The 288,358-nt window shown below is 41.7% G+C and overlaps 1 long non-coding RNA gene and 1 pseudogene across 5 annotated transcripts; one reads left to right on the forward strand and one right to left on the reverse strand.

Moving 5' to 3' along the window:
* The first annotated feature begins 17,626 nt into the window (after window positions 1-17,626).
* Window positions 17,627-159,432, forward strand: LOC139036542 (uncharacterized). Of its 5 annotated transcripts, none has more exons than XR_011489316.1 (6): window positions 17,627-17,725; window positions 36,013-36,063; window positions 86,791-87,021; window positions 87,148-87,262; window positions 149,488-149,586; window positions 158,471-159,432. It is a non-coding gene; the product is annotated as an uncharacterized lncRNA (long non-coding RNA). The 5 variants fall into 5 exon arrangements; XR_011489315.1 differs by lacking the exon at window positions 17,627-17,725 and adding an exon at window positions 17,734-17,958; XR_011489314.1 differs by lacking the exon at window positions 17,627-17,725 and adding an exon at window positions 18,135-18,245.
* A 77,225-nt stretch (window positions 159,433-236,657) lies between these two features.
* LOC110141719 (small ribosomal subunit protein uS10m pseudogene) lies at window positions 236,658-238,105 on the reverse strand (annotated as a pseudogene).
* Between the last annotated feature and the right edge of the window lie 50,253 nt (window positions 238,106-288,358).

Below are 288,358 nucleotides of genomic sequence, written 5' to 3' on the forward strand. Positions count from 1 at the left end.
TCATGCCCTCTTCCCTGAAAGAGCCAGAGTCCTTTCTCAGCAGCTGTGGCAGGGTCGCCTGAGAGTGGCGGGGGACTGGCAGGACCTGTGCAGTAGGGGCTGGGGTTGGGGCTGCCAGCCGTCAGAGGAGGCCTCCGGACGGCCACCTTCTCCTCTTAAAGCCCAGGACACAGCTCTCTGAAAGAGCCGCAGAGCATGCCTGCTGGGCCTGTGCTAGCACTTGGAAATCCAAGGAGTTATTCATCGGGAACGTTGATGTTCCAGGAAGACAGTAGCAGACCACGCTGCTATAGATTTCATTCTCAGAAGCAACAGAAGGCTCGGAGTCCACAGTATCCTTCAGTCCTTTCCCCTCACCCAGAATCTCTGCTTTTTCAGCTGCCCCCTTCCATTCTTCCTTCTCTAGCCTTCATCTCCTACAGCAGGGAAAAGCATTCCTGGCCATTTTGCAATGAAAGGCCAAGAAAAATGCACCCTGTTATTTCTGAACACCCCCTCCAACCCCTGCCAACACACACACGTGTGTCAGTGAGTCACCGCCGAGCACTCAGTATACAGTGGGCGTCAGATTTCTAGGCAATGGGCAGCCTGTGCCAAGTGAGATGTGTGTCCCGAGACCACATGAGACTCCTTGGAAACAATAGCTCCAAATAAACTTGACAGTTGTTAGGCTATTATCTCTCAGCTCTAAGCTCTCCCTGTATACTCTGTAATTCCTGGGCTCAGAGCCTGGTAATCCTGGTTTAGTTTTGCCAGCTGGTGCCCATAGGGGGTGCTAGATTGAGATGACAAGATTGGAGGAGGCAGTTGGAGCTTTCTGTTTGAATGGGCATCACCGGAGTATACTTTATTCTCTGGCAGCAGGAGTTAGTTGCAGTTTGTGGTTTATTTCCCATTCACAGCACCAGCTTGCTCGCACCCCCTCAGGCGCTCGGCACCAGTCGCCGGGGGATCGCCTTCTGGAGTGGCTGAGTCCTGATCCTTTTCAGTGGCCTCTTCTCAGTTCCGCAAGGCCCCTCCTCTCCTCCATCTAAATTTTAATAATTCAAGCTTCTTACCTTTGTTTCCCCAGCCCTGCAGCTGCAGGCTGCTTCCTCCAGCTCTGTCTCCTGAGACTCTGGCCTTCCGTTTTTGTCTCTTGAGTTATTAGTTGGAACTTTATGCCAGGTTAACAATTCCTTCTATTACATTCTCTCTTCAGTCTGGTGTGATTTCTGACTGGACCTGAGCAGACCAGTGGTTCTCAAGTTTTAAAGTGCATCAGAAACGCCTCATGAAAGCACAGATTTCTGGGCCCATTTCTAGAGTTTCCAATCCAATTGTTCTGAATGGGTGCAGGGATTCTCATTTCTAGCAAGTTCTCAAGTGATGCTGACCCTGCTGGTCCAGCAGTCACACTTGGAGAACACTGCACTGGACGATGCCACCTACCCCACATAAACCCCATTGGTTAATGAGTTAATGATTTTTTAAAAAATTTATCTTTCTATTTTTGGCTGTGCTGGCTCTTCGTTGCTGTGCGTGGGCTTTCTCTAGTTGCGTCGAGTGGAGGCTGCTCTCTAGTCGTGTGAGGGCATCATTGCGGTGGCATCTCTTGTTGCATAGCATGGGCTCTAGGCGTGTAGGCTACAGTACTGGGGTCATGTGGGGCCATTTGTTGTGGCTCACAGGCTTGGTTGCTCCATGGCGTGTGGAATCTTCCCAGACCAGGGATAGAACCCATGTCCCCTGCACTGGCATGTAGATTCTTAACCACTGCGCTACCAAGAAAGTCCCTTAATCATGTTTTAAAAATGAAGTAGTATGAGGTCCAGGATGCTGCCACTTGCCAAAATAATAAGAAAGGACCCACACCTCACCAGATTTCCTGCAGTGTGATGGGTCAGGAGGTGTCACTCCAGAACAGTGTGTGAGACATACTTCTGGCATTTCAGAACCCACAGGTCTTGGATCAGGATGGATTGAAGGAGGAACGACGTCTCAGTGGTTCTGCACAGTAGTATGTTTGAACAAATACAGATTTTCCCCTATATATTTTATCATGCCAATAAATGGATATAAAAAGTCCACATCCTACACCTGGCCAAGCTGAATGGCTTCATCTTTGACTGTTCTTCACACTCTTTACTTAAAGTATACATAGTGGTCTTATTTTTATTTCCCACCCTGCATGTTCTGGGAGGGCAGTGAGGATCCTAAATCCTCCTCGAAGGAATAGAAACTATGTAATAAGGAGACACTGCTCTTCTGCAACTCCTTAGCGCCATGCTTGGCTTGTTTGGCAGTGAGGTGAGGAGACCAGACAAGGGAATTGGAGCATGAAGGTCATCAGAAATCCAGAGGGAGGAGTCCAGTGAGGGACAAGATGGGAATGCCAAAGCTCACTGAAACCAGTTACTGTGACTATGTAACAGATTCCCCACAAACGAATGACTCAAACCAGCAGCAGCAAAAATATTCATTAATAACAATATTCATTTTGCTTGTAAATCAGTAATTCTGGCAGGGTTTGGTGGGAATAGCTCACTTCTACTCCATTCAGGGTTCTTTGGAGCAGCTTGAAGGCTGGACTGGAGGTCCTGTGATGGTGTCCTGTGGTGGGTGCTAGTCGCGGGGCCTTAGGTGGGACTGTTGGGGGGAGCATCAACATCCGGCCTTTCAATGGTGGCTCACCTGGTGGCTAGGTGCCCAAGTGTGAATAGGGAGAGAAGGAGACAGCGAGAGATGGAGAGAGACGTGAGCACCAGGCAGAAACGGCACCTTTTACATGACCTAGCAGCCTTGGAACTTCCATCGCACCACTGCCACCGTATTCTATCGACTGGTCAGAGCAGCTCCAGCCTTGGTTCAAGAGAAGGGAATCACACCCTGCTTCTCAAATTGAGGCGTGTTGAGGTTCTCAAGAGTACAGAGGACTGGTGGTTTGCAGGAGAAAACAGTCTGCCATCCCATTTATTTTCATCGGAAGCCCTGGCCATCTTTACACAGACAGACCCAGTCTTCCCAGTCTCTGGGGATTGGAGCAGAGGGGGACACGTGATGGGAATGGGGCCAGTTGGATTCTGCCCTGGCTGAGAATGTAAGTAACTCAGACAGTGAGATGTTTGTATCCCTGGATCTACTCCTGGAGCCATCGTGGCCTGTGGACTGGAGAGCTGGGGTAGGAAAGGAGGAAAAAAGGAAAGAGGAGATGGAGTCTGTTCCTAGTGGTTCCCCAACTTCTTCAAAGTGCCGCACCGGATTTTGCCATCTTGAGTTATGTGAGGCACTCTTGTGTGGTAAAAAAAACAATGCCCTCTTTACTGAGCTAGTTTGCGTGGATTTCTCTAGTCTGGGTGGATTGCCAGGCAGGGGAAGACTGATTGATTCCTCTCTGTTTTGCACTAGGTTGTCCCTGGATCTGTTTTCCATGGTTCCTGCCCTTTGATTTTATGCTGCTTATCAAGGATGGCCCCACCTACCACACCCATAATTCCTCAACTGGTATTAAAGGCTCAAGCAAATGTCTTATGGAAAGAGGCCAGGGTAAGTAAATGAGCATTTATTTACAAACTAGCTAGATTTATTTTAAGTTTTATTTACACAAAAGGCCGCAAGGGGAGATGTTTCATGAACACATTTTATTGATAAAAATAGGTGGAATACCCAGTCGTGGTTTCTGCCAGGCTGCTGCCCACACTCCTGGACCCACTGCTGGCTGACGGTATCATGCCTCAGCCTCTGTGTGCTTTGATGCCAGCAGTGGGAACTGCTGACCTTCTTCAGAGGACCGCCCTTGGGCTACTGTCGCTGCTTTGCCCATCCTGCAAGCAGGGCTCCAGAAGTACCTGGGAGCTTGTGTCTGCTGGCGCAGCCTGGAGCCAGTGGCCGACAGTGTGGGTGTGTGGAAGCCCCGCTCACTTGCTTCCAGGCGGGACAGAGCGTGTGCCATCATTCATGCCACAAGAGCCCACAGAATCAGACTGGGGCTGGGACCAGATCTGAAATGGCCACTTCCCGTGACTCACTTCTCCTGTCCTACTTCCCCATCCTTCTCCTATTTCTCTGGGAGTTCTTCCTGAGTAAAAGAAGAACTTGATCAATTTAAGAACATGAGACCTTGTCTCAGATTTTGCTTCTTGAGTACCTGGCCTAAGACATGGACATTCTCTAAAATAGAATGTGATATCATGGTAAGAGAAAAGTCTTTCAAATGATAGAATTTGGACTCTAATCCTTGCCTACAGAATTTATCTAATATACTGCCATGGACTCAGTTCACTTTCCTAATTTTGTCTCCATACGTAAAAATTGGAGGTAATAATTGCTACCTTGTGACTGCAATCTTGTAAACATACCTATTTTATGTCTATAAATCTGTAATTATATCCTAAACAGTATTTGAAAGCTATGGGTCAACACTGTCCAATGGGCCTTTCTGTGATGATGGAAATGTTCTCTGTACAATTCAATACAATGGTCTCTAGGCATATACAGCTATTGAGCATTATAAATGTGGCTCATGTGACCAAGGAACTGAATGCTTCATCTTAATTAGCTTAAACTTAAGTATAAATAGTCACATGTTGCTAATGGCTGCCAAATTGGACAGTTTGAGATTGATCAGGTGGTGGTATTGTAAAGTTAATTTCCTAATTTTTAATAATTGTATGGTTGATTATTTAAGCCTTGATTTTGGAAATACACACCAAAATATTTAAGGGTAAAGAAGCATTATGTCTGTTTTAACTTATTTTCAAATAATGTAGAGGAAATACATACTATCACTGTTTTATATATATATATATATACACACATACATACATATGCTTCTATCATGTTCTCTATGGCAGAAATAGAAGAATATCATATATATTCATATATCATGATTCTTGAACAATACAATGTGGGAATTGGGGCACTCAGCTTTGGCTCAGTCAAAAATCCACATAGAATTGAAAAGTACTTGTGCCTTGGTATTTGCCTTTCTTAATGCTCTCAGGCTCTGGGAAACTGTAGCCATCACCATGGAAACAAGCCTTGACCGGCCTGCTAGAGGAGGAGGGGCCCTGGGGAGGGAGACCCTGCCATGTTGGTCATCCTGGCTCTCCCAGCTAAGGTCTCAGATACGAGTGTGAGGCCATCTGACTCATCTACCTACCAGCTAACTCAACAGCTGACCTCGTACATGAGTGAGCCCGGCCAAGAACAGCAGAAGAACTGTGCTGCTGAGCCCAGCCCAAATTTGGCATCCCATGGTATCAGGGGCTAAAGGAGTGATGGTTGTTTTAAGCCACCATGTTTTGTGTGTTTTGTTTCCCAAGAAAAGGTAATTGACACAAAAGTGCTCCTCTAGAGAGTAGGATAAGATTGCAACATGCAAATATAACATGCCTTTAGGAATATGGATTTTTGACCTAAACCCTACCTTCCATTTCCTAGCTGTGTGATCTTTAAAAATTTCATTAACCGATTGCTTTTTCACATCTGAGAAATAGAAATGATAATACAAATTCTTATATTTATTCTGAGATTAAAGTTTTTAAAATACAAGTAAAAGACTCAGGTAGTGCTTGGCACATAATAAATGTTCCATAAATTTCTGGAGATGTGTGTGTGGTGGAGAAAGGCAAAGTAACACTGGGGTTGCAATCAGAGGTGGAGGATAATGTTAAGTACTCTGCATTAGGAAGAAAAAAGGAGAGTTTGATTCTTCTCTCTAATATCTTCTGGCTGTGTCATTTTTAGGCAAGTCATTTTTGTTTTCTAGACCTTGGTTACCTTGGAAAAAATTTTTATTAGTGGACTAAACTGTCTCAGTGAATTTTTTTTCAGATTCCAAGGACTGTGATTATATTTATTCTAATTCTGTTGTTTGTAAGAATCCCTTACTTTTCCAAAAAGAAGGTCATAGAGATCAGAGTCAGAATTCTAGGGTATAAGATGAAGATTTAAGGGCCAGGCAAATTCAGACACAAACATAGCTGCACAAATTAATGTTGTTAGAAAAAGCTAATTACTAAGGAGTTCCAGGAAGGAAGTATATCTTTTGAAGTTCATGGTGGGTATATTTCAATAAGAAATGGTGCCTTTCAGAGAGATTAATAATGGCTGAGTCAATGTAAGGTGAGACATTAGATCATGTCACAGACTTCCTAGGACGTTCAAAGGCATGTGTGCTGAGGTCATGTTAGCTGCTATAACAAAAGAACTCAAAATGCATAATCACTCAAACATGATAAAACGAGTTTCATTCCTTGCAGGTGGATCTGCCAACCTGACATCTTTCTGTTTTTAACACATGGCTTGATTCCATCAAGTGCAGGAGAAGACAGCATGGATGATCACCTGTGAGGGATTTCATAGCAGTCACCATAAAGTGACCCCTTCCATTCCATTTGGGCCGGAACACAGTCACATGACCACATCTAGGTGCAAGGGAGGATGGGAGAGAAAGTCTTGTGTGTTCAGAAAGAAGAGGAATTATGTTTTGTGAACTGCTCTCCAGTTTCTGTCTCGGCAGGTACTCACTGAATGCAAGTAATACTGGGGGCACAACAGTGAGGGGTGGTAGGGGGCAGTAAAGGGAAATATTGCCTCCGTGTCTAAATGGTGCCGGGTAGACATGCAACCCACGGACAGCCAGACCTCCCAGTCTCTAAGGAGCAGTGAGGCTTCTCAACTGATATGTAAAATCTCTTGATTGTAAAATGTTGGTGATGAATTTATTATAAAAACAACAAATATGTAGAGTGTAGGGACTTACCTGGCGATTCAGTGGTTAAGATTCCAAGCTTCCACTGGAAGGACCTGGGTTTGACTCCTGATTGGGAAAATAAGATCCTACACGCTACAGAGTGGCCAAAAAAAAAAAAAAAAAAAAGTATAGAGTGTAAAGAAAATGCCTATGCAGGTCCAGTGTTCCCTACATATTTCAGGCTACCAATGTATAGCACCTGTGTTGTGCTATGTGGGAAAGCCCTAGAAAATCAGGTAAGAACCTGGGAGGCAGATGACCTACAGGTGACAATCAGCCTGGACTGCCCTAGGCAAAAGGATAAAGGGGAGAAATCAGCCCGAGTTCTTGTTAGGCCTCCCTCCCAGGCCTAGGAGAAGCTCCAAGGGGATGGGGAAAAGCCCTTTGATTAGAAATTTCCAGACCCTTTTCAAAGAAGAACTGGTCTTGTCTTCTGTTGCCATGCAGGACACAGTAAGAAAGCAGCCATCTACAAGCCAGAAAGAGAGCTCTCACTAGGAACCCAACTGACTATCACCTTGACCTCTGTCTTTTCAGCCTTCACAAATGCTCAAAGGATCAAACATTGTGGAGACCACTGAGTGATATAGGATGCCCATTGTCACCTTAACTCATTGTTAAGGTGAAAAGTTCAGCATTCCAAGCTGCCTAAAAGCCTCTCAACTTGGGTCTAAACTTCTATGCCTGACCCTGAGGACAAATTCTTATATCTGTTTTTAAAGGAAAAAAAAAAAAAAAAAGCAAGGACTGGTGGCAAAGCTGAGGATGATGACTAGAAAGAAGGGAAAAGTAAAATGGTTGGGAAAGGAAGACCTATGTCTGCCTGTCTTCAACCGTGTCCTGCCTGCCTGTGACACCCAGAGAAGGTGGGAAGGGAGCAGGGCGTGGTCTCGGGAAAGGGGTGATTTCACGCTTAGTCACAGAGTCAGTGGGTACTTACCGGTCCAAGACAGAGGTCATGTCTGCATAGACACACATTTCCTGTAACCCAGGTTCAAGTTTTATACAAAGTTGTGGCTGTGTCCTAGTCATACCTTTGGTAATTTAGAAAGACTGCAAACACTGGAACTAAACGCCGATTGTTTTCCTTTCTTCTTGGTAATTTGGTGATGACCTCAAAGCTAAGACATGAATGCATATTTATATTGTATAGCAGTGTGGCAAAATCTGTCTCTCTGGTGTTTTAACCCCCGTCCTAATGGTCAGTGACATGCTGGGAAATGCCATTTTGTGTTGGGCACTGAGAGAAATTGGTTGATTATATACCCCTCCATTCTGCTGGGGGGTTTTATGATCCAGGGAAAGAAGCAAGAAATACACAGTATTGAAAAAAGCAAAACAGTGTTCAATACAGGCAGGGCATATAATTGAGAAATGAATGGTGGAAATGGAGGAGCTTGAGGCATAGATGGGGAAGGGAGATGGACTGGTGTAGGGTTAGAAGTAGACGCAGTGTCCTGTCTTACACAACAGTCATTCTTAAAGATGTGTCAAATATTATTGTCCTTGATTTTCTTATGCATAGATTGATGGTGCTCTCAGTTCAGTTCAGTTGCTCAGTCATGTCTGACTCTTTGTGACCCCATGGACTGCAGCATACCAGGCTTCCCTGTCCATCACCAACTCTGGGAGTTTACTCAAACTCATGTCCATCATGTTGGTGATGCCATCCAGCCATCTCATCCTCTGTCTTCTCCTTTTCCTCCTGCCTTCAATCTTTCCCAGCCCCAGGGTCTTTCCCAGTGAGTCAGTTCTTCGCATTGGGTGGCCAAGATATTGGAGTTTCAGCTTCAGCATCAGTCCTTCCAATGAACACCCAGGACTGATCTCCTTTAGGATGGACTGGTTGGATCTCCTTGCAGTCCAAGAGACTCTCAAGAGTCTTCTCCAACACCACAGTTCAAAAGCATCAATTCTTTGGTGCTCAGCTTTCTTTGTACTCCAACTCTCACATCCAAACACGACCACTGGAAAAACCATAGCCTTGACTAGACAGACCTTTGTTGGTAAAGTAATGTCTCTGCTTTTTAGTATGCTGTCTAGGTTGGTCATAGCTTTTCTTCCAAAGAGGAAGTGTCTTTTAATTTCATGGCAGCCACCATCTGCAGTGATTTTGGAGCCCAAAGAAATAAAGTCTGTCACTGTTTCCATCATTTCCACATCCATTTGCCATGAAGTGATGGGATTGGATGCCATGATCTTTGTTTTTCTGAATGTTGAGCTTTAAGCCAACTTTTTCACTCTCCTCTTTCACTTTCATCAAGAGGTTCTTTAGTTCTTCTTCACTTTCTGCCATAAGGGTGGTGTCATCTTCGTATCTGAGGTTATTGATATTTCTACCAGCAATCTGGCTTCCAATTTTTGCTTCATCCAGCCCAGTGTTTCTAATGATGTACTCTGCATATAAGTTAAATAAGCAGGTGACAATATGCAGCCTTGATGTACTCCTTTCCCAATTTGGAACCAGCTCCTTGTTCTGTGTCTAGTTCTAACTGTTGCTTCTTGGTACTTTAGTCCTTTTTAAAAAATAAAAAGAAGTGAAAGCATTTTAAGCAGAAATTTGAATATTTTGTTGAATTTCAGGCTTGTTTTATCACAGTAGCTTCGGTTTTGCCAGATGTGATGGTCACAAATATGGTGCAAGGTTGTAGGCTACATTGATGAAGAGACCGTAGCTTTCCACTGAAGGAGTGACCTCCTGGATTGGAAACTTAGAAATGCCCTTTCCTCTGAAAAATTCCCCACCAAGAAATCAGCAAAGCTCCCAGAAGTCTCTGCTTAGAAGGGTTGAATAAAAATCCTTCTATGGTTTTGCTCATTATTTATGTCAAAATGAAAAATACGTTCTTTACCCATGATTAGAAGTATCTTTTTCATGGTCATAGCACTAGCACTTGAGACGATGTCCTCCATTTGGCAGTGTGATAAGTGGAGAAGGGAATATCATGCCAACTTTGGACAACATATGATTGTGTATTTTTAGTTATGATCCAAAGTCACAATTTGGCCTATGAGGCTGGTTCTATCTCTTCGCCAAGTTGGGCAAGGAATCTTGGCTGAAAGATGCTTTTTAAAGACCTGGAGTATTGGACTAGATGTCAAGACATTTGTATTTGGACTTCTTTGGTGCCACTGTTTGAGAAAGCAAAGGTGTCCTGGCTTTGCTGTTTCTTTCCATTTTAATGTACCAGGAATGGTGCTGGAGCCCTCTTACAGAACATTGTATGGCTAAACCAGAACTTCATTTAGAAATATTTAGAATTGTTTAAGTTGGAGCATCTAGAGTAATTATTGTTTAATAATGCCATGTCTATTATTATTACTGCCGCTGTGTTATTACAGTTTTGGTCATGGTTGTAGTACCAGTGTCTCTGTTTATTATAAAGTGAGATGATGACTGGTATTCTTTCTAGACAGCCCCAAACTGTCCCAGAGAAATTAAAAATGAAAATAATTTATGTCACAGTGCTGAGGAAATGAAATACCCAGTGGTCAAGAAATAAATATGTCAAAACTTCTAGCAAAATATAAAGTGGGAATGTTGCTTCAGACTGTGTGGACCTACTCACTGCCTTTCACTGTGGAACTAGCTTTAATATTTTTGACCTCACTGTATGGCATGTGGGGCCTTACTTCCCTGACCAGAGATCGAACACGTGCCCACTGCACTGGAAACACGCAATCTTAACCATTGGACTACCAGGCGAGTCCCCAGAACCAGCTTTAGATCTCCATATTCTGATTTGTGTTAACTTTCTCAATATTCTAACTTATAAATCAACATTTTAGTTTATAGTAACCCTGTTTAGACCTATCTGAAGTTATACACAAAAGTAGGATTTTGACTTTGCATTTATATTGTGATGGGTGATAATGCTCTCCCAAGTCACAGATTTGGAGACAAATAGGAGATCATTTAGCACCACCTCTTCTTGCCTGACTACTTGAACACTTCTGTATTGTCAGTCTCTTTGGATAAAAAATATTTTTAAATTTATGAAAAGAAACCATACAGGACCCAGAAACAAGCTGGGCTTCAGAGTGTGTCATCCAGGAAGTGGTGCACAGGAGACTGCAGGTTGCAAACGAGTGTGAAGTCCACCGTCAGAATGAGCAGTGGCCGACACCAACCTCGGCTGGGAGCGGGGGACCAGTGCAGTAATGTGATTATGATAATGATCCCACACCTCTTTGTGTGCTGCCTGTGTTCCCTGTAACTCACTCTTGGGAATCGCAGTCGCTGTCTCTGGGCTCAGCAGCTGGCCCAGCCTCTGTGTTCCTGGTCTGTCGTTCCTGCCCAAGTCCGGGAAGCTCTGAGTGCCTTGCTCAGTGAATTCATTGTGGGGACAAAGATGGGGTGGTCGCATAGAGATGGCTATCTTTTGTTGTTGGACATTCAATCCCATAGAGCAATCCAATTACTTAAGCTGTTTCTATCAGTCTTATTAGGGCTGGCCATGGAGGCGGGCTTGGATGCTGACTGCTGCGTCTCAGAAGAATGTGGTGGAACAGATTAGCGCTTTAATGAGAGACCTTCTGAAGGCCAGATCTTTTCCATTGTATATATATCGAGATCTAGGAATCATTTTTAGGCAAAAGCCCGGAGTCACTGTTACAATGACTGATCAAAGGATGGCTGGAAATCTGTACAACTGCTTGAAGAAATTTTATGGGTTATAAAATATTGGCATGGCTTCTGTCTGTTATGGGCTATCTGCTAAAAATCTTTGGTAGGCTGGGAAAAGGAAATTGCTTATTGGCATTTATTCTGTGGGATGGATATCTTAGGAGTTTGCATTTGAACTCTTTCCTCACTGTGTTACAGGTCAAATTCTATGCTCAGCGCTAACATTCCAGGAATGTGGACTGCACAAAATCAACACAAGCCTTACTCTATATTCTGCTGCTCAGAAAAACAGACTGTGAGAGGGTGGCTCAGACAAGGGTGAATGGACGATTGCTAGGAACAGATAGCAAGGGTGGGGTAAGATTGCCATGGTTAATGTGTAAGGTTGAAACTTGATGTTAGAATGAAAGTTAAGAATTAAGTCTGAGAAGCAGCTTAGGAAACTCTTGCTCTGGCTGTTGAGAAAAGATGATATTGGGGTTTTGTTTTGGCAATTAGTTTTCATGTTGAAAGAAACAATATCCAGGCCTTATAGGTCATGCCTATGGCTCTGGGAATATTTCTGAAATATCAAATGCACACAGCTTTTATTTTAAAAGAAGGGCAGCTACTCCTATTTGGAAGGGTTTAAATAAATAGAAAAACATTTTTTTCATATAAATATCCTATTATTTCAAACAGACATAAAAGTACTCATTACTCAGCTTCAATAATTAATTGTAGCTAATCTTTTACTTATACTTTCTAACGTTTCTGGAAAACTCTGACCTCATATAATTTCGCCCATGACTACTACACTCTAGAAAACAGTAACTCTAGCAAAGCTTCAACTGCAATAGCTTTATTGTGCCTTAAAAATATTAACAATAGTTTCTTTTTTTTTGAACAATAATTTATTAACAGCCAGGAGTTTTAACTTAATTAAACTTCTCATAAGCATAAGATACTAAGATATTTGGCCAATTTTTTGGAAGTATTTTTGACATGGCATATTTTAGATAATAAGTGCATCTTTTCCCCAGGAGGTTATTGCTCATCTCCTTCTATGCAGACTTATTCCAGATTCCATGAAGATGTTAGAATAAGAATAAATTCTGTTTGTATGGAATTTTGTAGTTTTCAAAATGCTTTTATGTGTGTGGATATTTTAGTTGTTATATTAGCCTCTACAAAACAACTGAATCTATTAGAGATAAAGAAACAAACATAACTGGTACTTGAATTTAACTCTTTAATGTCAGCAAAATGTTCTTTCTCCTTTACTGTTGATTTTCACTCTCTTTCAATATAATGTGCTAAGTTGTGTCTTATTCTTTGTGACCTCATGGACTGTAACCCACCAGGCTCCTCTATCCATGGGATTCTCCAGGCAAGAATACTGGAGTGGATTGCCATGTCCTTCTCCAGGGGAGCTCTCTGACCCAGGGATCAAACATGCATCTCTTATGTCTCCTGCTTTGGCAGGCAGGCTCTTTACCAATAGTGCCAATGATTTCTATCAAAAAGTAAAATTCCATGGGCTTTGTCTTAGACTGAATTTCAGATACTGATTATACTCAGTTATATATGATCTTAGGTGAATTATTAACCAAGTGGAAGCCCAGTTTCCTCATCTGTAAACTGTGAGTGTAATAATGTAACTCCCTGGCTTATAGCAGAATAAAGTGAGCACGAATAAAGGGTAGCTGAGGATGCCTAGTTCCTTGTATCTTTGCTTCTCAGATAATGGCCTGGATGCAACCCCATCTTTCACAGTGTGACTTTATATCTACTTCCTCACATCTTGAATCTGAGCTGGACTTGCGACTTGCTTTGGCAAGTTGAATCAACAGAAGTACTGTCTTGCCGTTTCCTAGATCAGGTCTGAAGACGTTTTATGTGCTTATCTGTTTTCTTGGATGCCTGCCATGACCGTACAAGCCTTGGCTAGGCTGCTGGGTGGTGAGAAATGACCTGGAGAGCCCAGTTGTCGCAGTGGAGACCATCCTATATTAGTCTGTAATCAGTGACCTTCACAATATGTGAGAAAGCTTAGCTGACATCAAAGAGTTCCCTCGCTACCCAGCCTGACACTGCCCACACATGTGTGAGTCCTGCCAAGACCAGAAGAGCAGCCCGGCAGACCCAGACAACTATGAATGGTTGTACATTCTTGTTGTTTTAAGCAACTAAATCTGGGGGCAACTCGTTATACAGCAATAGCTGACTGATACACAGTGATTAGAGAGACAACATAAGCATTTATTAAGTTTGAGGGGAATTAGAGAATGCTTCCATTCTCTTACCCTCACTCAATCCGTCTGTTTTGTAAATGTTAGATAGATCACCTCAATAAAGTGATTTTTGCATGTTTCTTTCTACTGTTTACAACTTTGCAGCTCTTCGTTCCTGTAGGAAGTAGCTCAAAGTCTTCAGCATATGACTCAGCAAAATCTGACTCCAACTATCTTTCTGTTATTTTCTTCTAGTACTTTCCTTTGCTAATTTTTTTGAATTAACTTCTTTTTATGAACATCCGACTTTAAGTGTTTCTTTTTGTGCTTTTGCTCTGTCTCTAAGTCTCTACCTAAAATGTTCTTCCTTCTGGCTACAAGCTATTCAAGGGAGCTCTTAACTTCCTGAAAGCTTTCCCGAATGCCTTTAGTCACATTATTGGCAGCATGTCTTTATGTCACTGGCTTAGCAATAAGCCAGGTTTGCATTCTGACAATTTATGTTGCATCTGCTATTACTGTATGATTTTCTAATTGTATCCTTCTTGGTGATAACAATCATGTCTCATGTTTTTGTATCTAAGACAGTGGTTAACACAAAGAGTTCAATAAGTATTTGGTCACCGTTGAATTGAAGGTTAAAGGGTATGATGGTACATATCCATAGAGAGAAAGGGGAGATCATTGTGGCATAAATAAATTAGGAAGGCCTCTTGGAGAAAGAGAACTTGTGCTGGATCCAGAAGCCTGAGCAGAACTTCAAAAAATAGGAGGAAGTAGAGATAGGGCATACATATGGTAAAAATGCTTGGAGGCAGGGACCAGCACAGTGGGTATATTAGTTAGGATGGGCTAGCTTGTGATAGAGCAACAACTATCCCCCAAATCTCAGTGACATAAGCAATGGAGTATCACATATCAGTAGGAGGAACCTGCTGAAACTCATCTTCACTTAGGGATCAGGGTAATGGAGTTGCTACCATCTGGAGTTAATTGGTCTTTGTTGTAAAGAGGAGAAGAGGTGAGAAACATGAATTTTTTCTTAAATACTTTCACCCAGAGATTGTATATGTCACTTCTGTCTGCATAGAATTCATTGGCCAGAGGAGATCACCATGGGCACACTTCATGAGTGCCTGGCTGGAGAGGGTTAAAAGATATTAGTAAATAGTTTTAATCCTCTTGGGTAGTGTGGGTGGTCACCTGGGAAAAACTAGCCTAATTAGATAAAGGTTACACAGTGGAGAAAGGTAAGAAATTAGATGGATTGGATAAAATGGGACAAAATTATGGAAAGTCTTTTGGCCCAGGAGGAGGAATTTGTTGTTGGTATTAGGCAGTAGGAAGCCATTGTAGATTTTTGAACAGTAAAAGGGCATGATGACAGCTGTGTTCAAGTAAGACTGTCATCTTGCCAATAGGATGAAGAGGAGAGATGGCTAGGGGCCGTCCCATAAACTTTAAGGCTTGGAGTGCTGAGCAGTGGTGGGGACTGAGCTAAGGGGGATGTCTGTGTGTGTGTGAGAGAGAGAGATACAAGATACTTCAAAGTGAGATGCCACAGGATTTGGTGATGGATTGAAGTCATAGACTGAGATCTGGAGGATGGATATCTTTAGTATCTGCAGCCCCTTTCCTAAAGTAGGAAGAGAAGGAGCAGGAGGATGAGGTTCAAGCTAGCTCATACACTAAGCTAGTTTCAGACCTTCTGAATCTGTGTGGACTTCATAAGATAGTGATTGAAACAAAAAAGAAAGGATCTCATTCAAGTCATAAGTATGGTGTATGTGTCTGTCTGCCTGTGTGTGTGTACAAAGAAAAATAGACTTCCTTGGATCACTTCAATGCCCTGCTCATTTCTTTATAAAGCTGCAAGAACCAGCAAATGCAGAATTCTGATTTTCTTTTCTACTGAGACATGCAAAGCCACTGGTGCCTGCTTTCTTTGGTTTAAGAAAAAGAGAGTTGGAAAGGTCATCCAAGATAGGAATAAATAGAGGCAGAGGCGAATCAATGTTTAACTTGGAAATATTTTTCAGTTAATCATCTCTGACCGCTCACACTGAGAGGGCAGTCCCGGAGTGCTGGCACGCTTGTACTGCAAGCCACCAAGCTTCTAGTAAAAGAGCCAAATGTCAGGGTCCGTACAGTCAGAGAGACTGTTTACTATAGGTTTAACCTAAAATGGGGAGGAAATCTTCCACAAATATATACCTAGGGCTATTTTGACTTGTAGACTTTTTTCCAAGTCAGAAGTCATGAAACCATAAGATTTTCCTTGTTTCGGGGATTATCATTTAAAAGTTGGAGTTTTACCTGGTAGGAAACTTGTTGAAATGTGTGGGAAATCATCTTGAAATCTGTTTTCTGGCTTTCTTTTCCTGTTTTTACTGTTGGTATATGTAATTTTACAGAATACTACATAATATGGTTTCTTATTTGGGGGCTGTTTTGATGACTTTTGGGGTCACTTTATCAAAGGAAGCCAATCAATAAGAAAAGTTTGGAAACTTTATGGGGCCCATGGGCTAATATTTGATCTTATAAGAAATAGACCTTTTAAGTTTTTCTCCATTTTTGTATGTATGCAGATGGTCAGTGATGAGGAAACACGATGATTTTGACAGACTGTGTTCATTCTCTCTTCTGTAGGAGGTGAAATAATGATCTATCAGACAAAAGAGGTAACTTATCTGGCCTTTGAATATAATGTTCCCATTACATTCATGTAAAGCCCAGTTTGTAAAGAGAATTCTTAGTCCAAGCATCACCCTTGAGTTAAGGCCATTGTGCTTGTGAGCCTCAGAGCATACGGTGTGTTCTTTTGCAACCCAGCACTCCAAAGAGTCTCCTATACCATAGACATTGCTTTCCAAGCAGAGAGTAATGCAACCAGTGCCAAAATAATAAATACTCTAGGAGCTCAAAGATATATTTCTCTTAGGAGACCCGGTCTTTCTAGCATTCTCATTCTAGATAGGTGAAACAGCTTATAATAATCCAACAGCAGGGAAATTCAGTGAAGCTGTGTTTGAATTAAGGGATGTCTTAATTTTGGTTTTGCCCGTGTTTGTGTGTGTGTGTGTGTGTGTATGTGTGTGTGTGAGTTGCTCAGTCGTGTCTGACTCTGCGACCCCATGGACTGTAGCCTGCCAGGCTCCTCTGTCCATGGAATTCTCCAGACAAGAATATTGGGGTGGGTTGCTATTTCCTTCTCCAGGGGATCTTCCCAACTCAGGGATCGAACACGGGTCTCCCACATGGCAGGCAGACTCTTTACCATTTGAGCCATCGGGAAAGCCCTGGTTTTGCCTTTGGGGAGCTCAAAAGGAATCTGATTTTGAATGCTTTTGAGGAATTCACATAGATTCTATGGATTTTACAGGAAATATAAAATACTATGTTACATGTGTCTCATATTCAAAAGAACAAATTCTCTATCTTTTATGTTCCTTTAGGGTTAATGGACAGCAAGATACTGATGGAACACTAAAAAAAAGTCTTTTATTATGGATTGGATCTTTAATCTTGGAATGTCTTTAAATGATGTCACTTTAGATTTTTATTGTTAACAATCCCATTGTTTGGCCTTCCCAGATGGCTCAGCAGTGAAGAATCTGCCTGCAATGCAGGAGACCCAGGAGACATGGCTTCAGTCCTTGGGTTGGGAAGATTCCCCTGGAGGAGGGCAAGGCAACCCACTCCAATATTCTTGCCTGGAGAATCCCATGGACAGACGAAGCCTGGCAGGCTACAGTCCATATGGTCACAAAGAGTCAGACACGACTGAAGCGACTTAGCATGCACGCATCCCATTGTTTGGGACCTGGGTTTCAGACTTCTTAGCTTGTACTATATCCTGGTCACCACCTTGGTCCACCAGTAAAGTTTGGCCATGAATTTATTATTTATTTATTTAGGTCAAAATAAGAGGTGTGTTTCCCTCCTGTTGCATGATTCAGTCTCCTTAGATTTTCCTGAACAGAGGCCAGATGATGACTTTGCCTGAGCAACAGTTAGCTATTGTTGCATAACAGGCTCCTCCAAACTCTGGCCTAAAAGAGTATGACTTACTGCTCTTGGGTCAGATGGACAGCTCTTATGCTCTTGATAAGGCTCACCACCTATCTCCTGCCAGCAGTGGGCCAGGTAGGGAGCTCTGCATTTCTAGGCTGACTATGGGCTGGTCTGAGGTCACCTTGAATGGGACAGGTGGTGTCTCCTTTGCAAAAGCTCTCATCGTGCAGCAGACTTGCCTGGACCTGTTCACATGGTGGTGATAAGGATCTGAGAGAGAAGTGTGAGTGTCTTTTCAAGACGGTACACCGCCATTTCCATTGCAAGTTGACCAGCAAGCCACAAGGCCGGTCTAGACACAAAAGGTAAGGGAGTAGGCTTCCTCTTGATGGGAGGAGCTGTAGAGTCTCTTGGAGACAGTGTAGATGCAGGGAGGCCATTGCTTGCAGTCACCAGTACGACCAACTGATTGCATCATAATGGGAGTAATCATCAACAGGGCTAGTGCCCTCTGCCCCAGGTGAAAGGTCCATGACTTACAGCCAATTGCCCGAGCCATATTTCAACAGGTGCAGTCTGCAGGTGCCGTCCCTGCCACATCAGAGGCACTGTAGGATTGAGGTGCCCTAAATCTGCTGCATTATATTCTGGGGTGAGTCCCACAAATCTTCATGTTAATCAGTATTCCCAACCCTACCCCACAACACACGCAAGTTTCAGAATCTCTGCTTCAGATTCTCCTACTCAACATGAGGAAAACATGTAGAATCAAGTAAGGGTATGTTTTTTCAGATACATAAAATTTACTTTGAATTGAATTACAAAAAATATAGCTAGACTTTTCCAATGTATTGCCTTAGACAAATTCTTACCTTTTCCCAAACTATGATAAATATAATATGACAAAATTATATTAATTAGTAAACTCATACTGGTAGGATAATCACTACTTTTGCTCCTTTGATTTTGTACCTGCAAAGGGTCCCTAAAACCTGATGCATCTCAAAATTGGGCCATTTCCCCTTCCTCAATGATAATGTCCAAGTCAACATTCCTTTGGTTTCTTTCATAAGAAGACTCAGAAACCTACCAAGATGTTACCCCCTAGCAAAGATGAAATATTCATAAATTTATATTTCAGGAGAAAAGGTCATAGACATATGGGAGTCGTAGGTTTTATCCAGCGCCTCCTAGCATACGAGTAGGGATGGAAGATACTGTTATATGTTTGAAATCTATATCTTTGTCTTCCATTCAGAAGTCTTCAATGAGAGTCATTCAGATGCCCTTCATGTAGAGACCAACTCTGCATGTGTGTGCGTGTGTGTGTGTATGAGTGGTGTGTATATGTGTGTGTGTGATGTGTGTGTGTATGTGTGTGGTGTGTATGTGCCTTTGTATGTGTGATATATGCATGTGTGTAGATATATGTGAGTGGTGTGTCTATGTGAGTGTGTGGTAAGTACATGTGGTGTGTGTGTGTGTGTGTGTATGTGAATGAGTGGTGTGTGTATGTGTGTCTGTGCACAGAGTGTGAATGTGTGTGTGTATGTATGTGTGTGTGGTGTCTGTGTATGTATGTGCCTGTGTGCCTATAAGTGAGAGTAGTTCTATCATTTCACTGGAAACTGCCTTTGAGCCATAGACTGAAAATTTAAGATATTCTGGAAGAAACTTTGGGGATCAAAACTGTATTTTAGTGAACACTCAAAGGAAATAAACCTGAAAGAAGCACAAAAAGAGCTTTAGAAAAGACCAGTGCTTGAGTTAAACTAGTCTCCTTGATTCCGGTCTTTACTGGAACAAATTTAGCCTGTGCAGAGAGCAGACTAGTTGTCTGGAAGCAGCCTTGGCCTCTCATTCTTGCCCTTTGTTTGAAAACCTTCACGGTACCGATTGCCTCCCTGGGTTGTCAAATTCAAATACATCACGGGTGGGGAAAGCACAGAAAGTGAGTGAGGCTGGGTGGTTCTGAGTAATAGCAGCGGGGGGTCTGTGGGAAACTGGAAAATGGAAGTCTCCCGAGAAGTACTCAAAATCATATTTTTAAAAGAAAAATCAGACCTAACCAAAAGAATAAACATGTGGCTCAGTTCACGTCTTAAACCACCTGTGTGCTACCTCTGGGCTGGCTCAAGTTCAACCACGATAATCTGGTGTTTAAGATTCTCTATGGCCTGGCTTTCCTGGTGGCTCAGATGGAAAAGAGTCTGCCTGCAATGTGGGAGACCTGGGTTCAATCCCTGGGTTGGGAAGACCCCTTGGAGAAGGGACTGGCTACCCACTCAGTATTCTTGCCTGGAGAATTCTATGGACGGAAGGGCCTGGAGGGCTAGAGTCCATGGGGTTGCAAAGAGGCAGATACAACTGACTTTCACAGAATGGCCTAACAGTGCTGTGAATCAGTTCAGTTCAGTTCAGTCGCCTAGTTGTGTCCGACTCTTTGCGGCCCCATGAACCGCAGCATGCCAGGGCCCTGTCCATCACCAACTCCCGGAGTTCACCCAAACCCATGCCCATCGAGTCATGATGCCATCCAGTCATCTCATCTTCTGTCGTCCCCTTCTCCTCCCACCTTCAACCTTTCCCAGCATCAGGGTCTTTTCAAATGAGTCAGCTCTTCGCATCAGGTGGCCAAAGTATTGGAGTTTCAGCTTCAGCATCAGGCCTTCCAGTGAACACCCAGGACTGATCTCCTTTAGGATGGACTGGTTGGATCTCCTTGCAGTCCAAGGGACTCTCAAGAGTTTTCTCCAACACCATAGTTCAAAAGCATCAATTTTTTGGCACTCAGCTTTCTTCACAGTCAAACTCTCACATCCATGCATGACCACTGGAAAAACCATAGCCTTGACCTGATGGACCTTTGCTGGCTAAGTAATGTCTCTGCTTTTTAATATGCTATCTAGGTTGGTCATAACTTTCCTTCCAAGGAGTAAGCATCTTTTAATTTCATGGCTGCAATCACCATCTGCAGTGATTTTGGAGCCCAGAAAATAAAGTCAGTCACTGTTTCCACTGTTTCCCCATCTATTTGCCATGAAGTGATGGGACTAGATGCCATGATCTTAGTTTTCTGAATGTTGAGCTTTAAGCCAACTTTTTCACTCTCCTCTTTCACTTTCATCAAGAGGCTCTTTAGTTCCTCTTCACTTTATGCCATAAGGGTGGTATCATCTGCATATCTGAGGTTATTGATATTTCTCCCAGCAATCTTGATTCCAGTGCTGTGAATAGAGTAAGTTTTTCCTGCTCACATTTTTAAAAGGTGTTTTTGATGTGGACCCTTTTTAAAGTCTTTATTGAATTTGTTGCAATATTGCTTCTGTCTTATGTTTTGGTTTTTGGCCACTGGGCATATGAGATCTTAGTTCCCTGACCAAGGATCAAACCTGCTCTCCATGCAGTGGAAGTGCATAGTCTTAATCACGGGACAGCCAGTGCAGTCTCTTCGTGCTCATTTTTAATGCAATGAGGTGTAGGGCAAGATCATTGGGCTGTGGAATTCTTGGGACAGAATTCTGATTCCACCACTCACTTGCTCCTGCGGCCTCAGATGAGTCATGTGTGTTTTTTATATGTACAGTGTGGTCTGTGATGCCTGCCCTGCCATGCTCCTTTTTCCCAGGAACATACAATCATACCGTTCAGAGCTGTGCCGCTGGTATGGCAGCCACCGGCCTCGTGGGGCCACTGAGCGCTTGGCATAGTGTTACTGCCACAGAAGAGCTTGATGTTTTAGTTGCCTTCAAGTTTAATTCATTTAAATTGAAATAGAAAACCTGCTCGATTTAGTTTTCAGAAAACTTTTTTAAGAATGACTGGAATAGCTGAATTTATCAGTCTAGTTTTTTTAGCTATAATTTTTTCTGAAATATAAATGCAGATCAAACATTTCTCATGAAAATTCAGCATCTGAATTGAGAGATCTAGATGGTACTGACGTACACAGTGGATTTTGAAAAGTTAATACAATAAAGAACATAAAACAGCTCATTAATAACTTTTTATATTGACTACATGTTAAATAATATTTTGGACATAGTGGGTAAATTAAGTATATTGTGTTTTCCTTTCCACCTCCTCCACCAACCCCCCTCCCTCAGTTTAAGTATATTGTTACATTGATTTCACCTCCACATTAAAAAAAATGTAAAATATCACATGTGGCTCACATTATATTTCTATTGAGCACTGCTGATCTACATGAAAGCTTTTAATAAACTATGATGTTTTTATCAGCAATAAATACTGTACAAGGAGGGTCCAATATTTGTGAGAGTAGCGATTACATCTGTCGTGTTCCCCATCTTATAACTGGGGCCCAGCTTGTTCCCTGCACAAAGCAAAGGTGATAAAGATTCTTCAAACAAATGAATATTTAAATAAGTTTAAATATTTATGAAACGATCATGTATTCAAATGGTGTCTGTGTTGCATTGCCTATAAAATGAGGGAGATGTAAAATGATATCGAAGTGTCATCCAGCTCTAAAAGACAGTGAAACTGATTGACAAGGTAACTATTGCGCTGTATAGTGCAACACGCTGCCACTCCATGGGTAGATGTGTGGTCTTTTCACTTGGCTGCCCTGTTGGGATTTTGATAGAGTAACTTTAAATACAACACATCCCAATGCAAGAAAGACAAGCAACTCTTCATTGCATGACAAGAAGTAACTCATGTTGCCAGACTGTGATTAGGAATGAGGGAAGCAAGCCTGGCCCAGGCCAGCATCTGTGTTTTGGACCTGGTCATGTTGCAAGTTTTGCTTTTCAAACTACAGTCTTATTGGAAAAATCACTTTCGTAGACTTTCTTGCCTACAGATTGGAAAGTGTTTTGTGTATCTGAATATTCTACACCTTGAAGTGCGAATTTGCTCTTGGGAAGTCACATGCTTTCTTGGAGAATGAATTGTCACCTCACATGTTCCATCTGTCCTCAGGAAGTATGTTTATTTTTAGTAAGCAAGATAAACCCTAGGGGGTAAGTGTAGACTCCCCCACTTCCTTTTATTTTGTATGGAGTATAGCATTCTCTTGATAATTAGCATGTCAGGTTTCTGAGATCCCTGGAGCTCCTCTTACAAGGAAAAGTGTGTATGGTTGTAAATTCTACGTTTAATATATGTATATGTGCTTCTGTTTCCATGGGAGATGTTGCAGTATGGTTTATTGCCATGTGTGAAATTTCACATTTGGAAGACCAGCCTTTTCTTTTGGAGTACAGTTGCTTTACAATGTTGTGCTACTTTCTACCGTATAGCACAGGGAAGCAGCCATAGGCACACATTTATTCCATCTTTTTTGGATTTCCTCTCCATTCAGGGGAAAGACCAGCTTTCATTCCATGGGATTAAAGGTGAGAAGCTATACTGTGTTGTGGTATTTCTTGGGAAATGAATGGGAGCTTGGCGTTTTCCTCTGCTTCTTACTGATGGAAGTTGTGAGGATTCCAGTGTCTTCCCCTGAGAGATTATCTTCCCTTGGCTGCCATCCTGAATTTTGAGATGTTTATTCTAGAAGCAATTTAAACAAAAGGGAGGAAATGCCCTGGACTAGTGGCCGCATGTAATCATCATGAAAAATGCTTGATATTGAATCAAAGGAGTGGAAGATGTTATCGATTCTATACACTCTTATCTCTTGGGATGGGACTCTTTTGGAGTAATGAGGATAAAAGAAAAGTGTGTTGGGGCAAAACTGGCCCATTTACAGTGCACGTATTTCCCTCTGTCCTTTTCATTGTCACCCTGTGGATGAAGAAACCTGATGAGTTGTATGCTAATACAGTCTATGGGTTTGTCTCCAAAAAGGGTTTCTACAAAACCCTTTCTCACTGTCAGTGTTCAGTGAGTTAAGTTTCTACAGTGTTACTTAAATAAAAAAGAAAACTCATGAGCATTATAATGAAAATGGATTCAGGCAGGAGTCCTCAATGGATACTTAATCTAGAGGTGGAGATTCCATGGAGAACAGAATACTTACATAATCTCAAGGTATCTTAAAGTACAGAAGGGAAAAGTTAACTATGCAGTAAAGACATGGGACAGCACTGTCATCAAATGATAGCAATTAGCATCACCACAAAGGGGCAAATGGTATTACAGGCCCAGAGATGGGACAATTTGGGAAGAACACATCCTGATGTAGTATTCCAGCCCCAAAGGTAATCCATGAACTGGATCCTTCATCCCTAAAATGATTGTTACAATGGTCATTATTGAGGACACATGATGAAATTTGTCTGTTGACAGTAGACTAGATGAAAAAGTATTATGCCATTGTTAAATGTCTCAAATTTGATAGCTGTACTGTGATTATGTAAGACTATTCTTAGGAAATACACATTGATATATTACAGAGTAAGGCATCAAACATGGAGCCTATTGTCACATGGTTCAGAACTAATTATATCTACATTTGTGTGTGTATGTGTGTGTGTGTGTGTCTGTGTGTGTACACACAGAGAAAGAAAGGGCTACATTAAACAAACATAGCAAAATATTAAAGTTTGTTAAATGGGTGGAAAGGGAGTTTAGCCTTTGCAACTTTAAATGTGAAATCATTTCAAACGAAAAAGTTTTTAAAAAATAGAGCCAACCTCCCCACCACACACACATACACATGTGTCTCTTGGGGTAAAGATTTCTGGGAGAAGCATTTAGAATGCAAACAGCCTGAACACTGGAGGAAAAATGTGAGGATGAACCATGGAAGCACCTTCTCATAAATATTCTTGGAAGCAGTCATTTTACGATGACAGACTCCAGGATTTCTGGGTCCATCAAGGTAATCCCGTTAAAGAAATTTCAGATGCCTGCAAAGCCCCGAGAGTCCAGGGTGTAGGGTGATGAAGCCCTGGTTGGAGGGTTGATTTATTGGCTGGCTTAACCCGCTTGTTACCGGGAACTTGCGGAGCAGCGGTCTGGGTCAAGGCTGTGTGCCCTGAGCTAGCCCTCCGGAGGAAAGGCGCGCATGCGCTCTCCTGTAGGTTGCGTGTAGGGGCGGAGATGAGCCAGCCACCTTCTGTTATGCCTGGGCATGTCTGCGGTGGCTCCACGGTCGCTTGTGAAGCATGTGGAGGAAAAGTTGGTTCTTCATGCAAACTCTGGCATCCGGATAGCACTCATAAGTGACTCACGAGGTTTTAAGTGTGCAAGCTTGCCTCTCCTGTAGACTCAAGGCTGAGACAGTGCACCCGTGGACGCTGTTCACAGAGCCTTCTAGAAAGGGGAGCGCTTGCTAACCAGCCCATTAGCATGAGAGAGAAAGAAGCTGTTGTTCAATCAGTCCTGAGAAAAATCTCAGTGGGATCTCCTTTAACAAACACCTGTAATCTGGGGTTACACCAACACACAGTTAATTCTTTATACAGACCTTTGTCGTGCTTTTGGAAGCATCCTGTGGGGGTTACATAGAAAGAAAAATTCAGCTTTTTATTACTTAATCACATCACTCAGTGTTAGAGGTTTTCATTGTCTCATAAAATGCTTTCCAGGGGTAAGGAAAGGGAGTTTGGAAGTAAGTTTGTTATTGACTTGCCTCATTTCCAATTTTGTGAGCTTTCAAACAAAAATTCTTGTGTTCTCTTTTTATTTGTTGATTAAAAAAAATATGACTTTTGGGCAGACAGGATTGGTTCATTTCCATGGCCATTTTGTCCTGATATCAGTGTGCTTTAAGAATTATTTTTCTTAAGTGTAAATGGCATAGAGAGCCATAAATAATCCACACATATTTGACTATGACAGTAACTATTTTTGAGTGTCACAGATCAAAAACACAGCAGAGGATGGAGCCAGTGTGGATCTAGCAAGCTTTCAAAGGTATTTGCTTTAAAAGAAAAATGAAGTCCTAAGATGAAGGCTTCTACTTTTCAACGTGCTGTGCAGAATTTCAACTTCATGATCTCTTATCAGCTCTGAAAGGGGACACGGTTGTTGTCTTTGCTTAGCAACAGTTTTAAAAGTTTCCATTTTTAGTTCCATGGGTAGGGCTGTGATTTATTTTATTTTTTTAACATGATTTGAATTGTTTTACAGGTGGCTTTCCGTTCAAGTCGGGGACTTCAAAACTCTACTTTTTCACTTAGCACCTAGAAAAGAAGTCAAAGAATGAAAGAAAACGATTTTATTTTCTCAACAAAGACTAGACTAGAGACACACCTAAGCACAGCGTGAAGCTTTCTAGCAGGGAGTTCATTTTCCATGTATATGACTTATTTGGCAGAGTAATATGGTCCCAAGGCTTCTGATTTAACTCTCTTAAAAAATTCCATGGCTTAGCATGCAAAATGGGTGTGGGATTTCTAAGGCATAATTGCAGTGGAGGCAAAAGCTCTTTGGAAGCCTGGTGATTAAAGTGGATGACTGAGATCTCTTTCTGAACAGAGAGATGCTGGTGTCTCTCTGGGAAATGCTGGTCTGGAGAGGAAGCAGGAGGGTTCATTTCAGTGCCCGGTAAGCTGGGGCAACTGTCTGGAGTCCTCGAGATGGTGCTGACTTTCGCTGGGTATTTCTTACCTGCATTGTGCCTTTCTTGTAAGAAAGAAGATGATTTCTTGCACTATTGATTGGTCTTCTTTAGCTGGTGGGGTGTTTTGAGGTGTGTACATGTGTATCTGTGTGTATATATATATATATATATGCACATATATACATTTTTTAAGTTGGATAATTTCTAAATTTATTCTTCATTCTTAAGAGCCTGTGGTATCATGACTGCCCCTCTCGTGTGGCAGGAGCAAGTCTCAACTGCGACCTGAGAAGTCTCAGTCAAGTGAGAAGTAAACAGAAGGCTTTCTCTTTGCAGACCTTCCCACAGGATCCATTTCTTCTCATCACTGTTCACAGCAGTGACAGAAAAGGAGATAATTTTCCTTCTCTTTCTCCTTCATGTTCTGGCAACTGGACAACTTTCTCTTGGGACCAAAAGCATTAAGGCTGACCCTGGATTTCCTCAATGTGGCAGATTGACTTTGCTTAAAGAACCCAGTGAAACTCCTCTGAGAACACCAAGGCCACCAACTCTCTTTCCAAAAACACTGACTATCTGCAAGGTTTATCCATGCATGGTGCTTTTTTCCACCAGTTCTTTTAATGGCACCAAGCTCTGGCTGTATTGTAAACTATGTCTACTCATTTACTGCATTAAGAAAGAAGCAGGTATTTATTCCATTTCGTGAGGTGCTGATTGGTTGTAAAATGTCCTTGTAAAATCTGTTCTTGCTGTTAGCCTCATTTGTACAAAGAAAAAGTATTTGGAATTTTCCAGAACTGCTGAGCAGTCACAGAGCAGTCCCTCCGGCAGCCTTGTGTTTGTTGAATTATTAGAAAATCCTGAGCCTGTGAGAACCCCAGGAAGTCTTTTAGTGTGCTTCTCTGGCTCTGGGTGAATCAGCCCCTCGGAATGGTCATGCGCGTTACTGGGGCTTTCCTGTCTCACATCCAAGCATCTCCTGGGAACAAGATTACAAGACTTCCCTTTGTAATCTAATATGATATGTATCAACTTATGCACGAAGAATTCATCCTAAAAACTAAGCTGACATCTTTCTGGACTGACTTAAAGCCAGTTTTTGGTTGTTTTCTCCTCGGTGATAGGGGACTTTGATCTAATAACACTCCATATATTACTCAGCCACCCTGAGGGGCCAGTGTCGGTTCCTTTAGCCATTTCTCTCCTCTGCTCTTTTCCAAATCTATAACCAGTTTAGTTTTTGTCCTCTTTAAACAATACATTCTTTAGATGTCTATGACTCATGTGTTTTAAGGTTTTGTTTTGTTTGTTTGTTTGTTTTAAATTGAAGTATAGCTAATTTGCTTTCCTGATGGCTCAGCAGTAAAGAATCCACCTGCAAGGAAGGAGACAAAGGAGATGTGAGTTCGATCCCTGGGATTGGAAAGATCCCCTGGAGGAGGAAATGGCAACCCACTCCAGTGTTCTTGCCTGAAAAATTCATGGACAGAGGAGCCTGGTGAACTACAGTCCATGGGGTCGCAAAGAGTTGAACACGACTGACTAGTAAGATAGCTAATTGTAAATGTGTTAGTTTCAAGTGTGCAACAAAGTGATTCAGTTATAGATACACAATTATGTGTTCTTTTTCAGACTCTTTTCATGTATAGGTTGTTACCAGATTTTTTAGCATTCACAATTTTGTGCTACTTCTGTTCATGTTCCCACTGTTGGCGTCTTAACCCACATGCCGGCTGCGCCTCATTTAGCCAGGCTGAGAACACGCGTGTTATCCTGTGGTGGCACAGCCTGCGTCAGAGGTGCCTGCAAAAGACGCATGCAAAGAGACAGGAAAAGGACCAGGCATATCAACCTGTGTTTTTGTTTAGAACACGGACTGCAGAGGAAGTACATATTTAATACATGAATTCTGCATAAATAAAATTTCATTCCTGTTATTTTCCTTGCCACTGTACCACCTTTGCTATTAATCTAAAAAGTTTCCTATTAAGATATTTTGAAATTTAAAAGCTATTCCTCTTTTTTTAACCTTAGGATAATGGAATGTGTTATATTGGAGATTTTTGCATTAATTAGACCACTTTCTTGGGGTACAGAATTAGCAGTTTGGTTGATCTTTTAGTGACTGGTATTACCCAGAAGCTGTTGTGTTCCCCAGACTAACACTGATAAAAAGGGATTTCTCCCAGAATGCCATGGGCCTTTCCAGTTAAAACTAGGATGGGTGTAACTTCTTTACTTCCTGAAGCTATATCAGTTACAAATATGTGGAAACAAAGAAGATTAAGCTATTGTGGTAAATTTGTTTCTGAATAATTAATATTATTTTTCCTGTGTAGAACTGTTCATTCTCCCTGTTGCCTAGATATAAACTAATTATTGAAGGCTCATTAAATTTCTTCTGAATATCAGAATTCTAACCATGATGTTCAGTTTGGGAACAGGATGAGTTTTTAGTGCTCCAATGAGGAGGATGTAATAAAAGTTTTACAAAGAGTCAACTCTTTGCCATGTACTTTGACCATTATGTTTCACTAATAGTGTTTTTCTATCTTTCAATGATTGAGGGAAAGTAGTTTACAATTTTAGCTTAATTATGTATGGCTTTAAAATAAATCAGGGGTTCCCTGATGGCTCAGCTCCTGGTAAAGAACCTGCCTGCCAATGCAGAAGATGCAAGAAGCATAGATTCAATCCTTGCATCAGGAAGATCCCCTAGAGAAGGAAATGGCAAACTGCTTCAGTATTCTTGCCTGGAGAGTTCCATGGAGAGAGGAGCCTGGCAGGCTACAGTGTATGCGGTTGCAAGAGTTGGACATGGTTGAGTGCGCGCGCGCACAAACACACACACACACACACACACAAACACTGAGCTAAATCAAGATCATCTTTCAAATCATGTTTTAGTGAAAATCATCCTACCCTCAATTTTAAATCAATGAAATTTTAGGTGTTGTCATCTTACTGATAAATGTCTTCCCTTCTGGAAGCACTGCTAGCAGGCCGACTTTCTGCATGATTTGGTTTTCCGTCACTCTTGTTGAATGCAGTGCCGTCTTGCTTAGTAGGAAACGAGCTGTTTGAGCGCCACTGGCTAAGGAGCTGATGTTGTTCAAGTCTGTCTGGTACAGGGCACCCCTGGGCTATTTACACATGCTTGGCCATTTGACTTGTCAATCTCCCTTGTCAAGTAACTCATCTACCATCCCGGGTATTTCTTCTCATGTTATTTTCCTGGAAATGGTTTAAGGTCTATGTTTTCTCATCTACACCATATAAAGGCTCAATCCTGGACATAGAACAGATAATTCTGTTAAATGCCCACCACTGTATACTCATGTCTTCCCTTTTAACAGATATAAGAATCCCTGGCTTTTCCTGGCAAAACATCCACAGCCCTAATCTCTTCCTTTCTCTCCACCTGCTTCACCTTAAAAAAAAAAACAGCCTCAGATAGACTGATAGATTTTTAAAGTACCATGCTATACATTCTGAATGCCTTAGTGAAGGGAGGATTAAGAGGGCACATTTTAATTACTCAAGTATTTGTTAGGTTCTATTAGATGCCAGCTACTGAGGTCAACTGAGGTCGATATTTCGCATTTCTCATCTCCAAACGGCAGTGGTAGAGGACAAGTGGCAGCAAAGGTGTTCTGACCTTGTGTGCAAACGTTATTAGAGACGACTGCACAATGGCCAGCTGGAACAGAGCGCTGGGACCTAGGCTACAGGAGAGACGGTACACAGCTGTGCCCTTCAATGGGGACTGCCAGCCATTTAGGAGTGGGGGACTCTTTCCAGGCTGTCTTCGAGGAATAGAACGGAAGTGTCTACTGGCCAGGGGAGGGATTTACCTGCTCGAATAGGCTCCTTACTATAGACAAAACCAGAACATTCAAGAAGACTGGTCTGTTGCTGAGGTGATGAGACAGATGGGGCATAAATACTTTGTTACCTCTGTTGCCTAAAATGCTAAAACTCTGGAAGAAGAAGTAAGAGCTAGCACTCTTGGGGTGTTTAGCATGTGGCAGGAATCTATTTTCATCCTTTTATATACTATCTAATTAGATGCCATAGTAAACTCTTAAGCTAGGCACTATTACTATGATTTTTTCAGACAGGGAAACTGAGATACGAAAAGCATGAGTACCTTGCCCAAATCCATATAGCTAGTGGAAGATGGAGCCAGGCAGTCAGATTCCATAGAGCTCTTAAGCAGAAAACGGGGCTCCTCCCTGTGTATGATGCTTTCTGACCTACAACTTGGGAGAAAAAAAACACATCTTTCTTTCTTTTTTTCAAGATTTTTTTTATGTGGACCATTTTAAAAGTCTTTATTGAATTTACAGATTCAATAAGATTCAATATTACAGTTACAATATTGCTTCTGTTTATTTATTTATTTTTTTTGCCACAAGGCATGTGGGATCTTAGCTCACTGAACAAAGGCTCAAAACCCACACCCCTTGCTTTGGAAGGCAATGTCTTAACCACTGGACAGTCAGGGAAGTCCCCTTTCTTTCTTAAAAGTTAGTTTCCTAGAGAATTAGAGTGGTTTTTGTCTACTTGAACATAGGCATCCAGTCATATAATGTGGGGGGAAGCATATGATTGTTTTTAATGAGTGTAGACATCTCCAGGGAATTAACTCAGAATGTGGAAACTTCTCTGCCTATGAAACTCTCGGAGGTGGTTTTGCTCTTCCAGAAAAACGCATACTCTAAAGTTTGCGCAGAAGAGCCCTGGACACCACCCCCCCGCCCCCGCCCCGGGAAAGTGGGAAGAAGTTTCTCCTTAAGCTGATTGATGGAAGCCCCAGCAAAGTGGCGTTTGATGGAAGAGGCTCGATCAAAGCCAGTAAAGCTGAGTGTAATTCCTTAAATGTATCTTTATGTAAACAGGGAGGACTCCATATGATTTAAAAATAACACAGTCGAGTAAGTAAAACAATTGGAGATATGCATCTGATTCAAATAGAATTCAGCCACTGCCACAAAATTATCTGATGAGGGAGATTTTGTGTCACTTGTTCAAAGCCAGCTTTAAGTCCTTAAGAGGTATCAAAATAATCAAAGTGTTTTCTTTGCTCTTAGCTGGCTTGTGGAAGAATCATAAATGGTTAAAACGTTTATGTTGATCAGAAACCACAGTTGGGAAATGAAAAGAAAGTGTTTCTGTGCATAAAGCAGGGAGAGAAGAGGCTCCCACTCTTATTGCAGACTTTCCCTTAGGACTGTAAGGTCTCTGCCTCAGATCCCAGCTCCAAGCTACCAGATGCTCCTTAGCGGGGAGGATGTCTTTTTTTTATTGGGGTACAGATGCTTTACAATGCATTCATTTCTACTGTCCAGCAAAGTGAATCAGCTTACATACACATATATCCCCTCCTTTTTGGATTTCCTTCCCATGCTGCTGAGTAGAGTTTCCTATGCTATACAGTAGGTTCTCATTCGTTCTCTACTGTAGCTGTGAAGTTAAGACGCTTGCTCCTTGGAAGAGAAACTACCCAGCACGATAAAAAGCAGAGACGAGAGACATCACTTTGGATTGAGGGCAGGAGGAGGAGGGGACGACAGAGGATGAGATGGTTGGATGGCATCACCGGTTCAGTGGACATCTGTTTGAACAAACTCCAGGAGACGGTGAGGGACAGGGAAGCCTGGTGTGCTGAAGGCCATGGGGTCACAAAGAGTCGGACGCTACAGAGCGACCGAACAACAGCAACACTGTACCAATAGTGTGTACACGTCAATCCCCAGCTCCCCGATAATCCCCCCTTCCCCCCACGGTGTCCACACATTGTTCTCTCATCTGGGTCTTTACTTCTGTGTCACCCATAAGATCATCTGTACCATTTTTCTAGATTCCTCATATGTGCATTCATATACAGTGTTTGTTTTTCTCTTTCTGACAGGAGTGTATCTTTTAATGTAAAGAGAATCAAGATTGGAAAAGGGATTCCCAAACTTGACTGATTATTGTAACTGCCTGGAATACTCTTTTGAAGGTAGAAAGTTTCAGGCTCCTCCCCAGGAACAATTTAGCAGATCCAGATTGGAATCTAGGAAAAGGAATGTTAACAAATCTCCCTAGATGGGAGTCTTATAATCAGCCAGGATTGGGGACCACAATCTAGTGCACACATTTTACAGATAAGTAGAGTGAGGTTTGGCAAGGGTAATTGACATGCTCAATTCCTATTCTAGAAGTGAGCTGAAGCTAGAATTTTTCTCCCCCGCTTTTTTTCTTTTCTTTTTTCCCTCCCCTCCCCTCTGCCGCCTCCTCCTCCTTCTTCCTCCAGCTTCAAAGCTTTTTTCCAAGTCTCTAAGTACATATGCATTAGCAGTTAGGGACGAGAGTGTGCTTGTGTGTGTGTGTGCCTAAGGATAAGGACCTGTGAGTGGAAGATGCTAAATGTTGGCCTGTTAATTTGAAGTGTCATCAGATGAATAAAAATCGTTGACTCTGGGAACTAAAATGTTTGTCCTGTGAAAATATAATTATTTAGTGCACAGTCTCCTGGGAGAAGTAAAAGTCACACACATGCACACACACAAGAAACAAGATACATTTTTCAAAGAATTTTTCAAGAGAATATTTAATTTACTTTGTCCAAGGCTTGCAACCATGTAGAAGAGTCAAACCTTACATCCTAGAAAAGATAATTAGACAGGATAGTGGAAAAGCATCCTTTTTCCACTGGCGTTTCCCCTCCCCAAACCATTTTTTCCTCCAGTGAATCTTGTACTTCTTGAGATCAGGGACTGTATCTTACTCCTACATAGATGTCCAAATGCCTACCCCAATGTCTAACATATAACAGTGATGATCATAATGATTTATTGAGCATTTATTGAATCTTCAAGATGATCCTATGATCTAGGTACTCTTACAACCCAATATTCATATGGGAAAATATCCATGCTAACACCATCTGGTTTTTTAGTGAGTGTAGCGGAAGCACCACTTCTGTCCTCGAATGGATGAGAAGAGGCTCAGGACCAGATGGGACTTTTGCCAAGGTGTGGGGGTGGGGATGAGTCAGATGAAGGAAGAACTGGGGCAGGATGACTCCTGACAGAAGGAAGGATTGCCAGTCTGCTTGAGAGGTTGGGAAGCCATCAAGGTGGGCAAGCTTGAGAACACAGACAGGATGTCTTTTTGAGGAGGTTTGAGCAGAGAGGCAGTAGGAACCACGATGGGAAAGGGAACTTGTGTTGGACCCGGGGTGGCCTTGAAACCTTGGTTGAGGACCTTAGATTTTATTCTGTCCACATCAAGGAGCTGGAAGGCTTTGAGCAGGCGTACAAACATGGTAGGAAGTGCTATTCTAGAATGACTGTGTCATGAGTGTGGGAGGTATGAGGCATCACAGCCTGAAGTCCCTGTTCAAAGAAGTAGGGAGATTTGGAGGAAGGACCAGTTAAAGGGGAGAGAAGAGGTGGAACTCCTCTGTGCCTCGATTTTACAAGAATGTCCAGGTCAGGTGCCGTCTCTAGCAGGTAGTTAGACCTATAGGATTAGAGATAAAGATATGGAAGGTGGGTTTTTTGACAGTAAAATTTTGTTGCTAGTAAATGAGATTTCTGAGCTGGAGAATAAGGAGCAGGAAGAAAGAGGGTCCAGAAACAAAATCTTGTACACCTGACATATTTGGAAAGCAAATAGATAGAGTTTAGCATGTAGTAAACATCTGCACTTTATTTAGAAATATCCTCTTTTTCTCTGCATCTTTGTCTTCATTCCTGCCCTGCAAATAGGTTCACCTGTACCATTTTTAAGATTCCACATATATGCATTAATATACAGCATTTGTTTTCTTCTTTCTGACTCACTTCACTCTGCATGACAGACTCTAGGTCCATTCCACATCTCTACAAATGACCCAGTTTCATTCCTTCTTATGACTGAGTAATATTCGATTGCATATTTGTACCACATCTTCATCCATTCATCTGTCGATGGACATTTAGGTTGCTTCCATGTCCTAGCTATTGTAAGTAGTGCTGCAGTGGACGCTGGGGTGCATGTGTCTTTTTAAATGATGGTTTTCTCAGGGTGTATGCCCAGCAGCGGGATTGCTGGGTCATGCAGTGGGGAATGGACGTGTGGACACAGTGGGGGAAGGGGAGGTTGGGATGGATTAGGAGATTAGCATGTGTGAAATAGATAGCTAGTGGGAAAATGCTGCATAGCACAGTGTATCAGCTAGGCGCTCTGTGCTGACCTAGAGGAGTGGGACCAGGGTGGGCGGGAGGGAGGCTGAGGAGGGAGGCTCAAGGGGGAGGGGTATGTAACTGAGTCACTTTACTGCACAGTAGAAGCTAACAGCATTGTAGAGCAATTATACTCCAATAAAAGAATCATCCCACTCAAAAATCTCACTCAGAATATCATCTGAAATAAAACTTGATTTCAAATAAAAATGCTCTCCTGTGTAGGATCAACTGTCTCATGTGCTCATCTCAAGTGTGTGTTTATTCAGAGAGATTTTTTTCCCTCAACTGCTTGCAAGACATTTCCATCAAGCTGTTTGCTGCCTGGAAATCTTTCCAGAATCTCAAACTTAATACTATTTCCCTAACTTGGCTTTTCAGTTCCCAGACTTGACTTGTGGTTGGTGTCCTCTGTCTCTGTGACAGCCTCTTATCTTCCAGGCTCAAAACCCTGGATTCCCCTTTATATTCTACTTGTTTCCAAGGCCCAGAATGTTGACTTCTTTGTACTGCTGCTAAGTGGCCAGTCTCCTCTCCTCTTCCACGTCGCTGGGCTTGATTTTAGGCCCTGGTACCTCTACCTGGGTATGATGCAGTAACCTCTTAGCCCATCTTCCCGTGTTGACACTCCCTTCTGTTGAATCCATCATATACACTACTACTACCAGATTCATCTTTTGGCAACTAATCTTCTGACTCACCCAACCCTCTTAAAATGCTTGCCCAGATTGAATTTACCGACAGTAGTGGTTTTTCATGTGGTTTCCTAATCTTGTCTAGAAACTCTATTAGGTCAACTGGATAAAAGCAGTCTATTCTGGTCACATCAGGAGAGTATCCTCAACCATTGCCCATTCTGTCTTCATGACACCCAGAACTCAGGGGAAGAGATTTGAATAAATGCCAGTTTCCTGAGCCTCATCGTCACGGCCCTCTGAAATCTCCTCTCAACATATTTTTTCAGTCTTACTTCTCATCTGTCCCCACTTAGTCCTGAAGAGTTGAGTCAAAGGGAACAGTTACTTCCATGTACACTCTCTGCTCTCCCCATTTGTATCTTTTGCTCAAATGAAGAGAGTTCTCTTCTGTTTAGTTTATGTGCCCTCCATCTGCATATGTCTTTCAACATCCACACAGGAACTCTACTCAGGACTCTGTAAGGACCTACATGGGAATGGAACCTAAAAATGAGTGGATCTATGTATAACTGATTCACTTTGCTCTACACCTGGAACTAACACAGCTTTGTAAATCAGCTATATTTCAATACAAGTTAATTTTAAAAATGACCTGCTCAAAATTTTCCTCAATCCATCCTCCCTGACTTCTAAGTAACTTCCATTCTCCGTAACGCCTTGTTGTCCATTAAATGAGTCTCTCCTAGGAATGTGTCTCTTTCTGCTTTGTTTATTAGAAGTATTTAATGCCAGTTTTCTCTCCCTTTGTAGACTGTGAGTGAAGTCCTGGAAATCAGGGTAATTGATGGATTTGCCCTCGTATTCTTTCTCAGGGACACACCTTAATCTTGGTGCTTGCAGTTATTTGCTGAACAAGTACATGGTTTGTAAGCATCTTGAAGGAAGAGATGAGGGCTTCATTATGAGTGTGCATTTCCCATCATGCATTGTGCAGGGCTGGGTTTACAGCAGACCTCATATTGAGTATATAAAATCAGCAGGCGCTTTACTTTGCAGCTGTAATATGCTTTCCTCCCTTTTCAGATGTCTTCTGGAAGCCACAGATGGGAGATCCTCCGGAGGGCCACAAAAGAGGTATTTGTTAATCCAGTATAGAGGTAATGGGAACAATATTGGTATCGCCATTGTGTTCATGGCATTCATGGGCTGAAAGGGGCAAAATGCACTTCAGACAGTTTTAAAATGCTTCCTTGTTTTGTCTCTCCCATCCTAGATCATCTTTCCAGTAAGTATTCTGTGGCATGTTCCCTTTGAGGTAATTTACTGCATGTCACTGTCTTTAGGGCAGACCTTCTGAAAGGATCTGGAAAGACTCTAAACTAATGGTTTGGAACTTTTATAGTTATGCATTTCTAGCGAGGTGTATAAAGGGTTTGAGTTGAAAAAGCCTGGAGGGCTGTGGCAATAAGCTTCTGGTAAGGACAGGGAAGTCTGAAGGAATAAATTAAAGTACCAGATGCCCTTTATACTGCTCAATTTCTCAGCGTGAGTCAGGCCCAATTTCCCAGCTTGGGTCACAAGTTTATCTTCTCTAAGGATTGTGAAAGCAGCCGCAGAGGCAGGGGATGATGGATGGAGTTGTTCTGAGGAAGGGTGTGCTTGGAAGATCTGTTGGGGTCTTGAAATTCTCCAGGAAGGTTCAAGAACTTCTTGTGGTCTAAATTCAGTAAAATTGGGGAAAAAAAGTTTTGACATAAATCATTCTATATCATATAGGAAAGCTTGGTTGCTTGTGTGAAGTAACAATGGGGGAGATTTTTGTGATCTCTATTTTTTAAAAGTAAAAAGAAAACATAAAATTAAATATTTCAATTAAAAATTTGATTAAATGCAAGTTACCATTCCTCACATATACGGTATTCTCCCTTTTTTTTTTTTCCCATTTATTTCTATCAGTTGGGGGCCAATTACTCCACAACATTGCAGTGGTTCTTGTCATACATTGAAATGAATCAGCCATGGATTTACATGTATTCCCCATCCCGGTCCCCCCTCCCACCTCCCTCTCCACCCCCTCCCTCTGGGTCTTCCCAGTGCACCAGGCCTGAGCACTTGTCTCATGCATCCAACCTGGGCTGGTGATCTGTTTCACCCTAGATATACATGTTTCGATGCTGTTCTCTTGAAACATCCCACCTTCGCCTTCTCCCACAGAGTCCACAAGTCTGTTCCATACATCTGAGTCTCTTTTTCTTTTTTTGCATATAGGGTTATCGTTACCATCTTTCTAAATTCCATATATATGTGTTAGTATACTGTAATGGTCTTTATCTTTCTGGCTTACTTCGCTCTGTATAATGGGCTCCAGTTTCATCCATCTCATTAGAACTGATTCAAATGAATTCTTTTTAATGGCTGAGTAATATTCCATGGTGTATATGTACCACAGCTTCCTCATCCATTCGTCTGCTGATGGGCATCTAGGTTGCTTCCATGTTCTGGCTATTATAAACAGTGCTGAGATGAACATTGGGGTGCACGTGTCTCTTTCGGATCTGGTTTCCTCAGTGTGTATGCCTAGAAGTGGTATTGCTGGGTCATATGGCAGATCTATTTCCAGCTTTTTAAGGAATCTCCACACTGTTTTCCATAGTGGCTGTACTAATTTGCATTCCCACCAACAGTATAAGAGGGTTCCCTTTTCTCCACACCCTCTCCAGCATTTATTGCTTGTAGACTTTTGGATAGCAGCCATCCTGACTGGCGTGTAATGGTACCTCATTGTGGTTTTGATTTGCATTTCTCTGATAATGAGTGATGTTGAGCATCTTTTCATGTGTTTTTTAGCCATCCGTATGTCTTCCTTGGAGAAATGTCTGTTTAGTTCTTTGGCCCATTTTTTGATTGGGTCATTTATTTTTCTGGAGTTGAGCTGGAGGAGTTGCTTGTATATTTTTGAGATTAATCCTTTGTCTGTTGCTTCATTTGCTATTATTTTCTCCCAATCTGAGGGCTGTCTTTTCACCTTGCTTATAGTTTCCTTTGTTGTGCAAAAGCTTTTAAGTTTCATTAGGTCCCATTTGTTTATTTTTGCTTTTGTTTCTAAAATTCTGAGATGTGGGTCATAGAGGATCCTGCTGTGATTTATGTCGGAGAGTGTTTTGCCTATGTTCTCCTCTAGGAGTTTTATAGTTTCTGGTCTTACATTTAGATCTTTAATCCATTTTGAGTTTATTTTTGTGTATGGTGTTAGAAAGTGTTCTAGTTTCATTCTTTTACAGGTGGTTGACCAGTTTTCCCAGCACCACTGGTTAAAGAGGTTGTCTTTTTTCCATTGTATATTTTGCCTCCTTTGTCAAAGATAAGGTGACCATAGGTTCATGGATTTATCTCTGGGCTTTCTATTCTGTCCCATTGATCTATATTTCTGTCTTTGTGCCAGTACCATACTGTCTTTATGACTGTGGCTTTGTAGTATAGTCTGAAGTCAGGCAGGTTGATTCCTCCAGTTCCATTTTTCTTTCTCAAGGTTACTTTGGCTATTTGAGGTTTTTTCGTATTTCCATACAAATTGTGAAATTATTTGTTCTAGTTCTGTGAAAAATACCGTTGGTAGTTTGATAGGGATTGCATTGAATCTATAGATTGCTTTGGGTAGTATAACCATTTTGACAATATTGATTCTTCCAATCCATGAACACGGTATATTTCTCCATCTGTTTGTGTCCTCTTTGATTTCTTTCATCAGTGTTTTATAGTTTTCTATGTATAGGTCTTTTGTTTCTTTAGGTAGATATACTCCTAAGTATTTTATTCTTTTTGTTGCAATGGTGAATGGTATCGTTTCCTTAATTTCTCTTTCTGTTTTCTCATTGTTAGTGTATAGGAATGCAAGAGATTTCTCTGTGTTAATTTTATATCCTGCAACTTTACTATATTCGTTGATTAGCTCTAGTAATTTTCTGGTAGAGTCTTTAGGGTTTTCTATGTAGAGGATCATGTCATCTGCAAACAGAGAGAGTTTCACTTCTTCTTTTCCTATCTGGATTCCTTTCACTTCTTTTTCTGCCCTGATTGCTGTGGCCAACACTTCCAAAACTATGTTGAATAGTAGTGGTGAGAGTGGGCACCCTTGTCTTGTTCCTGATTTCAGGGGAAATGCTTTCAATTTTTCACCATTGAGGGTAATGCTTGCTGTGGGTTTGTCATATATAGCTTTTATTATGTTGAGGTATATTCCTTCTATTCCTGCTTTCTGGAGAGTTTTAATCATAAATGGATGTTGAATTTTGTCAAAGGATTTTTCTGCATCTATTGAGATAATCATATGGTTTTTATCTTTCAATTTGTTAACGTGGTGTATTACATTGATTGACTTGCGGATATTAAAGAATCCTTGCATTCCTGGGATAAAGCCCACTTGGTCATGGTGTATGATTTTTTTAATATGTTGTTGGATTCTGTTTGCTAGAATTTTGTTAAGCATTTTTGCATCTATGTTCATCAGTGATATTGGCCTGTAGTTCTCTTTTTTTGTGGCATCTTTGTCTGGTTTTGGAATTAGGGTGATGGTGGCCTCATAGAATGAGTTTGGAAGTTTACCTTCTTCTGAAATTTTCTGGAAGAGTTTGAGTAAGATAGGTGTTAGCTCTTCCCTAAATTTTTGGTAGAATTCAGCTGTGAAGCCATCTGGTCCTGGGCTTTTGTTTGCTAGAAGATTTCTGATTACAGTTTTGATTTCCTTGCTTGTGATGGGTTTGTTAAGCTCTTCTATTTCTTCCTGATTCAGTTTTGGAAAGTTATACTTCTCTAAGAACTTGTCCATTTCTTCCAAGTTGTCCATTTTATTGGCATAGAGCTGCTGGTAGTAGTCTCTTATGATCCACGGTATTCTCTTAAAGATGTCAATCTCTTAAAGCATACAGGCTTAGAGATATGCCTGTTCTAACCTGTTCCTCATCTCTTTTGCTATTGAAATTGCCCCGAGTTTTCCATTGCTAAGAAGATCAGGTATTTTTCATTGGTAAAGATGATCTTATTTACAAAACAGAAATAGAGACAGAAGTAGAGAACAAATGATTGGATACCAAGGGGGGAAGGCATGGATGGGATGAGCGGGGAGATTGAGTTGGACACATGTACGTTACTGATAGTGTGTACAGCCCAGAGAACTCTACTCAGCACTTTGTAGTGACCTGGACGGGAAGGAGATCCAAAAGAGGGGATATCTGTATACATATAGCTGATTTACTTTGCTGATTCATAGGAGAAACTAACAGTTTCAAGAAACAATGTGCCCCTTCAGTTATGTTCCACTCTTTGTGACCCTATGGACTATAGACTTGTCAGGCTCCTCTGTCCTTGAGGATTCTCCAGTCAAGAATACTGGGGTGAGTTACCATGCTCTCCTCCAGGGGATCTTCCCAACTCAGGAATTGAAACTGTGTCTCCATGTCTCCTGCATTGGCAGGCCAGTATTTTTCTTTTTTTTTTTTTTTTTACCACTAGTGCCACCTGGGAAGACTTAGAGCAACTATACTCCAGTAAAAATTAAGAGAAGAAAAAGAAAATCAGATATTTTTCAAAAATAACTCACTATCTCGTGAAAATGGAAATAAAGAGAATAAATCATGGGCCAATGATTGGACATTTTAGTGTCATTTTTTGGTTACAGTATTCACAGTAATCATATGTTAAATGTTGGCCCGTTCATAGATCTTACCATCTTTTGTTGTTGTTCAGTCACCAAATCGTGTCCAACTCTTTGCAGTCCCCATGGACTGCAGCATGCCAATCTTCCCTGTCCTTCACTATCTCCTGAAGTTTGCTCAAATTCATGTCCATTGAGTCAGTGATGCTATATAACCATCTCATCCTCTGCCAACCTCTTATTTTGCCTTCAGTCTTTCCCATCACCAGGGTCTTTCCCAATGAATCAGCTCATTGCATCAGGTGGCCAAAGTATTGGAGCTTCAGCTTCAGCTTCAGTCCTTCCAATGAATATTCAGGGTTGATTTCCTTTGGGATTGACTGGCTTGATCTCCTTGCAATCAAAGAGACTCTCCAGAACCTTTTCCAACACCAAAAGCATCAATTCTTGGGTGCTCAGCCTTCTTTATGGTCCAACTTTTACATTCACACATGACCACTGGAAAAACCATAGCTTTGACTGTATGGACATTCTGCCTGTGGAATGTATGGCAAAGCAATATCTCTGTTTAAGAATGATTAAAGACCTAGGATAGCTCAGTTGGTAAAGAATCCGCCTGCAATTCAGGGGACTCCAGTTCGATTCCTGGGTCAGGAATATCCCCTGGAGAAAGGATAGACTACCCACTCCAGTATTCCTGGGTTTCCCTTGTGGCTTAGCTGGTAAAGAATCCATCTGCAATGTGGGAGACCTGGGTTCAATCCCCAGATTTGGAAGATCCTCTGGAGAAGGGAACTCCAGTATTCTGGCCTGCAGAATTCCATGGACTGTATAGCCAATGGGTCACAAAGACTTGGAAATGACTGAGCGACTTTCACTTCACTTCACTTCCAAAGACCTAGGAAATGAAATAACCACAACTTGGTTGGAGTTGGGATTCAAGGATCTGTTAACATTTCTTGTAGAATGATAGCACAATATTTCTTTCTTTCTAACATTGAATATGCCTTATAAAGCAGGGAATAATGATGCTGTTTTAGAGTTTCATTGTTTGGTTTAAATTTTAGCTTCTCTAATAATTTTTCTTTGTGACCTTGGCCAAGTCACTTAACTTTCTGTATCTGAATTTCTTCATCTGAAAATAAGAATAGGCCATGTCTGTATTAGTTAGCTTTTACTACAATAGTGCTATGTGACAGACATTTCCCTCTCCAACCTCAGTGGCTTATGACCATAAATATTATTTTCTTTCTCAAGAGTCTGTAGGTCCCTGGGAAGCTGTGTTCTAGGCTGAAAGGTAGATTCAGTTCTACACCATAGGTGCCAGACTGAAAGAGAAGTGGCTCTGTGAAGGGGATGTTAGGAGCACAGGAGAGTGAGCCAAACCACTGAACAATCCCAGTCAGAACCTCCACTTGTATAAATTCACATTTCATTGCTCAAATAGGTCATAAAGCCAAGTTGGGCATTGAAGGGCTGGGCAATTACACTTTTCTCATGGAGTGAGGAAGGCAGAATGAGTACTTGTTCATCAGTAACATCTACCTTACTAACCTAGGGTTTTTTGAGTGATAATTGTATAACAGCTTATAACTCTTACAACAGTTACTTGTCACATAGTAAAAGATCAGTAGCATTCCTTACTATTATTTTTTATAAGAAGATGGTTCCATAAATCGAAAGAGAGAAACAAAGGAACCTCTGGAAACCCAGTCAGACCTTAATGAGATTCACGTTACAACTTGTCCAGAGACTCTTCCTTGTGCCCGACTTCTTCCACTCCTGCTGCAGAATGGAGAGACTGTTAGCAACATGAGAGCAGAGGAGAGATGCTGCTTTTTCTCTCCCCCGCATCCAGGCTGGTGCTCGCTTGGCCACTGATTACACAATGGTTGGAAAGTGCCACAAATTGAACTACTCAGAACCTATGTAGTGAGTTGTGAATCTCAGGAAGTACTTAGCTGCCATTAATTTCCTCTCCTCTTTTCTCATTTCCTTTCTTCCTTCCTTTTCTCCTTTCCTCCCTCCCTCCTTCCCTTCTATCCCTCCTTTTCTTCCTTCCTTCCTCTGTCTTTTCTCTCATTTCTTCTTTGTAAAAGTAAAATGAGACTTTTAGCAGATGAATAGACTGGATCTCAGTACTCACTGTAACCACTGACTCTTATGAGTAAATATTTCTTAGGGTCTTTGAAGCAGACACTGGTACAGTGCTTGGGATGCAAGATATTTATTAGGGTTTGGGAAAAAGAAGAAGTCAATCTAAAACTGTGATAAAGCCTTGGCCAACCAGGCATGGGCTCTAGGACTAGAATTGCCTTCTGGATCTTCCCTGGATTGGATCAAGACGACCACATCTTTAAATTTCTTTCTAGACTAGCCATTTGATGTGGACTGTCCAATAAGTGGCATGGCTTGGGCTTGGGAACCCTGTGACTGAGGCAGACCCTGAAGGAGCTGGCAGCTGGAGGTAGGTTGCAGAATGCATACCCTGCAGCTAGACAGCAAACCTGTACTAAAGAGGGGTCTGTGTGATGCATCTCCATATCAACCACAGTGCTGAGCCCAATGTTGCTATTGTTCAGTTGCTCAGTCATGTCAGACTCTTTGCGGCCCTGTGGACTGCAGCACACCAGGCTTCCCTGTCCATCACCATCCCTGGAGCTTGCTCAGACTCATGTCCATCGAGTCGGTGATGCCATCCAACCGTCTCATCCTCTGTCATCCCCTTCTCCTCCTGCCTTCAACCTTTCCCAGCATCAGAGTCTTTTCTAACAAATCAGCTCTTCACATACAGTGGCCAAAGTATTGGAGCTTCAACTTCAACATCAGTCTTTCCAATGAATATTCAGTGTTCATTTCCTTTAGGATGGACTGGTTTGTCCTCCTTGCAGTCAGAGAGACTCTCAAGAGTCTTCTCCAGCACCACAGTTTGAAAGCATAAATTCTTCTGCACTCAGCCTTCTTTATGATCCAACTGTCACATCCACACATGACCACTGGAAAAACCATAGCTTTGACTATATGGACTTTTGTTGGCAAAGTAATATCTCTGCTTTTTAATGTGCTGTCTAGGTTTGTCATAGCTTTTCTTCCAAGGAGCAAGCATCTTTTAATTTCATGGCTGCAGTCACCATCTACAATAATTTTGGAGCCCAAGAAAATAAAGTCTGTCACTGTTTCCATTGTTTCCCATCTATTTGCCATGAAATGATGGGACCGGATGCCATGTTCTTAGTTTCCTGAATGTTGAGTTTTAAGCCAGCTTTCTCACTCTCCTCTTTCACCTTATCAGGAGGCTCTTTAGTTCCTCTTTGCTTTCTGCCATAAGGGTGGTGTCATCTGCATATCTGAGGCTGTTGATATTTCTCCAAGCAATCTTGATTCCAGCTTGTGCTTTATCCAGCCTGTCATTTCACATGGTGTACTCTGCATATAAGTTAAATAAGCCGGGTGACAATATACAGCCTTGACGTACTCCTTTCCCAATTTGGAATCAGTCTGTTGTCCCATGTCTGGTTCTAACTGGTGCTTCTTGACCTGCATACAAATTTCTAAGAAGGCAGGTTAGGGTATTCCTATCTCTTGAAGAATTTTCCACAGTTTATTGTGATCCACACAGTCAAAGTCTTTAGCGTAGTCAAGAAGCAGAAGTAGATGTTTTTCTGGAACTCTCTTGCTTTTCCTATGATCTAACAGATGCTGGATCTCTGGTTCCTCTGCCTTTCCTAAAACCAACTTGAACATCTGGAAGTTCTTGGTTCATGTACTGTTGAAGCCTCACTTGGGGAATTTTGAGCATTACTTTGCTAGTGCGTGAAATGCGTGCGATTGTGCAGTAGCGTAAACATTCTTTGGCATTGTCTTTCTTTGGAGTTGGAATAAAAACTGACCTTTTCTAGTCCTGTGGACACTGCTGAGTTTTCCAAATTTGCTGGCATACTAAGTGCAGCACTCTAAGAGCATCATCTTGTAGGATTTGAAATAGCTCAGCTAGAATTCTGTTCATAGTGATGCTTCCTAAGGCCCACTTGACTTCACACTCCAGGTTGTCTGGCTCTAGGTGAGTGATCACACTATCATGTTTATCTGTGTCATTAAGATCTCTTTTGTATAGTTCTTCTGTGTATTCTTGCCACCTCTTTTTAATATCTTCTGCTTCTGTTAGGTCCATACAGTTTCTGCCCTTTATTGTGCCCATCTTTGGATGAAATGTTCCTTTGATATCTCTAAGTTTCTTGAAGTGATCCCTAGTCTTTCCCATTCTATTGTTTTCCCTTATTTCTTTGCATTGATCGCTGAGGAAGTCTTTCTTATCTCTCCTTGCTGTTCTTTGGAACTCTGCATTCAGATGGGAATATCTTTCCTTTGCCTTTCACTTCTTTATTTGGGCTTCCCTTTTGGCTCAGCTCGTAAAGAATCCGCCTGCAATGTGGGAGACCTGAGTTCGATCCCTGGGTTGGAAAGATCCCCTTGAGTAAGGGAAAGTCTACCCACTCCAGTATTCTGGCCTGGAGAATTCCATGGACTGTATAGTCCATGGGGTCACAAAGTGTCGGACACAACTGAGCGACTTTCACTGCACTTCACTTCACTTTACTTCTCTTTTCTCAGCTATTCGTAAGACCTCCTCAGATAACCATTTTTCATTTTTGCATTTCTTTTTCTTGGGGATGGTTTTGATCACCGCCTCCTGTACAGTGTTGCAATCCATTGTACACAGTCAATAAATGTTGCTTGTGGTTGTTATTGCTGGCTATCTTTGATATTTAGATTTATGTACTGTTTTGCTGTCTCAACTCTCTTCTCCCCCACCTCCCCACTGCCCCCAAACAGCCTATCCCCTACCTTTCTTGGCATAGCTCCAAGAGTCTATTTTCTATTCTAAGGGCCATGATGATAGCAAGTCCCATTAGGACTCTTTCTCTGAGCCCTTGAGAATACTCTTGCTCCTTCATTGCCTTGGGTTTCCAACCTCAGGTCATGTAACTTCAAGGAGTAGTGCAGAAAATATTTCTAGACTCAAGCGCTCTTACAGCCTAAGGTATACATGAATCTCTCAAGAATCTTGTTAAAATGAAGATTCTGATCCAGTAGGGCTGAGACTCTTCCAGCAAGATCCTGAGCTATATTGATGCTGCAGGTCTAGTGAACATCTCTTTGAGTAGCAAAGTCTCAAATAAAGTTTCTACAATGATGGAACTGTTCCATATCTACATTGTCCAATACACTAGTCACTAACCATATGGGGCTACTTAGTATTTGAAATGTGGCTAGTGAAGTAGAGAAAATAAATTTAAATTTAATTCAATTTAATTTTGTTAAATGTGGCTAGTGGTGAATGTGTGGGTTTAGAGAACGGGATCCATGGCCTATTTAGCTCTGAATTCCTAGGACATAGCCAGGATATGGAGGCTCTCAATACACGTTTGTTGCAAGCAAGGAGCTTGTTGGCTGAGGCAGGGGGCTAGGGTGCCATGGGAGACACATTCACATCTGTTCCACTTTATTTTTCCTAGAAACTGTATTTTGGGTGGTGTGGTATAGCGAGTGGATAAGACTGCAGAGTCCAGAGCTCATTTGTTTGGGTTTGAATATGGACTCTACTGTTTATTAAGCTTGCCTTCAAGATTCCTATGCCTCACTGTCATCATCTGTAAAATGGGGACACAGGAATACTTCAACTTGTTGTGCTTCATTTTAATGTACTTGGCAGATACTGTCTTTTTTTGCAAATTGGATGTTTGTGGAAATTCTGTGTTGAGCAAATCTACTGGTGCCAGCAGCATTTGCTCACTTCGTGTCTTTGGGTCACATTTGGGTACTTCTTGTAATATTTCAAAGTTGTTCTTTATCATTCTGTTTGTCATGGTGACCTGTGATCAGTGATCTTTGATGTTACTACTGTGACACACCAAAGGCTCAGAGGATGTTTAGCATGAAGTATATTTTTTGTCATATAAAGAGTAGTATGTATGTGATGTATACAACTGGAGGAGTATGGAGATCATTTTATACCCATTAAATCAGCTTCACAATCTATGCCGTAAACATATACATCATCTCTGAAAGTTTCCTCCTGTCCTATTGGTATTATTATTATTATTATGGGTGCATGCATGTGGTGGCGCTAGTGGTAAAGAACCCACCTGCCAATGCAGGAGACATAAGAGACACAGGTTTGATCCCTGAGTTGGAAAGATCACCTGGAGAAGGAAATGGCTACCCACTGTAGTATTCTTGCCTAGAGAATTCTGTGGACAAAAGAGCCTGGTGAGCTACACACCACAGGGTTGTAAAAAGTCACACAACTGAAGCGACTTAGCCTGCACACACACATGTGACAATCATAATCATGTTTTTCTTGCCTTTTGATTGGCAGCTCCAGGTCATTATTTCAAGGAAGCTATGTCCTATGTCCATATTCTTAGACATGGTGCTATTTTACACTTAATAGAGATAGTGTAGTATAAACTTAACTATTATCTGCCTTGATTTGTGTAACTCGCTTTGTTGTGATATTTGCTTTATTGTGGTGGTCTGTATCTGAACTTAAGTTGTGGTCATAAAATAGTGTGTCTTACGGCTTATGGGGTCTTCCCTGGTAGCTCAGGTGTTAAAGAATCCACCTGCAATGCAGGAGACCCCAGTTTGATTCCTGGGTCAGGATGATCCTCTGGAGAGAGGATAGGCTACCCACTCTAATATTCTTGGGCTTACCTGGTGGCTCAGGCAGTAAAGAATCCACTCACAATGCAAGAGACCTGGGTTTGATCCCTGGGTTGGGAAGATCCCCTGGAGGAGGGCATGTCAACACACTCCAGTATTCTTGCCTGGAGAATCCCCAGAGACAGGGGAGTCTGGAGGGCTACAGTCCATGGGGTTGCAAAGAGTTGGACATGACTGAGCGACTAAGCACAGCACAGCACATAGCCTTAAGGGTGTGCCTGGAAGGATTTAACCTGTGTGCAGTTCTTAGAAGACCTCCTGGAGCATGCCAAGTTCTCATGTGCACGCGTGGTCTCACGAAGGCTGACTCCACCTGGGTTAAGCCCTCATGCATCTTGGCCTTCTTTCCACCTTTCAGAAAAGCTGAGCAACTCCTTGAGCTCCATGTCCTTGGGTAGAAGGGCTTCTTTCATGTTTCTGATGCTAATTTGGACAACTCAGTCTGGTTGTGTTGTTAGCCCTGAAACATTTAACCCAAACCTCCATCCGTGCATGGAGCCAGTTCATCAAAGTGTCTGGTGGGGGGAGCAAGCTTCTAAAACAATGAGGTCAATGCTCCGAACCAAACAGGGTAATGCTAGCTGGCCCCGCAGAAGATACGATGGCTAGGAAATTCTGCACCCGTGTTTATACAAAACCAAGCAGGAAATGTTTGCCAGTGGAATAAATAAAGGAGCCTTCTGGTTACACAATGTTTTGCTGTGCCTCAGTTTGAGGCTGCTTTGGAATCGTGGCTTGGTCTAAGTTTTGAAGTTTGGAGCTCAGGGTGCCTGTCTCCTCTTTTGTTGCTTTGCTCTCGATACTTGAAATGTCATTCTACTCCAGGTCCTCAGGGCATGAGTTAAAGCTGGACCTGAATGTGACTTTATTGCTCTGCTTTAGACAGCTCTCATGATCTACTTTGTTTCTGAACCTCTGAACCCTCTGGGGATCGATTTGGAATGATGGGCTGGAAGTACTGGGGCTCAGAGGCAGTGATCCCGTGTGCCTAGAAAAAGGGGAAGTTCTACTTACTTGTTGAGATCCTACTACGTGCCAAGCATTCTGCTCAGCCAGTCTCAGGCTCCCACCATAACCGTGCAGTATAAGCAGTTATGATCCAGAGATGAAGCGTGGTTTTTAAGTACCTCAGAAGTTAGGCTGAGTTAGCCCCTGCATCTCTGCTTTTTCCCTTCTGTTACATCAACTTTCCTGAGCTAGAAAATAAGACAGATATTTCAACTCAGTTTCCAAAGTCTCCCCTTGTAACCCAGGAAAACAAAGTTTATTCTCACCTGGAAGAAAAAACATCTGGTTGTAAAATATCAAAGAAAATCCTCATGAGTCAACATAATTTAATTTGTCAAGAGCATGTATGTTTATTATAGTGAGATTTGAATGTCTCACTACACTGAAAAGGAGATACCTTTCGCTGCCCCACCAGTATACATTTCATTAAAGGCATTTACTGAGTGCCTGCTGAATACAACGTCTGCCTGGAAGTCGGAGGGGACAAGCAGAGAGCCAGGTGCAAAGTCCTAACCCAGTCAGACGGACTGGGGACTTGGTGACACCCACCTTATTATCTTGAGCCTCACTGTGCTTAAGTGTAAAGGATAAAGCCCCTTGAAGCTCTAGGGTGTGGTGACCCTGGCTGAACATTTAGGCACCTGGAGAGAGAACTCCACTCTCTGGTCGATTATCTCCTGGGGAAGCTCCTATCGTTCATTCAACATCGTTCAAGAAAACATATGCATGAGTGTTGCCCAAGTGCCCCTTAAGATCAAGAGGGCTGAAGGAAAAACAGAAAAAGAGACAGAAATGGGAGCTGTGATGGTATCTGACATTTCTTGGGCATTTGCTATGACTCCAGCACTGTTGTAAATGTGTTACTCGGACTATCTTTACTCATAAGTCACTTAGTCCAGTGATTTACAACAGTGTGTGGGGCTTGTGGGGCTTCCCTGATAGTAGTTGGTAAAGAATCCACCTGCAATGCAGGAGACCCCGGTTCAATTCCTGGGTTGGGAAGATCTGCTGGAGAAGGGATAGGCTACCCACTGCAGTATTCTTGGGCTTGTGAGTGAATCTAGAAAGCTGAGAAGATGGACAAGTGTTCGCAGGTGTGTGGGGAAGGTGGCTGGGTCTGCACGACTGACTGACTAAGCAATTTGAAGTTCACACTGGTGGCCCCTGAATTTCTGAGAAGGAGAGTCAGGGACCTGCAAATCAGTTGGAAAAGAGTCTATGCAACTAGTCTTGAAGCTTCATTTGCTTGGCATACACATTATTTTTACTTCAGTTCAGTTCAGTCGCTCAGTCATGCCTGACTCTTTGCTATCCCATGGACTGCAGCACACCAGGCCTCCCTGTCCATCACCAGCTCCCAGAGCTTGCTCAAACTCATGTCCATCAAGTCAATGATGCCATTCAACCATCTTATTCTCTGTGGTCCCCTTCTCCTCCGCCTTCAATCTTTCCCAGCATCAGAGTCTATTCCAATGAGGCAGCTCCTCCCATCAGGTGGCCAAAGTACTGAAGTTTCAGCTTCAGCATCAGTCCTTCCAATGAACACCCAGGACTGATCGCCTTCAGGATGGACTGGTTGGATCTCCTTGCAGTCCAAAGGACTCTCAAGAGTCTTCTCCAACACCATAGTTCAAAAGCATCAATTCTTTGGCACTCAGCTTTCTTTAGTCCAGCTCTCACATCCATACATGACCACTGGAGAAACCACAGCTTTGACTAGACGGACCTGTGTTGGCCAAGTACTGTGTTTTTGCTTGGTCTGCATGTTGTTGGCTGCGGGATGTCTGTTGGCAGAGGCTGGAGTCCAGGCCCCTCACAGAGCTGTTCCTTGGTGCTGTCATTGGTCCCATGCAGACCCTCTCGATACTGGGGCCCAAGTGTCTGAAGCTGCACCACTGAACTCACTCATTAGTAGCCTGCCTTTTACCTGAAGGTTTGCCTTTTCTAAATCTATTTTTTCTTGAGGTTTAATTTATGTTCAGTGAAATGCACAGATCTTAAGTATTAAAATATGGTTTGAGGTTTGAGAAATAGGTATTCCCATGGATTCACCACCACTCGAGATTTAGAATATTTTTATCTCTCCAGAAAGTCCTTTTTTCCCCTCTCTGGTTGATCTCTGCCTCTCTTGTCACCACACCTGACAACTATTCTGCTTTGTATCCCTGTAGATTAGTCTTACCTGTTGTAGAACTTCATTGCTATGCTTGCTAAGTCACTCAGTCATGTCTTTGTGACCCTACGGACTGTAGCTCCTCTGTCCATAGATTCTCCAGGCAAGAATACCGGAGTGGGTTGCTATGCCCTCCTCCAGGAGTTCTTCCTGACCCAGGGATTGAACCTGTGACTCTTACGTCTCCTGTATTGGCAAGTGGGTTCTTTACCACTAGCACCACCTGGGAAGCCTGAACTTTGTCTACTTGAAACTAAATGGTAAGTACATTCTGAGTCTGCTTTTTTTCACTTGATATCATGATCTTGAGGTTTTTTTTTTCACATTATGATATGTACCAGGAGTTTCTTCCTTCTTGTTGCTGAGAAGTATTCCATTATATGAATACACCACAACTTTTAGAATCCATTCTCAGAGATGGACTTTTAGGTTGTCTCTCATTTTCAGCATGATACACAAAGCCATTAAGAAAGTTTGTGTGCAAGACTTGTTGGCACATGCACTTATTTCCCTTGTGTAGATACGCAGATGCGAATTGTTGGGTCAGAGGGCATTTTCCCAAAGCAGTTATGCCATTTTATACTCTTACTCAAGATTTTCTCTCAAAAGGTCAGCAGTGCTGGAAGAGGGATCTTTGTACTACTTTCTCCTTGACCTTCCATCTTCTTCTCTTCCTATCAAACAGGGTCAACTAGCCAAATCTAAACACAGGGCAGGCTTCAATTAGCAGATATTCTCATTTCTGATTACTTGAGCTTTTTAATCCTCTAATTCATTCTGTCCAAAAATCATTTTTTCAAAATGTATAAATAAGTGAAAATGTGGAGGACTTTAAAAGTCTAAGAAAAAAAGCAACAGCTAACATCAAACTTAATGGTAACTATTGCATGTTTTCCCCTGGTGATCATGAAAAAGATGAGGATATCCACTCTTACCACTTCCATTGACATTGTACTAAAGGTCACACCAGTCCAGTAAGAGAAGAAAAAGAAGCATAAAGATCAAAAGGAAGAATATGACTTTTTATTTACAAAAGTTATTTTTATCTATGTAGACAATCCTAAGGATTCTGTAAAAATCTGCTGGAACTAGTATAAAGTTCAGCAAGGTTTTGGTATTCAAAGTTGATCTGCAAAATAGATTGTCTTTGTATATCCAACAGCAACCATTTGAAAAATAAAAAATGTTTAAAAAGCATCAAAAATCATAACAGACCAAAATTTATTTCTAGCAAAAATGTGCAAGATGCACATTAAAAAATACAAAACATTTCAGGGAGAGATGATCTAAAGAAATGGAGAAATATACCATATTCATGGATTGGAAAACTCACTATTATTAAGATCAAATTGATCTCTAAATGGGGTTGGCAAACATTTTCTGAAAGGTCCACAAACTTTAAGTTTTGTAGGTCATGTGATCTTAATTGCAGGTACTCAACTTTGCCTGTATAATATGAAAGCATATACAATATATACATGAAAAGTGTGGCCAGGTTCCAATAAAACTTTATTTCAAAAACAGACTGTGGGCCATATTTGTCCCTCTTTTATTATTCATCAGCTGACAAATGAGAAGTAAGACCAAATGGTCTCCAGAGTTCCTTCCAGCTTTCTCTTGGAAAGAAATGAAAGGTTCTCTTCTCTGATCATGCCAGATAAAGACAGCATATAATAACTTATATTAGTTTATTTGACTACCAATTCTCTTGCCAACCTCTCCTTCATATATAAAGTGGTGATAATGACGCCTACTTGATAGTGTTGATGAGAATGTTTAGTGAAATAATATGAAGACATGGATATCTGAATAATGGTGGGCTCATTCAAAGAAATTCATATCCTTCACTCCCAATCTTTGTTCCAGTTTTTTCCCATTTGTTTTCAGAATTTAGCTTTAGAGGTTGACATGTCAAATACTGTTTCCAGTCCATCAACTGAAGCTTCAGATCACAGGCTCGTGTATGTCTGAGGAACCTGGTGTTAGGTGTGCAAAACACACACAGACTGGCCCAGCTGCCACATCACCACTTTGCAGGGGTGATGGGTTTGCAGAGGTGCTGGGGTTTGATCCCCAATCATTAGTACTGTAGACTTCCAGGTTCGTAGCTCTGAAGGACTCAGCTTTATTTTAGGGGTTGCAGGGAAGAAACAGTTCAGGAAACCCTGGGGCGGTAGCCCAGAAACAACAGGCACTTAAGCTCCTATTGCCTTTTTAAGAAGACATGCTTCTTATTGTAAATATTATGCTCCAACCTCCCAGCATAATCCCAAATAATGTCATCTCTGGGAAAAGTTGACAAGTGGAGAGAATTTAAGGCCTTCCATCTGTTGGGAAAGAAAGCTGGTAGATATACAGGAGTTTCTTTCCACCTTATACTGTTGGGCCATCCCTTCATTGACTTTTCTTTTCCTTTCTGATCTTGGGTTGGCTGAAGATGAGGGAGATATGCTCTTTGCTTCAGTCCTGCCCTGCATGGCATTTGTCTTGCAACTTTCCCATGCTTGTTTCAACAGGGGAAAAAAAAAAATCAAAGAGATTGACATATAGCTGCCCCGAGGCTAGATTGTCACTGAAATAGACTTCTTCAAATAAAAATAAGGGCCATTTTTGCTTGCATGGCTTTGCAATGAAACACAGTTAATAAAAACTGCATGGGAAACTCACATTGCAGCTATAAAAAAATTAGAAAATAGAATTCTTAGCTAAAGTCAGCAGTGATTGTTGGCTCAGGGTAGGAATTAGGGAGGAAAACATTCTGAAACTCATTGAAAGTGAAGAGAGAAGATTTATTACCCTTTATCCATCTGTTTAACCCTTCAGAAGGAAAGCTAGAGTCACATTTGCTTAGAAAGTGAGTGAGTCCTGGGTTTTAAGATGAGGATAGACCATTTTCTCCTTGTGGATAAACTGTTAAATAGAAAACAGGGCTACTTAGCTTAAAAACAAAAACAAGCAAAAATCCAAAACTGGTCCAAAACAAAGACTGGTAAAATCACGGACGACAACCTTTCCTATTTATTTTCCTCCTCTGCCAGCCACCATCTTTGTGTGAGTGTATCAAAGTCTCTGAGGTTAGATTGTGTATCTTTCCAGGTGGGAGGGCGGGGACACCTCTCGTCCCTCTCCAGTCCTCATATCCCAACATCATCATCTGGAATATCTCTTGAAACCCTGGAGAGATGGTTTGTTTCTAGAGCACCCCACTGGGCAGGGGTTGTGCCTTCTAGAATGGAATATCAAGGATCCTTCCAGTTTTAATGGGAAGTGCCACTAGGTCATCAGGAAATGGTGATTGATTATCTGAGAAATTTCACCGTCTTTCTGCATTCAGTATTCACCAAAGCCATTACTCTAATGGGAAGCCGAGGTCTTGACCAATTCCCACTTAAGGCGACAAACATGAAAAATCACAGCATCCAGACAAGTGTGCTTGGTTTAGTCCCTGGTTGCCGTGGGAGAGTTTATAAGAATATTTAGAAGTGACTCAGGCTCCTTTCTTTCTCTCTCCTTAAGACCTATAAACTCCAGTCATTTTCACAGGTTTTTGCTAATTAATGCCACCATTGTGGAAATGGGACTGTTCTGCAAGCAAGCTGCAACAAATGGGATTTTTATTGCTGGTGGAAAAACCTGGGGAATAATTAGCAGATCCGTGGAGATCCCTTGACTCTAGGCATGTGCATGGTAATGGCCAACCCTGGAGATCACTGAGGGAAATGGGGTCGGAGTTTCTACCTTAGGGCACGTTTATATTGTCAGTTACGGCCTTCAAACTGCAGTTGGACAAATGTGGGAAACTACTCTGAAATGCTAGACAGATGAATCTGATGTGGACCGATCTCAACTAGGAAGGCTGGCTCTGCTTTGCTAAGTGCTGTGCAGCTGCCAAGACTTGCAAATGAAATATTTTGATATCTTGTTAAGCTTGAGTCCCCAGAGAGGCTCACACACATACACACAGACACACACATGGTTGATGAGGGTCCCCCTCAAGGTGCTTGGCTGGGGGAGGTTACAGAAACGACAGACTCGTCGGGCCAGAAGAGGACCTGTGGGTCATCTGGTCCAGAGGTTCATAACCGAGCATCCTTGGGGGAAAATAATTATAATTTTTGTTTTTACTAATCTCTAATTGAAATTTGTCATTTCTTCCCATTTCAAATGTGGGCAAAAAACCACAGGGACATCACATGTGCCTGTGACTTTGACACAATAAAAGTCAGAGATGTCTTTGTATTACATCTCAGTGTTGTACACTATCTCGAGATATCGTTCATGCCCATTATGTCTTTAAAATTATGGGATTTAGGAGGGCGACTGTTAGATATAATTATTTGCATTACTAAAGAATATACATATATTATTATATCACACATTTAAAATTATTTTTACCACTGTGTTTTATGTGATTAGTTGTTTTGTAATTGTATGTATTTTCTTTTAGCCATTTAGAAATATTACTGTGAAAGAGGTCATAGCCTTCATCAGACTGCTCAAGAGGTCCATAATACAAGGTTTAAGAATGCTTCTGGGGATTTTCCTGGTGCTCCAGTGGCCGAGACTCTGAGTTCCCAGGGTAGGGGGCCCAGGTTCCATCCGTGGTCAGGGAACTAGATTCCACATGCCACAACTAAAGAAACTGCATGCCACAACTAAGACCTGGCAAAGCCAAAATGAATAAATAAATATTAAAAAAAAGAACATTTCCTTGCACAGTCAGTCTCCTCTCTTTACAGCTGAGGAAATTGAGGCAACATGGTGAGTGGCAGAGAAAGAGCCAGAACCTCAGAGTGCTGTCTTTGTTGTGTTCCCACCATTATGGGAGTCTGCAGAGGAAGCGTGTACCCACGGTAAAAACAATATAGAACACTTCTGGCAAAGAATATTTTTAAGCTGAGGATTCAGGGATGGTAAGAAATTCCCGAGGCTTATATTAGCAAATTTGTTTCCAAATTCAAATGTACTTTTCTACCTTCATTTTTAGAGAGTGGACATTGCCAAGTGAAGTACATGTCATTATTAAAAAAAAATCAACTCAGAGGCGCAATGATGCAGGTTATCTTTAAACTGACTGACCAAATACATTATTTCCTATTTTCTGCACCTCTAGCAAAAGTTTTATCTCCTGCATATTTCGGGGGAATTGAAATGAAAATTTTAATCTGCGAACGTTCTAATTATGAGTGGCAGGAAGCTGGGTGTCAGGGCAGTCTAGGTTGGAATGAGGATGGATAATTTGGATTACCAGCTTCATGTTATTTTCTAAAATAAGATGCACTAATGATACATGTATGCTCAGTTGCTCAGTCATGTCCAATTCTTTGCAACCCTATGGACTGTAGCCCACCAGGCTTCTCTGTCCATGGGCTTTCCTAGGCAAGAATACTGGAGTGGGTTGCCATTTCCTCCTCCAGGGGATCTTTCCAACCCAGGGATCAAACCTGAGTCTCCTGCAATTTCTGCATTGCAGGCCCATTCTTTACCACTGATCCATCTGGGGAGCCCATATTGATGCACATATGTGTATATGTCTCCACTAGTGGAAAAGACAAGAAACGAATTTACTTCAATATCTTTTATGAAAGTGTTAGGTGATGTGAATCTGTTACATTGTGTCACCTGGTGTGAACATAAAGATGTAAGAAATTCACGTAAATTCTCACTCTCTCATGGTTCAGTTGGAGGCAGATTTTCTTAAAGCAATTGATCTTGAACCATTCTGATTGTCTAAGTTTGATAATTCATGGAATTGTAAAACCTTAGCATGTAATCTAATCCAGTAGCTCTCAAACTTTTTTCTTTTTTTTTCTCAGCAATTTATCAGTCTGACGTGTATTTATTTATTTATATTTTTTGGCTGTATATTTTTTGTGTTTTAACTTTTCATTTTGAAATCATTTCAGGTTTATGAAAAAGTTACAGATATAAATAATTTCTAAGTATGCTCACATAAAGACTCTCTGAAAGTTAATATTTTTAATAATCAGTGTACAATGATCAAAATCAATAAATTAACACTGATACTACTCTATCGCCTAAACTGTCGAGCTTATTTGAGCTTCACCAGTCATCCCACTAATGTTCTTTTTTTTTTTGGTCCAGAATCTGACCTATGATTAAATTATGTTACATTTAGCTTTTATATCTGCTCTTCTCCTTTAATCAGAAACATTTCCTCAGTCTTTCTGTCCTCTGTGACCTTGAGCTTTAGAGTTTGGACCCGTTATTTTGTAAAAGTCTCTTCACCTTGGGTTGGACTGATGTTGCCTTGTGCTTCTTTTCAGGCTGCATTCTACACTCTTTCAGCAGGAAGATCACAGAAGTGATCTCGCGTCCTTCTCAGTGCACTTTGATATTTAGGAGGCATTAGGAGGCATTTGATGTTGATATCTCTTTACTAATGTTGTTAACTCTGATCCCTTGGTTAAGGTGGTGTCTGCTAGATATCTCCACTACCCATTCAGTTCAGTCGCTCAGTCGTGTCCAACTCTTTGTGACCCATGGACTGCAGCACGCCAGACTTCCCTGTGCATCACCAACTCCCGGAGCTTGCTCAAACTCATATCTATAGAGTTGGTGATACCATCCAACCATCTCATCCTCTGTCATCCCCTTCTCCTCCTGCTCTCAATCTTTCCCAGCATCAGGGTCTTTTCTAATGAGTCAGTTCTTCACATCAGGTGGCCAAAGTATTGGAGTTTCAGCTTCAGCATCAGTCCTTCCAATGAACACTCAGGACTGATTTTCTTTAGGATGGACTGGTTGGATCTCCTTGCAGTCCAAAGGACTTCACTATAATTAATAAGTATTCTCTGTTATAATTAATAATTATTCTGTGGGGAGATACTTTGAGACTTTGTAAAAATCCTGTTTCTCACCTTACTGTCCCCTACTAATTTTAACTGATAATTCTTGCCTTAAACAACTACAGAAATATTTTGTTTTATTGCACTTCATCTTATTGCACTTTGTAGATATTGTGTTTTTTACAACTTGAAGTTTTGTGGCCACCCTGTGTTAAACAAGTCTATTGGTGCCATTTTCCCAATAGCATTTGCTCACTTTGTGTCTTTGTATCACATTTTGGTTATCCTTGGAAAGTTTCAAAGTTTTTGCTATTATTATATTTCTTAAGGTGATTTGTGATCAGTGATCTTTGATGTTATTATTGTGACTTGCTGAAGCCTCAGTTGATGGTTAGCCTTTCCTAGCAATGAAATATTTTTTAACTAAAGCATACCCACCACCCTAAGGGCAGAAAGTGAAGAGAAACTAAAGAGCCTCTTGATTAAGGTGAAAGAGGAGAGTGAAGAAGTTGGCTTAAAACTCAACTTTCGAAAAAGTAAGATCATGGCTTTTGGTTCCATCATTTCATGGCAAAAATGGAAACAGTGACAGATTTTATTTTCTGGGGCTCCAAAATCACTGCAGATGGTGACTGCAGCCATGAAATTAAAAGATGTTTGCTCCTTGGAAGGAAAGCTATGACAAACCTAGATAGCGTATTAAAAAGCAGAGACATCACTTTGCTGACAAAGGTTTATACAGACAAAGCTATCACTTTTCCAGTACTCATATCTGGATGTGAGAGTTGGACTATACAGAAGGCTGAGCATGGAAGAATTGATGCTCTCAAAGTGTGATGTTGGAGAAGACTCTTGAGAGTCCCTTGAACATCAAGGAGATCAAACCAATCAATCCCAAGGAAATTAATCCTGAATATTCCTTGGAAGAACTGATGCTGAAGCTGAAGCTCCAATACTTTGGTCACCTGATGCAAAGAACCTTCTCATTGGAAAAGATCCTGGTGCTGGGAAAGACTGAAGGCAGGAGGAGAAGGGGGAGACAGAATGAGGTGTTGGATGACATCACCAACTCGATGGACATGAGTTTCAGCAAACTCTGGGAGTTGGTGATGGACAGGGGGGAGGCCTGGCATGCTGCAGTCCATGGGGTTACAAGAGTCGGACATCAATGAGCTACGGAACAACAAAAACAAAAACCACAGTGGTGTTAGCAGTGAAGAATCCACCTGCCAATGCAGGAGATGCAAGAGACATGGATTTGATCCCTGGGTTGGGAAGATGCCCTGCAGTAGAAAGTGGCAACCCACTCCAATATTCTTGCCAAGAAGATTCCATGGACAGAGGAGCCTGGTGGGCTGCAGTCCATGGAGCCACACAGAGTAGGACACGACTGAGCTTTTTAGTCGTAATGCTGGTGTGCACTTAATAGGCTGTGGTATAGTGTAAACACTAGTTTTATATGCACTGGGAAACCAAAAAATTTGTGTGACTTGTTTTATTGTGATATTCATCCGACTGTGGAAGTTTGGAACTGAACTCCCATTGTCTCTGAGGTCTCCCCATATTCGGTTTGTATGAGAAGCAATTTTACTCTAGAGAAGATTCAATATTTAACATGAAATCCAAAATTTCCTTTTCTTGAGCTTTAGATTGTTGTTCATGATTACTCATTCATTGCCTCACTGAATCCCTTTCTCTCACTATTTACCCAAAGTTATAAATGCCATGACCATGTGACAGTTAAGAATGTGCACACATAGTAAATGAACTTGAAAGACAGGCGTGGTAATTCCTGAGGCTTCTTACTGGATTTCAAGTACTTAAAAACAGAAAAAGGTGCTAAGTGGGTTCTTTTGTGCATAAATGTATTTTAGTTACTCCTATGAGTAGAGAAGAGCATAATCATTTATATCTTCAAGGTCAAAACAGCTAATAAATATACACCATACTGAAATAAACCTTCTGGGTTACACACGTGTCAAAAACAAAGCCTTCTAGCCATACTCTAATATCCATTGAAGTGAGCTGGACTCTCAGAGAGAGGAAAGGTTGTGATGGGGAATTTCTGGTGTTAACATTTGACCACCGACTAATTATTTTTGTAGCGCAATTCTAGGTGTATGGAAGTAAGCAGATAAGTAAAACTGCCTCAGAATTTCACTTGCTACTTTAGAAGGGGCTGTAAGACTCAGATATACCTGGGCGTCCACCAAAGAAAGGTCTTATATATTGGTCCTTGGAATGACTGGGGCCAGCTGGTGAAAAGACCCCCACTCCCAGCAATCAATCCCCCAAAATGTGAATGAGAATTGACTTCTCACAAGACTAGTATTTTTCAGGGCTGACTCCTTTAAAAGTATGAAAGGGAAATTGTTAGTTAATTGTGTCTGAGTCTTTGCGACCCCATGGACTGTGTAGCCCACCAGACTCCTCTGTCCATGGAATTCTCCAGGCAAGAATACTAGAGTGGGTTGCCATTTCCTTCTCCAGGGGCTCTTCCTGACCCAGGGATCCAACCCAGGTCTCCTGCATTGCAGGCTAATTCTTCACTGTCTAATGTTGCTATAGGAGGGTTCACTTTTCTTTTCCAAGATAACAAGACAACTTCCTAAGCCTACCAAATTTCTCATGTTTCGCCTTCACTTTCCAGAGGCCATCCTTGATTATAAGTGCCCCATCCTTGGAGAACTCAAGTGCTGGAAGTGTAACACCTCCATCACTTCTCACTAGTTTTCACTGTTAAAATTCCTTCCTGATGTCTCTTTGAGGATCTGCTTCCATAAAAACCCAATCTTTTAAAATCCAGCTGAAATAGTCGACAGCAAAGCTTGTTTCTTGACCTGCCCTTCCCAACACTGTAATAAGAGCTTTGGATGAATTTTTAAAGTATGTTTATTAAGTGTATTGTGGACACAAGCCTGAGAGAGAGCACAATTTCCAGAGGACAGACTCAGGCTGATCGTGAGATTGGATTAAAACCCCAAAGGTCATGACTGCTGAGTCTGGGCCAGATGTAACAAGCTGAAATAAAAAGGGCTATGTGTGAGATTGCTAGTTTGGGTCAGAAAATATCTGCTGGCATAAATACAGATCAAAGAAGAAGCAAATGGGCAAAAACAAAATGAAACAAAACCTAACTTGGTAGAGTTTTCACTGCAGATAAACCCACACTAGAAATGTGGAGTGTCTGGAAACGTACCTTTCCAGTCCATTCCTGTGGAGTCCTTGAATGCAGAATCTAGTGGCCTGGTAACGAAGACCTTGACCAAAATGTTGGAGGCCCTTAGGTCTAGCACTAGTGACCTGATGCGGAGGATGGAAGCTTCTGAATTCTTGAGCAAACCCACTGGGCAGATGTTTTCTCAGTCAGAAGAGTTGTGTGATTTTCCATTAGGTTTGATTTTATACTAAGCTTCAAACCTTGTTGCCTCCTTTTTCCTTATGACAATCTTTAAGAAACAAATGGATTTTTTAAATAAAACATTAGCAACAACCAAAAAAAAAAAAAAAAAAGGGAGGGGGGAGGAGGAAGAGAGAAACAAAAATGTCAAATTCTGAAAACAAGTGACAATTTGTCCTAAGAACAATAGTTTATGCATATGGAAATTAAGGTTGTATTATGGAAAAACATCACAAATGTTTCGAGTATAAGAGATGTAATTGGAAAAAAAAAAAAGAAATGTAATTGGCTGGCACTGAAGTAGAGTGGAGGCAGATGCAGTCCTGTTCGTCAATTTCACATTTCTAAATATTCTTTAACTTTGTCATCCCCTGTGATCAGCGCCGAAGAAACAGTACTTACTTTGGAGAAAAGCAGAAGCTGAGTGTAAAGTAGATCTGTGGGCTGTTTTCTTTACTTGCTTGGTTTTGCATTTTGCCTACCTTTTACTCTTGTCCCAGGTGCATAAAATGTTCAGCTATGAGAACAAAGAATGAGAAAGAAATGAAAGAAATGCGAGTTTCAGGCACAGGAAACAAACACGGTTATGAAAGGGGAAAAGGTAGAGAGGGATAAATTGGTAGTTGGAATTAACAGATACACACGACTATACACAAAATACATAAAAAATAAGGACCTGAAGTACAGCACAGGGAGCTATAGTCAGTATCTTGTAAAAACCTTTAATGGAAGAGATTCTGAAAAGAAATACATATATTCAGTTATTACATATATTTATGCATATACTCAGTTTAATATATTTGTATATATTCAGTTATATATATATGTGTGTATGTACACACAGATGAATCATTTTGCTGAACACCTGAAACTATAGTACAACATTGTAATTCAACTATACTTCAATTTTAAAAATCAATAAAAAGAGAATCAATTGTAGAAATTAAAAAAAGAAGAAGAAATGTGAGTGGATAGAATACTAGGAGAGTTTCCTGCAGGACATGAAGGGAGTCCGTATCCTGGATCCCGAGCCCAATTCTCTCTGACTTTGTTTCTTGGTCTATACCCCACCTTTCAGTGAGGCCGTCCATCTAACGTGGCCCATGCAAGCTTGGAAAAGCAAATCAGTTCTGAAGATGAACTGGCGACAGTAGGTAACAGAGGAGTCACCCCTAAGAAGGAAGCTTCCAGTGAGCAAGCAGATCCAGACATCTGCCAGTGAGGTGTTTAACCAGAAGGAGGTTGCCTATTTTCTGGTGACTTGATTCTGGTCTGAAGGGCTAATACGGTGTCAGGGCTTTAGCTTTGCTCTGTCCCAGTTTCTGCAAGAAGTGAAGCTGTGAAGCCACTTAGAACCAGCACATAAACTGCTTCTAAATGATCAGAAACCTCTGGAGTTCTCCGCTTCAGTTCACTGGATGCCTTTAAGCAACAGAGATTTAAAAGTCCTGAGATTATAGGACCATAAAAATACACGTTTACATGTGGTCACATGCAAGGTTTAAGACTGGGAGTGAACCACAAAGGGAATGCTTTATACCAGCACCAAAATTCAAGTTCAATTAATGACACAGCAGCTCCAAGAGGAACAGGAGGAAAACACCTGAGCTGGGGGCCCTGCTGAGCCCTGGGTGTGGGTTCTGGCCCTGCAAGTCTGCACGGCTGCTACTCCCTGCTCTTCTCCTTCTGGGGCCTTCTGCAGCCACATAAAACGCAGCTAGTAAAACAGGTTTCCGTGGGAGGGAGACTTGGGAGTGTCCGAATTTCCTTCTTCTTCTTCTTCTTTTTTTTTTGCTAAACAATTAAGCAATGAAAACAGTCTGGGAAAATAGAAGACATTTAAGAGCTGGCCATGCATTCTGCACATGCCAAGGAGGGGGATTTCTGTAGCCTTTTGACTCCTAATCCTGTATTTACTTGTTGGCTAACTTGAATTAATTTATTTAGTCTTGGAGACTGTGGGCTTTCTTTCCATCTGTGAAGTGTCTCTTCTCTCTCCTCACCCCGAAGAATGGCAGGCTTAACTCAGATGGCAGCTTGGGGATCTCCTGTTACTGGGTTAGAAGAAATGATCTTAGTTTAATGAGCACATTATTCAGTGAATTTTAAATGGAAAGATAGTTTAGTGCTCTCTGTGGGCCAGGCCTCATGTAGGATACCTAAGAGGGAAAGACACATGAGGGGACAATCATGGAAAGCGGGGAAAACGGACATGGGGTTAATACAAGGGAGGCCATTGAGAGGACTGCAGTCTTATCCATATCTGGGGACTTGGCGAAGATTTCTTCCTGAAATATTAACTGAGGCCCATGGAGTAAGAGGGAGTCCATAAAGTAACAAGGGGAAGGAAGCGCTTTCCAGGAAAAGGGACAGTCTGATTAGGGGTGACTGCTCGTGTGTACAAAGGAATGAAAGTGTTGACCATGGCTGGTGCTGTCAGGAGTTCGGGGGCTCACTGCCAAGAGCAAGAGAGCAAGGTATTCTCCCTGCCTGGGAAGTACTGGGGCTGGGTGATGGGGGGACTTCTGCTTCCCCTGATGTCAGCTATTAGCAGGCATCCCCATCATACCCCAGGAGGCTGCATGAACCAACCCATTATGCCTCTATCGACCATGCATTATCCAGGCTTTCTGAAACATCTGTTTTGTTTCTTTAAATTGTGGGACTTCCCTGGCAGTCCAGTGGTTAAGACTCCACACTTCCACTGCAGGGGGTGCAGGTTCAATCCCTGATTGGGGAACTAGAATCCTGCATGCCACATGGTGTGGCCAAAAAATGAAGAAAAAACTTGTACCCACTTGGGGATTAATACATCGTTGAATAAAATAAACTTAGATCCAAGTTGAGAAGGAAAGGGTGCTCATTTGTTCTGTTATGTTGGGATTGGGGGAATAATTGATATCTACCTAATTTTTGCCTTCTGAGCTAGTCTTAGAGAGTTGCTGCCAAGGAAATCTACGAAAATATTCATAGATTAGGACATACTAAAGGGCAAAGAAAAACATCTAGCAGTTCATGTTCCTTGACCTCTCAGAAGCCCATTATGGAGGCCTTTAGGTTATAAAGGGTCATTTTCCTTCTCAACACATTTCCCTTAAGGCATAAATGTTTGGTAATGTGCTCATTAAACATTAACGCCTCAAACAACCACAAACACCCTTTTTGGTACAGGGAAGAGGTTAGAACTGTGGAATCTAAAGCACCAGCCAGCAGGGGTATGTTCTGGGGAGGGGAGAGGAGAAGAGAGGCCCAGATAGAAGGAACGCCTGACATTGGAGGGAGCAGAGCAGGATTCATGGAGGACCTTGTGAATTACATGTTGTGTGACTCTGAACTTTCTGGATTTGAAATAACTCAACTGGAATTCTATCACCTCCACTAGCTTTGCTTATTGTGATGCTTCCTCAGTCCCACTTGACTTCGCATTCCAGGATGTCTTGCTCTAGGTGATGATCACACCATCGTGATTATCTGGGTTGTGAAGATCTTTTTTGTATAGCTCTTCTGTGTATTCTTGCCACCTCTTCTTAATATCCTCTGCTTCTGTTAGGTCCATACCATTTCTGTCCTTTATTGAGCCCATCTTTGCATGAAATGTTCCCTTGGTATCTCTAATGTTCTTGAAGAGATCTCTAGTCTTTTCCATTCTATTGTTTTCCTCTATTTCTTTGCATTGATCGCTGAGGAAGGCTTTCTTATCTCTCCTTGCTATTCTTTGGAACTCTGCATGCAAATGGGTATATCTTTCCTTTTCTCCTTTGCTTTTCACTTCTCCCCTTTTCATAGCTATTTGTAAGGCTTCCTCAGACAGTCATTTTGCTTTTTTGCATTTATTTTTCTTGGAGATGGTCTTGATCCCTGTCTCCTGTGCAATGTCACAAACCTCCGTCCATCGTTCATCAGGCACTCTGTCTATCAGATCTAGTCCCTTAAATCTATTTTTCACTTCCACTGTATAGTCATAAGGGATTTGATTTAGCTCATACCTGAATGGTCTAGTGGTTTTCCCTACTTTCTTCAATTTCAGTCTGAATTTGGCAATAAGGAGTTCATGGTCTGTGCCACAGTCAACTCTCAGTCTTTTTTTCTTCTCCATCTTTGGCTGCAAAGGATATAATCAATCTGATTTTGGTGTTGACCATCTGCTAATGTCCATGTGTAGAGTCTTCTCTTGTGTTGTTGGAAGAGGGTGTTTTCTATGACCAGTGCATTCTCTTGGCAAAACTCTATTAGCCTTTGCCCTGCTTCATTCTGTACTCCAAGGCCAAATCTGCTTGTTACTCCACGTGTTTCTTGACTTCCCACTTTTGCATTCCAGTCCCCTATAATGAAAAGGACATCTTTTTTGGGTGTTAGTTCTAAAAAGTCTTGTAGGTCTTCATAGACTGTTCAACTTCAGCTTCTTCAATGTTACTGGTTGGGGCATTGGCTTGGATTATCGTGATATTGAATGGTTTGCTTTGGAAACGAACAGAGATCATTCTGTTGTTTTTGAGATTGTACCCAAGTAATGCATTTCAGACTCTTTTGTTGACTGTGATGGCTACTCTATTCTTTCTAAGGGATTCCTGCCCACAGTAGTAGATATAATGGTCATCTGAGTTAAATTCACCCATTCCAGTCCATTTCAGTTCGCTGATTCCTAAAATGTCAATGTTCACTCTTGCCATCTCCTGTTTGACCACTTCCAATTTGCCTTGATTCACGGACCTAACATTCCAGGTTCCTATGCAGTATTGCTCTTTACAGCATCAGACCTTGCTTCATATCACCAGTCACATCCCCAACTGGGTATTGTTTTGCTTTGGTTCTATCTCTTCATTCTTTCTGGAGTTATTTCTCCACTGATCTCCAGTAGCATATTGGGCGCCTACTGACCTGGGGAGTTCATCTTTCAGTGTCCTATCTTTTTGCCTTTTCATGCTGTTCATGGAGTTCCCAAGGCAAGAATACTGAAGTGGTTTGCCATTCCCTTCTCCAGTGAACCACACTTTGTCAAATTTGGAAAACTCAGCAGTGGCCACAGGACTGGAAAAGGTCAGTTTCCATTCCAATCCCAAGGAAAGGCAATGCCAAACAATGCTCAAACTACTGCACAATTGCACTCATCTCACATGCTAGTAAAGTAATGCTCAAAATTCTCCAAGCCAGGCTTCAGCAGTACATGAACTGTGAACTTCCAGATGTTCAAGCTGGTTTTAGGAAAGGCAGAGGAACCGGAGATCAAGTTGCCAACATCCGTTGGGATCACTGATAAAGCAAGAGAGTTTCAGAAAAACATCTATTTCTGCTTTTTGATTATGCCAAAGCCTTTGACTGTGTAGACCACAACAAACTGTGGAAAATTCTGAAAGAAATGGGAATACTAGACCACCTGACCTGCCTCCTGAGAAATCTGTATGCAGGTCAGGGAGCAAGTTAGAACTGGACATGGAACAACAGTCTGGTTCCAACTTGGGAAAGGAGTACATCAAGGCTGTATATTGTCACTCTGCTTATTAAACTTATATGCAGAGTACATCATGAGAAATGCTGGGCTGGATGAAGCACAAGCTGGAATCAAGGTTGCCAGGAGAAATATCAATAACCTCAGATATGGAGATGACACCACCCTTATGGCAGAAAGTGAAGAAAAACTAAAGAGCCTCTTGATGAAAGTGAAAGAGGAGAGTGAAAAAGTTGGCTTAAAGCTCAACATTCAGCAAACTAAGATCATGGCATCTGGTCCCATCACTTCATGGCAAATAGATGGGGAAACAGTGGAAACAGTGGCTGACTTTATTTTTTTTGGGCTCCAAAATCACTGTAGATGGTGATTTGCAGCCATGAAATTAAAAGAGACTTACTTCTTGGAAGGAAAGTTATGACCAACCTAGACAGAATATTAAAAAGCAAGACATTACTTTGTAAACAAAGATCCATCTAGTCAAGGCTATGGTTTTTCCAGTGGTCATGTATGGATGTGAGAGTTGGACTGTGAAGAAAGCTGAGCACTGAAGAATTGATGCTTTTGAACTGTGATGCTGGAGAAGACTCTTGAGAGTCCCTTGGACTGCAAGGAGATCCAACCAGTCCATCCTAAAGGAGATCAGTCCTGAGTGTTCATTGGGAGGACTGATGTTGAAGCTGAAACTCCAGTACTTTGGCCACCTGATATGAAGAGCTGATTCATTTGAAAAGACCCTGATGCTAGGAAAGATTGAGGGCAGGAGGAGAAGTGGATGACAGAGGGTGAGATGGTTGGATGGCATCACTGACTCAGTGTACATGAGTTTGAGTAAACTCTGCAAGTTGGTGATGGACAGGGAGGCCTGGTGTACTGTGATTCATGGGGTTGCAAAGAGTCAGACATGGCTGAGCGACTGAACTGAGCTTTCTGGGGATCAAGTCAAATTAAAACAAATAATGCATGTAATGTGTTTAGCACACTGTTGAGCAGGTAAAGGGGACTCAGAAAGTATGGCTGTTATTGTGAACTATGAAGTACCTATTGTGTGGTTCAGGACATTCAGTGGAATAACTGCAACTGCCTTGGGTTGCTGTTTGGGGTGACGATGTATATTGCTCCAGAGTTGTCATGGGGGGCAAGAAGGAAGTCCATTTCCTGCTTGTCTCCAATGTCAGATGGCAGGACACAGAACACAGGGACCAGAGGAGTGATAAGTCCTGTAATTCTTGTTATGGGTGTAAGTCCATGTTGACTTAGGGGCAGCCCTGACCTGAGTACTGCAGAGAGTTCTGGTGTGAAGCTAGCTGAGCAGCAACCCTTCAGCTAATTGCTGTCACAGGACTTGTTTCTTTCCAGGTCTTCCATGGAATGCTCCGGGACACTTATGAATTGAAAAGACTGTACAGAATCATACTCACAGACTTAGAGAATGAGCTTCTGGTTACCAGGGAGGAAGGGTAGAGGGGAGGGATAGTTAGGAAGTTTGGGCTTGATGTGTGTGTGTGTGAGTCGCTCAGTCATATCTGACTCTTTGCGACCCCATGGACTGTAGCCTGCCAGGTTCCTTTGTCCATGGAATTCTCCAGGGAAGAATATTGGAGTGGTTAGCCATTCCCTTCTCCAGGGGATCTCCCCAACCCAGGAATCAAACCTGAGTCTCCTGCATTGCAGGCAGATTCTTTAATGTCTGAGCTACCAGGGAAGCTCATGGCCATATACACACTCCTATATTTAAAATGTATAACCAGCAAAATCCTACTGCATGGCACAGAGCACTCTGCTCAATGTTTTGTGGCAGCCTGGATGTGAGGGGAGTTTGTACACATGTATATGTATTTCTGAACCCCTTCAGTGTTCACCTGAAACTATCACAATATGGTTGGTTGGCTATGTTGCAATATAAAATAAAAAGTGAAAAAGAAGTTAAAATATGAGAAAAAGGCTGTAGACATGCATGGTATTACTATTACCATGTATTAGCTTATAGACAGGGCATGCTGGGCACAACCCAAACTCCCCTGTCCCTTTTCCTTCCCATTTTGAAGCATATATTTATGTTTACTCACTGCTACTGGATCTGGAGCACAGACTTATAGCTATTCTATCTCTTCTTTGCTGATATCCAAAATTTCATGAAGGCTATCCTGGGAGACCTAAGCAGTTGTGGGAAGAAGATGTTAAGTCAGAAGTCAAAGTGGGGGATGAAGGAAAATCAGGATCTGTTACAGAAATTTAAATTAAGCATACCATGGAAGAGGGAGCTGAATCACAGAGCATGAAAGTGAAGTCCACGTGCATTTGATAATGCTGATGTTGTCCAGTGGCTTATGACATGTTTCCCATGGGTCTGTGTTGCTCCCTCAATTCACACTCCTTGTATTCACTTTTTGTCTTGTATTCTTGTGGTTGAATATTTTGTGTATGTGGAATGGGGATAATAATCTGAAGAGGCATCACAGGATGGTGAAAATGAAGAAGATGGAAGATTTTGACTGTTGGTAGGTATGTGGGGTGCTGCCGGTAGGAGTCGAAATTGACCCAGTCCTTGGAAAAATGCTTGGAATGCTTACTAATGCTGAATATAAACCTCTCCAGGGCTCCGTAAGTCTGATTTTTGCTATGTACTCAACAGAAATGCGTAAACTAGTTAGTAAAAGACGTGTAGTAGAATGTTCAAATATGCTCAAACTAGAGTTACCCAAATGTCTATCAGCAATGCAACAGATGGATAAATTGTGCCATGTTCCTAAAATGGGGTTTTCTACAGTACTGAGTATGAGAGATCTAATCTTAATTTACATCCATCAATTATAGATAAACCAAACCAAAAATTAGAGATAAATGTTGAACCAAAGAAGCCAGCTACAAAAAAGAAGACTCTGTATGATTTTAGTTATATGAAGTATTAAAAACAGACACCACTAATCTGTGCTGTTTAGAAGTCAGGATGGTGGTCACCCTTGGGAGATTAGTGACCAGAAGAGCATATGACCAGAGGCTTCTTGTGTGGGTGACTCATATTCTGTTCCTTACTCTGGGTGTTTATTGGTTGCAAAAGTGTGTTCAGTTTGTGAAAATTCACTGAATTGTATGCTAAAGTGTATTTTCAGTATATTTCCAGTGTTACGTTTCAATATGTTTTTTAAATGTTGGCAAGAAGTCAGAATGGCTGCTATCCAAAAGTCTACAAGCAATAAATACTGGAGAGGGTGTGGGGAAAAGGGAACCCTCTTACACTGTTGGTGGGAATGCAAACTAGTACAGCCACTATGGAGAACAGTGTGGAGATTCCTTAAAAAACTGGAAATAGAACTGCCATAGGACCCAGCAATCCCACTCCTGGGCATACACATCGAGGAAACCAGATCTGAAAGAGACACGTGCACCCCAATGTTTATCGCAGCACTGTTTATAACAGCCAGGACATGGAAGCAACCTAGATGCCCATCAGCAGATGAATGGATAAGAAAGCTGTGGTTCAGTTCAGTTCAGTTCAGTTGCTCAGTCGTGTCCGACTCTTTGCGATCCCATGAATCACAGCACGCCAGGCCTCCCTGTCCATCACCAACTCCCAGAGTCTACCCAAACCCATGCCCATCGAGTTGGTGATGCCATTCAGCCATCTCATCCTCTGTTGTCCCCTTCTCCTCCTGCCCCCAATCCCTCCCTGCATCAGGGTCTTTTCCAATGAGTCAACTCTTCGCATGAGGTGGCCAAAGTATTGGAGTTTCAGCTGCAGCATCAGTCCTTCCAATGAACACCCAGGACTGATCTCCTTTAGGATGGACTGGTTGGATCTCCTTGCAGTCCAAGGGACTCTCAGGAGTCTTCTCCAACACCATAGTTCAAAAGCATCAATTTTTCTTTACATATACACAATGGAATATTACTCAGCCATTAAAAAGAATACATTTGAATCAGTTCTAATGAGATGGATGAAACTGGAGCCCATTATACAGAGTGAAGTAAGCCAGAAAGATAAACACCAATACAGTATATTAGCGCATATATATGGAATTTGGGAAGATGGTGATGATAACCCTATATGTAGGACAGAAAAAGAGACACAGATGTATAGAACAGACTTTTGGACTCTATAGGAGAAGGCGAGGGTGGGATGATCTGAGAGAACAGCATCGAAACATGTATATTAGCAAGTGTGAAACAGATCACCAGTCCAGGTTGGATGCATGAGACAAGTGCTCGGGGCTGGTGCACTGGGAAGACCCAGAGGGATGGGATGGGGAGGGAGGTGGGAGGGAGGATCGGAATGGGGAACACATGCAAATCCATGGCTGATTCATGTCAATGTATGGCAAAAACCACTACAATAATGTAAAATAATTAGCCTCCAACTAACAAAAATAAATGAAAAAAAAATAAAATAAAATGTTGGCAAGATTAAGTTCATTATTTTTGCTACATTTACCTTGCCACTCTAGATAGAATTAGCAATTTTTGTGTCACCAAGCTGGCCAGCTAAGTCAGCCAGCTACAGACAATTCCTGCAGTCCTTAAATTTATACAACATTTCAAACAATAGAGAATTTTCACATCATTATTTCAGAATGATAGAGTCAATGTCTTCATCTAAAAGCTGAAGCTATGGGAGGGAGCTTTTTTAAATTTTAAAATGCTAATCCAATGCAGCTATAGGTGGGATTTCATAAAGTAGCAAAAACTCTATAAATTATTAGAGTGATACTGTAAGAAAAACATATCTACAAAACAATTGTGCATTTATCAAGTCATTTTGAACTCCAAATTTCATGTGAATCTCTTAATAAAGAGCAGGGAAAATTGACAACGTAAATCTTCAAAATGTGAGGCTAGAAATATTACCCTCATAGGGCTCTTGCAAGAAGTAAACAAGATCTTGCGTATAGTAAGGTTCCTGACAGTGGCAGGCACTCAGAACACTGGCAGTCCTAAACCCCTGATTGAGCTTGAAATCAGGGAAAGGAAGAAAAATGAACAATTACTAAGCAAGCTTTATGTGTCAAGTGTTACTCGTAAATTCATAAGCGGCTGTATAAGTAATCTTCATCCTGTAGGGTAAGAGTGGCTTTCCACATTGTCCAGATAAGGTCAATGTGGCTCCGAGAGCCAGGTAGGCGATATCACAGAACCATAGGCAATACAGTGATATTTGAAGTCAGGCTTGCTTCCTTCCAGAGCTGATTTCACAAGAGCCCTCCACCTCCCAATTAGGTAGGAAGCTAACAAAGCTGTAGTCTAATTTTTCTAAACATAGCGGTTTCCTCCGGAGGTAGGAATCATCTGCCCAGCTGGTTTCCAGAGTACCATTTTCCTTGCTGAGTTGACTTAGCAGTAAAATACTTTTCGAATAAAGTGGGCAGAGGGATCCAGAGGACAGCAGGGAAGTCTCAAAGGACCTTGTGATTGGGGCTTGCACTGTGGGAGTTGTTATGCTTCGCAGTAATTACATATTGAATAAATAATTCCAATTTCCACAGAGTGGGATGTCTGGACCCTCCGACTTTTACTTCTTATTGACTTATTTTATCTGGTTTATCAGTTTAACAACTAAAACACACTTTCCTCTTGGTCAAGAGTTTCCCAGGAGTATATGAGAAAAAGTGGTAGATTCAAATTTGTTAATATCCACTTTCACCTCTGCTCAAAGAAAAATAATAAGAAGTCCAGGTATGGGCCAAAAACAACTTTTACTGAAATAGATCTGGAAGCTCAACTCTGGTCCTTGCAACCAAGATATAGTGTGGGCTGTTTTCTTTGCAAATTAGAACTTTGCCAATGTCTGTTGGCCTGATACCTCTGACAGCTACACAGAGAAAGGCATGGGAAGATGACATGGCAGAGGAACCCATACCTGTGATTCCAAGCACCATTTTGTTGTTATTTAGTTGCTCAGTCATGTCTGACTTCTTGCACTCCCATGGATTGTAGCCCACTAGGCTTCTCTACCTATGGGATCCTCCAGACAAGAATACTGGAATGGGTTGCCATACCCTTCTCCGGGTGATCTTCCCAACTCAGGGATCAAATCTGTGTCTCCTGCATTGACAGTCTGATTCTTTACCACTGAGCCACCTGGGAAGCCCAATCATCAGTTTAGACCCCTGTAACATACCTGCTCTTTTAATTTAGAAAGAGAAAATCAACATCACGGAGGTCAAGAAACGTACTTACTGCTGCATAAATATTAGATGATAGAATCAAACTGTCAGTCTATCTTATGGATTGGCAAATTTACTCTGCAAAGGGCCAGTTAGCAAATGTCTCAGCTTTGTGGGCTATACAGTCTCTGTTACAACAACTCAATTCTTCTGTTGTAGTGAGGGTAGTCACTGACAGTCTATGAGGAAGTAGGTGTGCCAACTTTATTTATGGACGTTCAAATTTGAATCTCATAAATTTCTTGTGTGTCTCCAACTCATACATGTTCTTGAATTTTTTAAATTATTTAAAAATGTAGAGACCATTTTTGGCTTGCAGGTGTACACAAACAGGTGTGAGCCACATTTGGCTCACACGCCATATCCTATTGACCACTATTTTTTTTTTTTTTTCTGATCCCAAAGCTCAGGCAAGCTATTTTGACTTAGCAACTGGTTTTACCTTAAGTTCCTTGGAATCAGAACCTCCCTGCCAAGCAAGACTTGGCTTTATGTTCAACATACTTTGACTTTCGAAGGAGACCTTTGGCACACAGTAGAGGATGATGAATCTTCCCTCGGCTCAGGCAGTAAAGAATCTGCCTGCAACGCAGGAGACCCAGGTTCAATCCCTGGGTTAAGAAGATCCCTTGGAGAAGGAAATGGCAAGCCACTCCAGTTTTCTTGCCTGGAGAATCCCATGGATAGAGGAGCCTGGTGGGCTACAGTCCATGAGGTTGCAAACAGTCAGACATGACGGAGCAACTAACAACCACAGGTATAGGTATAGAGGGATGGTGAGTAATGTGTGTGTGTGTGTGTGAGAGAGAGAGAGAGACAGAGAGATGGAGAGAGAGAGGGAGAGGAAGGAAGCACAAAGAAATACAGCAAACAAAACAAAAATCAGTTTTTCCCTCATATCAACTGACAGATATTGACACTCCCCTTTTCAAAATCTAGGATGTCTTGCTATCTGTTTTCTAAAATAGGAGTGGAATTATAAAGTATTGTCAGCATGAAGATTGATTTTATTATAATGAATAGGCAGAACTGTTTGGTTTCTGGTGGATGAAACTCAATGGATGTCTCACTTGGAATTTGTGAATCTTAACACTGGGTCATGAAAAGTCACGGGGCTTTGCAGGTGTTGTCTAACCGAGGCTTATGGATGGTATCTGCTGGGGTCCTCTGTGTTAACCACTGCTTCATTAGGTTCTGGGGATGTCAATTAATGGATCCGGAAGGCAGAGCTGTGTTCATGACTGAACCAAGAGGAATCTTGGTACAGGTTCATCCAGGACAGGCAGCTCCCATTGGAGGACTGTGCATGAAGACAGGGCAGAAATAATTGGCATTGTGAAATGTTAAACTGGTAGGAATCCTTAGGCAAACCCAGCTTGTAAGAAAATGGGCATCTAGATGTTAGCCAATTTGTGCTGAAGCCAAGGCTGATATTTGCACAGATATTCATTTTTTTTTCTCTGTTTAGAATTGAGGTTAGTTTAAGATGCTCAAAAAGCCTTAAGCTTGGTTTCCCCATAGATATTTCAAAAAAACAATATCAAGTCATGCAATAAGTGAAGGAAGCCCCAAAGAGTTCTAATTTCCCCCACTATGACTATTTGTGATGCTTTATAAAATGACAAAAGTCAAATTCAAAGGGAGAATTGTTTTTTCCTACTTTGGAGTGCTTTAAGCAATCGATGGTTGGCCGAGTCCTTCCCTAAAGCCTCTTGATTCATTTTTAGTGACATTGTTAGGGAACTCCCACAATATCTTGTGGGTCTATGGAAACCATGTGTAAGCCTTTAGTGTATCATGTACATCAGAGGAGACCTATCGTGTGGAAACGTCCTGTTCCAAAAGTTCCTTGGAACTTTGGATGCATTTTTCTTATAAAGCCATGTTCCAAAGGACGGTTATCTCCCTAGGCCATCAGAAAAGCCTCCTGGAATCCCTTGTGGCTGAACTGGAATGAGAGAGCTCAGAGGCTGCTGAGGCCCCAACTGCTAAGCCTTGGTGAGGCAGCTCCTTGGTTTGGGAAACTCTAGGGACTCGGCCGTATCCTGCCCTCCTCCTTTTGGGAGCACTTGGCAGCCACTGAGTGGTGAGAGGAGGAGGGCCTGTGGGAGTGGTGTCTGAGAGCAGAGAGCTGAGGTCTTCTCTGGAAACAGTCTAGGAAGGCTCCATGTTAAAGGGGAAAGGAGGAGACAGGAAACCTCCATTAAATTGTTTATAAGTTGAATTGTTTCTAAGGCCGGAACTGACAACTGTTTTTACAAAGTAAAAAAGGAGGCAATGAGCTCCACCGCCTTCATTCAGGCATATCCAGTGCTTAAGAAGATCAGAGTACAGTTTTCTTTGGACAGGTGGGTTTCAAAAAATTGAATGTTGGGGCAGTGTATAAAGCCTTCCAATCTGAAGTTTTTTGGAGGTTACTGCTGATGCCGTTTGAATAGGACTGTGATATTCATGGACTGTGGAGTGGTTCAGATTGCTGCCTAAGCAAACAATTATTTTGTTTTTGCTTCTCCAGTTAGACAAGGGAACATGTTTTGCATTCTATCAGCTGGCCTTTTATTGTTTTTCATGTTGGGACAAATGTTCTTTGAGAGGTGGGGTCTTGTTTGAGGAAATGTCAAGCTGTCCAGCTTAGATTTATTGGTGATTGTGGCAGGTGCCAAATGTTTCAAGAAGTTGGTGTATGCATCCATTTTTTTCTCCTTTGGAAGATTTTTTTTGGAACCAGGATATGTTCTCTTCAGGCGGAAAGCAAATGTATTGCACTTAAACCAGTGTATGATAGAAAAACCTAAAGAAGGCTTGTAGTGGATGCATTTACATCATCTGAAAGGCATTTTATGCACCAAGTTCCAAAGCCAGGAAAGGCAGCTAAACAAGGAACAGTCATTTCAGGCATAGGCTTGTGGTGTATGATGTCTGGGTGGGCCAATGAGGCATGATTTATGGGGGTATCGTAAGTCTGGCTGGTTCTGAAATATTTGTCCTCTGATGTCCAGAAATTCCCATCTTTGGCACAGTTCTCAGAGAAGCATTGACTTAGCCCAACTTTCCCACTGTGACCCCCACGAGCAGGTCAAATTCAGTGTGAACCTTTTGGTGGGGAAATCTTTGGAGGCTTATGTTTTATCCTAAAAATTGCTAGGAATTTTCATCCTTCCCATAACATGTTCATGTTTTATTTAACTTAAAAAGGTCACCTACCCTTAAATCTTTGAGTCAAGCAAGCTGATGTTCCAGGAAGATGGGCCACATTCATCCTGCAGCCCTGAACACTCCCAGGAATACTGTCTTGTCTACTCCAGAGCAGGAAGATCTTGTTTTGAGAAATGAGGATTTCAAGCATTATCCAATTGGTGGTCCAGCCATTGTCCTTTGAAATGTACAAATCCTCCCTTGGCACAATCATGTGCGAGTTCATTTTTACATGAGGAGGAGATAATTTGTCACAGGAGTTCATTGCCATTTTGGAAAACAGCACCCTGGCCTCTGAGGGATTGGAAACTAGAAAACCTTTGGTGATGAAAAAGGGGGAGGCTTGAAAATAGAAGGGTACACTTGGGTGGAGAGGTGGGGAATCTGGTTGAAGGAGGAGGTGTGGGGTGGTGCTGAGGGAGAAACAGGAGCAGAAAAAAAGGGTGGAGGTGTTAAGTGGCAAATTTTGCCAGAGGTTTTATTTTAAAATGGTTTTTCATTCCTCCGAATCAGTTTCCAACCTCAATTCCATTCTTTAGCTCTGACTCCAATGCCTGAATTCCGATGGCAGCATCTCCACCTGGAGACCCAAGTCAGCAGAGCCTTGATGCTAACTCACCTGTGTGCGGCCCCGCCCACCCTCTCTGCTGCTTCCCCGCTTGGTGGTTCCTAGGCAACCCTTTGGCTTCATTTCTGACACCACTGACTATGTGTTGTAGACTGGAGCCTGGGAGTCTTCATTTTCCCCTTCTCCCAGCCTCTCAGGCACACATCCGATTGATCATGAAATCTAACCAAGCAACCTCAGAGACAGTCTTTTGTTTTCTGTAGAAACTAGGGTTCCTGCAGGAATCATTCAAAGGGCTGAGTGGCAGAGAGCTTTATGAAGAGCCCACTCACGGAGCTGGGATGAGGAAGCTAGGAATGAACAACTGAAGACCCAGGGACAACTGTGGGATGCTATTAGCACTCTGGGGAAGAAGGGGCAAGGGCGGCTGGGGAATTCTCACAGGTCCCTTATGTGTGAGCTTGGGGGGCTGGAAGAAGGCCCACAGAGCCCCAGTTTGAGTTCCCTGAGTCACAGAGCAAATTCCTACTGGCGATCTATTTTACACGTTACATACTAGTCATGACTAGTCTTGTGTGCAAATCATAACTGTCTTTGAGTATCTTTCTATTTTAATTTTAAAAGATGATGCATTGTTTTTCTTATTCTATAAAACTTCCCTACCTTTGCTCACAGTTGGCGTTAAAGGAATCTAACCTGAGATATTTTAGTGCATTCTTTCAGCACTGACTTGCCTTTGAATGTGCTTTTGGATTATTTGTGTTTGGATTCCCCTTTCTTTCATTTTATAAACATTTGAAATGATAAAGGAAAAAAAAAAAGAGAAGAAAATGTTAAAGCCTGCTTCATTACCAATTCCTGCCACATACCTACATAGGCCATTTCACGTGACTGAAATCACAAAAGTATTGTACTGTGACTTGCTTTTTTTTAAAAAAAAAATAATATGATACCTTAATATTCCAGGATATATTTTAGATATACTATAATTACTTAAACATTTCTTTTATTGATGAGTGATTAAGGTGCTGATACTTTTTCCTCTGTGATAGAAAATGCTACAATAACCATGTACATGTGTTAGTCATCTTGCAGATGAGAGTTTCTGCTTGGATATTTTTGGTTGTAAGAGAAAACACCCTAGCTAGTTTAGGCAGAAAGCAAAGCTAAGGGTGGCGATGGTGGGTCTGGCCTTAGAATCAGCTGCCGGGGCTCAGGAGGCCCCCCGGGGCCCTGTCCCACCCACTCACCCCCAGCTGCTGTTGCCCTCTGTGCTGCTCCATTCCCAAGGCCTTCTTTTCAGGGGCAAAGTGGCAGCCAGTAATTCTATGCTGTGACGCTCAACACCCTAAGCCCATTGGAAAACAGAGGGCAATTTTCTTTCAGTAATCTTAGGAAATGTCCCCAGATTGTGTCACTTTGATTCACACACCCATCCCCAAACCAATTCTTGCATCTGGAGGCATGTAATGCTTTTGTTGGCCAGGCCTAGGAACGCACCCAACGGTAACCTGAATTGGAGATGGGGCAGGGGGAGATTCCCCAGCGTTGCTCTTGCTCTTGTTTCTAGAATGGGGAAGGAACACTGCCTAGCAGGAGAAGGAACCATCATGGACCTTTGCAAATTGAAATATAGGGTTAGAGTATGCCTTACAAATTTTTGATAGCTACTGCCAGCTCTCTTGAGCCGTATAGCCATACAGCTATAGAGCTGTAGAGTTTGATAGCTCTCTTGAAATTGTATCTCAGTTTATATTCCCAGCACCAGTAGTATCCACAGTCCCAAGACACTGGGTGTTATCAGTATTTTAAATTTTAACTGAACAGAGGGCTAAAAACGCTATATCCCTTTTTAAATTTGATTCCTCTGATGCCCAGTGATAGTGAGTACCTTTTCATATGTTGAGCCAATCTTTCCATTTCTTTTTCTGTGAAATCCCTGTGTATATCTTTTGGTCAACATTTTATTAAGTTTCTTTTTTTCTTATTGTTTGTATCAGCTGTTTATATATTAAGGAATTTAGAAATGTGGGCTTCTTGAGGGTGGAGACTCAAAAAATGAGTGAATGAATGATTGAGAGAGTAAGTGAATAAATGAGTGAGTTAATAGTTTCCTTTTTCCTGTTTGGTACTAGGACCTGAGGGAGAGTGAAACATCGCTTTTCCAAAAGTATATTTTTCTGGAAATTTCTCTATAGTTTCTCAGTAAGCTTTTCTGTAGGCTGTGAGGAACAATTGAATCAAGTTAATACGTAGAACATCATTCTGCATTCCTTTTCAGAAGTCTCCCTCATATCCTCTTCCCCTCACACACCCCATGGATAGCGGCACATGGCCTACTATGTGTGGCTCAGTCTTACACACACATCCGCCCGCTCTGAAGCGTCAGCCACTGATCACTGTTGAGACCCGTGCCTGCCACGGGAGTCAGCTCGTACGTTGCCTGGTTAAATATCCATCCAGGATTTCAGAGGGACTTGAAAATGACCGTTTTTGGCTGGCATCCTGGGTTTGAGGTTTCTTCATGTAGGACTCTGAAAAAAGGTTTTGGAAACATATCTAATCCCAAAGTATGTATTCGGGAGGCTGCCTTCACCATTACCCACCTAATAATTCAGGCTCCCAGGGCTGTCTCACCCAAGGGCATTCACTGCTTTGGTCGAGTCCAAAGGAACTGATCTGGGGAATGGGGGACCTGGGTTCTAATGCCATTCTCAATGGGCAAGTTATTCACCACCTGAAGCCCCATTTTCCTTCTCTTAAAATATGATGGTTGGAATGGACAATGTCTACGTCCCTGTCCAACTCCAATATTATGAGTGGGGTTCTGAATTCTGCTCTGCCACCAACCGTGTGTCCTCGGAGCTTTGCCCATTACTCATGAGAATGTCAACATCTGGGTAAATAGATATTTTGGGGTCAGCTCTGAAAAACCCCAAAGTACGTACTGCGTGTTGATTTTGGCATGTGGACAAGCCTGAGCAGGGCCATGTCAAGCATTTCACCACGATAGCTGCTGGAGGGAGGGCCCAGGGCGGCGGTCTGGGTAGCCGTTGGGGTGACGAGCCCAGTGGGGTCCTGTGGCACAGATCACTCTGCAGGAGAGGAGGGGGGAAAGGCCCAGGACTGAATCTACGAATCATAAAAAAATCATTAGATCCATGTTGGGAATTGCTTATGACACTGTCTCAAAGCCACATTCTCAGGCAACAGGGAAAGCTGTAAATAGATCCACAGTTATCCAAGCATAGCGGAATAAAACTACAGGATGCCAAGTCAAACAGGCTCAGCCAACGTTTTGGGTGAAATCGTTGAATATTGCTCAGGCTTTCAGAGTGGGACGGTCTGTTCAGAAGACTCACGCCTGCGGGTCCCTAGGAGACAGCTCCAGGCAGTTTGGCTGGCTCTGCCCTCCCAACAGGAGCCAGCCCAGTGCAGAAAAACCAGAGGCAAAGACACTTTCTAAGGGGTGGCCTCATCCCTGGAGGACTTGTAGCTTCATTGTTGTTACTCAAGTGAAAAAAATGTAAAAAGCATGGGAGGCTCCCAAGCCTACATGACTGAGATTTATAATAACATGGTGGCATCTTAAAAAACTTTTATTTTAACATAATTTCAAACTCCTAGAAAATTTGCAGTTGGACTGTATACCCTTTACATTCAGTGTTTGGTCAATTCTCCCTCCCACCCTTTCTCTCCCTCTTTCTCTTATTCTTCTTTCTTCTTTCCTTTCCTTCTGCTTTCTCTTTCCTTCTTCTTTCCCTTCTTGCTTTTTTTTTTGATATTGCTTTCTCTTTCCTTTCTTATATACATATATATTCCTCCAGGAAGGTTTGCAGATAACTTGTTTAATTAATGACTCTTTACTTTAAATATTTCAGTGCATATTTCCATATTTCATGAAAATGAGGACACTCTCCTATATAATCATTCTGCCATTATCAAAATTAAGAATTAACACTGACACGGGACTCCTATCTAGACCTCACTCAGATCCCCAACTGTCCCAATAATGTTCTTTATAGTAACAGAAAATTCAGGATCCCACGTTGCCTTTAGTCTGTTTTAATCTGGAAGAGCTCCTTGGTCTTTCTTTGTCTTTCGTGGTATTTTTGATGAACACAGGCCAGTTATTTTGTGGAATGTCCCTCAATTTGGGTCTGTCTGCTGCTGTGGAATTTCCTCTCTGCTCCATGCACCGCCTCCTGAAGTACAAACGCCTGGCTGGGATGTGACTGGCTGCAGGAAGCCGCTGCCCCAGTCCAGCAGTCGCGAGCTCATGCAAACTCCCCTTTGCCCTGTTCTGGGGGGTTTCCTCACCATTCTTCTCAATCATGGTTTCTCCTCCTGCAGGCATTGTCGAAAAGTCAGATAATTTGCTCGTTGGAATTTGGACTCACCATATAGTTGCCCACATACACAGTGCTGGGTGTGGCAGATGAGTCTTTGGTTCTAACAGAATTATATGGGAGGAGCATTAAATACCCAGTAAAAGGCTGGGGAACAGATTCAAGATGTGTAACTTAGGTTCTTTGGGAAAATAAACTTTGAGTTCTAAACAAATGTATGTACAAATTAACTTCTGGAGCTTATAGTGGACTCTTTGCAGGGGGTTTCTATTTATTTTATGATTAAGTTTGCTGTCACACAATTCCATCTTGGCCTGTGCTTCAATAGGTTTCATTACTGAGGCCCCCACATAGCTTTCCTCTAAAGCAGTTTCCCCTACAGATTGGTCCCATGTCATGAAATCTGGAAATGGAAATGATACAAACTTCCAGTGAATCTATCCATGAATTATCAGACTTACTGACCCTAACATTTCACTAACAAATGAAGGAGGTTGGAAGACTATGGGAAGGGGTGGGATGAGAGACCTCTCCAGTGTTTCATCTGTGACTTGACAGACAATTGAGGGTGTTCTCAAGGACTAGGACTTTTCTCAGCAAACCTGCCAGTCAGCTGAGGAATTCTCTTGAAGTGAACCACAGAGTCAGATTCTTAGCAGCGCAGTGATTGTTACAAATTGCAGTTGAATCTGGGAATGGTTTCCAATGTCATCCCTGAAAAGGACCTTGGCAAGTTCATCTGGATAGGAGGGGTATCTCCAGTTTTAACCAGTAAATAGAAGCCAACATATATAAATACTTGAATGAATAACTTAATTCTTAGGACACAAATAAGAATTAAGTCAGTTCTTGAAACACAGTTCCAGTTATCAGGTCTTTGAAATCACCCAAGACTTGCAGAGTTACATTTCTGTGTCGTGCGAAGAACAAGCTCATGTTTTACAATTCATTGGTGACTGTGGATATACCTCCTTTTCAATCAATCTGTCAATTATTATTTTTAGGGACAGTGGAAAGAATATCTGTTCTAGAAACCAGAAGGATGATACCCTAATTGTTAATCACTTGTTTTGGGAACTAGGTACTAACTATGTGAAAGACACTATAGAGCCCTAGGGTTAGAAAGAAAAGTGAAAAATAATCCTTATTCACAATGAACAGTAACTGTAGGAGAAGAAAAGATAAAGTAAAACAGAGGTAAGTTCCTCTTTGAAGTGTGGCATGAAGCATTAAGGGGCTTCTGGTGCCAGTGGTTAAAAAAACCCACCTGCCAGTGCAGGAGATTGAGAGCTGTGGGTTCGGTCCCGGGATTGAGAAGATCCCCTGGAGGAGGGCATGGCAACCCACTCCAGTGTTCTTGCCTGGAGAATCCCATGGACAGAAGAGCCTGGTGGGCTACAGTCCACAGGGTTGCAGAGAGTCAGACACGACTGAAGCGACTTGCATGCACGCACACATGAAGCATTAAAAATAGAAAGAAGAATAGAGGGTTAGGTAGAGATGAACAGTAGCTAACTCAGCTAAAATTGGTGTGAGGAAAACTATGGTGAGAATGCCCAGAGGAGGTTATGACTAAGCTGAGTTTGCAGAATGGAGAGAAGCCAGGCAGGTGGATGGGGAAGGGCAGGGCACCGCGGGCAGGGTCACAGCGTATTTAGCACTGAATGGGGCTGAGGGCTGGGACTTTGGGGGGCTGTAAGTTGTTCAAACTGGGTGGAGGTGGGGGAGAAGCAGGACATGAAGCTGAAAGGATAGGAGAGGGAAAATTAGGGAGAACTTGTAGATCATGGAAGAGACTCGAAATACAATCTCAAGGTTACTCAGAGTCATCAAAAGGACTTCAAAAAAAGACAGGGTTACTGAATGGTAGGCATTAGAGGGGTCATAGATATGGAGGCAGGCAAAGCAGCTAGGACACTGTTGTGATAGAATATGGAGCAATAATAATGACCTAAATTAAGATAATGGCTCTGAGAATAGAGAAAATAGTATAGATTAGAAGGGTGTTTCAGAGATGGAGGCATTAAGACTTGGTGACTGATGGGATATGAAGTTTATGAAAAAGCATCAGTTAAGGATGACACTAAGATTTCAGCCTTTGGTGACCAAGAGGGAGGTGATATTACTGTTCTCTACAATAGAGAAGCTACTAGCTGCTTTGCAGGAGAAAAAAGATGTTGCTTGCAGATTTTTGTGCATATGGAGTTTGATGTGCCAGAGGGACATCCAAGTGATGATGCAAGAAGTTGGAGGTTGGCTTCCAGATCACTGTAAGAACTAATGTTGAAGAAAAGACATTTGGATGCTATTGATACAGAGGTGGTAATACAATGATTAGGAATAGATGAGCACAGGAAAATGTATACAGTGAGACAAGAGGGGTACAGAGAACAAGCATTTCAAGAGTGGGATTAGGAAGAGGATTTTGACAAGGAGAGACTGAGAGGAAGCAGTAAGAGAAGTGGGAGGAAACGCAAGAAACAGGGCATTCATCACAGATGGCCAAGGAGCAAGTAGGAAGGGCATGATGTAGGCACAGATGACTTACAACAAAGTAAAAAACGGCTTTATTGTAAGGTTTGCCCATCACAGGTCAGAGGTGCCCTTAAGCAGAGAACTTTCTGCGGATTGGTGGGGGCAGAAGCTAAACAACAAGATTCAGGAGGTTGGTAGAAGAAGAGGGGAGAGTTAGTATAGGTGAAACCATCCAGAAGCTTGTTGGAGAGAAGGCTTTGGAGAGAGTAGCGTTTAAGAGGATGCAGGTTCTAGATGAGGGGATAGTGAGGAAATATGACTTATGTGCTGGATTGAAACATCCAATGGATAAAGACTAAGTAGAAGTTTTAGGAGGGAAAGAGTCAAAGATGCTGAATCTAATGCAATTATAGGACCCTGGACAAGATGTTTCACCTCCCTAAACTTCAATCTTTTTTGGTGTTTCTTTTGCTTCACTAGTACATTTTGGTGGTGTGCTCCACGTTGGTACAGGTAGATTGCTTAATTCTTCTTAATGATTGCATATTATTCCATTGTATGAATTACCTGTCATTTATTTAGTTGGCTCCTTAACGATGAGTCAGATGGATTAGATGGTTTCCGATATTTTGCTGTTACAGGCAATTCTATTATATCTTATTTTGCACATGTGCAGTATATCTATAGAATAAATATTTAGAGATGCTATTGCTAGGACAAAGGGCATGTGAAATTTTAATATGGAAATATTTGAACAAGTTTGAAAATGTGCAGAACGAAGGGCAATGTGTTTGGGCCTAATGCATCTCCTGATTATGAATCAGGGAAATTAAGAGGGAAAGTGAGAGGGAAGCAGATAGTGGCACAGCTCAGTGGGCCTTTAGTCCAATGAAAAGGTGTCTCAGGACACAATTAGGTGAGAACATCACTCTTCTGTGACCCCATGGCCGTTGTGTGGCCAGTGCTCCTAATGATCCCTAGCCTATGATATGATCCATGATGTTGCACCTGAACTTTGTACATCAGAGGCCCAACTCCAAGGAAAAGCTCAGTATCTTCCTATTAAGAGGAGAAGCTCTATCAACTTCTACTTCAGAAGCTTGTAATCCCAGGCAACTGACCTCTCTGAAGCCAGGTCCTGGATTAAGCTATAAAACAGAAACTTCAGGGTGGAAGAAGCAAGGTTCACAGTAAGACTAAGTTAAGGAGCATATTAAAGCTAGAACAGTAACAGTGAAACAAATCTCCATTCAGGTAAGAGTCTGGTATCTCTGCAGCTCCAATCTCCAACTTCCTGTCCCCTAATATCAAAGAGATGAGATAGATAATGCAAAAACTGCATGTCATAAAAGCAAGAAGGTGTCAAATCCCTTGCAATCCACTCTCTTTGGAGCTCCAAAGTGTAATTACATTTCCAGGGCCAGAGTCTCCCAATACTGGATGATGTTTCTACAAGGAATTGGGTGTTTGTTTCAATAAGGAAAGATAATCTAAGAAACCATGTCTGGTAGCAGGGCACCCCCTTCTTCTATCTCCTGCACTTTAACCTATGAGGCATTTCCCATGCATCACAGGTGAAGTCAAGGGAGAAAATGGGGCCAGAGGAGAACGTTTGTATTACCCTGGAAGACAAGATAGTACAGTGAAGAAAGACCTATGGCCACCCATTGACCCTATTCCTTTATCAAAGAGCACTGGAGGCAGATGTCTCCTTTTCTAATTTAATGTTTCTGGGGTTTAGGAAGTATTGTGTATAGCACTAGAGAGCCGTGGGGCCTGGACCTAACTCCTCCATTCTCTGGTTGATTAACCGAGAGAGGCTTAGAGTCCACATTTATAAAACAGAAGTAATAACAGTACATTTTCTCAAAGATAATATGAGTACAAACTTGACATACTGCCTGGTACATACGGGCTAGTTCATACATGTTAGCTACTATCATCACCAAGAATCCCACAGCACCAGCTGTGTTACAAGTTGGTTTGTACCAAAGCCAGTGTTACAGTACCCATTGTTAGAAACCTTCAGACAGCATCACCTCTATGGATTCTCCTCCCTAGATCATGTATGGATTCTGTCTGTGCAGACATGGCCCAGAAAATTATGTAGCAGGAAGATAGAATGCAATCTTATAGCCAGAAGTTAGGCTAGTGGTTTTTAAAGTGTATTTCTTGAACGAGCAGAATCAACATCACTTGGGAACTTGTTAGGAGCTACAATAGACCTACCTAATCAAAATCTCTAGGCCCCCTACCCTATCCCTCCAAGCCCCAGGAGATATTGAGATTATGCTAAAGTTGGAGAAGACTCTTGAGAGTCCTTTGGACAGCGAGGAGATCAAGCCAGTCAATTCTAAAGGAAATCAACTATGAATATTCATTGAAATGACTGATGCTGAAACTGAAGCTGAAGCTCCAATACTTTGACCACCGGATACAAAGGGCTGACTCATTAGAAAAGAGTCTGATCCTGGGAAAGACTGAGGTAAAAGGAGAAGAGGGCAAGGACAAGATGGTTGGATGGCATCATCAACTCAGCAGACATGAGCATGAGCAAGCCCTGGGAGACGGTGAAGGACAGGGAAGCCTGGCGTGCTGCAGTCCATGTGGTCGCAAAGAGTCAGACAGAGCTGTGAACAACGACAATGACAACAAAGTGTGAAAGCCCCTGAGCTAGGCTCTGGGATGCCGTTTCTTACTTCACACAGAGAGAGTGGAGTGGACAGAGAAGTCCAAGATGGTGTGCCTGCAGCTCACAGCCACGTGTGGATGAATGACTTAACAACCTTGCCTGTTCCTGAACACTCTCTGCTGTGGCTGGGAACGGCCTGTCAAACTGCAGATTTTTCCTTTTCTCTTTCTCTCCCCACTTCTGTCTCACAAGACACAAGATAGTTCCTGCCCAGGCATCTCAGATTACCATTTTTTTCCTCAAAGCCAATTAAAGGTCTCTAATCCCTCCTGTGTTTACCTAAAGGATGAATTTGATCAGAAGAGATGAACCGGAAGGGCAAAATCCTAGAAGGGCTTGGGAAAGGAAGTTTCTGCTCCAGTGGTGGGAACACACCCTTTCTCACTAAGCTTCTTACGGACTGGGGAATTTTTTGAACTACAATTCTCCATCCAGCCTGACTTTCATCTCAAGCCCACAGTCGTGCTTTCAAAGGCAATGCCTGACTTTATTCTTAGTATTAATACTTTGGAGACTTTTTTCCCCCAAGAACATCTCAGGAATCCCCAAAGTGATAGTTCAAATCATTTGTATTAGTCCTTTTTGTAGGTTGAAAGGAGGTGAATATCAGCATTTTTTTATGATTACATGTAATATACAGACCCAAGAATGTTTACATGGGACCCACCATTCTGTGTTACTCAGGTTATTTTTTGAGGACTTCTGGGCATAGATTTTCTCCTTTAAGGGATTATCTAGAGTTTGCCACTTCTGGGCCTGGCTGAAGTCCTTGTGTAAGTAATTTGACCTCCCAAGACTCACTTTCCTTGTCTCTAATGTGGGAGTGCCATTAGCTTCCTTACAGGTAGATGTGCGATTGAAAGGGAAATTGTACCTGCAGTGTCTGGTGTGGCATTATTCTACCTGGCATTATACGCTTTAGTGTCCTTCTTTAGTGAAGCTGGGTTAACACTTGAAACTCCCATCTCCACCTCTTCTGCCAGCTCTTAGCTCTGTTCTACATGTGTGTAGGTGGTGATCCTCTAGGTCATAAGTGTTCTTCATTTAGAAATAAGGGATCAGGGCATCTTTTTAAGGCCCTTAAACAGGATACATTTTTATGAGATGATAAGAAAGTGAAATATTTTTTCTCCCTTAAGTAAACATTATTATTCTTCATTCTAGAGAAGTGTCAGATGAATTTATTTATGTGTTTTGGAATCTCTGTAGGAGAAGAGAAAGCAGCCCAGCAAATGAAGGCAGAAAGTTCCGGCCACATCATTAACTGGATTGTGCAACCTCCGAGCACTGCCCTAACCTCTGTCTCTGGTTTCCTGTCTTGTGCACGAGGATTGCATGCATGCCTCACCCTACCTCAGTGAGGATGGAAGTGATAGAATGAGCTAGTGCTTCATGAAAGTGCTTTGAGCTTCGGAAGCAGAGATTTTACATAGATACAAGGTATTGTTACATTATACAAGGATGATCATTTTTTTTTTGGCAATAGTCATGGCACCAGGAAAACTTATCTATTACGGTTCAAAAGCAGAATGAGAAAGAATAAAGTTGGTTTTTTTTTTTTCCCAGTAGAACCATCATCAGCCCAGAGATGTTTTGGAGGGTGTTATAGAAATATCCTCAATGATCTTCAAGAGCAAGGTTAAGAGTTCCCTGCACTTGGCTCTTCCTCCCCTACACAGAGGTAAGAGTCCTGACAGATTGTCTTTAATCATTAGATGCTAAAAAGGTAAGTGGGAACCTGATACACTGTACGTTAGGCTGTTGACAAGAGACCTTGTGAATTTTCAAAGGCGGGTATTGATCAGAAGTTTGCATGTGTGCCCAGCCAGTTTGTTTATAGGAGATGTCCTATTCTTGGAAGTAAACAAGGAGAAGCAATTCAACATTTCCATCAATAAAATGGCTTGACTTCTGCTGGTAAAATGTTCTGTGGCTTATTTTAAACTGAGAATTGAATAATGAAGGCTGTACAGGGCCAGGCACAAGCAAAGAACTGGGAAGCTTCACTTTTCTTAATGTGAGGCTGTGTGTATTTGTAAAGAAATGGGGTTAGTGATGTTTGAATGAGGAAACTGGAATCTGGGGTCTCATGTTTTTTTTTTTTTTGTTGGGTTCAAGTGCTTCTAGTTTTTTGTTTATATCAAACTATGAAGATGAAACTCATGCACATAAGGAGAATCCTGTAGAACTGCCAACAAAAAATATCCAGTGACTTGGGTTCTTTGGCAATTTTTGCCACCCACCATGAGACGATTAACAGGCTGCTGAGTAGAGAGATGTGTATTTTGAATACCTTCCTCCCTTTAAAACATTCCACTCATTACCACTGATACCCGCTCATGGGGCAGTCGACCTGGACACATTTGTTAGTTTTTTTGCTCTCTCCTCTGTCTTTCCCCTCCTCTTTAAATTAAAATACAGTTGACAAACAATTTTATCAGTCTCAGGTGTACTACATAATGATTTGAAGTTTGTGTACACTACAAAATGATCACCATGATAAATTTAGTGACCACCTGTCTCCATATAAAGTTAGTACGATATTTTTGATCATATTCCTTAAACTGTATATTATATACCCACATGAATATTTATTATATAACTGGTGGCTTGCACCTCTTAGTTCTCTTCATTTATTTCATCCATCCCCACCTTGTCCCTTCCGGCAACATGGACATCTCTGTTCTTCCTTAAAGAGTAAAAGCTTGTAAGGATGGCTTCGTCTTTCTCATTCTCTTTCTCCTTGTCTGTTCATTACTGATTTCCTATTTACAACGAGGGCCCTACCTGTTGTTTTTAAGCAGTTACACACAAGCATAAGCAGATCTGAAGGAAAGCCTCAACCACATCTATGCTTGTTCTGGCCGTGTTCTTTCATCTCCTCTGTAGAAGATGGGCAATCAGGATGACTAATGGCTACCTTCGAAGTGATTAGTTAGGCAAATGAAAAGTGAATTAACTAGCTTACCCTAAGGCAGGTCAAGACAGAAAAATTCCATAGTTATATCATTTGGTGTCCATGAGATGATAATTAAAATTTTTTTTTTTTTACATTTTTAATTTGACAAATACCAGTTTTCTTGTGTGAGTCTAAATAGATTGTGATTTCCACAGAAGCAACTTGGCTTAACATATACGTAACTATACATACATATATCTATGTCTATATATACTGCTGTGCTTAGTCGTCCAGTTGTGTCTGACTCTTTGTAATCCCATGGACTGAAGCATGCCAGGCTTCCCTGTCCTTCACTATCTCTCAGAGTTTGCTGAAATTTATGTCCATTGAGCCAGTGATGCTATCCAACCATCTCATCCTCTGTTGCCCTCTTATTTTTGTCTTCAATCTTTCCCAGCATCAGGGTTTTTCCAATGAGTCAGTGCTTCGCATCAGGTGGCCAAAGTACTGCAACTTCAGTTTCAACAACAGTCCTTCTAATGAATATTCAGGACTGATTTCCTTTAGGATTGACTAGTTTGATCTCCTTGCAGTCCAAGGGCCTATCAAGAATCTTCTCCAGCACCACAATTTGAAAGCATCAATTCTTTGGCACTCAGCCTTCTTTATGGTCAGACTCCCACATTTGCAGATGACTACTGCAAAAACCATAGCTTTGGCGCTATGGATCTTTGTTGCCAAAGCAATGTCTTTGCTTTTCAATATGCTGTCTAGGTTTGCCATAGCTTTCCTTCCAAAGAGTAAGCATCCTTTAATTTCACAGCTTCAGTCACCATCCACAGTGATTTTGGAGCCCAAGAAAAGAAAATCTGTCACCAGTTCCACTTTTTCCTGTCTATTTGCCATGAAGTGATGGGATTGGATTCCATGATCTTAATGTTTTAAATGTTGAGTTTTAAGCCAGCTTTTTCATTCTCCTCTTTCACACTCATCAAGAGGCTCTTTAGTTCCTCCTTGCTTTCTGCTATTAAAGTGGTATCATCTGCATATCTGAGGTTGTTGATATTTCTCCCTGCAATCTTGATTCTAGGTTGTGATTTGTCCAATCTGGCATTTCACTTGATATACCCTGCATATAAGTTAAATAAGTGACAATATAAGTGACCATATACAGCCTTTTCATACTCCTTTCCCATTTTGATCCAGTTGTTCCATATAAGGTTCTAATTATTGCTTCTTAACCCTTACACAGGTTTCTTAGGAGACAGGTAAGGTGGTCTGGTATTCTCATCTCTTTAAGAATTTTTCACAGTTTGTTGTCCTCTGTCCGAGGAATTCTTCAGGCAAGAATACAGGAGTGGGGCCATTCCCTTCTCCAGGAGATCTTACTGACCCAGGGATCAAACCCCATTCTCCTGCATTGCAGTCAGATTCTTTACATCTTGGAAAAAGAAATTGCAACCCACTCCTGTAATCTTGCCTGGAGAATTCCATGGACAGTGGAACCTGCAGGCTATAGTCCATGGGGTTGCAAAGAGTCAGGCATGACTGAGCAACTATCACTCTCTCACTCTTTACATCCGAATCACCAGGGAAGCCTGATATATATATATATATATATATATACATACATACATATATATACACATATGCATATATTTAAGGCAGGAGTTGGTGTTTATCTTTGTTAGAGATATAGGAACTGCATGAACTTGGCTCTAGAACTGCCTCTCTTTTTAGAGCTCTTCAAAACACCCCCACATGGTTAGAGCACAAAGCATGAGTTATTACAACTATTTCAGATGTCACTGGAGTTAAGCTAGGAGCTATTGCTTTTACTGTTAACAACATCTAGCTTCAGATGCCCTGGTAACCAGGTTGAATGTCACTGCTGATTCACCAGGTTTCCTAAATGCACCTAAGACAGAACTAGTTACGTAGCCTTTAGAATCCCGGCAATTTATAGGTGGTGACGCTGCCCAATCCAGCTTTCCTCCTCTCCTTGCTGGTTTGAGCTGTAAGTCCCTTCAATTCAGTGTTTCTTTTATATTCAGAGGCAGTAAAGCTGTAATTCAAGGGTTGGGGGAAGGGGTCCTGTTAGTTAGCAAAAACTGTAATGTGGTAGGAGGTAACTTGACATGGGAATGAAGGATCTGTTCTTGGCTAGAGACTCAGTTCTCCAGATCTGTCATCCTTGGAAGCTGAGCATCCTTGGGCAATGTCATTTGCTTCCATTTCCTCACCTGTTAAATGGGCTAATGATAGTAGAACAGTTGTGAAAGTTAAGCTGATGTACAGAACTATTAAGCTTTCCATAATCATTAGTTCATATTACTATTGATTCTGAGAAAGTGAATCAGAGTAAAGTATTCAAATTGACTTCCCAGATGACTCAGTGGGAAAGAATCTGCCTGCCGATGCAGAAGATATGAAATCCATCCCTGGGTCAGAAAGATCCCCTGAAGGAGGAAATGACAACCTATTCTAGTGTTCTTGCCTGGAAAATTCCATGGACAGAGGAGCCAGGTGGGCTACAAAGAGTGGGGTCTATGGGGTTGCAAAGAGTCGGACATGATTGAGCACACACAACATATTTATGCCAACCTTAAGTATCTGAGTAGGAGAAACAAAGCTGATGAAGATGAATTTAGAAGAAAAAATATTGCCCAATATGAGAAGAAACCACGCTATTTTCTTTTGTCCTCGCTCCTTGGCATTATTGAAAACCACTTCAATTTGGGGGGAATGTTTCAGAGTAAACCAGTCCAAACATCACCATTTTCTGTACAAGTCACAGTTTCATTCCACATTAAAATACTGAGATGCTGCAGGAGGCGGGGAGCTGGGCGAGTAGAATGAGAGACGTGGTCAGAGTAGGAGAGAGGCCGGTGGGGAAGGTGAGGGGACTCAGGGGAGGAGGGGGCTCCACGGACTTTCCCAAGAGCACGCTGCTTTTGAAGGTAGCGCATCACCAAAGGCTTACAAAGGAAAAATATGACTATTCTGTGCGGAAAGATTCCAGTGAGATGAATGGAAACTCTGTCAGTAATTGCCGTTGCTGCTGTCCAGTCCCTAGGTCGTGTCTGACTATTGGCGACTCCATGGACCACAGCACGCCAGCTCCTCTGTCCCCCACCGTCTCCTGGAGTTTGCTCAGAGTCGCGTTCCCTGAGTTGGTGATGCTAGAATAGCCTGTCAGGAATAGCTGCTGTTACATCGCTGTTCGCTCTTGTCTGGTTTGGGTTCCCCTCAAAGCAGACACTGAGTGGGCGGTTCAGTTGAAAGGTGACCCCTGAAAACACAGTGAAAGAGTAGAAACGGATGGAAGGGAGGAAGGCAATGCAGGCTGTGTTGATGGGCCAGTTAGTGCTGCAGGCTGTGGGCGCCCACTCCTGCCGGGGAGCTTCCTTGGAGCCATGTGGAATGCACCTCCCCAGGGAAATCAGAGGGACTGCTGTATAAGCATTTTATTCAATATCAAGTCTTTGAGTATCATAAAGATACAATGGGAAAAAATGGAACAGAAACTCTACTTGTTTCTAAAAACTTTTTATACTTGCTTTGCCTGTAACAACAACCAACCTTGTCTCTGTTCCTTTAGGTAATCCTAGTTCTTAGAATAGTTCCTGGCACTTAAAAAATGCTCAGTTAATAATTCTTGAGTAAACCATGAATGACTTTTCAGTGACTCACAGGGAATGTAGTCCTGCTGGCTATAAAGTCTACATTCTACATTTGAAATCATAAGTATTGTTCTAGGACCTAAGTGAGAGTGGAAGTCGCTCAGTCGTATCCGACTCTCTGTGACCCTATGGACTATACAGTCCATGGAATTCTCCAGCCCAGATTACTGGAGTGGGTAGCCTCTCCCTTCTCCAGGGGATCTTCCCAACCCAGGGATCGAACCCAGGTCTCCTGCATTGCAGGTGGATTCTTTACCAGCTGAGCCACAAGGGAAGCCTAAGAATACTGGAGTGAGTAGCCTATCCCTTCTCCAGTGGATCTTCCAATCCAGGAATTGAAATGAGGTTTCCTGCATGGCAGGCAGATTCTTTACCAACTGAGCTATCAGGGAATGATGATGAATTCTAGCCCTTTCTATTATGATGTATATACATACCCCCTCATCCCTCACCCTGCTACTTATACACATTAACTTAAATGTGCTTGAGCTTAAACGTGCTTAGACCATTGGGCATGCCTCTTACTTGATCATCTGGAAAGCGTCCCCATCATCTGGGTAAAGCAGGGACATTTGGATGCCTCCTGATGTGTATCTCGGTAGGACACTGGTGTTGATAATCAAAAGGTATTTATTGAATAATTACATGAAAGTCTCAATTTTTATTTCTAGAGCTCAAAGCAAGCAAAAAGTTTTATAAGACTGACTTATAAGAGATGCAAGGACTGTACAAAACCATCTTTAGCAAACATCTAGATTCTGTGAAATATCTGTACCCACATTAATACAGAGTTTATTAAAAGACTTAGGTCTTTATTGCTTCTTAATATTCTGAATGGAGTCCAAAATGGTTTTAAAGCATCCTTTGAGTGGCCTATAAATACTTCCTAGTTCATATTAACACAAAACTTTTTCCTTCTGGATGTTTTACTTACAAACATCATTTCATTTATTTTCTTGGGGTTCTCGTCTATTTATTACTGGGCTGGTCATTTCCATAGCAAACACTTCACTGGTGAGCCAGTGGTTCATCAGCTATATAGCTTAATAGACAGTTAACCCAGATTTAATTCACTTTGTTAATTTAAAAAGAATTAGAAGACAATAGAGTTTAATAAACTTTTCAAACCCCATTGAACATCATTTGCTCTTTTCTGCCTGGTACAAAAGGGACCCCAGCACCTTGTCATGTCTCATGTTCTCACTAATGCAATCATTTTCACCGCGTTGCAGAAGGGTGACCGTGCCAGCTCATGACGTGCCGCACACACTGATGTCCGTGTGCCGAAAATCCAGCAAGCTCAATCTGTGATTCTAATCAGAAGAGCTGTTTCCTACTCATATCTAATTATCTTAATTGCCACTGCTTCCCATTGTGCCACACAAGCAGATAAGAAAACCATTAGTTAAAAATTGTCAACTCCACAATGTAACACAGATCACAGGCATGTTGTCACGTGGTTCACTGAAGTGTGGGAAATGCATTTGCTAATCTTTTTGTTAGGAATCCAAAGACGTTTCAAGGAAGGAGAGCCAGATTCCAGCGACCTGAGCTGTGGGCCTTGTGCCTTTGTCTTCTGGATATATTCCTTCTCTAATAAGGCAACTTTTAGGCTTCGGGTTGCTGCTGTCTTTGACTTTCAAGTGATGGCTGTTGGTTCAACTCCAGTGAGTGCTCCATTTTCTGGCCTTGGTCTGTTGAAGAGGGAAGTTACCTTTCCTCATGAGCCCCTTCAGAAATCAGCAGTCCAGCTTAATAGATCAGCTGCCTCGTTTGGGCTGCGGCAGAATTCAGACACATCTGTAGCCATCTCATGTCAGCCCCAAAGCTGATAGACTCATTAGGAACAGGCCTCTTGGTTTTAGTCAAAATAATTCAATTTCCTTTCTGGGGGAAAAAAAAGGATTCATTAAGTTACTCTGTTTTTTTCTCCTTTTCTTTCCCTCACATCAGTAGATCAAAACGTTGGGCTCTTCTTAACCCTAATTCAAACATCACTTTGGAAGTTAACACATTTGAGTTCCAAAAGCAATGCTTTTAACTTCTGTCTTGTGGTCAGTAAGGGGGCTAAGTCGATGTATAAACAGTGTCAGATGGTGTCTCACACATGGCACTTAAGAAACCTTACCCCTGATACTGCCTTGACCTCGGGGCCCCTGCTCAGGCCGGCTTGGTGACATTGAACAGAGAGGTTTCAAAGAAAAGGCCTGTGCAGTCCTGGGACCTTGACGGCCGGGCCTTGGGGAGACGGTGCTGGCCACAGGCCAGGTCTGCGCCTGCACTCAGCATTTCAGCTCGGCTCCTGGCCTGACTGCAGAAGCAGGTTTGAGGCTCACTTTTCTTCTACTGGTTCCATTTCTCATCCCACCTGCTTCTTGGTTGATGGAGTTGCATTGGGCCCCGATGGATCTAGGGGTACCTTTCAGGGAAGCCCAAACAAGGCCAGCTCAGCACTCAGGAGGTTTAGAGACGTCTCTGAGGATAGCAAGGTGACAGTCTGCTGAATAGGGCGGTGTTTCGATGTAGTAAAAGTCCTGCAGACAGTGTCTACAGCAGCCACAACCGGTTTCCTGAAGGCCCCTGGCAGGTGGTTTTGGGGAATACCCAGAGCTTCCAGTTTCTGTCTGAGGGCGTCCTATAACCTCCAGGGCATGTGTGGCCTGTTTACAGGGCAAATGCCCTAGGAAGGGGTTAGTAAATCGGCACCCTGCTTTTTGCCCCTCAGTGTGATTCTGAGGTGCATCCCACCCTTCGGGGGACCTGAGGCTGTGCCCTCAGATCCCCACAGCAGTCCGCTAACAGACACATTGTGTACCGGCTCCGCTTCCCTTCCTTTTCTCCCTGCTCCCCTCCCGTACTTCCGCTTCCTGGGACACTTCCCAAATAACATGCCTGCACCCAGGCTTCTCCTCGGGGCCTTTCTCTTCCCCAGACTACACCCGAGTCAGATAAAAATTTAGTTGTCACAGCAAAAAGAATGCAAGGGACCCCCTGGAATCTCCATCTCCCCCAAGCTGATACACCCGTGTGTCTTGGTTTGGATTCCCCAGAAGCAAACACTAAGATTCATCACAGATAGTTTATTTGGAAGACGATTCCAGGAAATGCTGGTAGGAGGGTAGGGAAGTGAGACAGGGAAGGGATGGAGGAGATAAAGTGGGTGTTGTTAAGCCACTTACCCCTGTGGGCAGCTGGAGCCCGGTCCTGCAGAGGCACTCTGCTTCTGGAGCACTGAGAGTGTGCCTCCAAATCAACAAGGTCAACCCCATGGACTGCAGCATGCCCGGCTTCTGTGTCCTTCACCATCTCCCAGAGCTTGCTCAAAATCACATCCATTGAACAGTGATGCCATCCAACCATCTCATCCTCTGTCATCCCCTTCTCCTCCTGCCTTCAAGCTTTTCCAGCATCAGGGTATATTCCAGTGAGTTGGCTCTTTGCATCAGGTAGCTAAAGTATTGGAGCTTCAGTTTCAGCATCAATCCTTCCAGTGAATATTCAGGAGATTCTAAATGCTTACAAATAAGTCTCTGAAAGAAGAGAAAATGCAAAGGAGTCATGCATTCTCTCATTCAGTAAATGCTTGTAAAGCTCTCTCTATGTTCAGAGGAAGGTGGCATTTCTGGGGTGTGAAGACTTCTCTCATATAAGGAGCTCCATGGCAGCCTGCACAAAGGGGCAACTGACTTTTAATCCCCATGATACCTCTTGAGCTCATGGGCTGTTATGTAGATCACAGACCCGAGAATTAGGAAATGTGTGTTCTCATCCCCATTCTGCCCTTGAGCAACCTTGCTCCCAAGACCTCTGTTTCCTCTTGTGCTAAATGAAGAAGTTGTCATAAGATGTTCTGCGGGCACTTCCTGCCTGGAATGTGGTTTCCAAGGATCCATGTGCAGAAATGGGTGTGGTTGTGTGGGTCGTTTGCTGTGTGTAGCCTCTGGTCTGGAGGCATTTCAGGTTAAGGGTCATCTGAGCTGGAAGAAAACTTGGAGCTAGAGACTTATTTTTATAATTAATAGCAGTGATGCTTAAGGAAACACCATACTCTATGCAAACTCACTCAGCTAACTGATGCTGTTTTTCACTCTCTAAACTGTGTCTAACTTTTTGTGATCTTATGGACTGCAGCACACAAGGCTCCTCTGTCCTCCACTGTCTCCCGGAGTTTGCTCAAATTCATGTTCACTGAGTTGGTGATGTCATCTAACTGTCCCATCCTCTGCCACCCCTTTCTCCATTTGCCTTCAATCTTTCCCAGCATCAGTCTTTTCCAATGAGTTAGCTCTTCACATCAGGTGGCCAAAGTATTGGAGCTTCAGCTTCAGTAACAGTCCTTTCAATGAATATTCAGGGTTGATTTCCTTTAGGATTGACTGGTTTGATCTTCTTGCTGTCCAAGAGACTCTCAAGAGTCTTCTCTAGCACCACAATTCGAAAGCATCAATTCATCAATTCTTTGGCGCTCAATCTTCTTTATGGTCCAACTCTCACATCTGTACATGGACTACTGGGAAAGCCATAGGTTTGACTATACGGACATTTGTTGGCAAAGTGATATCTCTGCTTTTTAATACACTGCCTAGGTAATTCGGAGGTAGAATTGGAGCCAGAACTTACTTTCCTATTACTCAATTGATGGATTTTTCTATTAATCCATGAGCCATACTCTGTGTCAAGCTATAAGGAATAAGCCTTCCTAGATGGTGGATTAGCAGCTAAAAAACACACTTGATCCAAGCACTGTGATCATGAAATTGAAAGACATCCTCATTTAAGGGCTTAACCCAAATCTCAGGCTATAGGCCTCTTAGGAAAGCTCTCCTGCAGAATTGGTTCTATGTACTATCCATAAAACTTCCCACCTATAGAGATTGCGGTCAAGTGGAAAGGTGGACCAAACTAGTGGATTAAAAAGATCCAAACTTATGATGAGTGCTTAGGTCAGTAGATATCACCTGTGTTATTTAGCCTTAGTTGATCGATATTGGGGCTTCCCAAGTGACTCAGTGGGTAAAAAATCCTCCTGCATTGCAGGAGACGTGGTTTAGAGTCCTGGGCCAGGAAGATCCCCTGAAAGAAGGCAACCCACTTCAGTATTCTTGCCTGGAAGATTTCATGGGCAGAGGAGCGTGGTGGGCTACAGTCGTGCGTTGCAAAGAGTAGGGCAGGACTGAAGCAACTGAGCAGGCTTATACGATCTATGTTCAAGATGTAGTAAAAAATTCTTCTAAAAGTAAAAAGAATATATATATATCTTCAAGATGGAAGGTTGGTAATAGTGACAGACAAGGAGAGGGAAGTGAACTGTGGAAAGAAGTAGGGGAATCCAGACTTCTTAGACTGTGAAAGGGATTTAGATGTGAATTGAGACACAAAGACACGCCAGCACTGCTGCTTCCCATGTGAACACATGTGCCTTGATTTCATTCATCAAATGACCAGCTAGATGATAACACCTTTGGCATCACATAGGACTGAGTTTAAGCTGGTGATCACAGGGTGAATTATAGGTATTATGCAAACCACTTTCTATTTTCTGGCCTGGTCCTCATTCATGTGCTCCATCACATTGCATCTGAGTAAAATTTTAAGCATTGGAAAATCCAAAACAGTAAAAGTCCACTCTAGAGTCTTGTGTGGTCCGAGGACCAGTGTCATCAACATTACTTTGGGAGCTTGTTAGAAATGCAAGATATCAGTCCTGACCCCAGGCCTATTGCATCAGAATATCTGCATTTTAACAAGATCTCCAGAGGATAAGATAAAATTTTAGAAGCACTTATCAGAGACCTTAAGTGCTGTTCAAAACAAGCAAATACTTCCTTGAGTGGAACCAGTGAAAAAAAATCTCAGCCAAAAATAGACTTCTTAAGGAAATCTTGCAAACAAGTGGAAAAACTGAATGTAATTCAAATAATCAATACAATGACTTCACATTTAGTGCTGCTGTGAGCTAATATTGAAACAATGTTAATCAGACACAGAATTTTTAAGAAAAACCTGCTTTAGTTTTTTCAGGTATGAAGGTACAGGAAGATGTTACAGTTACACCTTAGTTCATTCTACAAAGGACAGGCATGCTGATACTAGGCATAACAATAATTAGTGCAAAGAAAAACTCCAGGAACTGGTCAAGGGCTGTTGTGACAAACTGTCTTCATTCCATATACGAAATAGAAGGTCTCAAGACCATCCAATTCCCACCTTGTCTTTGAACCAACAGAGGTAATTGTTAATTTTAGTTTTGAAACAACCGCAGCCTCTTTCAGTAGGGAATCTGAGACATTTGTAAAGAATGGAGGTTAAAGTTGGCTTTTTCTTTTTCAAAGACCATGAAAGGAATAACTTACAAAACAAATCTCGACTAAATACATTTTGTTGGGAGAAGTGGTGAAATTTTTAAAGAGAACTAAGTTTTAAAAGCAGCTTGAAAGATCTGAGAGGCATCCTTTCACTGGCAGAGTTCAACAGATTAATTACAAACCATTTTATATAACCATGTGAAGGCATGCAATAGCCTCTTGACTGCTAGGCTTGGAGAGGCACACAGTCACTTCTGCTGTGTTTCATTTGCCAAACCAAGTTCTGTGGCCAATCTTAGATTAAGGGATGGAAAATAGACTCCAACACTTGATGGAAGAAACTACTAAATTACATTTCATGGAAGGGAAATAATTGGGAGAAAATTTGCAATCCATTTACAACATCAGGGCAGGATGATTGCCATAGCAAATAACCCCCAAATCTCAGGATTTTGACACAATAAAGGTTTATTCCTTGCCTTTACTACAATCAAGTAAGGGTGGGCAGGGGAGTGGGGGTGGGAGGACTCTGATCCACAGAGTCAGTCAGGAACCTAGGTTCTTTCTGTCTAGCTGCGGTGTCATTCAAGGTCATGCAACCTTCCACCAATGTCTTCTGTTTCCAGCCAGTAGATGAGCAAATCTGTAGAAGGAACATCTCAACATCTCAACCTTGAAGCGTCATACGAATCACTTTTCCCCCTTTGGGAAACCCAGAACTGGATCATGTGGCTAAATACAACTATAAGGGAGGCTGGGAAACGTGGTCCAGCTATGTTAGGAGGAAAAGGGAAGACATTGGTTGAAGACCTGGCCAGAGTCTGCTGCAGCTACAGACTCTGTCGCTGAGGAGCACGCTCCAGGAGAAGGGGTGCCTGGACACATTTCAAAATGTTGACTAGTGACCTGGTGCAGTGGACAAAGTTCAGAAAGACAAGGTCATAATTAGGAAGGGGAGACAGACCCAGGTCCCTGTGTAAATCCCTAGGAGATGCGGCAGAAGTCTGGGGAGGAGTTTAGAGAGACTTTGGACAAAGTTTTGGAGGCAGTGGAACTTTAATAGGAGGAGGCAGGAGTGAAGGGCATAAGAAGAGCTTGAGCCACGTAGGGAGACTGGTTTGTGTGCTTGTTTGACATTGTGGCCTCTGCTGGGGCCTAAAGTTGCTGCCTTAATGTGGGCCTGCTCTGTTAGTGCTGGTCAGAATAATGTACCCCCTTAGGCTACATTAAAAAGCTATGCTTGGCGCCGCATTTGCACCCTCAAAATATGCACATACATGCGCAGGGCAGAAAAGGCTACACTCAGAACATGCATTCTTACGTGAACTGCAGGTAATTGCACAAACAAACAGGAAGTTGCGTAGGTATGCAGGCAGTCTCCCGCTGGAGAGCTGTGTGTTGGCATGGGCAGGCGTGTGCCTTGTCCATTTGCAAAGGGTTTTAAAGGGTTCAGTGGAGGGAGGGAAAGCAGGCCTTTGGGCTTCTGCTTCTCCAGCTACAGCTGTCCTCCGTCCTTCTCAAGGTTTTCTTTCTGGGCAGGGCCAAGTTCAGGGCATGTTTGTGGCTGTAGAAAAACCATGCCTTTTCACGGTCTTCACGGGAGCGCTCATGCAGGGGTTTGGTCTGAAAGTGTGTCCCCCACCCCCCCAACCTGTGCCACTCATGTGCTGGGATTCTCAAGCCCCGTGTGACGGTGTTTGAAGGTGGGGCCTTGGGGAGGTGCTTGGGTCCTGAGGGTGGAGCCCTGCTGAATGGAATCAGTGCTCTTACAAAGGAGGCTCCAGAGAGCTCCCGGGCCCCTTCCATGAGTGAGGACGCAGGAGGGGCTGGTGACCCGAAGGAGGGCCCCCACCTGACCGTGCTGGCTCCCAGGTTTCAGACTCGCAGCTTCCGGAACTGTGAGCAGTCAATTTCCATTTTCATAAGCTGCCTTGTCTCTGCCGTTTTGTTACAGGAGCTGGACAGGCTAAGGCAGGGTTTGCAGGTGGCCGTGTGGACCTGTGTTCATCCTGTGCCGGGAGCCTCTGGCTGTCTCTCTTGCTGACGCTGCTGTTGAATAAACTCTTTCTTTGCAATTCTCTTTGCTGGGTTCCCTGCGTCCTGGTTCTCCTCCCGACTCTGCTGGTCATCCTCCTTTGTCTTCACTCACTGTCCTCTTCATGTGTCCCTCGGATGTTTCCCTGTGAGTCTGTCCTCAACCGTCCTCTAGGTTTTTGGACCAGCAGTATCCAGTAGAACTTTCCGCAGTGATGGCAGCGTTCTCCATCTGTGCTGCCTTGTACCACTGGGCACTTGACACATAGCTAGTGGGCTGGAGGAACTGAATTTCACATTTGATTTAACTCAGCCATAGGAGGTTGGTGGCTACTGCATTGCAGGCATACTGGGTTTGTGTGCTTGTTTGACATTTAGAGCATATGCTCTAGAATGTTCTTCATGGGAAATGTCTCCAACACTATCCATCCATTACTGTTGATCTGAATCTCTTGCCCGAATGGAAAAGTAGATTCAGAGTGTTACAGGGGTCTGAGTAAGTGAGAGAGGTGTCCCTGAAACTTAGGCTTTATTCCCTGTACTATAAACCGGCCCTAGTTTGTCATTAGAATATTTTATAATTTCCGGGTTTGGATCTCAATTTGACCTTCTTCTTGCTGTATGAAGTTGGGCATAGTACTCAACCATGCTGAGATTCAATGGGCTTACTGGAGTTAACAATAATAATGCCTATTCAACTGAGTTGTCACATAATTAAATATTATATAAAAAGACTAATACATCTAGAAGGTATTCCCTGAAAATAATTTTATTCCCTTGTTCTCTCTCATTACAGAGGGGACAGTACCAGCAATGATAGTAATAATGGATTAGATGCTATGTTCACCACCTTACATAGAGTAGCTCACTTATTCTTACAAGGTAGGTACTTTTCTGTCCTCATTTTACAGATGGGAAACTGAGGACCAAAAAAGGTAAGCAGTGTGTGCAAGTTCTCACATGCTAGTTAGGAGCAGAGCTGGGATTCAAACCCAGATTCACAAAGAGTCAGATATGACTGAGCAACTAACTTTCACTCCTACAGATGGAAGATGGAGATACAGTACATGGAAGGCAATCACTCACCCTGTATTCTTAGCCTCAGGCCTTGAGCAGGGCCCGTGGGATCCTTCCCAGCCCCTTCTCATCAGTTTGCTAAGTCCCAGCCACCCATGCTTGTGTCCTGCCAGCCAGGCCACTGAACATCTCATGACTGTCTCTCCCCGCACACTGTTTCTTTTCCTCGGCCTGCCCTTCCCTCCGCCTCAACCTCCTATGTGGTACTGTGTGTTTCTCTGTGCTGTATTTACATCTTAATGTAACACGCTTTACTGCTCTCACTGTAAAGGAGTTACTGAAAGGGTTTTATTCCTCCGCAAACAGCATGACATCCTGTCCTTCATAGGAACTTCAGAGATGCTCGTCTCCTAAGCAACTGGTCTGCCGTAATCTCACAGGGGAGCTTTGAAGGAATATGGAAGCTTGGGCCCTCCACCCCCAGGCCACATACATCAGGCTGGGCTTGGGTTCAGATTCACTGACCTAGAGGGTGATGTTTTTCCCTGTTTGAGCTGAAGAACCAGGTCCTAGTTCAGCTCTGCAAGGATACAGAACCTCAGGCTTCATTTTATCTCTCCCCTTGATTTTCCCTTCACCCTTTATTTTAAATCATAAGTCAGTTTGTTTTTTGGCTTGCATTTTTGTGAGTTGGAATGTTAGTCGCTTAATCTTATCTGACTCTTTGTGATCCCATGGACTGTAGCCTGCCAGGCTCCTCTGTCCATGGACTTTTCCAGGCAAGAGTACTGGAGTGGGTTGTCATTTCCTTCTCCAGGGGATCTTCCCCACCCAGGGACTGAATCTGGGTCTCCTGCATTGTAGGCAGACTGTTTCCCATTTGAGCCACCAGGAAAGCCTTTTTGTAGGTCACCTAATTTAATTTTGCAATCACTAGAGGTACAAATATAAATGATAATGATGCTATTGATGATAACAGATTCACCCTGGAATGACAGGAAACTTTCTTGATAGCTGCCTATTTGCAGACAGGTAGAAACAGATGGATAGAAAACACAAGATAAAATAAAATGGAAATTTTGAAGAAAAAATTCTCTTTAAATCCAGGGATATCAATCACTCTCGAAAGAGTCCAAGGCCGTGGCTGTGAAGCTCTCACATGGGTACTGGGCTTGTGACTTCATCTTACTTGGACCCTTCCTTGATTTGAGCTTTATTGAGGAGATGAAAAAAAATCTGTCTGTTAAGAAAGGTGTATTTTTTTTTTTCCATTTATTTTTATTAGTTGGAGGCTAATTACTTTACATCATTGCAGTGGTTTTTGTCATACATTGAAATGAATTAGCCATGGATTTACATGTATTCCCCATCCCGGTCCCCCCTCCCACCTCCCTCCCCATCCCATCCCTCTGGGTCTTCCCAGTGCACCAGGCCCGAGCACTTGTCTCATGCACCCAACCTGGGCTGGTGATCTGTTTCACCCTAGATAATATACATGTTTCAATGCTGTTCAGCAAGAAAGGTGTATTAAGTGAAATCTTGTAAAAATAGATTGCCTTGTATATTTGAAACTACTGACATAGATACATATGCAGTGTCTAACTCCACTCCTCAGTTCTTGCTATTTGGGGGACTGGACTTCCCTGGTGGCTCAGCGGTAAAGAATCTGCCTGCCATGCAGGAGCCACAGCAGACTTGGGTTTGATCCCCGGGTTGGGAAGATCTCCTGGAGGAGGAAATGGCAGTCCACTGCGGTATTCTTGCCCCGCCGTGGACAGAGGAGCCTGGGATCGCCGAGTTGGACGGGGCGGAACTGACTTAGCGCAGGCGCTGCCCAGGTGTCGGGAGGTATCCGGCAACGCCCTCTGAGCTTGGGGTCCGGGTCCAGCTGTGGGATCTCTCCACCCGCTGGCTTCGCCCTGACTCATCTGAAAGCCAGTGTATGGGCTGTGCCTGGGAAGTGGCTTTTGTCCTCACATTTTAGGTGTTCTGAGGGCCCCAAATGGCACAATGGAGAGGAATAGCCAGGGGAGAGGGCCTTCTGAGGCTCCCTTAGTCTCAGCAGGTGTGCCCGGGCAGGCCCACAGGTGGAGGAGCCTGGGGGCAGGCCCCGCAGGTGGGGGCTCCAGTCCTGGCGGCCCCCTTAAGAGCCCATCATCCCAGCTCGGCCCTGAGAGCTGGCCCGTTACCATTTCATCGTGCTGGGGCAACGCCCGCCCTGCGCCCTGAGCACTGACTTCAGGCTAACTTCTCTAGCTGAGTTACAGCGGGGGCAGTGTGAAGGCCGCGCGGCTTGCCCAGCTCCAGCCGGCCTGGCAGCCACTTGAACAGTCTCCAGGAAAAGCTGCTCGCCTGAGCATTTAGGGGCAACAGTCACAGGCCGCTACGGCGATTTATCAAGACAGGAAAAGCAGAGGGAAGCCCCTGAGGTCTTGCCCCAGCCGCTGCTCGCTTTGCTTGCTTGATTTCTGTCTCTCCTTTTCCCTCCTCTCTTTTTCCTTTTACGCTCTTCCTCTCCCTCGCTCCCTGCTTCTCTCTCCCTCTCTCTATGCTCTCATTTTTGAAAGAAGAGAGGGGCAAAGGCCACTGTGTTTTAAGGCGATGCTTGAGGGACCTCGGGCCTCTTTTCTACACCTAAACACAGCAGGGCAGCGAAGGGAGTGGGTCTCCAGGGTGACTATCTGCCGGCGATGCGCGGGCCTGGGCGCTCGCAAACCCGCGCACTCGCGCCCACTGCGGATGGCGCCAGGCTGTCCTGGACCGAGTAGCCGGTCCTGGGGCAGGAGAGCCAGGCGGTGCTCTCCTTGTCGCGGCACAGGGGTCCTGACCTTCAGCCCCTCCCCTGGTGCAGGCACGGTGGGCCCGGGCCGCCAGGCTTCCGCCGGCTGGTACTTCTGGGACCTGCTCAACCCCGCTGAGCTCCTCCTGCGTCGGGATGCATGACAGATGCAGCAGCTGCGGGGAGGGCAAAGCTTCCAGGGGAAGATCCAAGAAATTGCTTTGGATGATCATTTCTGCTGAGCCGACCCACCGAGGGATCATTGGGCAGGCCGCGTCGGGGGCACTGGGAAAGGAAAGGAAAGCCCCCTGGTGACCCTGGGATGCAGGCCTCTGGTGGGCCATCACAACCGTGGGAGCCACAAGGATTTGTTGTCAGGCTTTCTCTGAGGTGCTAGAACATGGGCTTCTTCGTGGCTTCCAGAAGTTTTCCACACATGCTTGTTCTCGGCATCCACATCCAGTCTCCCTGCTTTGCTCTGGAGCCGATTTCTGAGCCCCCTCCCCTCCCCGCCCCAGCTGGCTGTTTGCTCAGGGCGCTCTGGCCCCCGCCCTGCGCTGTCCCCAAATGCCTTGGCTCTCTTATCTTCCGGCATGAGGCTCTAATTAGCCTCCTCTCAACCCCATAAATCAGCAGCCCCACCGCCCCTGGTTTGCTTCCTTGGCTGAGGCTGCAGGCTCACCTTTCTCTCCCAGATGACAAATCAGCCATTAATCTTGGGTTGAAAACGTTTATTGGCCAGCTTCCTTCAGTGGCTTCTCAACTGTTTGCAAACAAAGAGGAGGGGTCTGGGGTGACCTCAGTAGAGGAACTCACAGGTGGGTTTATTCTCAGGTTTGATTTCTGTTGTTGTTGTTGTTCTTTTTTCAGGAAGGGGGTAAATATATAACTCTGCCTCTCAGTGCTTCTGATTTCTTAGTTTTGAGTTTTGAAAAGTTTCCAGATCTTCTATTGGGCTGAAGTGCAGTTTGTTTGCATCAGTGATCAGCCTGGTTTGTTGCTATGTTTGCATGGAGACAGGGTTACCTGCGGGAGTAAAGAAAGGGGTGGTTTGACTGGGTGCTCTGTGACTCTCAACAGTTCAAACAGGTCGTCACCTCGATGTTTCCATGGCCAACAGATAAGGACCGCAGAAGAGTATCTAAAAGTTTAGCAGCAAAGGTGTTTTGAATCTCTTCATTAGCCTGGTGGTTTCCCTTGTCTGATCCCCGGGTGTTGAAGGGACCCTCCTCCCTTCTTGGGCTCCAGGAGATTGGCTCATCTTATAGTCTAGACTCAGCTGTTAGGAGGAGGGATGGATTTATCAGATGAAGTGTCCTTTAAGGATTTAGGAAATTAAGGTGGAAAGTTCAGGGGAGGATAGGAAGGACATTTCTTGAGGGAGAACTTATCTGAAAAAGGGAGACCATGTTTTCAGATATCACGGGTTAGAGGTGGGCTGTGGGTAAAATGTCGGTATTGGGTCCTTAAGAGTCCCATCTGTGCTCTAGTCCTAAGGAATTTGTGATGTCAGCGTTTTGGGTGTTGGGCCAGGGCACAGGGGTAGATATTTTCATCGACTCTCAGGCCCTATGCAGTTTGTGCCTTTCAGAGAAGATTAATGGGGCTCCATGACCTCAAGGAAATGGATAGTCTTAAAACCTGAAGCCCTCGGGATACCATCTATGAAGCGGTCCACACCAAAATGGGGATGTTGGAGTTTGTAACCTTGGTGTTCATTGTCGGTGATAGCACTTTTGCCTCCTGATCCACCCCCATCCCAACAGTCACTTTAGACTGGGTATCACCCATTCAATTGATTAAAAAACTACTTTTTTAGTTACCAGGGCTTTTAAATAAGAGGTCCCAGCATACTATAAAATGTGTTCAGTGACTCTCTTTTCCTCCTTACATTCTTTGACCTTGTCAGAGAGACAGTGTCTCCCTTGTCATTGGCAAGTCCTTGAATATTGTCATTTTCATCTCCCATGTTACCATCTGCCTCCCCAGGACAGACCATCCGTTGTTTTTCACATGTATTTTAGTTGATGTATAAATCACTCATCAGTGAAATCACAGATATTTGATGTGAGTTCAGTCATTTTGGACACATTCATACCCACATGTAACTCACAGAACATTTCTATTTCTTCAGAAAATTCTTTTGGGCTCCTATGAGACAGTCCTCCTCCCCTTGCCAAAAACCAGCTGTTTTGATATCTATCACTGTAGATTTGTTTTGCCTGCTTTAGAACTTCCTACAGTTGGAATCATACAGTGTAATTATTTTGTGTCCTTTACTCAACAGACTATTTTGAGATTGAGCCATCTATTGATGATTGCCATGTTTGGGGAGATGACCAATCCACAGAATTTTTCTCTGTGTAGAAACCATCATTGCCACTAGGGTCTAGAGTGTAGTCTTTTTAACCTGCATAACTAAACTACCAGTGCTGATTTTGAACAAGTGCCTGGGGGTGAAATCAGCTGCCTACCTAATATGTGTGTGCTGAGGTGGGGGTGGGGTGCATTCTTTTCTTTTGAGTGCTTGGAAGCACTTTTGCATATAACTTTTGGTCTCATTAAAATAATTCTTTAATTGTTTGGAAGGATGGGGTTCTTTGTTGAGATTTCTGTGAGTTGGCTAAGACACTTATTTTTTGTGCAGAATATAGCTCCTGTATGACTTGCAAATGAACCCAGCCTGTTGAAAATGAAGGGATACCTTGACCCAGGTATTCTTTGTTCTGTCGCTGGCCCTGGGGTGCAAGTCCTGACCTTGGAGAATTTTCTAGACACGTGGTGTGTACATGTTTCCTCCCTTCTGTAATCCCAGACAGCTTAGGTTTGCCTGGCCTTGGTCATACATCCTGCTAATTCTTAGGGTGGGAGTTGTACCAGTCTAACTGCTTAGGGCTACATCTTGGGCACAGGCCAGAAGGTCACCTTAGTACTTACTTAATTTAGCTCCTTTGCCAGTGGTTCAGTGTTAATGATTAATGGCTTGTCCTTCATAATTGAAGGTACTCATACTGCCCTGAGGTTTTAAGTTTATAGTTCTCTCTAGCAATCCTTACTGACTTGCACTGTTATAGTCTCTCATTTAGCACTTAGATGTCACAGAATTTTAGAGCACTGAGTGCTTTGGGGGTGATTTTTAATAAAAGAAATGAAAATACACGTCAGGAAGCTTCACTGATTCCTGAAAGCGACTCCATTAATTAATGCCAGTGGCTGGATGGCTGAGGTTGAAGACCCCTGCCTTCCAGAACGGGATGTGTGTGTGTGTGTGTGTGTGTGTGTGTGTGTGTGTGTGTTTGTGTGCATGTGCGTGTGTGCACGCGCATGCACGTATACCAAGTTGCTTCAGTTGTCTCCGACTCTTTGAGACCCCATGGGCTGTAGCCTGCCAGGCTCCTCTGTCCATGGAATTCTCCAGGCAAGAATGCTGGAGTGGGTTGCCATGCCCTCCTCCAGGGGATCTTCCTGACTCAGGTGTCAAACCTGTGGCTTCTGAATTGAAGGTGGATTCTTTACCACTGAGCCACTGGGGAAACTCTATACACACACACACACACGCACACACACACACATATGTATATATAATATCTTTGTGCAAATATGGAAGCCAAGAGGCTATATTCTACAGTAATTGGATTACTAAGTTCCACTGATAATATGTGGCCACTACATTCTTCATTAATGGGTGTTTTGAAGCCTTGATGAGGAGATATTTTAACATGTCTCCAATTAGTCATACTACTTGACATTAACAAAATTTCTGGTGTCAAGAAATTTTGGAATCATCTGTAGTTCAGTTTGAATGTGCTCTTTCTTGCTTTTGGTCTCCTATATTAGGTAAATCTGCATTTGGACTCCTTCCCATTTCATTTTTAGTGGAAAAGTAGGGAGGTAACCCCCGTCCAGCCTCAGGGTCTCAGAAGCCCCCCTGTTGATGCCTGTGAGAGCTGAACATGTGTGTGAGGCTCCAGAGGATGTGACCTTCGGGGTTATGGATCTGCTGGCTATAGGAGAAGTCGACCTTGACTGTGAAATAGTGGGTTTAAAAAGCAACTTTACCCAAGGGCCCACAGCTAATGATTCCAAAGTGTTGACTAAAGTATCAGAGTAAACAGTAGCAGATTTTCCCAGTGTTTACTTAGTTCTGTGACTTACAAAGGAATTGCATGGGCTTCCATCCACCCACTTTGCTGGCTTGTATCACCACCATCCATTTTGAAGCAACTTAAGTGATTTTGACCTTTTGTTTAGGTTGTGGGTCAGCGCAGAAAGGAAGTTTTCTATAAACCACTGTGATGTTTGCTTCAAATCAGAATGGGCATGTCTTTGATTAGAATTCCTTTCATGTCTAGGAATGGCTTCATCAGGGGGGATGAGAGTGTCATATAGGAGGGCATGTGCCTTACACTTGTCAGTCGTTCACTTCTTATTAAGTTTAGTCAAAAGCATGGTAGACAATGTGAGATGTTTAATTTTGGTTTCAATCACTCAAGCAACGCATATCCTGTAGACACGTGCCCATTCTATTGCACTTTCACAAGCAGCATTAGATGTACTGGTCTTATACCCCAAGGTTGCTGTGGGATTTTTCAAATGGAGAAATTTCCTCAAACTTTATCAAGGAAGATAATTTTGAACACTCAACTGCACATGGTACCTTTTTCAAAGAGGCTGGTATTATGTTCAATAAAAATCAGACATACAGATTCTGCCCAGAACTAATACATGAATGCTAGTGGTAAAGAACCTGCTTGCCAGTACAGGAGATGCAAGAGATGGGTTGAACCCCTGGGTGGGGAAGATCCCCTTGAGGAGGAAATGGCAGCCCAGTCGAGTATTCTTGCCTGGAAAATTCCACAGACAGAGGAGCTGGTGGGCTATATAGTCCATGGGACCATAAGGAGTTGGACATAACTGAGCACAGTGCATGAAACTGATATAAAATTAGCATTCTGAATATGCTGGATATTATTATTACTATTCATTCCTCCACATTGTTTTTGAGATGTGAGAGGGAAAATGTACATACATTTTATCAACCCAAGTTTACTAACAAAGACCCTGAAGTCCAACAGTTCAAGTAATATAGATAACGTCACCCAGAGCCTCTTGATGAAAGTGAAAGAGGAGAGTGAAAAAGTTGGCTTAAAGTTCAACATTCAGAAAACTAAGATCATGGCATCTGGTCCCATCATTTCATGGCAAATAGATGGGGAAACAATGGAAACAGTGACAGACTTTATTTTCTTCGGCTCCAAAATCACTGCAGATGGTGGCTGCAGCCATGAAATTAAAAGACACTTGCTCCTTGGAAGGAAAGCTATGACAAACCTAGACACATATTAAAAAGCAGAGCCATTACTTTGCCAACAAAGGTCCGTCTAGTCAAAGCTATGGTTTTCCCAGTAGTCATGTATGAATGTGAGAGTTGGACTTTAAAGAAAGCTGAGTGCCAAAGAATTGATGCTTTTGAACTGTGGTGTTGGAGAAGACTCTTGAGAGTTCCTTGGACTTTAAGAAGACCCAACCAGTCCATCCTAAAGGAAATCAGTCTTGAATATTCATTGGAAGGACTGATGCTGAAGCTGAAACTCCAATACTTTGGCCACCTGATGCGAAGAACTGGCTCATTGGAAAAGACCCTGATGCTGGGAAAGATTGAAGGTGGGAGGAGAAGGGGACAACAGAGGATGAGATGGTTGGATGACATCACTGACTCAATGGACATGAGTTTGAGTTATCTCCAGGAGTTGGTGATGGACAGGGAGGCCTGGCGTGCTGCAGTCTACAGAGTCGTGAAGAGTCAGACGTGACTGAGCGACTGAACTGAACTGAATGTCACCCAGAACTGGAGCTAAGTCCTGAGTGTCCCAATTCCTGTTCCTGATCTGTTGTCAGTTGGCCACATGGCTCAGGATGCCATACCAGCCTCTAATGGGCTGTCAATTCTTTTTACTTTGAGCCAAATGGCAGCTCTCCTCTGAGCCCTCCACTGCCTTTGAGCCTTGTCACCACCTAATCCTATCACTGCACGTGAACCCAATAGATGCCAAGTATTGCCTTTATGACATTTCTCCTAAAGTTCTCTGTATTTCACACTTTCCCTGTCCCCTTCTCCCAGCTAGGTTTAACCATTCCTGTGTCCCGTTTCCCCGAGCCAACCTAGTTGTCTTGATAAGTAAAGAGGAAGGTAACAATGGGACTTGTCACAGTGCCATGTATGTCTGAGCCCTTGCTGGAGAGCAGAGACCTTTCTTTCATGCCTTGGGTCAAAGCAAGCCCATAGACTTCATCCTAGAACACCAAGACCATCTGATATGGGTAGTGGGTTCTGAACAGTGAATGAATGAAAGAATAATTCAAGTCCAATGTGTTTATTCTAAAGGGGGAAATTAGGGCCCAGAGAACAGGTATAGTCAGAGATCCCAGCAGCAGAGCAGAGACCAAAGCCAGATCTTTCAGAGGCCACACTGACATCCTTCAGGATCAGTTCAGGTCCTGTTTGTGCTAGGAAATCTTCCAAGGAAACTGCACCCTCTCTTTTTCAATCTGCGGCCTCCTTTTGACCCATTCCTCCCTCTACATGTCTCAGCACTTGATTCCACTGAACACAGCACTTTTTAATGTCCCGTTGTACTTTATTCTCATCCAAACTCAAAGCAAAAATACACTCTGAAATAAAAATGTCTTCCAGTCTTCAGTACCCATTCCTGAACAAGGAGTATACACCTGCCTCCTATTTTTGTTGTGTGTATTTACACAAGTCACAGATGTGCCACAGGCACATAGTAGGTGTTCAGGAAAGATTTCTTGAAGGTAATTGAATTTCCTGGTAGCTGAACAACTAGACAGACTGGTGGATAGATATAAATTAGCACAGCAGATTTAAACCATGTGTTGATCATTGAAAAGTCGTTTCATTTTTAGCCAAGATAAATGCTTTTTTAATGTGTAAAGAAATCTATAATTTTTCGTGCTTTGAATTAAAGCTTCTGCTTCCCAGGTTTCCTGCCTGCTTCTGGCTGCTCTTAATGAGCTAATTTACCCCACCGAGGTGAGAGGTTTCCTCTTGGGAAGGGCTTAGATGTGCCTGTCTCATATCCAGGGCCCCAGAGCGTTTCCTTACAGGGCTTTAAACACTCTGAACATATTTAAGAGAGAAGCCAAGAAACAAATCTGTTGTTTTAGTTTTATTCCTCGAGGCTCAGCGGCTCAGCTTTCCTCCCCCTTTGATCGCACTCACTGGAGTGGCAGGACTGGAGACTGTGGAGAAGGGCTGGGTCTCTTTAGGAAGCCCAGTTCAGGGGGACCCACCCAGCTTTACACAATGAAAATAAAGTTGTCAAGCCTTTGAGGTGGCTGTGAAGATTTATTCTTCCTGGGCAAATTGGTGAGACATTTGTATTTTTTAAAAACGCTTTGATGAGCTTGATAAGGAAGCCCTGGTTTGACTGTGGAAAAACATTCCGGAGCTTTTTCCACCACTGGACTGGGTTCTCAACATTCACTGTGAAGCTTGGCCTGTGGAAATGAACTTTCCCTTTAAATTAATGATAAGACCATGAAGAGGACCGTGTGGGAATTATGAAACATGTGCTTACACTATCTTGGAACATGAGCCTCCACATGGCAGGAGGACTTAGAACATCCTGCACATCTTGACCTGTTCTCCCCATCTTCCAGGCCTCAGCTGCCCACCCCTCTAATGACTCCTCTGTTTTAATTTTTAGTTATGTTACTAATTATGGTTCTGTTACTTTGGTAATGTTTACGAGCTAAAGCAATGGAGGATGCAGCCTTTTATTATGCATATAATGGAAATAATTTCTGTCTTCCCTGAGATCAAGTATTGTTTGTTGTGGAAGAAGTGTCACACACTGTTCCCAGTATGTCTTCGTCACATACAGATCTCGAGGGATCTAGGAAAGGAAATGGAAACCGATGTGAAATATCTTACCCTTATATTCCAGAAAGCCTTTTTAGCCAGGAACATTTGCCAACATCCCTGAGATGGTCCTCTTAACATCTTTTAGTTAGGCAGACTGTTATGAATGGCTTTTAAAAGGCTGTGAGCTTCAGACCTAGAAGAGCATGAGGATTTATCAACTGGTAATGGCAGAAATTCTACCATGATTGGGGAATTTTCTTGGGAAAATCAGAAAACTGTCCTTCTGTTATTAGAACAGCCTTGTCCTGGGTTGCAACTGACAATGTGGTTCAGTGGAGAGCCCGTGGACTTTTGCCAGATGAAACCAGGTTTGAATTCACTGGTGGGTACTTATTTTCTGTATCAGCTTGGGTATATTCTTAATTCTTCTTGCTCACTTAGTTCAACTGTAAAATCAGGGAAACTTGTGGTTTGCTGGTTAGAGCCATTTAGGTTGTTAGGATCAAAGGTAGGGTCAGGTGATTCTGCAGGTCAGAGATTTTACTACAAGAGACACAGGACTGAAGGAAATGTACCAAGTGGTCACCATGCAGGCAGAAAGCAGTTCCTTCTTGAGAAGCCCTGCCATGTTCATGGCATGATTTATTCTTGTCTCTTTATCTCTCTGTGTGTCTGTCTCCACTCTGCCTTCATGGTTTGTTGTTGTTTCTACTCTTTCTATCATTCTCTTCTTGACCTTATGTCACATTCAGACTTCACCAATAGCATCTCATTGAGTCAGGAGGTAACCATCAAATAAGGAGTGCTCTTGGTCAGAGCTCTCATGCCAGGCTTCCTCAGAGCTGGCTCAGCCTATGAATGGTTGTCTTTGGCTCAGGATCTGATCCCTGAAACCATCATCAGTAGCCCAGCCAACAGGGACCCATGACATCAAACATGGCTATGTTTTCAGTGGGGGATGATCCTTGATAATCTCCATTTGCTCCTCCAGATCATTTTCCATTCTTCTTCACCCTCCTATGTGCCCTGGGGACTGACATCTGAACTATACTGAACTATATTGTCTGTGCTCCATTGATGTCGGGTTTCCTGTTAGGTTTAACTAATGGGGAGCATTGGCAGGAGATCAGACAGTGGAAGAGAGAAAAGTTGGGGTACTTATTCTTCATCTCCACTCCCTGCCACCTGACTGTGGTTTTGACAGTGACCAGACTCTGTCCATTAGCACCTATATCATGACTACAGCTCTCTCTTGCATTTTAGTAACAGTCCTTTTCTCCAGGCCTTCAGAATAATGGCTTCCGACTTTTGCTGGATCCTGGGTACTTCACCATCTCTGGTTTGTTCCCTTAATTGTGACCTCTGTTTTGTAAATAGTCCCTTCATTCAACTCATCAGTGAACACATTGGGTGGGCTAGCTCTTTCTTGATGGAACCTGTACTGGTTCAAAGATTGCATGTATGATGGATCTAAACATATCACATGCTGTCCAGGACAAACCCTCAACTTCAAGGATAGTTGTAAGAACTAACTGGGTTTATGTTCCTAAGGATCAAGTACATCAGGCAACTCAATAACTTGAAACTCCTATCAATATCCCTTCTACCATGTTTGTATGGAAAAAGCTAGCATTACATGGTTAGGAGATGAAGTCTCTGCACATGTCCCATCTAGCTTCTTCAATAACCTAAAAGTGGTCCTTCCAAGATAATGGGAATGATGTTCATAGGCCCACCAGTTCCTATGTTGAATTTTCTGAAGCAAATTCAGAGAGATGGGGATGTAACAGGACTTTCTGGGATATTATCATTGTTTTGTTAATTAAAATTTTTTTATCAAAGTATAGTTGATTTACAATGTTGTATTAGTTTATACATACATATATATATATGTTGTTGTTCAGTCGCTAAGTCATGACTCACTCTTTTTGACCCTATGGACTGCAGCACGCTAGGCTTCCCTATCTCCCACAATTTGCTCAAACTCATGTCCATTGATTGAATTGGTGATGACATCCAACCATCTCATCCTCTGTCTCCCCCTTCTCTTCCTGCCCTCAATCTTTCCCAGCATCAGGGTCTTTTCCAACTTTTTGCACCTGGTGGCCAAAGCTATTGGAGCTTCAGTGTCAGTCCATGCAATGAATATTCAGGGTTGATTTCCTTTAGGATTGACTGGTTGGATCTCCTTGTAGTCCAAGGGACTCTCAAGAGTCTTCTCCAACACCAAAGTTCAAAAACATCAATTCTTTGGCCCTCAGTCATTTTTATCGTCCAACTCTCACATTCATACATGACCACTGGACAAACCGTAGCTTTGACTAGATGGACCTTTGTTGGCGAAGTAATGTCTCTGCTATATATATATATGCTATATATATATATGCTATATATATATATATACTTTATATGTAATTTCATAGTCTTTCTGTTATGGTTTATTACAGTTTATTGAATATGGTTCTCTATGCTATCAGTAGTTACTTGTTTTTTTATATACAGTAGTATGTATCTGCTAATCCCAAACTCCTAATTTATACCCTTTTGGTAACCATTAAGTTTGTTTTGTAAGTCCATTTGTGTCATATGCTAGATTCCATATGTAAGTGATACCATATGATATTTGTCTTTCTCTTTCTGACTTACTTTACTTAGTATGATAATCTCTAGGTGTCTTCTGCAGAATAATCAACAGAAGCCTAGGTCAGGAGGACAGATGTATAATGCATGCATGGCTGTTCCTTCTCCCATGTCCTTGACGGTCTAGGAAGGCACTGCCTAGAAACCCATCTGCCCTGGATGTTATCTGTCACTCTCAGACACAAGGGTTAGTGATTATAGCTCTTGGTAATGATAGAGAAGAACCGTTTTTGTTTTGCCTTTTGAATCTTGTTTTCAAGTTTCATAGTTATACAGATTAGGTGAAATAGAGCCTTTTAATGAGATGTGTAACTCATAGTAGGCTGTAGCAGCAGGCATGAGAGGGGAGGGGCTTGGAGGCCAATATGTATGTGCAGCATTTGTCATCCAGTCTGACAGTTACCCAGACTCATTATTTCTTTCTTTTTCTTCTTTTTGCTACCTTCCTTTGGTCTATTTACCCATTGATTTAGATCACCTCCAGGAGGTCAGTTAGAGGAAACCCGAATCAGTCATTTTCTCCTTGTTCGGCTAATGGGTTTGGTTGGCTCACAGTTTTTAGGAGATCTGCTACCAGTTTGGATTATTCATTGTCATTTATCTCTCATTCTGGTCAAAGAGCACTGGTTTTAGCAAACAATGCTGCCTGTTTACTCATGTTACATATCATTCAGCCATTTGAAAGGACCATGAAGATTTATGAAAGACATCTCTTTAGGTTTTTTTAAAATTTTGATCTCAGTAACCTATGGGGTTGTGTCATGTGAGCTTGTGATATTCATCTGTTTTTAATCTACAAAAATGGCAGTTTCATTTGGTTCAATCTAAAACTTATCAGTGACACCTTTGCATTTTTGTAGAAAAACCCTTGAAAATATGTCTGCAAATGGTGTATATTAATAGTAAACAAGAGTCTTATTATTTTTTTTGTCTGAGAGCAATTATATGACACACTGTAATGATCAAAGATATCTGTTGTCACTGATCCAGAGAAGGCAGCCCTACCAAGCTCAGCACCTGCTTCATGCTGCTTGAAGATGTAAGACCCAGGCAGAGCAGATGCGTCAAACAACTTTCACGTTCCCCTTGCCAATTAACGTGTGTGATGCTCATGGAACCAGGAGATTATCTTCTCTTTTCTGTAAGTTACTACCCTATAGAGTGAATATTGGAAATATGGGCCCCAAAGACGTAAACATTTAACCTAAGTGGATGTTGACCAGATTTCTCTATGGAGTGTCTGATATTCATGAGAAAAAGAAGAGAGATTCAGGAGTCTCAATCTTTCTGCTTGTGGGCTACCTAAGGTTTGTCTAAGCATTTTGTTTGGAATTTTATTTCACTCAGTTGTCTAAAACCTGCCAGGTGTATGCATTCCCATAATGTGCTCAGACTCCTTGAAGATGGTTGTCATCTGGCTCTTAATTTGGACGTTTCATAGACAGCAGTAGTGTAGCACTTAGGAACTTGGGTTCTGGCTTCTGGAGTTATAGGAATGGGATTCTCAACTCAGCTTTACTGCCTCTGGGAGTGTGTAAGCAGTTTCCTTTATCCTTCTTAGCCTCAGTTTCCCCAATAGTATGATGGTGACAGTAACCAAACTTTGTAAGTTGTTGGCTAAGGCATGTAAAGTGCTTCATGAGAGATATCTGATCCTCAAAAATGTTAAGAATTATTGGTTGCTGGAGTAATAGTTGCTATGGTTATGATATTTCCCCAACACCGATTGGAAAGTCGGGTGCCGTCTTGCCCTGCCTAGATTCCCTTGCCTGTTTGGTGCCCCTGTGCCATCTCTTGTCACCAGCTTGAACCTCTAACTGTCAGAAGGTTGCCTCTGGGCACTCAGAGCTGCCTCACCACACCAAGAGCCAGGAGGGCCTGGGACTTGACATTCCCCACCAGCCCCAGCCTGACTGCCTATAGCCATGACTGACCGGTGATGGGACTGGGAGAGCCCGCTCTTTCATCTTGACGCGCGGCAGGCTCTGAGTGGTAAGCAGCTCTGGAGCGTCTTATAGGACCAGAGAGAGGCTGGGGGTTTGAGGGAAACTCAGCACTTGCTCTGCTTCTTCCCTTTTCCTGCCCGGCCACCCACGGCCTGCTTTCTCTTGACGGCACTCCCTTGAATAGACCACCTGTACAGGAATTCTTGCTTCAGTCAGCTGCAGACTACTGTGTTTCATCTCCACAGACCTCCCATGTAGGCATCCCATTTTGCAGATATGGACGTGGGGGCTCAGCGAGGCCACATGACTTACTGAGGCTCTCTTGCTGGTGGGTGACCCCACCTCCAGATGGTCTGTCCTTTCGGGTGCACCGGGTTCCAATCCACCTTCCTCCATTTCCCCCAGTTGCTTAAGACTAAGAGAAAGGCTAGAGTATTGACTCCACACGATTTCCAGGGCCATGACTTGATTCTTCCCTTGACATCTATTTCTACCCATCCCTGTGGAGCAGAGGGGCCAGCCATCTTCAAATCAACATAAGCATTGTCTCTTCATGACTGTATGTGGGGCAGGGTTTGTAAGCAATGCTGTGAACACCAGAATGGAGATGAAAACTGCTCTGATCCTTGAATCTAAGTGCAACAGCTGTTCATATTTCTGTGTTTTTCCTGATACTTGATCACACATAGGTATATTTTTATATGTTTTTGGTCTTCACCATACAAATATAATTTTAAACCAATAATCTGTTTTTTGAAATAAGTAATAAAAGTGACATAAGAGAAAGCTAGAGTGAATGATCTCAGGAGGCCTTTGGGATCGAGATGGCAAAGAAACACTTGAACTAAGTTAAGGAAGTGTCATGAATCTTATCAACAAAGACTAGATCCTGTTGCTTTTGGAACCACATGGTGAGAGAGATTCTCTGATAGCAGCAAGAAGGGCCTGGGAGGGGCCCTGAGGACTACTGTGTTTCTATGAGCTGGGTACCCTTCAGCCTGCTTGATGCTGGCTTAGGCTTGCTTCGTGCTCAAACTGCTTATTAAAGTCTAGACGCAACATAAAAGCACGTAAATTGGTTCCAGCCATCTCTAGTAAAAACTTCAGCTGGAGCTGGGAAGTGACTGGAGCATCTTTCGGTGTAATTAAAATTGACTCTTAAAGTTTCTTTAGCTTAATTGGTCACACTTTCTTTGGAAGTTGGTGAAAGCCTCTTGCTGGGAAGGTTAAATGCATTTCTGTGTATAAGATCAGAATTCAAATATAGTTTTATGGACACATTTACAGTTATGTTCTACCCGGGTGGTCTTTTTTTTTCCTGTATCTTTTCTATTTAAGATTTATGCTGTCATTCACCACAGTCTAAATGTGTTTTGATAAAAAGGAAAAAAATGAACCGTTGCTGATGCATTTCAAACAGAGTTGGTAATATTTTGAAGCTTTCAGTAAATGGAATGGCAGTTTGGCTTAGTCCAAGCTCCTTCTTTCCCTCAGGCCCTTCACTTTGGAGTCAGTGCTTGAACTGTGTTATCCAGAAACTGAAAGTAACTACTACTGGGTCCAAAGGTAGGAAGCCAGTACTTTCTAAGATGGTCATGTCCTTGCTGTGGTCAAATGCACTTGACCCCATTATCTGAGACCATGTATGTTTATACACTTGAATGTGTTTATATGCACTGAGACTTTCTGCCCCTCAGTTTAGCTTCTTGAGGGATCTACCAGTGTAATACGTCCTGATAGTCAAGAAGCCCATGTTTTAAAATTTTTGGAGTGTAATTAGGGATAAAGCTCCCAGTTCCCTGAATCATCCTTAATTCAGACTTGGGGGAAGACCTGCTTGATTTTATATTTGTGAGTGTTTGCTCACATGATTTCCAGGGCCATGACTTGATTCTTCCCTTCGACATCTATTTCTACGCATCCCTGTGGAGCAGAGGGGCCAGCCATCTTCAAATCAACATAAGCATTGTCTCTTCATGACTGTATGTGGGGCAGGGTTTGTGAACAATGCTGTGAACACCATAATGGAAATGAAAACTTCTCTAGTCATTGGATCTAAGTGCAACAGCTGTTCGTATTTCTGTGTTTTTCCTGATACTTGATCACACATAGGTATATTTTTATATTTTTTTTTGTCTTCACCATACAAATACAATTTTAAACCAATAATCTTTTTTTTGAAATAAGTAATAAAAGTAACATTTTTCCACTAGGTATATAATTGTAGAACATTTTAAAATATAGAAAAGTTGGTACCGTTATTCAAAGACAATGCCCATTAACATTTTGGTGTTTATTTCTTCAAATTTTTGTACATGCATTGCTATTCTTCCTACATAACTTGATTGTATTGCATATATAATTTTGTTTTCAAATTTATTTCATATGATGTTAAGCATGTATATTATTGTAAATCTTTGAATATCATTTAAATTGTTACATAATATAGGGAATAGGCTATAATTTGCATTAGCATTCTTTTATTAAAACATAGTGTTCCTAATTTTTTTGCTATTATAATACTGCAAAAGGGCATGATAATTAATTACAAATTCAGATTTTTTTATGTGTTGATGTTTGTCTTCTTAACATAGATTCCCAGAGATGAAATTGTGTAATCAAAGTTAATAAAAGGGTTTTAGGCTCTTGATAATGTTGTCAGTGGCTTTCCAAATAGCATTCAATTTATAGTCTCATGACAGTAAAGAATCTGCCTGCAAAGTGAGAGACACAGATTCAGTCCTTGGGTTGGGAAGATCCCTTGGAGAAGGGAATGGCTATCTAGTCCAGTATTCTTTCCTGGAGAATTTCATGGATAGAAGAGACTGGCAGGGGGACCGCAAACAGTCAGACACAGCTGAGTGACTGAACACACACAGTGACATGTAGGCTGCCCGTCTTGGTTGTGATTGCATGCATGCTAAGTCTCTAGAGTTGTGTCTGACTCTTCGCGACCCTCTGGACTGTAGCCTGCCAGGCTCATCTGTCTGTGGCATTCTCCAGGCAAGAGTACTGGAGTGGCTTGCCATGCCCTTCTCCAGGGGATCTTTCTGACCCAGGGATTGAACTTGTGTCTTTTACATCTCCTGCATTGGCAGATAGGTTCTTTACCACCAGCTCCACCTGGGACACCCTTGGTTATGATTATTTTGCTATAAAAATGGCATCTTGTTAAATTTGCCTGTCTTTGATTAACGTGGTTGTCTAGTTCCCCCTTTGTTATCCAGCTCTGACTCCTCTCAAGTAATTCATCTGTTTTCATCCTTTGCTTACATAGCTGCAATCTTTGTGTTTTAAAAACACATTATATATGTTATGGATGTTAAATTATCTTGATTTTTGTATTTCTGCAATTTTGGAAAAGTGGCATTTGCTTTGTGGGTTAGGTGATTGTGTGCAGATACCATTGCTACTTATTTTGGGGTTTTCTGGAAGTGCAGTGTGGTCTCTTGAGCTGACATTATATTATCTCTTCTCACCAGGGAGACAGACATGCTCCCCAGCATGGCTCCCCATTCCAGGTGTCAGCCCTGGGGGTCCACATATCCCTTCTTTGCATATGGAAATCCTTTTTGTCCCTTTAAGGCCCAAGTCACAAATAACCTTCTCTTCCCATTTCCTGGTCTTCTTCCATTGCTGCTTCCTTTTAATAACCTTGATCCTTTGTGCTTGATTAAAAAGGGAACACTTCTCAGAAGGTAGGGAATTTTTGGGGTAGGGGGAGCTTTCAAGTAGGTTTTGTTCTCTTAGAGAAACACATAGCAAAACTATTGAGGTCCATTTGAAGGTGGGCAGAAAAGTTTGTTTATTTTCTTGGGCTCCAAAATCACTGCAGATGATGACTGCAGCCATGAAATTAAAAGATGCTTGCTCCTTGGAAGAAAAGCTATGACAAACCTAGACAGCATTTGAAAAAGCAAAGACATTACTTTGCCGACAAAGGTCCATTTACTCAAAGCTATGGTTTTTCCAGGAGTCATGTACAGATGTGAGAGTTGGACCATAAAGAAAGCTGAATGCCAAAGAATTGATGCTTTTAAACTTGGTGTTGGAGAAGACTGTTGAGAGTCCTTTGGACTGCAAGGAGATCAAGCCAGTCAATCATAAAGGAAATCAGTCCTGAATATTCATTGGAAGGACTGATGCTGAACCTGAAACTCCAATACTTTGGCCACCTGATGTGAAGAACTGACTCATTGGAAAAGACCCTGGTTCTGGGAAAGATTGAAGAAGGCAGGAGGAGAAGGGGACAACAGAGGATGAGATGGTTGGATGGTACCACCAACTCGATGGACATGAGTTTGAGCAAGCTCTGGGAGTTGGTGATGGACAGGGAGACCTGGTGTGCTGCAGTCCATGGGGTCGCAAAGAGTCAGACACAACTAAGTGACTGAACTGAACAGAGAGAAGTTTGTGGATTGGACAAAGGATTTGAAGCTCAAGGGAGAGTGAAAGGCCTAGTTTGTTGTGTTGTCTTAGCCTCCTGCAGATGTGTGTGTGTGTGTGTGTGTGTGTGTGTACATGCATTAGCCTAGATTCTGTTGGAAAGCAAAGCCTGAGGCAAGGATTTGTGTGCAGGTAGGTTATTTAAGACAATGATCCCAGGGAGCAGAAATGGGAGACTGGGGAGAGTGACATAAGGAAGGAAAGAAAGCCAGTGTCAGGGCACATTATTGAGCTGGTGTTTGCTGTGGGCATGGGGCTCAGTCCAGACCCACCAGAAGCCACATAAGATTGTCTTCTGAGAAGAAGAGCACATTTAACCACTGGTTCCCATTGCTCATTGTCATTCCGTGCCTCATGGGTGGTTAATTCCCTTATATTTCCAGGCTTGCACTTGTGTCCGAATGGCTGGTTGGGTTCCTGCTGGTATCCCTTGGGGCTGTGCCAGAGAAAGCCCAGCATTGAAAGTGAGAGCAGGCAGTGCAGTTGAGGTGAGGGATCAGGTGCTGTCACACGCGTGTGGTTGCTGCAAAAATGCTGTAGTGGAAAGGAAGAGAGACCGTAGTTAGGCACAAGTGGATCACGTACAGCGTGTATTCATAACACTTTTTCCTTATGTAGTCTGGTTGACTTGGCATCTGAGTAGAGGCAGCATCTGTTTACTCTAATCCTGATTTTTTCTTTTTAACCCTACACTGTCACTTTCTTTCATCAGAGTTATCCCCCATTCCCTTCTCCCACCTCCTGTATTCTCCAGACCAGACTGAATAGGACATTGCATTTCCCCTACCAAAGTGACTGGCTCAAGGATGGGTATGTGACATCTTCAGAGTCACAGAGATCTAGTTAAGGCTTTTCTGGGACTGTTGAGGAGTGATCCCTTCTCCTTTCTGCTGGAAGCAGGTAAGACTGTACCACTTAGAGCTCAAGAAAGAAGCAAACAGTGGAAAGCAGGGCCCAGATCCAAGGAGAAACCAGGTCCTTGTGGGTTGACCTTGTTTGAATTCTTAGATTCAGCACCCACGGAATATTTCCATTACATTAACCAGTTAACTACCTTTTTTGCTGAAGCCAATTTGACTTGGGTTTTCTGTAACTTGCAACCAAAAGAGACCAATAGATACTTTGAGCTTCCTCCTGTTTAAGGTGAATCCTACCTTTTTACTTTATTAATTTATTTATTCATTCAAGTAATATTTGTTGAGTGTCTGTTCTGTCTGGTACTTTGAAAAAGTTCAGCTTTCAGTTGCATGGAGAATAAAGGGAATAAAATAATGCTCAAAGCTACTGTAACCCCTGGAATAGTGGATATACTACTGTCGGGTAGGTGTGGTTTAGTGTGACAGCTGAATTGCCAGAAAACACAATGGAAAGTTTTTGATTCTTAACATAGCTCAAGAGGTGGGAGAGAATCAGGCCCAAGGGAAATTGTGTGTGCATGTGTGAAGGGGCATATCTTTTTATTGAAACTTTATAATGGTGGTAATATTTGTAAAATATCTAGAAATTATCATCAAATATTATTTTTATTACTTGTTGTGTCAGTTATCCATTCCACAACAGCGCAGCCTAACAAGTAACCACAAAGCCTGAGATGCATATGACAGTAAACACTTCTGTTCCCATATCTGTGGTTTGGCTGGGGTTCTGCTCTTCTGAACTGAGCTTTGTAGGGCTTCCTCCTGTGCCTGTTACCAGTTTCCATTTGCCTGGGTAGCTTTGCTGGTCTTGACTGGACTCCCTCACATGTCCAAGACCTTGACGGAGGGGATCTGCTCCATATGTGTCTCTAGCCAGGGTGTGCTCACCTGTGAAACAGGAGCAAGAGATGAAGTGGAAACCATGCAACTACATTTCAAGGCTTTTTTCCCCATAATATCTGCTGGTGTTTAATTGATCAGAAAACCACATGACTGAGTCCAAGGATTAGAGGTGGGCACTGTGCTATTATATAGTCAAAAGCAGAGATTCAGGGAGAGGTAAAGAATTGAGGTCATTTTTTAATCTGTCTACTACATGTGGTTGACTTGTATATAAAGATCATTAAAATACATATTTGTTAGTTTGGTTTGTTGGAGTGTAGACCACTTAGTCCCTGAGATCCCTGAAGAAGAAAGGTCTTCAGAGAAGAGTGTAGGTCAGGTCACCTCTCCTTCAAACCCATGGGATCTGTTCCTTTGCTCCAAAGAAAGAACCCAATATTTTGAGTCATTTTTTTAATAGAAAAGAAAATTGTCTCTTAGACTTAAGATATTCTACCTTCTTTTATGGAGCTTAAATTCCCTAAATTAGAATCTATATATGTCTTTTTAAATTTTTTTAAACCAAAGTTGGCCCTATGCCTATGATCTGTTGTCGTCTTGGAAAGAAACAGAAACAAAATTCCTATGGTGCTATGCTATGTTCTTCCTCCATATTTTATGTAGATTTTTTAAATGGCTGGTAGCTTTGGGTATGAGTGGGCCAAAATTTTTACTACATTGGCTTTTTTTTAACCTTTCTTTTTTTAAAAAGAAAATATTTATTTTTTAATTGAAGGATAATTGCTTTACAGAATTCTGTTGTTTTCTGCCAAACCTCAACATGAATCAGCCATAGGTATGCATATGTCCCCTCCTCTTGAACCTCCCTTCCGTCTCCCTCCCCACCCCACCCTTCTAGGTTGTTGCAGAGCCCCTGTGTGAGTTCCCAGAGACATTCAGCGAATTCCCACGGGCTATCTATTTTACATATGGTAACGTAAGTTTCTGTGTTACTCTGTCTATGCATCTCACCTGCTCCTGCCCTCTCCCTGTGTCCATAGTATGTTCTCTGTTTCTTCACTGCTGCCTTGCAAATAAATTCACTCGTACCATCTTTCCAGGTTCCATATATATGTGTTAGTATATGATATTTATCTTTCTCTTTCTGATTGACTTCATTCTGTATAATAGGTTCTAGGTTCATCCACCTCATTAGAACTGACACAAATGTGTTCCTTTCTATGGCCGAGTAATATTCCATTGTGTATATGTCCCACAACCTCTTTATCCATTCATCTGTCGATGGCATCTAGGTTGCTTCTGCGTTCTAGCTGTTGTAAATAGTGCTGCAATGAACAATGGGATACATGTGTCTTTTTCAATCTTGGTTTCCTCAGGGTATATGCCTAGCAGGGGGATTGCTGGGTCATATGGTGGTTTTATTCCCAGGTTTTTAAGGAATCTCCATAGTGGCTGTATCAGTTTACATTCCCACCAACAGTGCAGGAGCATTCCCTTTTCTCCACACCCTCTCCAGCATTTACTGTTTGTAGACTTCTTGATGATGGCCATTCTGACCAGCATGAGGTGGTATCTCATTGTAGTTTTGATTTGCATTTCTCTAATAATGAGCATCTTTTCATGTGTGTGTTAGCCATCTGTTTGTCTTCTTTGGAGAAATGTCTGTTTAGGTCTTATTCCCACTTTTTGATTGGGTTATTTGTTTTTCTGTATGAGCTGCTTATATATTTTGGAAATTAACCCTTTGTCAGTTGTTTCATTTGCTATTATTTTCTCCATTTCTCCATTCTGAGGGTTGTCTTTTCACCTTGTTTATAGTTTCCTTTGCTGTGCAAATACTTTTAAGTTTAATTAGGTCCCACTTGTTTACTTTCATTTTTATTTCCATTACTCTAGGAGGTGGGTCATAGAGGATCTTGCTTCGATTTATGTCACCAAGTGTTCTGTCTGTGTTTTCCTCTAAGAGTTTTATAGTTTCTGGTCTTACATTTAGGTCTTTAATCCATTTTGAGTTTATCTTTGTGTATGGTTTTAGGAAGTGTTCTAATTTCATTCTTTTACATGTAGCTGTCCAGTTTTCCCAGAACCACCTATTGACATGGCTGTCTTTGCCCATTGTATATTCTTGCCTCCTTGGTCAAAAATAAGGTTCCCATAGGTGCATGGGTTTATTTCTGGGCTTTCTATCTTGTTCCATTGGTCTGTATTTCTGTTTTTGTGCCAGCACCACACTGTTTTGATGACTGGAGCTTTGTAGTATAGTCTGAAGTCAAGAACGGTGATTCCTCCAGATCCATTCTTCTTTCTCAAGACTGCTTTGGCTAGTCGCAGTCTTTTGTGTTTTCATATGAATTGTGAAATTTTCTATTCTAGTTCTGTGAAAAATGCCATTGGTAATACGATAGGGATCACACTGAATCTGTAGAATCTGAGAAATGCTGGGCTGGATGAAGCATAAGCTGGAATCAAGACTGCTGGGAGAAATATCAATAACCTCAGACTATAGTAATTTTCACAATATTGAATCTTCCTACCCAAGAACATGGCATATCTCTCTATCTGTTTATGTCATCTTTGATTTCTTTCATCAATACCTTATAATTTTCTGTATACAGTTCTTTTGTCTCCTTACATAGGTTTATTCCTAGATATTTTATTCTTTTTGTTGCAATGGTGAATGGGATTGATTCCTTAATTTCTTTTTCTGATTTTTAATTGTTAGTATATTGGAATGCAAGTGATTTCTGTGTATTGATTTTGTATCCTGCGACTTTGCTGAACTGACTAATTTGCTCTAGTAATTTTGTGATAGTATCTTTAGGGTTTTCTATGTATAGTATTATGTCATCTGCAAATAGTGAGGACTGTACTTCTTTTCTGATATGGATTCCTTTTATTTCTTTTTCTTCTCTGCCATAACTAGGACTTCTAAAACTATGTTGAATAATAGTGGTGAGAGGGGACACCCTTGTCTTTCTTGTTCCTGATTTTAGGGGGAATGTTTTCAGTTTTTCACTATTGAGAATAATGTTTGCTGTGTGCTTATCGTATATGGCCTTTATGTTGAGGTAAGTTCCTTCTATGCCCATTTTTTGAAGAGTTAAAATGGGTGCTGAATTTTGTCAAAGGCTTTTACTTCATCTATTGAGATGATCATACAGTTTTTATCTTTCAATTTGTTAATGTGGTGTGTCACATTGATTTGTGTATAGTGAGAATCATTGTATCCCTGGAATAAACCCAAATTGATCATGGTGTGTGAGCTTTTTAATGTGTTGTTGAATTGTGTTTGCTAGAATTTTTTTGAGGATTTTTGCATCTATGTTCATCAGTAATATTGGCCTATAGATTTCTCTTTTTGTGTTTCTTTCTCTGGTTTTGCTATCATGGTGATGGTTGCCTTGTGGAGTGAGTTTGAAAGCTTTCCTTCCTCTGCAATTTTTGAAAGACTTTTAGAAGGATAGACATTAGCTCTTCTCTAACTGATAGAGGTCCCCTGTGAGGCCATCTGGTCCTGGACTTCTGTTTTTTGGGAGATTTTTGATCATAGTTTCAATTTCAGTATTTGTAATTGGGTTGTTCATAATTTCTGTTTTTTCCTGGCTCAGTCTTCAAAGATTGAACTTTTCTAAGAATCTGTCCATTTCTTCCAGGTTATCTATTTTATTGCCATACAGCTGCTCATAATAGTCTCTTATAATCCTTTGTATTTCTGCACTGTCTGTTGTAATCTTTCCTTTTTCATTTCTGATTTTGTTGATTTGATTGTTGATTCTTTTTTTCTTCATGAGTCTGGCTAAAGGTTTGTCAACTTTGTTTATCTTCTCAAAGAACCAGACTTTAGTTTTATTAATCTTTGCTATTGTTTCTTTCATTTCTTTTTCATTTTTTCTGCTCTGATATTTATGATTTCTTTCCTTCTACTAATTTTGGGTTTTTTTGTGTTTTGTTCTTCTTTTTCCAGTTGTTTTAGGTGTAAAGTTAGGTTCTCTATTCGATGTTTTTCTTGTTTCTTGAGGTAGGATTGTGTTGCTATAAACCTCTCTTAGAACTGCTTTTGCTTCATCCCATAGGTTTTGAGTTGTTGTGTTTTCATTGTCATTTGTTCCTAGGAATTTTTTGATTTCTCTTTTGATTTCTTTAGCAATTTGTTCATTATGTAGAAACATATTGTTTAATCTCCATGTATTTGTGTTTTTTACTGTTTTTTCTTGTAATTGATATTTGGTCTCATAGCACTGTGGTCAGAAAAGATGCTTGATGAGATTTCAATTGTCTTAAATTTACTGAGGTTTGATTTGTGATCTAAGTTGTGGTCTATCCTGGAGAATGTTCTATGTGCACTTGAGAATAAGGTGTATTCTTCTGCATTTGGATGGAATGTCCTGAAGATATCAATGAGATCCTTCTTGTATAATGTATAATTTAAGACTTATGTTTCCTTATTAATTTTCTGTTTTGATCTCTCCATTGGTATAAATGGGGTGTTAAAGTCTCCTACTGTTATTATGTTACTGTCAGTTTCTCCTTTTATGTCTGTTAGTGTTTGTCTTGTGTATTGAGGTGTTCCTATATTGGCTGCCTAGATATTGACAATTGCTATGTCTTACTCTTCAATGGGTCCCTTGATAATGTAGTGTCCTTTCTTATTTTTTGTAATGTTCTTTATTTTAAGGTCTATTTTGTCTGATATGAGGATTGCTAGTCCAGCTTTTTTTTTATTTCCATTTTCATGAATATATTTTTCCGTCCTCTCACTTTCAGTCTACATGTGTCTTTAGACCTAAAGTGGGTTTCTTGTAGACAGCATATATATGGGTCTTGTTTTTGTATCCATTCAGTCAGTCTGTATCCTTTGATTGGAGCATTTGATCCATTTACATTTAAAGTAATTATTGATATATATGTTCCTATTGACATTTTCTTAATTGTTTAGGGCTTACTTTTGTAGATTTTTTTCTTCTCTTGTATTTCCTGGCTATATAATTTTGATTAGTATGTGTCTTGGCATGTTCCTCCTTGGGTTTATCCTGTATGGGACTCTCTGCACTTCTTGGACTTGATTGATTATTTCCTCTTCCATGTTGGAGAAATTTTCAACTATAATATCTTCAAAAATTTTCTCATACCCTTTATTTTTCTCTTCTTCTTCTGGGACCCCTATAATTCAAATAATGGTGTGTTTCATATTGTCCCAGATGTCTCTGAGACTATTCTTTTCATTCTTTCTACTTTTTTCTTCTCTTGGGCAGTTATTTCCGTCATTTTATCTTCCAGCTCACTGATCTGTTCTTCTGCTTCAGAGATTCTGCTAATTGATTCCTTCTAAAGTATTTTTAATTTCAGTAATTGTGTTGTTTGTCTCTGTATGTTTATTCTTTAACTCTAGGCCTTTGTTAATTGATTTTTGCCTTTCTCTACTATACTTTTGAGGTTTTCGATCGTCTTTGCTATCATTCTGAATTCTTTTTCAGGTCGTTTGTCTATTTCCTCTTCATTTGTTTGGACTTGTGGTTTCTAGTTTTTCCTTCATTTGTGCAGTATTTCTCTGCCTTTCATTATATATATATTTAACTTATTGTGTTTGAGGTCTCCTTTTCCCAGGCTTCAAGGTTTAATTCTTTCTTCCTTTTGATTTCTTCCCTCATAAGGTTGGTCCATTGGTTTGTGTAACCTTTGTGTAGGGTGTGACCTACACTTGGCTTTTTAAGGACTCTGTTATAAGTTTGCTTTTGCTTTTCTGATGTTATGGATTTTTACTGTATTTGGCCTTTGCAATATCAGAGAGTTTTATCTAAAACAAGTCTTAAACTTTTTGCTCTCATCCTTTGTTGGGTTCCAACTCTGAAGGGTGACTGGGGTCAAGATACTGTGTAGGCCCCTCCATTTGGCTACCATTTCTGGTTAACTGCAAGGGCTTTGAAAGTGAATAGCCTGGATTTGAAACCAGGCTGGAGTACTTATATGTGAATGGCTGAGGGAGATTATTTCATTGTTTTCACTCTCAGTTTTTCTTGCTGTAAAATGGATGTCACAATATGTACTTTGCAGTATTGTCATAAGGGTTAAATGAGTTAATGCAAGTAAAGCCCTTTGCCCAATGCTTAGGAGATAGTAAGCACTCAGTTAGTGGGGGTTATTCTTATCTTACCTTGTGAACTTGTCTTTCATTCACTGTCATCTGTGATTACCTTGAGCACCAGTTTCCCATCCAAAGAACCCCCTTGGACTGGTGATGGAGCTCAGAAACAAGTTCTAGGCCTGCCGTGATTCCAGGAATGATGCCCCCATCTGAGCCAGGGCAGGAGGGAGGAGTGTGGAGGCAGAGCGTTGTCCTGGTCTCCACAGGGGTACGTGTGTCTGTTACAGTCAGTATCCAGCTGCTCTTCTTCTTTCTCAGACCTCTTAGGTGCCTGCCCTCACCTCCTTTCAGGGGACCGTCACTCTCCAACAAAATGCTGTGAAGACCCAAGTACAGTATATATTTGGATTGGTAGTATTGAGAATTACTTAGGAAGCCTCAGAAAGCGCTGATGCCTGGGCTCCACCCTAAAGATTTTGCTCTACTTCACCTGGAGTGGTGCTCAGGCATCCGCATTTTTAAAAAGTTCACCATGTGATGACAATGGGTATCTAGGCTGAGAAGCACTGGGACAACATATCTCCGGACTTCTGTGCAAGATTTCCAGTTCATTCTGCTTTTATTGTGGACCTACTGCTTGTTGTCTGGTTGCTTCAGCCTATAAACATTCCAGCATTCTCTGGTGAACAAGCTGATGGCTTTATCATGGTGTTCTGGGAGCTGGCAGTGCCTTAAAATATGATTAGACTTGTAGGCTGATTGGGGAATTTTTATTTGTGGATCCCAAATGTCCTTCTGAAAAGCGATAACCCAAATGTATGCAACAGGAATGATTCAACCTTACCTTTAGGCTATGATTTACGCTCTTCTACAAGCGTTCACATGTGATGTGAGAGGTATTGCAGCACAGTGAAGGGTCTCAGGGTAGGACCTGAAAAGTATGGGCTGGAATTTGACTTATGCCACTATTTTGTTAATGGGACTTTGGCCATAGCTCTTAAATTCTCTAAGACTTTGTTTTCTTTCTTGCCCTTTCTAGATAATTCCAGTGTGAGGTATAGACTAGATATTACCATGTCTTTGTCCCATTCAGCAGATGAGGAAACTGTGGCATAGAGTGGACAGATGAGTCACCAAGCTTTTTGCAAAAGCTTGGGGCTCATCACAGTCAGGCCCCATGGCTCAGGTGCTCAGTGTAGGTACTCCTGCTCTACACTAGCCACGTGTCCAAAAGGCTGAAAGGTATGTTGTTTCAGCTGTATGCAGATACACCAGGTCCTTTCTCTTCCCCGTTCCTCTTCTTCTGCACTCTCCCTCCCTCCTTGGCCAGTGGGGAAGTCTATGAACAATGGATTCCCTTTCATGGTATGAGTAAGTGGTCATGAAAGCTCAAAACAAAGTCTCCCCTATTGTGTTGGCACTGGCATGTCTATTCTTATGACCTTCTCTGAGCAGAGTCAGAGAGCAATGATAGAGACTGCCTAGATGTTCTGCAAATGTGCTTCTTCCTGACATAACTGAACTACATTTCCCAGCCTCCTTTGCAATTTAATTTGGCCATTGACTGAGTTCTGGCCAATAGGATATGGGTGGGAGCAATGCATGCTCCTTTCAGGCCCTGAAAATCTCCTGGGGGCCTCCACCTTGGGGTTTCTGTCTCTTTTCTTTATACTGTGGAGACTATGTGTCTGAAGACTCTGGTGAAGCAACACAATGGAAGGAGCCTAGGTCCCTGGATCAGGGCTCAAAGAAGAGCTTCCCAATGAGGAAAACTTGCACTGATCACTTCTATGAGCAAAACCAAAACTAAGCTGCTATTTTGTTCAGCCTTTGAGATATTAAGGTTTGATTACTTTATTACCTTATGTGACTCTGAGGAATAAAAGAAGGATTGGTGGCTGAGTGGGGTGATCTTCTCACACCGAGTTCTCCATGGGGTCAGCTGGTCCTGCGTCCTTCTGGAGTTCCTTCCTCTGCCCTGTCCCTCACTGTCTTACAAGTTTCCTCTGAGGGTTCACCCTTGTAAACCACATGCTCAAGAATCCCCATCTCAGAGTCTGCTCCATGGGGTCCTAATGCCTCAGCTAGAATGCAAGGGCAGGAATGTACTCAAGTTCCACTGAATTTCTAGTTGCCTAATAAATGAATGTTTCAGTGCCTCATATGTGTTAGTCACTAGCCATTGGGAATAAATACAAAGAAATATTAGTCATAGATTTGGCTGTGTTTTCTCAAGTCTTATCTGAGGTCTCAGTAGTTGTTGCTTAGTCGCTAAGTTGTGTCCAGCTCTTTGCAATCCCATGGACTACAGCACACCAGACTTCCCTGTCCTTCACTTTCTCCTGGAATTTGCTGAAACTCCCATCCACTGAGTTAGTGATGCTATCAATTATCTTATCCTCTGCTGCTTCCTTCTCCTTTTGCCTTCAATTGTTTCCAGCATCAGGGTCTTTTTCAATGAGTCAGCTCTTTGCATCAGGTGGCCAAAGTACTGCAGCTTGTTTCAACATCAGTTCTTCCAGTGAATTTTCAGGATTGATTTCCTTTAGGATTGACAGGTTTGATCTCCTTGCAGTCCAAGGGACTCTCAAGAGTCTTCTCCAGCACCACAATTCCAAAGCATCAATTCTTTGGTGCTCAGCCTTCTTTCTGGACCATCTCTCACATCCTTACATGACTACTGGAAAAACTGTAGCTTTGATCATACCTTGCAGTAGTCCCCCTACCCCTTATCTGTGGCTTCACTTTCCCAGGTTTCTGTAACCCATGGTCAGTAACAGTCCAAAATATGAAATAGAAATTTCCAGAAATAAACAATTTATAAGTTTTAACGTGCCCTCAGTTCTAAGAGTCATGATGAATTACCATTCCATTTGGCTTTGTCCTGCCTAGGATCCCCAGCCATGGACATCACCTGCTCTTGATACGCAGCCACTTGCACCATGGCTCTGTGGTCCAGAATCACCAGAATCAGATGACCTTCTTCTGACATATTGTCAATAGGGCAATAGTGCCTAATGCTAGGTCACAATACCTACATCATTCACCTCTCTTTATCTCATCATGGAGGCATTTTGTCATTTCACATCATCACAAGAAATGTGACTACAGTACAGTAAGATATTTTGAGAGAGAGGGACAACATTCACACAACTGTTACTAACAGCATATTATAATTGTTTTATTTTATTATTTTTGTTGCTAGTCTCTTACTCTGCCTAATTTAGAAGTTAAGTTTTACCATAGGAATGTATATATAGGAAAAAATATAGTTTGTATAGGGGTCAGGAACCCGCTGGGGGTCTTGGGGAATATCCACATGGATAAGGGGGAACAACTGTACTGTTTTCTATGAACCTTAAAAGAACGTAGACAATATCACATATTTATGTTCCCTTTTTTCAAATGAGCAGCAATAAAGAGAATCCTACCATTTTATTTAATACCCTTATTTTTTAATCCAAGTGAGACTTAATTTTGGAAGTGATTTTTAAGACAGTTTTCTTTACCTTGATCAGTTCTTTATATGCTTTTCTTTTCCTTGAAAACTGGGATTCTGAGAGAATTACGTTTTTTAGTAAAACTTTGGAAGAATTTCATATTAATTATAAAAGTTAGCCTGGCTGTGTAGGCAAAGAACATATCCATTTTAGAGACCTTTTAAATCTACACATAATTCCTTTAAAGAACACTACAACAGACAATGTGGCCTTTGGTTTGCAAGGCCTGCTTTTGGCACAAGAGAAGTGGGGGCTTTTCCGTCTGGCAGTGGGAGAGAAATGGTGAAGAGCATGCAAAAAGCGATTGCTTTAAGCGTATTGGCTTTTCCTTTCATATCTGCAACATGATCCTATTATTTTGAAGCAATGAGGTCATTTACGTGTGCCTGGCTGGAGATTTGCTATTTTCCTCTATTCTTTCCTTTAAGTCTTTTTGTCAACCATGTTCTTCTTGACTAGCAGAGCAGCTGTCTGGGTAGTTATAATCCCATTAAAAAGGCCTCTATTATGTCAATAATATATTTATAGAGAAATTAGTCACCTGGGGTTGTTGGGTGATTCTTCTGTTCAGACATATTGTACCTCAGAAAAGCAGGATTGTCCCCTTCTTGTTAGGTAGGCCCTGCTGCCCTGTCAGGGTGCCACATTGGCTGAAACTGATTAGCAATTAACATGGAATATGCCTTCTTCTGTTTGCAAAGCCCCCTTAATCTTTGCCACTGATCATATTCCTCTCAAGCTTTGCTGATAAAGCTAAGATTGGAGATGTGTCTGGGTGTACAGGGCTTATAGTATTTAGGAAAATATGACAGGCATTAAATGACCATCCTGGTGGGAAAGGTGGGGAATCTAACCGCAGAAACTTCCTAACCCTGCAAAAGTGCATTTGAGCAGTGTCTTAAAATTAGTAGTGCATCTTCCTACACAGATTCCATTCTTTTTTCCAAAGAGATTTTATATTCTTGCTATCTGAATTCAGGTCTAATGATCTCCTTTGAGAAAGTGGAAAGGCATGGGACGGACTGAATTCCTGAAATGGAATACCCGAGATTATTAAACTATCACCATTAGTAGGTAGAGGTTTATTTGTTGAAAACTCATCATGTTTTTGCAAACCATAAAAAATAGGGCATTTTTTTAGCAGATTTTGTTACATTGAAGTCAATCCCTATACTCAGCATGTCCTTTGTACTGATTTTTCTTCATTTTTCAAATCATGAAGGATTGATTTTTGAGACACAAAAAGGGTTCTCTTCAAGGATGGCTTTATGGACTCTCACTGTAATTTCTCAATAGTTTAGGAAGTGCCGAGGCAGAGTCATCTATTGGCTAGGTGGTGCTTGCTCTTGGAATGTTGTAAATAGAAGTGCGAAGAAAAGCAACCTTCTGAGTTTCAATTGTTGTTATCATCTTTCAGTGCCAAGTAGGCTTTCAGGACCCTCATCAAATTTGCAGAGCAGGCCATAAGATTTAAATAATGAAGTATGAAACAGATGAGTTAGGAAAAACAGCAGTATTTATAAAGCACAGCTAAAATTTCCTCAGCTATTTGGAATTATTTAAAATATGAAACTTAAAGAAAGAAGAGGGGTTGGCCAGGTCTGAGTTCTAAAGTCAGATGTTCTAAAAGATGTTCAAAAGTCCCATTCGATCTTGCCCTCTAGCTAGTCCTCCTCTTTACCTAGAGAAAGTTTCTCACTGGTCTTTTCTGTGTTCTGCACCTCACCCGCTCCCACCTCCCCTCCCCCCACCCTGTGTAGCACTTTGGGACAGAAAATGTATATCTTTCTACCTTGGAAATATATAGTTGACATTTGAGAAAACTGAGAATAAGGGTAGAGGATTATTAAGACATCAAATTGCACAGGTTCAGGAACACTGGTTGTCTTGTGCAGCTGTGTGAAGTCTGCATTCTAGTGCACTAGCAGACTCAAGTGATTCCCATCAGAGAAACTGCTTATGGTGTTTCTACAGCCCCCACACGCTCATATTTACTTTCAAGGCCCCTTGGACTCAAGATGCCAGTTTCCCACATAGCTGGTAAACACCCTTATGACAGTACATCCTGCCTTGATCTTAACTGCTTCTTCTTTCTTCAAGTTTATGTCTCTTTGTGACTGTGGAATGCTCCTGAGCAGTGCCATCCACGTAGAGCTTTCGGTGATGATGGGGCTGTCCCCTGCATTGTCCTGGTCAGGAGACACTGGCTGCCTGGGACTGGTGAGCCCTTGAACTGTGGTTCACGTGACTGACGGACTAAACCTTTACTTCATTAAATTTTAATTAACCTAAATCTAAATAGTCTCATGGGGCCACTGTTTTGGACAACTCTAATAAGGTAACTCATTGGAAAAGACCCTGATGCTGGGAGGGGTTGGGGGCAAAAGGAGAAGGGGACGACAGAGGATGAGATGGCTGGATGGCATCACCGACTCGATGGACATGTGTTTGAGTAAACTCCGGGAGTTGGTGATGGACAGGGAGGACTGGCGTGCTGTGATTCACGGGGTCTCAAAGAGTCGGATACGACTGAGCGACTGAACTGAACTGAACTGAACTGAATGAGGTAAGGAGCCTGTCCAGTAGCCAAGATGGGGAACCATGGTATTAATCACATGTCTTGAGACACATCACAATGTAGTATCTGAGAAAGTTGGCTCTGGAACCAGACTAGATGGGTCCAAACCCCATCTCTGGTTTTTTGAGCCATGAAATTGTGGTGGTTGCTTACTGCTGCCTGTGGTCTTGGTTTCTGCATCTATAAATTGGGCCTGTGTGCTAAGTCACTTCAGTTGTGTCCAGTGCTTTGAGACCATATGAACTGTAACTCGCCAGATCCCTCTGTACATGGGACTCTCCAGGCAAGAATACTGGAGCAGGTTGCCATTTCCTTCTCCAAGGCTGTAAATTGGAACATAGTGACAGAAGAAATCTCTACCTCATAGTGTTTGTGTAACAATTTATTGACTGATCTGTTGAAATCCTTTAGAATAGTACCTGGCATACAGAAAGCCAGAGTTAAAAGAAGACAATACCAATGGTCCAATAGTCCCAAGTCTGGAACCAGTGAAATATATTAGGATTAAATAGAACACTGAACTGTTCATAGATGCTCAGTCATGAGTTTTCATTCCTCCTTTTCTTTCCTTTTAGCACTGGTAGCTAATTAATTTATATATTCATCTAACCAATAAGACTTCTCTGTGCCAGTTTTGTCCTGGGGGCTGGAAAAATACCAGTGAACAGAATATATTACCGGTTCTTAAGTTCATAGTCAGGTTGGAGAGACCATGAAGATTGAACGTAAATATAGCCCCACATCTTCACTTCTCTCTGTACCACACTCCTTTGTCATATGATGTTGCAGGAGCTCTTATCAAGAGGAGCTTGAACTTGTTCACAAAGCAGTGTTTCCTCACTCTTAAATCTGGGCTAGCCACGTGACTTGATTTGACCAACGTCCTACGCTGTGCTTAGTTTCTCTGTCATGTCTGACTCTTTATGACCCCATGGACTGTAGCCTGCCAGGCTTCTCTGTCCATGGGGATTCTCCAGGAAAGAATACTGATTTGACAAATAGAACATGGCAAAAGTGACCTCGTTCCAGTTCTCAGCCTAGACCTCAAGAGGCCGTGTCTCTCTCTGCCCACTTTGTCTCTCAGATCCTGGCCTGGCTGCTTTGTGAACAAGTTCAAGCTAGCCTGCTGGAGTATGGAAACCACACACGTGGCTCAGAGCCAAGTCAGCCCAGTTAAGATCACCATGGACCAGTCAGGGCCCACAGAGCTGACCACAGATGCATGTGCAAGCATAACTGGGCATAGCCGGGAACTCATGTGTGAAGCCCCTGAGTTTAGTGGGTATTTGATACAGCAATAGTCCAATCACAATGGCAGCAATTACCAGAAAGTCATAAACATAGGAAGGGGGAAAAGTAGAGGCAGTACCGATTTTATTTTTGGGGCTCCAAAATTGCTTGACTGCAGCCAATGAAATGAGAAGATGCTTGCTTCTTGGAGGGAAAGCTATGAGAAACCTAGACAGCATATTAAAAAGCAAAGACATTACTTTGCTGACAAAGCTCTATATAGTCAAAGGTATGGTTTTTCCAGTGGTCATGTATGGATGTGAGGGTTGGACCATAAAAAAGGCTGAGCACCAAAGAATTGATACTTTCAAATTGTGGTGCTAGAGAAGACTCTTGAGAGTCCCTTGAACTTCAAGGAGATCAAACCAGTCAATCCTAAAGGAAATCAATATTTGAAGGAAATCAATCCTGAATATTCATTGGAAGGACTGATGCTGAAGTTGAAGCTCTAGGCCATCTGATGTGAAGAGCCGACTCATTGGAGAAGAGGAGAGCAGAGGAAGAGATGGTTAGATGGTTTGATAGCGGCAGAGGAAGAGATCTATAGATGGTTCAATGGACATGAACTTGGGCAGACTCAGGGAGGTGGTAGTGGTCAGGGAGACCTGCCATGCTGCAGTCCATGGGCTTGCAAAGAGTCAGACGTAACTTAGCAACTGAATAGCAACCATACAGAGATAAATACATCATCTTCTAATGTAACATATCCCTCAGCTGAGGCCTGAGAGATGAAGATGAGTGTAGGAAATGTTTCAGACAGAGGAAACATCATTAGAAAGGTGCAGCAGAGAAAGCAAAAAACAATTTTTTTTTTCTACTTGCTGCTAGGAACATGGGAATATAAATATTCTTTTACTCAAGGAACGTCTTATATAGCTGTGATGTCGAGATCCCCACACATAATTAGAAGTCAGTTCTACAGGGTGAGCTATATTAACTGCTGAATTTGTTCAGACCCTGGTCCAAAAAGTGGGGAGAACACAGAGAAAAATCAGTGAGGACTGAAATAAAGAGCCAGGACGACTTCTTAGAAGATAAGCTAACTGATGGGATGCAACGAGTGACTAGGACATGGCTGGGAGCATGGGACAGAGGGAAATATTCCTGGAACAATTTGGAGAATTTTGTAGGAGGGCCCATTGAACGCCTACTGTGTGCTAAACTCTGTGGGAGGAATCACAGGAGATGAGAGAAAAGCAGGGAGCACAACAGATGTCTTCATGAAATTGAGAGTTATGCTTGCCTTTGGGTTGTCGAGCTCCTCTTAAGTTAGGTCGTGGCTCTGGCACTTCATAAGCTTAGCCTGCATTCATTTCCATCTGCATTGTTGAGATGGGGCACAAGCAGGACCATGAAATTGTAGATTAATGAGTGCGCTTTTAGCTGTTCTTCATAGCAGCTAGGGGCTTGGTTGCCAGTTTTGCCAGAAGATGTCTCATGACCACTTTCCAGAGAGATGGAGAGTTCCACTTTTTAGTCCCCTGAAGTGTAGATTTCATGCTGAGCTGAAGATCTGAGCCCCAGGACATCGGCGCCTGTAGAGAGCTTTATCTTCTCTTCTTAAAATTTCTACTGAGCCTCCTTAGGATTTAGAGGCTTATATGGTGTTTTCTTAGCCAAAAGTCTTTGTAAAATTTGATTATCAGAAATAAAACAAGAGCAACCCCCGCCTCCTGAAAACAGTGCTTAAGAAAACCTTAGTTTGGAAGGAGGAGCAGCCCACACAGCACTGGCATTAACTCCAACTGGCAAGCCTGGGCTGAAGCAGGGGCTTATTTATTTGTGAGAGACAGGGAAAACTGTCATCAGAACTGAGCCCAGATATCCAGGGACCTGTGCGGAGACGATTCGCACTGTCTCCTTTCCCAGTTTGCAGATTCTTTGAGCTGACAGTGTTGGGGGATGGGGAAGGCAGTGTCTTTAAGGACTCCTGGGGTCCCCGCCCCCAACACCTTGGCTAGTGGAGTCACCGCCTCTAACTCTGTCTGCTCTTATCTAGGATTTCCTCGTGGGCTCTCGAAGACCTTTGAAAATAAACAAATGAGAAAGTTTCCCAAGACCATCCTCGCAGTCTGCTCTGACACCGTGGAGACAGTGGGCCATAGCTGTCCCTCTCTGTCTCCTTTCATGGCCTAGCATTCTGAGATTCTTTTCCTTATTAGTTCAGAAGTGAGATTCTCCACATGACTGTCAAGTTCTCTGGTCAGAGCGTTTGCTCTACTCACAATTTTAGAGAACTATTGTTTCAATGGAAACAAACACTTTTATTAGTATCAGTCGCTTCTGAAACCTCATTTCAAATGTGTTCAACTATAGAGGGGGTAGTTCCTTGTTAAGAAAATTCCTGTGGACACCGGTTAACTTATAATAGCCATTTGGAAAAAATTGCTATTTATATCAGATAAAGGGGGCTTTCTATAATATATAAAGAGTGCTTACATATCAGTAAGGATACGCCAAATACTCATAGAAAAATGAACTAAAGATATCAAATAGTTCTCTAAGAAACACATTAATTAAATCTATCCTGCATTTATAAATAACCCCTCAACCTTATAATAATAAACATGTATGTTAGGTGTACATATTGTAATAATAAACGTACATATTAAAACTATAAGATAGTTTTCACATCCCAGATTAGCAAACACCTAAATGTTTGATTATTTACTTCTTTGAAAAGGTGTGAAGGTAATGGAACTCTCATAAATCATTAATGACCACATAAATTAGTACTTTGAGGGCACAGTTTGGTCCTAGCTACTAAAATGGCAAGCTGTTGGACCTAGAATTCTCCTTCTTGAAATTTATCCTACAGAAACACCTACCTATGAGTGAATTGTTAAATGCACAAAGTTATTTGTTGTGGCACTGTTTGTAAGTCCAAAAGGTTGGAAATTATTTTAAATGCCCATCAATAGGGGACTAATATATTACATATATTAGTTATGCTAGTCTATGTAGCAAATATATTATGCTACATCACAAGGTATTATGCTACATCACAAGGTATTATGCAGTAGTTTAAAAGGATGAGGCAGATATTTATGTACTGCTATGGAATGCTATCCAAGATATATTTCTATGAAAAAAAGTACAGTGTGCAGAAAAGTTTGTATTATGAGCTATCATCAGTGTAAATGAAGGAAATAATATATTTATTTGTATGTGTATACAACACCTTTGAATCAGTTCAGTTCAGTTGCTCAGTCATGTCCAACTCTTTGCTACCCCATGAACTGCAGCACGTCAGGCCTCCTTGTCCGTCACCAACTCCCGGAGTCAACCCAAACCCATGTCCATCGAGTCGGGGATGCCATCCAACCATCTCATCCTCTTGTCATCCCCTTCTCCTCCTGCCTTCAATCTTTCCCAGTATCAGGGTCTTTTCAGATGTGTCAGCTCTTCACAGCAGGTGGCCAAAGTATTGGACCTTCAACTTCAGCATCAGTCCTTTCAATGAACACCCAGGACTGATCTCCTTTAGGATGGACTGGTTGGATCTCCTTGCAGTCCAAGGGACTCTCAGAGTCTTCTCCAACACCACAGTTCAAAAGCATCAATTATTCCTCACTCAGCTTTCCTTATAGTCCAACTCTCACATTCATACATGACCACTGGAAAAAATCATAGCCTTGACTCGAAAGACCTTTGTTGGCAAAGTAATATCTCTGCTTTTTAATATGCTATCTAGGTTGGTAGTAACTTTCCTTCCAAGGAGCAAGTGTCTTTTAGTTTTATGGCTGCAATCACCATCTGCAGTGATTTTGGAACCCAGAAAAATAAAGTCAGCCACTGTTTCCACTGTTTCCCCATCTATTTGCCATGACTAGATGCCATGATCTTAGTTTTCTGAATGTTGAATTTTAAGCCAACTTTTTCACTCTCCTCTTTCACTTTCATGAGGCTCTTTAGTCCTTCTTCACTTTCTGCCACAAGGGTGGTGTCCTCTGCATATCTGAGGTTATTGATATTTCTCCCGGCAATCTTTATTCCAGCTTGTGCCTCCTCCAGCCCAGCGTTTCTCATGATGTACTCTGCATATAAGTTAAATAAGCAGGATGACAATATACAGCCTTGACGTACCCAGTCTATTGTTCCATGTCCAGTTCCAACTGTTGCTTCCTGACCTGCATACAAGTTTCTCAAGAGGCAGGTCAGGTGGTCTGGTATTCCCTTCTCTTTCAGAATTTTCCACAGTTTTTTTTGTGATCCACACAGTCAAGGGCTTTGGCATAGTCAATAAAGCAGAAATAGATGTTTTTCTGGAACTCTCTTGCTTTTTCGATGATCCATCGGATGTTGGCAATTTGATCTCTGGTTCCTCTGCCTTTTCTAAAACCAGCTTGAACATCTGGAAGTTCACGGTTCATGTCTTACTGAAGTCTGGCTTGGAGAATTTTAAGCATTATTTTAATAGCGTGTGAGATGAGTGCAATTGTGCAGTAGTTTGAGCATTCTTTGGCATTGTCTTTCTTAGGGATTAGAATGAAAACTGACCTTTTTCCGTCCTGTGGCCACTGCTGAGTTCTCCACATTTGCTGGCATATTGTGTGTACCTTTGAATATACACACACAAAATGAAAGTAGCCTTTTCTTCCAGAAGGGGACCTGGGTGCTTGAAAGACAAAAATGGGAGTGAGATGTATATTTTACTGTATGTTCTTTTGTACCTTTAGAATTTTGTTCCACATATATGAATGTATTACCCATTAAAATCTAAGCCCTAATCAGATGTGAGAATTGGACTATAAAGAAAGCTTAGTGCCAAAGAATTGATGCTTTTGAACTGTGGTGTTGGAGAAGACTCTGAGAGTCCCTTGGACTGCAAGGAGATCCAACCACTCCATCCTAAAGGAGATCAGTCCTGGGTGTTCATTGGAAGGACTGATGCTGAAGCTGAAACTCCAGTACTTTGACCACCTGATGAGAAGAGCTGATTCATTTGAAAAGACCCTGATGCTAGGAAATATTTGGGGGCAGGAGGAGAAGGGGATGACAGAGGATGAGATGGTTGGATGGCATTACCGACTTGATGGACATGGGTTTGGGTCGACTCCGGGAGTTGGTGATGGACAGGGAGGCCTGACATGCTGTGGTTCATGGGGTCTCAAAGAGTTGGACACAACTGAGTGACTGAACTGAACTGAAATCAGAATTCTCAGATAAAGGCTTTTTTCTTTCAATTTTCATTCATCTGAAAATGTGGAATTATTTTCCCTCAAGCCTGTGTGAGAGACTACTTCACAAAACCACAGCCGATCACTGTCTTCTCCTCTTTTCCTAATCTAGTGCCTGGCAGAGAGCAGGGGCTCAAAAATATTTGTTAGAAATATAAAGGAAAGCAAAGGATACATGAGATTACTTCATATAGAGGCTTGCCACTCCCTCTGTGGATACATGGGGCTGATCATGTCCATGTGATTTCCTGGGGAATAATTTTACATTGAAATTGATTGCTTTCCTTTTTAAAGAAAAACTGAAGAAAAGAAATGGATGCAATTGAGAATGTGGTATTAGAAACCTGTCACTGTTTTGACCACACAGTAACCACATGTCCTTGGTTACTGATTAAGTCTGAGAGGATGGAGAATGAGCAGAGAAATCTGTGTGCCTTGTCTTGACTGTGATATACTGGTAGTTTAATACCTGGCTTATTGTGTGAAAAAACACACCCTGGTTTGTAGTGTTTGCCAGTTTCCATGGTGTGAATTCTCTCATCATAGAGACAATGTGACGTCTATGAATGTGAACTTGGGAGGATATGATGACAGTTGGCTCTCGTGACCCAGTAGAAGCCAAGTTCAGCACATCCCAGGTTATGACCAGGCAAGTTTCCCTTCCACAGTTAATGGCAGAGGTTTCAGAATGTAAGTGAACTCTTTGAAGGGTTGGGTTCTTAGAAATGTTTTGTAATGCTTCTAAGCTGGGTGGTTCTCAAAGAGTGATCCGGGTACATTCTTGGGCCATTCCCCCAAACCTATGGAATTAGAGCCTCTGGGGATGAGGCCCAGCAGTCTAGATTTTAAAGAGCCCTGCACGTGATGCTGGTGCATGCCAGAGTTTGAGGCCCACTGCTCTAAGTCTCTCTTTTCCCTGGAAAGAGCCAGGAGTATTTTTTTTTTTAAATGCAGGGCTATAGTAAGCATTAAACAGAATAATGATTATAAAGCATAGGCATGGTAATGAAGGTGATTTTTCTGTGGCTCAACTGAAGTATGCCTATTCATTTTCTCATGTCTAAGGGCAAGAGGTAGTCCAAGAAGACCCAACTGTAGTTTTCTATACAATTGGACCACATGTAACTATCCTTTTTTAAAAATTGAAGTATAGTTGATTTATAATGTTGGGTTTCTGGTATACAGCAAGATGATTAGTTTTAGACATATATATGTATATATGTATGTATATATACATATACTCTATTTCTGATTATTTTCCATTATCGATTATTACAAGATATTGAGTAGAGTTCCCTATACAGTTGGACCTTTTTGCTTCTTTATAAGTAGTAGTGTGTATCTGTTAATTGCAGGCTTCTAATTAATTCCTCTGCCCTTTCTCCTTTTGTAACTGTAAATTTATTTTTAATGTCTGTGAGTCTGTTTCCATTTTGTAATTAAGTTCATTTTTACCATTTTAAAAAGATTCTACATATGAATGATATCATAGGATATTTGTCTTTCTCTGTGTGACTTATTTCACTTAGTATGGTAGGTCTATCCATGTTGCTACAGCCATGTGTAATTCTCTTAGTTTTCATAGCATCATTTGGGAGAGGTGAATACCAGCATCATTTCCCTGTAGCATGCTTATGTAGAGCTTGATGCCTCAAACTAAAGCCATTGGAGGTGACTGTCCTTCAATACCCAGCTCCTTGGTAGGCCCCAGCCTCTTTTAACTGATTAAAGCAACTTATATATGCCAGAAACTAGTCTCTATGACAGAAGATGGGGAATGGGAGATGTAAATGAGGAATGGGAGATGTAAGGAACGTGTTTGGAGTTCTAGAACTTGAATCCCAGGAAAGGCTTGGAGCTGGGTAACAACATTTGTGATTTGGAGAATATTAGCTACATTTATTGAGTATGTTTTACTAATTAGGTGTTATAACATGACTTTTCACCATAGGCATTATCTGTCCATTTTACAGATGAGGAAACTGAGATGGAGAGTTCAAGTAAGGTGTTCAAGTGTAAGAAAGGAACAGAGTCAGACTTTACCATTGTCTCTTTCCCTTTTGCCTGGTTTTTCCTGTTTTGCTTGTCAGTGATATGAATCTTGGTGAATAGAAGGACCACTCACCCCTGTTCCATGTTTTAAAAAATATTTTTTGCCTTTGAGCATATTTCAGAAGCTCTCATACCAGAAAGATCAATGAGAGTCTTCCCTGGATGCACAAAGATGAACTTCCAAAGGAGTTAGTGCAGTGTGGTGGTGGGGGCACGGGGGTCCTGCTGTCCAGTTGGTGAATTCTGACTGTACCACTTATTAACTCTCTGATCTTAGGTCCATGATTTTTTCTTGCTTAGTGTCTTAGGTCAAATTCCTTAGAGGCAGAAACTCAGATGGAGATTTTTATACAAATGATTTATTAAGGAAGGACTCCCAGGAGAACTCTGAAATAGAATGAGGAAGCAGGGAAGGGAAGAGGAAGATATTGAGTGTAGAATCCAACTTAACCGGAATCTAGTCTGATCCCATGGGGAGCTCTGACATGTAAATTGTACCAGAGACTTGGTCCCAAGGGGGTCACCTTTTGTACTCTTGTGTCAGTCAGTTTTTGTCCCGGGGGCTTCCATGGAGCAGCCTCCCCATCAGGTGTTTCTGTCATAAAAAGGCAGTTTTCAAGAGAAGAGGGCAGCTCTGAGCATCAACAGCCATTATTCAGCTAAATGGGATCTGGATAGGGTAGCAATCTCTTCCTATGGTCACCCTTCCCTCTATCATTTTAAAATATAGATGCTAATGCCCACCCAAAGAGAATATCATAAAGATTAAATGATATAAACCATTCAGAGGGCTAAGCAGAGTGCCAGGGACAAAGAACACACAAAATCAATAAAAATGTATTTTTTCTCTTCATTTTTAGTCTAAGGAGAGTGACTTCATTTCTTTGGTTGAGGTTGAAGGATATTTTCTCAACTAGCCTTCAGGTTAGAAGAAGAAAATATTGTAGATGGTTATTCACTTTTTTATTCAAAAATATTTCCTTTAGCACCTGCTGTGTGCGGTTGTAATAAGATATAAGATCTCTGCTCTATGGGGGTTATCATTCTACTGTTCAGTTCAGTTGCTCAGTCGTCTTTGCGACCCCATGGACCGCAGCACATCAGGCCTCCCTGTCCATCACCAACTCCTGGAGTCAACCCAAACCCATGTCCATTGAGTTGGTGATGCCATTCAACAGTCTCATCCTCTGTCGTCCCCTTCTCCTCCTGCCCTCAATCTTTCTCAGCATCAGGGTCTTTTCAAATGAGTCAGGTCTTTGCATCAGGTAGCCAAAGTATTGGAGTTTTAGCTTCAGCATCAGTCCTTCCTGTGAACACCCAGGACTGATCTCCTTTAGGATGGACTGGTTGGATCTCCTTGCAGTCCAAGGGACTCTCAAGAGTCTTCTCCAACACCACAGTTCAAAAGCATCAATTCTTCCTCATTCACCTTTCTTTATAGTCCAACTCTCATATTCATACATGACCAATGGAAAAAAACCATACCTTTGACAAGATGGACCTTTGTTGGCAAAGTAATGTCTCTGCTTTTTATTATGCTATTTAGGTTGGTCATAACTTTCCTTCCAAGGAGCAAGCGTCTTTTAGTTTCATGGCTGCAATCACCATCTGCAGTGATTTTGGAACCCCAGAAAAATAAAGTCAGCCACTGTTTCCACTTTTCCCCATCTATTTGCCATGGAGTGATGGGACCAGATGCCATGATCTTAGTTTTCTGAATGTTGAGCTTTAAGCCAACTTTTTCACTCTCCTCCTTCACTTTCATCAAGAGGCTTTTTAGTTCTTCTTCACTTTCTGCCATAAGGGTGGTGTCCTCTGCATATCTGAGGTTATTGATATTTCTCCCGGCAACCTTGATTCCAGCTTGTGCTTCCTCCAGCCCAACGTTTCTCATGATGTACTCTGCATATAAGTTAAATAAGCAGGGTGACAATATACAGCCTTAACGTACTCCTTTTCCTATTTGGAACCAGTCTGTTGTTCCATGTCCAGTTCCAACTGTTGCTTCCTGACCTGCATACAGGTTTCTCAAGAGGCAGGTCAGGTGGTCTGGTATTCCCCTCTCTTTCAGAATTTTCCACAGTTTGTTGTGATCCACACAGTCAAAGGCTTTGGCATAGTCAACAAAGCAGAAATAGATGTTTTTCTGGAACTCTCTTGCTTTTTCGATGATCCATCGGATGTTGGCAACTTGATCTCTGGTTCCTCTGCCTTTTCTAAATCCAGCTTGAACATCTGGAAGTTCATGGTTCACGTTTTGCTGAAGCCTGGCTTAGAGTATTTTGAGCATTACTTTACTAGCATGTGAGATGAGTGCAATTGTGTGGTAATTTGAGCATTGTTTGGCATTGCCTTTCTTTGGGGTTGGAACAAAAGGTGACCTTTTTCAGTCCTGTGGAGGAGCAGACAATAAGCTAAGAAATGTATCTAGCAAATATTAGCTTGTGATAAGTACAGACTATATGTTGCAGCGTTGGAATCCAGAAGGACTGGAGAGCTACATTAGACTGTGTGGACTGACACTGACTTGAAGGGCAGTAATGAGTTACTTGTTCAGAGCGGTAGGAGAAGATGGTTTTAGGCAGAGAGAACGGCTAATGTAAATGTGTTGAGGAAAGAGGAAAGCTGGGAAAATCAGCATTCAGACAAGAAGCTGGTCCTGGCGTGTAGAGCACCAAGGGCAATGATAGGAGAGGAGTCCAGAAATAAAGGTGGGAAGGTGGGTACAGGCTAGACTCTTCAAAGCCATGGTAAACTGTTTAGATTTCATTATATGTCTCAAAAAAAGTCAGTGGTGAGTTTATACAGGGGGGTGAAATGAATTTATATATACTTAAAAAGATCATTCCAACTGCTTTTGAAGAACGGATGGTAGAAGTACAAAAGTGGAAGTAGGTCATTTGAGAGATAATGTTGTCTTGGAACCAGGTGGTGGAACAGAAGAACAGATGTAAACACATTCAGAAAGAGATGTAATGGAGTCAGGAAATGTTTTGGAGGCAAACTCAGCAGGCCATGTTGACAGATTGGATGCTGGCCATGAGAGAAAAGGAGAAATCAAGGATGGGTCCTGTATTTATGACTTGAGCCTCTGGGCAGATGGTTTAGCTATTTACTGAGACAGGAAAGACCAAGGGATTTTGTGTATCCCAAAAAGAGGGAAGCAAATGAAAGACAAGGTATAAGGAGTGAAAAGAAAGAAAAGGAACATGCCACATGTACAAAATAAAATGTAGAAAATGTAAAATTAGAATACAATGGAGTAAATAAGAGTTTAATTCTATTGGCTTTGAAGTTGGATGCATAATAATATGAGATATATTGGAGTTTGAAAGGCCCATTGAAAGGAATTTGGTCTGGTGGTCAGCATTTCTCAGAGAATGGCAAATGTAAATTTATTCTTCTAGTTCTTCTAAGAGGAAGTTGTGTCTGGGGGGTTTTAGGTTCTGGAATCTTGGAAAGGCTGAGGGTTTACTTACTTCAGAATTATAAGTGTCCCCCCCCCCCCGCCCCTTCAAATTTAGTCATCAAAGCCATAAGTACTAGGAGTAAAGTTCTTTTCAAATGGGGATATTTTCTGAGTGATATACTTTGAAAGTCTCAATAGATGGGTAGAGAAAAAAAGTAAAATCTCAGCTTTTTCCATTGGCCCAACTTCTTTTGGGGGCCATAAGACACAGGAGCTAGCGTTCTGTTTCCATCATATTCAATAGTAAAAACTCATGAAGCAAATGTAGCATTTCTTCTTCAAAGATTTAAAATTAAGAAAAATATTTTGGGGTTGGAAACTTGGGAGCAATGTGCTGAGCTGATCTGTCTGTCCAAGACCAAAAATTCCAGTGAGCTTAGAAGAAAACACGGCAGAAACCCTCCTGTAGCTTTGCTCTTGGTTAGCAGTTCTTCCTTCAAGGCAGACTTTATTCTTCCCGATTAAGCCTCCTCCTATTTTACATTTTTAAAAACGAATCTCAAAATTTAAGGAAGAAAGATAGCATAGAGGCGGTTAAGATGCTGAGTTTTTTTTATAGCCTTGCTGTTATGCTCCAGAAAGCAGCTCCCAGGGAGCCAGGGGAAGGAGCGGGGATGCTCAGAGCCATCTGAGATCATTTGGTGGTCATCCAGTTGAAATCAGGACCTTCCAGTCAGGAATCTCTGCTCCTTTTACTTCTCTAGTGGCAAAAAGGACAAGATCTTGGTGCAGTCGAAGGGAGGTTATGGGTCCTAGTTGAGAGTTTTGATTGTGCTAACATTTCTAGCCACCTGTGAACTTATCTGGGTGAGTATTAGTTAGCAACTAATGGAATCAGCCAGTCTCTAGCATCAGGAAATTATGCCCAATTCCAATACAGTTGCGATGATTAGAGGGAAAAGCATACTTTCTTTCTTTAAAAAATTAATTAAGTTTTGAGTGTGCTGGGTCTTCATTGCTGCGTTTGGGCTTTCTCTTGTTGCGGTGAGTGGGGGCTTCTCTTGCTGTGGAACTCGGGCTCTAGGTTCTCTGACTTCAGAATTTGCAGCTCACAGGCTCTGGAGCTCAGGTTCAGTAGTTGTGGCCCTGGGCTTAGTTGTCTCACAGCATGGGACCTTCCTGCATCAAGGATTGAACCCATGTCCCCTGCTTTGATGGACAGATTCTTAACCACTGGACCACCAGGGAAGTCCAAGCATTATTTCTTGATATCTACTATGCTCCCTACACTGGATATGATATACATATATATACTGGATTTATCCTTCACTCTAGCACCTGGATATTATAGTTTCCATTTCAGTTCCATGTGAGAGCAGTCCTGCTTAGGTGGATCTGAAGTATGGATACATCAGGCAGGAGAAGTTGGGTGGCATCTCTTTTTCTAGTTTACTATGTGTACTGACTGATTTCCATGACATTCTAGAAATTTCCTATAGGAGGAAAATAACTTGAAATGGACTTGGCAAGGGAAGGGTTACAACAGAATCCAAGATTCAGGGAGGGACTCTGAGATCCCAGTGAGAATTACTTTCAGTTATAGGAGACAGCATAGTGGTGCCTTGTCTACAATAAAGTCACATTGATGTTCATTCTGGGTTTAGTACCGAGGCTGGCACATGACATTCTGATAGTGGTATGAGCCCGTGGAAGAAAATGGGCGATGTTTCCAAACTAGAACTCTAGCTGACTGTCCAATAGAACTTTTTGTGATGATAAAAATGTTTTAGGTATGTTCTGTCCAGTAGTGTTCTCTGGTCACATGGAGCTATTGAGCATTTGAATTGAGGCTAATGTGCTAAGAAACTGAAGTTTAGTTAAAGGGCAACATGTGTCTAGTGCTCAGAACAACTGACTTCTAGTATCTACAGTATTATAGAATCCCTACAATTAAGCATAGCTTTGTAAAGCCTAGTTAGAGACATGGAAGGTGGGGGTGGGGACAAAGGGTGGTGAGTATGGAGTGAGAGATGGCAGAGGATACAGTCCAAATCAATTTAGAGCCTGATAAGAATCAGCTTATGTACTGAACTTCTTGTATAAGCAGGGGGAGTTTTAGAGCTGGCCCAAATATTTGCATAAATGACCACATTTGGACCCACATGGCAGTGAGCTTTAGGTTATAGTCAGAAGGGACGCTTGAAGTCTCTGCTCTGCAAGGTGATCAGCACCTGTTGTGGTCCTTTGCACGTTGCATGTGTTCAGTACATATTTGTTTTGAATGAATAAAAGGATACATGGGATATAAACTCACCCGAGATCATTGTCTCAGTTAGCTATTGCCGTGGTAATGCTGCATAACAAACTGCCTGCAAAACTCAGTGACTTAAAACAGGGTTCATTTATTCTTGCTCGTAGGTCAGGAGATTAGCTGCAATGGCCAGCGTCATATGAATTCATCTAGGGGCACAAGAAATCTCTCTTCATGGGGATGGCAACAGCACATGACTTCTTTAGGTGAGTGTTCAGAAGTATCATGTAGTCACTTCCATCCATACTCCCTTGGCCAAAGCATGTCTCCTCACTAAGCCCAAAATTAAAGGCTGGGGAGAACCGTGAAGTTACAGAGCAAAAAACACGGTACAGGGAGGGTAAAACATTGAGACTCCGAATCTGATCTGCCATAATCATGTGAGGAGCCAGGGAGTCCATACACAGTTTGTGCATTTCCATAGTCTAAATTTCTTCCTCTGCTCCAAATGCTTCATGTACAATCAAAGACAGTTCCACCATCCGTGTGACTCCTAATCTCCAGGGTGGATATTATATTTCCATCCTTTAAAAATCTGATAGTCTGCTTTTAAAAATTTTGTTATTTATCTCATTGAATGATTGTCATTTTTGTGGTACTGGACTGAAAATCAATCCACATGATTTGGCTCTGTCATAGAGATGGAGGTGTAGTCTCATGGAGGTTCAAAGAATCTGTTAGTCTGCACATATTTTTGCTTTAATCATGGACTGTCTCAGTTTCTGAGGGCCCAGAATGCTGCTGCCAATGGCTGAGGCACAGGAGGGTGGAATTTTCAGTCCCGGTACTCTGGGTTTTGTTTTCAACTCTGACTGAGGTTCTGTGCTGCTGTTAGAATCTACCATTGCCTTTTAAAAATTTCATTTACTTAAAAAACACATGCAGCAAAATTCTGTCTTTCTGGTGTATAATTCTATGAATTTGACAAATGTACACAGTCATGTACCTTACCTGGTAACTTCCCTGGTGGCTTAGTTGGTAAAGAATCCACCTGCAATGCAGGAAATCTGAGTTTGATTCCTGGGTTGGGAAGATCCCCTGGAGGAGGGCGTGGCAACCCACTCCTGTATTCTTGCGTGGAGAATCCCCATGGACAGAGGAACCTGGTGGGCTGCAGTCTGTAGGGCCGCAAAGAGTTGGACACAACTGAGCAATTAAGCACAGCACAGCAGAGCACACAGTCATGTAACTACCAATGCAATCAAAATATTTCCATCAGCAGAAAATTTCCTTGTGCTGCCCTACACACCCAGTCTTTTCTAGAATGTCATGTAAATGGTATCATATCATGTGGCCTTTTGAGTCTGGCTTCTTTTACTTAGCATGATGCATTTAAGTCTCACCTACATTGTTATGCATATCCTAGTTCCTTCCTTTCTGTTTCTGAGTAGGATTCCATTGTGTGAATGTCTGGCACTTTGTTTATTCATTTTGTGGTGAGGGGCATTTGACAGTTTGTTTCTGGTTTTTGATAGTTATGAAAAAGCTGTTATAAATATTGGCATATAGGTTCTGGTGTGACTGTAAATATTCATTTCTCTCAGATAAATACTTAGGGAATAGAATTGCTGGATTGTATATTAAGAGTATGTTTTAGTATTCTAACTCCTCATTGGAATATTGAAGCCCAAACCAACCTTATGAAATAGCCAAATGGTTTTCCAAAGTGGCTGCACCATCTTAGTTCCTAGCAACAGTATATAAGAGTTCCTACTGTTACTTTTTAATTTCTCTATTTTCTCTTTTGCCACTTATTCCTTATATGAATGTGGAAGCTCAGACCCCATCTCCTTCCTTAAATTCAGTTTTTCACCTTCCCTAGATTTTAAAGGAGACAGTTGCCTAGATCAGACCTAGGTTTTGGAATGAAGTACATAACTGCTCACCAGATGGTACAATAGGTGAGAATATTAGAGTTCAAGGGCATGAAACTAGAATATAATTTGCTGTTAGTGCCCTGAGCATCCGAGGGTCATTTTCTTCACCCTTGATGACTTCAGTACAAAGTTAAGGTGCTGATTGAGAAAATGTGGATAGTTTCTATGAAGCCAAGTCAATGATTTCTGGTTTCTTAACCTTAGCTGCTTATACAATTTAGAGCCATAAACCTACCATCATAGTTGATATTTATCAAGCTGAATTCCTGACTTTGGCCTTTACCATTTGAACATATGCTGGCCTACCTTTCAGCTACCAGCACTGCCTTTATTTCATTTGAGAACATGCTCCTGCCATCGAAGGCCACTCTGTTCATTCACGTGGCAGGTTGGAGTACCGTGGAATGAACATCACCAGGAGTAGTTGTCAGTCACTGAGGGAAAGAAGAAATAGAATGCATCTGTATAAACGCCCCATTTCCCTTACCCTCTCGGATGGGGTAACTCCGTGGTCTGTGGCTGTATCCAGGCTCCAGGGGTTCCCTAGCAGGCTTAAGTTCCAGATGCCTACAGTAGAAATTTTCTTAGAACACAGACTTCACTGGCTGCCTTCCTCCCCTGTTTGGCTTCCCCACGCTCTTGATGGTGCACCTCTGCTTTCTGAATCAACCACTTGATTGACTCAGTCCTTGACTTTGTGTTTGTTTTGGGGGAGAGCTACATCAAGACTGTCCTGTTCCTGATTCCTCTCCTCAACTCCCTTTTTTTTGGCTGCCTGTGTTCCTGACCTCCATGTGTTCTATTCTCCATTAATTGAGTCTATGCAAATGTCTATCTAGTTCTCCAGGTCCTGACATATTCTAAGTATCTCTGCTGTCCTATAGCACATGAACACAATGTAGCATTTGCCATGGTGGAAAGTTATGGCTGCAGGAGACACATCCATGTGAAGTTGGATGAGTGACTTAAGCTGCTTCAAATATTAGTTATGATGCCTGTAAAATGAGGTTACTGGATCATGTCATGAAGATGATTTAGAACCTAAGTGTTCCTTTGAGTAATTAGTGGATGACATAGGTCAGCAGCATAAGTTAGTTCTCTTGTTTCTCATTGTCTAATCACTTAGAGATCAAGTCTCATTTCTTTCATGGCTGACCACTTTTCAAGAGTACACATCAAGGATTCTGATTTTTATCTATGGCATTTGGTTTTTCATTGATCTGGTGATGTTATACGATATATTTGTGCCATAGTTCTTGTCTTAGTAGATTATTTCAGTAAGAGAAATAAGTTCTTTCAGTGTTTCAAATTAGGAATTTAGGCAAAAATTACAGAGTTTCATAAGTGAATACTGAGGTGGAGTGAAAGGAAAGTATGATACAGAAACAATTGCTTTATCTTTGCTTTGAATCCCAAGCATAATGAAAAAGAGAAGACTCAGAGCAAAACAGAACCTTAGAGAGTTAGAAACAACATGAAGAATCACCTGGTATTAATAATAATAATAGCTAATGTTTACTGAATAGTGGGAGTGTGTGCCTTGTAGTGTTCCAGTTGTTTCTTAGATGCTCCCTCCACAGCAGCCTTCTGAGGTCATTATTATTATCATCATGACCATTTTACAGATTGGAAAGTAAGGCCAGAGAAGTTAATTAACTTTCTCAAGTTCACATTTTGCCAGTAAGGAGCGAGACAGGAGTCAGTCTCAGGAAGTGAAAGACCGTGGTCTGAACTTTTAACTCCTGTGCCATGCTGACTCTCACCCCTGCAGCTTGACTAACCCTGTCACAGAGAATCAGTGGTTTTCAACACATTCTGTTTCATGTTGAATAATCTAAGTTTTTTATTTTGAATGTAAATCAGCTTTCAAGTCTCTTAAACTTTTTGATCCTAGTTCTAACTTTCAGAAAAGATTATTTCTACCTTGAAGGACTTTTGTGGCTTAATCCAACACCCTTTGGTTTTCTTTCCTGCAGTAAAAATAGGCCCTAAAAATTTCTGTTGCAGGTCACTTGTGTGGTGTGTATTTTAACGATCATAGGAAGGCTGTTGCACATCCTTGCTTGTCATTACTGGAGCTAGTTCTTCACCTAGGCATCAGTTTGCATTAGCTTTGTATCATGCCTAACTTCAGGCTTGTTTTCAAGGAAGAAAAGTTCAAAAGGTCCAAATGGAAGCAGAAGTCCAATATTCTGCAGGGAGAAATGAAGAACTCCAAAAACAATAAGTATGTGGGTAAACATACAATTTATTTTTTCTATTTTTTAAAATGATAATTGACCATAAAAATATAATTTTCTATTTCAAGCAAAATAAGCAATATATTTTAGGGCTTACAACATATATAATAACAATAACATGGAGATGGGTTTACAATAGCCAAGACATGGAAGCCACTTAAATGTCCATCACCAGAGGAATGGATAAAGGTGTGGTACATATATACAGTGGAATACTACTCTGCCATTAAAAGAATAACATAATGCCATTTGCAGCAACATGAATGGACCTAGAGATTGTCATGCTGAGTGAAGTAAGTCAGAACAGGAGAAACATCATATGACATTCCTTATATATAGAATCTAAAAAGCGATGATACAAATAAACGTAGACAAAACAAAACATGCTCACAGATTTAGAGAACAAGCTGTGGTTGCCAGGGGGAGGAATGGGGGAAGAGAGTTAAGGACTTTGGTGCTGACATGTACACTTTGCTATATTTAAAACGTGACATGATCTACTATTGTTGTGTTAGTCCCTCAGTCATGTCCACTCTTTGTGACCCCATGGACTGTAACCCCCAGGCTCCTCTGTCTGTGGAGTTCTCCAGGCAAGAATATTGGAGTGGGATTGCCATTCCCTTCTGCAGGAGATCTTCCCCACCCAGGGATTGAACCTGCATCTCTTGCGTCTCCTGCCTTTGGCAGGCAGGCTCTTTACCAGCTGAGCCACCATTAATTCATGTTAATTGTGTTGAGAATGCATATTATGATCTTTAGAATAACCAGTAATAAAAATAACCAAAGAGGCATAGTTTAAAAGATATTAGAGTAGATAAAAATAATACTAAGAGATAATTGATCAATTCAAATGAAGACAGGAAAGTAGAATCAAAGGAACAGCAACAAAAAAGTGAAACAAGCAGAAAACATAGAGTGTAGAGTTTAACTCCAGCCATGTCAATAATTGCATTAAATGTTAGTGGACTATGAACTCGGATTAAGAGGCAGAGATTGTCCAACTGGGTGAAAAATAAAATTCACCTATGTTTTACTTAGATGAAGGATACATTTTCAATATAAAGACAGAAAATTTAAAAGTAGTAGATTGTTGTTATTCAGTGGCTCAGTCTTGTACAACTCTTTGTGACCTCATGGACGCCAGGCTTCCCTGTCCTTCACCACCTCCCAGAGCTTGCTCAGACTCATGTTCTTTGAGTCAGTGATGCCATCCAACCATCTTGCCCTCTGTCGTCCCCTTCTCTTCCTGCCTTCAATCTTTCCCAGCATCACGGTCTTTTCCAATGAACTGGATCTTTGTGTCAGGTGGCCAAAGTATTGGAGCTTCAGCTTTAGCATCAGTCCTTCCAATTAATATTCACGGTTGATATCCTTTAGGATTGACTTGCTTGATCTCCTTGCAGTTATATAATAAGAACAAGGGACCCTCAAGAGTTTTCTTCAACACCACAGTTCAAAAGCATCAATTCTTTGGCACTCAGCCTTCTTTATGGTCCAATTCTCACATCCCTCCGTGACTACTGGGAAAACCATTGTTTTGACTATATGGAAAAGCAACTGATGGGAGAAGACATATCAGGGACTGAACCATATAAATTGAGGAACTCTGCATTATGTGAAACAGGAACCATAGGGAATCTACATAGATGTCCAAAACCTTAACAGAGAAGGAGGCAATACAAGAAGAATGACTTCTTGGTGCAAGGAAGTGCCAACTGATGATGGATGCTGAAAACATTTTCTTAGAGATCTGACAAGTTGAGCAAACAAAGAATGTTTTTTCCTTTCTGCTTTGTAGAAATTGACAATATAAAGCCACATTTAGTGGTGCAAAAATTGTGATTTCTCTGCCACCTCCTCCAGGATAGCTCTTTAGTATCTCCCAGTATCTGAGCTGTGGTCACCTGATTTGGGTACCCGCTTCCTTTACTGGTTGGAGTTTGGTGATGGATTTAGCTGGGTGCCATCTTTTTTCCTAGTTCAGTATGTCTTCTTTTCCTGTTGGCCCCTTGGCAGTGACTTTTGCCAAGCAAAAAATGACAGAATGTAAGAAAGAGAAATGAAGTGCTGGCATGTTTATTGCCTCAGTTTTGATGGTGGGCCGAAGGGTGTAAAAATGAAAGAGATGCCGCTGTGAGGCTGTTATTTGACAAAAAGTAAGCTTTCTAAGTGATGAGTGCCTTCCTACTCATGCAGCAATGTGCAGTACATGTCTGGCTCTCTATACAAGAAAAAAGCGTGGAACGTTCCCTCTCTCTTTGTGACCTCCTGCTAAGACTCTTGCTTAACATCCTTCCAAAAGGTCCTTTAGCTGGTCAATCTCAGAGATGTAATTTCATTGACAAAATTCATGGTTTCGGTCCTTTGTGTGAAATAAATTTCAGATAAACTGGAGTTTGTCTAAAATTTTGATACAAAGTTAGACTTGGCTAGGGAGAAACTGTCTCGGGTGGGTGGTTGTTTTTCTGGGAGTGACTTTAATTAACCTGTCTACTGTATGCCTGCACACTGGAAAGGCCCTTGAAGGTGGCGTTTTCCTCCTGCTGTTCAAAGGGAATGAAAGTGACAGTTGAGTTTATTCTCAGCATTGTTAATTTGGTTGATATTGGGACCTTTCCAAAGAAACCACTAAAGCTATCATAGAAGATGAAGGGCAACACATTTGTGAAGCATTCTGGAACATTTGGCTCTTGTGGTGGCCTGCAAAAAAAAAAAAAAGGAAAGGAAAAAGAAAAGGATGAATTCATTATCTCCAAATAGTGGAAAATATTATAAATGGCAGTAAATGAAGTAAATGGGAGTTTCCACTGTAATGTACAATTCTTTAAGCCAGCCACCCAGAAAGAACACAGCTTGGTTTGCTGGGTGGGGCGTCCGAGTTAAAATGCAGGAGACTGTTCTTGGGCTCCAAGTGCCATTTGGGAGTTAGGCCTTTCCCCTGCTGCTGTGGATCGTCTGGTTTATCGCTGATCTGGACTGTGTGGGTCTTGCAGCCTGCTGAATCGAACCCAAGTGGAGCTCTCACCTCTTCAACTTAGATCTGACCGTAGGGTGTTGCTTTCCTGCCTGACTCAGTCGCCAGAGGAAAAGCAAATAAGACACTAACTTCTTTTTGTGCATGAGGCAATGGTCTCTCTTTGCTTTTGGATGGCTCTCCCGCTCCGGCTGCCTTTGCTGGCCCATGGAACAAAAGCTGTGGCTGTGTCTCCTTGTCAGCAAGATGCATTGCTGAGCATGTCTGCTTAGGCCTGGGCAATGATGCTCCCCTGTGGAACCCCCTCCTATCCTGGGAGCTGAACCTGTGGGTTGACAGCTTTCCTACAGAGAAGTGGGAGGACACTTCCATCCCTGCCACCACCACTACTTCCCTCTCCTGCTGCCAGGATCTGTGAAGGGAACCCCCTCCTTCACCTAAATGAATGAGTTACCACTGGACCCATGTGGAGACGAGGTCCATCTGATGGTGCCTCTTCTGTTCTGGCTAATAAAGCAAGTCATCCTCAGCATAACCTCTTCTCAATCTTCTCTTAACTAATTTTCGTGATTTGGGGGAAATATAGACTCTTGTTACCTGATACTTGCTATGGAATCCAGAAAATGAAATAACTGTGTCTCTATAAATTCTAAAATAAACTCATCTCTAGGGTCTTATTTTCTACTTTTTATCCTGACTACAAACTATCTTGTACTAAGCAAAAAAATCTCTGAAGTTTGGTCTATGAAAATTTGCTGGCCTGTGGAAATTGAGGGGTACTGATGCCAAATTCAATTCTGCAAGCATTGTTGAGAACTCACTATTTGTGAATCCAAAAGAAATATGAGTCATAGCTTCAGACGTTAATACGCATAAAATCTACATGAAAAGACAGAAAAGCATATATGGTACACCTGATCTGTATTACCTCCCATTTGCTGTGTGTGCGTGCATCAGTTCATACACACATACCACACACGCACACAAATACACACATGTGCATGCATTCACACAGTACTTATTTTTTTTTTGTTTTTTTTTTCACACAGTACTTATATACGTGTACTTACATGTATACCCACCACATACATACAGAAACAGAGTATAAATGCTGTCATAGATACACATATATACACACATACATACACTTATATTTACCTAGCACTGTGCACAGTCACTCAATCATGTCCAGCTCTTTGTGACCCAGGACAGTAGCCCACCAGGCTTCTCTGTTCGTGGGATTTTTTCAGGCAGGAATACTGGAGTGGTTGCTGTTGCCTTCTCCAGGGGAATCTTCCCGACCCAGGGATTGAATCCATGTCCCCCGTGTCTCCTGCATTACAGGCAGATTCTTTGGTGTCTAAACCACCAGGGAAGCCCCAGCTTGTAACCCAGGGTTAGTTGCTCAGTTGTGGCCGACTCTCTGCAACCCCAGGGACTATGGCTCTCCAGACTCCTCTGTCCACGGAATTCTCAAGGCAAGAAGCTGAAGTAGGTAGTCATTTCCTTCTACAGGAGATCTTCCCAAGCCAGAGATTGAACCAAGGTCTCCTGCTTTGCAGGCAGTTTCTTTACTGTCTGAGCAGCAGGGAAGGCCTGTGTGCACCTACATATAACAAATACACTCTCTCACACACATTCTCTTGTGTACTTATGCCCTCACTTACATATATACATGCACACATACATATTTTCACATGCATATACCCACTCCCACACATATACACATTCATACACATATACACATGTACATATGCACTCACACACAGTCACAATCACACAGATGCATGTTTACACATTCATATACACACAAACACACTCGTAAATTTTGGTCAATTAATTAGTTAGAACCTTAAGCCTATATTAATTGTCATGTGTCCTCATTTTAAAAAGTAATTTTGATATAGATACTACTAGCATTAAAATGCTGTTGACTTTTGAAAAAAAAAATATACATATATAATCATATTAAGGGACTTTGTGTTCTTACTTTGCCAAGGGATATTTTTTTTTCTAAGAAATATGAAGACTACCCAAAAGTACAATGAATAATAACACAATGAATATATCCACCAGTCGGAACTGAGGATTGGAGATGTCTTCCTCTCTTTGCAGCATCCTAATTTAAATGAAAGAAATAAAGCACACAGAAAAAGCTGGTGTTTTCTTTGTCCTCCATCTGTAGTTTGTTCCTGTGTCCCACAACCAGAAGAAAATGTAGACTGAACACATATATTTTCTGCTCCATTTTAATACACTTACATATACATGTATGTTTCAGTGAATAATATATAATGTTCATTTTTGTGTTTGGAAATAGGGCATAAATGTCAAAGTGTGTATCATGTAAAACTGGCTTTTTTCTACTCAGCATTTTGTATGGAGCTCTAGTTAAATGGCTGAATAGGGAGAACTACATTATTTTAACAGCTACATAGTATTCTAGTGTATAAATATAACAAATGTGAGTTATTTGTTCTATTGAAGTAATTTAGATTTCCAACCTATTTAAAAGAGGCCTTGCAATGGAAATAATCAGAAATGTCTGTATAGAAACCTGTGCAAAAATCTCTCTAGAATATATTCTATGTATTCTCTAGAATATATAGAATTTTTCAATCACAGTACATAGGTTTTCATTTTTATTAGATACTGCCAAATTGTTTTTCTTCAAAATGATTTGAGCAATTTAAACTCTCACAAGGAGTGTATGATAAGTTCTATTTTTCACCCTATTTGCCATCTTTTTTATAGTTGCACATGTTTAAACATTAGCCTGTATGGGTATGTGAGGTGGTATTGTATTGTTGTTCAGGTTTCAGGTTCTAAGCAGGTTTTTTTTTTTTTAAATGGAAATAAATGCTTCTGTTCAGTGTCTCGTCTGACTATATTGAGGTTTTCTTGTTATCCATTTGCGTTTTAAATTAATGTTAGTTAACTGACTTTTCATAATTGAATTATTGTATGATTCCCATAGATCATTTTTTATCTATTATTTATTTAATGTATTGCCAAATTGCATGTATTGATATTTAATTTATGAATTTTGTGTCAATATTTATAAATAAATTTGTAGTATAATTTTTTCTTAGGCTATTTTTCTGACTTTGGTATCAGTTTTATGTTCTCTTCATTAAAAAATTAGGAAATATACTTTCTTTACATTCTAGAACATACTACATGGCATAGGAAAAAATCTTTTTTTTTTTAAACATTTTTTTGAAAAAAATTCACCCTTGAAACCAGTCAATCCTGGTGCTTTTTGGGATTTTAGGATAGGATAGGTTGGGTGGGGCTTATGGAAGATATGGAGGTAACTTTATAAATATTTAAAATTTTAAATTTAAAATGTTTAAAATTTCTTCCTTGCCTATTCACATTGGACTTTAACATCTCAAACTGTTTCAGCTTTGATAATTTTTTCCTAGAAAGTCGGCTAGTTTTCCCAGGTTTCAAACTAATTCACTCATAATGAAAATCAGATATCTTAGTGATTTTCTAGAATACATAAAGAATATACAACTCAACCATAAAAGACAATTAAAAAGAAAAAGATCGAAATAAACCTTTTTTCCAAAGACGATACATAAATGTCCAACAAACATGTGGAAAAATACTTAAAATTATTAGTTCAGTTCAGTTGCTCAATCATGTCAGACTCTGCGACCCCATGGACTGCAGCATGCCAGGCTTCCCTGTCCATCACCAACTCCCAGAGCTTGCTCAAATTCATGTCCATTGAGTCAGTGATGCCATCCAACCATCTTTTTTTTTTTTCACTTTCTTTTTTTTATTTTATTAGCTGGAGGCTAATTACTTTACAATATTGTAGTGGTTTTTGTCATACATTGACATGAATCAGCCATGGATTTACATGTGTTCCCCATCCCAATCCCCCTCCCACCTCCCTCTCTGCCCGATCCCTCTGGGTCTTCCCAGTGCACCAGGTCCAAGCACTTGTCTCATGCATCCAACCTGGGCTCATCCAACCATCTTATCCTCTGTCTGGAAATGCAAATCAAAACCACAAAGAGATATGACTTCACACCCACTAGAATGGCTATAATCAAAAAGATAATAATAACTGTTGGTTAAGATATGGAACAGAACCGTCATACATTGCTAGTAGGAATGTAAAATGGTGTAGCTGCTTTGGGAAATAGTCTGACAGTTCCTTAAAAAGTTAAAAATTGAATTACGATATGACTCAGCAATTTTACTTCTAGGTTTATACCCAAGAGAATTGAAAACATGAGTGAGTGAGTGAATGAAAGCTGCTCAGTCATGTCTGACTCTTTGTGACCCTATGGACTATACAGTCCGTGGAATTCTCCAGGTCAGAATACTGGAGTGGGTAGCCTTTGTCCAAACAAAAACTCGTACACAAATGTTTAAAGCAACATTATTCATAACAGTAAAAACTGGAAGCAATCCAATTGTCCACTAACAAGTGGAGAAAAACATGATATGGAATATTATTTGACCATAACAATAAATGGAGTACTGGTTCATACTACATGGAGGAAACTTGAAAGTCTTATGTTAGGTGAAAGAAGTAAAAAAAGCCACATATTGTTTAATTCTATTCATGTCAGATGTCCAGAATAGACAGATTCAGAGGCGAAAAATAGATTAGTGGCTACCAGGGCTCAAGGGAAGAGAAATTGGGAGTGACTGCTAATGAGTATGGAGGCTTCTCTGATGGCTCAGTGGCAAAGAATTTGCCTGCAATGCAGGAGACGCAGGAGACACAGGTTTGATCCCTGGGTCTGGAGGATCCTCTGGAGGAGGAAATGGCAACCCCACTCCAGTATTCTTATCTGAAAAATTGCATGGACAGAGGAGCCTGGTGGGCTACAGTCCAAAGAGTCAAACGTGACTGAGTAACGTTTGCATGCACACATTAATAAGTATGGAGTTCTTTTTGGGGCGTTAGAATGCCCCAGAATTGAATAATGATGATGATTGCACATTTCTGCAAATATAATGTAAATAATTGAACTGTGCACTTTAAAGTAGTGAATGTTGTGATGTGTTAATTATATCTCAATGAAAATATTATTAGTGAATTAAGACTACAGAATCCTAGAGTTGGAAGGGATTTCAGAGGTCATCAATTTCAAACTCAATCTAATACTGATAGTCCAGAGTCTTTGGTTGAGCCTACAAGACAGCTCCTGCCTGCTTTCGTTAACTCAAGACCTCGCGGGGGGCCGCTGGAGGCTCTTTTCCCAGCTTCACTCCATGGCCTTGAACATGGAACTCTGACTCCTCTCTACCCCTAACAACATGTTGTTAGCCATTGCTAACAACAGCTCCTGGGTGCACGCTGGGCTGTCTCGTATTTGCCCAAGTCTGTTACAAGTGCTTTGTGTCCTCAGCCAGTGCTCGAGGTTAGTCATCATGTGTCCCTTTGCTTGTTCATTCATATGGGAAGTCTTTATGGAAAGCCTACCACAGGTTGCGTTCTGCAGCAGATGGACACAAACAGATGTCGGCTCTGCCCTCACTGAGAAATGATGGTCTATGGCAGTGAAGGTGGTACTAATTTTTCAGCATCAATCAAGGATTGTTCCTAAGGACTTCTCTGGGGGGTCCAGTGGTTAAGAATCTGCCTGCTAATGCAGGGGATACAGGTTCAATTCCTTGTCTAGGAAGATCCCACTTGCCATAGGGCAACGAAGCTCACGCACCTCAACTACTGAAGCCCCAGTGCCTAAAGCCTGTGCTCTACAAGAGAAGCCACGGGCGATGAGAAGCCCTCACACTGCAGTGGAGAGCAGCCCCTGCTTGCTGCAGCTAGAGAATGCTGTGTGCAGAGGCACACGGCAACAGAGACCCAGCACGGCCAGAAAGTGATCATTTGTAAAAAAGATCATGCCCAGATTTTTCCCAGTGTAATCTGATGAAAAAAAGACATCTGGACAACTCTATAAAAGAAAGATTGAGGGTGCAGGGGAGTGGGGAACAAAAGAGGATGTTTAATTTTGGATGTGCTACTTTGAGGCACCTGTGAAAGCCCCAAGGGGAGATGTGGCTATGTGGTTCTAGAGTCATGCTGTCCACCATAAATGTAATGCAAGTCACATATGTAATTCTAAGTGTTCTAGTAGCCACATGAAACCATCAAAAGAAACAGGTGAAATTAGTTTTAATACTCTTTTTGCTTAATCAAATATATACAGAATGGTATCATTTCAGCATGTAGGAAATCCTGCCATCTACACCAACATGGATGGAACTTGAGGCCATTATGCTTAATGAAATGAGCCAGACAGAGAAAGACAAAGTACTGCATGGTGTCACTTAAATATGGAATCTAAAAAAAAAGGTCAAACTCATAGAAACAGAGAAAGTAGAGATTTGGTTGCCAGGGACTGGGGGATGGGGAAATAGATAAAGGGTACAAATGTTCAGCTATAAGGTGAGTAAGGTCTTGAAGATTCAATGTAAAACGTGGTGACTGTAATTGATAACATCCTGTAATTGAAATTTGTTAAGAGAGTAGAATTTAAATATTTTTATCCATAAAAAAGAACCATGTGAAGTGATGAATATTTTAATTAACTGGATGGGAGGAATTCTTTAACATGTACACATATATCACATCATGATGATATACATTTTAACAGTTTTATTTAACTCTACCTCAATAAATTTAAGAAAAATTAATGAAAATGTGACACTTTTTTGTACTAAATCTTCTAAATCAAAAACATATCTTACATTTACAGTACATGTAAATTTGGATACTAAATTTCTATTTGAGTTGAAAAGTTTGTGGTTGAAAAAGTATATTCACATATTTAAATTGTTCCAAACATAGTTAAGTTAAAAGCATTCTATTAACTGAATTGAGTATCACTTTAAAAATTTAAATCAATTAAAGGTAAACTAAGTTAAAATTTTGGTTTCTCAATTGTCCTAGCTTCATTTCAAACCCTTAACAGCCATTTTGGTTATTATCTACTGCTGGGACGGTGCAGTTCTAGAGCTTAAGTTGGAGAACTGGTCTGCAGATTTCCCAGACTCCAGGTGGGATTTGACACTAAGAGAATGATTGAATCACCCAGGAAGAATACGTGGAAGGAGAGGAGATGCTGGGTGACCTCTGTGGGCCTGCCTCTCTCTGTGCCACTGCTTATAATGGCTCATCATCTGGGCTTTGGGCATGGGATGAAGATCCTAGGCCATGTCTGAAAATGGGACCACTGAGATTGTCATTGAGATGTGGATATCTGCTGCCTGAGTATAAGAGCATGTAGATGTTTGCTAAGCCTCCTTATTTGCTGAGTCCTTTCAATCCCTTGGAGATCTGGGTTAACTCAGTTCAAACCCTATCTCATGGCCTGCAAAGATAGGTATTCTCCTGAGATTCCTTCAGCTTCACCATCTCCTCTAACCTACAGGATGAGTTTAGTCTCTTTATTACTCCAGGTCATCTGGTTGGAAAGCCTGGACTCTTTACTGCTTTCTACAAAAACTTCCCTCACCCCTGAATTGGGCTCCTTACTGATGGTTGGAATCAATAACAAAGTGGAGCTGTGAACGGCTTCCTTCTGAACCCTCACCCTCTCTTCTTTTGCATGGCTTTCTTCCTCCTCCCCCAGAGACCAACACATTGTCTGGTTTCCCCATAACGGTACTGTAGCTTAAACTGGTTCTTGGTGTTTCCCCACAAGTCTTCAATGTCTTATCAGACTTTTCATCCAAGCAAATAAAATAGCTTCCTTAAAGAATTTAGATGAATGAAATGACCCCTCCTCCTCCAACATGACAACTGCTTTCTGACCTGGGTCTTTCATTCTTTATCTCATCCTGTGTCATATAGCCCATCCTAAAGTGCTTGCTCACAGAAAGAGGTCAGGTTATATTTGTTTAATGACTGTCCTGTTTCCTACTTCCCATAAAACCTCCCTTTCAGTGGAGAGTTGGACTAATTGCTCCTTTGCCCATTTCATCCAGGCCACAGACAAAACCACAGCTCATTTGGTGGCTGAGGCTTACTGAAAACTTCCTTTCCTCTAGATGCAGCCAGTTTATTTAATCACATGGCAGGGTTGGCCTGAGGGTAACAATGGGCCAGGGTTGTTGGAACAGTGACTGCTGATGGCTGAGGGGTGAGACTTTTGCCTTCAAAATTCAGCTTGCTGTGGCCCAGGAAATTAACCTTTAAGTCTACGAACTTGAAGTGAGTGTGGTCAAGATGAGAATATTGACTGGTTTTGAGCATCGTCAAGAAACAAAACATAATCTAAGTAATTTGGATGCCTACTGATGGCTGAGAAAGAGAAAAAGAATTTGGGTAGCCTTAAAGGGAAAAAATCAGATCAATGCCAATGGCCTCTGAGGCATATATAGCAAAACAAAGTGGCAGCTTGAATTGCAAAAAATTATTTTGTTCATTCATTCATTCACCAGGCTAACATTTATTCAGTAATTAATGTATATCAGATATTATTTTGACACTTGCCTCAATTCATTTAATCTTACCAATAACCTGGTAATCTAGCACTCTAAGAGGGTAACTTGCTCAAGCTTATACAGCCAGTGAGTGGTGGAGTCAGAAACTGGACCAAGATGTATGACTTCAGAATCTTTTGACTTAACTACCAAGTAGGTGACCAGACTGTTTTCTGGCTCTCATGAATTTTATATTCTAATAGGTGAGACAATCAATATACATAAGTAAATATTAAATGGAAATATTATTTCAGATAATGAAAAAAGAATATTGCAGAGTAAGGATATTGATGAACTGGGAGACCAGTGTGGCTCCTTTAGCTGGATGGCCAGGCATGGCCACTCAGAAAAGATGATATTTGAACTGAAATGCTCTCATTTGATGATGAGAAGCTAGAGACATGAAGATCTGAAAGGAGGGTGTTTCTGGCAAAAGAAATAACTTAAACAAGTTCCTAAGGTGGGTTTAGTAAAACCGGTGATGCTTTGCCTCGATTCCCTTCCCGGGCCCAGGTGCCTGTTCTCTAGCTGTGATTGCTGGCTGCTGCAGCTGGAACAGAATGCGTGCAATCATGTCCTTCCTCGGGGGGCGGGCCAGCAGGTGACTGACGGACAGAGTGGTACAAGATGCTGGCCTGGCCGTAGGTGGGGCTGTGGGGTCACCTGGCTGCGCTGAGTCTCCAGTGGAGACCGCAGTTCGCGTGTGTCCTTCCCATTTTCTCTTCAGCTTTCCTCTCTCTCAGTTTCGTCTTGAGAGCCTTCTCTCAATAAAACACATGCACCAGCATCTCCATCACAGGCTCTCCTGTGAGGAAATCCAATCCAAAACGATGAGAAAGAGCCCGGTGTCATGGGAGGATGGCAAAGAAGGCCATTGTGGCTGATGCACAGAGAGCAAGGGAGAAGCTGTTAGGGGATGAGAGTGTGGATGGGAAGGGGACAGCTGATTGGGTAAAAGCTTAGATGTCATCAAAGGACAGTGGGACGCCTTTGGGAAGTAAGGGGGGTCTTCAAACACTCTCTTCAGCTGTGGTGTAGAAAATGAAATATGTGGATGGATGAGGCAGAGAGCCTTGTTGACCATCAGTTGTAATATTCCATCTAAGGAATCATAGTGTCTTGAATTGAAAAAGGTTGTCGTGAAGAAAGTGTTGGAGAAGACTCTAGAGAGTCCCTTGGACTGCAAGGAGATCCAACCAGTCCACCCTATAGGAGATCAGTCCTGGGTGTTCATTGAAGGACTGATACTGAAGCTGAAACTCCAATACTTTAGCCACCTGATGCAAAGAACTGATTCATTTGAAAAGACCTTGATGTTGGGAAAGATTGAAGGCAAGAAGAGAAGGGGATGACAGAGGATGAGTTGGTTGGATGGAATCACCAACTCGATGGACATGGATGTGAGTAAACTCTGGGAGTTGATGATGGACAGGGAGACCTGGCATGCTGCAGTCCATGGGATCGCAAAGAGTTGGACACAACTGAGAGACTGAACTGAACTGACTGAGTGAAGAAAGTGTGCAGGGGCTGGATTTAGGGGATATTCTTGAAGTCAAGGTAGGACTTCCTATTAGATTGCAGCTGGCACTTAAGACATCTAGATTTACTTAGCAGTCATGCAAATGACTAGGTTTGGTGGGAACAGTACTTGCTTTATCATTAGCCCTGGAAACTCCTCAAATGGGTTGTCTTCTCTTAATTGCAGCTTCTTCATTGGTGCATGAACCTGAAAATGAGCACAGCTTTGGATTAACATAATGCACAATGGTATTTAGGGGGAGATGTCATCTCATTATCCAGTTGTGATTTTCTCCATGGAGTCTTCCCTAGAGCTGTTCATACCTAAGGGCATCTGCTCCTCTTCCCCTTTCTGTTTCTTTAACAGTTACAGTGTGGCTTTGATCAGATGCTCCTTTCAAGCTGGCAGTTACATAGCTCCCTGCTTTCTTCTGGGCAGGCAGCTCTGTGCATGGCTTCCTGCCACGGCAATGGCCTTGATTAAGCAAAGGCCAAGGAGCCCCGCAGCACCAGGGAGGCCAGTCCCTTCTCGCTCTCCGTTCCAAGCGGATGTGAGTGGGAAAGAAAGCGAGTGTGGAGTGACCGGGTGAGAATGATTGCCTTGCCCTCCAGAGAGCCTCCTGGAATATGGAATAGATTAGGACACCCGGAAGCTGTGAACACCACAGGTCATGCCGAGTGGAGCGGTGAGCGTCCCAAGGGCCCAGGCCTCCCTGGTTTCAGGGTGAGGCCTGGAATTAGCGGGAGGCCCTGCCTGGGAAGTCTAGGTGGAGGAAGGGAGCTTTCCTTCATTCTTCTTTGTTCAAAACAAAGACTTTTTTTTTCCCCCTTCTAGTGGGAGGTAGGACAGATGTATTAGCCAAAAATTTATTAACTCTTCTTAGCTTTCCTAAATCAGGGAGGAAAATGTTAGCATCAGTGTCTTCCAGGAGTGTTATCACTTACACAGTTTCTTAGGGACTGGAGATGCTGTGATTGGAAAAGCAGATCCACTAACAAGAAAAGTGAGTCTTGATCACAGAGAGATGCTTAACAGACCTGCAACTAATTGGAGGGATGGAGTCCACACGGACCTTTTAATTGATGGAAGTAAAGCATTTGCAGCGTGAACAATAAGTGGAAAAGAGGTCACAGCTTTTCTTGATCCACTGTGCCCAAGCCAGACGCCCTCATCGCTTCCTGCTTCATGCAGTGCCATTGTGCCTTGACTTGCAGCCAAAATAAGTACTTAACTTTCTATCGCTATGTGTACAAGCAATATTTGCCTAATTTTTGTGGATGTCTCTATGTGTTATCAGTGTCATGCACGGTGTAAATTTTAAGATACCACGAGGCAACATTTGGTGCCAAACACAGAAGTAGTTGCAAGTTTGCTGCTTTGGGTCAGGATCTGGCCTTGTTTTATATCTCATACTCTTCCCTGAGCCAGGTAAAATCATCTTTTGCTTCTACCTTTAGGCCTTCTACCCTCAGCAAAAGTCTGATAAGAAGCTTCCTGACAATTATAGAACGGCTCCTTGTGTCATACCAGTGTTTGGCTTTATTAACTAGAACTGAAGGAGTCAATGGGCCATGCCTAGCAGGGCATCAGGCAGGCAGCTGGGAGTGATGAGCAGCTGCTATGGATGTAATATGGGATTTAGTAGTGAGTCCAGAAGTAGGGAACATACTTTTGGGAAACACACAGTGAGGATGGGACCCAATGAGATTCATCGTAGGTTAAAGATGGACAAGGCAGTGAGTAGAGAACAGACTGAGGTTGGCATTTTGGGGGGATGATCTCCACTAATGGGCAAAGAATAGGGGGCAAAAACTCTGAAGGATACTTCAGATGAGCAGTACGCCAAGTCAGAGGGAAACCAACATCACAGAAAACCTAGGAAGAGAATGGTTCGTTTTGAGAAGTGAGAACGCTGCTGGGAATAAAACCAGGATGGGCAGCAAACCAAGGCCTTTAATTTCATTTGAACTTTGAGATCATTTCAAGGACAGAAGAGAGGAAGAGCCAAGATGCATGAGAAGGAGGAACAGGCCCCGCAGAGGACACCACCCTTATAGCAGAAAGCGAAGAAGAACTAAAGCGCCTCTCGATGAAAGTGAAAGAGGAGAGTGAAAATGTTGGCTTAAAACTCAACACTCAGAAAACTAAGATCATGGCCTCTGGTCCCACCACTTCATGGCAAATAGATGGGAAAACAATGGAAACAGTGACAGACTTTATTTTTTTTGGCTCCAAAATCACTGCAGATGGTGATTATAGCCATGAAATTAAAAGATGTTTGCTTCTTGGAAGAAAAGCTATGACAAATCTAGACAGCATATTAAAAAGCAGAGACATTACTTTGCCAACAAAGGTCCATCTTGTCAAAGGTATGGTTTTTCCAGTAGTCATATATGGATGTGAGAGTTGGAGTATAAAGAAAGCTGAGTGCTGAAGAATTAATGCTTTTGAACTGTGGTGTTGGAGAAGACTCTTGAGAGTCCCTTGGACTGCAAGGAGATCCAACCAGTCCATCCTAAAGGAGATCAAACCTGGGTGTTCATCAGAAGGACTGATGCTGAAGCTGAAACTCCAATACTTTGGCCACCTGATGTGAAGAACTGACTAATTTGAAAAGACCCTGATGCTGGGAAAGATTGAAGGCAGGAGGAGAAGAGGGCGACAGAGGATGAGACTGTTGGATGGCATCACCGACTTGATGGACATGAGTTTGGGTAAACTCCGGGCGTTGGTGATGGACGGGGAGGCCTGGCGTGTGGCAGTCATGGGGTCGCAAAGAGTTGGACACGACTGAGTGACTGAACTGACTGAAGAGAGAAGGGGGAGTAGACCCTGGGAGGGAGACTGTAGAGAAAGCAAGGCTCGAAATTGGAGAGTGACTGTTGCTTGTGTGTGCATTTCCTTTTGATAAGCAGATCTGAGCACATCATGAGGAACTGAACAAGCAACCAGTGGAGAGGGAAAACAGAGACCGTAGTCATGGTAGGAGGCAGAATTAAGGGGTTAACCGGTCCATGTGGCAGGGAAAGTTTCTTCCAGATGGGCGGGGAGGACGAAAGTTTGGGTGATGATCCAAAGAAAACTTAAGAAGTTTGGGAGGAAACTTGTGGGAGTTCTCATCAGATGTTCTCAATTTTCCCAGGGAAGTAGGTGGGGAGGTCATCTTTGAGAGTGAAGAGGCAGGGGAGGAAGTGGACCTGGAGAACTGAAGGTGGTGAGGAAGACTGCAGTGGTCAATTCTGTGGCCGGGAGGATGCAGTGCGTGATAAACAGGCGTGCAGTCAGGCACCGAGCCCGGATACCAAGGTCCCCCTTCTCTGTTTACCCTGCCCCCGCACCCTTTGGCTCCAATGCTGACAAGGGCCTTTACACCCTCAGAGATTTAATGAAAGGATGGGAAATAGTTAAGGGAAAAACTCAGAACTCTCAGAACTGCTTTCAAATAGTGAGGGAAGACTGTACAGAAGAGGAGAGAATTTAGAAGAAGCCTGATCCAAGAACACAGAGAAAGTTTGAAGAATAGTAAGGGATCAGATGGGCCTCATTTGGAATATATCCCTTAGTGTTGGGGGGAAAGGCACAGTGATTATTATTCAGTAGATTCCCAGGATTCCTCTTTTTGCTTCATTGTACCGCCTGCCAGAAATTGACTTGTAATGCAGTTCAGCCAATCTTACCACTTTTTAACCTCTGATAAACAATGGAGGGCTATTTCAGGTTACATGTGTTTTTCAACCATCAGTGTCATGACCAATAGAGTGTTTTCATAGCAATATGTATACATTGACTGCCAGAGCATTAGACCAAATGAGGGGCCCTTCTAAGCATGGCTCCCTTTGCAACTGTTCAAGATATTGGTCCTGGAGATAATCCAAGGGCAGTAATAGAAGTTGCAGAAACCTCACCAACTTTCTCCATTTCTTACCTCTCATGACTGAGCTTTAGTTTTTGTGCATGGTCTAAGCCCTGAGCCTTGTTCTCCTTTAACTCTTCTTGTTAAAAAAAAAAAAAGAATCAACCCAATGGACCACTGTTATGATCTGTTTCCCTGTGACTACCCTGGGAGCCTGAACAGGGAGCTGGGAAGGGAATGGTATGATGAGCAGAGGCGGATATGAGTCAACCTGGGAGCCATGTCCGGGGATGGATCGTGTGTTGGTTCCTAAGTAATTCTTAATTCTTGCCCAGAAGCGACGTCTTATAGAACTTCTTATGAGGTATCATCTTTTTAGTTCTTTGGAAAAAAACAACAACTGGCAGCTAAAAAAAGTTAATAGGACAAAACGGTGAAGAAGGGAGAGAGAGAGGAGCTTGCTTTGCCATTCGGCACAAGTTTCCAACAGAAAGTGTGTGCCCGCCTTGTAATCATGTTTACAGTAGAAACCTGCTCCTTTCTCTGCTTTCTGATAGTCAGAATTCTAAGCCCTGACTATAACTTTTGAATTTCAATGATTAAGTTTGATAAATTTCATCTAACTTAAAAGATCTGAGGTGGAGAAACAGTTCTCCATCCTTGAGGGAGTTTTTGTAACTGCCCTGGGAGATGTATCAGGATATCCCACCAGAGTGACAATGAAGTGGCATGGACTTGAGATTCAAACAAGACCATGGCTTAGAAGTGCTGAAGCCTGCTAAAAATGAGATGCAAATATCTGTGCAAGTTCAGATTCAGTAGGTCAGAAGTTTAAGAGAAGAAGGAGGCTTGGTGGGGAGGGGCAGCCCAACTCCTGGAGGGCATAACAGAAAGGTGGTAGAAGGTTCAGGAAAGCAGCACTGGGGGAAGGGGTGGGAATTTGGAGAAGGGCAGAGCAGGAGGAGAGAGCCAGAGTCAGCTATATAAAAGCTTGGGTTACCAAGGCGATGTGTTCAGCATTTTCTCCCATTTCTTCTAAGGTGTGTGGAGTCTCGTTGCCAAGCAGAGGTGGTAACTGTTGGCTGAAGTGGTAGGAAGCAGAGCAGGAGGAAGCTCTGCAGAAAAGGGTGTAAAAACGTATAATGTGTAAAACATAGAAGAGTGTAGAAACTCAGACCTGTGCAGTCCTAGACATTCAGTTGTTATGAAGAACAAATCTCTGCATTTTCTATTTTTGATCTTATAAATAAACTCTTAAAGGGCAAAGCCCATTTATTCTATTCTTGCCCTTCTATTCTAGAGCATGTGACACCATTATCATGCCCTCATTCTCTTCCCCTTGCATACGTGCTAAGTTGCTTCAGTTGTACCTGACTCCGTGCAACCCTATGGACCATAGCCTCCCAGACTCCTCTGTCCATGGGATTCTCCAGGCAAGAAACTGGAGTGGGTTGCCATGCCCTGCTCCAGGGGATCTTCCTGACCCAGGCATTGAACCTGAGCCTCTTACATCTCTGGCATTGGCAGGTGGGTTCTTTACCACTAGCGCTATCTGGGAAGCCCCTTCTATCCCTTATTTAGATTTTTAATTGGGATATAGTTGCTTTACAATGTTGTGTTCCTGCTGTACAGTGAAGTGAAACAGCCATCTGTATACACATATCCAGTCCCACTGAGACCTCCCTCCCACCCCAACCCCCATCTGACCCGTCTACGTCACCACAGGGCACTGAGCTGAGCTCCCTGTGTTGCACGACGAGATTGAGCATCGTTTGGATGCAGTAAAATACACAGATCTGAAGTCTATGGAGTGTTGAACTTCTGTGTCTCCAGATACCTGTGTAACCACCACCTGGATCAAGACGGAGAACACTTTTGTTCCTCCATAAAGTTCACTTGGGTCCTGTTCCTAGTTAATACCTACCCCTCTTAAACCAGGGGAAACCAATTTTCTGAATTCTATACACAGGCAGTAGTTCTGCCTTTCCTTGAACTTTGTGCATATTATTTCTATCCTCTATGTGCTCACCCTAGTGATGTGAATGCTGTAGTTGTGGGCTTGGTTGAATCATAGAAAAAAAAAAAAAAACAGCATCTTAATCAAAAGAGCTGTGGAAGCCTGGTGATGTTACTAAAAGAGCTGATTTTTACCAGTTACGCATCACATAATCTAGAACAAGTGGCTTTCTGAGTCTCAGATTCTTCATCTGTAAGGAGAGGGTCATAATTTTTTCTTTGTCTCTGAAAAGTAAATCCAGCATGAATCAAATATTAAGGCAGACTATTTGGCATTTGGGGCTATGGTATTTTTTGGAGAGCATTAATTTAGATGTTACATAAACACATATATAAACTGTAAGATACATTACAAAATGTGATATTAAAGGTATTAAGGTGTTGAGTAATTTCAGTCCTGGACATTTCTATCTGTGGATGCCTCTGTGTAAACGGGTTTCTCCTCAGTCATTCCAATGGTGTATGTCTGAGTGCAATGTGGTTATTACATGAAGTCTCCACTCTTCTGGAACCTTCTGTTACATGCCTCTAGTCTTTACAAAGTGATCATTAACTTCCAGGTGGCCTCCCATTCTGACTCCGGCAATGGGCCAATTTCTTGATTCTATCTCACAATGTAACTTCCAAAGTAAATGTCTATTAAGCCTTTGTGTAAACATTCCAGGCCTGTAGCAAAATCAACTGAACATAAATCACCCAACGAAAAGGGTTTAGGAAAATGTGTAAGTTTGAAAAATGAAACAATACAGTGCAGTTTCATTGTGGATCTCTGGCCTCAGTTACCTCAACTAAGATTTCTCTGGTCTACATCACAGTTCATCCTCAGAGGTGGTGGTTTTCAGTTACTCCAATGGGCTTTGCCCAAATATAGAGAAAACAAGCCCTCAGCATATAAAGACACCAAGATGCCTATTTGGAAATAGGCTTAACCGACTTTCTAAATAAAAGCCAGAATGTACCATTTCCTCATCACTGACTGTATCTTTTGCACATTTAGAAGGTTTGGCTAGAAAACAGAGTGGTTGCAATATGTTTAATTGTTTTGCTTTGGTATTCCTTCTTTATTTAGAAATGGATGATGGATGAAAGTTCCTGCTTTCATATTGAATACATTGATTTTGGATTTTTTTCCTTTGGAAATTCTTTTCTCCCCCTTTGGAAAGAAGGGTAATAAGATGAAATGAAAGCCCTGCCTGAAGGGATGAAGGGGAGCAAAGGGTGGGTATTTGATGAAGTTAAGGAACTTGGCTTGGGTGGTGCCTTGGGGGGCTCAGGTGTGCCTCATATTTTTCAAGAGTAAACTTGTCAGCTTGATAAGACTTACTCCAAACTATACTTTTTCTAAAAATATGACCCAAAAAAATATTTGTGGAGCTATTCCTGTGCAGAGGACTCAACCTATTTGAAGACAGTACTTTTCAAATAGGTTATCACATTTTCAGAGTAGAGCATTTCAGCTCAGACAACGTTTTCTCTTCCACATACCTGACAGGCTCTAAAGCAATGTCAACAAAGGTCCGTCTAGTCAAGGCTGTGGTTTTTCCAGTGGTCATGTATGGATGTGAGAGTTGGACTGTGAAGAAAGATGAGCGCCGAAGAATTGATGCTTTTGAACTGTGGTGTTGGAGAAGACTCTTACGAGTCCCTTGGACTGCAGGGAGATCCAACCAGTCCATCCTAAAGGAGATCAGTCCTGGGTGTTCACTGGAAGGACTGATGTTGAACCTGAAACTCCAATACTTTAGCCACCTGATGCGAAGAGCTGACTCATTTGAAAAGACCCTGATGCTGGGAAAGATTAAAGGTGGGAGGAGAAGGGGACAACAGAGGATGAGAAAGTTGGATAGCATCACCGACTCAATGGACATGGGTTTGGGTAGACTCCGGGAGTTGGTGATGGACAGGGAGGCCTGGCATGCTGCAGTTCATGGGGTCGCAAAGAGTTGGACATGACTGAGCAACTGAACTGAACTGAACTGAACTGAACAAGCTCCAGGAGGTAGCGAAGGGCAGGGAAGCCTGGCATGCTTCAATTCATGGGGTCACAAAGAGTCAGACATGACTTCATGACTCAACAACAACAACAACAACAACAGAAAAATATATTGTCAACCTTTCTTGTTGAAAACAAGTGTAGAAGGAAATACTCACCAAAAAGGATTTTGATATTATGTAGGGATGTTTAAAGTTTGATAACCTTTGGGACAAGGAACCATCATCCGTATTCCTCTCCAGAAGATAATTTGGGAGATGTTCTTGGCTGAGTGCATTTGAGTTTGGTTCTGTCTGGTGCATGGTCAAAGCACTCTGAGACCCGCATTCTATCCTGTAGTCACTGATGTCACTGCCTGATGTCGTAGTCCTTTGGCCATGCCGGCAGGTCATTTGCAGATGGCCCTAGTCTGTGCTGAAACTTCCTGCGTATCTAAGCGCAAGTGCATCTGGTCCTGCAAGGCTGCTTCTCCCAGGGATGGGACTCCACTGGAAGTCTTCACTGCAGGGTCACAGCCCCAGAATCGCCCTTGACAACGAGGGAAGGAGTTGGTGGATAAACTCCCCAGCTGCGTCCTCCCTCGGGGGTAATTCTGAGGTGCATTGTGTGTTCTGCAAAGTCACTCACAGGGACCCCGGTGGCATCATGCCTGGTTGACCACAGTGATAACCTACTCACAGCAAACCCTTCATTGCTTCCTTCCCTTCCCTGCCGCTGCTGGTTCTCTTCCTCCCATGTATTTGCATGGAAATGTTTCTCATGGTCTGTTTCTGAGGGAACCCCAACTAAGACAATATCTGATCTCCTTTAGGAAATGCTTAGGCCAGACAGAGAATCCACCAGAGTCTTCATTATATTAGCTCTCATATTCAAATACGAAAATAATATATTTACCACTCATTATGTGCCAGGCATGGTTCCACATGCATATATAAATATATATGTATATATATGTATATATTTATAAAACTTTTAATCTCTCAGGTATGTATGATGACCATCCATGTTTTGCAGATAAGAAACTAAAGGCATGGTGATTTGCTCAATATCACAAAGCTATCAATTTTCTAGCCAGTATTCCAACTCAGGCATCTGCAACCAGCTTGCCTAACTACTAAGCTATCTCGCCTATTCCTTTGAAAATCAAAGTACTGGACATGGAACTTACTAAAAAAGCTCTATAGAAATGAAAGGGATGCTTATAACTGAAACCTTCCCAACCATACTTTTACTACTCTTGTGTGTGGAGAGGATTTTAGCAAAAATAGAGGCTGGCTCCAGGTCCATCCCACTCACTGAAAGCTGCTTACAGATGAGTTGAACTCAGTGTAAAAGGATATTAGATTCCATTTCCTAATTACTGTTTGTTTGTTGGAGTGATTGTAAAGACATGCATTGTCAAGATTAGGGAGGTTTCATTGCAGTGGCTCACAGGAGGCACTGAGGCAGCTGATACACTGGGGCGCATTAAAAATTATATCACCACCAAAGGATAACCTTGCTGCAGATGAGATTGCTTTGGGTGTGTGTTCCAGGGTAGGTGCCAAAAATGTTAAGACTTGGAGACAGGAGAGGAGAAAGTAGAGCTACTTCCTCTGTATGCTTTGCTGCTTGGAAGAGAGACAGAAAAACAGCAGGAAATGCTCGTTTCTTCTCCTGGGATCTTTCAGTGACCTCCCGCCTGAACAGGATGGTTGAATTTTACTCGGATAAGTGATGACTTGCTGGAAGATGAAAAGGCCCAGTACAGGCCTTCGCTGTGCCCCCAAGCAGCTGCTGGGCACAGCGTAGTGGAAGAAGGTGTTAAAAAAAATGGTGTGGGAGAGGTGGGGCTCCAGTCTCAAGGCTGAAAGTGTCCCTGCAGGGTAGCTTCACCAGACCACCTGGGAGTCAGAACCCCGAACAAAACAGAAGCAAAGAAGCATTCAGCTTTTTCTTGACTGTCTTCAATGAGGCTGTTCTTAGAGGAGCCTCAAGATGGTCACGATTTCACAGGCAAATTGGAAGGGACCTAATCTCCACGAGGCCTGGGGAAGACTATCTAGATGTTACAAAGGCACAGAGGTAAGGAAAAAGAAATTCAGAATCCTGAACCTTGCCATGGACTTCAAAGTATAAGTGGTGGGAACAGTCGACAGTGGCGTTGACCTGTGTTCCCTTGGTGCTTCAGTGAACTGTCTCAGGACTTGGCATGCTGCCACCCTTCCAATCAGATGGGGAAATAAACACCATTAGCACATTGATAAGTGTTTGTTTTCCTTTGGCATTAGGGCTAAGAAAAATAAAGTGGGGAGGGTATCAGTTCCTGAAGTAAGCCTTTAAAAGGTTTCCCTTTTTGATTTTTTAATGATTGTCTATTTATAACAGCAACAAACACAACAGAGAGAAAAAAAAAACACTTTAATTAGCCCGGGACACATTTTGCCAAAATTACATTTAAGTACTTTTTATTTATGAGTGAGATGCATTATCTTTTATGATGTCTTTAAACCAGCCAGGGGAAGTTGTGGGTATAAACCAAGGTGTTCCGTGGCCTGTTGGTCTTTATTTTGAATCCCTGGAAAGGATCACCAAGAAGAATGCTCTGGATAACTCCATCTGCCAGGAAGTTTGTGTGAGAAGAAAGAGGACTTTCTGAAGTCCATGAAAGGTGGTTCATTACTATTGATCTTACACATATTTGTGTTTTATTGCTTAAACACATAAAGCATACATGGCAACTAATTGTATCTACCACATTATTTGAGGCCCTGGGAAGACTAGAGAGGTACAAGATGTGATTATTATTCCTAAGAAAGGTCCAGGTTAATTCGGGAGACAAGATGACCACGTGTGTGATAGAGACAACACAAAAGCATGTGATTAAGTAATGGGTTGTGAATTATAGGCTGCCAGTGCTGTAATTCTCTTCGTGGTGACACAAAAGGCATCATGGAAGCAGCACAACTCGAGACAGATCTTGAAGGACTCAGGCCCTGGAACAGGGGGTAGAGGGGCAGAGAGGCCCTTCTGGGTTAGGAGAATGGCATGCACAACATCACGGAGAATGCGCGTGTATGTCTGTGACATCCCAAGCAGAGCAGCCCGCCAGATTGGAGGTTTGGGCAAATGAGAAATGAGCAGTAAGATGAAAGAGAACGGAGCCAGGGAGAAGAGGCAGGACATAACCTGTTCCGAATTTGCACATTCACCTTCCTCTCAATTCAGTTACAAATCCATGTTAGATTATTCTGTTTTGTACACTTGCTTACTGTCATTTTTTAAAGGTATAATCTGTGTAAGTAGCAGTGGTCTCCAATCCTCTTGGCACCAGGGACTGGTTTTGGGGAGGACAATTTTTCCATGGCATGGGATGGGGGAATGGTTTAGGCAGTAATGCAAGTGATAAGGAGTGATAAGCTTGTTGTTCCACTCACTGGCCTGCTGCTCACCTCCTGCTGTGAGGCCTGGTTCTTGGACTATACTGGTCCATGGCCCAGGGGTTGGGGACCCCTGTTATATAGCCTGTACTGGTATACATGATCTATCTTAGTTTGGATTTCCCCAGAGATAGACCCTGTTACGAGGAGTCCAGAGCAAGTCATTTATTTGCAAAGTGATCCTAGGAAACTCTGGAAGTGGGGAGACAAGTAAGACAGGAAGGTAAAAATAAGGCCAGAAGAGGTGTATTATCTGGGTATTTACCAGTGTGGGAACCTGGGCCTTAATTCCACCGGATAGCAATGGAACTCAGTATGGAATGTACCTCAGGGTGCTTCTTGAAATACCCCAGTTCCCTCTCCCTCAAGCAGAGCCTGACCATGCTGTGCCCTGATCTCAGGCATTCCGCCAGAGCAGAAGAAGCAACGATCTGTTTCTACCCAGTTTACGGCATCTTGTTGTAGCAACCCAAGATGACCAAGATGCATGATCTCCAGCTGCAAGGCTAGAAACACTGACATATTAGCACCAGGATAGCCTACTGCAAACACCTACAACTTCTGCTTGAGGACTTTTTCTGGGACAAAGGGCTGCTTTTTAGGGCGTTAGCTCCCTAACACAAGGGTTCTGAAAACCCTCTGTCAGGTTACGGGCTGCTGACCCCTTGTCGTCCTCTCACGGTGGAGAGAGGGTGAGACAGCTCTCTGCTATTATCCCTTTTATGAGGACACTAACCCTGTTCCTGAGGGCCCTGTCCTTATGACTTAGTTACCTCCCAAAAGCCTCACCTCCAAATATGATCACATTGGGCTCAAGGTTTCAACATATGAATTTTGGGAGGTCACAGTTGTTCAGTCCATTGCATGGTGCTCCACATTCTCTAATGAAGGGCCAGTCATCCTGAGACAGAAGCACTTGACTGATTGTTACTTACCTTCTCCTTTTTCTTTCCGTGTTTTGCTATGGTCTGCTCTGATAAAGAGCAAACTTTGAAAGGACAGCTGTACAGTTTGGGATGTGGAAGCCTGAGAGAGAGTTTTAGTTATAATAAGACTCCACCTGGGCTGGTTTGATTCTGGTCCAAGGAGTTTCCAACACAGATGTAAACGAGATCAGTAAATATAATGGCTCAAATTTGAAGGAGCTGGAACAGTGATTCTGGGTTGGCCTCTTGGTTTTCAGTGGAGAATATATGTCAATGAACTGAACTAACATTTTAGTTTTCATGGAAAAAGTAAGATGGCCTCATTAAAAATCAGAAAACAAAATATCCACCGACCATCTACTCTCTCCCACTGACGTCCCTTCCCCTGCCCTCCATGACACGTAGAATTTCCACAAGCTACTTAGGAAATATAATTGCATTCAGGGCTTTAGCCCAGTAATTTTTTTTCTCTCCATTTGCAGCAACACTTTATGCCGGTTGTGGGACTGAGATCAGGTGAAGGGAAACCACTGTAGAGAAAGCATTTAAGAACCACACTCTTACTTACTAAATTTTGATTTTTAAAATTTGCTTTGGGTTGTGTTCAGTTAATAAAGAGAAGAAAAGAATTAAGTAAGGGAAACCAAAAAATATTTTGTTTTTCCATACGCCTTTGTGGAATCTTGGAATTGAAAGTAATCTTGAAAGGCCATTTTGAAGTTCTTTACTTTCATCAATATTTGTTAAAAGTTGAGTGAGTGAAAGCTGTACTTCATATGAGGGATAGACAGAAGACTTACAGAGAGATTAAAGCTCCCTCCATAAACTGGTCTATCTATCCAGCCTTCCATCCCTGCCTCTTCTTACCACTAGAAAATTCTTTTAGGCCAAGTGCTGCAATGCCAATTTTTTTTCAGTATATAAAAAGAAAAAACAAATCTCTATTACAAGTGTAAGTGTCAGTTGGATTAATTACAGCTTCTCTCTCTGAAAAAGGTACATGTCTGGGTGTCTCAGGCTACCTTTTTTGCCCCTGGATAATTTTCACTCCCTTTTGTAATCTAACTGGTACTTTTACTATGTGTAAGGTCAGAGTTTTTCTTTTTTTAAATATTTTGATATAAATGAACATTTTTGAGAGCAGACATGAATGATATGCAAAATGTAAATGATGACTTAAAAGTGGAAAGACATGCTCATAGATGAGAAGATATAATAAGTTTACCAATCCTTCTTTAATTTATAAATTCCATATAATCCCCCAAACAAGATTATTTTTAAAAGTAGGCAGATGATTCTAAAACTTGTTTAGAAAGGCAAACAATAACTTCTGAAAAATAATGAGGCGTGACCACTGAGACAGTATGGTGACCGTGTACGAATAAGAAAACATCATTGGGACGACACAGCACCTCCAGAGCAGACCCCGAAAGATGAAGGTTGCCTGTAGTCAGTGAAGAGAGACTGTTCAGCAGGTTATGTCAGGACAACTAAATAGCACATCATGCCTTAAGTATGACAAGTTCCAGATGAACCAGGTAGTTAAATGTTAATGAAAGAAACCATAAAAGTGAAAATGTAAAATTTAAAATTACAGAAGAGGAAAGTCTTTCTAACTATGACCTATAAGAAATAAAATCAAAGATTGATTAAAAACAAAATATTTGTACCCAGTAAAAACTACCAATATAGAGAAATGACAAATTGGGGGAAAATACTGTAACTTTTTCAAAGTGTTAGTTTCTCTAGTCTATAAAGGAGGCTCACAAACCAACAAGAAAATGACTACTGTCAATTAAATAATGAACAAAGAATAGAACAATTTACACAAAAGGAAATTGATAAGAAAAGATCATTTACTTTGCTTAAAAAAGAGAAATACAAAATAAAGGTAAATTAAGATGATTTTATCTGTCAAGCTGGCAAGACTTGAAAGTTTGGTAATGCCTGGTGTCAACAGTGGTGTGGGAGAATGCAGACTTTCAAGTACAGAGATGCTTACGGTAAATGGCTGGAGTCAGCACACTACAGACTGTGAGTGAAATCCAGCCCGATGCCTGTTTTTGTACTACCCATGAACTGAGAACAGTTTTCACATTTTAAATAGTTGAAAAAAATCAAAAGAATAATATTGTGTGATATGTAAAAATTATAGGAAATTCAAATTCCTTATAATCTTATTAGAAAAAAGTCATGCTGATTGGTTTGGTTGATCTATAGTTGCTCTTGTGCTTCAGTGGCAGATCTGAGTAGTTGGAATAGACAGTCTGTACTGTACGACTGAAAATACTTTTTTTCCATAGACAAATTTTGCTGAGCCCTGCCCTACAATTTGGCAATATCTGTCAAAATGATATGTCCCCTTTGACCCAGTGAATTAACAGCTAGGAACTCATCCTATAGACGCACTTGTCTAAGTGTAAAAAGACACATGTCAAGCATACCTCCTTACAACATTGGCTGGCAAAAGATTGGACGTGAACTAAATGCCTATCAGTAAAGGACTGGCTGTGGAATTATAGGATATCCACATAGTGAGATCCTGTGCAGCTATGAAAAAGAATCTACAGGCCAAGATGGAATTTCTAAAATACAGTAGAAGTTTTGACCATGTATTTATGTAATCTATTAAAAAACAAAGAGAAGATTTTGGAAATTTCCTTCCCTTCTCTCATTCATTCTTCTCTATCTCAACACCTGGTAATATTTTCCTCCTACCGTATGTCTCCATCTGAAATTTTCGTTCCTCCGTTTACTCCTCTAGTAGTTTTCCTAGATTCTAGAGTCTTTGAGACTGGTGACTTTGTCTATATTGCTGACTCAGTGACAACACCAGGGCCATATGGAATGAAGCAGCAGCTCCCCATCACTTAAGAGGCAAGGATGTTGGCGGAGAGCACCGATGGAATGGATGTGGGCAAGGGGCTTCCTTAGGAAAGATGGGCAGGATTCTGACAGTGGTAGTCTTAATTCCATAATCTTCTATAACCATCCAATAAATCCTGTCTTCTACTGCCACTGTTATCATAACTGGAGAACAAGGATGCAGGGAGAGGAAAACCAACAATCAGCCGATGAAATAAACCAAAGGCCCTGCTGTTTCATGTGTAGCTCTGGTGTTGGATATTCTAGTGTGCAGAAGAGCTTGTAACAGAGAGAAATCAGAAATAATCCAAGTGTCCATTGACAGATACATGGTTGGGAAAATGTTGGAGCACCACACCGATATTATAATGAAGAAGGATGGTCATTATAAATTGACTTGAAAGGATGACCAAGAGGTATGAAGTCAAGAAAGCAAGTTATAAAATGGTTTGTGTATTATGATCCTGCTGTTTTAAAAGTTATGCTTAAGAGAAATTAAAAACAGTGGGAGAAGGGCACTCTGTGGGCCGTGGTTGTTTCTGGGGGCCTGTGAGAAGAGGAAATTTGACTTTTATGTTGCATATTTATGTGATGTTTGAATGTTTTCACTGTTAATACATTTCTTGTAGAATTAGAAAGAATGAATCTATATTTGTATTAAGCTCTGTGCATAAGTGTCTGAATTCTGACATGGGAACTTTATAGTGAAGAATACACATAATTTATCTAGAGGGACTGTCAAAGGATAAATGACAGGAAAGCGAGGTCTGGAATCTGGAAAGGAAGGGTACCCATCAGGACTCATGACATCTGACTCTTGGGAACTAGAAGAGCATATTCTTTTGACATTGGCTCCCTAAAAAGAAACTGTAGAGGGCTGGAGATGTGGGAAAGAAGGATGGTTGTCAGGACCTAAGGGCCCTAATGTTGAAATAATAGTCTCAGGACCAAAGTGACTCCAGGATGGAGTCAAGGAGCCACATCCATGTACCACCCTCTAGAAACTCCTGCTGTCTTTGTTATTATGTCCTGCTCTTGTTTTCCTCATTTTTCCTGATGCAGCTGAGACAACAAGGCCGGGTGGTCCAGGAGCTGGGAGTGGAGACACCTGGATTCTAGTCCTTCCTCTCTCCTGGACTTGCCCTGGGACTTTGGGTTGTCCACAGCCTTCCTCCCTTCCTCATCCTTCCTCCCTGCTCACTGCCTTACATCCCCCCTTCACTTCAGTTTCCCACCCCCAGCAAGGCACTGGCCACATCTTCATGGTCTCCTATGACGGTGTGTTTATCATGGGATGTGGATTTTTCTTAGACAAATGTTTCCTATAAAAGTGTGTATCAATTTAATCTTCATTTTTCCCCCTGACATCCTGTCTAGAACTTTCTATTGTATTTCTCCTTTGCCTCTTCACTTTGAAGGTCATCATGCGATGGCAGGGCTGAAGGAAGATATAGACCATCTGGTCCAAGTCCACCTGTTTCCAAATGAAGCCCAGAGAAAGCAGGATGACTTGGTCTTGACAATTTTCCTCCAGCTTGAAGCTGCCCAGGAATCGCCGGGAGATCTTGTTAAGATGCAGATGCTGATGCAGTAGGTGAAGGGCGGGCCTGACATTCTATATTTCTAACAGGCTCCTGGGGGACGCTGATACTGCTGTTTCCCAGCCTGAACTCAGTGAACCGAAAACGTGGAATACAGAGCTTCTCAGAAGCAGAGGATAACCTTGGCCTAAATTCCCCCACTCACTGTCTAGTGCTCTTTACTACAGGAGACGTAATTATTAATCCATTTGTTGCAAGAACTAAAGCTATCATCTACATAGAAAATTTGTGTCCGAATCCCTTGGGAGAACTTTAATAATTGGGGGCATCTGGGCCTCTCTCCCAGAGCTGTTTGAGACAGGCTGAAATTTGAGACTTAGTATTTTTATAAGACCCGTTGATTATTTTGATTTATTCAGCTCATGACCAACTTTTGGAAACCAATGTCCAAGTCATTTAGAAATATTAAATTATGTCTGGTATGATCTGACTTTTAAAATTATTTTAACTTGTTATTTTCTTAATGTGTGTTGATTTCCTGTATATTTCTTATCACTTCCTTAACCACTGAGAAGAGCAATGTACACAAAAGAAAGAAAGAGTATATTAACTTCCATTAAACTAGAAGGATAAAAAGAAAATATAAGAAAATGATGGAGGAGAGTACAAAAATCCTGAATAAGAGACCCTTGATCTTATAAAAATAATCTTAAAAAATATATATACTAAGCTAAGTGTGCATACAAATGTCATATGCAACCAAATAAAACAATTTGGAATTCACTATCTATGGGTAAAGAGATGGCAAGATTATGACTAACTTATATATACAGTGGAACACATCATATTCACATTTAACTATATAAAGTGTCTCTACAGGCTTAATAGAAAGGAGAGAGAGGAAAAGAATTGTGAAGTGTGGACAGTTCTGCCCACTCTTCCATTAAAGAAGAAAAGAATGACCCACTTCCTGTGTACCCTTTATAGTATAAGCAGCTTGTAATGCTGAGTCTGGTTGTTGAATTTGAAGGTAAACTTGAGCCAGTTTCTTCAATGATCTGTTTGTATAATAAAGGAAAACTAACTATACAAACAAAAAATAAAAAATAAATTCTCTTTGACTAATCAAGTGAAAAAAAGAGAAACCTCACATGCATTTATGACTGCCAGGACAGAGACACACACAGCCAGGCTGCACGTCTCACACACATCCTGAGTCTGGGGGTGAGTTGCTAGAGAAGATGTAGTTTAGACTTCAAAGACCCTTGGAAACCTGTTTTAAGTAAATGAGTTTACTGCCACCTCCTTTCTCCTTGCAGTTTTGGATTAACAAAACAAATATCATCTTAGAGTGAAGAACACCTAGACTTTACTGCTAAAACCTCTGTTCCAAAGATTTCTGAGTGTTTACTAATGTTAACTTTGGGTAGATTTTCTCCTGTTTGTCTTTTTTTTAAATGCTGCTTATGAGAAGATGTCTAAATATTTATTTATTCGTAGCGGTGCTGGGTCTTCGTTGCTGCATGGGCCTTTCTCCAGTTGCAGAGAGTGGGCTCCTCTCTAGTTGCAGCGCACAGGCTTCTCACTGGCCGGCCTCTCCTATTGTGGAGCACGGGCTCTGGAGCCCAGGCTGAATAGCTGTGGTGCACGGGCTTAGTTGTTCCGCAGGATGTGAGATCTTCCCAGATAAGGGATTGATTGGATCCATGTCCCCTGCATTGGCAGGTGGATTCTTCACCACTGAGCCACCAGGGAAGCCCTTGTCTTGTTTTTTAACTCTTGTGACAGCCCGACAGCAGTGGGATTTGCTCTCTCGCCATCACCCTCCCCATCACATTCTGGTTGGGGAAATCATTCAAGAGCAGCCATTTGCTGGAGGAGCCGTGTAAGCTAGGGAGGTTGCCCTTCAAAAAGGTATGCTCACGCTTTGGGTTTTCTCTTGGTCCTCTATGGCTCTATACTGTTGCTTCCTCCAAGATGCCCCCAACAAGGATGGATGAATCTGTCTTCACACAAGCAAAGCGCAGAGGCATGCCTTTTCCCAGCTTCTCAGAAAGAGATGAACTTTGTTCTAGCTAGCACCTGATGTCCAGCAACAAGATACTCTTTCATATTTTATCAGCCGTTAGTTGCAATCACCGCTGTTTTAGGATCTGCTGAAGGCCTTCATCTCCATGATTTGGTCGTTTCCTGCTCTTTGGTGGGGCTCAGTGATCACCTTCCCTTCCAATGTTTAGATGAGTTTTCCAGCCTGCAGCTGGGTGAGGCAGTGGCTGAATCAAGTGAGTTGAGTTTTGACATTTAATAATCATGCGTTGGCTTTGAACAATGTATCCCTGCTACTGGCCTACAGTAGGCAACTGAGAACATGCTTTGCCTGCATAATGACATCACGGTAATGGAAAGAAAGGATGATTATTCAGAAGCATTGGCATCTAGGGGAAAATCTCAAAAGCATCAGGTCTCAGCCTGTTGTCACTTTTATTCTACCCCATTGAGAACCCATGATCTGCCAGATGATGGGAGGTTGATGGTGTGGAAAGTAAAAGATGAGGCACCAGGGTAAGAGATGGTGGCCTCATTCTCTTCAGCTAACAGTGGATTCTCCTTTATGTCTGTCATATAAAATGATTTGGTGGCAATCAAACTGCAAATAAAAATGTTCAAAACTCAGATGAAATGAGTTTGGATGCTTAAGTCACCTCCAATAACTGTCTTAAGGAAATGGAACTGTCAGCATCTTTAAGAATTGAATTTATTGTCCAGGCAAGAAATAGAGGCAATGATTCTAGATTCCCAGGATTCTCCGTGTCTTCTACAGCATTTCCACAGTTCTTATTTATTTCATGCATATTCACCTTGTTTACCAGATAGACTCTGTATTTCTCAAAGATAAAAAGCAGGTCTTTACACTTTGTTTCTCTTCTCTATAGTTTACACACAGCATGGAACATAGTTCCCAGCATATGAGAGAAGGTGAATAAATCTTTGCCGTTGCTACAAATAGCTGTACTTAGGAGCCTCAGCTATGCCAGTTATTAATCTGGGTGCTTTACATAATAGTCCATTTATTCTCATCATGATCTCTGAGATGGATATATTTCTTTTGAAACCATGCGAGAGATGTTAATACTTGCATTATGGCAAGGGTCCAAAGGTTGTGGTTTTTAACCTTTACATTACACCATGTTATATAGATTGTACCTTGCTCTGGGTCTGAGATGTGTCTTCTTCAAGCAGACCCTGGCCATCAGAATCTGGTCTCAGATCCTTCTTGACTCAGTAGGTGGATGCCATTATACTGAGAAACATGTAAATGGAAGCTAGGTGTGAGCAAAGAGAGATTGTATTCTGCAGTGATGCTCTTGAATTATTTTTGCATTTTTGATCATTTCTCTTGGGTTTTGGATTTGGTGTGAGCCCCATGTGTTTTTCTTTGGATTAACCAGGATAAAACCCAAGAGCTGATCAACGCCCTGCCATATTTGCCTTTCTCAAAAATAGCCCAGATAGAAGATGTGAGAAAGAAGTATTGGCGGGGGGGTTGGTCCATGAGATGAGGGTCAGCTTACCCTGTGAGCTGAACCAAATAGTGGGAACTGGTCACTGTCCAACTCTATTTCATCTCAATGTGAATTAGGATAAAGGCACTGCTTCATTAAGGTCTATCTCCATTAGCTGGAAAATCCTTGCAGTTTATTGATTTTTATTAGGACTGCCTGAGGTTTAATATTCTTTTTCAGCATAGCACTCCTGGCAGCCTCTGCTAACTATTGGAGTTGGCACTTAAGATTAAAAACTATCTGTGATCCTTGATTTAGAGGTTTTTGTTTTTTTTCTTCCTATGTGTCTCTCTTTTCTAGTTGCAAAGCAAAATACCAGGAAAAGATTTGCTTCTATTTTGGCTGAAGCCACAGGTCTTCCCTTGGGATTATCCTTAGTTGTTGGGTTAGTCTCTTACCAAATCTATCTGGAAACTGGATGTTTCCTATTTGCCTCAGAATTTGCCTCTCTTTTCAACCAAGAAGTGGTATCGTGAGTAGAGAGAAGGGAGATAGATTTAGCGCTCTCTTGCTGTTATTTAGGATGAGATCCCAAAGACTTTTGATGGGATTAGATGATCATTTGTCTTAGTTGGGTAAGTTGAATATTTTATATGTCATTTTAAAATCCAGTGGCACTTTTCTTGAATTTTTCTGAAAGTTACACAAAGGGAACTCAAATGTCTTCACGAGTAGACTAGATAATATGAGGGAGATATACTTTGGGGAGAAAACGTGCAACTTAAATGATCTGCAGTATTCCAGGATATTTATGGCAGATTGATTGCAAAGATGTCTCCAATTTTCTGTCACTTTCTGTGTGTATACCATTGACTATGTGGTCTTTCAGCTCACCTCATCAATAGGTGGAATCTTTCCCCTCTCCTTTTGAATCTGGGCCAGCCTTGTGACTGTGCTTTGGCCAATAGAATGGCATCCAAGGGATGATGTACCTCCTAATCCTAGGCCTCAGAGGTCTCGTGTGCTCCTGCTTGCTCCCTTTCCATGTGAAAAAGCCTGAAATAGCCTTTAGTAGGATGTGGAAGAGAAATGAGCCTTCCGAGGTGAGGGCATGCTCAACCAGCCAGTCCCCAGCCAATCCAAGGAACATGGGTGAACTCAGCTGAAATCAGCTAAAGCTGGCACGAATCCACAGAGCCACCCAGCTACTCAACAGCAACAATGAGTTGTTGGGTTTTGCACCACTAAATTTTAGGTTACTTTGTTATGCAGCAAATGCTAACTAATACATATTCTGATTCTAAAGATGATTCTGATAGATAATTTACATAGCATGCATGGAGCCACTAGCTGTGGCGTCTGCTGCTGCTGCTACTAAGTTGCTTCAGTTGTGTCCGACTCTGTGTGACCCCATAGACGGCAGCCCACCAGGCTACCCCGTCCCTGGGATTCTCCAGGCAAGAACACTGGAGTGGGTTGCCATTTCCTTCTCCAGTGCATGAAAGTGAAAAATGAAAGTGAAGTCGCTCAGTCGTGTCTGACTCTTAGTGACCCCATGGACTGCAGCCCACCAGGCTCCTCTGTCCATGGATTTTCCAGGCAAGAGTACTGGAGTGGGGTGCCATTGCCTTCTCTGAGCTGTGGCATCTAGTGGATAGTTAATAAATATTAATTCTTGTCTTCTTTTTCCTTCTTTAAAGAGATGTACTCCCAGACTGGAATCTGCAGGTTTCAGCCAGAAGATAGAATAGCAACTTGAAAGTCACATCAAATAGGTTTACATGAGTTGCTATATCTCATAACTATCTCTAGAGACAGGGAGTAGTTTTTTCCTAGGCCAGACTGACCGATATTCTTTATTGCCTTACGAAGAGACTTCAAAGATTTAAAAACACACCCCTTAACTACTGGCAAGTAAATGATACTGTTTCTGGTTTATGTAATATTTTTTTGGCAAAACTGTCAAAATATGGAAAAGACTGTTAGTAAAACTGAGAGTCCTGGGTTTGTGTGACTGTGTGTAAGTCACCACCTTTTTCTGTGCCTCAGTTTCCTCATCTCTAGATTGGGAAAGTTGATCTCCCCAACATGACCCCTAGCTCCAACCATCCACGACTCTTCTGGCAACAACATAGTAAAATCAGGAAAATAAGATCCACAGCCAGATTGCTCCCTCTGAAACCTGGCCCTGATGCTTTCTGGTTATTTGCCCTTGGACATATTGGTGCCTCAGTTTCTTTATCTGAAAATGGGGCTGCCACATGTGTGGTTGTGTGGATTACATGATGGAGTCCATCTAACTGCTGAGAACAGTGCCTAGAACACAGAAGGTGCTTAACAAATGTAAACCATTATTTCATTTGGCCCAGAGTCATGTCTTATGCAACTGCACTTTCAGGGGATTTAAATGATGAAAGTTCAAATGGTGAACATCAACCCAGTAGATAAAACTGCCCCGGTTTTTGAAACTCACCCCCACACAGATGAATCGTAACTGTGCTGAAGCTTTTATATTCATTATTCAGAAGTTTTTCTCTCACCTAGTTGGGTGTGGCCTCTTACATACGTGAAATTGACTGCTTTAGCTCTGAGCTTATTGTTGTCTCTCTGTTGAGGCTACCCTGTGGCAACAAGCAAGAGGCAGTCTAACGCAGAGTTAAGAGGGTAGGCCCTAACTCTGGCTCTGCTACTTATTAACTTGCTTAGTTCTTTAATTACTCTGTCTCTCCATATTCTCATAAGGAAGATGTGCATAATAATAGTGCCCACCTCTTGGGTTTATTCTGAACATGATACATTTAGAGAAGTGCCTGACACAGTAGACTCTTAATAAACGCTGTGGGTTAGTATATTATTATATTCTGTTCCACTTGAATTGTTTTAAAGCAAGCCTTAGGGGTCCGAACTTTGTCCAGAGGAATATCTTTTGAAAGGAATCAGGATGGTAAGTCTAGAGATGCTATTGCTGACCCACCCAGATCTCCTTCGCCAGGCTGGTGTTCCCACATCCCACGTGCTGTGAGCATCAGCTGTTAATGGCTTACAGCTGCCTCTTCCTCTGGAGAATTACCATTGGTCAAATGGGAGTTGCCTAGCCTGGAACTGCCTGGGAAGTGAAGCAACTCTTCTGCCCTTAGGTGTGGCCCACAGCCAGTGCCTGGCTGATGCAGGGGCACGAAAGGACCCTTTGCCTCCAAAGGGCAGGGGCAACTCCATGGAGCAATGCAGGCCCCGGAGCTCCAGATGGAATAAGGCTGAGCCGGACTCCAGTGAGGCCACGCCTAACTCGGCCTCCCTCCCCTGTCCTGTGTCCCTTACTCGCCTTTGTCTTGCTCAATAAATTCCTTGCATGTGACTCTTCATCTTGGGCTCAGAAGGAAGGAAGAACTGAAGCATGAGCATTGCAGAGATTCTGAGACATTGCAGTTGGACTTTCTGGGAGAGCAAACACCCTAAGTAGGTGTAGTTTTGATTCTTTCCAAGTCTGTTTAGAAGAGGCTGGAGGGACTTAACTGAAGTTGGGATAGCAATAGGATGTCAGGTAATGGATATAGTGGTCTCCGTGTTACTGAGGTCTGTGCACAGCTTTGAATGACACATATGAACCTGAAAGCTCAGTCATATCTGACGCTTTGCCACCCTGTAGACTGTAGCCCACCAGGCTCCTCTGTTCATGGGATTCTCCAGGCAAGAATGCTGGAGTGGGTTGCCATTTCCTTCTTCAGGGGATCTTCCCAACCCAGGGATTGAACCCATGTCTCCTGCATTGCAGGCAGATTCTTTACCATCTGAGCCACCAGCAAAGTCCAAAATATGAACCTAGACATAGATTTTATTAGACCATGTTACTACTACAGTGATTAATACCAAGTATACCTAGAGTCTTCCAGTACTCAAGATAACCTCTGTCCTAAATTCCATGCTGACTTCTTTTGACTATGTGGAAACCCCCTTTTGTGCTATGACACTAGCCTTTCTTACGTACTTACCAGACAAGATTGTCCAAAGGACTTTAGGGATGAATTAGGATGGTAAATATGAAGTTGTCCACTATTGAAATGCTGGATAAAGTGCTGTAAAACCTGACTGCAGGCTTTCCCTGACAAGATCATCATAGTTTGTCCCAGAAGTAGGAGATAAAATTACCTGCAGATTTAGTCTTGGGTTTGTATACATTGAAGAACCAAACACCTACTTGAATTCAAAGTTCTATTCCATCCTAATGTTTCAACAGACGAATGAAATACAGAATATTCCAGAATTGTCTTCTTTTTTTCTCTCAAGAAGGGAGCAAGGGATCATCTCTCATTTTCCTTTAGTTCATTTGTTTGTTCTCTATCTCTTCCCCTTGTATCTTTGTTTTTTGTCCAGCCTGTATGTGACATAAGCAAGTCTCTGTAAACTCAGTTCAACAAAATAACATTGATTAACATGTTATGTCCCTTTTTCAAAGCATCTTAGAAAATGTGTCCATTGCTTCTCATGGAAGACTATCTTCAGAATAGAACCTGGTGCAGATTCCTGGAAGATCGCCCAATTTGTCACTAGTTTTATATTGAAAGAGGGCACAGATAATGTATAATAGAATATAAGTAGTATTAATACATGAGCTTTCAAGATCAACATAAGGTTTCAAAGAAAAAAGTTGTAATGAGGTTGAACTACGCTGAGTTTACCCCTCAGATCTCTGAGGTAGTACAATATTCTCTGATGCTAAAAGGATGACTTTGGTGGAAGTGTCTGAGAAGCACTTCTAAATATAACTTCAACCAGTTCAAAATATGACATAGGCATGGCTTCACATAACTGTGTAATAGAAGAACGAAAAAATGGGAAAACTTCTAGGACCATTTTCATCCTAAGACTGGAAATGCAAATCATATTCCAATTTTAGATGGAATGGCTTGAAAATATAATTCTCTGCATTTGCTGGAAAAATTAAGAGTTGAGCTCATGGAGATACAGTTTTGATATGTTATATGTTTTGAGGGGACAGTCATTGACCCCACTGTAGTGGATGAGGTGCATGGCCAATCAAAGCTTACTTCTCAGAAGCAGTTAAGTGGCTGCCTAGCAGATGAAAGGGGCCATTATGGCTCCTTGGCTGGAAAAAAAAGAGAGCTGTGTCATTTCATGAGTGAATTGACAGATGTTAAGTTCTAGGAACTTTGCAGCGTAACCTGGCCTGAGAGAAGCCTTCCGTCTCATGGGTTCTGAATCACTATTATGTTGCTGTGCTGTGCGTAGGTGCTGAGTCGTGTCTGACTCTTTGCACCCTATGGACTGTATCCTGCTAGGCCCCTCTGTCCATGGGGGTTCTCCAGTCAAGAGTACTGGAGTGGGATGCCATGCCCTCCTCCAGGGGATCTTCCCAACCCAGGGATCGAACCCAGGTCTCCCACATTGTGTGTGGATTCTTTACTGCCTGACCCACCAGGGAAGCCCAAGAATACTGGAGTGGGTAGCCTCTCCCTTCTCCAGGGATTCTGTATCTACTACTCTGGAACTGGCAGCATGTAACTTGAGTTAGATTCGCGACATATCCCAGGTCAGTGGGAAAGGCTGTATCTCCTCATATAAGATATTGACAGTGCTTTTGTGTAGCAGGTGTGGGAACCTCTTGAAGCTGAGTGGTGCTTTGCACAGGTTGTTCTCATTCAGAAAGGACGGGTGGAGAAGCTTCCCTTGGGCCAAGTCACTAGGTTGTTTTTCTGGGTAGAGTTGATTCTGACATACTGGCTTTTCAGAAAACAGCCATTCAGCAAACTCAAGGAGATGAAGTTTGAAATTGGTTTTGGGCCATATCAGTTGCCCTTTCATAAGGTGGCTTCCCAGGTGACTGAGATGGTAAAAAATCCATCTACAACGCAGGAGATTTGGGTTTGATCCTGGGATCAGGATGATCCCCTGGAGAAGGGAATGGTTACCCACTCCATTATTCTTGCCTGGAGAATTTCATGGACAGAGGAGGCTGGCTGGCTACAGTCCATGGGATTGCAAAGAGTTGGACATGACGGAGTGACTAACAATTTCAGTTGCCTTTTCATAAAGTGGCAAGCATAAAACAGAGTTCAAGAAATATACAAAGAGAGACCTTTTCATATAAAATCTAGAAAATAGTACAATGATGTTGATTTCAAAGATAAACCTTGAGAATAGAACATGCCATAAGAGAAAGGTCAGGACACCAAAGCCGATCGTCTGACCAGAAAGTCTTTGCTGAGATTTTGGTTCTGCTCTTAGAGAGGCTGCGCTTAAGTTTTTACCTCTTTTTTTTTTTTTTTTGGTTTGTTTTGCTTATTTTATTGGAGTATAATTGCTTTACAATATTATGTTAGTCTCTGCTGTATAACGAATTACATCAGCTATCTTCCTCCTGTGCTGTGCTAGTCGTGTCCAGCTCTTTTGTGACCCCATGGACTGTAACCCACCAGGCTCCTCTGTCCATGGAATTTTCCAGGCAAAAATGCCAGAAGGGATTTCCATTTCATATTCCAGGGTTTCTTCCTGACTCAGTGATCACACCCTGATCTCTTGCATCTCCTGCATTGGCAGGTGGATTCTTTACCACTGTGCCACCTGAGAAGCCCTTGCATCAACTCTATGTATACACACATCCCCTCCCTCTTGAGAAGTCTCTACCTCGTTTTCCTCAGGGGAGCCTGGGTCCAGTCTCTCAGGGCATGAAGCAGGATGAAGCGAGGTGCACACAGGTCTAAACTATGGTTTCACTTCCAGCTGTGTGGAGAGATTTCATGCTTCCTTCTTGCTCTTTCCCATGAAGCATGCAATTGAATGGGTGACTCATAATATCTGCTGGCAAGCATAATAGAGGGGATCCTAATGATAGCAAGCCGTATGTGCCCCGCCATGTGGCCCCTCGGCAGTGGCATCTGTGTGGTCCTGCCCCAGCACCTGTGGAAGATTTCGTGGTGCTGTCTGAGCCGTGCTGCCTACCTGAGCTCCCCATGCAACTGCTCCTTCCAGAGCTCCTCATTTCCAAGAAAAGGAATCACTCTTTCTCCTGATGAACATGCAGACAGAGGAGGGAATTAAGGAGACAAGGGAAAACCACCCAGCAAGAGGACTTGAAGAGCATGCGGGGAGCGGGGGGAGAGGAGGAAAGGAAAAATGTGTCAAACAATGTTGTGTCAGTTCTATAACTTTCCACTGATCCATATGTGGATTTGTATCAGCACTCACGTCTTACAATCAAGACAAGAGCCAGACAAAAAGGCTTGGACTTAATAAGTCCAGGAGAGAGGTTTGTTTATCAAGGTTTCTCATTGTTTGAAAACTCAACATCTGTCAAAGACTTGAAGGGCTTTGGCCCCCACACTTGGGGGGCAGGTGCTTCTGGTCTTGTGACACTGGTGAGTGGATTTTAAAGAAACATTCAGTGGGAAAACCCAAGTTCCTCTGTCCATTGCCACCGCCTTTTCTTCCTGTCAGGATTCCTCACCTCTTAGGCTGTCTCGGGGCTTCCAAGCAGGTCTCCTTGCTTCCTACCACATCCACACTCAGCTTGGTCCACCACATAATGTTACTCTTTCCAAAGTCTAACTTAAAGAACTTAAAAACTCATTAAAACTGTCCAAACTTCTTAGTAGGGATCTTCAAATTCTAGATCTTTTTGTTTCTTTCAGTCTAATTTTGTTGCCACTATTCTCCCTCAAGTGATTTTTCTTATACTTTTAAATGTAAATGGTTTTATGGAAGTATTATATAAGTGAAAAAAAAGTTACTTGAATTTTTATAAAATTTTCATGCCTGTGAAATTGGCAACTAGATCATGAAACAGAATATAGCCAGCACCCGAAAGCCCCTCAAGGTCCTTCCCAGTCACTATCCCCCCAGGGGTGACCATTGTCCCATATATTAGTTTTGCCTTTTTTGTGAACTTTACAAAGACGTAGTCATAGAGTGGGTATTTTACCATGTCACGTAACATTATGTTTGTTTCTTCCATATGTACATGTGGTTGAAGTTGATTCATATTTATCACTATATCATGGAATCAGTGAAAGGATATTTTTAAACTTTTTTTATTTAGGGTTTTAAAAAAATTAATTAATTTACTCGGAGGATAATTGCTTTACAATGTCGTGGTGGTTTTTGCCATACATCGACATGAATCAGCCACAGCTGCACGTGTGTCCCCCATCCTGAATCCCCCTCCCACCTCTCTACCCCACCCCTCTGGGCTGTCCCAGAGCATGGGCTTTGAGTGCCCTGCTTCATGCATCAAACTTGCGCTGGTCGTCTATTTTACATATGGTAATATACAGGTTTCAATGCTGTTCTCTCACATCATCCCACCCTTGCCTTCTCCCAGAGTCCTAAAGTCTGTTCTTTACGTCTGAGTCTCTTTTGCTGCCTTGCATATAGGACCATCATTGCCATCTTTTTAAATTCCATATATATGATTTAATATACTGCATTGGTGTTTCTCTTTCTGACTTACTTCACTCTGTATAACAAGCTGTGGTTTCATCTACCTCATTAGAACTGACTCAAATGTGTTCCTTTTTACACATGAGTAATATTCCATGGTGTATATGTACCACAGTTTCCTTACCCATTCATCTGAGGATGGGCATCTAGGTTGCTTCCATGTCCCAGCTATTGTAAACAGTGCTGCAATGAACACTGGGGTACATGTGTCTCTTTCAATTCTGGTTTCCTCAGTATGTAGGCCCAGCAGTGGGATTGCTGGGTTGTATGGCTGACAGAGGATGAGATGGCTTGAGGGCATCACTCACTTGATGGACATGAGTTTGGGTAAACTCTGGGAGTTGGTGATGGACAGGGAGTCCTGGCGTGCTGTGATTCATGGGGTTGCAAAGAGTCAGACACAACTGAGCGACTGAACTGAACTGAACTGATGGCCATTCTATTTCCAGTTTTTTAAGCAATCTCCACAGTGTTCTCCCTGTTGGCTGTACCAGTTTGCATTCCCACTAACAGTGTAAGAGGGTTCCCTTTTCTCCACACACTCTCCAGCATTTATTGTTTGTAGACTTTTTGATGGTGATCATTCCAATTGGCATGAGATGATACTTCATTGTGGTTTTGATTTGCATTTCTCTGATGAGTGATGTTGAGCATCTTTTCATGTGTTTGTTAGCCATCTGTATGTCTTCTTTGGAGAAATGTCTGTTTAGTTCTTTGGCCCATTTTGTGATTGGGTTTCATTTTTCTGGTATTGAGCTGCTTGTATATTTTGTAGATTAATTCTTTGTCAGTTGCATCATTTGCTATTTTCTCCTATTCTGAAGGCTGCCTTTTCACCTTGCTTACAGTTTCCTTTGTTATGCAAAAGCTTTTAAGTTTAATTAGGTCCCATTTGTTTATTTTTGCTTTTGTTTCCATTACTCTGGGGGCTTCCCTGGTGGCTCAGATGGCAAAGCGTCTGCCTGCAATGCGGGAGACCCCGGTTCATTCCCTGGGTCAGGAAGGTCCCCTGGAGAAGGAAATGGCAACTCACTCCATTACTCTTGCCTGGAAAATTCCATGAACTGAGGATCCTGGTAGGCTACAGTCCATAGGGTTGCAAAGAGTCGGACACGACTGAGCGACTTCACTTTCATTTTCCATTACTCTGGGAGGTGGGTCATAGAGGCTCTTGCTGTGATTAATGTCAGAGAGTGTTCTGCCTATGTTTTCCTCTAAAAGTTTTATAGTTTCTGGTCTTACATTTAGGTCTTTAATCTCCATTTTGAGTTTATTTTTGTGTATGGTGTTAGAAAGTGTTCTAGTTTCATTCTTTTACAGGCAGTTGACCAGTTTTCCCAGCACCACTTGTTAAAGAGATGGTTTTTTCTCTATTATGTATTCTTGCCTCCTTTGTCAAAGATAAGGTGTCTATAGGTGTGTGGATTTATCTCTGGGCTTTCTATTTTGTTCCGTCAATCTGTATTTCTGTTTTTGTGCCAGTACCATACTGTCTTGACGACTGTAGTTTTGTAGGATAGTCTGAAGTCAGGCAGGTTGATTCCTCCAGTTACATTCTTCTTTCTCAAGATTGTTTTGGCTATTCAAGGTTTTTTGTGTTTCCACACAAACTGTGAAAATATTTGTTCTAGTGCTGTGAAAAATATCATTGATAGCTTGATAGAGATTGCATTGAATCTATTGATTGTTTTGGGCTAGCTTTTTAATTTTATATTGGAATATAGCCAATTAACAATGTTATGATAATTTCAGCTGGAGAGCAAAGAGACTCAGCCATTCTACTCTCAATGAACATTTGTGTTGTTTATAACTTTTGGTAATTATGAATAATGTGGTTATGAAAAGTTATCATAAACAATACCCCAAAAGTGCTAAGCATAAAGGAGAATTTGGTAAATTGACTCTTAAGCCTTTCAAAAGACACTTTTGAGAGAGAAAGGGAAACTCATAGACTGGAAGATATTTACTGTATACACAGTATATATAGGATATTACTCTATATACTATATTACTGAATATATATTTATAATATTTATAAGCATATTATATATATATACACACACACATACTATATATACATATATATAGGGCTTGCCTGGTGGCTTAGTTGGTAAAGAATCATCCTGCAATGCAGGAGGCTCAGGTTTGATCCCTAGGTTGGAAAGATAACCTGGAGAAAGAAATTTCAGTCCACTCCAGTATTCTTGCCTGAAAAATCCCATGGACAGAGGAGCCTGGTAGGCTACAGTCTATGGGGTTGCAAGGGTTGGACATAACTTGGCACCATTTTTTATATATATATATATATATATAGTATATATACCTGGGTAAAGGATTCATATCTTTAATATACAAAGAGATCAATACATCAACAAGGAAAGGCAAATGACTCAATAGTAAAATAGTCAGAACAGTTGAGATTTGAGTAGGCACTTCACAAAACAACATACTAATGTGAGCAATGGCCCTAAACACATGAAGGAGTATGCAGACATTTTTATTCAGCTTTATTAATCTCTTCACCACCCCTGTTAGGTCATATACTTTCCTATTTCAGTCTCTTTGCAAGGACTCTTCCAGCTACCTGTGATCTCTTTACCTCCTTTTCCACCTATTTTTCCTTTCAAGATCAGATAGACAATATCTGCTCCTTCCTGAGACCATTGTTGATTCAATTAGGCAGAATTAACCAAAACTTCTTTGGAATCCCAAAGTTTGATATCCTAGAAATGAGGTGTTTAACTAATATGTCTTCACTGCACATAGCATTGCACTTGATATATAATAGATGATCAATATGCACCTTTTGTTTTGTATAGTCAAAGCTATGGTTTTTCTACTAATCATATATGGATATGAGAGTTGGACCATAAAGAAGGCTGAGCATTGAGAAATTGATGCTTTCAAATTATGGTGCTGGAGAAGACTCTTGAGAGTCCTTTGGACAGCCAGGAGATCGAATCAGTCAATACTAAAGGAAATCAACTGTGAATATTCATTGGAAGGACTGATGCTGAAGTGGAAGCTCCAGTACTTTGGCCACCTGATGCAAAGAGCTGACTCATTGGTGGGAAAAGATTGAAGTCAGGAGGAGAAGGGGGTGACAGAGAATAGGATGGTTGGATGGCATCATCGACTCAATGGACATGAGTTTGAACAAATTCTGGGAGACAGTGAAGGACAAGGAAGCCTGACGTGCTGCAGTCCATGGGGTCACAAAGAGTCAGGCAAAACTTAGTGACTGAACAACAATGTGCCTTTTGAGATTGTCTAACTTTCCCCTAAAATGTCCAGATAGAATCTAGCACCAGTGAAGTATATATGCTAATAAAGTCTTCCTGTGTTGAAGATGGGTGTGTTTATTAGCCAATACAAAGCTTACTTCATAGGGAAAAATGCTGGCCTGTTTCCCAAATCATAGCTCATCTTTAATGAATAGTGTCATCTGTAATGAATATCATCACCACAAGCTTGTGGACACAGACCTAGTGCTCTATAGATTGAATTGCATGTTAAGATATATATTAATAATAGGCCTGAAAAACAGCATTGCCCTCCACAAAGGTAACTGAACTGAATGACTGGAGTCCTGTTATAGGTCAATAGCATTTATTTCACACCTATGGGAACTCAACAATGGTATCGATCTGCATTTAAAATTAAAGTACTCCATGGTATAGGATGAGAGGGAGGAGAGAAGTTTTTGCCCTTGTGTGATGACTCAGCCAATATTTCTGACTATACAAATTTTCTTTAGTCATCTTGATTTCCTAGGACTTCTCTTTTTCTCCTGCTCATGCTTTTAAATGGAGCTAACCTCCCCAACCCCTGTGTTTCATGCCCCCAACTAGCTTGTTTCTAGCCTCATTAAATTTCTTCAATACCAGTTTTGTTTCCTCACTGTTCTCACTTATTTTTATTTTAACCAGATGGTAAGAAAAAGGCTTTGCACTCCCTCTTTTTCTGTCTCCCTCTCTTTCTTTTATTTAAAAATTTTTTATAATTATGTTTATTTGGCTTTGTAGGGTCTTAGTTGTGGCATGTGGGATCTTCACTGCATCGTGCAAGATTTTCCTTTGGTGCATGGACTCTCTAGTTGTGGCACACGGGCTCCAGAGCGTGCAGGCTAAGTAGTTGCAGTGCATGAGTTTAGTTGCTCTGCAGGAGGTGGGGGGTCCTAGTTGCCCAATCAGGTACTGAACCTGTGTCCCTGAATCACAGTGCAGATTCTTATCCACTGGACCACCAGGGAAGTCCCTCTCTCTCTTTCTTTTTAAGAGGGAAGAGCTGTTATTTATGAAACTTTGTATCCCTGGATAGCTAAGTTTAGGGCCTTATACATGGGGTATTCTCAGTAAATATCTTTTGAATCAATGGCTTGGAAATTTCTAGTTAAAGTGGGGAGAGTTGCTAACCCTCCTGATTCAGGCTTAAATTGAAGACAGTAGGGAAGGCCACTAGACCCTTCAGGTATGACCTAAATCGAATCCCTTATTTGATACAGTGGAGGTGACAAACAGATTCAAGGGATTAGATCTGGTAGACAAAGTCGGTGAAGAACTATGGACAGAGGTTCTTAACACTGTACAAGAGGTGGTGAACAAAATTATCCCCAAGAAAAGCAAACTCAAGAAAGCAAAGTGGTTGTCAGAGGAGGCCTTACAGATAGCTGAGAGAAGAAGGGAAGCAAACGGCAAAGGAGAAGAGGAAAGTTATACCCAAACGCATGCAGACTTCCAGAGAATAGCAAGGAGAGAGAAGAAGGCATTCTTAAATAAACAGTACAAAGAATTAGAGGAAATCAATACAATGGGAAAGACTAGAGATCTCTTCAGAAAATTGGAGGTGCCAAGGGAACATTTCATGCAAAGATGGGCTCAAAGGACAGAAACTTCTAACAGAAGCAGAAGAGATTAAGAAGAGGTGGCAAGAATACACAGAACTCTATGAAAAGGTTTTAATGACACAGATAACCAAGATGGTGTATTACTCACCTGGAGCCAGACATCCTGGAATATGAAGTCAAGTGGGCTTTAGGAAGCATTACTATGAATAAAGTTAGTGGAGGTGATGAAATTCCAGCTGAGCTATTGCAAATCCTAAAAGATGATGCTGTGAAAGTGCTGTACTCAATATGCAAGCAAATTTGGAAAACTCAGCAGTGGCCACAGGACTGGAAAATGTCAGTTTTCACTCCAGTCCCAAAGAAGGGCAATGCCAAAGAATGTTCAAACTACTGTACAATTGCACTCATTTCATACATGCTAGCAAGGTAATAATGCTCAAAATCCTTCAGGCTAGGCTTCAGTAGTATGTGAACAGAGAACTTCCAGATGTTCAAGCTGGAGTTAGAAAGGCAGAGGAACCAGATATCAAATTGCTAACATTAGTTGGAGCATAGAGAAAGCAAGGGAATTTCAGAAAAACATCTACCTCTGCTTCACTGACTATGCTAAAGCTTTTGATTGTGTGGATCACAACAAACTGTGGAAAATTCTTAAAGAGATGGGAATACCAAACCATCTTACCTGCCTCCTGAGAAACCTGTATGCAGAAATAGAAACAGCAGTTAGAACCGAGCATGGAATAATGGACTGGTTCCAAATTGAGAAAGGAGTATGTCAAGGCTGTGTATTGTCACCCTGCTTATTTAACTTATATGCAGAGTTGTTTTTGCTGTTTTTCAGTTGCTCAGTTGCGTCTGACTCTTTGCAACCCCATGGACTGCAGCGTGCTAGGCCTCCCTGTCCTTCATCATCTCCCAGAGTTTGCTCAAACTCATGTCCATTGAGTCGGTGATGCCATCCAAGAATCTTATCCTTTGTCATCCCCTTCTCCTCCTGCCTTTAATCTTTCCCAGCATCAGGGTCCTTTCTAACGGGTCAGCTCTTTGCATCAAGTGTCCAAAGTATTGGAGCTTCAGCTTCAGCATCAGTTCTTCCAATGAATATTCAGGGCTTATTTCCTTTAGGTTTCACTGGTTTGATTTCCTTGCAGTCCAAGGGACTCTCAAGAATCTTCTCCAACACCACAGTTCAAAAGTATCAGTTCTTCGGTGCTCACCTTCTTTATGGTCTGTTTGTCATATCCATACATGACCCCTGGAAAAACCATTGCCTTGACTTTACAGACATTTGTTGGCAAAGTAATATCTCTGATTTTTAATATGCTGTCTAGGATGGTCATAGCTTTTCTTCCAAGGAGCAAGTCTTTTAATTTCATGGCTGAGTCACCATCTGCAGTGACTTTGGAGCCCAAGAAAATAAAGTCTGTCACTGTTTTCATTGTTTCCCCATCTATTTGCCATGAAGTGATGGGACCGGATGCCATGATCTTAGTTTTTTGAATGTTGAGTTTTAAGCCAGCTTTTTCACTCTCCTCTTTCACTTTCCTTAAGAGGCTCTTTAATTCTTCTTCACTTTCTGCCATAAGGGTAGTGTCATCTGTGTATCTGAGGTTATTGATGTTTTTCCAAGCAGTCTTGATTCCAGCTTGTGCTTCATTGAGTCCAACATTTCTGATGATTTACTCTGCATATAAGTTAAATAAGCAGGGTGACAATATATACTCTTGACGTGCTCCTTTCCCAATTTGGAACCAGTGCATTGTTCCATGTCCAGTTCTAACTGTTGCTTCTTGACCTGCATACAGGTTTCTCAAAAGGAAGGTAAGTTTGTCTAATATTCCCATCTCTTTAAGAATTTTCTATAGTTTGTTGTGATCCACAGAGTCAAAGGCTTTATATATAGAGTACAGCATGCAAAATGCCAGGCTGTATGACTCACAAGCTGGAATCAAGATTGCAGGGAGAAATATCAACAATCTCAGATATGCAGATGATATCATTTTAATGGCAGAAAGCAAAGAGGAACTAAAGAGCCTCTTGATGAGGGTGAAAGAGGAGAGTGAAAAACCTGGCTTAAAACTCAATATTAAAAAAACTAAGATCATGGTATCTGTTCCCATCACTTCATGGAAAATAGATGGGGAAAAAGTGGAAACCATGACAGATTTTATTTTCTTGGGCTCCAAATCACTGCAGATGGTGACTGCAGCCATGAAATTGAAACATGCTTGCTCCTTGGAGGAAATGTTATGACAAAACTAGACAGCATATTAAAACGCAAACTCATCACTATGCTGACAAAGGTCCATAGTGTCAAAGCTATGGTTTTTCCAGTTGCCATGAATGCATATGAGAGTTGGACCATTAAGAAGGCTGAGTGCTAAAGAATTGATGCTTCTGAACCGTGGTGCTGGAGAAGACTCTTGAGAGCCCCTTGGACTGCAAGTAGATCGAACTAGTCAATTCTAAAGGAAGTCAATCCTGAATATTCATTGGAAAGTCTGACGCTGAAGCTGAAGCTTCAATACTTTAGCTACCTGATGCCAAGAGCGGACTCGTTATAAAAGACTCTCCGACATAAATCACAGCAGGATCCTCTATGACCCACATCCCAGAATATTAGAAACAAAAGCAAAAATAAACAAATGGTACCTAATGAAACTTAAAAGCTTTTGCACAACAAAGGAAACTATAAGCAAGGTGAAAAGACAGCCCTCAGATTGGGAGAAAATAATAGCAAATGAAGCAACAGACAAAGGATTAATCTCAAAAATATACAAGCAACTCCTCCAGCTCAATCAACTCCAGAAAAATAAATGACTCAATCAAAAAATGGGCCAAAGAACTAAACAGACATTTCTCCAAGGAAGACTTACAGATGGCTAAAAAACACATGAAAAGATGCTCAACATTAGTCATTATCAGAGAAATGCAAATCAAAACCACAATGAGGCACCATTACACGCCAGTCAGGATGGCTGCTATGCAAAAGTCTACAAGCAATAAATGCTGGAGAGGATGTGGAGAAAAGGGAACCCTCTTACACTGTTGATGGGAATGCAAACTAGTGCAGCCGCTATGGAAAACAGGGTGGAGATTTCTTAAAAAACTGGAAATAGAACTGCCATATGACCCAGCAATCCCACTTCTGGGCATACACACTGAGGGAACCAGATCTGAAAGAGACACGTGCACCCCAATGTTCATCGCAGCACTGTTTATAATAGCCAGGACATGGAAGCAACCTAGATGCCCATCAGCAGATGAATGGATGAGGAAGCTGTGGTACATATACACCATGGAATATTACTCAGCCATTAAAAAGAATTCATTTGAATCAGTTCTAATGAGATGGATGAAACTGAGCCCATTATACAGAGTGAAGTAAGCCAGAAAGATAAAGACCATTACAGTGTACTAACACATATATATGGAATTTAGAAAGATGGTAACGATAACCCTATATGCAAAACAGAAAAAGAGACTCAGATGTATAGAACAGACTTTTGGACTCTGTGAGAGAAGGCGAGGGTGGGATGTTTCAAGAGAACAGCATTGAAAACATGTATATTATCTAGGGTGAAACAGATCACCAGCCCAGGTTGGATGCATGAGACAAGTGCTCAGACCTGGTGCACTGGGAAGACCCAGAGGGATGGGGTGGAGAGGGAGGTGGGAGGGGGGATCGGGATGGGGAATACATGTAAATCCATGGCTGATTCATGTCAATGTATGACAAAAACCACTACAATGTTGTAAAGTAATTAGCCTCCAACTAATAAAAATAAATAAAAAAAAAAAGAAAGCAAAAGGTGAAGGGGGCAGCAGAGGGTGAGATGGTTAGATAGCATCATTGACTCAATGGACGTCAGTTAAAGCAAACTCCAGGATATAGTGAAGGACAGGGAAGCCTGGTGTGCTCTGGTTCACGGGGTCACACGACTTAGTTGTTGTTGTTGAACAACAACAACCCTCCCAAAGAAATTAACATTTTTAATGAAATGTTAATTCATTCAAATTAATTTCTAACTCATGTATCTTCAGGTTATAAGAGAAATAAATGAAAATGTTTGGGAAAATGGGGTGGAGGAGAAAGTCTGAAGCAGAAAAGGGAGCTTTTTCCTTGGAATCTGACCCTTGGTCCTTAGGTTGATTCTTTAAATGCAGTGGTCTCCCTTTCTTTTGCTTTGGTTATTTATTTTTTAAGTCAATAACCCCCACTTTTTTAAAGTGTAAGTCTCTCTCTTTAACATTAATAAAGCTTACATACACAAGAGTATTGAAATTGTTGAATATAAAATAGCCAAGACTTACCCTGAATTGAATATTTTATGATAAAATAAATTTTAGTATCACAATATCCATATGCATTTGTTATTCTTGGCATGTTTTTGTGTGAGGTGTATCATTAATATATTCTAAAGACAAAGGATGGTATGCAAATGAACATATGGGTCCTTGTTGTTAACTCAAAGCCTTGCTTCTCCCCAGTGGCATTCAGAACATGCAGTGCAATTATTTATAAACACATATTGAATATTAGCTGGCCTCTCCCTACCCTTATCAATGAGGAAATGCTGACTTTTATTTATGGTTTGTCTTAGGTTGGGTTTCCCAGAAGTAGAGCCTGAAACAAGAATTTGGGGGGAACGTTATTTGTTTTTAAAGTAAAGTAAAGTGAAAGTTGCTCAGTTGTGTTCAACGCTTTGTGACCCCATGGACTATATAGTCCGTGGAATTCTCCAGGCCAGAATACTTGAATGGGGAGCTTTTCCCTTCTCCAGGAGATCTTTCCAACCCAGGTCTCCCACATTGCAGGCAGATTCTTTACCAGCTGAGCCACAAGGAAAGCACAAGTATATTGGAGTGGGTAGCCTATCCCTTCTCCAGTGGATCTTCCCGACCCAGGAATCAAACCAGCTTCTCCTGCATTGTAGGCGGATTCTTTATCAACTGAGCTATCAGGGAAGCCCTTACTTATTTTTAATTAATTAATTTTCATCTTGGCCTGAGCTAGGTCAGACATGACCCAGCTTTGTGGCCACACGTACCTTTCTCTGATTGTGGCAAGCAGGGACTATTTAGTTGCAGTGTGCAGGCTTCTCGTTGCCGTGGCTGCTCTTGTGGTGCCTGGGCATTAGGGCAAGCAGGCTTCAGTAGATGTGACATGCAAGCTCAGCTGCCCCACAGCATGTGGAATCCTCTCAGAACAGGGATTGAACCTGTATCTCCTACATTGACAGGTGGATTCTTAATGACTGGATCACCAGGGAAGTTCAGGAAAGTTATTTACTGAGGGAGAAAGAGAATGAAAGAAGCAGGATAAGTTGCTTCAGCTGTGGCTGACTCTTTGCGACCCTAGGGACTCTGTCTAGCCCTCCAGGTTCCTCTGCCCAAGGGATTCTCCAGGTAAGAATACTAGAGTGGTTTTCCATATCCACCTCCAGGGAATTTTCCCAACCCAAGATGGAGCCCATATCTCCTGTGACTCCTACATTGCAGGTGGATTCTTTACTGCTGACTATCAGGGAAGCCCCAAGAAACAGGATAGGAGATGGGAAAAAGCAAAGACAAAACTTCAGGTAAGTCTAGCTTCTGTCTGAACCAGCAAGGAGCTCTGAAGTGTGAATGGCACCACTGAGAATTTGTTCTATGTGAGCTGGGTGTGTGCCCTCACACACAGTCAGTCATTGTTTAAGGGATGCCTCGGGGGACTGTAAACTCCCCATAGGTGAGAAGTTCCAGGTGCCCAAGGGCAGTCCTCCAGGGAAGATGCAGGCATGAGCCCTCAGCAGCATGGGCCACTCGGTGGCTGGGGATGAGCAGAACTTGTAAAGAGGTCCAGATAGGACACTCATGGAAATCTTCCATGGCTCATTCATTTGTTCATTCATCCATTCATTTAACAACTATTTATTGAGTGCCTGTTCTGGACAAGTTCCTGTCCTAGGAGCTAAGGGTGAAGTAGTGAACAAGCTAGATAAGGTACTTACTTTCATGAAGCCCACAGCATATAGGGGAGACAGAAATAAACTAGTAGATAAATGTAGCAACAAGATAACTTCTGAGAGTGATAATTTTCCAAGAGCAAAAATAAACAGTTAACTAGATTGTGGAATGACTGGGACAAGGGGTGGGCACTTGAACAGAGATGGGAATGGTGAGAAGAGCAAGCCGTGCAAAGATGTGAGGGCCTGATGTTTAGGCAGAGGAAATGGCCTTGGTCAAGGCCCAAGATAAGCAGCTCATGTGTGAGTGTGTGTGCTTAATGTTTTAATTGAAGTATAGTTGATTTACAATGTATTAGTTTCAGATTATAGCAAAGTGATTCAGTTTTACAGATATTTATATCTATTATTTTCGCAGTTCCTGTGCTATATAGTAGAGCTTTGTTGGTTGTCTCTTTTATGTAAGTAGTGTGCATCTGTTAATCTCAAACTCCTGATTTATCCCTTTCTCCCTTTCCCCTTTGGTAATCATAAGTTTGTTTTCTATGTCTGTGGGTTTGTTTCTATTTGGTGCATAAGTTCATTTGTGTCATTTTCTGTTTTAGATTCCACATATAAGTGATATCATATTTGTCTTCATTTGGCTTACTTATTGTGATACTTTCGAGGTCCATCCTTGTTGTTGCCAATGGCATTATTTCATTGTCGTTTATGGCTGAGTAGCTCCTGTGTTTTAAGAACAGGAAGGAGGCCACTGGGCCCGTGGTGGAGTTGAGAAAGCTGTAAGAAAGGGTAGAGAAGTGGGCATGATGGATGGGGTAGAGGGTGGGGGAGCCATTGTAAGGGGTGTGGTGGCTTTGCATTCCAGTTGTAGAACTGAGTTCCTTTGCCTGCCTTAAATGGTAAAAATGGCAATTTGTCTGACTTTGACATTGATTTGCCTCCACATTGTTTGTTATAAGTGTTTGCTAAGCAGATTCATGGAATAAATAAGGAAAAACTTGTGATTAAAGGACAGTTCACTCTTTTCAAACTGCAGGAGCATAACAGCATTGAATTCAGACACCTTATACAGTAATTACGAGAAAATTTTCTCTCCTTGTTAAAACATTCCCAAAACTTTAAAAGATATATAGCTGGACTCAACATTCCTTTGTCCTTGGCAGTGTGACAAAGCAGCATTTTTAGAAAAGAATGTAAGTTGGTCTTGACCTTGGCTATATGCAAGGAAAGTTATCAAGGTCACTTTTTTGTTTGTTTGTTTTTACTGTCATTGCTATTAAAATGAATCAAGAAGTAAGTAGAGACCATCTCTTTTTGCTCAATATTCTGCTCCATGCTGAGACCATGAGTCTTACATGTAGACCTATTTCCTAATTGCCAGTATGCATTTTTCTTAATTTTTTCAGAGTCCACTGGGGAAGGTACCTCAGTTAGAAAATACCAATGGATTATGATTATGGAAAATGCTTCCTGTACTTTATTTCTGGAGAAACATAATAGTTATAGAACACTCACCACCAAAGCTGTTGAATGGGACCCAGTGAAATTGTATAAAAAAGCCCGGGAAAACAATGCTTTCTGTCTGATCTATTAGGTCATTGTTGAAGACCAAGGTCAAGGAACAGCTCTCTAAACTGAAATAAACAACATTTCAAATCAAGATGAATTAAGTATAAGTAGTGTTTTTATTCTTTCTAAAAATGGATTTTTCAAATGGTTTTGATTTAACAAAGATGTGAAATCTTTTTTTCATGCTCTTCCCTTCACCAGCCCCTGCTCTCACCCGCTTCATGTGTGAAACCCATGTTTAATTCAGGGGGAACTTAATCCATATGTTTCTGATTCATTTGTACAATGTTCTTTAGTAACAGCTAGCTGATGTCCAAAGAGTCTTCTGGGAATTTTCATAAGTCTTTAAATTTTTTTCTTCAAGCCAGAAAATCATATTTTCCAGCTCAAAATGCCCCTCCAAATCAGAAATCCTCTGAGCCTATTGGAAACAGTACTTTGAGGAGGCCTTAAAATCAGGCAAAACACAACTCCCGTTGTGAGCCATGCAACCAGATCTACTTGAGCAGCCCCCGAGGGATTGGAGGAGCAAGGGAGAAGGGATGGAAAAGGGACCTGAATAGCATAGGGGGTCTTGGACCCACCATGTTTTTCCATTTCTAGGAGCAACCACTGAAGTCCCACAACATATAAAGTCAGACTCGATTTATGGTGCACAACTGGAGCCAGATAATTTTCAGTTGGCTTTGTGTAACATCTTTGAGCAAGGGTAGAAAATTCTAGAACTGCTTTCAGATACATAAATATAACAAGACTTCAATTGTGAGCACACATAGCATTTGCTCAGCAATTCAGCAGCTAGGCTTCATTTTCTGGAAAGCCTGACAAAGTCTAAAGATGAGAATGGTTGTCTATAGAGTTAAATTGGTTCTGCCAGGAATAGAAAGATGGTGGGCCTGTTAGGGACAAGTGAACAACTGTTGGAAAGTAGTTTAAGAAACTGTTGCTAGAATCTAAGAATCATTTCCTTTGTCCCGTTTACTTCAGCTGTGCTAAGACCCAATTTTTTTTTTTTTAAACCACCCTTTAAGGGCACCTGATGTCTCTGGGGAAAAGATGATCCATAAATTAGCTTTGTTTAACCCAGTACTTGGCAATGAGTGCATACTCATCAGAAAATAGTCATTTTACTGCCAAGGGCTTGGATTCATCCTAACTCATGTGTCAATTTTCTACTGGGCTATAAATGTGCTTCTATACCATCATAACCACAATTTTGGCTATTTTGCCAAAGTAAGCTGCTGTTCAATCCTTCTAAGAAGTTTTCCAATCCCCCAGCACCTCCCATTCCCCCACCACCCACCGTTGGCCCATACAGCAGTAAGCTAATTTAGACAGCCAGGATGGTGATAAAGCTCTCCATCTCAACAAATGCCATGACCATCTTGGTAATTCCCCCAGAGAGAAAAAAACAGAAGAAATAATTTTTGATTCCTTTCATGCCTTCCAAATGCAGTCTATTGAGCTGTATAGCCTCTTATTTCTCAACTGTGGTCTTCAGATCAGCAATGTTAGTGTTACCTGAAATCTTTTAAAATTTTAGAACCTCAGTCTTCCCACTCCACCCTCAGACTTGCAGAATGAGAGTTGGCTCATTCAGCAAGTTCCTGGTGATTCAAGGGCATGTTCAGGTTTGAGAAGCACTGCTAGACCATACCTCTTAAACAGCTCTTCATTCACCGTCTACCTCTTGCCTGAATGACCGTGATTGTTTCCCAGCTTCTCCCCCATCCTCCAGCATATTTTCAGTTCAATCATCAGAGTGATCTTCAAAAGGAAGTTATTCCTGTCAATTCATTCCGCTTCTTAAAATCCAAACACTTCTTAACAAATGTAAAGTAAAATATGAACTCCTTGCCGTCACTGAAGAGTCCTGTGTGAAGAGGTCTCTGCATCTCCTCCCCTCTCAGCTGTTCTTTCTGGTCCCTCTCTCCTCCAGCCACAGCCTCTCATTCCCACACAGCCAGCACCAGCTTCCCCTCCACCTGCCGGTTCTTTAGCAGAACCGCTCATCGTTTAGGACTCATCACAGATGTCACCTTGTGATGAACTCCTGGCTACCAAACTTAAATCTACCTCCTAGTCACTTTTTACCACATTGCCCTCTTTTATTTTTTATTGCTTTCTGAACCACCAGCAATGAGCTTGCTTATTTGTTTATGCATTTATTGCCAGCTATCCAAAATGGAGACTTCCCCGTCTTATCTCAGCTGTATCCTCAGCACCTAGAATAGCACCTGGCATGCTGTTGAATTCATTCATTGCTGAATGGATTATGACATACATTTTTATCTATACAATATGGTCAAAAGTCTGTGCTTTGTAATTGATGTTTCTTCCACTTTTCCTCCCTCCTTTTTTTTTTTTTTTGACAGATTTTAATTTGAGCAGTTAACCTATGCCAGGTACAAGGCTAACAGGAGGAACAGGAAACAGACCCAGTTTCTGCCCACTGCAGAGATGGCAGTGCAAGATGGATATTAACCAATTAATCAAAATAAAAATGATACCATCCCATGGAGCATATAAAAGTTAGATCAGGGGACTACTGGGAACTGAGGGCTGAAGGATGAATATGCTAACCAGGAGAGGAGAGTGAGAGGAATAGGAAAAGGGGAGTATTTTGTGTAGAAAGAATAACAAACCCAAAGGCAGAAGGAAATGTTGAAGGAATAGAAAGAAGGACTTTAGGAGGGGGTCCAGAGAATGAATGGGGAACTGTATGTGGTGAGGCTGGCAAGGCAGGCAATGGCCAGACCAGTGGGTCCTATAGGTACAGTGATTGTAAGTCCCGGTTTGCCTGGAGAGTTCTGGCTTTTATCTGCCACCTAGCACAGTTATGCATAAACTTGTTAGTCACTCTTATAAGCCATATCATAGCCTTTCATCTTCAGAGGTGCTTCTCAAAGCCCAGTAGTTAACAGTAGGAACCCTAGACCCAGATATTCTGGGTTCCAGCAAATGGTTTGTTGTTATTTGCACTGTGCACCCTTAAGCAAATTGCTAAACATCTCTGAACCTTGGTTTCCTCATCAGTCAAATGGAAATTCAGTAATTGTAGTATTCAACTCATATGGTTTTAATAAGAGTTAAATGAGTTCATATACATCAATATTGTAGGACAGCATATGGGACACATAGTAGATAGGTAACCACAAAGTGTTAGCTATATTATTCTTATTATTTTTAATATGCAGATAATAATGGGAGCCTGTGAAAGGTGTTAGAAAGGGGTGACATGGTCAGAGCTGTGTTTTTCAAAGGTTATTTACAATTTTATGAGTAGTAATATTTAGGGGAGGGATTAAAAGAGAAAATACATACAAAATTTTTCTAAAATGAGATATAATATGTTTAATAAACAAAGTAAGTGATCATCATGATCATCTTCTGCTAAGAATATAAGAGTCCAGAAATAACATAGTTCTTAACTATTTCCTGCAAATTTCCATTTGATAGTGTCTGGGGACAAAGCAGGTTATTTGGAATTTGATAATATTGTCCTTGAATCAGTGAGAGAAACAGCAAAGGTCGGAGTTGGAAGGACGAACCAGTTTTCTCTTACAAGACAAATTCTGTATTCCCCACAAATCTATACAATTAGTGTCTCTGGCTTGCACAAAGGATTTCCATAGAGATGTCCTATTTGGTTTTCAGTGACTTCCAGTGGGGGTAGGGTCGGGGTGATGGTGATGGAATCAGCAGCAGCAAGGAGATGGAAGGTTTCAGTAAATTCCTCCCGGGGGCCTTGACTTGAACTTTCCGGGCCTGGAATATCTCCTTCACAGCTCCCTGACACTCCTGTTACCCCAAGGGTGAGAGGAAGCGACGTGAGTGAAAAGGGGCCCCATTTCCCTGGGGTTAGCATGGGACACACCTCACAGTCACTTGTCACTTTGAAATTCCCCTCTTCCAGGAGTGCAGAGAAGGATTATAGAAACCTGGCAGATAATTAACGTTTCCTGGTGTGAACCGAAGGGATTTGTCACACACTGACTTGGGCATCATGACTTTTTCACTAAACCAGGGGGAAAGTAGATACAGATTTCCAGGACAATTCCACTGAGTGATGGCTGAGGAATGGGAGCATGGTAGTAAATTGTTAACCATTTGATTAACCAGGACTCATCATATTACCCAGACTGGATTTCCCAGTTTAAAGATTTAGAGTGCACTGAGGTGATTTTAGCAAACTAAGTTCTCTGACCTTTCCCAAGGCCTTTATAAGCTGTTGGGAAGCCCATATAATTGAGTAGAGCTGAAGAGAGGAAATTTAGCGCTTCAAATTCTCTGGTAACTTGGTTTTGAATGAAAGCGGATCTATTGTATTGAATTAGACATTGATGGTGAAAAGCCTATAGAACTCCAGCAGATAGGGGCTGAGAAAAGAAGGTAACCACCTTTACATGTGAGGCAGTATTTAATTGCTAATTCACCAATAAGCAGATTCTACTTATTTGCAGTTGACAGAGCACAAGTCCTTTTATGTTTTAGGTCTCCAAGGATTAAAAAGAAACTTGAAGCTGTGTTGATTGTCATGAAATTACTTTAAGGAAATAGATCTTAAGGTTGGTTTAGAGAGAAGAAGAAATGAGAGTAAAAACTGGGACAGACATTCCAGGTGGGAGGAACAGAGGAGAGAGGTGAAGAGATGTACCGTTTTTCCTGTATGACAGGTGGAGGTACCAGTAATGAGGACGAGGATATTACTAACATTCAGTCAGTCCTCTCCTGTGTCTCATTAATTCTTAACATTATTAGGGAATTTGTCTTATTCTCACTTCACAGATGAAGAAATGGAAGGTTAGGTAATTTAAGTATCAGGCCAACTGCAAAGGAACTTGAGTGCCAAGCTAAGCAGTTTATGACTATGTCCTGTATGATTGGCAATCTTGTTCAGTTTAGTGGAATATTATATTCTGAGCTTTTGGAAGAGTGATATCGAGTTTTAAGAGCCTTCCTTATAGGCATTTTTGGGCAGAACTCAAATTAATAGGAGTATTTTGTTAGGAAGGTACCATCTAATTCATAAGTAGATAAGATAATATTTTAAAGAATGTGATGTACAAGGGAAAGAGAGAAAAAAATCTTCAAAAATACTTCAAAAAAAAAAAAAAGCTTCAAAAATCTCTCCTGTTGCTCCATATAAATATGTGAAGTTCCACAAGTGAAGATGCTTTTCTTGGAGTCCAAGAATATTTTGGAATTTTCTGGAATCTTTCCTCATTCCTATCTTTTTCTTTCTTTCTCAAGCACTTACTGAGCTCCTGCTTAGTACATGGTATTTTGCTCCTAGTTGAGGATAATGAAAAAGCATGTTTTTCCCTGTAGGGAGACAATGAGGATAGCAAGTCACTGCTGCCCAATGCATCGGGACTGACCACAGAGAAAAAGTGCCTAGAAGGAGACTGGGACTATCAGAAAAACTTGGGTGGAGGAATGAATAATCCAGAAGAAATCTGAAGGGTAGATAGAAGAGGGGACTGGCATTCCAGGCAATGGGTACAGGATTTTCAAAGGTCTGGTGGCATGAAATGAAACCATTGTGAGGTTGGAGGATGTTCACTATTTTTAGGACATGAATCAGGATAGGACGGGGATTGATAGATAAAGGATGTCAGTCAAAAGCCATATTTTTTCTTCAGAGGAGTTTAGATTTTATCTGGCAGCTGATGAGTAACCTTAGTGATCAGTATTCTTTTAGCTCAAAGTAACTGCAAGGCAGCTGACAAGCACCGGGGAAGCCCAGGGTTGCATCTGACCTCAGGCACAGCTATGTCCAGTCGTTTTTCAATTTTGTTTCTTGTGGGTCAGCTTCATTCTTAGGCAAAGATGGTGCCTAAATGTTCAGGCTTACACCTAGCAGTGCCTGCAAAAAGAGGGTAATGTTTTCATTGTATTTCCATTAAAAGTCCCAGAGAGAAATCTCAGTGCCTCTGTTTGTGTCATGTTGCTTTGACTCAGCCAGTCACTAGAGACAAGAGAGTTCTGAAACCTGGGAGTGGGATCTACCTAACCTCCCCAGGCATTTCTATTGAACAGATGCTGGACAGACTGCAAGTATTTCCACTAGAAGAGACTTTGTAAAAATCTGATGATATGTGTGACATGGTTAGTTTGGTATTGGAAACCTCTTGTTTTATCTCTAAAATATATATCCTTTGGCCCTAACATAAAGAAAACGTTTTATATTTTTTGTCAACAGAAAAAATAACAAACACTGAGTGACACTAATTGTCTTGGAAAATGTTCTGTGTTTAGACGATGACCGCATATATTGTAGCAGGTCCTATAGTTGGCCCAGCCAGATGCTCTTCCCTGGGCTGGTAGGCTATTTCAGGTGTGGACCCCTGTCCAACAAGCTTGACCAGCTGCATTGTGCCATCACTCTCTAGAGCTCCCTGAGGGATCAAGCTGAGGCTAGACTTTTGAAAACACATCTTTGTCTGACTCCCCCTGCCCCGTGAACCATCTTGCTCTCCTTGCTTCCTCACAGGTTTCTTCTGAGTCCTCCCTCCAAGTATCACTTGCATAAGAACCCTCATCTGAGGCTCTGCCTCTCTCAGAAGAGGGACCCCTTCTAGGGCCTGAGAGTAGGCTCTTGTCTAACACTTGAGATTGTCCAAAGAGATACACGTGCTGACAAAGCAAGAAGCTTTATTGGGAAGGAGCACCTGCGTGAAGAACAGCAGGATAAGGGAGCCCAGGAGAACTGCTCTGCCCTGTGGCTTGCAGTCTTGGGTTTTATGGTGGCAGAATTCACATACGTGTTGTCTCTGGCCAGTCACTGTGACTCAGGGTCCTTCCTGATGGCACATGCATTGCACAGTTAAGATAGATTCTAGTGAGAAGGATGCTGAGAGGGCATATGGACTGGTATCGCCTGTCTCCTTTTGACCTTTCCCAAATTCTTCCGGTTGGTGGTGGCTTGTTAGTTCCGTGTTCCTTACCAGGAAATCCTGTTGTAAAATAGCTCTTGCAAGTGGTTATCATGGCGCCTGGCTAGGGTGGGTGGTTTCAGTCAGTGTTTCCCCTAACACTTCCAGGGAACTGATGACCAAAGACACCCACAGGAATAGTTCTGTGCAGCTCAAGGGCACTGAGCCATTCTCGCCTAACATCTTTGAAGAGAGTCTGTGAGCACTAGAAATTGCTTTCTAGGAATGGAAGCTGATGGAAAGGGTGGGCAGTAAAAGAAGAGAAACTCTATGTTACTTAACTGCTCTCGGGCCAGGAGGTCTGTTTTCTCTAAAGTTCTGTGGGCCTGTCTCAAATTCTGTTGCTTATTCTTTGCTGAATAAACATCTATCACTATGTGCATTTTCGAGTTTTCTTGGGAAACTCAAAGTCTTTGGTTTACATTTTTCAACTCCATGTAACCCCACCCTCCTAGAGCCTGGGGGTGCCAAGTGGAAGCACCCGCAGCTCTGTTCTAACACCACAGCATTCTCCTTAAATGTAAAAAAAAAAAACCTCCTGGCAATCTTAATATGCCAACACATGGTAATATTGTAGCTCAACCTGAGGCCAGCCATGCCAGTCTCAGAGATTTTTAGATTTTACTTCTTTTTGCTTCTGTTTCTATTATAGAGATTAACGGAATAGAATCATTTGGCTCTGCAAGTGTTTGGGATTTAAGTAATGGTTGCCCCTGGATTCTGCAAAGATGATACATTTTAAAGAGCAGCTGCACAGGTTATTGTAGAACGTACTAAATGATGAACAGCTAGAACTGCTGATTTTCTAAAAGTTCATGAGTTAGAAATATTCACGTTTCTTTTCAGTCACCCCAACTATTTGGAATCTTTTGATTTGGTCTGAGAATTCTCTTTCAACCTCCGGAAGAGGCATCACTTGGAGAAAGTTCACTGAGAACAGGGTGTTGGTTTTACATCTGACCTTTGTTTGGGAGTTTCAGCAAAGTTTCATGGTCCAGTGCCCAGTTTCCCTATCAAAATAATTACTGAAAAGAATATTTATTTTGTCTTAATTTCCATTGCAGGGCGGGTGTCAGGAGCTGAAGGTTATTGGCTAAGCTTGTAAACTGCTATTTGAATCATAGTCAGGCTTCTAAGTCCAAAGAAACTGAAAAGACCTGCATCTTAACCTGGTTCCATGTTGATTGCTGAGAAGGGCGTGGGTCATGGGAGAAATTCCTGGGGTTTTACAAAACAATGAGATCTACATATCCTCAAGTCGAGTAAAAAGGCTTCACTTTATTTCAGGGCTCCACCTAACTTTGTCCATCTGCCATGTGTGGTTCCACCCTCAAGCAATTTTCCTAGTGCCCTGCTCCCTGTGGTACTAATTTTTTTTCTCTTTTGACAATAATTTTTTCTTATTGAAACTTTATTTTTCTCCACCCAGCCCGAGGATGAGTTTCCTATGTACCTAGGATTTTATGCTAATTCCCATACAAGGCAGCTATGTTTCCATACCACTTGAGCATTTTATCTCTTGGATGCTGCCTTTTTATTACCTACATTTTTCCTTTTCTCCAATATTTATCTGGCCATGTAAGCTTTCAGGAAGCAAAAAAGAGAACTGAACCAAATGTGTAACTATTTCCTTTTTGAAGCCTACTAGATACTTTTACAGAAAAAAAAAATCTTAAACCTCAATTCTGCAGTGTTTTCCTAGATTTAGCATGAATGAATCAGTTGCCCTTCTTAACTGAACTGGAGAAAATGCAACAATATCAGATATTGTTGGGTAACTGATGTGATTTTATGACAGTGGCCCAAGAATGATTTTGAAAGTTTTTGCAAGACAAATTACAGAGAGAAAAACTTTGCAAAGAAAACTGCAGCTTAGCAAAATGCAATTATCCTCCAAATGTTGTCATAAATCTAAAAATAAAAACAGTGTACTAGTAGACAATGAAATGGTAGTATCCAAGAACAAATTAATGAAACTTTCTTAGAAATGACATAAAAGGAGAGCAGTTGGGCATGGTTGAAATAGAGATAAAAGTGACCACAGAATTGGAAACATATACAGAGAGATTAGTGTATTTAATAGATCTGATCATATTTAATAGAGCATGTACAATTCAGAACTTAGAACTTTTCTCAGTCACCCACACACAGCTCTGTACACAATGCTTTCACTTTGGTGCATTGCCCTAAGGATTTCACCATAACTTCAGGAAAGTGATGCTGCAGTTCTTGTTTTTCCATGACAGTGTCAGCCAGAGCATTTCCCAGTCTCTTGTTCTGTGCTCATCCACGAAACTTTCAGATTTTAGAGGTACTTGATTTCTTAGATTTTTATTTTGACCTTGAGGTTCTGTTTGTCATTGAAATGGGCCTCTGCTCTGCTGGTTGAAAAGCTAGTGCATTCATCCTTAGACGATGAAGTCATCATTGACCCCTCTCGTGGACATCTTTGTGAGATCATGCTGAGCGCTAAGTCCAACTTAAATGAATTTTGACATATCATCTAGGAATATGATTATGGGATTACACGACCACATATACTCCCAAGGTAGTGAACGCATTTTATTGAGTGGTGTTAGCGGGACAAAGCCAAGCAAACATTTTGGAAACCTAGACAGACAGAGGCTGAGGGAGAGAGAGAGAGAAATGTGGTTCAGATATCCAAGGAAGATGGAGAAGACCTTGTAAAGTAGAAAGAACTGCAAAAATTCATCTCCAGGGAGATAAAACTTAGGGTAACTCATTTAGTAAAAGCTTATTCTTTCTGCCTTATTTCTGCTTTTTTATTAATCCCTACACTGCTCTTCCCCCAAGATAGAAATGTTTCCATCTGGCTTGAAAAACATGTCTGTATTACATCCTAAGCCATTTCCTTTGTAAGGAATATTTTTGAAAAATGTTTTTGTAACAATTTCCAAGTAGAGAACAATGAATACTTAACTGTAATTGCTGTCAGAGATTCACAGTGGACTGTCTTTCTCTCTTCTTTAAAATTAAATCATATAGTGCCCTCTTTTTGTGCTTTATATATGTTTTAGGAAGATTCTTAAATTCAAGGGTCTGACAATAAATAGTCTTTAATTGGCATCCCAAGATGCTCCATACAAAATGTAAATACTGCCTCTTGAATTTTTTCAAAGCCTATCTTTTTAAGAAGGAAGAACTTTCATGTCATCATCAACTTTGCAAGTACAACTATTAGTGACTTAGAATATTCTTTTTGCTTTTCCACTAGTGGACTGACTGACCAGTTTATGCCTCTTATAATTCTTGATGAGTATTTAAAAAACAAGGCAGTAAAGTGAGTAATATAAAGTTGATGGGTAACTAAGTTTAGGTAAGATATCTGCTCCTACTGCTGACATTCTTATTGTGTCTGAAAACCTGAAGGTTGTAAATGGCTTTTTTATATTAAATTAGATTTTCACATTCTTATGGATAAAGTGTCCACATAAGAAGCCTGATGTAGCCCAACTTTGGTACTTGCCCTTTGTCCTCTCAGGATCTAAAAAGAAAATGACATTTAAGTAGAAAGAATATTTGAAGATGTCATTTGTGTGTATGCATGGGCTTGTTGGATAAATTAGGGTCAGATAGTATCTAAAATCTTATTTTCACCAAAAAGTTGGCATTTATGGGGCAAATGAGTTTTGAGGTGCTTAAATCATCTGAGGAATTTGTTTGCTATTAAAATCCATGAAAAAAATTTTTTTCTAAGAGTACTTAGAATAATATAAAATTTAAAAATTTTCATTGCTTCAATTGTAATTAAAAACAATAATGGCAGTGACAAGAGCAGCAACAGAAGAGATTGGCCATAAATTTCATTGTATAAATTGGGATATTTTTTAAAGTGAAGGCAGGTTCTTTTTTAAACAAATTAATTAATTTATTTTAAATGGAGGCTAATTGCTTTACAATATTGTAGTGTTTTTTGCCACACATTGACATGAATCAGCCCCGGGTGTACATGTGTCCCAATCCTGAACCCCCCTCCCACCTCCCTCCCCATCCCACCCCTCAGGGTCATCCCAGTGCACCAGCCCTGAGCATCCTGTCTCATGCATCAAACCTGGACTGGCAATATGTTTCACATATAGTAATATAAACATTTAAATGCTCTTCTCTCAAATCACCCCACCCTTGCCTTTTCCCACAGAGTCCAAAAGTCTGTTCTTTATATCTGTGTCTCTTTTGCTGTCTCTCATATAGAGTCATTACTACCATCTTTCTGAATTCCATATATATGTGTTAATATACTGTATTGGTGTTTTTCTTTCTGACTTACTTCACTCTGTTTAATAGGCTCCAGTTTCATCCACCTCATTAGAACTGATTCAAATGCATTCTTTTTAATGACAGAGTAATATTCCATTGTGTATATGTACCACAGGTTTCTTATCCATTCATCTGCTGATGGGCATCTAGGTTGCTTCCATGTCTTGGCTATTATAAACAGTGCTGCGATGAACATTGGGGTGCATGTGTCTGTTTCAATTCTAGTTTCCTCAGTGTGTATGCCCAGCAGTGGGATTCCTGGGTCATATGGCAGTTCTATTTTCAGTTTTTTAAGGAATCTCCACACTGTTCTCCATAGTGGCCATACTAGTTTGCCTTCCCACCAACAGTGTAAGACGGTTCCCTTTTCTCTGCACCCTCTCCAGCATTTATTGTTTGAAGACTTTTTGATAGCAGTCATTCTGACCAGCATGAGATGGTACCTCATTGAGGTTTTGATTTGCATTTCTCTGATAATGAGTGATGTTGATCATCTTTTCATGTGTTTGTTATTCATCTTTTCATGTGTTTGTTATCCATCTGTATGTCTTCTTTGGAGAAATGTCTGTTTAGTTCTTTGGCCCATTTTTTGATTGGATCATTTATTTTTCTGGAATTGAGCTGCATGCGCTGCTTGTATATTTTTGAGATTAATTCTTTGTCAGTTGCTTCATTTGCTATTATTTACTTCCATTCTGAAGGCTGTCTTTTCACCTTGCTTATAGTTTCCTTCATTGTGCAAAAGCTTTTAAATTTAATTAGGTCCAATTTGTTTATTTTTGCTTCTATTTCCATTACTCTGGGAGGTGGGTCATAGAGGATCATGCTGTGATTTATGTCATAGGGTGTTTTGCCTATGTTTTCCTTTAGGAGTTTTATAGTTTCTGGTCTTACATTTAGATCTTTAATCCATTTTGAGTTTATTTTTGTGTATATTGTTAGAAAGTGTTCTAGTTTCACTCTTTTACAAGTGGTTGACCAGTTTTCCCAGCACCACTTGTTAAAGAGGTGGTCTTTTCTCCATTGTATATTCTTGCCTCCTTTGTCAAAGATAAGGTATCCATAGGTGCATGGATTTATCTCGGGGCTTTCTATTTTGTTCCATTGATCTATATTTCTGTCTTTGTTCCAGTACCATACTGTCTTGATGACTGTGGCTTTGTAGTATAGTCTGAAGTCAGGCAGCTTGATTCCTCCAGTTCCATTCTTCTTTCTCAAGACTGCTTTGGCTATTCAAGGTTTTTGAATTTCCATACAAATTATGACATTATTTGTTCTAGTTCTCTGAAAAATACCACTGGTAGCTTGATAGGGAGTGCATTGAAATCTATAGATTCCTTTGGGTAATATACTCATTTTCACTGTATTGATTCTTCAGATCCATGAACATGGTATATTTCTCCATCTATTTGTGTCATTTTTAAATTTCTTTCATCAGTGTTTTATAATGTTCTATAATAAGTCTTTTTTTTCTTCAGGTAGATTTATTCCTAAGTATTTTATTCTTTTTATTGCAATGGTGAATGGAATTTTCCCCTTAATTTCTCTTTCTGTTTTCTCATTGTTAGTGTATAGGAATGCAAGGGATTTCTGTGCATTAATTTTATATCCTACAACTTTACTATATTCATTGATTAGCTCTAGTAATTTTCTGGTGGTGTCTTTAGGGTTTTCTATGTAGAGGATCGTGTCATCTGCAAACAGTGAGTTTTGCCTCTTCTTTTCCTATCTGGATTCCTTTTATTTGTTTTTCTTCTCTGGTTGTTGTGGCTAAGACTTCCAAAACTATGCTGAATAGTAGTGGTGGGAGTGGGCGCCCTTGTCTTGTTCCTGACTTTAGGGGAAATGGAAAGCAGGTTCTTAATTAAGGGCAGAACAACCAGTTGAAAAAAGAACATATAACACTCAGAGAATAGTAATGATAGAAGTAGTAGTAATAATGCATAATTCTGTAATTCGAGTGGTCCTGTCTAATCAGGATAATAGTTAAGTGTGCACACACACACACACAATCCCCCCCCCAACATACACACACACTTCAGCATGCTCCTCAAAATTTAGAAATAGTCAAGTCCTTTTTTAATACTGTGAATAAAATAAGAATATACCAAAGACAGTAAATTCAAATCTCCCTATAGCCTTCAAAAAATTTCCTTGCATACCACAGCCTTGCCTTTCTCCTCAGGGCCTCTTACTTAATCTCTTGAACATATCTTGGCCTGCATCCTTTTCGTTTTTCCTTTGCTCTAGTCTGACAGAGCTGGACCCTTCTGGGAGGATGAAGGGACAGGAAGCAATTTAGCTGGCAAAAGGTAGTTTTCTTTAGCAGACAGGGAGTGGGCAAAGCTGTTCATAATTGCCTATTAATAGTCTTGATCCTGTGCCAATAACTTATATTAATAGAGAAATCTCTATATTCCTGGTGCTATGAAACAATTATAAACCTCATCTAAATCTCATCCTTGATCCAGTTGCTCTTGACATTCCCATTTTGCAGAGGAGAAAACTGAGGTTTACCAAGAGCAGGTAAATTGCTCAAGTAACAGAGCCAGCACCTAAACTTTGCAATTTGACTAAAGAGTTGATACTCCTAGCCAGCAAGTCCAAGGCAGACTTCAACTTATTATCATTGAGATTGCTTAAAGCTGGGAAAAACCCTCACAAGTTTTAGTAAAAATTTGCTATAGTAAAACGTGTCTGGTGTAAAGACACAGTAGTCTTAGCAAGTATTTCTTTCTCACTCTGAATATCACTCTGGTGTGAATGAGGTATCCCAAGCTCTAATAAATGAACAAAATATGAAAATAAATTCATATAAGCACAGGTTATTTGGAATACTTATGCAAAAGTGAGCAGAGCACACAGTGAGAATGGGCTATTTTTCATCCAGTTGGAAAGGGCCATCATTGACTGAGTTTAGTTGCTATTGCCAGGAAGACATCAACCACTTTTAATGCTCAGACTATTTTTTTACGACCGTCTAAAGGATATCAGATGAGCCGTCTGTTGTAAATCAACAATAATTTGCTTTAGATTAATGAGCAACTAAAAATGTTTCTAATAAATCTCTAAATGCTTAACATATTTTGAAAACCATTCATTTTATGAGAATTAGATTTTTTTTTTCTCTGTCCTTAAGAAAGAGCTAGGGGGCTGGGGGTTGAGATGAAGGAAAAAAAAGGTAGCCAAACATTTTGGAAATAGAAAAATGTGAAAACAGTGAATGAGAGTGTATGCACTCCACGGCTTTGTTTAGTAATCTCAGCTGTTTGGAGGCATACTCTGTGGCCCAAAGCATGGCCACTTAAGATGCCACAGTGCCCTCTGTGCAGATTCTTCGGAAAAGTCCATTGGCTGCTTAATGGCTGGTTAGAGTCTTCAGTATCCACTCGGTAACTGGAATATATTGAAAATTGTTGGATTCTAGTCCAAAGCATGGGCTGTGCATCCTGGCAACCCTCTGCAGTGATTGGGTAACTGGAGCGTGTCTTGGAATGTAGATGGATGGGTCTCGCCTTCTGTCTAGTCTTTTTTTGGTATTTAGAAGGCATCATGGGAAAAGAAGAATGTAGGCTCAGCTCATCTATTCCTGAGGACTTTCTTATGAAATTGGAAGGAAAAAAGAAATCTGCTGGGGAGGTGAGGAGCAGAGAAATGTTTTTTTCCCTTAATTGTATCTGAGTGATCTAATGTGATGCCAAAATTTTAAGAGTAATCTAGTGGTTGATAAACTGCTAAATGTGCCATTGATTAAGCAAAGGAAAGCAAATGATTACTTGTAAAATTCGTGCCCCTAATCCCAGGATTCTTTTTTGGAAGAAATGGAAAGAGTAGAGAATATTATAGCAGAGTAATAGTGTGTTCTGAACAAGGTTTCCTATCTTTTAGCAGAACTTTTGCTTTAGCAAGCTGCAGGAAGTGTAAGAATTTCAGATTCTCAGTACTCAGTTGCATGAGCAACATTTTAAATTATTTTTTTTATTGAAGAATAAATAGAAAATGGATTTATTCTTTTATTGGTCACTTTTTGGAATGGAGTGGTTTTCTAAGGAGCAAAAAAGGCTTAATCTTAATGATCTGATTCTCTATAAAATCAGCTAAGAGTCTGTGGCAAAGATCCGCCACTATCTGTGCTCTCACATATTCCTTGGGATGCAGTTGGATCACATTTCCTTTGCAGCTTGATGTGGTCACGTGCCTGGGCTCTGTCCAGTGGCATATGAGGAATATGGCAGGTGCTACTTCCAGGCCTGGCTCATAAAACCCTCTGAAGGACCTTTTTTTTTTTTTTTTCCCCTTCCCATGTTCTGGCTGAGTATTGAGAACCCTAGGGCTTAGAGAAGAGTAGAACCGCAATTTAGAAGGAGTTTGAGTTCATGAATAAGCACTTGGAAGACTATCCCACCATTAAACCCTTGACTTGCCTATGAGAGGCATGAAAATGAAAACACTGTGTGAAGCCTTTGCAACAGCTAGTCTTTCTACAGCTAATACAGGGCTGGTTCATGTCATGACTAGGGTGGTGGCCTTGTATGATCATGATGGCCCTATCGTCTATGTTATCTAAAGTATTCTCAAGAGTAGATGCATGATTTTGGGCAGATAACTAGATTTCTTATCTGGTCTCAGTTTTTCAGCAGCAAAGTGAAGAGTTTGAACCAAAGCCTTTAAGATAAGTTAGAGATTTGGGGATTGACAGGAACTCTGACAAATTAAGCCAAAGGAGCTTGTCATAAGAATTCAGGTAGCTTATGACATCAATGATGATGTTGGAGAATTAGGCTCAGAAAGAGCAAGAATCAGAGAAGATCTAGGGAGCTAGGCAGCAAGAGGTAGTTAAAAATCTCCCCATGGGCACCCTTGGGGTCTTTTCCATCCTCACGTATTGGCTAGGTTTTATTGTGTAATAAACCACTCCAAAGCTTTATGGCTTAAAACAACATCTGTGCAGTTCATGATTTTGTAGGTTGACGGTTTGGGCTGGGTTCTGCTGAACTTCTTTGCAAAACTGGATCAGGCCCAGCTGATCTTAGCCTGGTTTACTATATAGTCACATCTTCCTTAGCTCTATTGTTGGTTAAGGGCTGGTCCCTCCAATATAGCTTATTTCTGCTTCATATGGGCTCTCATCCTCCAGCAAGATGGCAAGAGTTAGTTAGTTCACAGTTGAGTGAGAATGCAAGAGTGGAGTAGAAGTATTCAAGGTCTCTGAAGGCACATGCTCAGAATTTTCAGTGTCACTTCTGCCACATTCTGTTTGCAAAAGCAAGTCTCAAGGCCAGTCCAGATTCAAGGAGTGTAGAAAAAAATTCCAGTTCTTGATGAGAACAGCTGCAAAATTCATACTGCAAAATAGTATGGATACAAGGGCGGTCATGGGGAACAGTTGTGACCATTTCTACAATTCACCAAACCTTGCTTAGATTGTGTGTCTATTCCTTGGGTAGGAGAGGGCCAGTCAATTTCATACTCCTCCTAGGAGGGAAGAGTGTGGGAGAAGTTAGCTCCCATAAGAAAATTAGAATGAAGGGGAGATGACCTGAGCTTGACCGACCTGGTTTTGAACCTGCCACCGTGAACTAAATATGTGACCTCAGTAAAACAGAGAGTCTCTTGGAAACTACTTTCTCTTTGACAAAGTAATTCTTTAGTAATTCTTACTTACCAGTTCTTACAAGTGAGAATTAGAGATGATAAAAGTAAGGCATGGGTAGTAGGTTTACATGTAGTAGGCACCCAGTAACTTCTCTAGTTTTCACCTCGTATGACACAATGAAATGAAAGTAGATACATATATTTTAGAATTTTTTCCCTAAATTCTTCAGAAAGTAACACAAGATAATTTTTTCATACTGTTGCTTTTATACACCATTTAGAAGCATTTGTCATTGCAGTGAATGTCTTTGCCATTCTCAGAAATTAAGGTTGCTCCAGGGCTGTCTTCAGCTAGTAAATATAGAGTGGCCATGTTGTATTCTTCAGTTTCACCCTTTCTTATTGGTTGCATGGGGGTGTGTCTTAGTCTGCACTGGCTGCTAAAACAAAAATATCATGGCCAGGATGGCTTGAACTGCAAACATTCATTTCTCATAATTCTGGAAGATGGACTTGCAGACTAGGGTGCTTGCAGATTCAGTGTCTGCTGAGGACCAGCTTCCTTGTTCATAGACTGCTGTCTTCTCACTGTGTTCTCACATGGCAGAAGGAGGGAGGGAGCTTGCGGAGCTTCTTTGTGACTAATCCCTTTCATGAGGGCTCCATCCTCATGACCTGATCACCTATCAAAAGTTCCACCTCCCAATACCATCATGTTGGGGATTAGGTTTCAATGTTAGAATTTGGGGGGACACAAATATTCAGTCTGTAGAAGGGTGTCATTCTGATTGGCTGCTGCCCATGATCTACCACTGTTAAACATCATGAATATCCATTTGGTGATATCCAAAGAACATCCCACAGCCTGAATTGGGTTCTCTTCTGGAAAATATTGTGGCTAATATGGAACCTGAGGTGACATTTGTCTCCTAAGGTATTTGACAAATATGTGTTGAATGAACATTTGAGTGAATAGATATTCAATTGAATGACTTGGTGAAATCTCCTTTTTTCCTGGCAACAGCTTTAATAATAAGGAATATCTTAATTCAGTGCAGATTATGATTTAGCTGTGAAGGCTGTTAGAAGAGGGAACTTAGGGAAAAAATGGTAGATGGAAGCTACAACAAATTGCATGCTTGCTTTACATCTTTCTCTTAAAACTGTTTCTCTCTTCACTCTAAACTAGCTCTTGAAATAGATAGCAGGATTTGTTCTCTTGGATAGAAAGATGACTTTCATTAATATGTCCTAAAACTAGCTGATTTGAGCTTTTGGAATTGTGTGAAAGGATTGTATCTCCTAATTTTGGTGAACAGGTGGCTTTGCCCACCCCAGAATTCCAAAGTGCAAGTGGAATACAGGTAGGGATTAAAACTATGTGACTGCCCTCATGGCTCCCCTATACCCTCAGGCTTCATGAGTGTTAGCAGCACATGTGTTACCCCTCACTGACTCATTTTTCCAGACTAGGAGACTCTAGAGGGTTTTAGGTTATTTTTGTGTTTTCATCTCTCTCTTGGCATTTTGGGGGAAACCAACCTTGAATAGAGGGCAGTGAAGGGTCCTTTCTGAGGACCCATTGAGATTTCATGACAGAGTGAATTCCTGTCTGCTAAGCAGATCCCATTTGGAGGACCTGAAAGATGGATACATGACTTATCTTCATGGGGAGAGCTCTGAGGAATTTATAACTGTGAAGGAGCACAAAAACGTGACTGTATGTTCCAGCCGTGCTGGTTTTCTGGGATATTCCTGGTTGATAGTTGTTCTGTCATCCATTGAGGTTAGCATATGTCCCTGATTATTTTTTAAGCAAAGGATTATTGTCAATGTTTAAATTAAAATAATCTGGAATAGACTCAGAAGACCCCCGCGTTGCACTCTGACTTCTCTCATGCTTTCCTAGCCATGTGTGAGGTGCATGTGGAGTCAGCAGCATTCTCACTTCAATAGGCAGTCCAATCTGAAAGGCACAGAGGACATGTTTTCTTCCCCTAACTTTTCCCAGATGCATCAAAATCAGTATCTCCCTTTCTAGGACAGCATGCACTGTGCATTCAGGCAGGAATGCCTACAGTGGACTCACTTCCCCTGGATTTGGTGGAGGGAGAACTCAAGGCTCTGATTCTGTTGGACACTTGGTATCCCAGCCAGCTAGCTGTTTCCTGGCCTAAGGGGCAGCTTGTGCGATAGGAGATTAGTGAAGGTGGTTTTATTAATGGTTTGTTTGGCTTTTTTCTCACCCAGTTCACAGAATTGAAGTCAAGATTTTGCAGGTTCATTCCAGTGAAAGTGAACTACCTTTTGTAAATAAATTTGCTCATCTTGGCTGTGTCTTGTTCCAAACCAGTTGGAAATCTTTAAATCATATGATTCAATGAATGGAGTGTCGAGAAAATTACAATGGTTGAAGCTTTCAAACCTGAAATTATTGACAACAAAGCTTGCAGAAAAGAAGACATTCACATTTATTTCTACACATTATACATTAAATAAGGCAAACTCAAATGGTGTGCAAGATTTCCATTTGAAGCTATAACTTATGCTATGGAAAAACTCTTGTGGGAAGAAGCTATTGGTAGACCTCCTATTTTTAACTGGTAAATCAAATTGTATTCTATATACTGGAATAAAATGAAATCAAGAAGATCCATGATTCCATAGTATCTAAGTCTGGCAAAACATTCAAAAGGTTCATAAATAAAATTATATTTCTTCGAACAGTTTTGTTTGTAAAAGCATTTGCCTAAGAGAAGTACTCTGAAGACAGATAAAAAGTCAATAAATTATTACTGGGGCTGAGATATTTATAAATTCCAGTAAGAAGTAGCATTGACAATGGTCTTTGGCAGTAGCCTGTTCCCCTCCCCTCTGTGTGTTGGGTGGTATTCTCCAATGTGACTGCATTTGGAGACAGGGCCTATAGGGAGGTAGTTAAGGTTAAATGAGATTGTAAAGGTGGGACCCTGATCTAATAATATTAAAGTCCTTAGAGGAAGAGACACCAGAGAGCTGTCTCTCTCTGTCTCTGTCTCTGTCTACTCCAGTCCTGCAAGCCAGCTAAACGACTCTCATCAGAAATGGCAGAATCGGCTGGTACCTTGATCTTGGACTTCCCAGAGATAAATAAATTTCTGTCGTCTGTGTTGTTTTGGTATTAAAGCCTAAGCAGACTAAGACAGCCTTTATTTAGCAGAATTTACTTTGAGTTTTGCAGACAGCACAGTGATTGTGAAGAGGTTGTCTCCTTAAATGATTACAAAGTTTCACATATTTTAATCATGCAATTTTGAAAACAGATCTCAGATATTTTATGAAAACAAGGAATTTTAGGAGAGAATGTTAAAAAACATAATGCATATAAATAAGTACCTAGGAAATTTGTTTTCTTGTTTTTTAACATTCAGATTATTAAAAATGTTAAAAATTTCATGTATATGGATATATTCTATGTTTATTTTATTTTATTTCATTTATTTTTACTAGTTGGAGGCTAATTACTTTACAGTATTGTAGTGGTTTTTATCATACATTGACATGAATCAGCCATGCATTTACATGTATTCCCCATCCCAATCCCCCCTCCCACCTCCCTCTCCACCCGATTCCTCTGGGTCTTCCCAGTGCACCAGGCCCGAGCACTTGTCTCATGCATCCAGACTGGGCTGGTGATCTGTTTCACCCTAGATAATATACATGTTTTGATGCTGTTCTCTCTAAACACCCTTGCCTTCTCCCACAGAGTCCAAAATTCTGTTCTATGTTTATTTTTAAATGTCATTTTTTAAAGATAGTTTTGGTCAGAACAGTTTTAAAGTTCTACCAGTAAATTAAGATCATTATGTTGGTTAATTTAAAAGTATTTTAAAATATTATTTTATTTTACTTTGCCACCTTTTATCACTCTCACAGTTGTCCCAGATTAGGCCACAAATCATATGATCATCCTTTGAGAAATTAAAATATTCAGCCTGAATAAGGCATTTTCATGGCAGTTTGTAACTGTTGTCCCTTAATTAGTTTAAATTAGATTGATAGATGATGATAAAGTGAGTTCCTCATACCCACTTGAGGCGAAGACAGTGCCATGTGATATGCAAATCTCTGGACACCCAGAAGACAATTCTTAGTGTCTCTTGAAGTGAGTGAATAAGTAAAAGTTGCTCAGTGCTGTCCAAGTCTTTGCAAAGTAGATGGCAACATTAATTGAATTCTAGCCAGTGGAATACAGGCAGATGTGACGTATTCCATATCAGGACTGGCTTCTAAAATGTCTTGCATCATACTCCAGTGTCCTTTCTTTCTTATTCTTCTGGATGATTGGGAATAATTTGATGGAGGACCTGAAGGCTCTAAAGGATGGCAAAGCCAACTGACAGGAGGACCCAACCCCTGTATGGTTGGGGGCAGACCCTCCCTGTGGACTTGCATTGAACTATGACATGAGCAGTAAAGAACCATATTTGTGTTAAACCATTGTAATGGCTGCAGGATTACACCATCACTAATGTTCTATCCAACTTCCTCCCACTAAAACTGACCTCAGGATCAGTTTCTCTAGCTGTTTGGCTCCCATCCTACTTAACTTCTACATCACATGGAAGCACGTTGGTTTGAAAGATATCCTAGGACTGAAGAATGTCCTCAGGATATCTGAGAATATCCTGAGAATAAATATCTGAGAATAAATCAACTGACTGAAAATAGTCTATATCAAAGGGTATGTATGAGTAGATATAAATTCTTCCTTTGGGGTAATCCTGTATTATGTTCTTATAATAAAAGTATATTAAACAGGCAAGTAATATTAATAATACCTACCATATACTGAGGGCTTTCCAGGTGGCACTAGTGATAAAAAACCTACATGCCAATGCAGGAGACGTAAGAGATGTGGGTTCGATCTCTGGGTTGGGAAGATCATCTGGAGGAGGGTACAACAGCCCACTTCAGTATTCTTGCCTAGAGAATCTCCTGGACAAAGGAGCCCGGTGGGCTACAGTTCAGAGGGTCCAACAGAGTCTGATGTGACTGAAGTAACTTAGCACCAAACACTGAAGCTTCTCAGGTGGCTCAGTGATAAAGAATCTGCCTGCCAATGCTGGAGACTCAGGTTTGATCCCTGGGTTGGGAAGATTCCCCTGGAGAAGGAAATAGCAACCCACTCCAGTATACTTGCCTGGGAAATCCCAAGGACAGGGGAGTCTGGTGGGCTACAGCCCATGGGGTCGCGAAAGAGTTGGACACAGCTTAGCGACTAAACAGCAACAACCACATGCTGATATGTGAAGCACATGTTGCTGGGCAGAACTGTGCTAACTACATACAAGTAAAATCTTTGTAGCCATCACTTAAGGGGGATAATTTATATCCCTGTTTTGCAGACAGGGACACTGAGGCCTAAAGAACTTGCTGAATGTCACGTATGTGGAAATGGTGAAGTGGGGATTTGCAGGTAGGTGTGTTCAACTCTAAAACCTGGGCTCTTAATCATGAGATTAACTATAGTGGAGACATTCACTGTTAGTTCTTTGACTTCTTAACTCTCACTGTGATTCATGGTTTATCACAATGAAATGATTAACATTTCTGCACACTCACCTCTTGTCAGACCCTGCAGTCTGTGCTTTATGTCTGATAGTTTATTAAGTCTTCATAGCCATCAAATGAGACAGACATCCATAGTGAATCTTGTAACCACAGTAACACTCAATAAATAGAGATCAATCTCTTTTACAGAAAACTGAAGTTGAGAGAGACTAAATCAACAGTCATAGCACCTCATGAAACATTATTTCAAATAAAGTGCCGTGGGCACAGGAAGCCTATTCTGCTTCAATTTGTTCAGATTGCAACCCTTTTCTTAAAAAAAAAAAAAAAAAATTGAGAAGAGGGAAGTAAATTGTGTGGAACCCTGTGACCTGTAAGTCAAAGCAATCCCCAAATTAAAAAGGCATGAGAACATTTACGTTTCCTAAGTGGGATGTTTCCATTACTTTAAGAAAGAGGGGTTTTATCCCTGCCCTGCCCCCAGCCTTACCACCTCCCACTACCACTATACACATACATATCCCTTTGCATTGCTTTTGTAAATCAACAACAGAGAACAAAATTCCATTGAAAACAAGGTGGCAGGGTTTGGCTTCATGGGACTGATCACAGTGAGTCTTCAATTGACTCTGAGCCAGAAGGGAAAAACTGCAGACATGAGGATCAAGAGATTGTAGCTATATAGTCTGGCTCCACTACCAAAAATGATGGAAAAAAAAAGAAGCAGAATAACAAAACCCGAGACAGAAGGTAGGAGGAGACAAGGGGCAGTTCCAGCTTTCAGCGAGCCGGCTGGGTTCTACTTCCTTTTGATTGTCCAGGAAAGCTAAGAAAAGTAAAAACAGGGCTGGGAGTGCGTGAAAGCAGTCCCGTGGAAATGGCGTGTGAAACAATCGGCTTGTGGGTCAATTGTGAAGGGCGTTAATGTGCGAGACCCCGATAAAGAACTTTGCACAAATGGTCACAAAGCATTTCACATTTAAATACCGATCCCAGTTTGTTCTGCACAACAGTATAAATATAACTAAGGTAGGGTGGAGAATGAGATTTGGAAATCAGCCGATTTTAAGGAAGCCAACACAAACACTCCAACAAATGCAGAGTTTTGCACAGGCGTTTGTGCTTGTTACTAGTGTTGGCATAAACTCATAAAAACAGAAAAGGCCATGAGACATAGTGGTTGAGATATTGTGTGCCCGGGTGGTAATCAAGTACATTGTTTATCTGAAAACAGCCTTCTTATTATGTATGTGGCCTTTCTTGGAAGGTGATGGTCATATTTGATTTTGTTTTAGGGTAGTCATGACAACTTAGAAAAGTATATAACATCTCAAGAGGCTTTCTATCTCTTTTCAGTGGCTATCTCCTCATGAGATAGGTCTGGGGATAAAAGTCTCCTTGTAGGCTTTTTCAATTGGGGTTTTAATAGAAAGGAATATATTTTCGCTTATTTAGCAAATTCATACTGCATGAAAGGATATTTTGTAATAGACTAAGCAGGCCATATAAAATTAAGTAAAGCTGGATCTGGTGCCTAAAAATATTTGGCAGAAATCCCTGGTAAGCCACATTTGAACATTTTTAATATATATTATGAGGCAGAAAAGAGTAATTATCTTCTATTGAAGTTCCCAAGTGAGAGATGTTTGTAGAGCCCTTTCAAAGAAAACTGTCTGTATTGCAAAATTGTTATACTTGAGATGATGTCCACTCTCCTCTGGTTTATGGCTTGTGGCCTGTGGAAAAGAAGCAGGTACAACCCAGACATTACTCCACTATATTGTGAGACTGCTACCTTGAGCAAGGTGTTTTGCCAAGGGCCTTGAAACACTTGGCTAAGAGGTTTCCAGAACAAAGACTCTTTAGCCCTAACGGTGTGATAACATGGAGGGTTTGGGAACAAAAACTACCTTGAGTGACTATCTCTCTATTTTATTTCTACTCTTGGTCCTTGATTTGGAATGGATTGGTCTCTCCTTCCTGTATTTCTTTCTCCAGAGAGGGTTGCCTTTCATTGGAAGCGCTCATATGTGTCCAGAGCATTGCATTTCTGAGATCATCCTCTGTTTTAGTCGAGATTGCTCAAACACAGACATCAGAAAAGAATTTTGGTCCAAGTAGATTATTTGGGAGTGGATCCCAGAAAGCACACAGAGGGAGCCCGGAAAGTGAGAGAGGAAAGGGAAGAAAGCCAATAAAGGATGTGAGGAACAGAACACCTCTGTAGGGCCCCATCCTTCTTGGACCCTCTGGATTGCTGTGAAAAACACAACTGAAAATTGTCCCTTGGAGGGTGTAGCATCTGGGGCATGTGTCCACCAACTCTGGCTCCCCTTGTGTTGAGGGTTGATCCTGAGTTGTTACCCTCCATCTGAGACTTTCTAGCCTAGCTTGATATAGTCAGAGAATGACCTTGGGCAGAGACAGATGTGGAGAACTGAGCTCTTCTGTATGGGAACTCTGCAGGCTCTCTTGGGGGTGAGCCAGGAGAGTTTAGTGGAAACCTGAGAGCATCACTCTAGCCACCAACTCTGCCAATTAAGGCAGGCTTCTTGCAAGGAAAACACTTTTTGCTTTGTTGAGTGCTCCATTGTGCTTTCTTCCCCCCTTAGTGTATGTAAATTTTCCTAGTCTTTTGCAGTAAATGGGCATCTATAGCTTTTAATATCCTTCAGTTCAGTTCAGTCCCTCAGTTGTGTCCTACTTTTTTGCGTCCCCATGGACTGTAGCACACCAGGCCTTCCTGTCCATAGCCGCTCCTGGAGTTTACTCAAGCTCATGTCCATTGACTTGGTGATCATCCAACTCTCTCACCCTCTGATATCCCCTTCTCTTCCTGCCTTCAATCTTTCCCAGCATCAGGGTCTTTTCCAATGAGTCAGTTCTTCGTATCAGGTGGCCAAAGTATTGGAGTTTCAACTTCAGCATCAATCCTTCTAATGACTATTCAGGACTGATTTCCTTTAGGATGGACTGGTTGGGTCTGTTTGCAGTTCAGAGGACTTTCAAGAGTGTTCTCCAACACCACAGTTCAAAAGCATCAATTCTTCAGCACTCAGCTTTCTTTATAGTCCAACTCTCACATCCACATATGACTACTAGAAAAACCATAGCCTTGACTAGACAGACCTTTGTTAGCAAAGTATTATCTCTGCTTTTTAATATGCTGTCTAGGTTGGTCATAGCTTTTCTTCCAAGGAGCAAGCGTCTTTTTCTTTCATGGCTGTGGTCACCATCTGCAGTCATTTTGGAGCCCAGAAAAATAAAGTTTGCCACTGTTTCTACTGTTTCCCCATCTATTTGCCATGAAAGGACCAGATGCCATGATCTTAGTTTTCTGAATGTTGAGTTTTAAGCCAATTTTTCACTCTCCTCTTTCATTTTCAAGAGGTTCTTTAGTTTTTCTTTGTTTTCTGCCATAAGGGTGGTGTCATCTGCATATCTGAGGTTACTGATATTTCTTCCAGCAATCTTGATTGCCAGTTTGTGCTTCACACAGCCCAGTGTTTCTTATGATGTATTCTGCATATAAGTTAAATAATCAGGGTGACAATATACAAACCTTGACATACTCTTTTCCTGATTTGGAACCAGTCTGTTGTTCCATGTTCAGTTCTAACTGTTGCTTCCTGACCTGCATACAAATTTCTCAGGAGGCAGGTCAGGTGGTCTGGTATTCCCATCTCTTTAAGAGTTTTCCAAAGTTTGTTGTGGTCCACATAGTCAAAGCCTTTGTCATAGTCAATCAAGCAGAAGTAGATATTTTTTCTGGAACTCTCTTGCTTTTTCAGTGATCCAATGGATGTTGGCAATCTGATCTCTGGTTCCTCTGCCTTTTCTAAATCCAGATTGAATATCTGGAAGTCCTCGGTTCATGTACTGTTGAAACCTGGCTTGGTGAATTTTGAGCATTATTTTACTAGCGTGTGAGATGAGTGCAATTGTGCTGTAGTTTGAGCATTCTTTGGCATGCCTTTCTTTGGGATGGGAATGAAAGCTGACCTTTTCCAGTCCTGTGGTCACTGCTGAGTTTTCTAAATTTGCTGGCATATTGAACATAGCACTTTCACAGCATCATCTTTTAGGATTTGAAATAGCTCAACTGCAAATAGCATTTACTATCCTTAATATTATCAAATAGTATTTAATATCAAATAACATTTGATATAGCTTTTAATATAAATAGCATTTAATGTTCTTAAATGCTAAAAGTAATAATTCTAGAATTTAAATTTATTGACTGTCTCACCCATGTCAAATGCATTGACTTATTAGATTCAGTCCTTATTTCATGACATATACAAAATTTAACTCAAATTAGGTCTAGACTTAAACAGAAAAGCTAAAAATTTAACACTTCTAGAAGATATGGAGGACAATCTTCATGACCTTGGGATAAACAGTGTTTCATAGCTATGACCCAAAAGCATTACTTTTTAAAAATAAAAAAAGGGTTAAATGTATGTGATCAAATTTAAAACTACTCCTCTAGACAAGATATCATTAAGAAAATGTGTAGGCTAAGTTTATTCCTAGGTATTTTATTCTTTTTGAATCTATTTTTAACAGAACTGTTTTCTTGCTTTCCCTTTCTTACTGTTCATTATTAGTGTACAGAAGAACAACAGATTTATGTGTATATACTTGTATCCTGCAGGCTTACTTAATTCATTTATTAGTTTTAATGGCTCTTTGAGAGAGATTTTAGAGTTTTCTGTATATAGTATCATGTCATTTGCAAATAGTGACAGTTTTACTCCTTCCTTTCCAATTTGGATGCTTTTAATTTCTTTTTCTTGTCTGAATGCTATTGCTAGGCCTTTCAATACTATGTGAAAACAAAGAGATGAAAGGTCTATACTCTGAACACTGTAAAACATTGACAAAGGATGTTGAGGATAATACAAAGAAATGGAAAGATGTCCCATGTTCATGAATTTAGAGTATTGCTAAAATGTCCATACTACCCAAAGCAATATACTGGTTTAATGCAATCAAAATACCTACGACATCCTTCACAGAACTAGAACAAATAATTCTGAAATTTCTATGGAACCATGAAAGACTGTGAACAGCTAAAGTGATCTTGATGGGAAAAGAACAATGATGAAGATATTATGCTTCCTGATTTCAGCCTATAATATAGAGCGACAGTAATCTAAACAGTCTGTTACTGACACAAAAACAGACACAAAATCATTGGAACACAATAGGGAGCTCAGAAATAGACCCATATACATATAGTTAATTGATCCATGAATAGAAGGTAAAAGTATACAATGAGGAAAAGATAGTATTTTCAGTCAGTGGTGCTGGGAAAATTGAACAGCTACTTGTAAATTAATGAAATTAGAACATTTTCTTATACCATATACAAAAATAAACTTGAAATGAATCAAAGGCCCCAATTTAAGGCTAGAAACAATATTTTCTAGAAGAAAACACTGACAGTACGTTGTTTGACAAAAGTCTTAGCAATATTTTTTTGGAGTTTGTCTCCTCAGGCAAGAGAAAGTATTTGCAGTAAATATGACTGATGAAGGATTTTTTCTCTAAAATATACAAATAGCTATTACAATTAAATAAGAAGAAGACAGACAAATCAACACAAAAACAAGCAAGACTTGAATAGACAGTTCAATATAGTACTTGTAAGAAAGGGCAATGTTATGGACTGAATGTTTGTAGTTCCTCCAAACTTTGTACTTTGAAGTCCTAATGCTCAATGTGATGGTTGTTGGAAATGAAAACTTTGGGAGGTAATATGGTTAGTGAGGTCATGAGGGCAAGACTCTAGTCTGAAGAGGTCAGTGCCTTTATCAGAAGACATGTTAGAGAACATCCTGTCTCTCTCCCTCTCCCACTCCTGGTCCCCTCCACTGTAAGAACACCATGAGAAGTTGGCTGTTTGCAAGCCAAGAAAAGAGTCCTCACCAGAACCCAACCAGGCTGGCATCTTTATCTCAGACTTTCAGCCTCCAGAATAGTGAGAAATAAAGTATTTGTTGTTTAAGTCACCCAATCCATGGTTTTGTTATGACAACTTGAGCTGAGTAATAAGCCACTGAACCCACAAAAAGATGTTCAGCATTATTAGTCATGAAGCAAATGTGAATTAAAAACATTATTTATTACTACATACCCACTAGAATGATAAATTTTAAAGTATTGACAATCCCAACTGTTGTCAAGACTATGGAGAAACTGGATATCTCATACACTGTTGGTGTGAGTATGTATTTGACAACCACTTAGGAAAACAGTTTAACCATTTCTTATCAAGTTAAACATCTATTCTACAAACTTGAAATTTGTCTCATGGGTATTTCTACAAGAAAAATAAAAATTTATGTCCATAAAAGATTTTTACATGCTTATGGCAATTTTATTTGTAATAGTCAAATGCTGGAGACAAGCCAGAAGAATGGATAAATAAATTGTGGTATCTTTGAACAATGGAATATGTTAGGCTTTGAACAATGAAATACAACTCAGCAAAAAAATAAAATAAAATTCTGATATATGCACAACATGGATAAATACTGAGCAAAGTGTGCCAGACAGAAAATAACATATCCTATAGATTTCATTTAATCGAATTTTTTGAGTTGGTACAAGTAATCTACAATGATAGACATCAGATCAGTATTTGTTTGGGTGAGGAGTAGACTGCCTACACAGGAGCATGAGGGGATTTTCCAGGTGATGGACATGTTTTAGAGCTTGATTGGGGTGGATTGTTACACAGATGTATTACATTTATCAAAATTCAAATTTACTCTAGACTTAAGATATGTGCTATTTATTTAGTTTATATAAATTGCCCTTCAGTAAGGCTGATCAAACAAAAACAAAGTCTGTATTATGGGTATTTGTTATATTATTCTTTGTATTTTTCTATATATTTTTTTTAACTTAATAAGGAAAAGTATTTATTTGTACCTTGCACAATTTTTGAAAGCCATTATTGCTATTCAATTTTTGGTATTTACTACAGTACTGGGTGCAAAGCTAACAAAAGAAAAGCTTACTGAATAAATGAATTACAGGATGAATGAACCAATAGTCAGTGATTTCTCGAGAGCTCAAATGCCATTACAGTGACCCTTCTAGGCAGCCCCAGAGGGGTTCAGTGCAAGTCACAAACATGCTTGATCTGCTGCAAAGTACATCCATTTTTAAGAATGTAATGCTTACATGGGGCAAAACTTGGAGCTCACCATCCCAAACTATCATATGCCAGCCTACACTAATAAGGTAGGTATCAAAAACTCGAACTGCTCAGTGTTTAATTAACCAAAGGTTCCTTCTAGGTCCCTCAAAAGAAAAAAATGTGTGTGATGAGTATGTGGAACACTCATTTTTAGATGAATGAAAAGACAGAAATCACAATCAGTACAAACTAATAACTAAACAATAGTGAAATAACAAAATGTAAATTTGACTGTTTTGGCACAGAGTAGTCCAAATGGTTTGCTCATATATTTTTTTTTTTTTTTGGTTTGCTCATATTTTTAAAAATCAGAACTGAAATATATGCGTCTTATAACAGAACAGATAAAGTCGTTCTTGTAAAACAGTCCAGGGTATCGTAAAGTTCTGATCCTTGCGTTCCACTGATCAGGCCCTGTGGCCTCAGGAGAGCAGTCGGGTAGACTTGAAGTAGTCCTCGGTGGAGGGTCCCTGCACTTGACAGGTTCACTCCACATCCTGGCACAAGTGGTCACTGCGGGACTTTATGTCTTGCTGTCTCCTTTTTCCTCCGGTGTTGTTTCCCAGACTGGCTTCTTGATGTGTTCTGGTAACTGTTCTAATCTTGTCTTTGTAACTTTCATGGCAACTCCTTCAGGTAAGTTTCGCTGAATATATTCCAAGCAGACATCTGCTGTACTTCCAGTGAGATGTTCTAACTCTAAACATCTGTAAAGTGTTCTCATTTCATACTGAACTCTGTGCTTCTTGAAAATATGCACTGATTTGAGAAGAGTAAATCCCTCTATTTTCCTTGGAGGTTCATGTACTTTAATAGAGATACCAAGTTCTTTAGCAGCAAGCACTGCAAAATATTTGTAACTGTCCAATACAGCCTTATCATGGCCTTTTACTAAAACTGATAGGCGCTTATATAATGTGTCCGGTTCATCAGAAATGGTTATCGTAGGCTTGGTCAAATCCTTGGGAACATCAACGTGTAGGTTTGAAAACTGTACCCACTTCATACTGGTGCTGAGAAGAAAGCCATCGTTTTTGGTATACTGCTCCTAGAGCTGCTTACAGAAAAATTTCTTGAACCCTGCCAGAGAAGCCGGCCCAGGGCCGCAAACACAGCTCGCGCCGCCATCTTGCCGTTCCCTCTCCTCTATATTTTTTAACAAGAATAAGTTTTCTACCAAAAGGTGACTGAATGGAAAATTCCGAGGCTACTGCCATGTACATTTTTTACTTGTTGTTCAGTTGCCCAGTTGTGTCTGACTCTTTGTGGCCCCATGGACTGCAGGACACCAGTCCTCCTTGTCCCTCACCATTTCCTGGAGTTTGCCCAAGTTCCTATTCATTGCACTGGTGATGCCATAGCCATCTCATCCTCTGATGCCCTCTTCTCCTTCTGCCCTCAGTCTTTCCCAGCACCAGGGACTTTTCCAATGAGTTGTCTGTTCGTATCAGATGACCAGGATACTGAAGGTTCAGTATAACACATCTTATTATTTATATTCTATCTCCATTCTGTTGCTTTAGGAAATTATTGTGTTTAAGGGAAGCTAATACACAATTCATTCCTTTTTTAGGACATTTATTTCTTTATTTAGGTATCTTTGAGCACATTAGTCTTTTTATTAAATTGTAGTATGATTGCTTCACAACATTGTGCCAGTTTTTGCTGCACAACAATGTGAATCAGCTGTACAAATACACATACATATACATACACACACACATATACACATACACATGCACATACATATACACATACATGCACACATACACACACATACACACATATACATATATACACACATACATATACACATACACATACACACATATACACATACATACATATACATATACACATACATATACACATACACATACACATATATACACATACATACATATACATATACACATACATATACACATACACATGCACATACATATACACACATACATATACACATACATGCACACATACACAGACATATACACATACACACATATACACATACACACATATATGCACACATATACATATACACATACACATACATATGCACACATATACATATACACATACACACACACGTATACACATACACATGCATGTATACCCCTCCCTCTGGGACAGCTGTCCTGCGATCACCCCGCCCCCTCCTCTGGGTAACCACAGCGCACTGAGCTGAGCTCCCTGTGCTGTGTAACGGCGTCCCAGTAGCTATCTATTTTACACTCGGTAGTGTGTATATGTATACACAATCCTACTCTCCCAATTCATCCCACCCTCTCCTCCCCACAAATTCATTCTTGTACAATTTTGTACCCTGGACAAAATTCATTCTTCATAAAGAATTCTTGACAATTCTTTAAATCATTCATTGCCTTTGAATTTGGATGCATCATAGACTTCTCTATTGTTTGGTTATATGGAGCTTTTTGACTTGCAGATTTCATGGATTTATATAGTTGTAGATTGTCTGAGAAATTTTCCTGAGATGCATCTAAAAACACACAATAGTTGTATGTGTGCACTTTGGGATAATTTCTTTCCTTCTTCCCTTGAAAAAGATATTTAAAATGTTCAATTAGGTCCTGGCATGAATTCTCATTAATACCATACTCAAGGGGAGACCATCTATGGGGTCGCACAGAGTCAGACACTACTTAAGCGACGTAGCAGCAGCAGCAGCAGCAGCAAGGGGAAGCATGGCTGGGATTGACAGTTTCTTATCCAGCTTAAATTACAGGCCTCAGGTTTTCTTCCATCAAAGACAGGACACGGGAATCTCTTCCCTTTGCACTCATCGATCTTAGATTCCCGGATAAGTTCATTTTGTGTTTTGGTGCAAAGTTCTCAACTCTAAGTGAGAAGGTCAATCTTATCTGGATCAAATTTGTAATGAAAATTAGAATGAGAAAGTCATGTCATTTATTTTAGAGTAGGTGGTGGTAAGAATTGTTTCTCCTTCTGCATGAGAACCTTACCTGTCCCATTCACTGTGGTATCCCTAGCACCTAGAAGCATGTTTAATAAATGTGAATTTTACCAGTAAGGAAATAGATGCTCAGAAAGATTTAAGAGAGTTGCTTAAATTTACACACTTAGGCTTACCAAATGGCACCGTGGTAAAGAATCTGCCTGCCGACGCAGGAGACACAGGAGACATGAGTTTGATCTCTGGGTCAGGAAGATTCCCTGGAGTAGGAAATGCCAACCCACTCCAGTGCTCTTACCTAGAAAATTCCATGGACAGAGGAGCCTGGCAGGCTCCAACCCGTGAGGTTTCTAAGAGTCTGATATGACTGAGCAACTGAGCACACATACAGTGATCCAGCAATTCCACTTCTGTGTATACACCAAAGAGAATTAGAAGCAGAGTCTTAGAGAGATGTGTGTACACCCGTGATAATAGCACCGTTATTCACAAAAGCCAAAGCTGTCTATTATAAGAGCAGCCCAAGTGTCCATCAGCGGGAGAATGGATAAACAAAATATGGTATAGACAGGCAAAGCAATATTATTCATCATTAAAAAGGAAGGAAATTCTGACATAGGCTACAACTTCAATAAATATCCTGCTAAGTAAAATAAGGCAATCAAAAAAGAGTAGATATTGTATGGTTCCACTTATATGCAATACCTAGAGTAGTCAAATTCAGACAGAGGGAAAATAGAAGAGAATGGTGGTTGTTAGGGGCTGAGGGAGGAAGGAAGGAATGGGGAGTTGCAGTTCAGTGGGTGCAGAGTTTTAGTTTTGCAAGATGAAAAGAGTTCTGGGGAAGGATGGTGGTGATGTTTGTACAACACAATGTAAATGTAATTAATACTACTGAACAGACTCACAGGAAACAAACTTACAGTTCCCAAAGGGGAATGGGTGGGAGGGGTAAATTAGGAGTTTAGGTTAACGTATACACACTGCTGTATATAAAATAGGTAACCAACAAGGACCTGCTGTGTCGCACAAGAAGCTATATTCAATAGCTTATAATAAGCCATAATGGCAAGTGATTAAAAAAACACATATATACATACACATGTACATATAACTAGGTCATTCTGTCATATACCTGAAACTAACATAATATTGTAAATCAACTCTACATTAATAATAAAAAAATACTCAATCGTATGCTTAAAATGGTTATGGTAAATTTTGTTATATTATGTGTTTCACCACAAATGAAAAGTCACACAGCTAAAATGAGACAGATTGATAGACCCTAAACCCAGGTTTCATTGATTCCAAATTCACAATGATTTTCTTTATAGTCATCTGCCATTTTGGGTGCCATTCAGCAAGTTTCGCCCTAGCTGATTTGATATGAAGAAGAGCATGAATTTGAAGGTTTAATACCATGACTTCAAAGCTGTGTGGATAGCTCTGCCACTCATCCAAAGGAGCTCTCCTAACTTGTTGATGTCACCTGACATTTCACCATTTTAGTGATACTCGGCCTCAGTCTCAGGCTGGACTCTCCAGGGGAGATTCATTGGAGTCTCCAGGGGAGATTTAAAAAGTCTTGATGCCTGGCTTCTGCCTCCCATGTATTCTGATATTATCAGATAAGAGTGTGGCCTGAGCATCAGAACTCTAAAAGCTCCAGGTCCTGATGCAGCAAAGGTTGAGAAGGACCGCTGTTACCAGATGTGATGTCTTGTTTCCTTGTAGGATAGAGTCCCCCTGTACCGCAAGATTCTGAATGTTTCTCAGATGCTGAGTACTTGAGCCAAAATGTAAGCTTGGGTGTCTTAGCCTCAGCTCTGGAGGAAAGTTTATCAGATTCTTTCCTGAACTTTGAGAGGGAGAAGTCCCCAAATGAGCATGGCATGGTTCCTCACTCACAGAATTATTTGAGGAATGGGTGAGATAATTCTTCCAAAACACAATACTCAGCAAAGCCTGAAAATGCCACCAGTTTTACCACAGTGTGACATATATTGCTCTGAGTTTCTAAAGGTCAAGAGTGGGAGGGAGAGAGGAAGAGATAATGTTGAAGAGAGGGATGTGTGTGTGTGTGTGTGTGTGTGTGTGTGAAAATGGAGAAAATAGAGCAAGAGAGAATGGTCAAACTACCAAAAAAAGATGGGAACTGGGGACAATTTTTTTACTTTCTAAGCATAACACTTAAAATCACTGCAGATGGTGATTGCAGCCATGAAATTAAAAGACACTTGCTTTTTGGAAGAAAAGCTATGACAAACCTAGACAGCATATAAAAAAGCAGAGACATTACTTTGCCAACAAGGAAAGTTGCTCAGTCATGTCCGACTCTTTGCGACCCCATGGGCTGTAGCCTACCAGGTTCCTCCGTCCATGGAATTTGCCAGGCAAGAGTACTGGAGTGGGTTGCCATTCCCTTCCTCAGGGGTCTTTCTGACCCAGGGATCAAACCCGGGTCTCCCGCATCGCAGGCAGATGTTTTACCATCTGAGCCACCAGGGAGGCCATATAGGTCTGTCTAATTGGACCTATGGTTTTTCCAGTAGTCATGTATGGATGTGAGAGTTGGACTGTAAAGAAAGCTCAGTGCCGGAGAATTGATGATTTTGAACTGTGGTGTTGGAGAAGACTCTTTTGGACTGCAAGGAGGTCAAACCAGCCCATCCTAAAGGAAATCAGTCCTGAATATTCATTTGAAGGACTAACGCTGAAGCTGAAGCTCCAATACTTTGGCCACCTGATATGAAGAATTGACTTGTTGGAAAAGAGCCTGATACTGGGAAAGCTTGAAGGCAGGAGGAGAAGGGGACAACAGAGGATGAGATGGTTGGATAGCATTACCGACTTGATGGACATGAGTTTGAGCAAGCTCTGGGAGTTGGTGATGGACAGGGAGGCCTGGTGTGCTGCAGTCCATGGGTTGCAAAGAGTCAGACACGACTGAGCGACTGAACTGAACTGAAGCTTAACACCAGACGGAAAGAGACCAAAGAGCAGAGATTTCAAGCATCCTCAGAAGGGAGAGGGCTCTTCCACCCAGGGATGATGAGAACCTTGGCAGAAGACATGGAGAGAAGAAAAAAGAACAAGCCTTGGATTCAACCAGGAGGAAAGAAACTTCAGAGAAAAGACTTTGAGGCTAGTACTTTCAGTATTTATTTACTTATGCTCCTACATGAAAAGTTAAATTTGGAGGGAAAGCATGTTTGAGTGTATATTCTTAATCATTTTTATAAAGGAGAAAACTTCTCTTTGATCTGCACATAGCAGTTACAGGGAATGGAGTCTGCCTTGTAATGAATCTCAATTCACCACCACATCTGGACTTGAGTCCAGATGGACTTGAGTACAATCTCTCGATGTACTGACCACGAGGATTCAAGCTCTACCCTGGAGAGCTCACAAGTCTATTTGCCATGTTCCCCTCTGGCCAAAGTCACCTCTCCTGACATGGAGCAGAAACACTGCCTTGACCCCAGCTGTGGGGAGCTCAGCGGAGGGAGGCACCTGCCCAAGGGGATGAGCTCAGATTCTCTGATAACGGTGCAGCTGGAAGCCTGGCAGGTGACCGTGAAGGTCGCCCAGGATGGCTTTCGTCCTGCAGAAGGGTGTGCTGTCCATGGACCTTGGGTGGGTGCTGGGAATGTTCATAGCTCATTCCCCATTGTGCGCATTCCATTTGCTGACTAATTCTTTTGAGACTGAGTCAGAGGGAAGGGTTTTTGGCTGTTGCTTCCTGTGCACAAAATGTGGGCCTCCACTCTCACTGGCTGGAAGGGTTAGACCATTCTCCATCTTCTGGCAAGTTTACAAATCTGTGCGGTAAGACTGGCGACCCCTTGGCCCAGGTTCCATTTCCTCAAAGCGCCTCTGTGCCTTTGCTAGAAGGTGTCGGAGAATATGCTGTGTTGAAATCTTGAGGGATTTCTTCATTCTGTTCTCTCTGCTCAGCATCCACCCCACATAGGGGTAAGGAAGGCAGTTTGGGCCCCACTTAATCCTCATTTTGTAGCGCCCCCGCACCCCCACCAACTTGGTGACTCCCTCTGGGGTTAGTTCAGAGAAAAGAAAATCTCCAAGGAGTTCCCACAAGCTGAAGCCAGGGCCCCCTCCTTGGTGCCATTGGGTCGGCTAGCCTACATATTTTGAAGTTGTATTTTTTTTTTTTAATATGACAGTTCAGACTTGAAAACCAGTACATTTGGAAATATAAACTAGATGAAAACAAGCTATAATGAAAGTGAAAAAGAAAAACATATCAGTTTACTGCCGATTGAAAATCAGGACCAGATGAGCCTGGGGCTCTGGGCATTGAGTGCGCTGGAGGAGGTCACTGCATGGCGAAAACCAAGGCCAGCCCTTGCATTGGCATCCCCTCAGCAACACTGCACTTATTTGTTTCTGCCCTGCCCTCGTTTGTGGAGGGAAATAATGAACCAGCTTGTTTGAAGTTTTTTCTGCGTTTCTATATCATGATGTGTTTCATTTTATTTCATTTCACTTTGAGAAAGGGATGGGAAAAGGGCATCAGTGGCCAACATGAGAATCCAATTTGTGTCCTAAAAGGCACCGAGGGCCAGAAAGGGGAAGGAGAGGTGTCAGTAGGCAGGTAGGATGCTCAGTGAAAGGGGAAGAGGTGAAGCACAGGCTGCTCTAAACAAGATGGTGAAATCCTGGACCTTATGTGGTTCAGTCAGGTTGAGAACAGCAAGATGGAGTATGAATCTGGAACAGTGAGTGTAGTACCACTCCAGGAGCACAGGTATTCAGCACTAGCATCACCCAGACACTTACAGGGACACCATTTGAAGCCATCCCATCAGACCTTATGTGTTGGAATTTCTGTGATTCTTTCACTTAGAGGTTGCATACTAGCTATCCAAAACCACTTCTAATCAACAGACCTGTTTTGTTCTGTTGAACAGTGTTGGCCTGCAACATATTTTTAAAATTTAAATTTAAATTAAATTTGCTCATCTGGATGTAAAAAAAATCTAGACTTCTGACTTGTCGTGACAAGACTAAAAACGTCTGGCATCACTGGGCTCACACTCTTGTGTGGCTAGAGGTTCTGGTCATTAGATCCAACTCTTGGGTGTGTGTGTGTTGTGGATGGGGGTGGTGGGCTTACCAGCAAGCAGTTCTCTGACACCAGTGGAGTGTCCACAGTTTAACTCAATTCTGACATGATCTACTTGGAGATGGTATCATGTCCCATAGGTGAAGGGCTCGGTTCTACGAGACCGCTTCTCCCCACTCCACTTCAGATGCCAATCACCATGGTTCTGACCAACCTGCTATAGATTGAGACTTCGGTGACCCTCTCCTCAAGTGTGATTAAGTTGCTAGAGCAGCTGATAGAACTAAAAGAAACATTTTACTTATTGGATCATCAACAGATGATGAAAGGTTATAACCCAGGGAGAGCTGGATGGGAGAGATGCACAGGGCGAGGTGTGGGAAGAAGGGCAGGGGGCGTCCACGCTCCCTCCAGTGTGTGACATGCTCCCCAGTCTCCAAGTTCACCAGCCAGAAGCACTGCCTGTAGGGTTTTTATGGAGGCTTCATAGTGCATGTTCAGTCGTGTACCAGCTCTTTGTGACCCCTGGACTGTAGCCCGCCAGGCTCCTCTGTTTGAGGGATTTCCCAGGCAAGAATACTGGAGTGGGTTGCCATTTCCTCCTCCAGGGGATCTTCCTGACCCAGGGGTTGAACCCAGGTCTCCTGCATTGGCAGGTGGATTCTTTACTAATGCACCCCCTGGGAAGCCCAGAGGCTTCATTACCTAGTCATGACTGACCATCACTGGTCATTGGCAATTGATCAAACCTCCAGCCCCTCTCTCTTTCCCTTTCTTGAGGCAAGAGGTGTGCAGAGGCAGGGTGCAGGGGACTGAAAATTCAAATCCTCTTATCACATGGTTGGCAACCAGCCCCATCCTTAGGTGCTTTCCAAGTCAGCTCATTAACATATCGGGGCACCTTTATTGCTCTCATCACTTACTCACTTCCAAGATTTTAGGAGCTCTGAGCCAATGATAGAAACACAGACCTAGTATCTATTTCTTGTATAAATCATGCTATCACCAGGGCACAGTCTGCTGGAGCAGAGTTGAGCCTGCCCTCTTGGGTTTGTTTGATGTTCTCCATTTTCTTCTCAGACTTGAGGTCAAATGCTGGTGAAATTTAGCATTGCTTTAAGGTCTTTGGTGAGCAGTTCAAGAATGGACATCTGACCCAGCTCCTCAGCTAACAGAACTTGAGGAGAAATCTGCTGAAGAACTTCTAGGAAATGTTCTTTTTTTCTTTCCGGGAATTTTTCTTTTTACCTTTTGATGTTGTCCTGTGTGAATGTCATGTCTATGTCCGTCTTGCTTCTATCCTGTGGATGAAACCACCACCAAGACAGTTGAGTGGAAACATGAAGAGAATCTGGACCTGTGAACCTTAATGACATGTTCAATCCACCCACCTGGATCCTGCCCCATATCTGTGCTTCCTGTTCTGGTCATGATGCAATTCCTTGTTGTTTAAGCCATTTTGTTACTTGCAACCAAAAACATCCTAGTCAATTCAGTGGAAAAGCAGTTTGTCCAAAGAGAAAGCTGTGTTCTTCTTGCACGCACATGCCATCTCTGTTGCCTTCTCTTGTCTGCCTGTTCAGGCCTTACTTGGGATGTGGGCATAATGAGCTGGGATGACTTCCCTGGCTGGAGTATGGTTCAGGTGTGACCCTTGTATGTGGAAGTGCCTCCTATTCCACATGAAAGGATGTAGTATGTGTGCTTACGACAATAGGTTATGTTGTTATCTTGATGATCTTGGCTAGTACCTGACCTCCCTGAATCTCAATGTCCTTGTCTGTGAACTGCTCTCCAACTTTAGAGGGTCACAGTATGGGTTAAATAAGGGGATTATAACTACAGATTTTGATTTCTGAAAACTTTTAAGCCTTTCCACTTCCTCTTCCTTTGTGGTCCACAACTGGAACCCCTGGTAAAAGAAAAAAAGCCTGGTGCTCTGCCTGGAGATGGTGGACGAGTCAAGCCCCAGAAGGCCCTGTCTACCCTTGGGAACCCTAGCCCTGCCTCACCCTCAACAGAACGAAAACACTGAGTCAGTTTCAGATCAGCTGGGAGTGGGAGGAGGAGGGCTGCCCTGTTCTCCCTGCAAAGCTTCATTACATAGCTATAAAATAAATCTTTGTATTCTCTCTCAGTGTATGTGTAGCATCATCATTCTTGACATCTGAACCAGATTTTGGGTGGGGACCCATCCTGTTGCTATGGAGTGGCCATGAAGTACGTGTCAGTAGGGCAGCTGCCATGTCCGAGTGCTCAGGTAATATTAACTCTGAAAACCAATGCAACGTGGCATTATGATTATGATTATTAACTTTTAAGGATATTTTCAAACATACCCAAATGTAGAGAAAACAGTCCAGTGAATTACTACTATAATTACTATCACCTAGCAATAACACCTAGTCTTTCCGCGTTTCTTGTTTCTTCTATCATCACTCCTTTTGAAAAAATTCTTAAGCAAATCCTAGCAAATTCATTGTAAGCACTTCAGTAGATATCTCTAATACATAAGGACTCATCTCTCCTTTTTAATATTAGCATAAAATTGCTATCCCTGCTGGCTCAGATGGTAAAGAATCTTCCTGCAATGAAGGAGATCAGGTGTGATCCCTGGGTCAGGAAGATCCCCTTGAGAAGGGCATGGCAACTCAGTCCAGTATTCTTGCCTGGAGAACTCCATGGACAGAAGGACCTGGTGGGCTATAGTCTATGGAATTGCAAAGAATTGAACACTACTGAGCGACTAACACTATCCAACAAAATTAGCATACTTTTAAAAAATTGAGCTGCATCATGTCTTAGTTGTGGCACGTGGCATGTTTGTTGCACCACGTGGACCTTTCATTGTGCCGCTTGGACTCTCTAGTTGCAATGCTTAGGTTTAGTTGCTCCACACCATGTGAGATCTTAGTTTTCTGATCAGCAATTGAACCTGTGTCCCCTGCATTGCAAGGCAGATTCTTTTTTTTTTTTTTTTTTGCAAGGCAGATTCTTAATCACTGGATCACCAGGGGCACCCCAGTATTAATTTTTTAACATCATTGAATACATAGTTTGTATTCAGTTTTCCTCGATTGATTAAAAAATATCCTTTACAGTTGGATTTCCAATCAGGATCCACATGAAGTCCACTTACCTTTAATTTTTTACATGGTATGTAATACCACTTGATATTTTTCTTATTAATTTATTATCTTGTTGATTAGTTATTTAATCATCACGATCCACCCTTTATAACCCCACTAAAATGGAAGCTACATGAATGCGTGAGTTCTGTCAACTGCCAGTCTACCAGCCCCTCACAGAGCATAGATACAAGATTCTCAGTAAATAGCTGCTGAATGAATAAAAGTATGAATGAAAGGACAAGTATGGAAATTTCTCTGTTTACACATCACTTTGTACACAGTTACAATCTCCGTTCAGGGGCCCACAAGCCACAGGACACATGACTCAGTTCTTCTTTTCCTCTTTCTCAAGAGAAGGAAAAGGAAGAGTGAAAACTGAACTAAAGGTCATGAAATTGTCCTGAGAGTGTCTTCAGAAGAATATCCTGAATAGTAGTGTGCCTGATAAGATTAACTGATGAATATAGATGATTGATTTCAAAGGTCAATTAACATTATTCTGAGGAATTTGCCCAGTGAAATCAGCATAACTTAGATAGCAATTAAAAATGTATTTACTTCTTTTTGGGAGAAAATATTTACAAATGATGTGACCTACAAGGGATTAGTCTTCAAAATTTACAAACAGCTCATGATGCTTAACGGCATCAAAACAAACAACCGAGTCAACAAATGGGCAGAAGACCTAAATAGACATTTCTCCAAAGAAGACACACAAGTGGTCAAGAGGCACATGAATAGATGTTCAACATCACTAATTATTAGAAAAATGCAAATCAAAACTACAATGAAATATCACCTCACATGAGCTAGAATGGCTATCATCAAAAAATCCGCAAACAATAAATGATGGAGAGGGTGTGGAAAGAAGAGAGCCCTCGTATATTGGTGGGAATGTAAAATTGGTACAGCCACCATGGAGAACAGTATGGAGGTTCCTTAAAAACTAAAAGCAGAGCTACCATATGACCCTGCAGTCACACCCATGAGCATGTATCTGGAGAAAAGCATGAGCTGAAAGGATGCATGCAACCCAATGTTCATTATAGCACTATTTACAATAGCCAAGACATTGAAGCAACTTAATTGTCCATTGACAGAGGAATGGGTGAAGAGGATGCAGCGCAAATATACAATGGAATATTATTCAACCATTGAAAAGAATCAAATAATGCCATTTGCAGCAACAGGAATGGACCTAGAGATTGTCATACTGAGTGAAGTAAGTCAGACAGAGAAGGAGAAATATAGTACGCTATCCCTCATATGTGGAATCCAGGAAGAAATGATACAGATGAACTTACCAAACAGAAAGAGACTCACAGAATTAGAGAGTGAACTTACGGTTGCCTGGAGAAAGGATGAGGGAAGGGATAGGTAGGGAGGTTTGGATGAACATGAACACACGGCTATATTTAAATGAGTGGCCAACAAGGACCTGCTGTAGAACACATGGAACTCTGCTCAGTGTTATGTGGTAGGTTGGATGAGAGGGGAGTTTGGGAGAGAATGGATCCATGTATATGCATGCCTGAGTCCCTTTGCTGTTCTCCTGAAACTGTCACAACACTTAATCAGCTATATCCCAATACAAAACAAAAAGTTTTTTTTTTAATGTATTTACTTCTTCAATTCTTTATTTACCATGGTATGTCAAAAGAATTTCAGATTCTTTGGCTGAAACACAATTGAATTCACACCTAAGTATATATGTAATAGGAATATTTTCCTCAATTGCTATAAGTTCTATAGGAGTTACAATGAATGTTGACTCTGAAACAGCAGGTAGTTTTAAAACTAATCTACAGGGCTGTGAAGAAATGTCTATAAGCTCTCAGTCATGTACCCTGCCTTTATTCCAAAAATGGTACCCTTGTATTTTATTTTTTTGTAAATTCAAGAAGAAAATCTCACAGAATTCTTCTCATGAAACTAACTGGGTGACTCTTGAAATCTTCTTCCTTTAGGCTGACTCCATAACATAAGAGTTTCAAATGTTGGTCTAAAGGCCAAGGGGGTTCCTTCAGACCTTGTAGTTGACTTGGGAGCCAGTATATGATTGGCCTACACTATTAAAAAGAATTGGAGAAAGAAAAGTGAAAAGATGAGGGATAATTTATTTGGGGGTCAGGAAAAACTAAGCAAAAACTCAGCTTATCTAAGAGATATTGAAATACTAATGACTTTTTTAAAAAATTCAGAATGAATTATCTTTATTTTAAAATCGATTATAAACAAATTTCCAAATTTTCTATCTATTTATATTCAATTAGTGTCATTTCTTTCTATAACTATGAATGACTAAGGATTTTAAGTCGCATTAAAATAATTAAAATATGTGTACCAAGAGCATACACATTCAAGATGTTAAGTCACTTTGGGAAATCCTATACTTTTCCCCATTAGTTTACCCATATTATGCACATAGGCCCTGAAAGTAAAATATAAAAATGGGTCAGAATATCGAAGTTGCCAAGATCACACAGAGACTTCTATTTCAGATGATCTGAAAATTTGTACTGATCACACACATAGATCTGAGAGTTCCAGAGGCACACAGCTGTGGCTGGAGAACCCAGCTCTATTTACCATCTGTCTGTTAGCACCGTGGAGCTTGGCTGAGAGCTCTGCTTTTCAGATCTGAGAATTTTTTCCTTCCAAGCACCCTGGGTTGGGTTTTCCAGAGAACTAAGGGAACCTAGGAGAAGTCACTTTTTTTTTTTTTCTATTTCCAAACGTGGGGCGAAAAGATGGAAGGTTAGTAACTTGAAGTTAGTTGTGGGACATTTCATATTTTTTTTTCATTTATTTTTATTAGTTGGAGGCTAATTACTTTACAATATTGTAGTGGGTTTTGTCATACATTGACATGAATCAGCCATGGATTTACATGTAACTCTGGTAGAGACATTAGTCACTCACCTTCCATGTGGGGAGTCGCTAAAAGAAGATGCTCAAGGAATTCCACCTCCTAATAGGGTCATAGCTGAAATTGGTGGGGAAAAAAGACTATATTTTTGCTGGCTAATACGGCATTTCTAGATGCTCATTAAGCTGTTAAAAAAATGTGAAATGATGACTCATCCTGAGCCTCTCCCACCCCCCCTCCCTCCTCCAATTTGCCTGCGGGTTGAAGGAATGTATACTGACTTGAGTTAAAGAAGAAACTTGTGGTTTCCATTATAGTCTGTAAACATCGGTCGCTGAAAGCCTCAAGCGAGCTATCATCTGCTGCCACACACATACTCTATATACAGTTCATCTTGGAAAGCAGACTGGGAGAGCGCTGTGTTTACAGCTCCAGAGTGGCCCAACCAATGGCAGCCGGGTCTGCCCCGGGGTCTCCAGAGCGGCACTGCGCAGCTAAGTGGAGGTCCCCTCTGATGTTTTCTAAGGCAAAGCATCAAGAGAGAAGCTAAGGCCAGCTCTCCTGAAAGCAAGCTCTTCCTGCTGCTTGCAGTGGCCCTTTGCCACCTCTTCAGCAACAATTTTTTTAAATTAATTAACTATTTATGTTAACTTTTTCTCTAATCCTTTCAAAGGCAGAAAAAGTTACTCTTACTCTTTGCTTCCCTTTTACTTTTATTCTTGGGTCCGAGATTTAAAGTCATTTGAAAAGTTGATTTATCTATCATTTTCAAGGCTATTGATAATGCTGCCATTTTGGGTTCAAAATGAATTTAATCCTATGGGCATGGGGGAAAGGTGTGTGAACCATCTAGGGGAAGAGTCTATGATTCTGATTGTAAGTAGTGGGTTAAAAAAGTACCTCAGAGAAACATTGCAGAGGGCATCTGGATATTTGCTTGGCATCCTGACCATGGCCTGTAGGAAGAGCTAAACAGGGGCCTGTTTCTTCTGGAAGGGGCTTCCCTGGTAGCTCTGTTGGTAAAGACCCCCCCTGCAATGCAGGAGACTGGGTTCGATTCCTGGGTCTGGATGACCCCTGGAGAAGGGACAGGCCACCCACTCCAGTATTCTTGCCTAGAGAATTCCATAGACAGAGGGGCCTGGCGGACTACAGTCCATGGGGTTGGACACAGCTGAGCGACTTTCACTTCACTTCTGGAAGGAGGAGGACTCATGTGTGTGGTCTGGGTAGGGAAATACAGGATGAACTATTAGCGGGGGTTGAATTTGCCCTCTGGTTTTGACACTTTGTGGCTTTGTGATTAGGGGCAATGATTCTTAAAATGTGTCCTGGGTACAAATTCCCTGGGGGTTTTGTTAAAAATGTAGACTCGGGGTCAGCAGGTATGGGCCAGGCTTGAGACTCTGCCTCTCCTTGTGCTCCCCAGATCCTGGGATGATCTTCCTCACACCAGCTGTGAGTAGCAGGGAATGGGTAAGTCTTGGAAGCCTTGAAACCCTCAGGAGGACAGGATTTAGAATGATGTTAGCCTTCCAGGATTGTCTTCTGGACTCGACACTGGTAAAGATGACTGGCCTGGAGAAGACAGGTATTGGATGTTGGCTTTGGAATCCAGACTATTCCATTAATGGTGGAAGGCATCTGAAGAAGGACCTAGTTTGGTGGCTGAGATGATAAATAATCTGCCTGCAATGCAGGAGACCTGGGTTTGATCCTTGGGTTGGGAAGATTCTCTGGAGAAGATACCCACTCCAGTACTCTTGCCTGGAGAATTCCATGGACAGAGGAGCCTGGCAGGCTAAAGTCCCTGGGTTCACAAAGAGTCAGACACGACTGAACAACTAACCCTTTGACTTTTACAGATGGCGGATGGGAATACATTACATGGAAGGTAGTCACTCATCATAGGCTCAGTAGGTCTCTACACCAGTGTCTGCCCTTTGAGTCTAAATGAAGGTCCACAGAAACTATAAAACTCCTAGAGGAGAACATAGGCAAAACACTCTCCAACATAAATCACAGCAGGATCCTCTATGACCCACATCCCAGAATACTGGAAATAAAAGCAAAAATAAACAAATGGGACCTAATGAAACTTAAAAGCTTTTGCACAACAAAGGAAACTATAAGTAAGGTGAAAAGACAGTCTTCAGAATGGGAGAAAATACTAGCAAACAAAGAAACAGACAAAGGATTAATCTCAAAAATATACAAGCAACTCCTGCAGCTCAATTCCAGAAAAATAAATGACCCAATCAAAAAATGGGCCAAAGAACTAAACAGACATTCCTCCAAAGAAGACGTACAGATGGATAACAAACACATGAAAAGATGTTCAACATCACTCACTATCAGAGAAATGCAAATCAAAACCACAATGAGGTACCATTACACGCCAGTCAGAATGGCTGCTATCCAAAAGTCTACAAGCAATAAATGCAGAGGAGAGGGTGTGGAGAAAAGGGAACCCTCTTACACTGTTGGTGGGAATGCAAACTAGTACAGCCACTATGGAGAACAGTGTGGAGATTCCTTAAAAAACTGGAAATAGAACTGCCATATGACCCAGCAATCCCACTCCTGGGCATACACACCAAGAAAATCAGATCTGAGACACAGGTACCCCAATGTTCATTGCAACGCTGTTTATAATAGCCAAGACATGGAAGCAACCTAGATGCCCATCAGCAGATGAATGGATAAGAAAGCTATGGTACATATAAACAATGGAATATTACTCAGCCATTAAAAAGAATACATGTGAATCAGTTCTAATGAGGTGGAGGAAACTGGAGCCCATTATACAGAGCCAGAAAGATAAAGACCATTACAGTATACTAACACATATATATGGAATTTACAAAGATGGTAACGATAACCCTATATGCAAGACAGAAAAAGAGACACAGATATATAGAACAGACTTTTGGACTCTATGGGAGAAGGCGAGGGTGGGACGATCTGAGAGAATAGCATCAAAACATGTATATTGCCAAGTGTGAAACAGATCATCAGTCTAGGTTGGATGCATGAGACAAGTGCTCGGGGCTGGTGCACTGGGATGACCCAGAGGGATGGGATGGGGAGGGAGGTGGGAGGGAGATTTGGGATGGGGAACACATGTAAATCCATGGCTGATTCATGTCAGTGTATGGCAAAAACCACTATAATATTGTAAAGTAATTAGCCTCCAACTAATCAAAATAAATGAAAAAATAAAATAAAATAAATGAAGGTCCAGTAGACAGAACTATCTGATTTGTACTTAGAGTGGGTGTGGCTTATATCTCTGGCATCATTTGACCTGTGATTTGATATGAGTCACTGTTGCAAATATTTTAGTTCCCTGTTCTCTCTCCCTTTTCTTTTTATTAGTTTTAATAACTTAAGGAGGACCCATTACAGGCCATGCTAAAATTTTCTGTTTCAAAGAGAATGGGGCAAGGCATCTGTGATTTCATTCATATTGAGCTAAAAGTGTTTGTTTTTTCCCCAGTGTACAACTTCTCAGCCATCTCAACTCTTCAGTCTAACTCATCCTCTCCTCAGCCCTTGAGAATGCTATGCAGGCCTAGTTGTAATCTTCAATCAAATAACATAATCAGTAAACACCATAAATTAGACCTTTCTACTCTCTCTGCATGGCAGGAGTGGGGAAGTACTAATGATGTAATGAAAAGGCTAATTAAAAACTCATAAATCTCATAGTCTTTGAGTTTGGTAAGTGGCTAGCAAGAAAGGCTTGATTCCATAATTCACTTTCTAATAGTTCAATGGTCCTCATTAGGAAGTAATTCTCACTGTCTGCTTCTCTTTACTGAGACTGGTAACATAAGGTTGTTGAAAGACCCTCCACATGCATTGGCTTTGAAGAGGGCAATACATGCAGGTTTCCCAGTTTTTAGAGTGTTGTGTTTGCCATCACCCCTGTTTTCAGCTGTCTGAGCCAGTGGTCTGTCAGTATGATGGTAATGATGTTGGAGTTTTCACCCCAGGCATATTTGTAGCACTCAGCACAAAGAGACAGTTATTCTCTGACCAAGGCTGAGCTGCTTATGTGCCCCTAATTGTTCTGACTACAAAAAGGACAAGGAGATGTCTGCTGATGACTGGCTTCAGGTCAGTTCAGTCACTCAGTCATGTCCAACTCTTTGCGATCCCATGGACTCCAGCATGCCAGGCTTCCCTGTCCATCACCAACTCCCAGAGCTTGCTCAAACTCGTGTCCATCGAGTTGGTGTTGCCACCCAAGCATCGCATCCTCTGTCGTCCCCTTCTCCTCCTGCCTTCAATCTTTCCCAGCATCAGGCTCTTTTCCAATGAGTCAGTTCTTCCCATCAGGTGGCCAAAGTATTGAAGCTTCAACTTCAGCGTCAGTCCTTCCAATGAATATTCGGGACTGATTTCCTTTAGGGTTGACTGATTGGATCTCCTTGCAGTCCAAGAGACTCTCAAGAGTCTTCTCCAACACCACAGTTCAAAAGCATCAATTCTTCGGTGCTCAGCTTTCTTTATAGTCCAACTCTCACATCCATACATGACTACTGGAAAAACCAGAGCTTTGACTAGATGGAACTTTGTCAACATACTAATGTCTCTGCTTTTTAATATGCTATCTAGATTTGTCATAACTTTTCTTCTAAGGAGCAAGCATCTTTTATTTCATGGCTGCAGTCACCAACTGCAGTGATTTTGGAGCCCAGGAAAATAAGGTCTGTCACTGTTCCCATTGTTTCCCCATCTATTTGCCATGAAGTGATGGGACTGGATGCCATGATCTCAGTTTTCTGAATCTTGAGTTTTAAGCCTGATTTTTCACTCTCCTGTTTCACTTTCATCAAGAGGCTCTTTATTTTTTTATTTTTATTTTTTCAAGAGGCCCTTTAGATCCTCTTCACTTTCTGCCATAGAGTGGTGTCATCTGCATGTCTGAGGTTATTGGTATTTCCCTGGCAAGCTTCATTTCAGGTTGTGCTTCATCCAGCCCAGCATTTTTCATGATGTGCTCTGCATATAAGTTAAATAAGCAGGGTGACAATATATAGCCTTGACATACTCCTTTCCCAATTTGGAACCGGTCTGTTGTTCCATGTCTGGTTCTAGCTGTTGCGTCTTGACCCTCATATAGGTTCCTCAGAAGACAGGTAAGGTGGTCTAGTATTCCCACCTCTTTCAGAATTTTCCACAGTTTGTTGTGATCCACACAATCAAAGGCTTCAGTGTAGTTAGTGAAGGAGAAGTAGATGTTTTTATGGAAGTCTCTTCCTTTTTCTATGATTCAATGGATGTGGGTCATTTGATCTCTGGTTCTTCTGCCTTTTCTAAATCCAGCTTGAACATCTGGAAGTTCTTGGTTCACATACTGTTGAAACCTAACTTGGAGAATTTTGAGCATTACTTTGCTCATGTGTGAGATGACTGCAAGTGTGCAGTAGTTTGAGCACTCTTTGGCATTGCTTTTCTTGGGACTGGAATGAATCCTTTTCCAGTCCCATGGCCACTGCTGAGTTTTCTAAATTTGCTGGCATATTGAGTGCAGCACTTTCACAGCATCATCTTTTAGGATTCGAAATAGTCCAGCTGAAATTCCATCACCTCCACTACTTCGTTCATAGTGATGCTTCCTAAGGCCCACACTTGACTTTGCACTCCAGGATGTCTGGAGTGATCACACCATCATGGTTATCTTGGTCATTAAGATCTTTTTGTATAGTTATTCTGTGTATTCTTTCCCCGTCTTCTTATTAGCCTTCTGCTTCTGTTAGGTCCTTACTGTTTCTGTCCTTTATTGTGTCCATTTTTGCATCAAACATTCCCTTGGTATCTCTAATTTTCTTGAAGAGATCTCTAGTCTTTCCCATTGTATTGTTTTCCTCTATTTCTTTGCATTGATCTCTTAGGCAGACTCTCTTATCTCTCCTTGCTATTCTTTGGAACTCTGCATTCAGATGGATATATCTTTCATTTTCTCCTTGCTTTTCACTTCTCTTCTTTTCTCAGCTCTTTGTAAAACCTCCTCAGATAACTGTTTTGCCTTTTTGCAATTCTTATTCTTTGGGATGGTTTTGATCACTCTGTGGACAGTGGACTCCTGGAGAACGCTATGAACTTCTGTCCATAGTTCTTCAGGCATTCTGTCTATCAGATCTAATCCCTTAAATATATTTGTCACTTCCACTGTATAATCGTAAGGGATTTGCTTTAGGTCATACCTGAATGGTCTAGTGGTTTTCCCTACTTTCTTCAATTTAAGTCTGAATTTGGCAATAAGGGGTTCATGATCTGAGCCACAGTCACCTCCCGGGCTTGTTTTTGCTGACTGTATAGAGCTTCTCCATCTTTGGCTGCAAAGAATATAATCAATTTGACTTCAGTATTGACCAACTAGTGATGTCCATGTGTAGAGTCATCTCGTGTGTTGTTGGAAGAGGGTGTTGTTATGACCAGTGTGTTCTCTTGGCAAAACTCTGGTAGCCTCTGCCCTGCTTCATTTTGTACTACAAGGCCAAGCTTTACTGTTACTCCAGGTATCTCTTTTGACTTCCTACTTTTGTATTCCAGTCCCCTATGATGAAAAGGACATCTTTTTTGTGTGTGTGTTAATTCTAGAAGGTCTTGTAGGTCTTCATAGATCCATTCAGCTTCAGCCTCTTTGGCATTAGTGGTTGGGACATAGACTTGGATTATTTTGATATTGAATGGGTTGCCGTGGAAATGAACAGAGATCATTCTGTCGTTTTTGAGACTGCACTGAAGTACTGCATTTCAGACTCTTTTGTTGATCATGATGGCTACTCCATTTCCTCTAAGGGATTCTTGCCCATAGTAGTAGATATAAAGGTCATCAGAGGTAAATTGTCCCAATTGAGTCCATTTTAGTTCATTGATTCCTAAAATGTCAGTGTTCACTCTTGCCATTTCCTGTTTGACCACTTCCAATTTACCTTGATTCATGGACCTAACGTTCCAGGTTCCTGTGCAATACTGTTCTTTACAGCATCAGACTTTGCTTCCATCACCAGTCACATCCATGACTGGGCATTGTTTTTGCTTTGGCTCAGCCTCTTCATTGTTTCTGGAGTTATTTCTCCACTGATCTGCAGTAGCATATTGGGCACTCTCCTGGGGAGTTCATCTTTCAGTGTCCTATTCTTTTTGCCTTTTCATACTGTTCATGCAGTTTTCAAGGCAAAAATACTGAAGTGATTTGCCATTCCCTTCTGCAGTGGGCCACGTTTTGTCAGAACTCTTCACCATGACATGTCCGTTTTGGGTGGCCCTACACACAGCATGGCACATAGTTTCATTGAGTTAGACAGGGCTGTGGTCCATGAGATCAGTTTTCTGTGATTGTGGTTTTCATTCTGTTTGCCCTGTGATGGAGAAGGATAAGAGTCTTGTGGAAGCTTCCTGATGTGAGGGACTGGCTATGGGGGAATCTGGGTCTTGCTCTGTTAGGCGGGGCTATGCTCAGTAAATCTTTAACTCAGTTTTCTGTTGATTGAATTAAATCAACAGTAGAGGTGTGTTCTCTCCTTGTAGTTTTGCCTGAGGCCAAACTATGGAAGGTGGTAATGGCTGTCTCTTTCAAAAGGGCTTATGCCAGGATGCCCCGTGGCTCCCAGGGCTGTTGTATTCAGTGCCCTTTATCCTACAGCCAGCCACTGTTGACCCCACGCCTCTGCCAGAGGCTCCTAGACAGTCACAGGCAAACCTGGCTCAGTCTCTTGTGGGGTCTCTGCTCCTTTCTCCTGGGTCCTGGTGCACACAAGGTTTTGTTTGTGCCCTCCAAGCATCTGTTTCCCCAGTCCTGTGGAAGTTCTGTAATCAAATCCCACTGGCCTTCAGAGTCAAATTCACTGGGGGTTTTCAGTCCCTTTGCTGGGTCCCCAGGTTGGGGAATCTCTTGTGGACAAGGAAATTCTCTTGTAGAACATTTGCAATAGGGTGAGAACCTCTTTGGTATAGTTGTTCTCAGGTTTGTGGGTCATCTGCTCGGTGGTTCTATGGTGGGGCTAATGGCGACATCCTCCAAGAGGATTCACGCCACATGCAGCACCTCCCAGTTCTGCTGCTGCCAGAACCCCTGTCCCTGCAGAAGGCCACTGCTGACCCATGCCTCCCCAGGAGACACTGAAACACCAAAGACAGTCCAGCTCAGTCCTTTGTTGGGTCTCTGTGTCCTGGTGTGCACAAGGTTTTGTTTGAGCCCTCTAAGTATCTCTGGAAGGTATGAGGATGACTCACTTAATGAACCCTAAAATCTTTGCCAAACAGAGGAAAGGTATGAGCTCTGCAAAAGGTGGGTTTCTGGCCTCATCTTAGTTTACAAGGGACAGTCCATAAGTAGTAAGTTAAGGAAAGTGATGATATGTTCTCCAAGATGCACCAGGAAAGAGGTTGCATAGGGAGACCTATGGGTTTAGGGGAAGCCATAGGATTAGAGGTAGGATTAGAGGGAGTCATACGATTAGAGTGAGCTATAGGATTAAGAGCATCCCTGGTAGTTCAGATGGTAGAGTCTGACTACAATGCAGGAGACCTAGGTTCGATCCCTGTGTTGGGAAGATCCCCTGGAAATGGAAAGGGAAACTTACTCCAGTATTGTTGCCTAGAGAATTCCGTGGACAGAGGAGCCTGGCAGACTACAGTCCTTGGGGTCACAAATAGTCAGACATGACTGAGTGAGTAACACACAGGTAGGATTAGATGATGGAGATGGCTGGGGGTAGCAGGACCCCAAACCTGAGTGTGAATAATGGCACCTTTACTTTCTGATTCGTGCTTCCAGAGGGAAATTTCTAATTTACTTGTCCTGTAGCCTCACCTGACCAATACAGAACTTAAAGTCACATCCCTCTCTTCTTGGGTCTGAGGACATCTAAACTCCCAAAGTTCTATGCATGTGACTGAGTGATTGAAATTGAGTATATAAGTCTGAATCTGCAGGCTCCATGGCTTTATGGTAGTAAAGTATGGTAATGGTTAGTAACCAGCAAGGTAGATGTGGTCAACTGCAAAAATGCCCTTGGCTCTTTAACTTTCCTATTTATTATTTTCCTACCCCTGGGATCTGGGCTGGCTTTATAAGTTACTTTGGAGAATTCAGTTCAGTTCAGTTACTCAGTCATGTCCAGCTGTTTGTGACCGCATGGACTGCAGCATACCAGGCCTCCCTGTCCATCACCAACTCCTGGAGTTTGCTCAAACTCATGTCCATTGAGTCAGTGATGCCATCCAACTATGCAACCATCTTATCCCCTTCTCCTCCCACCTTCAATCTTTGGACAACAGTCTGCAGTAAAAGTGAGGGTGTGACATTTCCAAGCCAAGGACTCAAGAAATCTTAAACATTTCTACTTCTTCTCTGGATTCCTGTGACCATCATGTAACCAAACCCATTAGCCTTCTGGAGGACAAAATACAGAGGAAAGTTATCCCAGCTAAGGCCATCCTAGACTACATGTCCTAAGTGGATCCACCACTCTACAGGGCAGAAGCATGAACAAGCTCAGCCAAAATCAGCCTAGCCCAGCTCACAGCAGAGGAACCCATGTATAGGCATACCTCAGAGACATTGCAGGATCAGTTGCAGACCACTGCAATGAAGTAAATATTGCAATAAAGTGGGTAACATGATTTTTTTTTGTTTACTAGTACATGTAAAAGTTACATTTACACTATTCTGTAGTCCGCTAAGTGTGCAATAGCATTATGTCTCAAAAAATGTGCACACCTTATTTAAGAAAGCTTTATTGCTAAAAATGCTAAGCATCATCTGAACTTTCAGTGGGTTGTGATCTTTTTGCTGGTGGAAAGTGGAAGTGAAAGTCGCTCAGTTGTGTCCGACTCTTGTGACCCCATGGACTATACAGTCCATGGAATTCTCCAGCCCAGAATACTGGAGTGGAATTCTCCAGCCTTTCTCTTCTCCAGGGAATCTCCTGACCCAGGAATTGAACTGGGGTCTCCTGCATGGCAGGTGGATTGTTTACCAACTGAGCTAGCAGGGTGCTGGTGAAAGGGTTTAAAATATTTTGATAATACCCAAAATGTGACATCGATACACAAAGTGAGCAAATGCTGTTCAAAAACAGAGCTGATAGATGTGCTCAGTGCACAGCTGTCACAACCTTCAATTAAAAAAAAAACCAGTATCTTTGAAGTTCAATAAAGGTAAAGTATTAGTGGCTCAGTGTGTGTTTCTCTTTGCAACCCCATGGACTGTAGCCCACAGGGCTTCTCTGTCCACGGAGTTCTCCAGGCAAGAATCCTAGAGTGGGTTGCCATGCCCTGCTCCAGGGGACTTTCCCAACCAGAGGCTTGAACCTGGGTGTCCTGCATTAGCAGACAGATTCTTATACCAACTGAGTCACCAGGGCAGCCCAGTGAAGTCAAGTGCAACAAAAAGAGGCGTGTCTGTGTTTGTGAGCTAAATAATATGTAGTTTTTCTTTGACATGTTTTAAAGAAAAATTCAAACGTACAGAAAAACGAAGTGGATTTTTCAGTGAGTAGCCATTTGCTCAACAATCCAACACCTAGTATTTTACTATATTTGTTTTATCCTCTATGTACATACCTATCTTTCTATTCACTCCATTCGTACCCTTTTTTCCTTTTTTAAAAATTATTTTTATTAGTTGGAGGCTAATTACTTTACAATATTGTGGTGGTTTTTGCCATCCATTGACATGAATCAGCCATGGATTTACATGTGTTCTCCATCCCGATCCCCCTTCTACCTCCCTCCCCATCAGATCCCTCTGGGTCGTCCCAGTGCACCAGCCCTGAGCACTTGTCTCATGCATCCAACCTGGGCTGATCCAACAGATCACCTGGGCTGGTGATCTGTTTCACCCTTGAGAGTATACTTGTTTCAATGCTATTCTCTCAGAACATCCCACCCTTGCCTTCTCCCGCAGAGTCTAAAAGTCTGTTCTGTACATCTGTGTGGACATCTTTTTCATTTTGCATATAGTGTTATATCATTACCATCTTTTAAAATTCCATATATATGTGTTAGTATACTGTACTGGTCTTTATCCTTCTGGCTTACTTCACTCTGTATAATGGGCTCCAGTTTCATCCATCTCATTAGAACTGGTTCAAATGAATTCTTTTTTTTTTTTGTACCATTTTTTAATCATGATTTTTATTTGTAGCCACTGCATTTTGAGATGAATTATTATGCAAGCATTATTTGTGGTAGTGAGTAACTGATACAGTGGACAAAATATAAAAAGAAGACTTTGGGGAAATAAGCCAAGGTTCTGAGAAAAGTGGCCAGTATGACATTTTCTTACCAAAGGGACTAGTGAGATCTACTCTTCTAGGAAGATATGTATTGACCAGAAGCTGTGGAATGGCTCAGAATTCATCAGGCAGCAGGGGTACTGGTCAGATTATATCCTTTTTTATGTTCTGTGTCTCCTGCACAGTTGGCAATGCTCAGACTTTTCAGACTGAAAAAGTGAATATTTGGGAAGCAGCTGTCCGTGGGAATGAAGAGGAGGAATGTTCCTTACACATTTCCCTGGTTTTCAACTACTTTTCACACAGACATATGCTTATTTTGATATTAATACTGAGGGGAAAGCAGCTCACAGATTTCAAAATCAAAACTTGGAGATACTTTTGACCTGCCCAATGCCACTCAGTCTGAGATTAGACTGGAACCCAGGAATTTCCACGTAACTTTCAATGTTATTTCTACCGTGGCTCAACTGTTTATTAGCAGAATCTCAAGTGAAATTAAGAATAAGAAAGATAGAAGAAGAAAAAAGAAGCATTGGCTAATATAGGACTGTTTTATTCGGAACTTATTCCCATGAGGAATACTGACTGCCCCTCCTTCTGCACATCTGGTGCTGCATGAGGTGCACAGAACAGTGCCCGGTCAGGGAAGACAACCTCTGTGCTGAGAAATGCGCAGCCCAAGTTGGCACGCTACGCCACAGTGCCTCTGATACTGAGATCGCAGTCTCATGGCCCACTTCTGTCTTCAACCCACGTGGGAGACAATTCCATGAACTCAAGACTCAACTACAGCTGTCAGCATCTTACTTTGAGGGTGCACTACATGGCTTTCTCTGCTTTGCCCGAGCCTCCTGCCAAACTCTGGGAACTGGAGCTTGTTTGGCTGTTTCAGAGTCACTCAGAAGAGCTAGGGAATCAATAACCGCAGTGGGGGATGGAATCTGGTGTGTAAATACTCCAGCTTCCTACTTTGCAGCTGGACAATTCCAGGAGGTGGTTGCATCCTTGTCTCAGATTTTGCTGCTTTTCCCAAGCTAAGACAAAAAGAAAAAACTACACTCACAAAATTATAAAGGATGTAGAATATAATACCGTAAGGCAGTATGACATGACATGTATATGGGAGATAAATAGAAAATAGATAACACAGGAGTTGTAAGAAATAAGAATACATCACTGAAAACTGGGGTCATTGGAATCAAGCCTTTAAGTGAGAATATGATTTCCATACATGCTTAAATGGAATCCAGGGCATGGGAATCCGTGGGAGGGAATTTTTCTAGGATTCTTACAAACCTCTGTTTTTCTTTGCTTTACTAAATGTCAGCCATTAACAGTCCTTGAGTCTCCAGTGGAAACTTTAATCACCAAGTGCCCACCATGAAATAGCAGCTTGTTGACTGCTAACACTCTTTGAAACCCAAGTTGTCTCTATCTTTTTCTATCTTTGATTGGGGCATAATGTTATTAGGGTTGACCCCTTCTCCTTCAGGGATGATCATATAGCTCCATTCCCTGGTAGGTATTTTTGAGCACAGTCAATGCCAGAGTTACTTATCTGAACTCCGAGGGACAAGCAGGATGGGAAAGCCAAGGCTGCTTTGTGAAGGAACTTGTCAGTCAAAGAGAAGTGCAAATGTCATGTGGTTGGCTTTTAAATCAAGCCCAGATGGCAAACGGTATTTGGTGGTTTTTGATTATATTCCAGTTGTCTGATGCTCAGAAATCGCCCCAAAAGTGGAGATAACTTTTGCCACAGTGAAATTCTGGCCGTCAGAGCTGGTTGCAGCATGAACAGGCTCTTGATTTTCATTGCAGAGAACCAGTTCTGCAACCTGACTCGCAGAAGAGGCAGTGAGGAAGGCCTGGAGGGAATGGGTGGTCCTCTTGGGACAGTGATCAGGCTGGAGAAGGAGCAGGGTGGGGGACTTGGAGAGCAACTTCTTCCATGGTCCCTTGGTTTTGCTTGAAGCAACTAGCTTTGTTTTCAAGGACTCATGTCTCTCTCGCTCTTCATCAACTCAGTGCTGGAAAAGGAGAATAGCCTCAAAGGGTAAGCAAGAAGGAGGAAATTCAAAAGGAAGAGAAAATATCTGCACATCATGGAGAGAATAAACAAAATGTAAACCTTCAATAACAAGCACCCATAGGCAGATGAAAAGAGGCGAAGTTATAGCCCACCCCCCAAGTTACCGCAGCTGCATGGCTGTGTGTTGAAAACACTTTCAAAGCTCCAAACATTAACTATTTTGTTCTTTTCAAAGTTTATAACCTTTTCCTTTTTGCTCAGCTGTGTTCTAATGACAAATTATTTTTTTCTGTTAAAGAGGATCAGTTTATGAGAACAGGATGTTTGTATTAAATATTAAATTGTCAAGGCTTCCTTCAGTCGAAGGTCCCAGCTTGGCTTCAGTTTTGATTGAAATAGACAAACCTACATTCCTACAGAGAGTACAAAGTGTTTGTCAAATCTCGATAATGTAACCCGGCATAGGGCCAAGTACAGAATAATTGGTTAATGTCCACATCATTCTTTGAAGATAGAAAGTACTGTGTAGGTTCTAAGTGGTACTGAAAGCTGAGCCAGCCCTGGAGGGCCTGATTCATGGGGTCAGTAGACTAAGCTCTTCTTGACTCTCAAGGAGCAAAGATATTGGTTCATGTGGATGACCTGAATTTTTGGTGGGAGCCACTTAGTTTCTAGAAATTGGCCTTCAACCCTACCTATTCTCTTCTCATGTTTTCTCGGCGGTTTAATTATGGGTTAGCTGTGTTGTCTCTGGCCTTCAGAGACTGTGTAATGTCCTAGAAAGTGTCCTTCATTTCATGTGAAAGTATTCTGGGTTTAGGAGGTAGAACTTTGGAAAACTAGGCAAATGTGTCTTAGAACGTTCCAGTTCTTTAGCAGTAAGTCAATAGGTGATCGCAAAAACGAGGGGAATATGGTGAAATCGGTCTTGGTGAAATTCATTCTTCCTCTTGAAGAGTCATAAAACAATTCAGTGTGTTGAATCCATTATGGTTTTTCAAGAAAACTGAATCCACAGAAAGTGGTTGGATAGACTGTAATGTAGGAACTGAATCAGAGACTTATCAGAAGAGCTGAAAATTCGGAAAGATGAGGCAGTTTACAGAGGAACAGTGTGGTATGCACGTGTGTAGGGCTGCAGGACAGAGAAGGGAGGTGTTTGCAGAGCCCAGAGGTTGCTCAGGGAGATGTGGATCCTGGGAGGAGAGCCTGCCTGGAGACACGGAGGTGATGCAACCTCTCCTGAGAAGCTGCTCAAAGCAGAACAAGGACGAGAAATTCCTGGGCTTCTTTTCTTTCTTTTTTTTTTCCCCAGCTTCCTCATTTTTTTAAAAAAATCAATTTTTGTTGGAATATAGTTGCTATACAATGTTGTTAGTTTCTGCCATACAGCAAGCTGCATCAGCCGTATATGTATGTCTATTCCCTCCCTTTCAGATTTCCTTCCCGTCCAGGCCACCACAGAGCATTCAGTAGAGTCCCCTGTGTGTACAGTAGGTTATCATCAGTCTATTTTACACATGATATCAGTAGTGTATACGTGTCAATTCCAGTGTCCCAATTCCTCCCACCCACCCTTCTCCCCTTTGGTATCCATATATTTCTCCTCTCCCTCTGTGTCTCTATTTCTGCTTTGCAAATAAGATCATCTATTCCATTTTTCTAGATTCTATGTATAGCATTAATATACGATATCTGTTTTTCTTTTTCTGACTTCATTGTGTATGACATTCTCTAGGTCCATGCATGTCTCTATAAACAACCCAACTTCATTCCTTTTTGTGACTGAGTAATATTCCGTTGAATATACGTACCATATCTTCTTTATCCGTTGATTCATCTATGGACATTCAGGTTGCAGCCACATCTTGGCTGTTGTAATAGTGCTGCAATGAACGTTGGGGCTCATGTATCTTTTTGAATTATGATTTTCTTGGGCTTCTTCCTTTTTCCTGCCCCGGGCCCCTAAGAGAAGAGCTTCCCACTGCCCCAGCCTACTCGGAAAGCATATAGACAAGGGCATCTGGGAAATTTACCTTGCAGGGCCAGCCATGTGCCACAGGACAGCAGGGTCAGGGTGGGGATCAATCTGAGGGTCAAGAGGTACATGTAGGGAGGTCTCAGGAAAGCTCTGCCATCCTGAGGTCTATGGAGCATCATCTGACCCAGAGCCAACCACAATTATTTGGCAACAGTACTTTTAAAATTTGTATGATTTTTTAAAAACTCTCTGGTCTTTTATGACCATCTTGTATGGGCTTTCAAGAGGATTTCAAATTGCTAATCAAGGTATGCTTTTTTCAAATTGCTAATCAAGGTATGCTTTTTTTCAAATTGCTAATCAAGGTATGCTTTTTTTCAAATTGCTAATCAAGGTATGCTTTTTGCAGTAGCATCTTGTTACTTTCCCAGTAAAGTTGATCAAAGAAGTGGAACAGAAAGTGAGCAGAGACAGGGACTTGTGGTTTCCCTAAGTGGGTGTCTTTCTCATCTTCATTCATGCTCTGGAAGCAGAGGCAGGTGTGGAGGTTTGGGGGTCTGGTTAGTGCTGGCCAGTGTGATCCTGGCAGAGGGAAAGTCCCCTGTAGGGAGCAGGATGTGCATATTGCAGCCCAGTCACATTGGCCAATGAATGGAGAGGAGACACCCTCCTCCAGAGAACTCTGAAGTGGGTGTAGTCCGTGGCGTTTTTATTTTTGCAAACAGGTATGATTGTCATGTGGGAAGTTACAGCCTAGAGTTTGTGCTGTTGGTCTGATGTATCATGCCCTCCATCTAGAGTGGGAATTCCATTGCCTTAAATTCCCTATAGAGAAATGTACCCATCTTCCCTCTACTCTGCATCTCCTGCCTCAATGCTTGGTCCCTCCTTCAGCCAGTTTTTCTTTTTAAGTGGCTCACAGAAGTGAACATACATTCATCAATATATCATAAATGTTAATATATCCAAATTATATATACACATATATATATTTGAAGGATTATGTTCACCTCTGAATTTTCTGTGTCGTGTGCACGTGTCCCTGTGAGTGAAAGTTTGTGTGCACTCACTTCTACTTCTGCTTTCTAAGTGAGATTATTATGAGCGTGGTCCTTAAGGTGAGACTTCAACCCACACCTTCTCTGCCACATACTCCTCAGCATCAGGACGTCTTGAGGTCTTCTAAGCCATGCCTGGGCACTGGACATCAATGCAGGGGGTTGGTGCTGAGTGCCAAGGTTGCTTCAGAACAGAAGAAGAGACTTTTCAAAAGTGGCATCAAGGAATAGCTGTATCTCAGCACTACCCAAACTTTGGCCTCCAATCTGGAAGATGCGCTGTGAGAGGCACATTGGCCAGCGGACCCTGATGTCCAATCGCCTGGCTGCTGCCACGCAAGGTCGGTGACCGTCAAGGGAACACTACACGGCATCTGTTACCAAATCCTGAACACACTGCCTTTTCATCTCTTATCGCTGCCTTGTCCCACAATCCACACTTTCCATAAGGCCAGTCTCTGAAGCGTAACACTAAATACATCTCTGACTTCAACAGCCAACGTGTGTTGTGGAGACACTGACAATGAAATACTTGGTACTTTTCAGAAGAGGGCATGGCTTTTTTCTTTTCTGAAGATCGCTTTTCTTTTTCCTCTATTTGGATCTGGATAAAACCCTAGGACTTGAATCAGCTTCTAGATTCAAGGGTTTGCCTGGCTCCCTGAGAAGTCTATTATCTTTGTCGCCTCCATCTTCTACTTCTGCCTTAACCACAAATTCCCTTTCCCCAACTCTGGCCAACTGCTCCTGCTCCAGCCCTTTCCTGCCCCTCCTCAGTCAGCATGAGCAAGAAAGTTTTCTCACTAATTGGTACAACCCTCCAGTCTCTTTTAGAGATGTATCAGTTTATCCCAAATTTCAGACAAAACTGTGAGCATATTTACATGTACTGGTGGTTGGTTTCCTACAAATCGACTAGACAGGTCATCTCCAGAGATCCTTTTCTAGTCTCTAGATTAGGCATTCAACCCAATATGGTGAATGAAACAGATTAGACGGTGAGAGCGGATGGGAAGAAAAATCAGGCACGTGATTTTATGTAGCTGAGGAAATTATCTGCATTCCACCTGTAGTGAAAACCAAATGAAACTCTTTGGAGGTTACACAAATGGAATTTCCCGTCACTTTTATTTTGAATGTGGTATCTTTTGTATGCTGCTTTATCTCCTCTTGATTCCAGCTGGGATGGTAGCTGGAAGTACCAAAAACCACTACAGAGGCTGTGTTTGTGATATTGCCAGCCTGGCTGGAAACAGGAAATACCAAGACTCTTATAATAAATGCAGAGACTTCCAGCCTAATTTCACAGTCTCAGAAGTTTGAATAGAGGTTAGACTAGGCTGCAAATCTTGGGCGTACTTTTGAACAGAACTTCCGGTCTCCTATGACCTGCCCTGTGTCAGAGAAGTGACTGCTAAACTCAGTCTTGGAAATCTCACTTCTGAGGTGGACACCTCCCAGCACCCTTTCACTTTTTGAATCGACCACGAACAGAAGAACTCTGGCCGTGGTGGATAGTGGGAAGGAAAGAGTACCACCTTGATAGCTCTCTAACACCAGTTAGGAAACCATTTGCTGTGACTTAGATAAAGCCCTATGAGGAAAAGGGGGGAAGAATCTGGACAATTAGTGATAGCACTGGCATTCCCTGGGAGCTTGGGAGAAATGCAGAATCTCAGGCTCCAAACCATATCTCCTGAATCAGTGTCTGTGATTTTGTGAGGTATTTGAGGGATTTGTGTGTACAGTGAAGGGTGACAACCCTGGTTTAGAAGTCTCCTAGATAGTTCTTTGAAAATTCAGTGATTTCTACTTGGTAGGTGAATGATGAGTAGTTTTGATAGGTTGCTCTGTAGTTACGCAAAACTGCCTGTATTATGTAGGTCGTATTGTAGTTTCTGTATGATCTGAAGACTCCCATGAAGCTTTCCTCCATTGAATTCTGCCAAATTCTTTTACATTATAAGTGTCTGAATATGCATGTGTTTTATATTTCCCCCAATACTATGTAGCAAATTATAATAAATTTTGTAGCTGAAAACAACACATCTTTATTATCTTACAATTTCTATGGGTCAGAAGTCTGGATGTGTGTTTGCTGAGTCCTCTGCTCAGGATCTTATCAAGCTACAGTGAAGGTGTCAGCTGGCTCTGGGGTCTTCTCTGAAACTGAGGTTCCTCCGCCTAGCTCACTGACTGTGGGCAGAGTCTCTTCCTGTGACTGTAGGGCTTAGGGCTGTTTCCCACCAGCTGTCGGCTGTAGACCCTTGTGTGTGGACACTACTCACTGGTCTCTGCCATAGGGCCCTTTCCTTTCACAGCACGGCTGTTTGTTTCCAGGACAGCAGGAAAACATCTGCTGCTGTTTCCTCTGTCATCTCTCAACTCATCCCCTCTCATCCATCCCAACAGATTAGGTCAGGCCCACCCGAGATAATAGCCCTTTTGATTAAGTCAAAGTCAACTGATAAGGATCTTAATTATTTGTAAAATCCCTTTTGCTTATAATGTAACATAATTATGGAAGTCATATCCCATTATATTCCCAGGTTTTGTCTGCACTCAAGGGGGAGGAACTATAGAGTATATATACCAGGGAATATTAGAGGCCATGATAGAATTCTGCCTGTCATTAAACACACACATACACACTTAAGTAAATTACATAGAGTTCAAACTTATGTAACTTCCAGGATTATAGGTAAAAGTTCTTTGCAGTATAGTTGTGTTTCCCAAACTTCATTGCTTCATATAATACTTTTATTTTCACATATCCATGAAAAAACTGTGTTATCGCTCTTTATATATCTTTTTCTTTGAATTGATTACTTTTACCCCTGAAAATTGTTCCAAAAAGGAAATTTTAATGCCATTAACACATTTTGAAGGACACTATTATTCATCATGAAATAGAAGGTGACAAATGTAAATTCAAGGGAAATAAAATATTATCAAATTAAATCTATCAACCATGGCTGGAACTTGAAGTCTGTGCCTGATACTAACTTCTTTTTGATAAGAAGGAAGTGAAGCAGATGTTTAAAAAGGGATTAAGATGTCCTAGCTCCAATCAAGTCCCCCCTTTTTTTTTAAACAAAATCGATTGTTGACATGATGTAAAAAGAATCATTTTCTCATGGTGTGCTTCAGTGTTCATGATGCTGAGTGAATGCCACTTAATTAAGGAAAGTCCCACACTTTGGGATACATTGGGCTTTCTGGTGGTCTCTATTGAAAAAAAATGTCTTTTGTCCCAGGTGGAATTGCACATAAGATTTATGTGTTCAGTTTAGTTGCTCAGTCATGTCCAACTCTTTGCGACCCCATAGATTGCAGCACGCCAGGCCTCCCTGTCCACCACCAACTCCCAGGGTTTACTCAAACTCATGTCCATTGAGTCGCTGATGACATCCAACCATCTCATCCTCTGTCATCCCCTTCTCCCACCATCAATCTTTCCCAGCATCAGGGTCTTTTCCAGTAAGTCAGTTTTTCACATCAGGTGGCCAAAGTATTGGAGCATCAGACTCAGCATCAGTCCTTCCAATGAATATTCAGGACTGATTTTCTTTAGGATGGACTGGTTGGATCTCCTTGCAGTCCAAGGGACTCTTGAGAGTGTTCTCCAACACCACAGTCCAAAAGCATCAATTCTTTAGCGCTCAATTTCTTTATAGTACAACTCTCACATCCATACATGACTACTGGAAAAAACATAGCTTTGACTAGATGGACCATTGTCAGCAAAATAATGTCTCTGCTTTTTAATATGCTGTCTAGGATGGTCATAACTTTTCTTCCAAGGAGCAATCATCTTTTAATTTCATGGCTGAAGTCACATTCTGCAGTCATTTTGAAGCCCCAAAAATAAAGTCTGCCACTGTTTCCATTGTTTTCTCATCTATTTGCCATGAAGTGATGGGACCGGATGTCATGGTTTTCATTTTCTGATTGTTGAGTTGAAGCCAACTTTTTCACTCTCCTCTTTCACTTTCATCAAGAGGCTCTTCTGTTCTTCTTCTCTTTCTGCCATAAGAGTGGTGTCATCTGCATGTCTGAGGTTATTGATATTTCTCCCAGCAATCTTGATTCTAGCTTGGCTTCATCCAGCCTGGCATTTTGCATGATGTACTCTGCATATAAGTTAAATAAGCAGGGTGACAGTATACAGCCTTGATGTACTCCTTCCCAATTTGGAAACAGTCTGTTGTTCTATGTCCAGTTCTAACTGTTCCTTCTTGACCTGCATACAGATTTCTTAGGAGGCAGGTCAGGTGGTCTAGTATTCCCATCTCTCTAAGAATTTTCCACAGTTTGCTGTGATACACATAGTCAAAGGCTTTGGTGTACTCAATGAAGTAGAAGTAGATGTTTTTCCTGGAACTCTCTTGTTTTTTCTATGATCCAACAGATGTAAGCAATTTGTCTCTGGTTCCTCTGCCTTTTCTAAGTCCAGCTTGAACATCTGGAAGTTCACAGTTCATGTACTGTTGAAGCCTGGCTTAGAGGATTTTGAGCATTACTGCATTACTTTACTAGCATGTGAAATGAGTGCAATTATGCAGTAGCTTGAGCATTTTTTAGCATTGCCTTTCTTTGGGATTGAAATAAAAACTGAATTTTTCCAATCCTATGGCCATTGCTGAGTTTTCCAAATTTGCTGGCATATTCAGTGCAGCACTTTCACAGCATCATCTTTTAGGATTTGAAATAGCTCAACTGGAATTCCATCACCTCCACTAGCTTTGTCTGTAGTGATACTTCCTAAGGCTCAGTTAACTTCGCACTCCAGGATGTCTGGCTCTAGGTGAGTGATAACACCATTGTGATTATCTGGGTTGTGAAGAGCTCTTTTGTATAGTTCTTCTGTGTTTTTTTGCCACCTCATCTTATTATCTTCTGCTTCTTTTAGCTCCATACCATTTCTGTCTTTTATTGTGTCCATCTTTGTATGAATCATTCCTTTGGTATCTCTAATTCTCTTGATGAGATCTCTAGTCTTTCCAATTCTATTGTTTTCCTCTATTTCTTTGCATTGATCACTGAGGAAGTCTTTCTCATCTCTCCCTGCTATTCTTTGGAACTCTGCATTCAAATGAGTATATCTTTCCTTTTCTCCTTTGCCTTTAGCTTCTTTTCTCAGCTCTTTCTAAGGCCTCCTCAGACAACCATTTTGCCTTTTTGCTTTTCCTTTTCTTGGGGATGATGTTGATAACTACCTCCTGTAGAATGTCACAAACCTCCGTTCATAGTTCTTCATGCACTCTGTCTATCAGATCTAATCCCTTGAATCTATTTGTCACTCCTGTGGTATAATTGAAAGGTATTTAATTTAGGTCATGCCTGAATGGTCTAGTGATTTTCCCTACTTTCTTCAATTTAAGTCTGAACTTGGCAATAAGGAGTTCATCATCTGAGCTACAGTCAGCTCCCAGTCTTGTTTTTGCTGACTGTATAGAGGTTCTCCATCTTTGGCTGCAAAGGATTTAATCAATCTGATTTCGGTATTGACCATCTGGTGATGTCCATATGTAGAGTCATCTCTCATGTTGTTGGAAGAGGGTGTTTTCTATGACCAGTGTGTTCTCTTGGCAAAACTCTATTAGCCTTTTCCCTGCTTCATTCTGTGCTCCAAGACCAAATTTGCCTGTTACTTCAGGTATCTCTTGATTTCCTACTTTTGCATTCCAGTCCCCTATAATGAAAAGGACATCTTTTTTTGGGTGTTATTTCTAGAAGGTCTTACAGATCTTCATAGAACCATTCAACTTCAGCTTCTTCAGCATTACTGGTTGGGACATAGACTTGGATTATTGTGATATTGAATGGCTTGCCTTGGAAACAAACAAAGATCATTCTGTCATTTTTGAGATTGCACGGAAGTACTGCATTTTGAACTCTTTTTTTGACCATAAGGGCTACTCCATTTCTTCTAAGGGATTCTTGCCCACAGTAGTAGATATAATGGTCATCTGAGTTAAATTCACCCATTCCAGTTCATTTTAGTTCACTGATTCCTAAAGTGTTGATATTCACTCTTGCCATCTCCTGTTTGACCACTTCTAATTTACCTTGATTTATGGACCTAACATTCCAGGTTCCTATGCAATATTACTCTTTACAGCATCAGCCTTTACTTCCATCACCAGTCACATCCACAACTGGGTGTTGTTTTTGCTTTGGCTCTGCCTCTTCATTCTTTCTGGAGTTATTTTTCCACTGATCTCCAGTAGCATTTGGGCACCTGCCGATCTGGTGAGTTCATCTTTCAGTGTCCTATCTTTTTGCCTTTTAATACAGTTCATGGGGTTCTCAAGGCAAGAATATTGAAGTTGTTTGCCATTCCCTTCTCCAGCGGACCATGCTTTGTCCACTGTGTTACCTTACATAATGTGTTATTTATGTGTTACCTTACATAATTAACCTTTACAGCCTCTTATATAAAATCTTCATGTTATTGTATCAAATATTCTGACAGCATCAGAAATAACTTCTAGGAACTTTTCTAGCTTCAGAGTTTAATGTTATATCCAATTAGTAATACTAGATATTGCAAAGAATTATTTTTTAAACATTCATGTCTTTCCTTAAATTTTTTAAAAAATTTATTTGGCTGTGTCTGGTGTTAGTTGTGACATATGAGAGCTTTAGTTGTGACATGTGGGATCTAGTTCTCTGACCAGAGATCAAACCTAGGCCCCCTGCATTGGAGTCTTAGCAATGAACCACCAGGGAAATTCCTGCATAGAATTATTTATTAGATTGGCCAGCTTGCCACCTAGTAAGAGGTAGCCTCCTTGAAAGATTGGGATGTAGAAAAGTATAAAGTAGAAATAAAAGGACTGTGCACATCTGAGGTATGCATGGTAACCAAGGAAGAAAATCCTGTGTGGGGGTTGCATGGGGGTCAAAGGCAGTCCTAGAGGCAGTGCCAAATGATGGTGTACTTCCAAATGGTAGCCTAGGTGGGTAGGTGGATCATCCTAGGAAGAAATATACCAGGAAGAGTTGACCATCAAAAGACTGAGTTGGTATCAGAGACAAGCCACTTGTATCAACTTTGCTTAAAGCAGAACCTGACATCCCACAACAGTGTGGGTACCTTTCATCTACCTCTTTCCATCCATCACCAGATTACCCACCTTATTCTGACTCGTGTGGATCTCTGATTCCAACTGGGCCGGTCAACGGCAGGCTGCAGGAGGAGATGGGGAAACTAGAGAGGGATGATGAGAGTGATGTCCCCCCCAGCTCCCTCCCTGCCCTCAACCGTGGGCCAGCTGATCCTGTCACAGAAGGCTCCAGCTCTCTCCTACAGAAATCCTTCAGCCTTCCAGCAACTGCCTCTAAACTGAGCCCTTTCTGGTTTCGGATCCCAAAACAGGCTCTCCTTCTTGTCATTTCTCGTTAGTGTCCTAAACTTTGCCTGCCTGTGGCAAGCAGTCCTGCCTTAACCTTTCTCCAGTTTGTGCAGGCCAACTTTTCCCTTCCAGGGTCCACTGATACTTACACCAGCAGTCAATTCAACCAGTATCTATTTTGGAGTATTCCAAGCCTGAAACTAAAGGACATGGCTTCTTGCTAAGATTCACTTTTCCCACCTAGGTTTGTGAAATTGGATATATACAACACTTCCTCTTAAAGGTCACCCTCACACAGCAACACTATCTGAGTACTCTCTCCATACCACAGACTTGAGCTGTACATGGAAAAGTACTTGAAAATAATAATTTATCATGCTTTTTCACTTTAAGAAAATCTATCCTCTGAAGGTATAAGTAATACCTGTGCCTAAAAAGCACAGTTAAATCTAATCTGTTTTTAACTTAATCTCAAAATGACAGAAATGCTTTGAATTTGGAATTACAGTATGACAACTCCTTCCTCATATGGTTATAAAGACTTGACTTGAAATGAGACACTTAGACCTATTGAAGCCTCTCAATTTAGTCTATGAAAGGGATCAAAGTTGTGCATATAAGGCTGAGACAGGATGCTGAGTGTCTCATAAAGGAGAGAGAAAAGAGTCTGGATGCCAATTATTCTAGAATTCAATAGTTTCAGTTTCAAACAGAATACCAATTGAACATTTTTAAAAATCAAACAATTATCATTTGATTCCAACAGAAGATTACGTAGGATGGTCCTGAATTTGAAGGTAAAGAGACATGGATACATATACACACACACACACACACACACACACACACACATATATATATATATACATTTAAGGGAACAACACTAAACTGGCTATGTTTTATTCTTGTACTTCTTTACTGTGAAGGAGAAACTCACTCTGTTTTTTGTGACTCAAACTTTCTACAATCAAACTAGGCTTAGAGATTGTCAACAGGGACATTTCAACCAGAAAATTTGATGACAGTTATTCTCTGTGTCTGTAACTAGGTGGAAAATTGTGAACAGATGATCATAAGCGCCTTTGTACATAAATACTAAGCAGTCTAGACTTGTATCAACATCTCCTCTTTGAAGGGTTTGTCTTCCTCATAAGAACAATGACTGTTCTGCATTTATTGAGTGTAAGAGTGAGTAAATGTGGCTGTGAACCACTGGTGCTATGAGAAATGATTGCAAGTGATTTATAAACAATCCAGTATATCCAATATATAACACCCAGATAATCACAATGGTGTGATCACCAACCTAGAGACAGACATTCTGGAATGCAAAGTCAAGTGGGCCTTAAGAAGCATCACTACAAACAAAGCTAGTGGAGGTGATGGAATACCAGTTGAGCTATTTCAAATTCTAAAAGATGATGCTGTGAAAGTGCTACACTCAATATGCCAGCAAATTTGGAAAACTCAGTAGTAGCCACAGGACTGGAAAAGGTCAGTTTTCATTCTAATCCCAAAGAAAGGCAATGCCAAAGAATGTCCAAACTACTGCACAATTGCACTCATCTCACATACTAGGAAAGTAATGCTCAAAATTCTCCAAGCCAGGCTTCAACAGTACATGAACCATGAACTTCCGGATGTTCAAACTGGATTTAGAAAAGGCAGAGGAACCAGAGATCAAATTGCCAACATCTGCTGGATCATCAAAAAAGCAGAAGAGTTCCAGAAAAATATCTACTTCTGTTTTATTGACTATGCCAAAGTCTTTGATTGTGTGGACCACAACAAACTGTAGAAAATTCTAAAAGAGATGGGCATACCAGACCACCTGACCTGCCTCCTGAGAAACCTGTATGCAGATCAGGAATCAACAGTTAGAACTGAACATGGAACAACAGATTGGTTCCAAACTGGGGAAGGAGTACATCAAGGCTGTATATTGTCACCCTGCTTATTTAACTTATATGCAGAGTACATCATGAGAAATGCTGGGATGGATGAAGCACAAGCTGGAATCAAGATTGGAGGGAGAAATATCAATAACCTCAGATATGCAGATGAAACCACCCTTATGGCAGAAAGTGAAGAAGAACTAAAGAGCTTCTTGATGAAAGTGAAAGAAGACAGTGAAAAAGTTGGCTTAAAATTCAACATTCAGAAAACTAAGATCATAACATCTGGTCCCATCACTTCATGGCAAATAGATGGGGAAACAATGGAACAAGTAACAGACTTTATTTTCTTGGGCTCCAAAATGACTGCAGATGGTGACTTCAGTCATGAAATTAAAAGACGCTTGCTCCTTGGAAAGAAAGTTATGACCTACCTAGACAGCATATTAAAAAGCAGAGACATTACTTTGCCAACAAAGGTCTGTCTAGTCAAAGCTATGGTTTTTCCAGTAGTCACGTATGGATGTGAGAGTTGAACTATAAAGAAAGCTGAGCGCTGAAGAATTGATGCTTTTGAACTGTGGTGTTGGAGAAGACTCTTGAGAGTCCCTTGGACTGCAAGGAGATCCAACCTGTCCATTCTAACAGAGATCAGTCCTGAATATTCATTGGAAGGACTGATGCTGAAGCTAAAACTCCAATACTTTGGCCGCCTGATGTGAAGAACTGACTCATTTGGAAAGACCCTGATGCTGGGAAAGATTGAAGGCAGGAGGAGAAGGGGATGACAGAGGATGCGATGGTTGGATGGCATCACCAACTCAATGGACATGTGTTTGAGTAAACCCTGGGAGTTGGTGATGGACAGGAGTCCTGGCATGCTGCAGTCCATGGGGTCACAAGAATTGGACAAGAAGGAGCGACTGAACTGAACTGAATATATAACACATTTTATAACAGTTTCCCCATTAAATAATCTTTCAGGTCTTCAGATTTTATTAAGGAGTTAGTCTCAGTTTGTTGATACCACATATTGTTGATTCTAACACACACAGATTTGGGGTGAATCATAATTTGGTGCATCTCAGATTGTCAGTCATATGGCAGTAAGAAGTAATTAGATTGTCATTACATGTTTGAACTTCAATTTGGTTACTCTTCATATTGTCACATCTATGTATAAATAGGTATAAAATAATCTTTTAATAAATATAAAATATAGATGCCAAGTGAAAAGATGCATTGTGTCATAGTTTAATTGGTAGTTTCTTCTTCTTTGTGTAACATCATTCAATGACATGTCCTACCTTCAGTGACATTTTGAGGATAACCAGCTTGTGGTTATCTGTGTATTTCCTTCCTCTGGTCTTCTCATCTAGAAAGTTCTCTCCTCTGCTATATACTCACATTATACTCATTCTCCAGGGCCTACAGCAAGCATCAAAACCACCAGTGTCTCCCAGTGCCCATAACCTTGAGCAAACAATTCAGCCCTCCCCTAGTTATAGTCTGATAATGAATAACTATTTTTGTTAATTTAGTTTTGCCAGGGACAAGCCCTTTTTCTCCCTTGGGTCCAAGGTCCCCTATTTGGCATTAAAGGTTACAGTATTAGGTGTTCCATCTATTACACCAGGCTCCTCTGTCCATGGAGTTTTCCAGGAAGAATACTGGAGTGGGTTGCCATGCTGTTCTCCTGGGGTCTTCCCAACCTGGGGATCGAACCTGAGTCTCCTGCACTGCGAGCAGTTTCTTTACCATCTGAGCCACCAGCGAAGCTCCATCTATTACACAGTCATGTTAAGATTAAATGCTAAAAATCTGATAGGATCTCCTTTGGTTCAAGGACCAGATGTCTTATTCCTCAGTGTTTGTCTGCTGTTGTTTAGTCAACCAGTTGTGTCCGCCTCTTTGCAACCCCATGAGTACAGCACACCAGGCCTCCCTGCTCCTCACTGTCTCCCAAAATTTGCCCAAGTTCATGTCCATTGCATCGGTGACACCATCCTGCCATCTCATCCTCTGACACACTCTTCTCCATGTTTGTCTGTAGAACTACAAAATCTTGCAAACCAGTTGGAGATGACCTCACCAGGGCCTTAAGTGGAATCCCTTGGCTCACTTGTTGTGGTTTTATCTGCTCATTCCCCACCTCTGTGGGCTTCAGTTTTTGCACCTTGATTGTCAGAGTCTTGCCCAGTTACAACTCTCAATGCAGCCCATACCCCAAATCTGATGGGGATGGGAGGTTGAAAGCTCAGCTCCCTCCTTGGGGAAGTGACAAACCTAGGGTTTGAATAGAGCACTTTGCCTGTAAATTCAGGGTTCTTCTCTCTGCTTTCTCTTTGTGAATATAAAACACTCTTGTACACTTGCTTGGTGGATTTTGAAAGTGTCAGTTATTTGTTGACTGTAAGAATCTTTTAATATTAACTTTCTATGTTTAAGCAAAGCTTCATAAAAATGTTGAATACATGTAGTTTGCTTTTCAACCCTGCTTCAGTTTCCTGGGAGAAATAGGAAGAGTTTGATTAGTTACTAGCACATGTAATTTCTGAGTTGCTTTAGAAGTCAAAGGTTTTAGACCAAAGTCTTGGCCTCAGAGCAGCCAGAAGTCCCATTCTACTGATGGCTGAGGATGACGATGGAAAAAACCCACCCATGGGCTTTTTGATCCCTTCACATCAAGGATAATATATCAGGAAGGGTAAGACAGCTAGCAAAAGGTATAAGAAACAGCATTCAAAGTTGGAGCCACCAGTCCCCAAGCCAGATATTACATCTCTTGATATATTCAGGTCCAAGGGCAGCACTGAGCTGTGGATGGAACACTGAGGGTTTTTACCATGATGTCAGCTTCATCACAGGGGCTGCTTCTCCAGTAAGACAGGCGGACAGTTTGGCCACTTGTGTCCTCTTGCCAACTGAGTTCAGGTTTTTAGTTTCTTGATGCCATAGCCAGTACAGTAGTTTAATGCCTGTAAAGTGTCGAAGAGTACAGGAGAAGCATTGAGACTTCTACATTGATCTTAAAACACTCAGGCTTAGTGTAATTTATATTTGCCCTGACCAATTTAGCACTCCTCTGGGATGGATCACTTAATTAGAAGAATAAAAAAAGGCTGTTGTTTGATGTACATGTCTTAATTATTTCCAAGTGGCAGAATTGATTCCCCCTGTTATGAATTTGCCTCCATTTGTGAGACTAATGAAGCACCATTAAAGGGAATGGAAGGTCAGAGGTCACCCTTTCTTTACATTTAATGTCTTCAAGCTGATAGATTATTTATGAGGGTTATTATGCCTGGGTAATGTTCCCAGTTTTTCAGAAGAGCTATATCGATATGTAACAATGAGATACCACCCATATCAACTTCACTTGAGCTCCAGATGTCAACTGGAAAGAAATGGATTGGGAATATGATTCATTGCTGTGAATATTGGCAGTAGTCAACACGGCTTTTATAATTTCGGAAACAGCTATTTGGCTAATGTGAGCCATAAAGCTTATTCTTCCGCAATGTTGTAGACAGTTCTTTGTGTCCCTAAAGAGAAAAATAGTGCTTATTTACCAATAGCACTCATAAGTTGGATTCCGAGCAGTGCTTTGTTTTTTAATCCCATGCAAAATTTCAACCCAAAATATATATTCCCCAAAAACATGCAAGTGTGGAACAGAGTGATATAGAAGGGTTACAAGTTTGTGTTCCTAAACTAGATTTTCTGAGTTCTAATATAAACTCTGAGATCTATAATTTGTGTGATCTTGGACAAGGTCTGTAATATCCCTGTACCTCCGTTTCCTCATCTGCAAAATGGGCATAAGAGACAACATTGAGAATGAAATGAATAATTCCATGCAAAAATGCTTAGAATCAGAGAAGGCAATGGCACCCCACTCCAGTACTCTTGCCTGGAAAATCCCATGGATGGAGGAGCCTGGTGGGCTGCAGTCCATGGGGTCGCTAAGAGTCGGACACGACTGAATGACTTCACTTTCACTTTTCACTTTCATGCATTGGAGAAGGAAATGGCAACCCACTCCAGTGTTCTTGCCTGGAGAATCCCAGGGACGGGGGAGCCTGGTGGGCTGCCGTCTATGGGGTCGCACAGAGTCAGACAGGACTGAAGCGACTTAGCAGCAGCAGCAGTAGTTTTAGGATAAACATGCTAAATTGACCACATCGGTTTCTGCCCCACAGTTTAATCCCTGGGCTGGCCCGGGGCGTTGGTCCTTTGGTGGATTATCTGTCTGATTGCTTCGTTCCAGCTCTCCCTCAGCTCCATACTCCCCACCTTCTCTCCGTGTGCCCCAGGGTTCCCATTGCCTCTTCTGAGGGGAAGGTGATTTGTTATAGGCCAGTTCTCATCAGGACAGGAGATGGAAACTCACTGTGCGTGTCTGTATGTGTGCAAGGGCCTGTGGTGGGGTAGAGGTTAGACCATAGGTTTTGGAGTCAGTTGGATCAGGTTTGTTGTTTGTAGCTGGGCTTCGTAATGACTAACACTTTCACTTTCATAACTAGGAATCACTCAGAATCACTTCTTCATTCTGAGCCTCAAATCCTCACCTCCAAAATGGGTACAATACCTAAAGTAAGTATGAGAATTAAAAGAAACAAAGTGACTGGCATAATTCTGGGCATGTGGGAAGTCTTTAATAAATGCTAACTATTATATTTACATATCCATCTGTGCCAAATGCATAGTCATCAGCCAATACCAAAGTCCTTACAAAGTTGGTTACCTTTCATAGATTGATTGATAGATAATTTAACATTAAAAAATCTGTCCTCTTGGTTTCTAATCATGCTCTGTTTCAGTTGCTGTTGTCAGTTTTTAAATGGGTAATCTCACTGAATTATGCAATTGGAGGTGGTGGTTTAGTCGCTAAGTTGTGTCTCACTCTTGTGACCCCATGTAGCCTGCCAGGCTCCTCTGTCAATGGGTTTGTCCAGGCAAGAATACTGGAGTGGGTTGCCATTTCCTTCTCCAGAATTATGCAAATACTAAGGGATAAATTTTACCTCTGCTGTGTGCTGGGGATTCAGACAGTTCCAGTCTTCATTTGATCAGCTGTCTTTTGCAGAAAGTCCATGGGTTTGCTCTCATTTGTTTAGATGGTTGGTGAAATGGTCTTCCTCATGATGGATAAAAGGGCAGACATGCTCCAGAGACAGATGGCAAGGCTGGGCCCTCATGAATTTGTTATTGCTGTCAGTTGGGCCTTGTCCTCCACTGCTGGAGGAGAAATGGGGGGCTTGCTTTGAAAGTGTGGAGCTGGGCAAGTCTTCCAGAAGGTGAAATGCTGGGCGGGATGCAGGACCAGGACTTCACAGACCTATGTGTGGCCACAGCTGATCCTAGTCAGGCTAATGCTGGTGCTCACAGCTGCAAGAAATGGGCTGGAAGAGAAGCAAAGGAGCCTGGTAGACCCCTAGCTTTGATTCTTTTAAAAACCTGAGTACATCTGAGAGGGCAGCATCTCCCTGCGTCTATTCCATGTGACCTGAGGCAGGCTTGCCACCTCCTGAGTTCCTGACAGCCCAGTTTTTGAGGGACACTTTCATAGGTTTCAAATCCATCCCTGAATATTCCTATTTTGAATATTCCTACTTTGAGGGCTGCGTTGGAGTTCCTCCTGGGACTCAATGGTGTTTTCCCTAAAATATCCTGAGATGGATCAAGCATTTTGTAGTGATGATGGCTCAATCTCATGTGACAAGTTTCTTCCCAGATGACTTATCTTTAAACAATAACAGCTAAAAAGCACTGAGTGCTCACTATGCAGCAGGTTAAACATCTAAGAGTTATTATCACTCTCCTCCTTCGGAGCAGCCTTGAGAAGGAGGCGTTCCCCTTGTTCTCATTTTACAGCTGAGGAATGAGAGCTGAGAGGGAGGGAGTTTGGTGTAAGTCTCAGAGCTGGAGAAGAGTGCAGTCACACTGAGATCTTGGGTGACTTACACGTACACTGACCATAGTGTTTATCACCCAAGTGGGACATTCTTGAGAATGACAGGGGTGCTGTGGTTCACCAGGGAATAGAGTCCAGAACCATTCATGCAGACTGAGACACAAGCTCTCAACCACCACCTATATTAACTCCGTGTGTGTGTATTTAATGCATTTATTTTTAATAAGTCAACCTGGGCAAGTGATTAAAGATGAGTCTTCCAGGCATGTTTTGCTAGGTTAGAAAATGAACGGTTTGGAGGTAGGGAAGCCTTCGAATGTTCCTCAAATGCATGCATAACGTATATAGTTTATAGGTCTGATTGGATGCTCGCTTCCTTTTTTTTTCTTTTATTTAATACACCACCTTTGGACCTTCATTTCAACTCCCAAGGATCTTTTCCCAAATCAGCATTGTGCTTCAACATTTCAGCAAGGCCAGCAGCTTCACTTCCTCCTGAATACCTGCTAAGCACCTTTGTCAACAATGATCCTGTCAGTGAGATAAATCAGATAAACCTTTAATGTTCTCATAGGCAAGATGACTTTGAATTTTGTTCTCAAGGAAGAAGACCTGGGGAAAATCACCTGAATTCAAAATTGCTTAATAGTAAGTTTCAGGCTAGGAAGGCAAAACAAGTCAGTATAGCAAATATCCTAATCTTCTAAGATCAGAACACATAAGACAGGACCAACCCAATTGTGCCAAATACCAATAAGCAATGGGTTTTAGTTAAATATTCATGAAAAGGATGTTTGTTTTCCATGTGATACAGTGGTCTGCTTCTGTTTGGGTTAGGAGATGCCATTCACACTTTTTTGGAATAAACACTGATGACCCTAAAATGGATTATCTGGGACTGGTGTATTGATAGCCTCTGCAAACTTTGGATGGACAGTGCTGCTAAAGAGAAAATTATCTGGACTTCAAGCCTTGAAGGGCCTGTTTGTTTGTACAAGGTACCACCAGATGGACCTTTATGGGGAAAACCTGCCAGAGCGTGGATGCTCTGGTCTCCGAGCAAACCAAATGAGCAGGCTTCTGGCTGACTCCATCAGTACATGGTCTAGTTTGGAGAATATTTTAGTCAGTAGGTTGTGACCAAGGGCGGCCTTATGGTAGCCCATATCTCTCACCACTTTCATCGGTAAAGACCAGAGGTCACACATCACTAAGGGAGGAATGCAGCCTGTGATTATGTATTGTTTGACCTGTTCATCTTCATTATGTTTTTTGAACATTTGAACTAGTTAACACACTGTAGTCAGAAGATTTTGTATAGCTATTAGGATTTTTGGCTTCTTAAAGATATTGAAAGTTCTAATGACAATTATCTAATTGTCATAATACATCCACGTGGATAGGAAGTGGCTTCTCTAGTTCCCTATATGGTCCTTCCCAACAGGCCCGCTTCACTTACCTTGAGGACACGGTCTGCTGTCCCTTGAACAGGGTTTTATACTTTTGTTCTGCTGCACTGTGTAGCCTATGGGATCTTAGCTCTGCAACCAGGGATCAGACTCACACCCCTTGCACTGGGAGCTCAGAGTCATAACCACTTCCCACAGGGAAGTCTGTATACTTCTAAGTTACTTCCCTGTGCTTTTATCTCATAGACCCCCTCCCTTTGAGGTAAGCAACACATTCATTATTTTTCCTAATATACTTCAACAGAAAGAAAATGAGACCTAGAAAGACTAACTGACATGGACAGACTTATCCAGAATGTTACTGGCAGAGTCAAGACCAGATGCCAAGCCCTCTGGCCTATAGCATCTCCAGTGCTCACTCACCCAAGGCTGTTCTGGTTCACGGGCCAGTGTTAGTGTGAGTTTGTGCCTTAGACAGACCACCACCCTATTTTATTCAGGAACACACATGCCAGGCACCCCAGAGTTTCTCTTACAGGTTTTGTCTTTGGAGGGCTGTAGCCTGGAAAACAGAGTTGAACAATCCTGCAAACATTGTTCTTCTTCTCTTCCTTCCTCACCCCCCCTTCCTCCTCTTCTTCCTCTGCTGTCTCCTTCTCCTTATTTTTTCCTTTTTCCTCTTCTTTGGTGACCACCCTCTCACCCTTCTCTTCTTCTTTTTCTCTAATACTTCTTCTTTTTCTTTTTTTTTCCACTTCCATCTACCTATATCACATTTGGCCAAAACTTTCTTTCTAGTGATCCTGATCTTGGAATTAAAAGGTGAAACTCTCTCTGACTGGACACATTTCAGTCCCGGGATCAGACATGGGTTGCAGTCCCCCAGAAGTTGGTCCTGAGACAAGAATGGAAAGCAAAGTAGTGTTTTATTGGGAGTGGCGTGCTTTTAGGAAACACCAGTAAGGACATGGAGAGGTAAGACAAAAGAGGGAAGAAAATCAATAAATGGTGTGTCATCTCTCAAGTAACTGTGGAAATTCACCCACCTGGAGAGACAAGGAATGAAACAGTGCAGAACATGTGTCTCAGAGTTGCCTGCTCAAGAGGCAAGGGTGCTGGCAGTCACTCCTGCCAGTCACTGAGAGGTGTTCCTTTTGCTGTTGGACATCAGTTCCCTGTGTTTCTAGCTTGAACAACCCAAGTTGTTCAATATCAACTAGGAAGATTCATACAAATTTACATCAAACCCAAAGTTGAGTTTCTTGGCAGTCAATGAAATCTCTGGTTGCAAATGATTACACTTTATAGTCCTTTCCATTCATTGAAAGTGAAAGGGGACCTATGATGGTGAAAGAGTTAAGAACTATAGTTCTAAAATTTACAGATCAAATTCCAGTATGTTTGTTACATTTTTACTTGCAAATTTATATCATTCAATTTAGTCATTTTGGGAATCATTTTCATGAATTCTTTTATTTGTGTTTTCCATTGCATCCAATTTCTATATAACTATTTCTACTGAACATAAGTATTATGGCTCCAAGGTATAAAAAAAATAGCACAGATTCTGTTTAAATTGGAGGACAATTGCTTTACAATGTTGTGTTACTTTCTGCTTTACAACAATGTGAGTCAGCTGTAAGTACATATGTAACCCTTCCATTTTGAACCTCCCTCCCATGAACCCCCTTCCCAGCCCTCTAGGTTATCACTGAGCCCTAGGCTAGGCTCCCTGCACTCTACAGCAGGTTCTGTTAGCTATCTATTTTACACATGGTAATGTACATGTGCTTCCCTGTGGCTCGGCTGGTAGAGAATCTACCTGTAGTGCGGGAGACCTGGGTTCGATCCCTGGGTTGGGAAGATCCCCTGGAGAAGGGAAAAGCTACCCACTCCAGTAATCTGGTCTGGAGGATTCCATGGACTGTACAGTCCATGGGGTCGCAGAGAGTTGGACATGACTACTCTATTTGTCCCACCCTCTCCTCCCCACACTGTGTCCACAGTCTGCTCTCTATGTTATAGCACAGATTATTGAAATTTGTTTTTTTTTTGTTGTTGTTTGTGTGTTTCTTTTTACATTAGTGGGGTTTTCACATATGAATATTTGGAATTAAACTGACTTATTATTTTATATATTTATATATCTTTAACCATAAAAAAGTCCTTGTGTATGTGTTAGTCATTCATTCATATTTGACTCATTGCAACCCCATGGACTATAGCCCACCAGGCTCCAGTGTCCATGAAATTCTCCAGGCAAGAATATTGGAGTGGGTAGCCAGTCCCTTCTCCAGGTGATCTTCCCAATCCAGGGATCAAACCCAGGTCTCCCCCATTGCAGGCTAGGAAGGCAAAAGAGTTGGACACGACTGAGTGACTAACACTTCCACTTTCATACACCTGTGTGTGTCTGTGTATTATATATATGTGTGTATATCTCACACACACAGCACTTTATTTTTCTTCTTCATCTTGGAGGTAAATCAATGATGCTTATTTAATTTTCATTCAATGATGCACTTCTCTCTCTTGTCTTTCTGTTTCTCTGTCCACACACACACATATGTACACATACCATGATTGAACATGATTTTCACAGAAATTAAGAACACATGTCCACTTTTTACTCGTCGTATTACAAATCTGGCACTTTAGAGAGGAAATGGAAAAGTGGGTCTTCGAATCTCTGGATCTGTATCTAAGTGACTGACTGAAAGAGCGGGAGAAAAACACGGTGAAAAAGCCGTGTGATGGTATCTCACATAGTCCTAATGGGAGGCAGCTAGTCCTTAAACAGCTGAAGAAGTTCTAAGGCAGAAGATTTTGCATCTGAAATATCCAGGGAATACTGGACATTAACCCCAAACTCAAACCTCTTTTAAAACCTAAAGATGTGAAATGTTCGTTACTCAGTTGTACACAGAGTAACCGGGTTGGCATTGATATAGTATATCAAATCCATCTTATCAAGAAGAGAAAAATTCTCATTGGTCCAAGAGAGAGAAAAGTCAAATACTTCAACTCTACTCACAAATTTATGTTACCTCATTTTATCTATTTCTTTATGAAATACTCATTGAGCCGCTAGTATGCTCCAAGTCCCCATGCTAGGTGTTAGCACTTAATAGCTGCTCCTACCCTCATAATTTACTTTAAAGGCCTTGAACTTCCACTTCTCATTTTTTTTTTTTTTTTTTGCTATAGGTGGGCAAATGTGTAGATTCTTGTTAATTATTTGTCTGGGCCTTGAACTCCTGAGAAGAGCATTCTAAGTATGGAAAGAATTTGGCTAAGCATTGCCTATTGATCATCTATCCTTTAGAACTTTTAAAAGGCCATCTTTGTTTACCCATGTGATCGTCCAAGGCATACTGTTGTTCCCATCTAAAGCATGAAAAACAGTAGGATGGCTGTGCAATTCATGTTTGAACTGAAGAAAGTCATAAAGCAGAGGAAGTCAAGCTCTGGCAGAAGGGCAGAGCTGAATGGTGAGGGCTGTGTGCGATCTGGGGTCAGATGCTGCCTCAGACAGTTCAGAGCTGGGGAGCGGGTCCCGGTCCCCCTCCTATGGGCCCTCTGCTGCAACAAGCCAGGCCTTGGCTCTCGTCAACTGCATTTCTCCCCGTGGGGCAAGAGGTCCGCAGGTCTGAGCGACGTACCCACCTGGATCCCACACTCTCCCTTTGAGATCATGCGCCAGGTAACCTGGATCAGAGTTTCTTGCCAAGTTCTCTGAAGTCCTTTCTTGGACCTCCAGGGGCCTGCCTCTCCCCATTGTGTCCACATGAGAGCCAGTGGCCCTGCTGGTGTGTGTGCTTATAGGCTGGAGGGGTGGCAGCTGCGGGCAGCGCTGGAGCGTGCGGATGCAGCCTGGACAGGTGGCCTAAACTCTCCGCATGTTGACGCTCAGCCCCTTGTGAGTGTGGATGGCTTTGACGCTATAAAGAGAAGATGGACAGCTTCATTCATGTTCTTGCTTTGGACCCGCAGCTATGAGCATCCAGCCTGAATCTCACACAGGACAAGTCATATAATTTCTCCAAGGCTCAGTTTCCCTGACACGAAGGACATGAGTTTGAGTAAGCTCTGGGAGTTGGTGATGGACAGGGAAGCCTGGCATACTGCCATCCTTGGGATCACAAAGAGTTGGACATAACTGAGCGACTGAGCTGATGAGGGTACTGAACTGAGTACTGAACTGAGTACTGAACTGCCAGTACTGACGGCATTGCTTTTATGATGAAAAGTTATGTGTAAAAAAGGCATGTGCATACTCAGTCATGTCCGACGCTTTGTGACCCCGTGGACTGTAGCCCACCAGGCTCCTCTGTCCGTGAGATTTTCTAGGCAAGAACACTGGAGCAGGTGGCCATTTCCTCCTCCAGGGGATCTTCCCGACCCAGGGATCAAACCCACATTTCTTGTGTCTCCTGCATTGGCAGGTATAGTCT

The sequence above is a fragment of the Odocoileus virginianus genome, chromosome 9 (assembly GCF_023699985.2).
Source record: "Odocoileus virginianus isolate 20LAN1187 ecotype Illinois chromosome 9, Ovbor_1.2, whole genome shotgun sequence".
NCBI lineage: Eukaryota > Metazoa > Chordata > Mammalia > Artiodactyla > Cervidae > Odocoileus > Odocoileus virginianus.